This window comes from Aedes aegypti, chromosome 3 (genome assembly GCF_002204515.2).
Source record: "Aedes aegypti strain LVP_AGWG chromosome 3, AaegL5.0 Primary Assembly, whole genome shotgun sequence".
NCBI lineage: Eukaryota > Metazoa > Arthropoda > Insecta > Diptera > Culicidae > Aedes > Aedes aegypti.
The window spans coordinates 171,156,694-171,416,826 of record NC_035109.1 but is presented as its reverse complement, the minus strand read 5'-3'; the positions used below and the strand labels follow the sequence as shown (position 1 = coordinate 171,416,826).

Here is a 260,133-nt window from a genome sequence, read left to right as displayed (position 1 = left end):
GCAGGAAAACAAGTACGAAGGTGAGCCTCATCGACTCATGTAGCGAAATTTTCTAACAAATGTCATTTTAGTGTTAACAAATATCTCTAATATAAAAAATCAGGGGATCTCATTTCGGGGTGAAATTGATCACTTGTCAATGCCATTATTGTTAGTTTTCAAAACAACTCTACATGATAAATTTGAGCTCTCTGAATCTGAATATGCTTGTCAAATTCTTAACAATGCAATATTTATATAAATAACGAACAGTATGCAATTTCCTAAGGAATTCAATGATATCTAACAGAAATTCAATTAATTCAACCGTATGAGCTAATTGGTACGAGTTTTGGTAATGAAATCAGGTTTAGGGATATATCTCAAGTATCCTCACAAACTTTCAGGTTTATACCATGTTCAAATCATTGCTTAGAAATAGAAGTTTATATGTGTTTGTCGATACTGCAACGTGCATGATTTTGAAATTTTACATTATTTTCATAATAATAAACATTCTTCAACGCAAAAAAAAACTTCACAACACGCAATTCAACAATAGTTACGACAAACAACGTTAATTTATTGCAGCTTACATTGATATTTGTGCTCCATTACGAATAAATAAAATCGTGTGATACGATGATCAATTTCACCCTTCTGATCAATTACACTCGATTTCACGGTATGAAAATTGAATCGTTTATTTCTCGCTAGAGAAAAGTATTTTTTGATAGTAGAAATTTTCATAAATATTCCATGGGTAAATTATTTTCACACATTTAGTATGGTTGAAAAACGTTGAAACGATGGTTTTTAGTGGTAAAAATTGTAAAAAGAAATTCGAGGTCTTCGAGCTTATGGGTTTATGAAGTAAAATATTGAAACTATATAAAATGTGTAAAATGCAGAGTTGATCATGGGTTATGTGCATCTTTCCGTTTTGATTACCCAAAAATCATAAGTTGTTCTTTGACCATGTTGGTTATTTTGCTGGTCTACTGTAACCTTGTTTGAGTCCTACACAAACTCAACATATCACCATATACTTTTATTTTATCCATATTATCACAAACTATGCCTGTGGGGACGGGGTTGGTGGTCTGATGGCTACCACTTCTGCTTCATATGCAGAAGGTTATGGGTTCAATCCCAGGCCCGTCCCTTTCCTCGTACTTTGTAGTTGTATATCTCTCACTTGCTTCTATCTTTCATTCTAAATATATCACACTCAAACTATTCGTTCAAAGCAAACGCTAGAACCAAAGACGGACAAGAAACCGTTTCCCTAACGCTTCCTACTTCCACGCGCACGCCTTTCTTACGCCTGATACATAGGCAGTCTGCTAACCACAAAAGCAAAACTCTCTGCCATGCCTTTCCCCCAATCCATACACTCCCGCATGAACTGGCGTGGATACAGTGGAATATACGGTCTACGTGAGAGCCAGTTCAATGCATCATCAATTCCTACCCCTTCCCCTCATTGGTCTGCATTCTGACGTGTTGCCTAAAAATAGAGAAGATCACCAGCACTTATACACTGAGGATGCCTGTTAGTCCCAAGCAGTCATTTGGTTGGTTCCTTGTGTAAGTGCAGCTGATCTGGCGATACTGGAGTGCATCCACGGGCGGCCAATCAAGCTCAAGCTTCAAGCTCAAGCTCATTATCACAAACTATGCCTGTGGATTTTAGGCTCACCAGCTGCTATGTTTTACTAAATGCGAACGACGAAAACATTCATTTAAAATCGAGCTCTGTAAGTAATACAATTTTGAATACCATCGAACAAAATAATAACAAATGTACCGTAATCCGGGGGCAAATTGATCACTGGGGCGAATTTGATTAGGTCGGTACCAAAAACCATTTCCTCCCAAGGATGCTGAAGGTTTCGTGTTCACCACAGACATTCCATGTTTTCTAATTTATTGATGTCTAATGATGATTTTGAACTATTTCATTTTTTATTAGGGTCAGTTTTGCATAAAAATAATCACACTTTTTGAAAGTGTAAACAGTTGGAAATGTCGATGCTAAACAATCCACTGGTGCTATGCCTACAAGTAAACTTTGAGATTTTAAAATGTTGTGTAAGCGTAAGTAAGAGCTACTGAACTCATTTTTGATATCATACAGCATAGTATAGTATAGTAAGTGTAGTTTTGTGCTCATAAAACCGTTTATTCTCAAATAATGTGCTTATTTCAAGGAAATTGCCTACATTTAGGCGTATTAGGTTATTTCGTTCAAAATCAAGAAAATTTACAGGAAATTGTGTTCTATTCTCCAACCAAAACAAGGTGAACACATTTCCATCCAATAATTTTTAGTTTAGAACAGAACGTTAATTTTGCAATAAAATGATCAAATACTCGAGTTGTAAGAATTTTTACATCTTTTTCAGATTCAGGAGACCCACATTTAGTAGATAGGGAGATGTTTTATTCTTAAACCTGCTTAGTTATATTATGATCAATTTCGCCCCAGTGTGCCATTAAAATTTTTGATTTTCAAACTTAGTTTATGATGTGTTAAATATTATTCCATCAAAATCCGATTACATAAACTGATAAAGATCAATGGAGTACTGATTTTGTCAAAATTTTTTTTACACCGTTTGAACACTGCAGGAGAACACAACAAAAAGTAGTAAAATAATGATCAATTTGCCCCCGGATTACGATACTATACTTTTGATTATTTTATTCCATTTTGTCTCGTTACTTTCTCTGTTGTTGTTTTCTTTTTATACCATACACTACTTACACAGTCTTTCAGTGTAAGTAACAACACACAGAATGTTAGATATTTACCCGTATATTGAATCATGAGTACATGGATTCACAAAACTGTCTAGAATATTGTGATACAAAACTTTTAAAGTAACAATATGAAATTTGCTCTGTTATACCTTATAGCGCTTGAGCCTTTGAAAAATAAGTTAATTCTTGAATACTTTTGCGGCATGTTATGCAGTTTATAATTGAAAATACTTAAACATGCTTAACGGTATTAGAATGCTTCATTAATCTATTTAAAATGAATGGTTTTAATGGTAACGCCCCAAAAAAGGGCGTGACTAAAAATTATGTATATTTTTTTTTATTCAAAGCTCCTTCCAGAGGTTACAAATAGCTCAATAAGCCAATCTTGAACCCAGTTTTGATGTTATATATCTTCTTATAATAACGATTAATGAAAACCGGGCTTTCTTTAAAATTGTGGACTTATAAATCAAAAGGGCGTAACTTCAAAAAGAGCTCTACGATTTTAGTTTGCCCAAACATGCAACATAACTATACAAAACGACTGGTGACCTCAGATTTGATGGAGACTTTTTTTTCTGATAATAACGGTCTGGGGAGCACAGTGAGGTTTATAACATAAAATGTTATCACACATTTTCTCCATAACGTTTTCTTAGACCGTGTGTCAATTCCCGAGCAAAGTTGAATAATCAAAAGCTGATACTTTGAGCTGTGTTGAAAGTCACCACGGTGACATTTCTCTTTTTTTTTTTAATTTAGATCAACATTTCAAGCGTGTGCTAGAATATGGGCACAAGTCGCATGATCGATTTCTCTTCAACGATCCTATCTTCTAAGAATAAATGTGACAAGATGCAAATTTGTTGGCAATTTTTCTTCTCATGATTGCATCGATGCATAGCATCCTGAAGAGGAAAGCTGCTTAAAAATTTGCATCTTGCCACCTTTATTCGCAGAAGTTAGGAGCTTCATTTCTAAAGTAGGGTCTGCATCTCAGCCACTCAAGCATTTACTGAGATTTTTTCTAATCATTTGATCATTTTTGCATTTGTGAATCATGCTTTTCATTAAGAGATGATCTGCAACCCGAACTGTGAGAATGATAATTTAAGGAATGCGAGTGTTATATCGCACTACCGTTGACCTGAAATCTACCCATGCTCTGAATTGAGGTTTGCAGAAAACACATTTTTCTTGGATTCAGGCTCATTTCTCTTCGGAACCACCTGATGGTATTACTTCGAGGAAAGGCTTCATATAGCACTTTAACACATGCAGCAGAAAAAGTCTACACAAATTGCTCCTCCTAGCCATTACATTACATAGAACATTGTGACAGGGAACCAGCCTCCGCAGAGCAAATCCTCTGCTCTGCAGTCGACTCATGCTCGGCACGCCATAGGTGCTGTAATTCCAATTTAATCTGAATGACAGCCGCAGTTATTGCACTCCAGCACTCGGCATCCCAACACATAGCACATCAAGTGCCATGCACCTCGATGCACTTAAAGTTACATAATTATCAGGAGAACATAAATGAACTAACGAGTCTCCAACCTAACCACCTTTCAACGCATCAGAATCGTAGTGTGTTGCGCTAGCCGGAGGTTCACGAAAATTCTAAACGCGCGCTCTAGGGGATATTCGATACATGCGCTGCTCGGTGCTACGCTCGCCATCGGTATCCAAGTTGTAAAACTTCGTTACTAAGCAGTTAGTAACGAAGAATCTCTACAACTATTTTTACCTCATGATGCAGGTGTCTAGATAGTCTACGTGATACGAACAAAGACACGACATCCGGAGGTTACAATTTCGATTCTCGATTCGTCGAGACGCATTGAGAATTATGTCAAGAAAAACGAGGAACACCAACATATATCTCAAAATGTACAGGGCACGGGTGAGCCTGAAACGAATGTGGCTCTTGCACATAAGTATTAAGCACGTACACAGTAACTCTGGATACAAGCTGAAAAGTCTGACAAAATTTCACCCCGAAAAAATCGTTGTCTGGCTGAAATTGTGCCTCCTACAGCACGGTCTTTCGGAAAATATGGGCGTTTTCGTCACGTGTATTTTGGCTGTAGCGCTTGTGCTTGGTTTAGTAACAACTTGCTTTATTATCTACAGAGTATAGCCTATTGTTCTTCCGAAATTTGTGCCTATTCGACCTTTTTGACATTCGACTTTTTGTCCATTCGACCTTTTGTCTTCGACCTTCTGTCTTTCAACCTTTTGTCCTACATTCTTCTTATGAGCACTTCCACAGTTATTAACTGAGAGCTTGTTTTGCCAAAGTTACCATTTTCGCATTCATATATCGTGTGGCAAGTACGATGATACTCTAAGCCCAGGGAAGTCAAGGAAGTTTCCATTACGAAAAGATCTTGGAACGACCGGGATTCAAACCCAGACACCTTCAGCATGGCTATGATTTGTAGCCGCGGACGCTAACCACTCGGCTAAGGAAAGCCGCAATCTAAGCCATCTGTCTCCTTTCTCTCATTACTGAACTAGGGTAAGTGTTCCCTTAGTTGTGGGTGATCCTATAGTTGCGGTAGTGCCGTTTTCGCTGATTTCATTACATTATCCACAGAACTGACACTGCCAATCGACGTATTGGTTTGTTGATACACGGAATAGTTGAAAAGAGCGTTCAAATTGCTTTAGAACTGGTGAAATATCACTAAAATTACTAAAACTATTCTTGCTTGTACCAATATTTGCGGTAAAGTGTAAAAATATACCGCAACTAAAGGAACAGTGTACCAATGAATCTATGACATTTGGTCGAAAGACATTTGGTCGAATGACATTTAGTCGAATGACGTTTGGTCGAAAGGACATTTGGTCGAACGGACATTTAGTCGAATGGACATTTGGTCGAAAAGGTTTAGTTTCAACACAAAACATATTATATTTTGTCGAACCGACATTTCGCGGAAGGGGTTGAATCTGAATAGTATGGAAACAAAGTTTTACGTTCAGTCTGACTATTGTCGAGAGTAGCATTTTGTCGCTAATACAAGAGTGATAGAATAATTGAAGAAGTATAAGTCTTTTTACCAACAACCTATAATGCGATTAGCAAAATTTTGTTATCCAATTTGATGGACGCTCTCCCAACATATTGATCAACCTCTCGCGTTTGTGACGTTCCATGTTACTTTTTCGTTCAGGCAAGTTCTGCGATTCGAGATAAGCTGATCATAAATGGTAGCAAGCCTACTTTTGTTGCCTCAGTCAACTCGTCTTCCCTTACATACATAGAAGTCACAATAAGCCGATTGGCCATAAATAAAGTTACCGAAACCTTCCTGAAAGCAAATTTTTCCTGCCGTTTTAATTCTGATTTCCGCATTCAAAAATCTTACCCACCACGTCCGTAAGCTATAAAACCCGGAAATATCTCGAGTACTCTCTCCGCATGCTCCCATCAGATGAAGATAAGCAGTTCATTACGAAGAACGATGACATTTCAAAAGAATAATAAATAATCAAATTATTATGTTCACATCGTTGAGTAGCGAAATGACTTGTTGAGCAGTTTTTCAAAGAATGATGATATTTTGAAAGAATAATAAATTCACTAGAGCTAAATATTTCAGTTAATGTACAAAAAAAATACTCCTAAAAAGTTCATTTGAATAATTATTGAAATCCTAGATTTTGGCATAACTAAAAATTGCAAATAAAAGGATGTATGAAATTAAAAAAATAGATTACATAAAATGTCTCGTTTTATATTCAACAACAATTGATGATTCAGATTATTTCAAAGAATGCGTAATCTTACCAATTTTGCAAAAGTTAGAAAACATAATCAATTTTACCAAATGATCTTTTAATAAACCATTTGAAAATAAGCTTTCAACCAAATTTCCGTTCAACTCAACGTCATTCGAGCAAAATAAATGTACCAAAGCAATTCGACCAAATGTCCATTCGACCAAATGTCCCTTCGACCAAATGTACTTTCGACCAAATGTTATTCGACCAAACGTCATTCGACCAAATGTCATTCGACGAAATGTCCTAAAGCCGTACCAATAGTGGAGGTGTTATTTTTCACTGACATGCCGTGGATTACTGCGATGAAATATTTTTTCTCGTAAGGTCAATGGTCGTTACTTCCCGTTACAACATTAACATGTACATTAACTGCGCTTCTTGAATTTAGGCGGTTAAATGAAGTTCAATAGTGCTTATTTATTTTATTTATTTATTTATTGATCTCTTTAAACTTAAGACTGTTGTCTTTTATGTTTAAGTGCTGAGGATAAGAATAACATGATTACAAAAAAACGCTGAGAAACACATTGAAAATTAACACAACTTCCAACTTACTAATTAAAATGCTCAAGACACGCCCTTTTGAAACCCCATGTGGAATTAATGGTTTGAATACGAGAAGGTAGTTCATTCCAGAAATGTATGCCTCTTACAAAAAATGAGCTCCCGTATTGTGATGTTCTATGACGGGGGATTTGAAACTTCCTGCCACGCTGACTTCTTAATGGTACTATTTTCGAAAATAAATATGGTGGTGTTTTGGATTGTACAATGTTTTGAAACAAAACAACACTTCTAAGTTTCGTAAACTTATCAAACCTGCAACCAATTAAAAAATGCTGTAAATGAGTCACGCTTGCATATCTGTTGAGATTGAATACAAACCTAACACAACAATTTAAAGCTACTCTAAGTCGATTTATAGTATTTGCAGAAGCTTGCGACAAAATAAAATCACGAAATAAAAAGTGTGGGTAGATTAGGGATTTGAATAGCATCAATTTAGTCTTTGCTCCAAGACATTCACCTTTAATTCTAAGGGTTCGCAAGGTTGCATATATTTTTCCCCATTGTTTTAGAATAAATGTATCCCATTCGAAATTGCTTTGAATGGTAATTCCTAAACTAAGAACTTCGATCGATAACTCTATTTTATCGCCATTTAGAAAAATATTAGGTTCGTTTACAATATTTCTGTTACGTGTAATAAGCATAGCCTGAGTTTTTCGCGTATTTAGAAGGAGAGAGTTTGCCATGGCCCACCTAGAAACATCAGAAAGACATTCGTTGATTAGATTTTCGACTGCTGCTGTTTCTAAACTGGTACAATCAAATAAGATCTGTACATCATCAGCGAAAAGGTGCACCAAACAGTTTCTCAAAGTTGAAGGCAAATCGTTTATATACAGTGAGAAGAGCAGTGGACCTAACACTGATCCCTGTGGAACTCCAGAACTGATAGGCAGCAGTGAAGAAAAACTATTATTATGAAAAACAGTTTGGTAACGATTTCTTAAATATGATCTAATCAAACACACAGTTCTTGAGCAGAATCCAAATTGTCGTTCTAATTTACGACAAAGATTAGTGTGACAGATTGTATCGAACGCCTTAGAGAAGTCCAGAAGAATCATGATAACATGTCCATTTCTATTTAAGACAGTTCCTATGTCGTCAGAAATACTGAGCATGACTGTTTTTATGCTGTGTCCTCGACGATAACCGAACTGGCAAGGTGACAGCAAGTTATGTCTTTCAATGGAGCTACTTATTTGTTTTTCTACAACCCGCTCAAATGCTCTCGATAATGCACTAAGTATGCTGATTGGCCTTAGGTTTTCAAGAGAAGGATTTGTCTTTTCTTTCAATCGGAATTATTTTTGAAATTTTCCACATTTCAGGGTAGATACTAGTTTTAATAATTTGATTAAAAATGTATTTTAGAGGTGTGATTAACAACGGAAGAATTAATTTAATAAACTTTACAGGAATGTTATCTAACCCTACAGCATTCGATTTAATATCATGTATGGCGTTGATGATTTCAAATTCCTCTATTTCATTGAACTCAAAAGATTGAGACAAATTCTCATTTTCGCTGGAACTGCTAATCGTATTATTCAAGGAAAAATTGTTTCTGAACTGTGCGTTGATTTGATCAGGAGTGTAATCCAGTGGTAAATTTATTGTTTTCTTTTTGAGACTTATTCTATCAAACTGTTTCCACAAATCTTTAGAAGGCATTTCATTCACAAACAAACTTCTAATGTGATTTTCCTTAGCCGTAGTAATTAGTTTAGTTACTCTGTTACGAAGCCTTTTATAACAGACATGATCCAATTCATCTTGGCTACATTTCCATTTTTGAAAAGCGAGATCACGGCTTATGATTTCTTTTGATATTTCAGAATCGAACCATGGTTTGTATCTTTTACGCCTTTGAAAAGTTTTTAGCGGAACACACGAATCATATAAGTTTAGGACATGCATTGTGAAGAACTCAACGAGCTGATCAGGATTTTCCATTTCAAAAAACCTATTCCAATCAATCGAATTATATAACTGTATCACTCTACCTGGGTCAAGTTGATTATAATCACGGTAGCTGATTGTTTCAGAAGTGAAACAATAATCCATGTCATAAGATACAAATATTAAGTCATGATTCGACATAAAAGGAACACTTATTTGATTGAATTTTATTATTTTGTGACGGCAGTTCGTCAGCATGAGATCAATTTTCGATGCTCCAGTTCTGTGAAAATGTGTTGGTTTACTTCCAATACATTCAAGAGATAAGTTATTCAAAAACCTCTGAAATCGCATACTTTTTTCTGAGTTTATGTTTAATAAGTTAGTATTGAAATCTCCCATTAATATGATATTATCATACTGATTACTGATGCTCGATAGTTTCTCATTTAGAACAGCGCAGCAGTCGACCTGAGGAGGATTGTAAAAAACCCCGAAAATGATTTTTTCATCGTTCAGTTTAATCTCTATCAAATTTTTTTCTGTTTGTGGGCTCTCAATTTCTGAACCAGACTTTTCCAAGATTCTGTACTTTAGGTCTTTTCTTAAATAAACAAGAATTCCGCCACCTAATCTACCAACACGATCACCTAATCTAACCTCCACTATTGGTACATCTACCCTACGTCAACGCCAGTAGGAAAAAAGCAACTAAATTTGCTTCTCGTTTTCTTTCTACATCGGAAATCGAAGCTAAGAAGTCGACAATGATTCTTATGTCCTTATTTACAAAATCACATAAAGCATGATGCTTTTGTGACTGTGTGTGTTCGTCACTCGCCCCCATAGGAGCAAGCGACAAGATCAAAGGATCAAACACTATTAACGCGTTCCGCGATCCGCGGCACTATTTCACCGTGCTACGCGAGCGGCGCGCAACACGATTGATCCTGCCCTCATTGCCCGCTCCCACAGGAGCAAGCGTCAAGGTCGAAAGATCTCACACAATACTCTTTTGATATATTCCGCTGGATATGGTATAAACTGTCACTTCAACTTTTGGCAAAATACATCCAAACATAAAAAATCGTAAAGAATTGGACACAATTTATTTGGTTTTGTGACATAAATCCGAGTAATTTCAACGAATTGTCCAGATTGGCCACCTTTCGGTACTCCAGGAACCGGTTCCGCATGGATTTAACTAGACCGAATTGTTCAAGGGATGTGCACAGATAAAAATTTTTAAATTTCAATGTAGCAAAACAGAAGAGTATAGTAAAAGTCAATCAAATTCGTCTATTGTTACAGCATCACGTTCAATTTTCAACTAAATATGCTTGAATATTACACAATCGTGTGCATTCGATTGAAAAATAAGCTATTTGTCGTTGACATTTGATGCTCCTAATATGTGCATGAAAATAAACTGAAATTCACAACATATTTTTGGCTGTGTGTACTGGTAACTGGTTCCTTATTACAGATATATTTTAAAACTGCGATGGAAACTAACTTTTCGGATGTTCCGGGTTTCCGGGTATGATTAACTAAGAGAGAAACCTCTATTCATAGTCCACATGAACACCTATTCAACAATATTAGGACGATTCAGATTACTTGTTTAGTTACGAAACCACAGGTTGTCAAAGTAAGGGTCTCTAAAGGGACTTTTTTTCAGATGTAGCAGGTTTCCGGTGGCCACAGTGACTAAATCCGGATCTCCGGGAGGGTTCTCTGAAACTTGACATGTGTGTCTTTCATTTAAACCCAACAGAACTACATTCGGTCGACAAACTAATTTTTGCGAGCTGTTTGAGTTTTCGGATCGAAAACGACCCCAAGTCACAATTTACTTTTTCATGGCAGCTCCCATAGGGGTCATTCAAAACTTTTGTTTCTGCAAAAATAAAATTTCCTACAAAAAAATAGTTGTCAGAAAATATCAAATTGCTAGATTATTTCAATCAAAAGTTACATTGATTTGAATTTTGAAATGGGTCGAAAAAGACCCAAGGTCCTTACTAAGGTTAAAAGCATAAAATTGATTATTTTTTTCTGAAACACATTTTATTTTCCGTGTAACTAACGGAAAATCGGTGTCCAAATGTTTATATTACAAGTTAAATTAGACCCAGGCATTTATGGAATACAAAATAATACAATTTTTCAAACATTTTTTTCAAATATACAAAAATGTTTCAAAGTAATATAAAATATTCCTAATATGCGTGTTTTGGCCCAAGGTTTAACACAAAAAAAAAAATCATTTTGATTTCTGCGCCAAATTCCAAAAGATACCATCTAAAGGCGTGGAAGGGTATTAGAGGATTAAACAAAATTCATGAAGGTTGTTTTTTAAGCTTGCTCAGGTTACGAAAAATCCTTTATCATTTCATTCATATATTTTGTTTGCAGACATGTCGCATGCATGTCGTTGAAAAAATATGCATAAAAAAAACTTTTTGCTTTCGAAAATAAAAATATAAACATTGAAATATAAACTAAGCTGTTTGGCTGCTAATATTCGCAGAACTATCACATGTATATAAGAAATCCCATAGCACAAGGGACAATTATGCGAACAGGGGCAGTAATGTTGGAATATGAATGGTCAATTCTATAGTGAAATAGATTTTCTCGGGAAACACGGCTATCCCGAAAAATAGAAAACTGGAATTATGGGAAAATCATTTCCCGGAGCTGATAATAGTGTTTGATGATTGTGCGATATTTGCCAGAAAACCATTCGCCAGAATGTACCATTTACCAGAAAACCATTTGCCAGAATGTACCATTCGCCAGAAAGTACCATTCCCCAGAATTATTTTTCTTGTCGATTTTGATCAATTAATGTATGGTGAAATATCTCGGGATCCAAAGATGGCCGTCACAATATTCGACTTGTACCATTTTCATATCTTCAAGAGCACTATACAACAATCTCGTATTATCTCATTCTACTAGTGCACAGAGCAGAGACAATATAACACTGTTATTCTACATCTCTTGCAAGGCACTCATAATTATCATAACTTATTGTATATTTCAGGGTGCTAAACGGTATGATATGCACCCTTCTTTTTTGATAAGCGGTTCTTCAAAGTTTCTCCAAACTCAGCATTTTTTCTTGTTCTCTTTATCGTTCTTTCTAGTTCACTTCTCTGTCTCTGAAGACTGTTTCTTCATTTTGAAGATCTATTTTGGTGCCGTCCATTAACACGTGGTCGTTCAGGTGGGGGTAGAAGGGGTTGGTTCTATCTTAACACCACGATCCATACAAATTTCGGGTCAATCGGTAGAATGGATTGCGGGGAAAAGTATCATTGGGTTACTGTGTTGTTAGGTAACTGGCGTTCGGGGAAATGATATTTGAGGGAACAACATTTAGGTAAAAATAGACCCAAAGGTTTTTAGTGATAATGGTCACCTAAATTTCAGTACATGAAAAAGCATTCAAAAAAGAATCATTGCCTATCGCTACTTGATATGGTTTGGGGCAAATAAGAATTCTTCACTCTTCATATATAGGATGTTCTTATTAATTTTAAAAGTGTTTTCATTTGTCTGAAAGTTCCTGAAAATTGTTATAGTAAATGTAACATTGGTTTGCGAGTGGAGGCATTAATAAAAGGGGTCTGCGTGGTCTGTGAGGATTTGAATTCTTAACTTGTAACCAACTCAGTTATTAGGTCACTAAGTGGCTCGGTAGCTTAGTTGGTAAAGCGCTCGTCTAGCATACAAGAGTCCTGGGTTCAAATCCCAGCCGAGCACGTGGATTTTTGTTTTCATAATTTCACCCATAATTTGTCCATCTTTACCACGCGTAATGAGTTAATTAATTTAATAACCATGCGGATTGGATTACCGAACAGCTTAATATAAGCGACAATTTATATTAATTACTTCATCGAACAGACGGCACAAATAGTTTCAACGTATATCGAAATCTTATAAATATCCAATAAACTAGCCCTTAAGATGCAACACTTTGAAGAACAGCTCATGATTAATAAAAAATTAATGGAAACTGAAAAATTCAGAAAGAAAATCGTATGGAATTAACTAATTATAAAATAACATTATCTCATGCTATAACATCTGTATAACAATAGTTGCAATGTATATTGAAAGCTCGTAAATATTCAATGAATTAGTCGATAAGAAGCAACAAAACATTGAAGAACAGCTTATGCTGAAAAGAAGGGCGTATGTTTTCTGCTTTCTTGTTTCATGGTCCCTCAGGATTAAGTGCTGTCTTTTCAATTCATATTTATAAAGCTTCAAATGTTGGTGTTAATCGTTGAATGCTCAAAAAATCGATATATTTTTTTAACCTTGAGGAAGCTATGTGTTTCTAGTCCAACAATTACTAGAACAATACTAGAACCACAATACCCAAAACGGATATTTGAAACTGGCTCACTAAGTCAACTGGTGTCCAAGAGACCCTGTACTTTTTTGAGTATACTAACAAACATATTCTCACAAAACGTTTTAACGCTCTGGCTCGATTATTTCTCCTACAATTGAAAACTTAATTCATCAGAAGAAAAAAAAAAATAAAAAAAATCCAAGGGATTGTCCATTCTGGGGATTTTTTTCGGGGACGGACCTGGTGCATTGTGCGATATTTGCCAGAAAACCATTCGCCAGAAAACTATTCGCCAGAATGACATCTGCCAGAAAACCATTCGCCAGAATGTACCATTTACCAGAAAACCTTTTGCCAGAATGTACCATTCGCCAGAAAGTACCATTCCCCAGAATTATTTTTCTTGTCGATTTTGATCATCTTATTCATGGGGCAATATCTCGGAATCCAAAGATGGCCGTCAAAATATTCGACTTGTGCGACTTTTCACATCTTCAAGAGCATTAAATTGAATTAATAGTACGGTAAGAATCTCGTTCTTCTCATTTTAAGCTTTCTGCTAGCATACTGTTATTCTACATCTCTTGCGAGATTTTTGCCTATGAGATTTTGATACAATATTCTAAGCTGTTTTACACAGTTTAAACTTCGAGAAAATTGCATTTCCTTTCACCACGAGCTGTTCTTCGTCAGAATATTGTGTTGTACTGAATTTCTCATACAAGTACCAGATAATTTTTGCTTTTCAATGGGAAGTTTTTTGAGGTTGTGCTAGTTTCTCCCGATTATCGATACCCCGAATGTCGTCTCCCCGAACACCAGTTCCCTGAATACCCCGTTTTCTCAAGTGGCCTATTTCCTCGAAAATGTGTTGGCTCTCATAATTATCATAACTTATTGTATATTTTAGGGTGATGAACGGTTCATATGATATGTACCCTTCTTTTTTGATCAGCGGTTCTTTAAAGTTTTTCCGAACTCAGCATTTTTTCTTGTTTTCTTTATCGTACTTGCTAGTTCACCACTCTGTCTCTGAAGATTGTTTCTTATCCATTTCTGCATCTATTTTGGGTCCGTCCATAAACCACGTGATCGTTCAAGGGGGGGGGGGGTGTATAAGGGGGTGGTTCTATCCTAATACCACGATCCATACAAAATTTCGGGTCATTCGGCAGAATGGAATGCAGGGAAAAGTCTCATTCGGATAACTGGCGTTCGCGGATATGATATTCGAGGGAAAGACATTCCGGTAAGAATAGACCAAAAGGTTTTTAGTGATAATGGTCACCTACATTTCAGTACATGAAAAAGTATTCAAAATAGAGTAATTGCCTATCGCTACTCGATATGGTTCGGGGCGAATAAGAATTCTCCATTCTTCATATAAAGGATGTTGTTATTAAAATTTCAACTGTCTTATTTGTCTGACAGCTCCTGAAAGTTGTAATAGTAAATGTAACTTTGGTTCGAGAGTAGAGGCATTAATTATCGAACTTCATCCAACAGATGGCACAAATATTTGCAACGTATATCGAAATTTTGTAAATATCCAATAAACTGGCCCTTAAGAAGCAACAAAACTTTAAAGAACAGCTTATGATGAAAAAAAACTTGTGAAATATTCCAAACCACAATTCCAAGTAAAACTTTAAATTGAATTGAATTGATTTCAATTGAAACTGAAATATTCAGAAATAATTGGAATTTACTAATTATAAAATAAGATTATCTCATCTATATCTGTATAACAATAGTTGCAATGTATATTGATATCTCGTATATATTCAATGAATAAGTCCTTAAGAAGCAACAAAACTTTGAAGAACAGCTTATGCTGAAAAGAAGGTAGAATCTCTTGTGAAGTCTTCCAAACAATAATACCATTTTACTGGGACAACATATATTAAAAAATCCTTACTTTATTATCCGTCATGTTGAATATCAAATCTTTACATCAGTTAGCAGTATCTCTCATACATAGTGGAGCAGCTTTTAATTAATTCAATTGTTATTTTGTTTTATGTTTTCTTCTTTCTAGTTCCACGTTCCCTCAGGAATAAGTGCTGTTTTTTAAATTCATATTTATAAAGCTTGAAATGTTTATGTTGATCGTTGAATGCTCGAAAAATCGACATTTTTTTGAACCGTAAGGAAGTCATGTGTACCTAGTCCAACAATTAGAATACTAGAACCACAATACCCAAAACGGATATTTGAAGCTGTCTAAGGTGTCTAAGAGATCCTGTACTTTTTTGAGTATATTAACAAAAATAACGAAGCTCTGGCTCGATTATTTATCCTACAATTGCAAACTTGAAAAATAAATAAATAAATAAATATAGGGGATGTTCCATTCTGGGGAATGGTACTTTCTGGCAAATGGTTTTCTGGCATATGGTACTTTCTGGCGGATGTCATTCTGGCGAACAGTTTTCTGGCGAATGGTTTTCTGGCAAATATCGCACAATCGTGTTTGATTCTTCGACCTGGTTGCTTGCTCCTACGGGGGCGAGCGACGAGGGCAGGATCAAATATTTCGCGCGTCGTTCGCGTACCACGGTGGAATAGTATCGCGGATCGCGTTAGTAGAGTTTGATCCTCTGATCTTGTCGCTTGTTCCTGTGGGGCGAGCGACGAACACTTGTTCGGCGTTCAATGCTTTTATAGAACAATATCGCGAATTCGGTTAGGCGCATTCATTGCAAATTATATATTTACCGTTTACCAAAACGAATCCTTTCCCATATCCAAACTCCCAGTGTTTTCTTGTGGAAGTGCAGAGGACTCCTCGGTTCCATAAAGCAAGTAACATGTCAACATTTCCCTCCCATCCCCAAATTGACGCAGCCGGCGCCGTTATTGTTTGTTATAATAATGAGAGCACCAGTACTTACACATTGAGGATTCTACTGATCCCGAGTAGTGTATGTTGGTTCCCTGTGTAAGTACAGCTGTTCTTGCAATAACGGAGTAGCATCTGCGGGCGGTCAATCATGCTCAAAATCATTTCCCGGAACTGATAACCCTGATAATTGATCGCCTGATCGCCCCCCTTTTTGTTTCATGGTCCGTCGTTCAATAAAAAGATGTTTACATTGAAAGATCGGACCTGGAAACAAAAAAGGGGGTTCTGATTTGTATTGAAGTGGATCACCAAAAAAACACTCTGAAAGGAGCTTCACATTTAATTTGTAATAAACTGTTAGCTTATTTTCTCCTAAAATATCGTGGAAAATTTTTAATATGAATAATGCGATTAACTATAAGGAATAGACTGAAACGGATATATTCCATGTTAATCGTAATATTACGCATACCATTCTTTTTGTCCTAAGTTGTCATGAATCAAAATTTGTTTTTAATAGTAGTATTGGATATAAATTAGAAGATCGTAGGAAAAAAGTTTATTAGGGAAACCTGATGCAATTCGGACGCTGTTCTAAATCGAATCATTAAGGATTTCTCAGGCTACTGTGAAAATAGTATGTTGATTTTCCGTCATTTGGATCGGATCGTACGCAATCAATCTGTCGAATTTCGGTTATTATGTTCGTTTCTTATATTCGTTTGATGTTTTGGCAGGACACTCCACTCTTTTGGACTATTTCAGGTGATTCTTAGGTTTTGCTAATATGGGCCAACATTGATCAGCAATGTAAACAACCTTTGATAATATTGCAAATGTCTTTAATTACTTAATAACGGAATCTGAAGTAGAATATGAAAGCCAACTAACTAGTAATTATTGCCTTATTTTTTATATTATTTTAAAATTGCCTGAAATAGGCAAATATGCCTAAAAGTAGTCAATTTCCTCTGCATTCTTCATAGTAATTCGTTAATATTGCTTACGTGAAAATACTTCCGAGGGAACAAAGCTAAATTTTAGGAAAAGAAACAATCTTTTTCAATTAATTAATAGAAGAAAGAGAAAAACCATTCATGCATTGAGAAATGTTGATTCGAACTTTTTACGCGATAAGTTATTCTGATCATTTATTTTTTCTTAACTTGCTCTCGATTTTCAATTAGGCAGCATCCATTTATTATGTAACGCTGAAATCAGAAATTTTTGGCACCTCCCCCCCCCCTCCGTAACGCTTTTTGTATGAAAAATTTTAAATTTTTGTATGAGCCATAACGCTTGAGCCTACTCCCTCTCTCTCCCTAGAGCGTTACGTGATTTGTGGATGCCGCCATATATAATCCCTGTAGAAATTTATAAAAGAAGTAATCGATAAATCATAGGGAAAATACCTCATGGAATCTCAGAAATGATATTAAAAAAATGGAATATATAGTCAAATTACTGCAGACGTTCTTAAAGGACTTTCTGGAAATGGATCCATGGTGGAATTCTTCAAAAAATTCCTGACAGAATAATTGTAAATATTCAGGCAAGAGTCCCTAGTGCAAGCCATCGAAAAAAATACATTCTTGATGGAATTTTTGTAGGTTCTTCTTCGGCCCAAATGGGACAATGTTTGCATATCAGTTTAGTGTTCTTATGAGCACTTTCTCAGTTATTAACTGAGAGCTTTCATTAACAATTGGAAAAAATGGTAATTTTTGTTATGTTTATATCGCATGACAGACCTGTAACCGAGAAAATTTACTCCACGAAAGGATCCTCGACCGGCTCGATTAAAACACTCAGGTTGGTCTTGCAGAAAAACTGCGCGTTCATCGCTGAAAAAAATATTGGGGAGATCCCTGTAGTAATTTCAAGAAGCGCTTTCATAAGAATATCTGAAAAGATTTTCGATTGAATTCCTTGAGAAGTAAGTGGAGTAATGTTTTGACAAATTTGTATAAGAATCGTTAATGAAATTTCCTAAACAATGGATAAAAGATTTCCTAAATCTATTTTGAAAATATGCCAAATTTTTCGACCTGGATTGGCAAGGCAAAATAAAATCGGCGAAACAATGGTGATCAACGTTTGGCGCGCTGCTAATATCTCAAACGGCGTCGGCGGGACGTAAAACGAAAAGCCGACGCACAGCTCTTGCAGTTCAGTGCAAACGAAATTAATGTTGTTGCAATTCTGATTACTGCTATAAAATTTAAATTTCCAACGCATTTTTTTAAAAGGTTTTCACTATAAGGTAGATGGAACAATCCAATATATGTTTGACATGACTCGAAACAATTGGAACAGTTCGTAAGATGTTACTTTACGGTAATACTAGAACCGAAGAAGCTACTACCAAACGATATCTAGCTGATTTGATTTATGCTTATCAGTAAGTCACTCACCCAAACCATCGTATCAGGAATAAACAGGTTTGTAAGGTTATATCGAACAATCTCAACAATGGAAATATTTGTGCCTGATAAAGGCAAAGATAACCATAAATGGAGTCGAAGGTTTGATAAGCGTAAATGGGAGAGAATTTGTTTACACTGGGGATGTGCAATATTTTGCCGAACAAAATAACGAACCCAAAGGACGTCTAAAAATCTCTGTTACGAATACGGTCACGTTTCGGACTCTTAACAGCAAACTCGTTGTTGTGCTTGGGTAGGATTTACAGGGTGCCCACAAATTATCCGAACAACAAAATATGCAAAGGATTATCTTTGAAAGCAATAAAAATCAATGTCGATATACCTATTTCAATGCATCTATATATTATAATATATAATAGAATCTTTGGGCCTTCCTTAGCCGAGTGGTTAGAGTCCGCGGCTTCAAAGCAAAGCCATGCTGAAGGTGTCTGGTTCGATTCCCGGTCGGTCCAGAATCTTTTCTTAATGGAAACTTCCTTGACTTCTCTGGGCATAGAGTATAATCGTACCTGCCACACGATATACGAATGCTAAAATGGCAACATTGGCAAAGAAAGCCCTCAGTTAATAACTGCAGAGGTGCTCATAAGAACACTAAACTGAGAAGCGGGCTCTGTCCCAGTGAGGACGTTAATGCCAAGAAGAAGATAATAGAATAATAATTTTAAAATGAATACTTTGTACTGAGATAAACAAATTAAAACTTTTCGGGGATATTATTCCTGAGGGCTGCTAGCCATTCTAAAGATGTGTTCTCTCCAAAAAACTAAAAAGCATAAATTCAAATGGCTGATAACGAGGGCTCTTGTACCGTTGCGCACAATCTCAAAGAACATCATTAGAAGTGTAATATGCATGGAGGCAGATAATATGAACAAAGGCATTTCATCCGTAAATTGAATAAATATTAGCTTTTTTAATATATGCCAATCATTGGTAATCGCTAGTTGTCTTCGATAATGATTTAACAACAATGCTTTGGCACCGAAATTTAGGCACATCCCTATCTATTCAATAACAACATATTAGGTAATATTAAATGTGAATCAATCAGCTGCCGTTGGTTTCCAACGAAGGACTTCTGATAAATTATGTAGAGTGTTTTTCCATCATACAAACATAACATATACTGCTGTGTGTGTATGCTGCACTTTCAAAAGTTGTGAAATACTTAGCATATCGAACACTATCTACATTAAATGTTTAGCTAGGAAGAAGCATTTCATCTGTGGTATTTCAACAAATTGTAAAATCAGCCCAAGAAAGTTGTCATTTCACGATTTTCTCATTATATCGTAACTTCATGTAATATCTATTTCTATTTAAAGATCACGATTGTGAATGTTTGTGGCTTATAAAGTATGCAGATAAAAATATCGCAATAACTCAACTCAAATAATAATCTTTTTTTTTTTTTTTTTATTTGAGCACCGTCTTGGATAATTAGTCCTACAGACTGAATGATAACTTATGACTTGAAGATCTTTCTGATGGATGTCGCATGCTAATGCGTTGTTCTTGCTTGAAAGACAAATCTATTTATTTCTTTATTTGGTTCCTCAATGATTATTCTGAGAAAGCCATACAAACAATTTCCCTTCTCGATAGTTTTTCACGCATAGGTCCGGGCGAGCTCGTGATTCCATGCTATTTCTATATTGGCTATGGGCTATTGAAAGATATGTTCTCGACAATGTTGAATATTTTCACCTATTCACTCACAGTTCTGAAATAACTTTTGAATTTTTATCAGTTCTCCTACAGCCTCAATTTGATTAAATATTTTTGAAACCAAAAGTTTTTACCAACAATTATGATATAGTTTAAGACTTTTTCCTGATCGTAGTCTTAATTTGCCTAAATATTCTGCTAGAAGTTACCAATGATGCAGGAAAGTATCTTAGAGTTTCATAATGTTCCTTCCGGAAGTCCTAAACAACGCAATGGAACCAAACATGAAATCAATTGGGTAAATCTTGAATAACATTTTGAAAACGCTCCGGAAGAAATGCTTGAAGTAGTTCAAAACGAATAACCTTGAAAAACCATTAGAAAAATCTCTGATGTTAAATAATAAACTAAAGAGAGGATTTAACAATTTTCCATGATATTATTTAAGCGTTATTTAAGCGGGAAAAATTGCTGAAGTAGTTGCAGTAACATGCTCTTTCGTGTTATTAAATAAAAACAAGATTTCATTACAAATTTTAGGACCCAATTGGGTAAATCTTGAATAACATTTTGAAAACGCTCTGGAAGAAATGCTTGAAGTATAAAAAAAACGAATAACCTTGAGAAACCATTAGAAAAATCTCTGGTGTTAAATAATAAACTAAAGAGAGGATTTAACAATTTCCCATGTTCATCAAAAATTCACATTTTTCCAAAAATTATGGTAGAATCTAATAGTTTAATGTAGTGATTCCCAAAATTGGTAAATTTTTTGGTCTAAGGGGGAGCAAATTTGCAAAATGGAATTTGAGGGCGATCAATCTAGAAAGGTGGCGAAAGTGCTAGCATGGGAGTAATTGAAAGCAACAGTTCATTACATTTGGACAAAATACCCAATTTTAATGAATTTAAAGAATATTCTTTAATACATATGATAACAATTTAGCTATTGCGTTTTTTTTTCAGAACTGGCGAATGAATGTTTAGTATTGAACCCAATCATGTCAATGTCGTCAGCACACTTATACCTACTTTGATTTGCCAAGAATTAATCTGCACCAACTCGATTTGATTTCCCCTATCCTCTAGCATGAGTATTTTTTCAAACATGATAGACAAATTTTAACGAGTGGTAATAACAAATTATTCGTTTTATGCATTCAGTTTTTTTTTTCAAGCTCTTTTGAAATTTAAAACATGTATCGGCAACTGATGTCGTCTCAAAGATAACGTAGTCTGCTCTGTAAAAATCAATAGGGATTGTTTTAGCAGTGATTTTGAAATTTTAAAAAATACTTGCTTTCCTTCATTGGAATTTCACTGGCAAACTTAAACAAGTATATCATTTAAAAAAATGAAAAAAAAATCACCGGCAAAAAATGAGTTCCAATAATAAAACCACCAATAAATTAATTGATAAAGAACTTCAGAAAAAAAAATCTATTTTCTCTTGAATTTAAGAAAATAATACCTTTCTAAATTTATGTCGAAATATCTTCTGAAAGTTCAAATATATTTCAATGTTTTAAATGCGATGGAAGTAGTTTTGAGAAAACTGATTAAATAAAATAGATTTAAACTTAATTTAAAGAAAATTAATAAACATGATAGTTGATGAATCTTTTATTGATATGCGAGTCAAGGATACTTCTTTAAGCATTTATATGGTCGGCGTTAAGTCAGAGTGGACCAAGCCACATTTTTCATATTTTGGAGAATAATGGGTTTGAAGTCTAACGCTCTGTAATTTTTGAACTCATTTAAATTAAGGTTCGATATTTATACACATCTTTGTATTACTTCCAAACAATATAATGTGAAATGATAATCATAAAAAAATCATAATCCAAACCTCTGATGGAACGATTTTTTGATGGACTATGTGTACTGTGTCCACTCTGACTAAACTAAAGACCACCGTTCAGAGAGTTGGTTCACTCTGATTGAACAATTTCTAGGAAAACAACAATCATTTAATGCTTGCATGGTCAAACTGGGTGCATATCTCTAAGATAATCAGATTATCAAGATCCTTCGACACCAGTATCGTAAATTCTTCTATATTTCATTCGTCAATATCGAGATCAGTGGCATTATGATAGCTTGAAAATTAAGGTTTTGCAGGGTCAGGGCATTGGAGATCAAAAATTTTCAAATATGTGTTCAGTCAGAGTGGACCAAGTGAAAATCTTGAGTACCAACCAAAATATACTGGTCCAATAAGTGGGTTCTAGCATATTTCATACATACACCACAGAACTACCATAAGCTTCTAACGGACTCTAAAATTGACTCAAAAAATGTAACAATCAATCAGTTTATTGCTTTTCAATACTTGGTCCACTCTGTCTGCACAGAAATTGTAGCAATTTCTGACCACCCATCCAAATATGGTAAATGGTCAAAAATCTAAATCAAATGCCTCGAATTAAGTAATATTTCTAAATTTCTATTGATGGATAAGTAGAAGAATCATTCGATGTCGAAAAATCTGACAAATCTCCTGAAATGTTTTTCATTTCATCGCATTCCCCAGCGCGCTGATCATTTTCGCTATTCTGGTAATAAGCACTTGGTCCACTCTGACTGCACACTTTTATCGATTTTTATTGATCATCCAAAGTAAATTTGTCACATATCTCTCGCAGTTTACTGCATTCAGAGGCGCGTCCACGTTCAAAACCATTTTACGTTGGTAAATGTTCGTGCACAGAGAAGCTAAGGAAAATTTTGACCCTGGACTGGAAATTGAAAGTTATTATATTTGAGGGGATCAAACGCAAAGGGGTGTAAGTGACATTTAGGTTGGTTTTGAGTTTATTTGAGGAAATTCTACTATTTCCAAACGTTCTAACGATATTTTCAGGTGATGTTTTCGCTCAACAGAATCAGAAGACTGGCTTGTTTTTTGAATGCCATACAATTTGTAAGGAATGATAAATTGCTGGAAAAACTTCAAAGTAGATTTTCTCAAAAGGGGATTTTATTTATTACCGTACGGGTTTGGGCCGAAGGGTCTCAGATTTTCATGAAACTTTTTCACAGGCAGGGCTCATGGATATATGAATAAAAAAAATTGAGAAAAATTCAGGGTTGCCTATTTTTCCGGAAAATTCAGGTGGAAATTTTTTGTTTTCCCTTGACACTACTTACTTTGAAAAATCATAACTCAAGAACGAAGCATCGTAGAAACAAAGTTTTTATATGAAAATTTAGGCAAATTTTCTCAAAAATCCAAAAAAAATATGAACTGGAAAAAGTTTTCCACAAAATTTTTCACCGTTGGGAAAATTCGTAAAGAAAAGCCGGAAAAACTATGCCCGAACTCGTGGAAAATTTTCACAAAAATATTTTCGAGAAGGTAATTTTATAAGCTTTAATCACTGAAATTTTTGGAATGCACTTTTTTTTCGTTTTTGAGTTATGGCCAATTTTGTGAAAAATATAAGACTTTTTTTGAAAAATCATAACTCAAGAACGAAACATAGTAGAAACAAAGTTTTTATATGAAAATTTAAGCAAATTTTCTCAGAAATCCAAAAAAAAATATGAACTGGAAAAAGTTTTCCACAACTACTTTGTACGACCTCAAGTAACAATACATCAATTTGTAATTTATTACAAAGACAAATCTTCGATCAAAGTCTTAAATTTTGTTGTAATTGCTGACATAAAAAAGCATAACACGACATCAGTTTATGCTTTTCAAACAAAACTAATTTCAAGATTGAAAAATAAATTTCCTGAGCTTTAAAAAATCATTTATCTTTCTGATGGTTGCGGAGACCAGTACAAAATTAAATCAAATTTCAAAAATGTATGCAACCATAAAAATGATTTTAAAATTAGAGCAGAATGGCACTTTTTTCCAACCTCACATGGAAAAGGTCCATGTGATGGTATCGGTGGCAATATTAAGCGAATGGCTAGAGATGCTAGTATTAGAAAGTCAGCGGAAATTAATAACGCCAAACAATTTTTTGACTGGGCTGTGTCGCAAAAGGTGAAAGACCAATTTAAAAAAGATTGGGAATGCATGTATGCAACTGAAAATGACTGTTCAGAGGCTGAAAAATTACTTCAGGAGAGATTTTCTAACCTTGTTCCAATTCCTGGAACAAAAAAATATCATTCATTTATTTCGAAAGACGAACGAAGCATTTTTGCGAGTGAATTCTCAGATGCACATGAAAACCAAGAAAATACAGCATGTTTTGTTCTTAATACTACAAAGAAACGAAAATCTTCTGGTGGTAGCAACCAAAGGCAATCTTCCCGGTTGAAAAAATAATAGTTTTAAGATAAAATGTAAGTTATGTACTGAATAATTGAATAAATAAAATTAAAGAAAAATTTAAAAAGAATCTTATTTGTTCCATAGAAAAGAAAGAATCCCTTGGAATGTAAAAGAAACAGTTTTTTCAGCTTTGCTTAACGGTGTAATGTTTCATGAAAAATATAATCCAATCCGACTTATACTTCATTAAAACCAATCCCATATCGTTTCTTTCAGATAATTTAGAAAATTTGCAATTGCTTTGATAAAAAACCTAGTTTTTCTGATGCTTCGATTGATATATGGGTTTTCAAAGAAAAGGCTAATATGGTCATTTTTCACAAGATTGACCATAACTCAGTAACAAAAAAAAAGTACATCCTAAAAGTTACTAGAATTGAAGTTTATAAAGTTTCCTTCTCAAAAATATTTTAATAAAAATTTTCCGCGAGTTCAGGCATAGATTTTACAGCTTTTCTTTATAAATTTCCCTAACGGTGGAAAATTTTGTGGAAAACTTTTTCCAGTTCATATTTTTTTTGGATTTTTGAGAAAATTTGCTTAAATTTTCATATAAAAACTTTGTTTCTACAATGTTTCGTTCTTGAGTTATGATTTTTCAAAGAAAAGTCTTATATGGCACATCTGGACATTTTTCACAAAATCGGCCATAACTCAAAAACGAAAAAAAAGTGCATTCCAAAAATTTCAGTGATTAAAGCTTATAAAATTACCTCCTCGAAAATATTTTTTTGAAAATTTTCCACGAGTTCGGGCATAGTTTTTCCGGCTTTTCTTTACGAATTTTCCCAACGGTGGAAAATTTTGTGGAAAACTTTTTTAAGTTCATATTTTTTTTGGATTTTTGAGAAAATTTGCTTAAATTTTTATATAAAAACTTTGTTTCTACGATGCTTCGTTCTTGAGTTATGATTTTTCAAAGTAAGTAGTGTCAAGGGAAAACTAAAAAATTCCACCTGAGTTTTCCGGAAAAATAGGCGACCCTGATTTTTTCTCAACTTTTTTTTTATTCATATATCCATGAGCCCTGCCTGTGGAAAAGTTTCATGAAAATCTGAAACCCTTCGGCCCAATTTGTACGATAATAAAAAAAAATCCCCAAAACAAGGTATTTGTCACTGACAGCCCTTTGCTACTTATTGTCATACCACTCGTTACCACAAGACTAAGAAAGCTTTTAATCTTTACAAGCATGGTAGCGCCTGAGTGCCTTAATTACACATAGGAAATTGAATTAGGCGGCGAAGTATTACCGTATGTGTTTTTTCATGATTTTTTCTAGGAATTTCATCAGAAATTTATTCAGGTATTTTCCCAAGTGTTAAGATATTACTCCGGAAATTTCTAAAGGAGCTCATTTAGTGATTATTTCGCCACAAACTTTTCTAGGGAATTCCTCCAAGATTATTTTCTGGTATTTAACCAAGATTTTACGAGGAGAACCACAGCTATAGAATCCAGAGATTGTTTCAGAAATCATCTGAATCATTCCAAACATTCTTTGAGAAATTTTTCCAGAGTGTTCTAACTCCTTCAAGGTTTTATTCAGTGATTTTTTTAATTAATTAATAACTTCCAGAGATTTCCTTTAAAATTGTCTTTTAGGATTTATATGAGATTTTTACTAGGGCTTTCTTTAAAGATACTCGATTCACCAATATCTGAATTGCTCTAGAGATTCCTTCTAAGATTTTTATAGAAATTCCTCAGGTATGTCTTGAAAGTTTTTTTTTTCAAGAATTCTTCCAGAAATGTCTCTAGGAAAACACCAATGAAATGTTTCTGAAAAATAAATCTTTGAGGTATTTCTAGACAAAATTGTTGAATAATCTCTGATAAAACTTGGGTAAATTTTAAAGTCAACCTTAATGACCAAGGATCTTTGAAATAATTCCTGAAATCTTGAGGAATTATTAGCAGAATTCCTAGATACTTCGCAAAGATAATCAAAAAAACAATCGAATATCGAGACAGTATTTCGCTGGATTTTCTAAAGAAATTTCTCGAAAAAGATTGACCATAATCTCTATAAAAATTGGTGTAGCAACGATCACAGGAATTATTGGAAAAAATGCAGTAGTATAAACTGGTGTGAACATTTGAATAAGCTTTTCAAGATTGCTTTGGAATGTTATGAGAAACTTTTTAAGGAATGTTTGGTCAAACTGCAGAAGTACAATACTTGGATGAAATGCTAGAAAAATTCTTAGAAAAAAAAATGATTTGTTCTAAGAACTCCTCTGGGGGGAAACATGGATGAATTCTTGAGGAGCAAAGGAATTTTTGAAAGCTATCTTGAAAAAAAAAACTCCTAAGGTATTTATTTCAAACACTCAGGAATAAACCATTCTGTATTTCCCCGGAAGAAATTCGGTTGAAGTCTTTGGAAGATCTCCTAGAGAATTTGGTTGGAGGAAATTCTAGGTTCCCAACCAAAGAAAATCTAACAAATTGTGTCACGCTTTGCTAGGCATAAAAATACCATGAAAAACTTTATCGCGTATTCCACCCATAATAAGAATAAGTACGACGTTGATTAGGTTTGTATGTACAGTCATCCCTTGCTCGATATTCTGTATCTCGATATTTCCCCTATCTCGATTGAATGCGCGGTCCCTTCATTCTAGCATGCTTTGATACCTCTGTAAATCGATACCTCTCTAACTCGATGTTCCCTAACTCGATGTTATCTGTTTCAGTTTCCCAAGTAAGCTTACCTCTCTAATTCGATATTTTCATGAAAAGTTGTCCTCCAAACGTTAATAAATTTCATGAATTTGATTATAATGATTAAATTGATAGTAAAATTAAAGTTTACTGCCAATTTCTGGGTGCTAAATTTTTTAATTTTTGCTAATCGGTAAAAAGGTGTCACAAAGGTAAATGTGGTAAAATTGTATTGTTTTTCACGTGAAAATAACTATTCTGAATGTATTTTGTCAAAATAATGAAAAGTTTAAAATTTGAAATACAGTTTATTCTCCCTTACTCGATATTCCGTATCTCGATATCGAGTTAGAGAACCATAGCAAAAGTTGGTTTTCATGGCTAACTCGATGGTCCCTTGGATCGCAGTTGCACTGGTTTTGTGTTCTGTAACTCGATACCTCCCTAACTCGATGGTCCCTTCAATATCGAGTAAGGGAGAGATAACTGTATATTGAACAGATGATAAATAGTTTAATTTGTTTTTCAAGATTTCTGCTGATCTTGTTTTGTTTGTTGAATCGTGGGTAGGACGATCCTTTGACTGTCCTACCCAGGTGTTTTTGTGCGTAGTACATGTCCTACCTGTCCTACCCACTTCCCAGTGGCGCGTGACAGTGACTGCATTCATCAAATCTGGTCAAAGTAAAACGGAGGTAAGGTAATTTCGCATCTAATGAGAATAATCCAATTTTCCCAAGTTTTGTACTTGTTCTCTTCTGACTCAACACCGACCATATATCCCGCAAAACATCGCATCGCATATCGCATAAGAAGTACAGTCATCTCTCCCTTACTCGATATTGAAGGGACCATCGAGTAAGGGAGGTATCGAGTTACAGAACACAAAAGCAGTGCAACTGCGTTCCAAGGGACCATCGAGTTAGCCATGAAAACCAACTTTTACTATGGTTCTCTAACTCGATATCGAGATACGGAATATCGAGTAAGGGAGAGTTAACTGAATAACACAAGTTTTACTTTATTAGATCATTTTTTTGTTACCGTAAACCGGGGTAACATTGATCAGCGGGGTAACATTGATCGGTATGATCCTTCTCGTAAAAAGTTAAAATCATCATTTATTGATGAAATATTTTCAAAGAATGAATGATGCCTCTCTTTCTTACATTCATAAGCTAATAAAAATTGAGGTTTTTGTGAAAATTGCATTTCATTCATGCGTAAATTTATTATCATTTTGAATCAATGATTTTTATCTTTATGGATTACACTACCAAAGATTCATGTCTCACACAAGTTTTGCAAATGGTATGAGCAAGGAAAATGAGATTGTTACCAGAAATGGCATCGCCGAAAACGATTCCGTTGTCAAATCTTTCATAATTTTATTCAATTAAGCAACATTAACAAACTACTTTTGGGAATTCAGAATTTCCTTGGGAAATTGCCTACCTTTAGGCGTATTGCACGGTTCAAAGTGATTTTATTTTTGAAATAACTCAAAAAGCAAATGACTTGTAAGAGTTTGGTCTTCATATTCGGCTTTAGGGGCCATAATTTAAGTAAGCAACGACATTTTTAATATTACCGAACGTTGTTTACATGGGTGATCAATGTTACCCCATATCAGCTAAATCAAAAAATCACTTAAAACATTTATTTAAACATACTTAAATCTTTCGTAAACCAAAATGTAGTATATGGTCACGAGCGGTGGGTGCCAGTACTTGTTTTAAAAATATAAAACCTGCAACATTTGCATTTTCAAATGAAAAATTTAGGAAATATCCCAAAAACTGATCAATGTTACCCCGGATTACGATACACCAATCATAAATATGTATGAAAGCTCCATCAGAGTATCGTGTATAATATGTACAAATATGTATTGCATTAGGGTGGTTCAAAATTCAATTAAGTTTGAAAATCAAATATCTACTATATTTTTACCATCCCTACCATAAAAATAGTGTTCTATAAAATTTTCAGCTTTTTCAATGGAAATTTGAAGGTGTCCCAAAAACGATGAAGGTTTATTTGGAAATTAATATGGACAAATTATGAAAAATGCTCCAAACAAGATTGGAATATTGTAATGTAAGTACAGACTTATCATCCCATAGTGAATACTTATTCTGATCAACCATGATAAAGTTGTTGAACAAATCCATCCTTTTTAAGTAAGTTTTGTGTGAGATATTTGCAATTGCTCAACCACACATGTAGCTTAAAAATGACAAATAAAGTCATGAATATTTATCCTTTAATCTATTGGATTGACTTGCTCTTCCAAGCAACTTCCTTAATTATGGTTCGAAGAATGAGCTTTCACTGTGGAATGATAAGTTTGAACTTATATTACAGTATAAAAGTGGATGGAACCTATTTTAAAATTTTTCCAAAGTAATTTCCATATAAACCTACCTCGTCTTTGGGCTACCCTTAAATCTCCACCGAGAAGGTGAAAGTTTCACAGAACCCTATTTTTATGGTAAGGATGGTAAGAAAAATATGGGAGATTGGAATTCAGAACTGTTTTGAATTTTGAATCGCCCTAGTATAGCATATACAAGGGAGCGATTCCCAAACAACTTACGAATATGTTCCTAAAACAATTATTTTAGCAAAAGAATATTCACACTGAAATACATGAAAGTTATTATACAATTTTCATGTTCTGTACAGTAAGTCTATTTTTTTATTAAGCGAATACAATTTGTTAACCAATCGAAATAATGCTCTCTCAGGTTGATAAAAAATCTTGATTCTCGTGCTTCCTTCTATAGCAAAGAAGAAACTATAATATTATTGCTGTTTGCGTTTGACGAGAAAATCACAACTAAATGTGCTTCAAATGCGGCAAGAAAAAATCATCGAAGGACACTTAGCAACGACCATCTGTATCACCGCCAACCTAGGAAAGAAAAGCTTTCTTTGACATCGCATTTCTTGTAAAAAATCTTACCGCGTTTGATGTTCCCGCATTTGATATTTGCGTTTCAAATGCACACAGCAATATTGAAAGTATATTCCGAGTTTAAATCTCTCCAAAAGAGACTCATTAAACAAAGGAACAAATTTGTGTCTCAAGCACCAAACTATAGCTATTTACTTCATATGAGGTCGGTGAATACATTTCATAAATGGCATTGATATATGGTATATGAATTAAATTAATTTTATTTAAATCAATTAAAAATGCATTTTTTAACGATCCTTATCAATATACATTCAAGTTTGCCAGCTTGTATGCAGATGTATGCGCTTAGTTCATTAAAAAGGTCATTCAATAGGTACTATAGAATACAATATAACAAAGTTTGTAATACTTTCGTGTTTAAAAAGGTACTGCTTTGGCAAAGTATTGTATCTGGTAATATATTAGGAGCCGTAAAACGGAGTAATATTGATCATATTGAAACCCGGAACTTGAAAAAATCGCGTCATGGAAGTTCCAGTCTCCTATATTTATCTGAAAATGTCAAACGGGCAAGTGATTATTGTGGTTAAAAATGTGTTCACATACAAACGCTAGATTTAATACATACTGTATTCATATACGATCCCGTAAATACATTCGAAATATATTGAAATTTTGCCAAGAACCACTCATGGAATAGGAGGTGTACACTACATTTCCGACCGTGTATCCGGATTGGCCATCGGTATCCAAATCCTTGTGGCTACATGTGGAGGTGCAATTAATCTCCTGTGAAGAATCGTTAAAATTTTGTGAATTGGTCTATTGAGTCAAAAGATGTGAGCAAAAAGTGCAACAAAGTCGTCCGCGCCTCTTAAGGGTTAAATAGTAAAATATATAAACTTGAACTAAATTCAAGTTTTGCAGCTGCTATCGGGGTATAAAGTTCATATAGAGCAGTGCTGCCCAACGTACGGCCCGCGGGCCGCATCCGGTCCGCGACCCTATTTTATGCGGCCCGCGGAGGGTTCGAAGATTCTTCACATATTTTGCCCGTTGAATATTTTACTAGCCCGAAGTTAGAACATATTAAGCCTTTTAATTTATTTTCTATTTAGTTTGAACTAATGATCGTTTATATGAGAGATAAGCGGAAGTAAAATGGTATGATTAGGCAACAGACCAGCAGTGCGGAGTTTGCTTGGCGTCGAGAATAATATTGTAACACGGACATGGATTCCTCATTGCTAGTGAATTTATTCCGTTATGGATCTTTGAGCTACATTTCCCAACTAATAAACAGCAGAAAAAATCGACAACTAAATCTTGCATTGACAAAAATTTAAAAAAGGAAAATATTTCATATTTTTTGCTTTATGCAAAACAACTTTTACCAAAATAATTTTAAGCGAATTACATTACTTCTTAAGAAAAGTTCAAAACAAACATAACGCATGTTCGTTTGGCTCACGCTTTGACAGCTCTCGCTGCTCGATTGGCTCACACTTTGACAGAAATGTCATCCTCCGCGTATCTCTCTTATATAGGATCACTAGTTTGAACCTAATATTTTAGCTCAGTAATCATTCAAAATGTTCTGATTTTTTAACCTTCTTATAAGCGGTTTCTTCACCACCGCTTAGGCACTAAACCTAGTTTAACCATATGGGTAAACGTGGTTTACAGCTTAAGCGAAGGTGAAGAAATCGGCCCTTAGATATTTAATTTTATGAATGATTCAAATTCCAAATCTCAACAATGTTTCTACCATGACTTCTTTCGACATTCATCCTTGACAGGATTACAAGAAAGGCAGGCTTTTTACAAAATCTTAAACAGATTTTTTTAATAATTCTGGACACGGCTTCCATGGATAACGAATTCAATACAAAATTTTCTAGAATCTTAGGCAAGATTACATCATTTTGCCAGAATTTTTAACAAATTTATAATAAAAATATAAGCAGGTTTCTTTTGAAATAGTTTTTACCATTTTCAAAGATTTATAGGTGGCATTTCAAAATGATTCTTGAGTGAGACTCTGAAAGAATCTTAGGCACGATTATTGTAAAATCTTGGACATTGTGACCAAGATTTTCGTAAAAACTTGATCAGGATTTTAGCACATTTCGGTTCATGCTAATAAAATTAGGTCGGATTCTGACAGAATTTGGAGTACGATTAAAAACAAAAATCCTGGGGATTATTCTCTCAGATTCAAATTTTTTGGGGTAGATTCTTCATAATATTCTAGACTAGATTATTATATAATTATGAAAGGGACTCTCACAATGTCCTGCAGAATGCTCAGCAACATATTTTTTCGATTTCGTCAAATGAAATTTACTCCAATCACTGATTTTTGTCGGATTTTATTAACTTCATTTACTGACTATTGTCAGATTTCATGGGAATATTTGTGCGTTTAAAAATGTGGCCCGCGACACAAAATTATTTCTGAGATTTGGCCCGCGGTTCAAAAAGGTTGGGCAGGCCTGATATAGAGAATGTTATGCCTTTATTTTTCAATATGGGACTACATAAACTTCATATTTTTTCACAACCTTTTCAAACAAAGTCTATTAATTTTTATATGCATAGTGAAGTGTATATTAAAACGTGAATGTTGCAATGAAAAGAGGTGTTTGTTCGAAAATCAAGATGGGAGAGTTATGCTCTTGTAGGCATTATAAATAATGTATAATTTCATTATAAAATTGCCTACCTTAAGGCGTGTTCCGCTGTTAAAAGAGTTTTTATTTTCAAAATAACCCTAAATGTAAATGTCTTGTATGTGTTTGGCCTTTTGGAGGCGATTCTAGTGAATAACAACATAACAAATGAAGAACAAATCACATAAATTATATTTTTAAACATACTTAGAACGTTTAAAAAGCTAAATATAGTATAAAGTCCGAGTGATGAGTGTCAGTATCGAAAAATGGGGTAACATTGATCAGCGGGATAATATTGATCGAAACGTCCCTACCGAGCAGAAAAGAACTGGTACTGAATACCAAGCAAAGATATCCCATACCAGATAATGTTCAATACTTAAAACCTGAATAAGGTATGAAATGAAAGAGCCCTGTAAGAGAAGTAAAAAAGTGTAGTGGTTAGAAAACATGACGTTGAGGACCTGGAATCGAATCCCATCCCCGACATAGTCGGTTTATTGACAAAAGGTCGAAATACAAAACGACAAAAAGTTGAAAGGACAAAAGGTCGAAAATTATTTGCTTGGTGGGAAATTTATCCTTCTTTGAAAATAGATTTTCGACCTTTTGTCCCTCCTTAGATTCACAAAGTCACTTATGACGTTAACGTTATAGTGACGACTTCCTTCAGAAGAGAAGTAAAGTCGATGGTCCCGAGATGAACTATAGCCCATGGTTAAAAATCTTGTTAATAGAGATAAAAAAGAAGTAACAATCCTCAAATAATATCTCACGCATATTCTACTAACACCAAACTAATAATTTAAATTTCGTCTTCTACTTTCCGGTGTTACCACATATGGCGAACCCATATTTCGTGACACAAATACGCCTAAACGGCTGCCGCCACTAAACGCACGACCATGAAGCCCCACAAGAAATACGAAAGCGAGAATGATCTACCGAAAAAAAATCTTTCAATTAATAACTGTGGAAATGGTCACCATAGAGCACTAAGCAAGGCATGTTTTTCTACAGAATACCGTTTTGATTCATATTACGGACAGCTTTTAATTCCGGACACTCTTCTTTGTATGGGAAACATTTCACACGAAATATTTCAATTTTTGCCGTTCAAAAGTTCGTACTTTCATGGCTTGTTTTAATAAGCATTTTTCATCGATATCTATGAAAATTTTCAAAGCCCAACTACCTTAGACGTCTGTTTAGTGGTTTAGCGATTCCAATTGATGACTTGACTTCTCGATTTATGGTTTTCATCAGCTGTCCGGATTTTGAATCAAAGTGTCCGGAATTCAAGGCAAAAGTAAGGAACTGTTTGAAGAATCAATGAAAGCCCACACATTTCTATTTATTTTAAATTATTCACGTTGCGGAATCAAAATCTTGACCCACCATTCGAAAGCTTAGGGTTTTAAAGATTCAACAACGCGTTGGAATCATACAGAATGATTTATTTTATATGCTTTATGATGATTTATACTTCGTTGAGGCCTTAAGTGTCCGTAATATGAATCAAAACGGTAGTTATTGAAATCTAACATTCAATTATTCAGTTTGACAAAAATAACTGTTTTCTTTTCGGATTTGTTTCTCAATGTGACTAATGAGCCTACAAATTCAAAATATTCGCTCCTGATCGATCCTCATCTTCTTCTTTTTTTCTTCTTGCTTCTTTCTGACGTAAGGTCTCTACTGGGACAGAGCCTGCTTTTCAGCTTAGTGTTCTCAGGAGCACTTCCACAGCTATTAACTAAGAGTTTTGTTTTGCTAATTGATATTTTTTGCAAGTGTATATCATAAATAACAAAAAATACACTATGCCCTATGAAGTCGAAAAAATCCTTTCTCGACTGGTGGGATTCGAACCAACTCACTATCCTTAGCCTTAGTCTTGCTGAATAGCTTCGCGTTTACTGCTACGGCTATCTCGGCCCCCTAGATCAATTCTCACATAAACATGGAAAAAACTGAAACCAAATAAATTCAATAAATCTACAGATTATTACTTTTGCTTCTGGAAAACAAATTCTTGATGTTTACTTTACTAAAGGAACTTTACAGCTCTAGTGCCAAATGCTCGATGATCTCATATCAAGCCCGCACCAATAGCATCACCGGCTCAGAAAAAGATTCAAATATGATTTACACATTGAAAACATAAAATTTCGCAACGTAGATACGCTCTGGATCTTTTGAATGTCGATCCAGATGTAACCGAAAATAGATTCAATTTCCAAAATATCTAGCTGTGTCACGGTCCAGACGAAGATCGCAACAACATAATCAATTCCCGTATCACGCTCGCGCGTGGAGAAGTCACACATTACGGAGCCCGGTCAGAGACAGCGAAAGTTTATTTATCAGCCGCGAATGGCGATTCCCTGCGCGACGACACACAGTGGTCGCACTTTGTACAAATGTTGGCCGAAAGCACAGAAAGAATTATTCTCACTCAAAACGTTAACAAATCATGATTCTTTTACAATATATGATTCTTGAAGTCAATTTGGTATATTATTTGACAGAATTTGTTTAAAATTGCATATTTCTTAAAACAATATCAAAATTTATTGATATGTAATTATTTGCGCACCAATTTGAAGTTGAATATCGTGGGCAAACTTTTTGTGCATTATGAATCAATTAAGGACAGGCATTGCAGAATTCGTTCTCATTTGATTTCGAAGCAAGTGAAGAAAACATCTCATCTGTATCGGTTAATGATCAACACGATGATACTCTATGCCCATCAGGAAAGTCAAGGAAATTTTCTTTACGAAAAAGTCTTGGACCGACTGGGATGCGAACCCAGACTCCTTCAGCATCGCTTTGCTTTGTATAGATATCTTACACAAGCTTTGAAAAATTGGCAAATTTTTGAAGAAACTCTAGGTTACTCACTTGTAGACATTGTCAAATAGTAAATATGTCAAATAATGTTCATTCGAATGAGACCAGTTGAGACCGATTTTATCATGATTTAGTTCATAAACTGCAATTTAGATGGAATAACATTCACGAAATTTTTAAAATTAGATAGAGTCAATTCCAACTGACATCTTCTGAAAAATCGAAATATAAACCAATCGATCTAAAACTTTGGGGACTAGTTATTCAAGAAAAAACTATCCGTGAAAGAATTTACAAACTCCATTTTTCCGTTGGCCAACTATGAGCCACTGTGCGACATTGGTCCCCAGCCGTTAACGAAACCAACTCAATTGGCTCTGATTTAGTTGAGCGTTTCGCTGGCCAAAGAACATCAGTCGAATTTCAGCATCCAGCGCGACGAGTTGTTCTAGCTCAAAATGTGGTGGACAGTGGTTGGCGTCTTAGGTGGCATTCTGAGTGCCATTTATCTGTTCCTGTCGTGGAATTTCAATTGCTGGAAAAAGGACGGCATTAAAGGCCCGAAGCCGAGATTGCTGTTTGGAAATCTACCGAACGTTTTAACCCAGAAGAAACACATTTTTTACGAATACGAGAAAATTTACAAGTGAGTGATGGTTAGACCTTCCTTAACAAAGCCACGCCGAAGGTGTCTGGGTTCGATTCATGGTCGGCCCAGTATCTTTTCGTAATGGAAATTTCCTTGACTTCCCTGGGCACAGTGTATCATCGTACCTGTCACACAATATACGAATGCGAAAATGGTAACTTTGGCAAAGCAAGCCCTCAGTTAATAGCTGTGGAAGTGGTAATAAGAACTTTAAGCTGGAAAGCAGGCTATGTCGCAGTGAGGACGTCATGCAAAGAAGAAGAAGAATGATGGTTAGACAAATAATTGAGATTCTGCAGTTTTAGATCAACTTAGAATTTTTTTCACAGAACAAATTACAGTTCTAAAATTCAACTATAAATTATCTACTCAAAAAACATGTTTAATTCCAGGGACAACCGCGAAAGTGATTATTTGCTTTCTGCTCTTTTTGATTCTATAATGTGGTTTTCTGTCCATTTACTGGCAAAATATGGTAACCAAGACTCAAGACTGCCAATTCAGAGATGACGAGCTCAATACTTAGTCCGTTCAAGAATTTCCACTTCATGAGTTTTCCAACCAAGTCGAAAAAATAATAATTTAAGAGCTTTTGGATGACCTGGCATTCCAGTGCACTCTACAAAAATGCTCGCTTCTACTTCAATGAATTCCAGAGATATTGATTTATAAAAAAACATTAACCTTTTCCTTAAACATAGGGTATAATTACCTTCAATTGGTCAAGACTGTACGAAAAAATCACGTGCTGTGAATACCCACCTCATTCTCATTTTGCCCAAGAAAAAAACATTCGTCTAAAAGATCAATTTAATCTTAGCGGATATTGAATTTTAAGACATTTTTGTACAAAAAATTCCACTGTGCGGTGTGTTCCCCAGTGTCAGTGGTCTTTTTTTTTGCGATTGTGAAACGTAAATGGCTGGTTCATGTAGGAATATTCAGTTGAGTTTTGGAAGCATTAGGAGAAATCTTCCATTTTTGTAAGTATGAAGAAAAAATATCTAAACTTTTTTGCAATCGACTACAGATGACACGCAGACTTCGTCCTTTGGCGGAAAGGCCTGTGTAATCCGCAAACAAGCAGGTAACTCAGGTAAGTCAGATGTGAAAATATTGTATAATATTGGTCCCAAAATGCTGCCTTGAGGAACACCAGCTCTTACAGGAAGTCTTTCAGACCTGGAGTTCTGATAATTAACCTGAAGTGTATGATTTGACAGATAAGTTTGGAATATTCTAGCAATGTATGTAGGAAAATTAAAGTTTTCTAATTTTACAATCAAGTTTTCATGCCAAACACTATCGAATGCTTTTTCTATATCTAGATGAGCAAGACCTTCAGAACGAATCAAATTTGTTACACATAAAAGTTGATGAGTTGTCGAATGTCCATGGCGGAATCCAAACTGTTCATTGGCAAGAATTGAATTTTCGTTTATTCTGTTCAAAATAACTTTTTCAAAAAGTTTACTGATGGAGGAAAGCAAGCTGATTGGACGATAACTGGAAGCTTCTGCAGAATGTTTGTCTGGTTTCAAAATTGGTACAACCTTGGCATTTTTCTAATAATAATTCTCACTTCTTCCAAATCAGTCTCCCACAAATTTTCGAAAACGTTCTCTTGATTGAGAATGCTTTCGCAGTCCTGAGTAACTTGATTTTCAATTGGACTACCCAAGTAACAATTTCAATGCTTTCTAGTCTTAGATGTTATTTATTGAGGCTTTATTTTAGATGCATTCAACCCTAACAGATAAAATTAAGCATTGCAAAGAGCTGAACGGTCTTTTCAGTAAAAACCACTTTAAGTTGCTTTCAAGATATCTCCAAGTATTTATGTTAAAACTTATTTGCCGATCAAAATATTTGATAACAAATTGCATTTTGAAGGAGCTATGTGGTGTCTATTAAAACCTATAGAGTAAGGTGGGGCAAAAGTTTGACCTTTGTGGTATAATCAAAGTTTCCCGGAAAATAATAATAGCAATTGAAACAGAACAACTACCATACAGTGAACCTTCAACATATTGGCTATAATTTTGCTGAACAAACTAGTGTCAAAATATTGACCCAGTTATAACAGTTTCAAAATTGATTGACTTATGCGAACTTTTGCCCCACTGGTGGGCAAGTGTTCGAATCTAGTGTGGGGCAAAAGTTCGCTGACTAAAACACAAAATATCGATACTTTTATGACAGGCTTACTTTATACCAGCCGTAAACTTATGTTTGCCGAAAAATACAAACTAAATTTCCATCAAAAATTTGCCCATAACAGGGTTTATTGTAATATACTCAAACATAGCAGTTTTTCGCCAAACTAAGCGGAAATGTAAAATTTTGTTGACATTTTTCGCATGATCAGGCAAATTTTGCTAAATTTGAAGATAACATGTGGATTTTAGACAATTTTCTAAATTTTCCGTGAATGTATACATGGGTCGAACTTTTGCCCCACTATGGGAAAAAACTGTTCCCAAGCATTTATGCAAAAACTAATAAACCTCAAAGCATCCTTATGAAAGGCCTAGAAACGCCCTTACATAAAATAATTTGTTTTTCTCTTTCAAAGCCGGGATTGGAATGAGGTTTTTTTCTAAATTTTTGATAATTTCCAAAAGGGTTTAAAGTCAGGGTCCAATTGAGAAATTAATTTCCATTTTTTTTCTGAACTGAATAAACTGTTTTTAAATTTATTTTTGCAGATACTGCCATGTAACTTTCACAGCAGGATCTAGAGTGCGTTGAAATTGCCTTTTCCTCACGTTTTTTGGACCGTCAGTAATCTCGGATTCGAATTTTGCTTCACCAGTAAAAATTGTTAAAGTTTCAAGAGCATTGTCTGTATCAAGTTTTGCTTGCAACGAAATTTTTACATCAAGATTACTATTGATATATGTTTGATATAAAGGTGCAGAGCTACTTGGGCACTTCCATGATTCACTTTGGCATGGGTTTTTTTTTCTCTGCCGAATAGTCTGAAACTTTTCAATAAGAAGCACTTCAATGTGACGCATATTGTGGCAAAATATGAGCTCAGTAGCTTTCAAAAAACTCCACTGCCGAAGTTAATCAAAAGTGCCAAGAATAGGATCTGGCTCTCTATTCCAGTCAGCTCGAAAATAATTGAATGTGGATCTGACAGGATCGTTTCATGAGTTATTTGCAATGTAACAGGGTCATGATCTAAATGAGAATCAGCGTGAGAAAACCAATTGGCTACAAAGGTGACTAGAGTCGGTTAAAACCAAATCAATCGTAGAAGGGTTTCAAGAAGAGGAAAAACAAGTACCGTTGGAATTACTTTTCGAATTATTCCATGAGCGATGTTTTGCATTAAAGGTATCAATGATAAAATATTTTGACCTATTGCGAGTCAATTTTCGTAAGTTAATTTGAAGCAGATTAACTTGCTGTCCAGTGAATGAGAAAGGCAAATAGGCAGGTATGGAAGTATATTCACCAAGCTGGGTTTCAACAGAAAAAAAAATCAAAAATTTTGGTTTCCAATGACGAAAAAAGTTGATGTTTCATACGCCTATGAATGAAGATAGCAACTCCACTAAATGCTCCATCCAATCGATTATACCGGTAAACAAGAGAATCTCTTTTGAGTTTGGATCTAGGTTTCAAATAAGTTTCAGTAATAACTGCTTTATGTATGATCAGTGCTGGGAATGGTAATAGTAGTAGGCTTGAATTTCGCGAAAATCACGTGGCTCTACCCAGTAGAGTAGTTCTAAAACGTGAATCTCATCAAGAAGCCTATGTTGAGTGAATAAATTTTATAAATCGTTAGTGTCATTGGGTTGCCCTTAGTAACGGGTGTTTTGTGATTTTGAAGGCTTTTTGACTACAGCAGCGTTGGGCGTGAGTTTCACTGGCTTCGCTGACTGTGATTGGCTATGTTACTGTAGAGTGAATTTCAGATTTTTTCCCAACTCTGTGTATGATACTAACAATAACCATTTTATATCAGTAATACCTCAATATAACGTAACTAGATTTTTATTTTCGTTAGATTATATCGAAGCAAAATATGTACTTTCCCAGCTTTGTTCAACGGGTACTTTTTATGAGAAAGAACATCTCAAATTAATCCTTTTTCCCAGTAGGCGTTTCCAGCCTTTTTTACATTCCTTTAAGGTTTTCTTAATTGAATTTTTGTATTTTTCTCTCTTAAATTTGTTTAATTCAACGTCCCTATTACAACAGAGCCTATTTCAAAGCGAGCTAGAAATTCCTGATTGATTGAATTAAAATATTTCTTAGTGCATACATTTATTTTGTAGCCCAAACGGTTCACTACAACTTGTCCGTAGAACATTTTATTTCTCTTTCTGAGCTAGAATTTTTGAAATTAATTCCATGCACCATTTTCAAAAGTTTTGTCTCAAAATGATTGATTTATCTCTGAAAGGCACTTATTCTACTATACCAAAATATGTGCAAAATTTAATCCAAATTTAAGATGGTCGAGTTCTGTGACTAACTGGTTTGACATGGATTTTTTTCAATTAAAACTTGTAAACTTTGCTCTGTTTCTAAAACACTACTCCCACGCACACAAACGTTGTAAGCTTACAATGAATGGTAGCGTTTTAAAATAAAGATAAACTAAAGATATATATTATTCATGGTAGCCACAAAATAAACATTAATACGATTCGCGAGACACTTTTCAGCGCAGGACAAATGTTCAAAATGCTGGTCATTTGTTTATTTTGACATATAACATCAAGGTTTTTACGACAATGAGCTTAAATAAGTCTAAATCCTATTTGCTGATCTATTATCATCGCTAATCTGGTTTATCTTTTCTACTCAGTGATTTCAAGACCGAACCCGTAGTGGGTTACTTCAGCGTTCGGACACCGCAGTTGATGATCCGCGAACCAGAGCTTATCAAAGAGGTGCTCATCAAGGGCTTCCGCTACTTTTCGGCAAACGAGTTCTCCGATGTTGTGGATGAAAAGTCCGATCCCCTGTTCGCAAGAAATCCATTCAGCTTGTCCGGAGAAAAATGGAAAACTCGCCGAGGGGAAATCACACCGGCCTTCACGAACAACAGAGTAATTAGACGAAATAGTGATGAGATGGACACGTTATAAATTTGCTTCTTTTTACAGATAAAGGCACTCTCGACACTCATGGATGAAGTGTGCGATAGGATGACAGACCACGTCAAAAAACAAAAAGAATCAGCTCTTGAAACGAAAGAGGTAAATTCACATAAAAAATAATTAAAACTTGTTCTAATGCTTAACTTTCCATGCCTAGCTTATGTCAAAATATACCACTGATGTCGTTTCAAACTGCGTATTCGCCATCGACGCCCAGTCATTTTCCAAGGACAAGCCAGAAATCCGTGAAATGGGTCGTCGGATCATGGATTTCAATTTTGCAGCTCAGATTATTCTGATGGTAACAACTTTCCTGCCGTCGGTCAAAAAGTTCTACAAATTTACGTTTGTGCCACGGGAAGTTGAGCAATTCTTCATTCGTATCATGAAAGATGCCATCCGCCATCGTAAGGAAAATAACATCGTTCGCAACGACTATCTGGACCACCTTCTATCGCTTCAAGAGAAGAAACAGATTTCGGAAATTGATATGGCAGGTCATGGGGTATCGTTCTTCGCGGATGGCTTTGAAACGTCCAGTTTGGTGATGACATACTGTCTTTTCGATTTGGCATCTCATCCTGAAATCCAGACCAGATTGAGAGAGGAAATTCGCAACGTCCAGGCTACCAAAGGTGGCATCAATTATGACAATATCGGAGAAATGACCTATCTGGATCAAGTTCTGAACGAAACACTGAGAATTCACCCGATTATTCCGGTTCTGGCAAAACGATGCACCGAAAGCACTGTGCTGGTTGGACCCAAAGACCAGAAAATACCAGTCTCGGCAGGAACTACAGTTGTCATTCCATACTTTGTTCAACTCGATTCACAGTATTACCAAGAACCTAACAAGTACAATCCTGAGAGATTCTCGCCTGAAAACGGTGGAACAAAACCCTACCGAGAACGAGGAGTGTACTTCCCGTTCGGCGAAGGACCTCGAATGTGTCTTGGAATGCGTTTTGCCATTGCTCAAGTGAAGCGAGGAATCATTGAGATCATCGATAAATTTGAAATCTCCGTCAACTCTAAGACGCAGGTTCCCTTGAAATACGAGCCAAAAATGTTCATGCTGTATCCGGTGGGAGGCATCTGGTTAAATTATAAGCCCATCAAATAAGTTTTGAAAGTTTTGAGTAATAATATATTTCGCTCCGGGAAAATTTCGTTTTCTTTTTATGAAAGAAAAAATATAATTCAGGTGCAAGCTTCTGGGATATATTAGGTATCAGAGTATGTTAACTTGAACAAACGTTAAGAATGTTCCTGAGAACCATAAACTTTACATATAGGCTTAAACGATAACAAATTCTGCGATAACGAAGAGAAGTGGATCGAAAAAATCTCTTTTTTAATATAAATCTGGAAACTTCTATTGAGCTTCATTTTATATTACTAGTGGAATTTTAATGAATTTGGATATTAATTATTATTTTTGAATCACTACTTAGTTGCCTCTTTTCCTTTTGACATTAACTACGACTTACGGCAATAAACTGTGAGTCAATTGAAAATCTATAATTTTGCGACCGTCACGAAATTATGTTAGGTTTTCAACGCTAATACTTCAACCATTTATAGACAGATTTTCAGTATTTTCTCACCAATCTGTCGGAAATTTATACAACATTTTACTCGAATGGAGAAAATTATTGATTATCGACAATAAACTATTGAAAATTGTGAAACTGTCAACCCCTTTCTTACGCAACCACTCACGCTCAAGCGTTCCGCTCAGAGTTGGGAAAAGTTCTGAGATTCACACTACAGTAGGCAAGCGTAGCGAATCACAGTCACCGGAGCCAGTGAAACTCACGCGAATCGCTGCTGTAGGCAAAATGCCTTGAAAATAGCAAAACACCCGTTGCTAAGGGCAACCCAAAACTACTGTAGAAAAATGTTCTATTTCCCGCATTTGCAGCCTTCAATGACACTCCTGATTTAGAAAATTCATGTACCCAACATAGGCTACTTGATGAGATTCACAATTTTGAACTACTGTATTAGGGGAGCCACGTGATTTTCGCAAAAACTCAATCCTACTACTATTACCATTCCCAGCACTGGTTCCGCTTCGCACTGTAAAAGCGGACCGATTCCTGCTTCTTTGCTCATTCTTCTTTTTGCCATTATACCAGATCCGTCCCACTCGGGCTCAGATTGGATCATTTCATTTATTTAGTTCACATCTAAACAGATAACACAGAATCAACAATTTTACGCCACAATACTCGGCTCGTGGCCGCATCTCTCCATCATCGGTTCTGCCCCACGCTCGCCAAACCGATACGCACTTGATCCGCCCACCTAGCTCGCTGTGCTCCACGCCTTGTTGTACCAACCGGAGCTGACGCGAACACTATCTTTGCAGGGTTGCTGTACGGCATTCTTGCAACATGCCCTGCCCATCGTATCCTTCCAGCTTTGGCCATCTTCTGGATACTGGGTTCGCCGTAGAGTTGGGCGAGCTCGTGGTTCGTCCTTCGTCGCCACACACCGTTTCACTGCACACCCCCAAAGATCGTCCTAAGCACCCGACGTTCGAAGACTCCAAATGCTTCCAAGTCCTCGAGCATCGTCCACGTTTCATGCCCGTAGAAGACTACGAAGTGTGCATTTTATGGCAGTATGGGAGGAAACTAAAATTTCTAAAAATTACCAGGAACTCAAAAGTGCTTATTTGTAGCTGATATTTTGTACAACTCATATCGCAAACTAGGTGAATTGTCAGAAAATAATTCTGATAGAAAATTCATTGCTATCACATTACGAGGCCCATTTATAATCTCAATCCCAATCTCAATCTCGGTTATAATTAACAATGTAACAAAACAACTTGGTATTTTTTTAGAATTTTCTAGAACAATCTCACAAATTTCCGTAAGTTGATCGAAAGTATTTATCATTTGATGATCCTCCATGGTATTAACTCCAATTTGTCAAAAATGTCGAATGTGACTGTTCTGCAGTTATGGGCAGTGCTGCACTGCTTCGTTTCCAGTCAGAAATAGATGATGGATTGACATTTTTCTGAAAATTTGTTCGATGCTTACTTTGATGAAAATTGAAAGTTTTGCTGTTTTCAATGCCTTTTGTATCGCAATGCCTTTTGTATCTTTCTTGTTATTTTCAATAATATAGACCTGAGCTAGATAAATCACGGCTTTCGACGTTTTGTCTTTTCGACGTTTTGGGATTCGACGTTTTGCAGTTCGACATTTTGGGTTTCGACGTTTTGTCTTTCGACATTTTGTCTCTAAACCTTTATCACAACATCCTAGACTCACCCTCCCCCCTAAAATGTCCCTTACTTTGGTAGTCCGCGGCTACAAAGCAAAGCCATGCTGAAGGTGTCTGGGTGCACTTCCCGGTCGGCCCAGGATTTTTCGTAAATTTCCTAGACTTCCCTGTTTTTGTTTGTTTGTTTTTATTAACGACACTTTACACCTACGTGGTGCATTCGTGTCGGATTTTAATATAAATTAATTAATTAATTATTCTATCTACCTAATTCAATCAAATTCAAATATCAACTTTCCTATATTTCCTAGACCTAGTAATTCTCCAGCCTGAATCGGGAGACTGATTCCCTTCTACTTCTTTTTCAGATTCTTGGTCCGGACTGCGTGTGTACGTTCCTTCATTCTCTTCGCTGGGCATAGAGTATAATCGTACCTGCCACACGATGTACGAATGGGAAAATGGCAACTTTGGCATAGAAAGCTCTCAGTTAATAACTGTGGAAGTGCTCATAAGAACAATAAGCTGAGAAGTAGGCTCTGTCCCAGTGGGGAAGTTAATGCCAAGAAGAAGAAGAAGAAGAAGAAGAAGAAGAAGAAGAAGAAGAAGAAGAAGAAGAAGAAGAAGAAGAAGAAGAAGAAGAAGACGAAGAAGGGGAAATATCAGTTGCTTACTGTGAATAACCGAATAATGGCTGGAAAGGAATCACCCAGCACAGCACCGAAGCGCAGCACGTCTTACCCGGACGAGGGAGAAACAGCGAGTGAGTGGATGATATTCGATGCATGCAAAGGCCTGCTGTGATGGAATACATATTGAGTGCAATCCCACTGGAAGTTAAGCTCCAAGCACACTTTGTGTAAGAAACCCTTTCGTACCCACACACTTACCATTCGCCGCCTGTATCGGTATCGTGTGATCGATCGTGCGATTACGCTATTTGTAGAATATACAGTACACTTCCAATAAACAGGTTTTAGTTTCAATTAAGGTGAAAGTTCATTGAGCACGTACACATAATGTTGCCACCCACTCCAGCCACCCGCTAAAACACCCTCTCGAGCCACCCAACAAGGTGGAGCACAATGTTATATGCGTCGACCAAAAGTAAATCATCATGGTCCATGTATACCTCCACCCACAGAATTATGTAGGCAGTATTACTTGCACACGTTTCATACAAATGTATTATTGTCGATATGAATTCATCAACAACTTCATAAAAGCTCAAAATCACAATTTATTTCATTTGGTAGTGAAAACATGTTTTTTGAACAAAATAAAAAGCATTTTTCACACCATGCGTGTGTTGTTTACTTTTTTTTGGCAGTTTTCTCCTCTCTTCTCTCGCTTCTCACGGACGGAGAAAGTTGCCATCAGTATGCATTTGAATTCTACAGTCAATTGTACTGTATAATTTTTAATATTCATTTTTTTCTGTTAAATTGCGTTGTACGATGTTTTTCTCACGCATAAAAATGTTTTGCAACACTTGTGACATTGTACACCTTTTGAGTGTTATGAAATTGTTAAATACGTGGTTGTCGCAAGTGTGTGAATACTCAAACAATTTTAATTCCAAACATAAAAACTGACATCACTTCCAATCAGTGAGATCTGCGCATCCGATTCATAAACAATGTTGGCGCAGTGACTTCCCGATCCGGTGTTGTTTTTCGAGCACAAATCGAGGAATTAAAGCATTTTATTGCTTCCAGGAGCACGGTACGAGAAAAATAAAACTATTTCAAGCATCGCATCAGATTTTTGAGTGGCTACGGTGAGTAGAAATACGATTAAAAGTGAGTGTTAGAACGGTCACCGAAAAGCCAGCAAACAACATCACGGTGCGTGAAGAAGAAGTGATTCGGTAGTGAGTGGTATTTTTCAACACAAATCACAGCAATAACTACGAGTTTGCCTTCAAAAACTGATAAATTGTAAATAACACAATATGGAATGCTTCTAGTTAAGAAACCACCCCTCTACGATAAGGTTAGTAACTCCAAATAATCATTTTTGTGATCGCTCTCCAAAACACTGTGAGAAGTGTGGGAGGAGGGAGTGGAAAGTGAAGGGAGAAGTAAGGTGCCATATTAGAGGCCATTTTGGTACTCAAGGAGATATGTCCTTAAACAAAGTTCGTTTTTAGTGATCGTATCACCGGTTTTCGAGTGCTAAACACGCCCGAACACACCGCGGGTGCGCACGTTAGTGCAGAATTTTTAGTCATCGAACACAGTGTTTTATACAACTTTGGAGAACTGTAGCTAAACATTGTGACGTGTTGCAACATTTCTGAGAACGGCATCAGATACAGCAACCCTAAATCTACTAGAGACACATATCCTTGAGACTCGCACTGTTACACTGCGTAATTGTACCTTGGAACACACCAATACAAATGAAATGAGAAGAAACTGTTGACCTATTGAAAGATTTTCTAGTGGAACTTTGAAGCAAAATAAACGAAATTCTTGGAAGAGTTAAAAAAAAAACAAAACGTTATATTGTTGCATATTTCAACAATTAGGGAGACTTACGGCTTCGGCACCATTCGACTATTATCGGCAACCTAATTCCAAACGCCAAATATACAGTATTTTTCTATCAAAACACATTAATGAAAACATGCAGGTGATTCTTTGCTCTGTCCGCTTTCCACTGACTAGATTTCCCAGGCTGTACAAACAATATCGCCAGAGATGTCATCAATTCAAATGAAGACGCCTCAAAATGCGACTGATTTGGAGCTGCCGAACAGATTCGCCTGCAGTTGTTATGGGAAAGTTGCCGAAGAGAATGAGGCTGCTGGTAATAGCTACACTGACAAGGGATGTTCGCAGCGTTGTAGAAACGTTTCGAAACATATGTTGACAAGTCTGTCGGTGTGAATCGATGGAGGATTGAGCAGCGCATAAATATTAGCAGACAAACACGGAATGTGTTTGCTGATGTCCGAGAAAATTACAAAAGAAGCGGAGCATCGGCTTAGACTGCCGAGAATACGTAAGTTCCCCTATATGTTCGATGTTCGAGAAATTCAAAGCCTACGTGTATTTTGTGATAAACCCTCTATACCCCACCTATGGGCATGCATAGACTTTCCCTCTCCCTGCCCACTTAACATTCTACGTAGTTTATAGACAACTATTAATTTTTTAAGTGTCTACGAAATAAGACCAGCTCACTCTTAAAGCAAACGTAAAAACTAGAAATGTCATCGAAGAAAAAATCAATTTTTATCGTTTCAATACTTCATCTTGCTTTATTCCTAAATGTACATAAATAAACGAGAAATCTGGTTTACACTTAAATAAGGCATAAGGTTACGTTGACTAGATCAAAAGGTCATATAGTTATTCGAGTAGTACAAATCCTTAACAGTTCCTAATATCTTTGGAATGTCATTCTCACATAAATGAAAAATACTAAACGAAATCAGCAGTTCTAGAAACGAGTGTTTTTGTTCGGCGAGTGCTCGGATGCTATCGAATCCGAACAGCTGTATGGATTGCTTATTCCGTAGAAACCGACGTTAATCCCATTGCCATTCGAATCCGGTTGAAGATAGTTGTTCCGGCGGTTACCTCTGAGCGGAAGGGTCGGAATTTCGTTCATCGCCAAGTACCGTAAATTCGTGTGAAATTGATCAGTAGGGTAAAATTGATCACCGTGTCACTCGATTTTATTTCTTCCTAATGGAGCACAAATATCAATGTTACCTGCAGTGAATGAACGTTGTTTGTCGTAAATATTGTTGAATTGTGTGTTGTTAAGTTTTTTGCGTTAAAATATGTTTATTTCTATGAAAATAATGTAAAATTCCAATATCATGTGCGGTGCAATATTGACAAACATCCATAAACTTCTAGTTCTAAACAATGATTTGAACATGGTATAAACCTGAAAGTTTGTGAGGATGCTTGAGATATATCCCCAAACCAGATTTTATAACCAAAACTCGTACCAATTTGGTCATTTGGTGGAAATAATTGAATTTCTGTTTGATATTGAGAAATTTCCTAGGAAATTGCATACATTTAGGCGTTTTTCGCGTAATTCTTGAAATTTAACTATTCATTATTTCTATAATTATTGTATTGTTAAGAATTTAGCAAGCATATTCGGATTCAGGGACCTCAAATTTATCATATAGAGTTGGTTTGAAATCTAACAATAATCGCATTGACAAGTGATCAATTTCACCCCGAAACGAGATTCCTCGATTTTTTATTTTAGAGATTTTTCTTAGCACTAAAATGACATTTGTTGGAAAATTTCGGTATATGAGTCAATGAGACTCACCTTCGTACTTGTTTTCCTGCATTCAATTATTTGGCATTGTCAACATTATAGAAAACGGACAAGAAAAACCGTGGAAAATGATCAATTTCACCCGAAATTACGGTACGGTTCATCGATCTCGTGCTCCATAAATGTCTCCGCAGTTGCGGATCTCTGTTGGCGCATTGCCGAATTTACACACTCGTAAACACTCTGCAATGAGAGACAAAGGCTAAGTAAAGGTTGTCGGAAATTCTACAAATTCAGCCGACCTGTTCGGAAATGTATTGGTTGGCTTGAGCAAAGGCTAGTGATGTGAGCGATGGAAGCGCTTGAACAAGATCGGAACGAGCGATGCTTCGAACCATTAGGAAACATCTTGGAATCATAACTCCCACCAGAACGGCAAGAGCAGTTGCTACCAACCCTAAGGAAACAGCAGCTTCACGCCATTCATAGCCAAATACACAGGGTGGTATCCGTGTTGTTCATATCACTAAGCAAAGAATAGATCCTGTAACTAATAGCATTCCTTCCCGGTAGTTTCTTTGAGATCTAAAAATATACGGCGACAAGACGAACAACGCTGCCAGGAGTATTCCATCGTAGGCAATGGTTGCCCAGAACCAGTTTCCGTAGTAAATTTCGTTACAAGAAATGTTGTGTGAGCTTGCGTGCAAGACGATAACCAGTTGCGTAGAGAGTCCCAACTGGACCAAGGTACTGAAAATGCAAATCACGCTCTGCAGATAGCCGTTCACGTGCGATAAGAATCCTCCTTCGCTACCGATTGACGCTAGCATTATCGCACGACACAACAGCAACGAAAATTTTGTACTATAGCATACTGATAAGAGAAAGAACTTGACAGTACATAAAGTATTCCACGTGTAGATAGTGTCAGCTTTGTGTAGAAGATCAGGCATATAACCTGTGTATTCGGGACTAAACGGGAGAAATGAGGCAAACTGGAATATCAAGCTTATCAGTAGCAGTATACTGCTCAGTGGATTTCCTTCTAGTACATCATCCATGCAGACGCGAACGATCAAGAAAATTAGAATGGCTAGACAAAAAAGAATTCCAAGAGAGGCAATGGTAAGTCCCGCTGCCACTAAAGCTTCTTGTTTGACCTGCCAATACATTTCGTAGTAATCATTTCCATGGTAGATCGGGCGACGATGTTCAATATAGTCTGGATGGCGAATTTCGAACTCCTTGCTACAGAAGAATATGTTTCCCAGTTTCAGGGATTCAGAGGATTGATGCTTGTACTCATTCAGATGATAAAGTGTTGTAACATTAGTTACCATGTTGGAGCTTGCTATCGGCTTCAAATCCAATATTTCTTCGCTACTATTTGCCTTTGAACTAAACTTTTGGCGCATTTCGAACGTCATTGACTGCGTAAAGTTTTCTAAATTGAGCATCGAAATGATTTTCTGCGATGGGACCTTTGCATAGTACTGCCAATTATCCAAAGTGGCATTCAGATGTGAACATAGTGATTGGTCGATTTCCGAACAATTTTCTTTTGTGTGTAGGTTCAACAGCTCCACTAACTCCAAAAATACCGAACCCGATGAAAGGACATCACTGGCTAAAATGTTTGATCCGTAGCGATCTCTATCTTCCGTCCATGGCAAGTTGATTTCATTTTCATTACATAATCATTTCAGTGATTATGTAAGATTCGTTAGGAAGATCTGAAAATAGCAATAGCGTGAACAACGTAAAACTCGCACATATCTCTTCATAACAAACCTAATACAATAAGCATATCACGACCAGACAACACAACGATCAACGTTCCATTCGTTGCAAAGCTCACGGATCGAGTAAGCCCCAGGATGATGAAAATGGTGTGGTCGCTGGGGAAGTTTTCCAAGAAAAGATGCTCATGCCGGCAGATGGCGGTGAACTTGTCGGAGGTTTCGGCCGATTCCGATCGCACTGCAATTGACGAGTTCGGATTGGACCACGGTAGTTCGTAGAGAAGATGGGCAGCCTTGGAGTACAGTAGATCGTTGGATGACTGAAACGGGTAGATGTTGTAGTCCAGCGAATTGACGATCGACTGCACCGTTGGCCATATGGACGGATCTATGAAGATGCCTGGGAATGAGAAAAAGTGATTAAGGTATGGCTCTAAGGTCATTTAACAGTGTAATGCGCAAAGAACATCGCACAAAAGAATCAGACTATTTGACTTATATTGACTTCGGACTCATGTCAGCGTTGACACTATGTTTAACCGTGGATGATATACTGCGTAACATACAAAATTGACAATGCATCAAAGTAATTTGAACTAACGGCCTTGTAAACCTTTTGTATATGATACATTTGGTGCGGAAAGTAGACATGACTCCAAAAACCGTTGAGCCTCCTTATTTCACAAATACCGTAAATAGATAAACTCATTTAACCACTTCAGTGCACCAGTTCCCGCTTATGTTCCAGTAGCCCACTCACACTGGAAAATGATAAGTTTACACAACGTAAATTTGAAAACTTTAGCCGTTATACAATTCAAATCGACAAATAGAATCATACTGTGGACGGTATTACGCTCGCCATGCTATAAAATCTTTGACAGAAGCTGACTATCACCACTGAACTGAAACGCGAAAATAAATCCCTAGTAACCCATCCCTCACTGAAAAAAATTTCGTTGCTGTTCTGTCACTCAAACTAAAATCTAATTCCGATTTGCATAGAAAATGCTTTAATCGCTTAATAATCATTCTCTTTTGTTTTTTTTTTTTTTTTTTTGTAGGTTTCATTTAGATTGTGGCGGTGCATTAACCGAACTGCATTCGCGTGAATTCGAAGAGTCCGAACTCCGAACGGAGTTATAACGGCCGTCTTCGAAATATCTAAATCTTCAATCAGAATCTGATGGTACTCCCTCTCCAGATCAAGTGTGATTGCAAAAACAACATCTTGAGAAGGTCGTCCATGACATTCAATCCAGCGGCGAGCTCCATCATTTTCACGAGGAGGTGCATTGGCTGCATGTCTCCCAAATCGCAGGCACTCAACAGACGTTTCAGTCTTCTCTCTGCAGACAGTTGAAACAGTTGGGTTAGATATGAACAAAAAAACAAGGATAAAGAGAGAAGGAACGTTAGTGATTGTTACATGCGTTATTGCAGTATTGGCCTACATTGAAGTCATACATAATTCGTCCTTTGGATTCCCACTATAACAATTCCTGAAACTATTGACCATTGCACGAATCTTTAGATTCTAATGCAATTGTTCATTTGCCAGATACATTTTACACACTCACCTATACAGTAGGCGTATGCTTTGAAAAGTTATGACGTTTCAAAATTTTTCAAACTGGGCATGTTGCACCTCGCGTACCTGCAGGAATAAACTAGAACCTTTTGTGTGACCCTTAACCTCCTGCGCATCAACTTCTACCCCTACCTTCTCCCGGTACTGGCCGGGGTTACGAACAACCTTAGAGAATATCGGCTTACCATCCCATTGTGACTTTGGGGGAATGCTGACAGGGAAGGGAGGGAGTTAGCATCTGCATATCTTGAGTGTCTGTACTCCATGTCAGAGATAGCTGATAGTCGTCCGAGTGCCAGGAATCAGTTTCGTTTCCCGTTAGCAGATTCAGTTCGTAGATTATGAGCGGCTCGGCATTCCTACTAGTGGAAGAATTTTCAGTTACTTCAGTCTTCATCGTTCATCTCCCAAATACTCCGTTGAAGAACGAACTGAACTGTAGGATGACCACGGTCTTCTGGAAGGGTATTTTGTGTGCTACTCACTGGACATTTCTTCCGGCGGTGTATCTGGCAATTGGTTTGCATTCAGAAATTTGATAACGATGACTAAAACCATAGGAGTTGTTAGAGTCAGAAATAAATTTGATTACTCAAACATACGAATTGCAAACGAAGCACTCACCAGGCATAATTTGCTAACAAATCACTTTATTTTTCAAAGAAATCCTAATTTATCACTTTGGCTTTTGCAAAACTTATGACTAATTAGTGGAATATACAAATCGTTCGCGCAAAGATAAATCAAAACAAAGACGAAAAACGTTGGTATCGAAGCAGTTGTCAAACTTTAATGCACGTGTATGTGTGAGGCGTGTGAGGTGTGAAAATGTTCACTGTGCAAAAATTGTTTGCACAGTAGTCTAATAAGGTGCAAAATGCTCAATAATGATTAACAACAAAAAACAAATCCGAAAGAGCGAAAACCTTGATGTTTCAATGTAGGACAATCCAGCTTTATTGCATGTGAGAAGTTCTTGACGATATTCTCACAACGGCTATTCAGAACAGTTCGACTGATGTAGGTAAAAGATCATTACGATAGAATTAACGCGACGGCATGATAGTAAGCTCAGAACGACGACTGCGTTTGCAACTGTTAATTTAGATAGTTAAGCTAGGGGTTGGTTATTGTATATAACTTTTTTGATAAGCAGAAGTAAAGCACGAACGCGAAGTAATGACCTTCCATCCCATCTTCAAGTGCTCCCCACAAGCACAACACTTCATTCAGGCACTTTAGAACGTCCATGTTGTAACTTGTTCACACAAGAAATCTGCCTCGATCGAGTTGGTAGAACGCGCCCATACCCCTTTCTGAACCAAAGGACAGGGCCAATAACGAATAAAATTATTTCCGCAAATTCAAACAAAATTTTCGTTTGATTGACAGACAAAAAAATAGCAATGAAATTTGACGGTTTGTCAAGGCATGCTGAGGATATATTTCTAAGTTTCAGCTCAGTGCAGATAGTCAGCATCTGTCAAATATTTTATAGCATATTGTTTTTATGGCGAGCGTAAAAATCTGGATTTACTCAAATTACCTTACTTTTTGAACTCGTGAGCGGACTACTGGACCATGAGCGATACTTTTTTTTTTTTTTTTTTTTTTAATTTCTTTATTAGTATCATTTCAAACATTACATTCATTTCTTATATCTAGGTGTTCTGTGTTATTAGACAACACTATCATCCTAATTTGGTAAAACAAATTTAAGATTTAATTAACATTTTGTTAACAACATATAACATTTCATTTGCCGTAGCAGTTCAGTTTTTTTTTACAGGTGAGTTGATTTCACCTGCTTATAAGAGAAAATTTTTTTTTTTTTTAATATACTTAACCTAACTTAACCTAAACATATAACGCATTAATCGTGGCAATAGAAGATTGTAACGATTTTTGCCTGAAATTATCAATGATTGTATTTGACATTTGTTCCAATGTTTCAACATTGGATATTCTATGTAACTCATTGGTACTATACCAGGGAGGAAGCCTCAGAATCATTTTCAAAATTTTATTTTGAATTCTCTGCAGAGCTTTCTTCCTGGTATTACAACAGCTAGTCCATATTGGTACAGCATACAACATGGCTGGCCTGAAAATTTGTTTGAATATCAAAAGCTTGTTCTTAAGACAAAGTTTTGATTTTCTATTAATAAGGGGATAGAGACATTTTACATATTTATTACATTTGGCTTGAATGCCCTCAATGTGATTTTTGAAAGTTAAATTCTTATCTAGCATGAGCCCTAGATACTTAACTTCATCTGACCAATTTATTGGAACCCCTCTCATCGTGACAACATGTCTACTTGAAGGTTTCAAATAAAGAGCTTTTGGTTTATGTGGGAATTTTATTAGTTGAGTTTTGGAAGCATTAGGAGAAATCTTCCATTTTTGCAAGTATGAAGAAAAAATATCCAAACTTTTTTGCAATCGACTACAGATGACACGCAGGCTTCGTCCTTTGGCGGAGAGGCCTGTGTCATCCGCAAACAAAGATTTTTGACATCCCTGAGGTAACTCAGGTAAGTCAGATGTGAAAATATTGTATAATATTGGTCCCAAAATGCTGCCTTGAGGAACACCAGCTCTTACAGGAAGTCTTTCAGATCTAGAGTTCTGATAATTAACCTGAAGTGTACGATTTGACAGATAACTTTGAATTATTCTAACAATGTATGTTGGAAAATTAAAGTTTTTTAATTTTACAATCAAACCTTCATGCCAAACACTGTCGAATGCTTTTTCTATGTCTAGAAGAGCAAGACCAGTAGAATAGCCTTCAGATTTGTTGGAACGGATCAAATTTGTTACACGTAAAAGTTGATGAGTGGTCGAATGTCCATGGCGGAATCCGAACTGTTCATTGGCAAAAATTGAATTTTCGTTGATGTGGGCCATCATTCTGTTCAAAATAACCTTTTCAAAAAGTTTACTGATGGAGGAAAGCAAACTGATTGGACGATAGCTAGAAGCTTCTGCAGGATTTTTGTCTGGTTTTAAAATTGGAACAACCTTAGCATTTTTCCATTTGTCAGGAAAATATGCTAATTGAAAACATTTGTTAAATATATCAACTAAAAATGATAAGCTACTTTCTGGAAGTTTCTTGATGAGGATGTAGAAAATTCCATCATCGCCAGGAGCTTTCATGTTTTTGAATTTTTTAATAATAGTTCTCACTTCTTCCAAATCAGTCTCCCAGGCATTTTCGAAAACGTTTTCTTGATTGAAAATATTTTCGAACTCCTGAGTAACTTGATTTTCAATTGGACTAGTAAGTCCTAAATTAAAATTGTGCGCACTTTCAAACTGCATAGCAAGTTTTTGAGCTTTTTCGCAATTAGTTAGTAATAATTTGTTTTCCTCTTTCAATGCCGGTATTGGCTTCTGAGGTTTTTTCAAGATTTTAGATAATTTCCAAAAGGGCTTAGAGCCAGGGTCCAATTGAGAAATTTTATTTTCAAAATTTTTGTTTCTTAATTGAGCAAAACGTTTCTTGATTTCTTTCTGCAAATCCTGCCATATAATTTTCATAGCAGGATCGCGAGTGCGATGAGCGGATACTCATCCTAACGATCGTACTGTGGCCGATGCCGGTTGCGTCGGCCTTCTCTCGATCTGCCAACATCACGCTGATGTCTTTCGTTTCACTCAATGATCGAAAAAATTTCTTGTGCCCTATTACCATCCCATAATATTAAGCGTACTGGCTTAACCATAATAAATTATAGCACGTAATGCAAATTTGAATTTCAAATATGAGTTGGATCGCAGTAAGCATGGTTTGCTGCGGTATCCATAGCAACTAGAATTTTCACTCCATTTGAGTGAGTAATGAGCACGAAATAAAACTAGACGCTTTTTGTAAAAACGTGTTCGCTTTCAATTGTAACAAATTTTGGCGACGAGTTTTAGTGAAAATTGAAAATCGAAGCAAATTGCAAAGCCGAAACTTCGACAATGGCGCAAGCATCAGGAGAACCGGCCGCAACACGTGCTGAGCAACCGATCGGAGACATCCAAACGGCGATTTTCCAGATCACCCAGCTTCTGCAGCGGATTGCAGCTCAAAATCAGCCGAATCCGGAGCAGACCCTGGAAGCGCTTTCCTCAAACATCAGCGAGTTCGTTTTCGACCCAGAGAACGGCATCACGTTTGAGAAGTGGTTCGCTCGGTACACGGATCTTTTCGAGAGCGACGCACGCCATTTGGACGACGCAGCCAAAGTTCGGCTGTTGCTGCGAAAACTAGATACTACATCTCACAGTCGGTATCTAAATTACATCCTCCCACGATTGCCGAGGGAGATCACGTTCAACGACACGGTGGAAACGCTGAAAAAGATTTTCGGCGAACAAACCTCACTTTTCCGTCGTCGGTTCCAGTGCCTCCAACTGACGAAAAGTGAAGGCGATGACGTCATCACGTATGGCGGAAGGGTCAACCGAGCGTGTGAAGACTTCGATTTTGTGAACCTGACAATCGACCAATTCAAATGTCTGGTGTTCGTCACCGGACTGAAGGCAACCAAGCATGCGGATATTCGGACGAGATTGCTCACCCGGATGGAGAACGAGAGACCTGTGCCAGTGACTCTTCAAACTCTCATCGACGAGTTCCAGCAGCTCGTTAATCTGAAGGCGGACAACAATTTGATTGAGCATCCAACCAGCTCCAAAGCAACAGTGCACGCCATCAGTGAGAAGAAGAGGCCAATAGACGTTTCCAAATCTACGTTCAAGCCGGAAGTCAAATCCCCGAAGACGCCATGCTGGCAATGCGGGCAAATGCACTTCGTCAAAGATTGCACATACAGCAGCCATCTGTGCAAATCATGGAACCGTGTAGGACACAAGGAGGGATACTGCGGTTGTTTCACCAAGCCATCAAGCGCGCCTACTGGTGATCATCCAAGCCAGAGGAAAGGTAAGAAGCAACACAAAAAGACCAAGTACCAAGCCAACGTCGTTCACACGGTGAATCACACCGGTACACTCAACCGGTACGTCTCAACAATGCTGAACGGTCGTCAAGCCACGCTGCAGCTTGATAGCGGATCACCAATCACCATAATCAGTGAAGAAACGTGGAGAAAGATTGGATCACCTGCACTCAAGCCATCGACCTGTGAAGCACTCTCCGCATCCAGAGACCCTCTTCCACTGCTGGGGGAATTCACCTGCCTTGTTGGAGTTAACAACATCATCAAGCCTGGCCTGTGTCAAGTCACGTCAGTCAAGGGACTCAACTTATTCGGCTCGGAATGGATGGACCTCTTCGACATGTGGACGAAACCATTGTCATCGTTCGTCAATCAGGTGAATCCTTCCAATTCAAATTCCTTTTCTGAAAAGCACTTCCTCATGCGGTTCCCCGAAGTTTTTCAGGATACTCTTGGACACTGCCATAAAGCCCAAGTCAGCCTCCACCTGAAACCAGATGCCAAGCCCGTCTTCCGACCCAAACGCCCTGTACCGCCTTTCCATTGGTAGACGCAGAGCTCGATCGTCTGCAGCAGTTGGGTATCATCTCACCCGTAGAGTACTCCGACTGGGCAGCACCAATCGTTGCGGTTCGGAAGCCTGGTGGTAAAATTCGAATTTGTGCCGACTATTCGACCGGGTTGAATGCCATGCTGGAAGCGCACAACTATCCTCTTCCAACGCCGGAAGACATATTCTCCAAGTTGGCCGGTAGCAAGGTGTTCAGTATCATCGACCTATCGGATGCCTACCTACAGGTAGAAGTCGATGGCGGATCAAAACGACTGCTCACCATCAACACACACCGGGGCCTATTCAACTTCAACAGGCTGGCTCCTGGTGTCAAGTCAGCACCCGGCGCGTTTCAGCAACTGATGCATACCATGATTGCTGGAATTCCTGGCGTCGAAGTATTCCTGGATGACTTCATAGTATTCAGCGAAACCGAAGAGCAACACTATCAAACGCTCTGCATCCTTTTCGACCGGTTGCAGGAATACGGGTTCCACCTGAAACTAGAAAAATGCCATTTCTACCAGCAGGAAATCAAGTACCTGGGACACATAGTAGACGAACATGGACTGCGTCCAGATCCGGAGAAAACAGCTGCCATTTCTTCGATGCCACGTCCAACTGATGTCTCCACACTGCGGTCATTTCTGGGTGCAGTAAATTTTTACGGAAAATTCATCCGTGAAATGCATCAGCTTCGAAGGCCGCTGGATGAATTGCTGAAGAAAGATGCAAAGTTCGTCTGGACTGCCGAATGCCAACAAGCTTTCACCGACATCAAGCACGTTCTTCAGTCGGATCTACTCCTCACCCACTACGACCCCTCGCTCGATATCATCGTGGCCGGTGATGCATCCAAAACTGGCATAGGAGCGGTCATCATGCATCGCTTTCCCGACGGTCGAATCAAGGCAATTGCGCATGCCTCCAAAACACTGTCGTCGGCCGAACAAAACTACGGGCAAATCGAAAAAGAAGCGCTCGCTCTGGTCTTTGCTGTCACCAAGTTTCACCGCATGCTGTTGGGACGAAGGTTCAAGTTGCAGACTGACCATCAGCCACTCGTGAAAGTCTTCGGGTCGAAGAAAGGAATTCCCATTCACACGGCCAACCGGCTGAAGCGATGGGCACTCACTCTGCTCGGATACGATTTCAAAATCGAGTTCATGTCCACAAATAATTTTGGCTACGCCGATGTACTATCGCGGCTCATCAGCAATCAGGAGCGTCCAGAGGAAGAATTCGTCGTGGCACAAGTCAATGTCGACGTCGATCTGAAATACGTTTTGGATAACACCTTCGAGCAACTACCAGTCACGTTCCAAATGGTGAAGCAAGCTACATCGGATGACCCAACAATGCAGGAACTCATCCGGTTTATCAAAACTGGCTGGCCAACCAACAGCAAGTCAATTCGAGACTCGGCGCTACAATCATTCTTCCACCGGTGCGAATCATTGTCGCTACTTCAAGGGTGCGTGATGATGATGGAACGACTGGTGATACCGGAGTGTTTCCGGAATAAGCTTCTGAAGCAGCTACATCGAGGTCATCCTGGTATCGAGCGAGTAAAAGCCATCGCTCGGAGCACCATCTATTGGCCGAACATCGACGACGACATCGGTGAGTACGTTCGACGATGCTCCAGTTGTGCAAATGCACAAAAATCACCACCGCAAGCAGAGCCACATCCGTGGCAGAGCGCAGAAGGACCATGGGAACGCATCCATGTCGACTATGCCGGACCGATCAACGGATTCAGCTATCTGGTAATCGTCGACTCGTTCTCAAAGTGGCCGGAAATTTTCCGGACAAAATCGACCACAGCATCCGCTACGATTGGTTTCCTCCAAGAGAGCTTCGCCAGGTTCGGCGTACCAAAGGTGATTGTGTCCGATAACGGAACACAGTTCACTGGATACGATTTTCGTACATTCTGCGAGAATCTGGGCTTCATACATTTCCGCACCGCACCGTTCCATCCCCAGTCGAATGGACAAGCGGAAAGGTTCGTCGACACGCTTAAGAGATCGCTTCGCAAAATCCAGGAGGGAGAAGGATTACCAGCATCTGCAGCTCTTCAAACTTTTCTGCAGGTGTATCGATCAACTCCATCCAATCTGCTCGACGGTAAATCCCCTTCCGAAAATGACACCTAGACGTACCTATACAATAGTTTACTTTACACCAAATACATAATTTCGAACAACTCTCTAGCGGTAGAACGAATATTGTCGTCGTGAAAAGGACGGTTTTGGTTTGATGCGCACGGTCTTCAGTCGAGCGGGAAGTAATTTAGGCCTTCTTTTCGGTTTTCTTGGGCAACAGAACAGCCTGAATGTTTGGCAACACACCACCCTGTGCAATGGTAACGCCAGACAGCAGTTTGTTCAATTCCTCATCGTTACGGATGGCCAACTGCAGATGACGGGGAATGATTCTGGTCTTCTTGTTATCACGAGCAGCGTTTCCCGCTAATTCCAGAACTTCAGCAGCCAGATATTCCATGACGGCAGCCAAGTAGACTGGAGCGCCAGCACCAACTCGCTCGGCGTAGTTGCCCTTCCTGAGCAGACGGTGGATACGACCGACCGGGAACTGCAATCCTGCACGGTTGGAACGGGACTTTGCCTTTCCCTTAACTTTGCCTCCTTTGCCGCGGCCAGACATTATGAGATAGTAGGTTTGAGTTTAACTAACAGAGAAACGTTTACAAAGCGTACGTAAACTGTACTGATGGGGAATCGCCAGAACGAGGGTTATTTTATACATGCGCAGCACTGCGATGTACCAATACCAGGGAGGTAGAAGTGGAAACATCGAAACAGCAAACAAATCGAAGGGGCGTAGCGGTGCTCTCTATTCTACGAGTATAAAAGATAAACCGCTCCGGTCGAACGGCATCAGTTTCTGTTTCCCTTTGGATCGAAAACAACGTCAAACCTATAGCGATGGCACCGAAAACCAGTGGAAAGGCCGCGAAAAAATCCGGCAAGGCCCAGAAGAACATTGTCAAGAGCGACAAGAAGAAGAAGAAGCAGCGCAGGAAGGAGAGCTATGCCATCTAGATCTACAAGGTGTTGAAGCAAGTCCATCCCGACACTGGCGTTTCTTCAAAGGCTATGAGCATCATGAACAGCTTCATCAACGACATCTTTGAACGTATTACCGCCGAAGCCTCCCGTCTTGCTCACTACAACAAGCGCTCGACAATCACTTCCCGCGAAATTCAAACCGCCGTCCGTCTTCTGCTTCCAGGAGAATTGGCTAAGCATGCTGTTTCCGAAGGCACCAAGGCCGTCACCAAGTACACCAGCTCCAAGTAAATGACGACCGACATCGAATAATCGCAGCAAACCAAAAGGCCCTTTTCAGGGCCACTATTTCAATCATAGAAAAGAGTTAAATTCGGAAAAAATGACCCTTCGCAGCGACTGTAATACTCAATAGCTAAACCGACTGTTTCGTAATGGCGAACATCATACCACCCCATCGTAGTTTGCTTACATGATTTAATGTCAAATTGATCCCCCAACTACTTTTTACCAACCTTTGGTTGTTTCAAAATATCTACTTGGACCTCTATGCTTTGCAAAAAGTCTGACTGAACTGACAATACTTACCGGATAGTGCAATGACGCCCTAAACTCAACCTGTATGATTTGCTGCCTACTTCGAGGTATCGCACAGAGAGAAAATAATATCATTATGAGTGAAACGGTCTGTTTTCTCGTATCAGACAGCACCAAAGCAATATATCGACCTAGCCTAGTAGCAAAAGTAACATATTCAACAAAGTGAGTGAGCATTAGCCCATTACGTTAGAATCTCAAATCACGCCAAAGTACGTGAACTTAATTACAATCTTTTAAAATATGAACCATGAAGCTCATGCTACGCTCATGGACGGCGCCGTTTGTGCTAGTGGTGAAGGTAGCATTAAATTTTCCCTATTGAGGTGTCCTTGTTCTCCGTACCGGAGCGGGTTCCACCAGGCCTAACGACAGACATTATATATCAGTACTCAGATCTTCAAGGCTGGCGAGCAATCAATCAGTTCTACAAATAATCAACAACTGCAGCAACTTTCGGCTGCATCCCGAAAACGATTCTTAAACCGGAAACGTATAGGTGCCGTATGTACACGTACATTGTTTGGTGCTCACGCGTTTTTCGGTTTCACATTTCGGGGATCGATTACCAAAGCTTCTTTTAATTTCTTGCTTACATGGAATTCACAGTAATGAAACCGACAGAAAGTTTAATTAACCAAACTACAACAAACGCGGCACTCACCTAACGCATTGATTCTTATTCAGGGCTATGCATGTCCTACAGACTCGCACTGGCAGCGATGTTCTTGCGGGGTGTGCTATCTGATATTACAGATTGTATTTTATTGTAGAGAGTTTGCAGTTATAAATTTCAACATAAACCAAAATCTTAACTAAACATTCACTATCCTGTGCAGTGCGGTGGCATCGATGGCTAAGGCAACGCATTTGTTGAAATTGGACAACCAACGGTGGGTATATCTCAAGCGGGTGAGTGTTGCTTTGTTTTTAAACGATTATGAGTTACATGACTATTTTGTTTACAGATTAAAATAAAATTGATTGATTGACATTTTTATCGAGCCCATGTTGTGGGTATGGTTTATGGAAAACCATCAAATTAACATTGTTAAAAGTTTACTTAAACCAAACCCACGAACATCGCCCGTCAGCACTGGGAATGACTTTGTTTGAGACCTGTTATGAGCCATAAGGTAACGGATTTTTCATAATATATTCATAATATAAGTACTGAATGGCAGACGAATGCGTACAACACTGGACCTGCTCAAGCCTTCATCAGCGCCTCCACAAGCACCAGCACCAATCAAGCTTTCTCAATCACGAAAATTCGCAGCAGGAGCAACCGTCTTTGCGAAGGTTCATAAAAATAATTCGAGCTGGAGGTGGCAGTCCGTAGTTGTAATCGAGGCGATTGGGAACGTACATTACAATGTACTTCTGGATGCAGCATCTGGGCGAAAGCGGATAATACGATCGCACATCGACCAACTTCGAGTGAACGATTCAGCAAAACAAGAAAGAGCGGAAATTAAATTACCGTTGTCTGTATTGTTGGGCGATTTTGGAATGACATCAAGTGCAGAGGCACCCAGAGAGCAACCAGTATCGATTGCGGCTGAAGATTCGTCCTTCTTGTCAGCACAAGACCTACCTGATATTCCAGAAGATCAAGATCAGCCTGAACCAATCAATCAGCCAGGACCATCCGGTAGTTCAACGCCGCTACCATCGAGACCAACAAGAACCGTCAAACTTCCACGGCATCTTCAAGACTACGTGCTCTCTTAGGGGGGAGATATTACCATCCCATAATATTAAGCGTACTGGCTTAACCATAATAAATTATAGCACGTAATGCAAATTTGAATTTCAAATATGAGTTGGATCGCAGTAAGCATGGTTTGCTGCGGTATCCATAGCAACTAGAATTTTCACTTAATTTGAGTGAGTAATGAGCACGAAATAAAACTAGACGCTTTTTGTAAAAACGTGTTCGCTTTCAATTGTAACATGCCCAGTAGAGTGGTTCAAAAAATCGTTTTTGCTCCACACCGCTCATTCGATTCTAGATCAAATTCTGAGTGTCCTCCCAAAATTTGAGCTCATTTGGATGAAAACTGAGACTGCACAAGCCCTTTGAAGTTTATATGGGAATTACTATGGGAAAAGCAACCAATTCATTCAATCGGTCATAGTGTTTGCCCATGTGCTCTTGGGGATTAGAGCTTTGTTTATACTGTGAGATACATTTATCAGCTACAACTTTGCCGAAGACCGTTTTTAAATCGAACGCCTCAGTAATTAGTTATTGATTTATATCCAGTCACAAATTCTTCTGCAGTGCTCATTTAACTTCTGAACAGGCAACATTGCTGCACCTGGCGCGAAAGATAGCACACACAAATCATGGCTACTATGTTTTACTGCATATACCCAGTGATGCCTGCAGAACAGCCCAATAATTATAGTCATAGTTTTACAACTCATTCGAAAATCAATAACTAATTACTGGGGCGTCCGATTTAAAAACGGTCTTCGGCAAAGTTGTAACTGATTATTGTATCTCACAGTATCAACATAGTTCTAATCCCCAAGAGCACATGGGCAAACACTATGACCGATTGAACGAATTGCTTGCTTTTCCCATAGTAATTCCCATATAAACTTCAAAAGGCTTGTGCAGTCTCAGTTTTCATCCAAATGAGCTCAAATTTTCGGAGGACATTCAGAATTTGATCTAGAATCGAATGAGCGGTGTGGAGCAAAAACGATTTTTTGAACCACTCTAATGCCCAGTCATATGACGGGACGCTCCGCGGTCGACAAACTACCACGACGGCTCGCCGTAGCCGACCATCCGGGCAACAGGTCCATCATCAACGCTCACTTGATTCGCTTTCGCTTCATCGGGTTTCTTCGCTTGACTCGGTCCATCCTGATTCTTCACGGAACCATCAGCAACTTCTTTCTTCCAAGAGCGACAGTTCCGCTTCAAGTGGCCAGTCATCTTGCAGTAAAAACAAGAACGGGTTTCCTTGTCATCACTCGAACCACTGCGATGCTTACGAATATCCGTACGCAAAGCTTTTACTGCACCTCCGCCGCCAGCAGCAGATCCACTTCGTTCCCTCCGCTTCTCAGACTCCGCGAGGAGTTTTGACTTGACTAAATCTAGAGCCAACCAATCGTTTGGCCGCTGCTCGAGTGCTGTCGCTAGTGGGTCGTAAGAATCAGGGAGCGAACACAGTAGCATCGCTGAACCAAATCAGCGAATTTCTGCAGATGTTGCTCCATGTCGACGTCTTCTCCTAGCTCCAATCGCGTCAGCTTTTTGAGAAGGTACACTTCTGAGCCCTTGTCATGGCAATCCTTTAGAGCTTTCCATGCATCCTTTGCACTGGTGCAGTTTCGAACGATGCTGGTCTGGCTATCCTCGATGTACAAGCAAATTTCGGCTCGGGCTTTCAAATCGGCCTTGGACCATTCCTCCGTCACAGGCTCGGGTTTAGAGTAGGCGATCACACTCCATAGCTCATCTCGATCTTGAACTTCCAGGATTGATAATTCTGGTTGTTCAGTCTCGGAAGCGAGAATCGTGGCTGCTCCGCCATTTTGAGGAAAAAGTTTTTTCGCTACCGGGATCGCACCGACCACGCACTTTTTGAATCGCTCTCCAAATACTTTCCGGCACAACCGAAACCGAATCTTTTTTGGCGCTTTTCACACTGGGCCTATAACCTGTTGGTGAAATACCGGCAGAGACACAAAGAACACCAAGGAAACGGATAAAATCGCGAAAAGTAAACCGCACCGGACAATCACGTTTTAATCAAAGACGAAATAAAGACGTAGGACTTCCATATAAAATGACTATTTTTTTGGGATCATGAAGTACTAGAATAGCACAATACAACACCTACATTTGTATCTGCCTTGCAAAGCTGAAATCTAGTTCATCTCGTTACCTGCGAAATTCAAACCCGCGTTGCCATGATAATAAATAAACAATTGTTGATTCGCCAGTGGTTTCCCTACACCGTTTTCTCGCAGAGAACGACAAGTAAGTTAACGCATTTATAAGCTTCTTTATACATAAGATTATTTTCCGTTTATTTTTAGATTAACCGTTTGGAAAGAATTCTGCCGTAAACACGGCACGGTGTTCAAAGGAAAGCAAGAGCATTACCGAATTTGTTCTCAGCATTTTGATGCATCATGCTTGAAGGATCCGTTTTGTAATTTTCATTGTAATACTGTTTATCTATATATGAGAAATATACCAAAGCAATGTAAGATTGATTATTGTAGTTTCATTAGATTTTTCTAACTGGATAAATCACATTGGATGGTCGAATCCTTTTTCACTTCGGCAGGGAGTTTGAAATCTCGCTTTTTGCACACAACATTAGCGCGGTACTTCTGGTGATGGTCAACCGCGCGACGAACGGAAGGTTGAATTTTCACAGGGAAATGACACCATGGAAACTACCCTTCTGTTATCATGAGCAGTAACATCGCAAAGCTGATATAAAATTAGGTGTTAGGACCAAATGTCAAACTTGGGTACCGGGGACGAAATGTAGTACTAGAAGAGGTACCCGTTGTGAGCCCGAGTGCTATGTCTATATTTGTCTCTGTTTTAATTGTTTTATTTGGAATCAACTTATAAAAACAGAAAAACAAAGGAAAATTCAATATGTCACTCGTAGTGTTTGCAGTCAGGATGACGACCAACTTGTGTAAAGGGTGTATTCCAGAGGGATTGCATCATAGTTTTTTAATATGATATTTGACAGGTCTTATTGTGCCTTCTTATCGGGAGCATAAATTTATACTCCAGTTGCAATTTTCACGCACACTCATATATTTGTTGAATGTTTACCATCCGTATAAGAGAAAATGGGACAAAATGCGCCAAACAATACAAAAACTGCGCATAGCTGGTATGTGAGAATGTGCACTGAAAGTCTTAGGTTTTCTTAACAATTTTTATCCGCGTTAGCAATAGCATTTAGCCATCGATCCCGCGCATCGATATTGGTTGGAAACTTGTGATGCGAAATGTTATCATCGTTATACTTGTTCTTCAGATTATTAAAATCGACACCGCAAGAAGGAAAACAACACTTCATTGCTCTTTTCACGATGATAGAAATGCAACTTACTTTTATTTTAAACCGCGAGCTACGCTTTGGAAATAATAACGAACAATATGCATAGATTTTGTATGCCTAGGTTCGTTTTCCCACATTCGCACCAGCTGCATTGCTTATAGCGTAATAGTATTGGTGAGCGCTGCTTGCGTTCGATAAGAGGCAACAAAATATGGCCATCATATCGGCCCCTGGTGTATTCGCGTAGCAGAACTGTGCAGCCAACAAACACGACTATCGCACACTCAAGTTATAATCACGTCTGTCAGTTTTTTGCTATTCAGAATTTGTTTTGTTTTTATTCTGTACGGCTACACTGGTTGCTCATCTTTACGCTTTTTGTTTTGTTTTAGCATCACGCAACTTTAAGTCATTGGTAGGCGCATGGTATGCGCCCGGGCATTCGATCGCAAGGGTTTTGGTTCGATTCCATGTTGCGGTGATTTTTTTTTTGTTTTCTCATAAGGCAAATCTACAAATTTTAACCCGATTTCTTGTGGCGAATTTTGAACGGGTATTTAGATGTATTTCTATAATTTATTTACCTGAGTGAGGAAAAAGTGACGACAAATTCAGCATTGTAGTCTTGTCGTAATTGTTGCGATGAATCATTGCGTAAGATGATGCAATGAAGCATTGAGCGGTGACCGTATATTTCCCAATAATGCACGTTTCACTGCTACAATAAAGCAATGCTTCAATGCATTCATAAAATGGAATTAGAGCATAACTGCACGCATATTGCAGAATCAAAGCAATGATACATTGCACTCGCAGAATTGAAGTTAAAATACAATTATTGTGGCTACTTAGGAAGCTTCAATAAAATGAAAAAAAAAACTATTTTCAAAAAACATGTGACGTGAAAATTGAGTTTGACAACGAGTTGCATACAACATGTTTTGCAATTTCGTAAAAGATTACTTTTATTAAACTAACTGAAATATTTTTGTTCTATTTGTGAGTACAGTCAACTCTCCATAACTCGATATTGAAGGAACCATCGAGTTAAGGTGAAGATGCATCGAAGCCAAACCTCGAATTTTCAAGAGCACAAATCTAGAGAACCTGACACCCGTTCGTGCTGAAAATCTAATCGATTGGTCACCACCAGCGAGTGACCAGTGAGTAGCATTTTCAGCACAAACGGTTGTCTGGTTCTCTAGATTTGTGCTCTTGAAAATTCGAGGTTTGGCTTCGATGCATCTTCACCTTAAGGAGGTATTGAGTTACAAAATACATAACTAGTGCAACGGCGATCCAAGGGATAATCGAGGTAGCCATGAAAAACAACTTTACTATGGTTCTCTAACTCGATATCGAGATACGAAATATCGAGTAAGGGAAAGTTGACTGAATATTTGTATCATGAATGTAACCCAAACGAAGCTATATATTCAAATGTTTATAAATTTATAAATGATATCCTTCCCGCGCTGATTCACTTTCCCCACTATACCTAACAATATGGTGTGGCAGGCCAAAATTTTGAACTGTAGTATTTTTTATTATTTTTTTTTGGTGAAAATAAAGGTAAAACCATTTTGTTTTTAAGAAATTGAAAAAAGATGTTTACTTCTCTGATAATCTTGCCGAATGTTCTGTGAGAATGGTGCACAGGATTTAAACAAAATCTAGTCCAGGATTTTTAGATTTTATCAGTGCCTCATGTAGAACAGCATCCAGAGTAGTGTTTGATCCTTTGCTCGCATCGCTTGCTCCTGCGGGGGCGGATGATGTGAGCAGGATCAATCGCGTCGCGCGTCGCTCGCGTGGCATGATAAAATAGTGGCGCGGATCGCGAAGCAGGTTAGTAGTGTTTGATCCTTTGCTCGCGTCACTTGCTCCTGCGGGGGCGGGTGATATGAGCAGGATCAATCGTGTCGCGCGTCGCTCGCGTGGCATGATTAATTAGTGGCGCGGATCGGGAAGCAGGTAGTAGTGTTTGATCCTTTGCTCGCGTCAAATTATTTATCATGGTCTAATCGCTTATAAAAGTGAATCCTGTGCCCCAAGATCCTCCCCATTAACAAACATCCCTCCCAGTAACCTTTGTGGAGATGCAGAAGCAAACACGGTCTCCAAATAGCAAAGGTTACACACTAACATTCCTTCCTCCAATCCCATCTGACTGCAAGGACGTGGCCGGCGCCGTTATTGACCCTGTATAAATAGAGGCACTGAATTATGCACACTGAAGAAGATTATGGCCAATCCCAGCCGAACTTCTGGTTGATTCTTTGTGCATTTTCTCTGACTTCGGTCAATCACGGAATAGCAACCATTGCACGGGTAAAAATCTGATCCCCACACCATGATTTACAAATCATGAAATTCATAAATTGGTTAGGTCATAATATCAGGATCACAAATCATGGTTCCAGAAGTCATAATCATGATTCCTCATAAGCGTAACATCCAGTGTGAAACCACTAAGCGGCGCACTTTGCTTCATCTCATTCGTATCGATCACACTTAGTTCAAGATGACGAAGCGGTTGGTTTCTCTTCCGCCTAAAATGCTGCGTCTTGTATGAACGGTCCCTAGTGTTGTGTTTAAATACTGCTCAGATATTTTATAGTTGAGTTTCGGAGTTTGTGAAAATCTTTCGCAGAATTCTGTAAAAATTATCCTTAGAATTCCGTCAGATCCCAAGAAGACTCATTTAAAATCCTGTTGTAGAATCTGGAAGAGTCTGTGCTGCTAATATTTCTGTACGCTGGCTATAAAACAACAAGGGATGATTTAATTTTGACATGTTTCGCCCACAGGTTTTATAGCGAGGTCTTAGCAGGCAATGACTTTAGTTTGTTGATTGAACTTTCATTAATTTTCTCTTGATGATGTGTGAATCTACGACAAAATAATTTCTGAGGTCCACGGAAAGCCCTGTGCATTACGTCCTCATGTCCCAAGTTACGACTTTCGTCTTTTTTATCAGACGATTCAACCCCAGAGCTCAAACTTTCGCCCGCTTTTGCTAGGTTCGCCAGCCCATCCAATAATGCTCTCCCTAATTCTAATAGGTATTTTTATCTCACAAACTTGCTTGACCAAGCATTGGTAACAGTAAAGCAAGTACCTTACGCAGTTGCGAATAACGTAGGACTTGCCATTTATTCCCATCTACCTATCACCCCATAATATACAGTGAAATCCGGCCAACTAATGACATTTCGAATTAGTTTGTTTTGGTCGATTAAAAGGAATCACTGGCAAATATTCAGGTTCAGACTTGATTTTGTATTTTAAAATCCTTTTTCACATTATAAATTTAGCATCAGTTGATCTAAAAATTGCTTCACTACAAAGATTGCTACGATCCAACTATAAATAATTATAGTGTGGGCAAGGAATGTCATACAGGGGTGATTCAAAGTTTATTGTATGTCTAGCGTAATAAGCTGGATAAAGAGTGTTTGAGAACTTTTTCTATGGTAAAATTCCGGATTCTGCGAAATCCTACTACAGATTATGTGGCAATCTTTCCCAACATTTTTTTTTTAAATCGTGCATGGATTTTCCGTGAAATTCATGTAAGAATTCTCTCTAAAATTGTACATTAAGGAGTACATAACTCATGCTCAGGAACATACAAAAATCAACTTTATTGTTCAGTCAAATTATGTTTCCCTTTGCATTTTTTGTGGACAACCTTTGTTCGATCATTTGTCAAGAAAGTTTTTGGGAAGACTTTCTTAACGAAGTTACTTACTTTTTGTGTAGCTTTTTTTAAATGAATGTTTGAATGTTTGAATCTAACAGGATTAAAAAATAATGTAATAACGTGCTAGCTCAGGGGCTGTTCATTAATTACGTGAGACATTTTTGGAAGTTTTTCAAATGCCCTCCCCTCATAGTAAGATTTTGTGTATGAAAATAAAAAAAAATGCATGACGCGTAAGAAATCTCAAACCCCGAAATTAATGGACGACCCAAGGGGTGGATCACTTGTTCAATGCACATTGGATGTACATCTGTTTGCATCAAATGCATTGTTTGGACGATCACATCAACTTAGCCCTGGCCCGTTGTTGCCATATAGCAACGCGCCATTGTTTGTTGTGGAAGTCTTTAAAATCAGGATTGATTGGAACAACCTTTCCGATCAACCAACGGTATATGCTTCCAATCCGTATCTAAATGAAAATCTTTAAAAAATTGACCACATCCAGGGTCTTCTGGAGATCCCGAACAACGATTGTTGTTGAGGTGTGGTTTAGTAAAGTGAAAAATATTATAATAAAAAGGTTCGAGTCTTCGTCAATTCAATTTATTTCATGACCTTGCAATAATCCTTCCATAATCCACAATCGTGTTGAAAAATATAGTAACACAGCCTTTTTTGATCCTAAACAGACATACAGCTACCCCTTCAATCTGCCGTCTAGGAGCTTCGAAAAGAAAACTATTTATTATCATCGGCAGGTTTGCTTCCTCGTTGTGCACGCCAACAATCTGCTAATGTGTTTCGCGCTCCCCCGTAGCCGGGGTCCACCTTGTCGTCAGCCTTATTGTCTAAAAGGGGATTTAAAATGAATTAGTTATCCAAATGACGATATCCAAAACTGATACAAGGTACTTGCTGAAAAACCCGTTTTAGTCCCTCTAGGAACTGTTTTGGATAAGGAGGCAGCTCCTCTTGAGTTTATGGAAGATAAAGTTTGACACTTCAAAAAGGACAACAGTTAGCTGGAGCAAGCCATGAAATAAAAATTTGCTGAGTGCGTATTTAAATGCATTTCAATGCATGAAATTATTCTGATTTATCAGATGCATCAGAAGTGATCCACCCCTTGGGACGACCCCATAGGAGGATCAAAAATATGTAACAAAATCTTCTAAATGAAAAAGCATTTAAATTAAAAAATCTTAAGTAGCAATAATTAGCCTGGGAATTTTTCAACATCAATTTGGAAGAGCTCAGTGTGCATACGACAAGCAATATAATTGCCTCAAAAAACTATGTTCACTTATTTTTAAGATACTGATATGAACTGAATTGAATAATATTTCTGGAAATAACTGTTGACTTAATTTTAAAAAGAAGAATAGCAGTAGGCCTTGCCGCGAACGGTCGTCTTGGAAGTTACTCGTCCTGTTCTTTTTCGCGTTCTACGTGTCATTTTTTCCATTTGGCGTGTGATTCGGCCGGTACTACGCCACCCGATTAGTTTTTTTTTCACGTTTGAAAAGTGTGATGATTGATTAGTTCAAGTATTATTTTTGGAGGATGTTTCATGTGAAGATTTATATAAGTTTTGCAGCAGCAGAAAAGTAATCAATAGTGACAGTTTTTTTTTTTTCGGTCGATTCTGGTTTTGCTCATTTATTAATTATTGAAGAAAAAGTGCGGTGTTGCAATTGCCGAAGAAAAATGTGTTGTAATTAATCGAATGTTCCAAAGAATTTGTAATTAAATACCTTTATAGACTGGAAACTGAGTTAATAGTACGGCGTACAAGTTTAAAAATTTGCTACCCTTGCCAAGCTGCCTTCTGTTTGCGGCAATGCTAGAAATAGAACGGTCATCTTCATCAACTGATACCCTGTTTGGTGATCTGGTGAGTTTGTTCCATTTTATTTAAAAATTGTTGTATGAATTTAGCTTCATGTAGTATGAAAATTGTAAGAAATAACCAACGGGACGGATTTCTTTTGTCTTTTTTATCTTGTTAATCCGATTTACAAAAAAAAAATTGTTCACTCCGCGATATATTTGTTACCATTTTAGTTTGGTTTAAAACTTCAAAACCCGCGTTTTTGCATTTTGTACAACACTGGTGAAATAACCTCTCTTTTCGTATGCAGCATCAGCGCGGTGCTTCTGGCTGTGGTAAACCGTGTGACAACCAAAAGCTTAATGGGGTTTTGTTTTTTTTTTTTTCGTTGAAGTTTTTTTCATTCTAGATGATTAAGCAGAAAACAACGGTTGTTCCACGGTGTACTAAAATTAAGAAGGTGATATATTCCGAAAAGTGACAGCTAATTGACGACGTCATTCCTATCCACCTCGAACAAATTTTCGAAAAAAATGATCTAGTGGTCCGGAAGGTATATGGTACGATAGGAGTGACGTCACATGTTTACAATGAAACTTGATATTTACATCAGTAAAGAGACTGCCTTGTTAATTTTTATGCCGTGGGTTGTTCCATCAGTAATGCGCGAAACATAATTATTCACACAGTAAATAAACAAATATCTTTTCTTTTTAATGCCAGCATTCAAGAGATTAAATAACAGCACCTTAACAACAAATGCCCTGGGTCTATCGTTAGCTTTTCAGGCAAATTTCTGACATTATACCCCACCCAAACCCCAACTCCGTGGCACTTATGAGGGCGTCGCTGACGCGGTGGCCTCTCATTAAGTAAGTGCTACATCAACATTTCCTTCCCCTATCCCAAGTAACGGTAAAGATGGGCGTGGGAATAGTGATGTTCATGCTATTGGTATTCTTGTTCATGATTGGATCAAAGTTCACTCCTGAGCCTTGTTCCTGAAAGCAATCTGGATGAGATTATCAAAGAGAAACATGAATGTCGCTAGTATCCAATCTACGAAGTATACCGTAACTACGCTAACGCTAACGCTAACAACTGTTGACTTATTCTTAAAAACTTATCACATATTATATATTTTTCCTTTAATATGTGGATCACAGCTAACACGTGACAATAGACCTATTCATGTTTTCAAAAATATCTCTAAACTAACCAATACTTTAATTTAACATGTCGAAATCAACTTCTGGTCAAAATTTCAGTCAATTTGGAGTAAATTTAGGTGTGCTTCAAATCAATAATGTGTTTTTGGGCTATTTTAAAGCTTTAAAAAAATCATAACTACCGAAAGGAATACCAAAACTTATCGGAAATATCTCTACTGTGTTATTCAATTCTACGATTTTTTTTCAAACACGGTTTTATGATTGGAGCAAGTTTAAATAGTTTGGTTGAGGTTTGTGTCTCGAAGTTCTTTAAAATCTCTATTTTCGGGGAGTGTTTTCTCTGGAAAGCATACCTGTATGAATTTTTCAGATTTAAAATTTCCAGACATGATGACTATGCACATCTAAAAGTCAATACCGTTCAAACTTACCATTTATCTCACGAAAATAAATTGAAAAAAATAGGTAATTATGCAGCACATTTGTAAATCCGCTGTGAGTAAGCCAAGAGCAGCACCGTGAGCTTCAAAGGACATAAAAAATGAACACGTTAGCACTGCCTTTTCTCAGTCGATGATGATGATTGTTTTCACAAAAAGAAAAAGAAAAAGCAATGCAAACTTGTTCAATTCATTCATTCGTCGGTACATGTGTCACGCGCGATTTAACTTTCATCAGGTTGCGATGCTGTGTTCGATCTTAGAACATTTTTTGTAATTTATTTGCCCAAGCAACATGTAAGCCGTTGATGATTAATGAATTAATAGATTTATTATGTTTGATTCCCGTTGACTAATGCTTGAAAAAATAATGTCAATGTGTGTTTTCTATACCAAACTAGTGGTCCCGGCAAACTTCGTCTTGCCATCAAGTAGGCTGTTGAGAACCGCTATGAATCGTCCCATACAAAATGACAGTTGCGTTCAGTCTCGTTTTTCCTACTTTCCCGGTAAACATCCTGGAACTTTTATACACACAAACACGTCGGAACCCTTGACGAACAAAATGGAAAAAGAATCATCCAAATCCGTTGCCCCGTTCGTGAGCCATTTCGTGACATACAAACATCATTCCATTTTTATTTATATAGAAGATATATTGAGAAACTGTGATTTCTGGGTACTGTGGCGAAGAAATCTGGGTCAAACAATGTTAAAACTCAATTTAATCTTAATAGCGTCTTCAATAAACTTTAACAGAATAAAATTAGCTATCAAACAGTGGTAAAAGCAAGTGGTTTTGATTTCCCACATGCCAGTTATGATTTTTCAAACCTTGAAATAAGCCCAAAAACACATTTTTAACTTGAAGCAAAACGTAATCTTTATCAAATGAGCTGAAAATTTGACCAGACGTTGTTCTTAGCATTAGCAATTCAGAAGACTGCTTGACCGGAAGATTTACAGAGATTTTTCAAATATGAACAGGTCTAACGTGAAAGTTTAAGAAAATTAGACAAATTTTTGTTAAATTCACGGCGAATGGTGGCTGGACGGTATCCACACGGAGAAATATTTTTACCTAATTCATGAAGTTACTTTACCCAAAATTAAGTATATCGATTATAGTTTCAACCCAAAATCTCTCGGTTTTCTCTTTCTCCCACACGAATGTTGTCAAAAATAGAGAGAGCTTCATCTACCCAATGGGGGTACTTTGGCCCAATAAGCCAAATTTGGGTAAATGCAACTTTTCTTATGTGTGGGTCGAAAGAACTCAATTTTGCGTTAAATCAACCCAAAATTGAGTATATTTTTCTAATGGAATTAAAGTCAAACTACCTAGTGGGGACCTTGGAAATTTAGCCAAAATTGAGTTATTGGGCTCAACTACGGAATTGCGTTGAAACAACCCAAAATTGAGCTGCAGCTTTTTACGCTAGGTATAATTAAACAAGGGGTGATTCAATTTTGGCATTTTTTGGCTACAAATTTTATAGTTAAGTCTTAGCAGGCAATGATTTTATGTTATTGATTGAACTGTCATTAATTTTCACTCGATGGGTTCTGCAACAACAATATTTTCGTGTTCAACTTTTTATATTGAGATAAACCATTTTCTTATAATTTTTAATTATTTCGTATGATTTCAGGCAATCAATAATTAGGATCCAATGAAAGTTTCCTGGTGTGAACGAGTCCCCTACAATTTTTAAATAGTTGCACTAATCGATGTTGATTGTGGAAAACATACAAATGTGAATATTTAGCGCTTTTCTACGCAAGCAAGGCACTAATTAATTGGCTATCGAGAAATTAAAGTTCTAAAATTTTGCTTGAACCCGCTACAAACTGAAAGCTTTGCATGGAAATCAGCAGGTTTCATTTTCTAAGCAAGGAAAGTATTATCAATTTTTCAGGCTCATGGCAAGCAGCCGTGCGCTATGCTGTTGCGACCTTAGTCTACTTTAGCGAACGACTGAAACCCTCAGCGCCAACTTTCTCGCATTTGTGAAAGCCAAGAAAGTCCTCCCTGATCGCAATATTATTTCTATTCCCACAAACTTCCTAGATATATATATTAAATTCTAACATTATTAGTAACGATGGATGGCGCTAGATCCCACACGAAGTTACGAAAAACTAATAACCTGTTTTTCGTCCCTATTCACATTAACAGTACTGCTAGTCAAAGACAAATCAAATCAATTTTCTTGATTATTGAATAAAATTATCCATCCAGACTCAGATCTAGGTTACATCAAGGCTCAGATGGTCTTTTGTGTTAATGGAGCATAATACATCACTCCTTCGATCATTGGCGAATCAATCAAATTCTGAAAGCGGGCACCTAAAATAAATAAGAATTAGAACAAATAATATAGATAAAAATAAGGAATAAAATATGAAACTTTTTGGAAATACTTTTTGGTTTTGGTCTCCTGGAAACACGTTCGTCAACAACAATAATTTGCTACACCACGAAGGTTGCTGTGATCCAACTATAAAAAAATTATAGTGTTGGCAAGAGATGTCAGAAAGGGGTGATTCAAATATTATGGCATGCTAGCGTAAAAAGCTGGATAATTTAACAACAGATGATCAATTTTGGAGAAGTCGTTTTGGCCCTGAAGTTATGGCGTTTCATGATATTTAATTATATCGCTGGATGAGTCTTCAGAAACATTTTACTTGTAACTAAGAAAGGTTCATTTTGTGGTCGTGGCTGATAAAGTTTAAAGGAAATCAAGAAAGAAGATTTGAGTATTTTACCTTTAAATTCCGCAATAATTGATTATTTTTAGACAGGTACGCGTATTTCGACTACCACTTGTAGTCTTCTTGAGTGTTAGAAACTCGCACCCACTTGCACACTCAGTGGATGCGTGTAACTGACACTGAAGAAGTCAAAATACGCGTATCTGTCAAAAGGTAAAAAATTAGGCTGTTTAAATAATCTAATGGGTTCGAATAAGTAAAAGACAATGCTAAAGTTATGTAGGATAAATATTTTCAATTCTTTTTTGACGTCCCTGGGTATAAAGAAGGTACACACTTAGAATAAATCACAGAATTCTGTGAAATTTCACCGAAATCTCAAAAGCAGATTTTTCTGTAAACCGTTCTGTGATTTTTAATTCACCGAACGATCTGTAAAGATTGAATATGATCATCTGTCAAAAGTACCGACGGTTCGGTGGTTTTTCACAGATTGTTTTGTGATTTTGTAGTTTTCACAGGACGCTTTTACACAAATTGTACTACCACCGAAAATTCCGGTGTATTTTAACATTTTTCCAGCAATTTTTTTTTCGGATTTTACGTGTGCTTTGCCTTTATTTGAATCACCTCGATGTAACGTCTCACTTTATTGAGGCCTTTGAATTTTTGAATTTTGAATTAAAAGATTTGACATCGTCTGGCCACTCCTCAAAATTGAGTTCTTCGTTTTGCTCAAGATCCATCACTTGTCGTGGAGATAGCGCATCTTTTATCGGATGTTTTTCAATGATGTGCCTTTGAGGATACAAAACTTTCCATAGCGAGCGGTGCATTTATGGAAAGTTCAGTCGAAAAACATTTCACCGGTTCGAAGGTGATTTTTCTTCACATGATCATTCATGTGGCGATGTACCTGACACATAACCAGGAACTTCGGCATGACAGAAAGAACATGAAATCGACTACAAAAAAGCTTGAGTTTATAAACTGCCCATAACTGCATAACAGTCACATTCGACATTTTTGACAAATCGGAGTTTAAAAAAAAAAAAAAAAAAAAAAAAAAAAAAAAAAAAAAAAAAAAAAAAAAAAAAAAAAAAAAAAAAAAAAAACCAACAGACCGAAAGAGAGTGCTCCGATTGACGAAAAGCTTCTTCTGATTGGAAAGGAAAGGATGGTTTACTGCGTTACACTTACAATGCGTGTAAATTACTGCCGCCGCACACTGGGGCAGATCGCTGTTTTCGACGGCCAAAACCTCTAGTACTCTAGATATGCACCCTAGAGGTTTGGTGTCTTTGACAAAGTGTTTTGGAATAACTTGTACTATATTTTGACACATTCAGATTTGATCTAGATAAGTGAAAACTGATCTAGATCAGTTTTATCTTTTGATAGGAGCGTCCTAGCAAAAAACTTTCTTCTGCAAAGTTGTTCATTGAGGCATTTTTGACATTTCTTCGGAAGACACTTACACTCTATCACTGACGTGGATCACGATATATGACAATTTAGTAAAAACAGTCAAAAAATCGATTTTGACCATTTTTTCATAAAAATAAAATTATTAAAACATTTTTTGTCATCAAGTATAAGAAGCTTAACTATAACGAAGTAAATTTACATCATTCACTAGCAAAATTTTCAGATTTAATTATATTTTTAGTTTTTGGTAACAGTCTGAAAATAGTGTTTTACAAAATTCAGGATAACTCATGAAGCGGCAGATGGTAGCAGCTAATTTTTTGTATACGACTAGAAAAGAACATAAGTTTCATTGTCCCGAAGAAAAAAAAGTGGGGCCACGTGGGGCTTTTTTGTTGTGGTGGTTTGAAAACTTGCTGAAAATATGTTAAAAAATGCTTAAATTTGTGAAACTTTTCATGAATTTATATTTTTCAAATGTTTTTCTGAAGCATGTTGCATGTTGACGAAGTGTTTTGAAGAAGTCATCTCTAAACTGGTATTCCAATAAACTTTTAAACGGAATTCAAGATAATTTGTACCATATGTGTATCCACCTATCTATCTATCCTTTGATTTTTATTAGAGTAATAGTATTGTGTTAAATAAAAGCCATATTATACGATACCAGTTTGGTGATGACTTTTTCAACATGCAATATGTTTTAGAAATACATTTAAAAAATATAAATTCATGAAAAGTTTCTCAAATATGAGCATTTTTTAACATATTTTCAGCAAGTTTTCAAACCACCACAACAAAAAAGCCCCACGTGGCCCCACTTTTCTTTCTTCGGGACAATGAAACTTATATTCTTGACTAGTCGTATACAAAAAATTAGCTGCCGCCATCTGCCGCTTCATGAGTTATCCTGGATTTTGTAAATCACTATTTTTAGACTGTTTTTATCAAAAACATAATAAAATCTGAAAATTTTTCTAGTTAATGATGTAAATTTACTTTGTTATAGTTAAGCTACTGATACATGATGACAAAATGTTTTTTAACATTTTTTTTTTGTATGAAAAAATGGTCAAAATCGATTTTTTGACTGTTTTTACTAAATTGTCATATATCGTAATCCACGTCAGTGATAGAGTTGTTACCGATCTATAAAAAAATCGGAACAAAAAGCATTCCTATGACCTTAAATTTGCTACCTTATCCTATTTAAATTATAAAGATTATTTGAATGAAGTAATTGAAATTAAAACCAAATGTATTAAAAAAATAATATCCAAAAAAATCTGCGAGTAGTTTATTACATTCCAACTGTTAGAATTGTTAAAATTAATCCGTGAATTGAAACACCGTTGTACTAAAATTATTTATGGAGGGGAGACGGTAAATTCACCACTAAATGAGGATTTTTTGGATATCGCTACAACACTGGATCCGGGAAAGAGGAGGATGGAAATATAGCGGAGAAAAAGGGAGCTTTTTTGAGGAGGTTGAGGTGGATGTCGAGAGAAAGCCAGAGATCATTATCGCTTGAACCAGTAAGCAACTCACAAGTCCTATAAAACCGTATCTTTGCTACGAAGTCATTAGAGAACCGTGTGGAAAGCGCGTGGACGCGATCGGGTAGTGCCACCAAAAAGTGAAGTGCCTCAGACTCGCAAGCCAAAGCCAATTAGTTGAGGTCGAGGATTCAATCGGCTACCCTAAGGATCGTATAGAGACCCTCGTCACGCTGTCAATCGGATTACGACCGGTGACACTGTAGCAGAACACCGGTGGGTAGAATCCCTCTCGAGACGGCGCACATCCCCGTTTCGCCTGTTACGTCATTTGTCATCACCGCCCCTTCGTCGCTTGAACATCACCTCGAGCATCACAGAACCCACGGCAGGGTTGCTGCAGGTACGTTCCATCCTCCTCTCCCCACCTCCGCACCAGGGCCCCAACGTCATCGAACAGCGCTGCACCGAATACCGTACCCTCCAGAAATTCAAATAAAAGAAGACCTTGCAATTCAATTCTCTCAGCTCTCTTTAATGCTTGTTCTAGGAAAGAGTCATTGGATGTAGCCTGTTCCGAGTCGTTGATCAGTCCACTTTGTACTATCGGTAAGTGCACGTTGTTGTGAGTCCTCCCGAGGTCGGTGGCCGACCCTGAGATTTAATAGCCAAGAGGTAAGCTAGCCGGTCTGCGACGTGCCTACGTCAAGGATACTTTCAATTGGCGATCCTCCGTAAAACAAAATATTCCAGTCTTCTATTGGAATATTTTTTTCCTACCTCGGGAAGACTCGAAGACAATAGTCACTTGTCTCGATTCAGTTGTTTGCTATTGTAGCACCGCATGACCTTGGAAAATTGGATGACTGTTAGAACCTGCTCATATATGTCGTTGGCCGGTTGAGAATAGAACAAAAAAGTTCTTCGGGGAATTATTGTCTGACCAAAGCTTCAAGAAGGCAGCGTAAGGGGTTGAAGAAAGGGAATTCATCGTCGTTGACCGTGTTACCACGTTTTCGGCTCCATCTTGAATATCATCCCATCAGAGATTAGCAGGAAACCATACACGTGTAGTGGCAGTAACAATGGCCGACGAAATCAAATTCACGGCTGAAAATTTAGCCAACCAGTGTTTAGGCATTCGCGTAGACTTTTTAGATGAAGATGAACTTGATCAGGAGCTGTTTATGCGTAATATGTTTCTAACAGGCGAACAGACCATGAGTCGACGTAGGCGCGCTTTACGTGAGGCATTAAAACAAGAAAAAGAAGAGGGTGTTTCTGTGAAACATTTACCCAATTCCGTTGAAAATGAACTCGCTATCTGTGAGGCGAAGCTCCATAGATTAGAAGCTTCATCATTTACAGCACATCGGATTGCACCAAAGTGCAAATCGACGTTGCTACACTTAGGTCAACGGTTGCTAGTGTTGATACAGTTCTCTGGAGGAAACTACCAGGACAGCGCTCGCGATCTCTTACTAAGAGTTATTTCTCATCTCAACCATTTTTATGGCGGAGAAGACTCCATTTCGTCCTCCGATGAAAATCAGAATAGAGAGGAAGTCGATTTGACTGGTCAGGATACGCGAATTGATCAGGAGATAGAGCAGGAGGAAGCGATAGGTCCCCTCCCACCATCAAACGAAGCGGGAAGTCTGTCATCACCTATAATAAGTTTAGGACAGTCGTTAGACAACTCTCCACAGGCTCGAACAGTGGAACTTGAATTGCTTAATTTTTTCAAGCGCTTAGGATTATCAGACAACTCGGTAACAGATATAGGTTCGATTAGAAGGGCGTTAAATGGATTCGAAGTCGAGCTGAAAAGCCTACGTAAAGGCCATGATGCTTCGGAGGAGGGATGTTCCCAGAGGACCTCCAATGACTCGATTCATACAGTTGTCCCAGGTGTTGTGCCAGGGTCGTTAGGTAGCGATACTCAGAATTTTTCGAATCCACCAGTTATTTCCACACTGGCAACAATTACCTGCACCGGCACGATTCCAAAGTCGACAATGATTCAGTCGAATTTTCAAACGACTAGCCTGTACACACGACCAATCCCCTCAGTTGGCGTTGCCTCGTCAACAGTGTTTTATTCGAATGTATCTCATTTGAATTTGACGCCGACGACAACGTTAGGCTGGCCAGCTAGTACCACTACAAGCGTTTCAAATTCACCATACCAAACCACAGAAGCACAAAATGGTCTCACACCTTCTTATTTCAACGAGAGAAGAACTCACAACCGGTTAGGTTCAGGAACACCCTGGGCTATCCCTCCAATACCACCACAATCGTGTTTTGCTGGATTCCCATCGCGTACCATCCCTAATACCAACCACGGGTGGTTCACCGATGTAGGACCAGTACCACACACCACTATTGCTTATCCACTACCGCAGCCTAGCTCAAACTTGGTGGCCTATCGATCGACCCCTTCTCACCGAACTCTACCTGTCTCTCAGTGGAGCATCGAAAAATATTCGGGTACAGATCAAGGCACGAAGCTGAACGAATTCTTAGCTTTAATCGATCAGTTGTCGCTCTCTGAGAAAGTCTCGGCAGACGAACTCTTCGATTCAGCGTTCCATTTGTTCTCTGGCCCTGCAGCTAATTGGTATATGTCGATGCGCTCTAGTGGTCGGTTACAGAACTGGAATCATCTGATACATGAACTTCGGAAAGCATTTGTTCATCCGGAGCTCGATACGCTTATTCGTTCTCGTATCTACCAGAGACGCCAACAACGAAATGAGACTTTTCAAGAGTATTATTTCGATATGGACAAAATGTTCCGTTCAATGATTTGTCCGATGAATGACCAAGAACAACTAGACATTCTAAGGCGTAATCTTAGAGCCGATTATAAAAAGGCTCTGTTATGGAAGCCGGTCCATGATCTCACCCAGCTTCTAGAAGCAGGTCATCTGATCGATGCCTCAAATTTCTCTATGTACCAAAAAGTCTTCGGTACCGAGAAAACCGTTAACTTTGTATCTCAAAAGAATCCACCCCCTCAAAACCAAAATTCTCGTCAACTTCGGCCAAATCCAAATCTACCGGAATGGAAAAATCAAAAACCAAAACCAACTTCGGCACAACTCGAGAAGTCTAACATACCTCGCGAAAATACTCAGAATAAAACCCTTGCACCACCCAAAACTTCGAGTTCCCAGAATATGCAGGCAGGGCCTTCAAAGCCCCGCAGAACGCTGGACTATCTTGTTGAGGGTTTTAAACCACCCTCACCCGATGTCTGTCTAAATTGTCGTCAGCCTGATCATCAAATTGATCAGTGCAGATCGATTAAGGGGCTTATATGTTTCGTTTGTGGTTTCAAGGGATTCGACTCTCAAAATTGCCCATATTGCCGAAAAAACGGACTGCAGACGGCCGAAAGTCGCCGGCCGTCCGAGAAGTCCGCATAAGTGCTCCCATTGTAGTACCCTGCTCGGAGTACTGGGAACCGGACAACGATGCGTACCGCACCGAAAATCAGTCCCACGTACTCCAAATTATCCTTCCCAATTTAGACGATAACCGCCCATACGCATGGGTGAAAATCCACAACATACGCATCAAAGGTTTATTAGACTCCGGTAGTAACCGAACGTTAATAAGCCTCAAGCTTTATAACTACCTGAGAGGAGCTAACTTACGAGCTCCTAGTGAGCAAATTGTCTTACGATCTGCTAATGGAGGGCAGCTTAAAATTGCAGGTGAAATATATGCCCCCTTCAATTTCGACGGAAAAATCAGGATAATCCCTACACTCGTTGTCGAAGGACTGCTGGTTGATTGCCTGCTGGGTATGACCTTTTGGTCCCGCTTCAATATTTATCCTAAGGTTGAAGAGTGTGCTCTCACTTTAGAAGAAGAAACGGAAGATACGCCCCAATCAATACTATCTGCTCAAGAAATTCAACGGCTAGAGGAAGTCAAAGCAATGTTTTTGGTGGCAGTACCCAATCAAGTTACAACCACCCATCTCATAACTCATAAAATTGAAATCCAAGATGAATGGAAAACGCGGCCTCCTATCAGACAGTATCCATACACGATGTCTCCTAAAGTTAGAGAAAAAGTATCAGACGAGCTGGACCGAATGTTGGGAGCGGGGATTATTGAGCGTTGCCATTCAGATTGGTCACTGAACGTGGTACCAGTAATCAAACCAACGGGCAAAGTAAGACTCTGTTTAGACGCTCGAAAGATAAATGAGCGTACCATAAAAGATGCCTATCCTTTACATCATCCAGGGAGAATACTGGGACAATTGCCTAGGGCAAAGTACTTAAGTACCTTGGATTTGTCCGAAGCATTTCTTCAAATTCCCCTGGATCGAGAATCCCGGCGCTATACTGCGTTTAGCATCCAAGGAAAAGGAATGTTCCAATTCACCCGGTTGCCGTTCGGGCTAGTAAACAGCCCAGCAACCTTGGCCCGGCTAATGGACCAAGTGCTAGGTCATGGTGAATTAGAACCCTTCGTATTCGTTTATCTGGACGACGTCGTCCTAGTAAGCGAAACCTTTGAAGAGCATCTACGGTTGCTCCAAGAGGTTGCTCGTCGTTTGGCAGGAGCCAATCTAGCCATTAACCTTGAAAAGTCACGATTTGGGGTAGATGAGTTGCCATTCCTAGGATACCTGCTTTCGACGGAGGGCCTTCGACCTAACCCAGAAAAAGTCTGGGCTATTATTGACTATGAAAGACCCAACACCCTAACAAAATTACGAAGGTTCCTAGGAATGGCCAACTACTATAGGCGCTTCATCGATGACTTCAGCGGAATAACTACTCCGTTAACAGATCTTCTAAAATCTAAAAGCAAAATTCTTCCATGGGACGATAAAGCCGAAGACGCCTTTTGTCTTATAAAAGAGAAACTCATTAGTGCACCCATATTAGTGAGTCCAAATTTTGCGTTGCCTTTTTCCATACAAACTGATGCCAGTGACATAGCCGTTGCCGGCGTGCTAACGCAGGTTCAGGAGGATCATGAGAGAGTCATTGCGTACTTCTCACACAAGCTGACAACCCCCGAAAGGAATTATCACGCTTGTGAAAAGGAAACTTTGGCTGCTCTCATGTCCATTGAAGCCTTTAGAGGGTATATAGAAGGCAGCCACTTTACCCTTATAACGGATTCATCTGCCTTAACCCACATACTGCGAACGAAGTGGAAAACTTCATCTCGGTGTAGTAGGTGGAGCCTGACCCTACAGCAATACAACATGACCATCGTGCATCGTAAAGGGAAGGACAATGTTGTCCCTGATGCGTTATCCCGTTGCATCGCTGTTGTGGCTGCGCAAACACCCTCACATTGGTATTCAGACCTAAAAGAGAAGGTAGAGCAGAACCCAGATGACTACGTCGATTTTAGAATAGATGAAGGGGTTCTATACAAATTTGTCGCCACCCCAAATAACCCATATGACCATAGATTCGAGTGGAAGAAGGTGATCGCTCCTGAGGATCGCCCCTCCATACTCCGGGAATGTCACGATGACGCCATGCACCAGGGGTTCGAAAGAACCTTAGCCAGAGCAAAATCGCGCTATTATTGGCCTTACATGGCAAAAGACCTTAAAGAATACGTTCAAAACTGCACAGTTTGCAAACAAACAAAAGCAGCTTGCGTTCCAGTGATTCCTCCTATGGGCGAACAGAGGGTGACTACACACCCATGGCAAATCATCGCCACCGACTACATTGGTCCGTTACCAAGAAGCAAGAAGGGTAACCAGCATATCTTGGTAACCCTTGACCTCTTCAGCAAATGGGTAATGTTGTCCCCTATGCGAAAAATAGATAGTGGATCCCTATGTCGTACCCTGAGGGACCAGTGGTTTGCACGCTACTCTACTCCAGAAATAATTATCTCCGACAATGCGTCGGTATTTTTGTCACGAGAATTTAAAACTCTCTTAGAGCGGTTTCACATCAAACATTGGTTGAACACGAAGTACCACTCTCAGGCCAATCCGGTCGAGAGGGTAAATAGAACGATCAACGCCGCAATACGCACCTACGTTCGACAAGACCAACGGGAGTGGGACAGTCGTCTCTCGGAGGTCGAAATTATTTTGAACACGTCTAAGCATTCTTCCACTGCAATGACACCGTTCTTTATCGTGCACGGTCATGAAGCCTTTATTAAAGGCACTGATCACAAGTGGTTCGGTTCCGAAATTGATCCTCCCTCGGAGGAACAAGAGGAATTCCGTAGAAAACTCTTCGATCGAATTTACGACCTTGTAAAAACAAACCTCCAGAAAACCCATGAAAACGTTAAAGCTCGATACAATCTCCGACATCGACAATACTCCAAGGCGTTTCAGATCGGTCAGTTGGTATACTATCGAAATATGAAACAGTCTAACGCGGCTGAGGCATACAACGCAAAATATGGCCCGATGTATCTGCCTGCCAAGATAAAGGCCCGCCTAGGATCATCTTCCTACGAAATCGAGGACCTAAACGGCAAAAATTTGGGAAATTGGTCGGCTGCACATTTAAAACCAGGATAGTCCAGCAGCACACCTCAAAATTGTTTTTTTTTTTTCACACAGCCAAAATTTCAATCCAGTTAGCCGCCCAAATATCAAGCACAAATCCGACGAAAACAGTCCATTCCATCTGGTAGTCGCTCATCCTTTTCGAGAAATCAGGAATCCTTCTTTCAGGTCCAATTCCAGCTCGAAAACTAATTCAATTTTCTTAAACCGAAACAAGATCTTTTAGGAAATTAAGAAAATTTTCACGAACGTTCTATCATTGTCTTGCTGCTTCAATATTATGAAGGTTTGACGTTTGACAGTAAACAAAGTATAGTCTTTTCCATTATCAATCCTGTTTATGAATGGCAGGAGTGATGGTTCACATCTCCGCAAAGGGGGTGCGTTTAGTAAAACTCTTCTTATGATTAGGTTGCAGAATTATGCTCCCCTAACACATGAAACAATAAAGGCTTATGGTTGAGAGTATGCGGTAGTAGAATGGCAATCGTGCCTTCACAGGACTGACAATTTACAATATCCACGTAGACAGTAGAATAGTTTGTCACTGGTTTAGAGGTAATTTAGATTAAGATAGTCATAAAACTGGATGAGTGTGAGTGTGTGCTTAGTGTGATTCTGTAAGGGGGCGCGCCCAATATGGATGAATGAGGAATGAATGTTAGAATGAGTGTTGAAAACGTAGGTGATCTTCAGAGAAGAGAGAAAAGTGTATACCACGGTAGGGCGAGGAATGTACGAGTATTCTCCCCGACAAAGCTGGACTGGACTAGTAGGAAGGATGACGATTCTCAGTCTAGGGGCTTAACCACTGTTTTCAACTCGGTATCGGTTTCATTAACAGTCCAGTCATCTATACTCAATGGTCATGTCGGTGCCGTGATTAAAGGCACCTGTTTGAGATAATTGATGAAAAATTGCACGAACAATTTTTCTTCTCGCCCGAGGGGATAATTGTTACCGATCTATAAAAAAATCGGAACAAAAAGCATTCCTATGACCTTAAATTTGCTACCTTATCCTATTTAAATTATAAAGATTATTTGAATGAAGTAATTGAAATTAAAACCAAATGTATTAAAAAAATAATATCCAAAAAAATCTGCGAGTAGTTTATTACATTCCAACTGTTAGAATTGTTAAAATTAATCCGTGAATTGAAACACCGTTGTACTAAAATTATTTATGGAGGGGAGACGGTAAATTCACCACTAAATGAGGATTTTTTGGATATCGCTACAACACTGGATCCGGGAAAGAGGAGGATGGAAATATAGCGGAGAAAAAGGGAGCTTTTTTGAGGAGGTTGAGGTGGATGTCGAGAGAAAGCCAGAGATCATTATCGCTTGAACCAGTAAGCAACTCACAAGTCCTATAAAACCGTATCTTTGCTACGAAGTCATTAGAGAACCGTGTGGAAAGCGCGTGGACGCGATCGGGTAGTGCCACCAAAAAGTGAAGTGCCTCAGACTCGCAAGCCAAAGCCAATTAGTTGAGGTCGAGGATTCAATCGGCTACCCTAAGGATCGTATAGAGACCCTCGTCACGCTGTCAATCGGATTACGACCGGTGACACTGTAGCAGAACACCGGTGGGTAGAATCCCTCTCGAGACGGCGCACATCCCCGTTTCGCCTGTTACGTCATTTGTCATCACCGCCCCTTCGTCGCTTGAACATCACCTCGAGCATCACAGAACCCACGGCAGGGTTGCTGCAGGTACGTTCCATCCTCCTCTCCCCACCTCCGCACCAGGGCCCCAACGTCATCGAACAGCGCTGCACCGAATACCGTACCCTCCAGAAATTCAAATAAAAGAAGACCTTGCAATTCAATTCTCTCAGCTCTCTTTAATGCTTGTTCTAGGAAAGAGTCATTGGATGTAGCCTGTTCCGAGTCGTTGATCAGTCCACTTTGTACTATCGGTAAGTGCACGTTGTTGTGAGTCCTCCCGAGGTCGGTGGCCGACCCTGAGATTTAATAGCCAAGAGGTAAGCTAGCCGGTCTGCGACGTGCCTACGTCAAGGATACTTTCAGAGTGTAAGTGTCTTCCGAAGAAATGTCAAAAATGCCTCAATTAACAACTTTGCAGAAAAAAGTTTTTTGCTAGGACGCTCCTATCAAAAGGTAAAACTGATCTAGATCAGTTTTCACTTATCTAGATCAAATCTAAATGTGTCAAAATATAGTACAATTTATTCCAAAACACTTTGTCGAAGACACCAAACTTCTAGGATGCATAACTAGAGTACTAGAGGTTTTGGCCGTCGAAAACAGCGATCTGCCCCATTGTGCGCCGTTAGCGCACAGCTATGAGGCTCACAATAGAACACATTTTCCTATGGGAAGCGTGCGGGTGGTCATCGGTTTTTCAGTTCTGTCGCCTAAACGGTAAAAGATACCACTTTGGCGTCTATGGACGAAAGTTAGAGTATGGATTGATGAAACAAAAAATATTTTTTTGAAAATTTTTCATGATACAGACGATAGTTTTTTCGCTATTTTTCCGACAATTTTCTCCATGGTGAAAAATTTTCCGAGAAATGTTTTCCTTTTTATATTTTTAATAGATTGCTGAGAAAATTTCCTTTCGATTTCACTTAAAAACTTTTGTTCTACGATGCATAGTTCAGGAGATATGAATTTTCAAAGTTTGAGGTATACAGAAAAATCGTGAAAATTCATCTAGAGTTTTCCGGGAAAATAGGCCACTATAATTTTTTTGAATTTCACTTTTGGTCATGTATCCACGAGCTCTAACTCTGGTGAAAATTTCATGCTAATCCGAGAACCTCCGGCCCAAATTGTCCGATAATTAAAAAAAATCCCCAGCATGGAAAGTCATCAAATGATAAATACTTTCGATCAACTTACTGAAATCTGTGAGATTGTTCTAGAAAATAAGAGAAAAATACCAAGTTGTTTTGTCACATTGGTAATTATAACCGCATAACAGTCACATTGAGATTATAAATGAGTCTCGTAATGTAATAGCAATGAAATTTGTATCAGAATTATTTTCTGACTATTCACCTAGTATGCGATATGAGTTGTACAAAATATCAGCCTCAAATAAGCACTTTTGAGTTCCTGGTAATTTTTTGAAATTTTAGTTTTCTCCCAAACTGCTATGAAATGCACACTTGGTATTCAATTTACTCAATGCCTACTTTTGTCGAATGTTACAAATATGCAGTTATGGGCAGTAAAGGTGTATTCAATACTTACGGAAAACACAAACCAGTCTCTCGTCCTGTGTTCGGATATTTTCCAAAATATCTTCCATTGTGAGCTCTGTTTTCACTTTTTCACTGACACTTTAAAACTTAGCACAGATCATGGTTGTCAATATGGCGGCCGATGACAGTTTTCACAGATTTACGGTGTTATTAGCGGTGTACGGTGAAATGGTCGATTTTCACCGAACAGCTTGTAAATGTTTCACCGTATTCCGTCAGATTTTTGCGTTAACTTCGCGTTATTTTATGTGAAATTTTGACAGTTCTGTTGGAAAAGTTCGCATTTCACAGAAAAATCTGTAGAATAATAATTCACAGCTCAGATTCGGTGGTTTATTTTCCAGACTTCTGTGATTAATTATAAGTGTGTATCATCGTGTTTGCCACAAATTGTTTTCTCATCTTCTTATTCTTCTTTTTTCTGCGTTACGTCCCTACTGAGACAGAGCCTGCATCGCAGTGTTCTCATGAGCACTTACACAATTATTAACTAAAATCTTTCTTTGCCAATTGACCATTTTTGCATTCGTATATCGAGTGGCAAGCATGAAGATGTTCTATGCCCTGGAAAGTCGATAAGATTTCTTTTACGAAAAGATTCTCGATCGGTGAGATTCGAACCCACTATCCTCAGCTTGGACTTGCTGAATAGCTGCGCGTTTACCGATAGGGCAATCTGACCCCCCACTCTCTCAATATCAATAAGGAAAACGTGAAATCAAATAGTTTAAATAAATCAATAGATCATTACGTTTGCTCCCTGAAAACAAATAATCGATGTTTACTCGAATGAAGGAACTTTACAGCTCGCGCGTAGAGAAGTCACACATCACCGAGCCCGGCCAGAGACAGCGAAAGTTTATTTATCAGCCGCGAATGGCGATTCCTTGCGCGACGACACACAGTGGTCGCACTTTGTACAAATGTTGGCCGAAAGCACAGAAAGAACTATTCTCACTCAAAACGTTAAAAAATCATGATCCTTCGAAAATTATTAATACGAAATTATTTGAGTTCCGTAATCCGAGAGCAAATAGATCACTGGGGAGAATTTGATCAGGTCGTTACCAAAATATATTCCCTCCCAAAGATGCTGAAGGTTACGTTGGCAGCACTGACATTCCGGGTTTTCTAGTTTATAGGTGTCCAATTATGATTTTAAACTAATTCATTTTTATTAGGGTCAGTTTTGCATAGAAATATTCATACTTTTTGAAGGTGTAAGCAATACAGTTAGAAATGTCATTGCTAAAAAAATCCACTGGTTCTATGCCAACATGTTAACTTTGAGTGTTCAAAATGTTGTGTAAGCTTAAATATGAACTACTGAACTAATTTTTGATATCATACAGCATAGTTAGCATAGTTTTTTGCTCATAAAATCGTTTATTACAAAATAATGTGCTTATTTCAAGAGAAATTGGCTACATTTAGGCGAATAAAGAAGATTTGGAAAGTATAATTTGGGAACACAATGATCAAAAACTCTAGTTGAAGGAATTTTGACATAAAATTCAGATTCAGGAGACCCAAATTTAGTAGATAGGGAAATATGGGGTGATCAATTTCACCCCAGTGTGTAATTGTAATTGTTGATATTAAAATTTTTATTATATGTTTAATGTTATTCAATTAAAAGTCGATTACATAAGCTGATAAAAATCAATGGCCAACTGATTTTGTCGATTTTTTTTAGTTATATCAGAATTCCGTACGATAACACAACAAAAAATTATAAAATAGTGATCAATTTGCCCCCGGATAACGGTACCAATATGAAATTGAATATCTTGAGCAAACTTGTTATGCTTTCTGAATTTATCCAGGACAGGCATTGCAGAATTCGTTCTCATTTGACTCTATGCCCAGGGAAGTCAAGGGATTTTTTTCGTAAAGATCCTGGACCGACCAGGAATCGAACCCAGACACCATCAGCATGGCTTTGCTTTGTAGCCACGGACTCTAACCACTCGAATAAGGAAGGCCTTCTTTTTCCTAGATATCTTACACAAGCTTTGAAAAATTAAGACATTTTTAAAGAAGCTTAACGTTATACACTTGTAGACATTCTCAAATAATCAACATGTCATATAATATTTTTTCGAATGAGACCAGTTGAGGCAGATTTGATCATGATTTAGTTCATAAACTGCAATTACGATGGAATAACATTCACGATTTTTTTTTAAATTAAATAGAGTTAATTCCAACTTACATCTTTTGACAAATCTAAATATAAACCACGCGATCTAAAACTTTGGGAACTTGCTATTCAAGCAAAAATACCCGTGAAGAAATTTGCAAACTCCATATTTCCGATTTCCGGCCACTGTGCAGCACTGTGGTCCCCAGCCGGTAACGAAACAAACTCAATTGGCTCTTATTTAGTTGAACGTTTCGCTGGCCAAGGAACATCTGTCGAATTTCTGCATCCAGTGCGACGAGTTGTTCTAGCGCAAAATGTGGTGGACAGTGGTTGGCGTTTTGGGTGGCATTCTGAGTGCCATCTATCTGTTCCTGTCGTGGAATTTCGATTGCTGGAAAAAGGACGGCATTAAAGGCCCGAAGCCGAGGTTGCTGTTTGGAAATCTTCCGAATGTTCTAAAACAGAAGAAACACATTTTTTACGAATACGAGAAAATTTACAAGTGAGTGATGGTTAGACCTTCCTTAGCAAAGCCATGCCGAAGGTGTCTGGGTTCGATTCCTGGTCGGTCCAGTATCTTTTCGTAATGGAAATTTCCTTGACTTCCCTGGGCACAGTGTATCATCGTACCTGTCACACGATATACGAATGCGAAAATGGTTACTTTGGCAAAGCCAGCCCTCAGTTAATAGCTGTTGAAGTGCTCATAAGAACTTTAAGCTGGGAAGCCGGCTATGTCGCAGTGAGGACGTAATGCAAAGAAGAAGAAAAATGATGGTTAGACAAATAATTGTGATTCTGCAGTTTAAGGTCAACTCAGAATTTTTTTCACAGAACAATTTACAGATGTAAAATTCAACTATAAATTATCTACTCGAAGAACGTGTTTAATTCAAGGGACAACCACGAAAGTGATCATTTGCTTTCTGCTCTTTTTGATTCTATAATGTGGTTTTCTGTCCATTTACTGGCAAAATATGGTAACCAAGACTCAAGATTGCCAATTCAGAGATGACGAGCTCAATACTTAGTCCGTTCAAGAATTTCCACTTCATGAGTTTTCAAACCAAGTCAAAAAATTAATAATTCAAGAGCTTTTGGACTCCACAAAAATGCTCGCTGCTACTTCAGTGAATTCCAGAGATATTGATTTATGAAAAAACATAAACCTTTTCCTTTAAGATAGGGTATAATGACCTTTAATTGGTCAAGACTGTACGAAAAAATCACGTGCTGTGAATACTCACCTCTTTCTCGTTTTGCCCAAGTAAAAAACATTCGTGTAAAAGATCAATTTAATCTTAGCGGATATTGAATTTTAAGACATTTTTGAACAAAACAAATCACTGCGCAGTGTGTTCCCCAGTGTCAGTGGTCAATTTTTTTTGGCGGTTGTGAAACGTAAATGGCTGGTTTATGTAGGAATATTCAGTTAAGTTTTGGAAGTATTAGGAGAAATCTTCCATTTTTGTAAGTATGAAGAAAAAATATCCAAACTTTTTTGCAATCGACTACAGATGACACGCAGACTTCGTCCTTTGGCGGAAAAACCTGTGTAATCCTCAAACAAGGATTATTGACATGCCTGAGGTAACTCAGGTAAGTCAGAGGTGAAAATATTATATAATATAAGTGCCAAAATGCTGCCTTGGGGAACACCAGCTCTTACAGGAAGTCTTTCAGACCTGGAGTTCTGATAATTAACCTGAAGTGTATGATTTGACAGATAATATTTTGGAATATTCTAGCAATGTATGTTGTAAAATTAAAATTTTCTAATTTTACAATCAAGTTTTCATGCCAAACACTGTCGAATGCTTTTTCAATATCTAGATGAGCAAGACCAGTAGATTAGCCTTCAGAACGAATCAAATATGTTACACGTAAAAGTTGATGAGTGGTCGAATGTCCATGACGGAATCCAAACTGTTCATTGGCAGGAATTGAATTTTCGTTTATTCGTTTATTCTGTTCAAAACTTTTTCGAAAAGTTTACTGATGGAGGAAAGCAAGCTGATTGGACGATAACTGGAAGCTTCTGCAGGATTTTTGTCTGGTTTTAAAATTGGGACAACCTTGGCATTTTTCTAATAATGATTATCACTTCTTCCAAATCAGTCTCCCACAAATTTTCGAAAACGTTCTCTTGATTGAAATGCTTTCGCAGTCTTGAGTAACTTGATTTTCAATTGGGCTACCCTAGTAACAATTTCAATGCTTTCTTGTCTTAGATGTTATTTATTGAGGCTTTTTTTGACAGTTTCAAAATTGATTGACTTGAGCGAACTTTTGCCCCACTGCACAGTGGTTCGATCTAGAACAAATGTCGGCCAAAACCTCAAACTCTCTTTAAAATAGCTGTAATCATATATTTGTCATATTCTATGCCATATTTAAGTATTATGGACTTTTATTTTCAAATGTTTCTAGTTTTGGACTGATAATTAGAATATACAGGTTTGAACAATACATTTGCAACTTTATCAATTTTCCATAACAAATGGTCATCTCGGGCAGGCTAGTTCTCAATTATTTACTGATGGATTCAAATACAATTTTCACAGCATGTCAGGCATAAGTTGTATTCCAACTTTTATTTTTGAATATTTTTTCCATACACTCCTCCCACACCTAAAACAACAAAGTGAAATTTTTGACGAAAACTTATGAACGATTTATCCAAAAATATGGAAACTCAACACAAAAACCATCATAAGCATATTTGTTCATTTCGTTTAAATTTAAAATTTTATCTTTTAAATATGCCAATTATGCAGATTTGTAAAACAAATCACTACGGTGAGCAAGTAACATAAAAAACACTCAAAAATATATATTGCAATTCTTGTGATGTCTAAAAAACTGTGGATATTTCATGCAAATTTATCCATAAATATCTTAGATTTAACCCTGCCTTAATGCAAGAATCATCAATTTCATCAGTTTCAGCATGATTGTCATATCTAAAGCTTAAGTCTGTTTTCATACTTACTTTGGTAGCAAAAGCAAATCCACGTAGGGAATAATTTTTCCAATTTGTTTTATATGATCTAGTGGCTGCGTTCGAAGAAAATAGTTAAGTTCGACCATGTTAATAAGTCGAGATGTTTTGTGTAATTTTATTTGGTAAATATATTATTAAGTACCAATTCAAATTTTAGTTCAAATCACTTCAATACCATAATAATACAAAATAAAGTGTGAAAAATATTTAATTAAGCATAAATTCCTAATTGTCATAGGAGCGCAGAGACCCGAAGCAATAAACGCGCAGCTATTCAGCTATTCATTTTCGTAAAGTAAATTTTCTCGACCTCCCAGGGCATACAGTATCATCATACCTGCCACACGATATACACATGCAAAAATGGTTAATAGGAAAAAAGTTCTTAGTTAAAAACTGCGGAAGTACTCATATGAAATATGAGCTGAGTAGCAGGCATTATCCCAGTTGGGATGTAACGCCAGAAAGTAGATGAAGAAAAGGATAGGTGCGGGTAATTGGTTCCTTCTCGGGATGTCATTCATGGCTACTATGATTGCAATGCACGTACTAGCGTATCACAGGATTTTTATTATTCAACTATAATTGCACTCCGTACACCTTCAAACGCGTTGAAAGTGGTCTATCGCAAGTTTTCGCAAAATAATTTGTACCTTACTTGAAAGCTCTTGTTTTTGGCTTTCGAATGAACTTATTCCCATCGTGGGCATTCGCGGGCTACTAATGTCTTGGGGTACTTTTTTAAAAACTAATATGTTTTTTGAAGATTTTTTTGACTAAATTTGCTTTGTATGAGTTCAATCAAAAATTTGATTCTATTCATGTGTACTTAATGTATCTACAAACAATTTCTCTGAAGATACCATGGCGCTTTGAGCTGTCTTTAAATTAACCTTTACGTTACCGGCCTCCGACAAGGCATTTTCAAATAGCTGCCATTTCATCAATTTCCATTCGATCTTTTTGAAACCTCCGTCAGTTTAGTTTGAAAATGTTTCAATTATTTGCCATAAATGGAAATTGTTGAATTCGGAACCATGCCGGAGATATTCCGGATTGTACTGGGGTCACGAGGATGCCAAATTTGCAGTTACAACACTGAAGTTTTTATGTAAAATATAAGACAACGGTCTATTGTCATCATTTCAACATAATTCGAATAAGTGATCCGTTCTGGAACGTCGTAGCCGGTTCCGTCAGGGCCAGTTTGGGGACATTTCCGTTTCATGTCCAAAACATACCGTGCGACGCCTCAATCTTCTTGAATTCGGGAGAACATGTCAATATAGGAAAAATAAACTAACTGTCCATAGTTGTGGCCATTCCAGAGCACCTGACATAGGTTCTGCCAGGACCTCTTTGAGGACATTTCCGTTCATTGTCGGAAACATACCGTGCGACGTATCAATCTTCGTGAATTCGAGAGAACATGTCGATAAAAGAAGAAAAAGCTCGGTACGAACAGATATGACCACTTCAGATCTCCAAGCACAGGTTCAACAAGGGCTTCTTGGGGAACATTTCAATTTTATGTCCAAAAACATACCGTGCGACATCTCATTCTTAATGAATTTTAAATAACTTGTCAATAAATGAAAGAAAAAAACACGGTAATAAAAAATTTGGCCACTCCTGAGCTTCTGGCATAGGTTCCATAAGGGCTTCTTTGGGGGTTTTTCTGCTTTTGTCTCAATCTTTGTGAATTGTAAAAAAAACATGTCAATAAAAGAAGATTCAACTTATGAACATGAGATGTGGCCGCTCCATATCTCCAAGCACAGGTTCCACCAGGGCCTCCTTGGAGATATTTCTGTTTCATATCCATTACAAACCGTGTGACGTGTCAATCTTCGTGAATTCGAAAGAACATGTCAATTCATGAAGTATGAACTAGGTATCAACTAATTAGTTCACTCCTTAGCACCTGGTACTGGTTCCGCCAAGGCCTCTAAAGGGACATTTCAGTTTCATGTCCAACACATATTGTGCAACGTTTCAATCTACATGAATTAATATGTCAATAAATGAAAAATGACCTCGCTACCAACAGATCTGGCTACTCCAGAGCACAAAGAATAGGTTTTGCTGAAAACCTTTTTTGAAAGTTTTCCGTTATTTGAACAAAACATGATGTGCCACGGGTAAAGCATAATAAAAATTCTGAAAAGTATTCAAATAAATCTAGGATAAAATACATACAAACTGATGTGGCTCCTCTTCACTGATGCAGTCTTAGGCAGGATCTTTCTGAACAGATGTTTTCCACGATTGTTGGAAAATCTGTTATGCAGATCTTCATGAATACGCCAGGAAAGCATTGTGCAACTAGTTCAAACTCAGCAGAAATCTGCGAAGAAAACTAACAAGGAATCCACCAGAACTTTGTTTCGAACATCATCAGAAATCCAACAATAATCCTTAAAAGGTTTTGGCTAGAATGATATCTAGAATGTATTGTTAACTTCTAAGAAAATTTTCTATTAATTACTCAGGGTTCTAAATAAATTTGTTGATAACAACTTAACAGAGGAATTCGCTTTGGAAGTCCTCATGAATACACCATGAAACAGTCTTATAATTTATGAAATCCCTTTGGCTTACTGACCTTTGGCGAATTTACTGCCAATAATTGTTTTAACAGTATAAAAAAGAACAACCTATCGCCCGTTTTAAGAAGAGTTAATTCGACCAAACACGTCAGATCCGTCAATCGTACCGCTGATTCATGAATGGAGGAATTCCACGTGCAACAGAATAAAAAAATTGCTTAGAATATGTTAAAGATTTCATCAGAAATTGAACAATAATCTAGCCAACAATTATCTAATTTGGAACCCATTCGATATTTCATCTATTACCCGCAAAGGGTTTTCCTACAGATTAGTGTTCGGTCCATCGATTGCCCCTACGGGGGAGAGCGATGCAATAGAAATCAGACGTGTTCGGTTCGCGCAGTGCGAATAAAAAGTCGTGTAATCCAGTCATAAATGTTTGGTCCATCAATTGCATTGCTTGCTCCAGCTGGAGCGAGCGATGGGACCAAAAACACCCACTAACCCAATGTACTTTCCAAGACAATTGTGTAGATGCAGAGGTATATTCATTCTTGCTCTGGATTGACCAAAGATTGATATGTCGCACGATATGTTTCCGACAAGAAACGGAAATGTCTTGAAAGAGGCCTTGGCGCAACCTATGCCATGCGCTCTGGAGTGACCAATTCTATGAATATTTAGTTTATTCTTCCTGCTGAGAGTTCGACTGTATTTTCAATGATTGATGAAATATCGGCAACGCAGTCTTTTTTTTAAAACTAAACAGCTCGAAGATTTATTATCTATAATTTGGAGTAATTAACTTTTTCCATGATCTTATACAATACCTTCAATGATCTTCAATCGTTTATTTGTTCTGAAGTTTTGATAACTTCTCAAATGATTGAAGCAAATTGCTTTCATATTATTAATTTAATTTTTACCATACTTCCATTCATAAGTGTTTAAATTTGAATTTGAAAAATCCATTGCAAACCCGTAATTAGTAAGCTAAGTTTTAATTTTTGTAAAGTTACTTCATCAGAATAAGAAAGTCATATATGAAATGTGATTTGTTATAATAAAAATTTTATCTTGGAAAGTTACATTACCTTTTTCTTTCATTAAAAACAGGATTGTATTGTTGGATTTATACTTTTATTTCAACCAAAATACTAGTTTTATTGAAAACTTGAGAAATCCCGGGATACCGGGATTTCATTGGATAAGCTTAGATTGTTGTCCAGAATCCCGGGACGAGCAAAATGGCCGGGAAATGGACACTCTATATATAACATCTAGGTTTTTACGACAATGAGCTTAAATAAGCCTAAATCCTATTTGCTGATCTATTATCATCGCTATCTTTTCTCCTCAGTGATTTCAAGACCGAACCCGTAGTGGGTTACTTCAGCGTTCGGACACCGCAGTTGATGATCCGCGAACCAGAGCTTATCAAAGAGGTGCTCATCAAGGGCTTCCGCTACTTTTCGGCAAACGAGTTCTCCGATGCTGTGGATGAAAAGTCCGATCCCCTGTTCGCAAGAAATCCATTCAGCTTGTCCGGAGAAAAATGGAAAACTCGTCGAGGGGAAATCACACCGGCCTTCACGAACAACAGAGTAATTAGACGAAATAGTGATGGGATGGACACGTTTTCAATTTGCTTCTTTTTACAGATAAAGGCACTTTCGACACTCATGGATGAAGTGTGTGATAGGATGACAGACCACGTCAAAAAACAAAAAGAACCAGCCGTTGATACGAAGGAGGTGAATGTTTACTAACCAAATTTCAAAACTTTTTCTCATGCATAATTTTCCATACCCAGCTCATGTCGAAGTACACCACTGATGTAGTTTCAAACTGCGTATTCGCCATCGACGCCCAGTCATTTTCCAAGGACAAGCCAGAAATCCGTGAAATGGGTCGTCGGATCATGGATTTCAATTTTAGAGCTCAGATTATTCTGATGATAACAACTTTCCTGCCGTCGGTCAAAAAGTTCTACAAATTTACGTTTTTGCCACGGGAAGTTGAGCAATTCTTCATTCGCATCATGAAAGATGCCATCCGCCATCGTAAGGAAAATAACATAGTTCGCAACGATTATCTGGACCACCTTCTATCGCTGCAAGAGAAGAAACAGATTTCGGAAATTGATATGGCAGGTCATGGGGTATCGTTCTTCGCGGATGGCTTTGAAACGTCCAGTACGGTGATGACAAACTGTCTTTTCGATCTGGCATCTCATCCTGAAATCCAGACCAGATTGAGAGAGGAAATTCGCAACGTCCAGGCTACCAAAGGTGGCATCAATTATGACAATATTGGAGAAATGACCTATCTAGATCAAGTTCTGAACGAAACACTGAGAATTCACCCGATTATTCCGGTTCTGCGTAAACGATGCACCGAAAGCACTGTGCTGGTTGGACCCAAAGACCAGAAAATACCAGTTTCGGCAGGAACTACAGTTGTCATTCCATACTTTGTTCAACTCGATTCACAGTATTACCAAGAACCTAACAAGTACAATCCTGAGAGATTCTCGCCTGAAAACGGTGGAACAAAACCCTACCGAGAACGAGGAGTGTACTTCCCGTTCGGCGAAGGACCTCGAATGTGCCTTGGAATGCGTTTTGCCATTGCTCAAGTGAAGCGAGGAATCATTGAGATCATCGATAAATTTGAAATCTCCGTCAACTCTAAGACGCAGGTTCCCTTGAAATACGAGCCAAAAATGTTCATGCTGTATCCGGTGGGAGGCATCTGGTTAGATTATAAGTCCATCAAATAAGTTTTTAAATCTTATACGAAAAACAATATATTTCGCTGCATAAAATATCCCTTATCTTTTTTATGAAAGAGAAAAGTTTCAGAGCTTTTGGAATATATTTTTAGACGTCATTGCTTGCTTTTCCCATAGTTATTCCCATATAAACTTTGTGCAGTCTCAGTATTCATCCGAATGAGCTCAAATTTTGGGAGGACACTCAGAATTTGATCTAGAATCGAATGAGCGGTGTGGAGCAAAGACCGATTTTTTGAACCACTCTAATGGATAGTTATGTGCAGATACCATTGAAATTTAGAGATAACGAAACCGACGAAATTGCATGCCGATGCCATACAGTAAACTGAAGTACAAATGCTCAGTAAAATAGAAATACTCTTCCACTGTAATTCAGTTTTTCATGAAGGGTTAAATATTATGTCGTGGGTGGCAAAACTGATCAAGTGAAATCGATAAAACTCAATACCTATATCAAATTTTCTGTAGGGGAAGTGGTGGTAAAATGAACAGGGGTGGTAAAATGAACACTTTGCCTTTTATCGAGAAAAATCAAATTTCGATGAATTTATATTACGCACGGCCGATTTATAGCATAAATCACAGTGTTCGAGTTGATACGTAGGTCAATTGGAGTGAAAATATCAACGAAAACTTAGATTTTAGAAAACCACGTTTAAAAATCAGAACTGACTTAACTTTTAGCTCGGAAGACTTGAGGTTTTTCAGTGAGGTGAATATCGTTATGATATGAGCTCAGACCTGAAACTTTTGGAATTCTTTTTGAATGGGTTGCAATCATTAATGGATATATTTTCGGTAAGGCAATAACATTTTTCAGAAATATTTGTTTTGCTCACGTTTTTTGCACGATGTTCATTTTACCACCAGCTGTTCATTTTACCCACATAGTGCAGGGAAAATGAACATTTACCTCGTTTTTTGCTAGCGACAAAAATATGTGAAAATTCAGCTATTTTAGTCTGAATTCGTGTCGCAGCTGTGGATAACATCCCTGTTTTTGATGTTGTGAGATAAAACTTTACAAATTCCTCGTTTTTCTATCAGAAACAAGATGATTTCCTTAAGGTGTTCATTTTACCACCCCTTCCCCTACGTTGGTAAAGTCGAATCTTGAGCAAAGTTTAAGAATGTATTTTGTGTTACACATTGCGATCGAGAAAGCATAACAAATATACTCACTAGTGCTGCCTGGTGGCAAAACTTTGAACTGCATGGCTCGAACAATAATAACCCTTTGCCTAATAAACAAGTTTGCCAAAGGCGTCATTTTTCAAATCCTGAGATATTTTGAAACCAAAGTTTTATACTCACTAGCGTCGTCTGACGGCAAATTATCGAATGTTATGGTGCGAGCAATGATAGTCTTTGACTTACTGAACAACTTTGCCAAAAACGTAACCTGCAAACATTGCTGAGCTCAAATCTCACTAAACCGCCTAATAAATCCGATGGAACTTCATCGAAGTCATCGAAGTGGTCTTCAAAACTTCGGCTTCTACAAGCTAGAAGTTCTGGAAGCGAGACAAGCGTTTTTAGAAGAAGCAGCTACAAAAGCGATTACCTTTGGAGCTTGAGGTACTCGAGACTAGCGATCCCTAGAAGGAGTCAATTACCAATGTTGAGAAGAAAAATAAGTGGTTGAATAAAACGAATAACAGGGGGCAGAAGCAGGTATCTCGATGGGCGTCGTGGCTTCGAGATCCGGGGATCGTTGTCAAACTCCGAGAAAGTCGTGGAAACCATGGCAGAGCCGAAATCGATTCAGAAGGCCTTGAACAAGGATGGTGAGTTGTCCACCGAGAAAGTTCTGGGAATGTGGTGGAACCAGACTATGGACATGCCCTATATCAACTGCAGCGATTTGCAGTAGACAGGATGTCCCGAACCCAATCTATCTGAAAGGCCAATCGGGCCCTCTGTCCCCATAGAAGATAGTGTCTCCATCCATGTCGATAATCTGGGTGGCACACATCTGTGAAGCTCTGAATCGTTGTTGGCAAGCGGGAGCACCACGAAGATCCTTGCATTCCATTCTGACATTACTATGGGAGTGAGGCGTCGAAGTTGTACCATGCCTACTAGATCGTTTGATGTCCGATCCGATGTTACATTCTCGGAGTTCTTTCAACAGGCTTTTGATTGTCAACCATCATAACAGGGTTGGGAGACAAGATCTATGACAATGTTCATTCAGTACCACACAACATCCGACGACTTATTCACGTTCAAGATCCCGAAGCGATACCAACAGGAGATGTTATCTGGTAAACAAGTTCCCACGAAGTGTGATCTACGGATCCTAATGTCCGTGTTAGACCCGCTAGGACTCCTTGTGAATGTTTATGTTTTTGAAGGTACTGCACCAAGAGATATGGCGTTCAAAAATCAGGTGGGACGATCCGATAATCGACACTCAGCTAGAAAGATAAAGAACCTGGCTCAGCGTGCTGCACAAAGTGGAGAGCAGTGAACCAAAATGTACCGTCAAAAACTGTAGTGAGCGTGACAATCACACATAGACTACCATGACTTTCATGCAACAAAAACATTCATGTGATACTGAAAATAAATGTCACGCGCGACTGTGACTTTTTTTGGTCAGCAATAAATGTATCATGGTTGTAATGAATTACTGTAGTAGACGTTAATCTGTATTATCATAATGTGCCAATCACAATGTGCACCGATTGAAATATGTTTTTCTTTTCATTTTTGTATCAACCAGCCGCACTAGCTTGAGGGCTGTCCATAACTCATGGGTTATTTTTCTATTTTCAGACTCCTCTTCCTTCGTTGGTCGGTTTTTCGTCAATACAAAAAAAAATGTGTCGATCGTGATCTTTGGTCAAACAAACTACCCCCGCTCTTCTCCCCCCATGGATGACCACGTTGTTTATGGACAGCACCTTGTGCGAGAACGGCACGAAGCAGAAACCTACGAATAAAGAGGGTAGAAGCAAACCTAAAAAACACCCTGGTGCTCCGTTTGTACCACTTTTTTGTTGCATCCAATGAACGCCCTCTACTTCAATGGACCAATGCACGAGTTCACTATCTGACCTTTGAGCGGTGCCGTGTTGTTTACGTGACCATGGCAACGAGTAAATTCGGCACCGCTCAAACGTCAAATTAGTGAACTCGTGCATTGGTTCATGGTTGACGTTTGAGTTCAGTCGTTGACGTTTGAGCGGTGCCATGTTATTAACGTTACCATGGTAGCTAGTGAATACGGTACCGCTCAAATGTCAAATTAGTGAACTCGTGCAAAGTTCCATTGTGCAGCAGTGAAAACGCATGCTGTACAAAACACTGCAAGATAACGTCATAAAGGCGGTATTTGACAGCTCAGAGCTGTGATGAAGTGGCGATATGGATCAGAAGCAAACGAATGAAGAGTTGTCGCTACGATCGCAGCTGCGTCGTGATTGTTTTTTACATTCATTTTGCATTCCCGTCATCCACGACAGCATAACGCTCATGGGTGGCTGAAAAGAATGGCACGCTACTCTTATCCATGTCAGATAAGGGGCGGTCCATTAATTACGCAAGACAAATTTCGGGGTTTTTCAACCCCCCCTCCCCCCATGGTAAGATTTTTTGTATGACAGCTCCTAATACATTCATGGATGCAGCAAGAATGTATCAGTAGCAACCTGAATGTCACAAATGAACGTTTTAAAACCTCTTGCATGTGAATGTAACAGCAATGCGACAATAGCATCAAAAATATATTATACGCTTCACTGGTGGAGAGTGTTTCCAATCACGGTGTTACCGGACGATAACGACGTCGTCAGTTGACACCAACGAAATGAACCAATGCACCAGTTCACTAATTTGACGTTTGAGCGGTGCCGAATTCACTAGTTGCCATGGTCACGTAAATAACACGGCACCGCTCAAACGTCAAACAGTGAACTCGTGCATCGGTCCATACTGCATGTCTTCGTCGATGTCAGTGAAAATGATTACGCAGCAGTCACCTACTTCTGGTTTGAGGAAGGAAATACAATAGAATGTGCCTTTGTCACTGCGAAAACACGTTTGGCAAAGCGTATTGTTGAAACTCATCGAATCCTAATCAAAAAACGTTTCTTTTGGACCGATTCCAGGGATGTAATATGCTGGCTGTACTCAGACCGCAGAAAATACAGCAAGTTCGTCGGCCCCAGAGTCGGAGAAATTCTGAAAAATACTAAACAGTCGGAGAGGTTCCGGATTTCAACAAGAGAGTTAACCACGTTCTGAAAATAGAAAAATAACCCGCACAAAGTGGCAGAAGCTTTCCGACCTTTCTCCATCATCCGGTGCCGTGAACCACCGGATTTCTTGTGGCATACGGCCATACGGTGTGGCCCACTCAGCCGACAGCTTACGGCGCTATCACTACCAGCATTCTCAATCAACCGGATCTGATCGCATCGGAACGTTACAAATATCGGCAAGTTTAGTTGGAAGTCTTTGGCTAGGAAATCTCTCAACTTAAGATGACGATGAATCGAAGCCAAACCTCAAATTTTCAAGAGCACGGATCTGTAGAACCGAACACCCGTTTGAGCTGAAAACTTAATCGATTGGTCACCACCAGCGAGTGACCAATCGATTAAGTTTTCAGCTCAAACGGATGTTTGGTTCTCCATATCCGTGCTCTTGGAAATTTGAGGTTTGGCTTCGATTTATCTTCACCTTAAGCGCTTCACGAACACAGGAAGAAAGCTAGTGACACCGATTCCTCAAAGCAGCTCACTCTACAAGCTATCACCTTTCCCTGATGTCCACGGAGTGCTGCGGCTGGGACCAGCCGAGCACGTGGATTTTTTTCATAATTTCACCCATAATTTGTCCATCTTTACCACGCGTAATGAGTTAATTAATTTAATAACTTTCATATTAATTGATAATGCAGTCTTTAACAACCTAATTATAATCTATTGACTCATTGAACATTTCTTTGGTTGCAATAGCGCAGAAAATGGAAAATATTCTGTTTCTTGATCAGAATGAGAGTGGGTCAGCGAATGTTACAAGTGTTGACACACATTGATCGGCGCCAAACAGTGAGTGGTGTGTGTCTGTCTTGTTTATGTTTATGGCTCGTCATCTTCCACGAACGGTAAATGTCATGGGTGTTGCATGAATGTAGGCGAATAAATGGGATGAAATTATGGCTCGTGTGTCAATGATCGTTAAATTTTCCAAAGCCTGGTACGAGGGGACGGACCGCCGGTTGCCAATCCATCGATGAAGACGTTGTCCACACCATCATACTACTGAAGAAGCATCCAGTTACGACACTCGTCATTCAGTTCACCCACGAATGCCACCATCACTTCAATCACGAAACAACAATACTAGTCCGTCAGCAGTGTCAGTACTTCTCCAGACCATCTGGTTCAGAGGATGTGTGAAGACTAGCTTGGCTGGAATGCCGTTTCATCGGCTATCACCCACATCGTCTTGGAGCTACAAAAAAGGTGGCGCGTGGACTCGAGGAGTGGTTAGTGCAGACGCTAAGCAACAGGTGGTCCAAGGGTTCGCAGTCGGCTACGTAGGTCATACCAGTGCCCTACGGTCGAAATCGACCCTTACAGCGATTAAGTGGCCGCGCGGAGAACATCCTGGTAGCGTTGCTGTCGTGGCGCCGGTCTACTGGGTTGGATCCGAGCCTTTGGTTGTTCGTAAGGGTCGGGGCAGATGGAGGGCCCCTTCGTCAGCAATCCCAACTGGTGACAGCTGATATGGCCTGAGCCTTTAGCAGGTCAAATAGTGGAGCACGCAGTATCAGTTCTTGATACTTGCAGAACAGCTGGGCGTGGGCGTTGTGGTTGACCCTGCCCGCCTTCAGAGGATAATGGGAGTGGTAAGGACCACCCGGGAAGCTGGCAAAGCGACAGCATGCTACCTTGGTGGACCCCCCTAAGCATGTCATCGATGTTCGTTGCTGCATGGCTACGCAGCTAACCTGGAGGATGCGATGTGCAATAGCCCCTCTCCGAAGCAATGCCTTCTTGGTGGTCCCGGAGAGACGAAGGGTTTGGCGGCAATGGGAATGGTTTAGTGGGTCGGGGATGTAGTCCTGTCTACTGCTTTGCATGTAGTAAACGGTCCCCAACCCCACACTCCTGGACGTTCAGGGTCCGGGTGTCTGTTGAGCAGATTATCCACCCATTGCTAAGAAGGAAAAAAAAGCAGTGTCAGTACTGCAAAAACGCTAGAGCACGACCACAGTCGTCTGTCATAGCTGACCTTCCACCAGTTACTCGAGGCCGTTTGTCCATGCCGGCATCGATTTTTTTGAACCAGGTATTGTTATTGTTTGGGCAGCGAACCGAGAAGCGGTAGTATGTGCTAATCACCTGTGTGGTGGTGCGTAACATTCACATTAAAATCGCACATTCTCTCAACACTAGCTCCTGCATCATGCAATTTCAAGGCACGACGCGGAACCTCTTTGGATCTAAATAGTGATAGGGGGACAACCTTCGTTGAAGCTAATCGTGAGCTAAGTGAAGCGCTCCGATCACTCGACAGGAGCAGCCTCATGGAGGAGTTCGTGACACCAAAAACCAAGTGGACATTCCTGCCCCCGAGCAGCCCGCATATGAGATATGGGAGTTTGGAAAGGTTGGTACAGTCAGTGAAGAAGAACGAAGTTCTTCGTAACAGCCTGATGGAGGTGGAAAGCATCATCAACTCGCGCCTCCCCACTTGCGTTCCCATCGAAAGTTTCGAAAACAAAGCCCTAACGCCCCACCAACTGGAATAACTGGAGGACTTCTCAGATCTTCACCAACTTGCTATGTAGTCGATGGTTTCATGAATACATTCCGACAATCATTCGTCGGACGAAGTGGCATTATCCAGTGAAGCCAATCCAGATCGGAGATGTGGTGGTGATTGTCGACCCAGATCTACCGAGGAATACGTGGCCAAAAGGCCGCGTCATGGACGTCAGCTGTAAGAATGGTTAGTGCGCAGCGCAACGATGAAGACGCCATTCAACATCCACGAACGACCTGCAGTGAAGCTAGCGGTTTTGGACGTCAGCGCAACGGAGAGTACGCAGGTTTTTGGACCCTGTGTTCTGGGAAGGGACTGTTCAGCAATCTGCGAATGCGTCACCGCTACCAACGAGCCCCCATCGGGAGCGGCAACACGACACAGTGTGTAGTAGGCAAACATAAAACAAGATTATAGACGATAGAAATGAAATGAATGAGAACTAACGAATGAAAACCAAAACAAAAGGCGTTTTTGCAATAGTAAATTGTAGCAAATCTTCGTACGGAATTTATTAAATTATTTTAGAAAAGTATTGAATAGTTTTAGATCTTGACTCGATTGCTTACACAGTGAGCTTAAAAGTAGGTGCTAGTGTAATGAAAATTCAGCATAACTAACCTATATCACAGATCGCAATATAACAGTGGGAGAGTTCGAAACAACAATTCATTACTACAGGTAATATCAAATCAAGGTAAATCGTGAATCAATTTCGAAATACAGTCAGGTCTCCTATTAGACACATAGTTGGTAGGGGGGCGTTATACTAATCCGCATTATAGGGGACCCAGGGCTCATGGGATTTCATCACGTTGGGGGTGTTGTTGAATATCTCTTATGTCAAAAGAGATAGCACAGTACTGTCTTCGGTGAGGTTTCAGTGCTTCGCACGATCTACATTTAGGAGTCGAGGATCATCCTTTTAGTTGAGAAGTTGGCTGGTAGGGGCGATTTGCACTATTTGAACATTGAGGGATAATAATGCAAACTTTGTAACATATATGATATCTCTGGATCCTGATGTGTTGGAAGGCTGGTGTCTTCGGCAATGTTGTTCAGTAGCACAAGGGCTAACATTAATTGAGCCAAAAGATTTGAGATTTTGCCATCAAACGGCGCTACTGAGCAAAAAAATTTTGTTTTACGGATAGCTCAGTAACCTGACCACTTAGAAAGATGGCGAGCCTGTTAATTTATTACTTCGACTCCAGGCTGTGATAGTGAGCATGTAGTTTTTGTTTAGCTGAGTTGTCAGCATCTTATTTGCTTAGAAAGATGGCGTCTTTGGCAAAGTTGTTCAGTAGCACAAGGGCTAACATTATTTGAGTCAACAATTTACAGATTTTGCATTATGATTATTTTTTTGTTTTGCGTATATTTTGGTAATTTTATCACTTAGAAAGATTTAATCTTGGGCAAAGTTGTTCAGTACCTTAAGTGCTATAGCTCAGTAGCTCTATACACAAAACAAAAATCTCATGCTCACTAGCGCCGCCTGATGGCGTAATTTAGTATCAGAATGACCACCGCATGTCAACAATCTACCAAATTAGGTCCCAACTCTGATTTTGCTTGCTTGTATACATATAAGTTTGTTAAAAACTCAACTTGTACAACAATAAGAAATTATCACCATGATTTCTGGGCTTTTAAGAACCGATAGCCGGTGCGAGCCCCCCTAGCTACGCTACTGAGTATATTAGGATGATGTAAAAATATGGTCTTCTCTGTGCTCATATACATTTTTGACAGGAAAAATATTGGTGCATTATCTTCAAATCGTGTTGCATCATTTCTAGGAGAAACTCGAATGATTTGTCCTATACTTGCTTACAGCATCATCAGCATAACATTGAAGAAAGCTTTTCAATGCTAACTGCAGTAGATCGTTAATAGAAAGACTTAATAATAATTGACCTTTAATTGAACCATGTTGAAAATAATTGGACTAGTACAATTTAAATGGGAAGAAACTGTTGACCTATTGAAAGATTTTTTGGTGGAACGAAATTCTTGAAAGAGTTTTTAAAACAATTGATCTTCATATGTACCCGACAAAAGTTATTCAAAATCATTGATTATATTCCAAACATCATTGCAAAAACTCTACACAAAAATACCTCCAAAAATTATTCCTATGGTTTGTCGATATGTATTTTCTGATTTTATTCCAAATATGTCTAATATTGCCTAATCTTACAATTATATGTTCGATTTTCAAGAAATGAAAAGCCTACCTATGTTTTGTGATAAGCCCTCTATACCCCGCCTATAGGTATGTCTAGATTTCCCCTTTCCGCATTCTACGTACCGTAAAACGGGGCAACTTTGATAATGCGGGTAACTTTGATAGTGCGTAACCCACCGCATACTAATTGAAATATCATAATTTCTGTTAATCAGTTAAGCAAAACGAATGCAAAACTAAAGAATATTAGTATGACACTTCATGTAAGAGCGGTTTTCATTTGAATCAAGAACATTTTAGGCTTTTTATACGAATTTAAAAAATTTACACAATTTTAGCATTTTCAAAACGCTTACAAACAATCTGTTCTACGATCACTATTTGGTGTAGTTTTGACTAGTTGGCCACTTATCTTTGATAGCCTAGTTATCATTGAACTTGAATAGCCCAGTTATCATAGAACGCAAATCTCTTAGCGGAAAGTATATTCACAAACTGGGACCATTTTTGTAATCTAAGTCAGAAATTTCCATATAACGTTAAACGCCTAGAGGTATGCAATGCCCTACGAATGTTCGTTATTCATTCAATTTTGTTCGAATCATACTCCATTATCAAAGTTACCCCAAAACAGAAAACCAACTTTCGATTATATGAAAAACTATATATCCATTCAAAATGAATCTTTTGCCAATTTATCGACTGTAATCGATAGCTAGGATGCCAGTACTTGTTTTAAAAATATAAATTGTAAATCTTTGAAACAACATGCAAAAATATTCAAGTTTTCTTCGAAAAAACTATCAAAGTTACCCCGTTTTACGGTACTTCTTTAACTTGCTAAGCGTCTACCAACTCACTTATACTGCAAAAGTAAGGACAAGATATGTCATCAAAGAAAATTAAGTTTTAATCGTTTCAATACTTCATCTTGCTTTATTCCTAAATGTACATAAATAAACGAGAAATCGGGTTTACACTTAAATAAGGCATTAAGTTACGTTGACTAGATCAAAAGGTCATACAGTTATTCGAGTAGTACAATCCTTAACAGTCCCTAATATCTTTGGAATGTCATTCTCACATAAATGAAAAATACTAAACGAAATCAGCAGTTCTAGAAACGTGTGTTTTTGTTCGGCGAGTGTTCGGATGCGATCGAATCCGAACAGCTGTATGGATTGCTTATTCCGTAAAAATCGACGTTAATTCCATTGCCATTCGAATCCGGTTGAAGATAGTTGTTCCGGCGGTTACCTCTGAGCGGAAGGGTCGGAATTTCGCTCGTCGCCAAGTACGGTTCATCGATCTCGTGCTCCATAAATGTCTCCGCAGTTGCGGATCTCTGTTGGCGCATTGCCGGATTTACACACTCGTAAACACTCTGCAATGAAATACAAAGGCAAGTCTTAGTAAAGTTTGTCGTAAGCTTAAAAACAATTTGGCTGACCTGTTCGGAAATGTATTGGTTGGCTTGAGCAAAGGCTAGTGATGTGAGCGATGGAAGCGCTTGTACAAGATCGGAACGAGCGATGCTTCGAACCATCAGGAAACATCTTGGAATCATAACTCCCACCAGAACGGCAAGAGCAGTTGCTACCAACCCTAAGGAAACAGCAGCTTCACGCCATTCATAGCCAAATACACAGAGTGGTATCCACGTTGTCCATATCACTAAGCAAAGGATAGATCCTGTAACTAATAGCATTCCTTCCCGATAGTTTCTTTGAGATCTAAAAATATACGGCGACAGGACGATCAACGCTGCCAGGAGTATTCCATCGTAGGCAATAGTCGCCCAGAACCAGTTTCCGTAGTAAATTTCGTTACAAGAAATGTTGTGTGAGCTTGCGTGCAAGACGATAACCAGTTGCGTAGAGAGTCCCAACTGGACCAAGGTACTGAAAATGCAAATCACACTCTGCAGATATCCGTTCACATGCGATAAGAATCCTCCTTCGCTACCGATTGACGCTAGCATTATCGCACGACACAACAGCAACGAAAATGTTGTACAATAGCATACTGATAGGAGGAAGATCTTGACCGTACATAAAGTATTCCACGTGTAGATAGTGTCAGCTTTGTGTAGAAGATCAGGCATATAACCTGTGTATTCGAGACTAAACGGGAGAAATGAGGCAAACTGGAATATCAAGCTTATCAGTAGCAGTATACTGCTCAGTGGATTTCCTTCTAGTACATCATCCATGCAGACGCGAACGATCAAGAAAATTAGAATGGCTAGACAAAAAAGAATTCCAAGAGAGGCAATGGTAAGTCCCGCTGCCACCCAAGCTTCTTGTTTGACCTGCCAATACATTTCGTAGTAATCATTTCCATGGTAGATCGGGCGACGATGTTCAATATAGTCTGGATGGCGAATTTCAAACTCCTTGCTACAGAAGAAAATGTTTCCCAGTTTCAGGGATTCGGCGGATTGATGCTTGTACTCATTCAGATGATAAAGTGTTGTAACATTAGTTACCATGTTGGAGCTTGCTATCGGCTTCAAATCCAATATTTCTTCGCTACTATTTGCCTTTGAACTAAACTTTTGGCGCATTTCGAACGTCATTGACTGCGTAAAGTTTTGTAATTTGAGCATCGAAATGATTTTCTGCGATGGGAGCTTAGCGTAGTACTGCCAATTATCCAAAGTGGCATTTAGATGTGAGCATAACGATTGATCGATTTCCGAACAAAATTCTTTTGTGTGTAAGTTCAACAGCTCCACTAACTCCAAAAATACCGAACCCGATGAAAGGACATCACTGGCTAAAATGTTTGATCCGTAGCGATCGCTATCTTCCGTCCATGGCAAGTTGATTTCATTTTCAGTGATTATGTAAGATTCGTTGGGAAGATCTGAAAATATCAATAGCGTGAATAACGTTAAACTCGCACATATCTCTTCATAACAAACCTGATACAAAAAGCATATCACGACCAGACAACACAACGATCAACGTTCCATTCGTTGCAAAGCTCACGGATCGAGTAAGCCCCAGAATGATGAAAATGGTGTGGTCGCTGGGGAAGTTTTCCAAACATAGATGCTCATGCCGGCAGATGGCGGTAAACTTGTTGGAGGTTTCGGCCGATTCCGATCGCACCGCAATCGACGAGTTCGGATTGGACCACGGAAGTTCGTAGAGAAGATGGGCAGCCTTGGAGTACAGTAGATCGTTGGATGACGGAAATGGGTAGATATTGTAGTCCAACGAATCAACGATCGACTGTACCGCTGGCCATATGGACGGATCTATGAAGATACCTGTAAATGAGAAAAAGTTTTCAAAGTGGTCATTATTTTGAGTTTGTTTTCCGAGATACATTAAACTGTGTATTCGTGTGATTCGTGTGTGCGATGTACAGTGCTCATGTACATCACACACACGAATCAGACTATTTGACCAACATTGACTTCGGTCCCATGTCAACGTGGGCACTATGTTTAACCATGGATAATATGCTACGTAACGTACCAAATTGACATTGCATCAAACTAATCTGAACTATCGGTCTTACAAATCTTTTGTATATGGTACATTTGGTGCGGAAAGTAGGCCTGACTTTAATAGACGTTAGTACTCTGTATTTCACGAATACCGTAATTAGATGCTCATTTAACAACCTCGAACATTTTCCAGTCTAAAATACACTGTTTCACAATACTGCCAATGGTAGCGTTCTTTTACACTCAAACCTCTATTTACAGTCAGGTTTCCTATTAAAAATAGACACTGCACGTTCATGCTTCCAGTGGGTTATTTGCCCTTTGAAGGAAGCACCACATTAGACAACGGACTAGCATGCAACGCCCAGTGGCACAGTCGGAAAACATCCCTGTCGAAGAGTTTTTTGGCCTGAGGCGGGAATCGAACCCACACTCTTTAGCACGATGCGGCTAAATGCCTTGGTGACACTAACCGCACGGCTACGAAGCCCACAGGAGATACATCATCACCCTATTAGATACATGGTTGGGGGGCGTTATAGGAATTCGCGTTATAGAAAACCCAGGACTTATGGAATTTTATCATTTGGGGGTGTTGTTGAATATCTCGTATGCGTTAAGAGATATCACAGTATTGTCTCCGGTGCTGAAACTCACTCAGTACGATCTACCTTTAGGAGTTAAGGATCATCCTTTTAGTTGAGAACTTAACTGGTAGGGGCGCTTTTTCTGACTTGCGCTATATGAACAAGACTGCAAAATTTATAACATATGATATCTCTAGAACCTAATGTTTTGGAAGGTTGGTTTCTTCAGCATATTTGTTTAGTAGCTCAAGGACTGACAAGTGGTGGTCATTTCGAGACGGAATTACCCAGACAACCAGAAGTTGCATGAAATTTCACGTAATAACTCGTTTATTCATACAAACTACATCAAAATCGCAAAACACGGTGGATCTGGGTATGCCACCAGGCGGCGCTAGTGAGCATGAAACTTTTGTTTTGCGGATAGCTCAGAAGCTTGACTATTTAGAAACATGGCGTCTTGGGCAAGGTAAGTAGCATGGCTTTCTAAGGCTAACGAAGAACTCCGTTCAGTACATGACTTCAGCTTAATAATCGTAACCAGTAGTCCCTTGATGAATCAATGAGGTTTATGCTCATGTGAGATCATACAATTTTAATGTGTATACACACCAAATTTTCGATCGATCTTCCAGCAATTTCATTTGCTGAAACCAATCCAGCAATACACTGTTTTACTGATATACAGCATTTCTTAAATTGTATACTGGACTTCAGCAATTTAACTTGCTGGATACTTGTCATCACCATCAGTTTTGCTGATTTCCAGTAATTTCTATGACACATGATTGATAATCAGCAATCCCTCTGAAATTTTGCTGTAAACCAGTAATTATTATTGTTGAACTCGTATCAGCATTTTTTGACAGTTTTATCTGTAAACGGATAAATTTACAACAAGAAAAAAATTCTCCCATTCGAGCTCGAAAAATGTTCACCCGAACATTTATAATTTTAAAGTATATTTTTTCGAAATATCGTATTTGGTAAGTACTAAACAATCACTATGATGTTGATGGTTTAATAAACAATAAAATGCTTATTTCTAGGTGTCAGCCCTGCCGTTACGGTAGACGGTGCATTGCTTTTCATGTATACATCAATTTTCCCCCAGAGTGCAGAAAATTGTGTTTATTTTATGAAATAAATATTTATGACATGCAACGCATTCGCATTTTCCATTGTTTTCTAGACAAATTATTCTAACAAAAATAACCTACAATTTTGCATCAACCGGGAGCTGGCGATATGAGATTGCTGGAAAACAGCAAAAAATCCCACAAGAATAACAAATAACCTAGTGCTGATTAATCAGCAAATTAAAATTCGCTTTGGTCAGTAATCCAGCTGTCATTTGGATGACAATTTGCATTGCTGATCAAATCAGCAAATTTTATTTTGCTGGATCGATTGCTGAATTTACAACACAAAGAAAATCAGCAAAAAATTGCTGATTTACAGCAATAAAAATTTGGTGTGTAATTCGTTATGGCAAACGAAATCCACATAAGCTATGCTACATGGATCGCTGCGTTTTTCGAACGCAAACAAAATATTTTCATTTAACGCTATAAAAATTAAATTCTTTTGTTTTATGTTTTATTTTTCATTTATTATTTATGTTTTTAAACTAAAAAAAAGTTAAACGTTACAGTATCCAGACATGGAGATAATTCATTGAACTTCTATAAGCATGATGCATCACATCATCAATATGTCACTCATTACGCACGTAGATATTATGATCTATATTCCAGGAAGCTATTGGATGGACAATTGTCCCCGTTGAATTGCAACCGGAAAAGGTATTTATTAATGAGGAACGAAAAAGAACTGAAAGTCACCATTGGTCGTCAACGTTCGTACTTAAAATTATTATTGCATTTTTGTCTAGCGGTGAAAACATATTGGTAGAAAATTGAGTACGTCGACATTCATAATACCGAACCATTCAAATTTTTTTGACGATAAGAGTATGCGTAATGTCATGTAAACAGGAAAAATGGTCCATATCGAAACCTGCAGTCTGTTTGAAAAATACATAAATGTAACTTTGCCACTGTAAAAATGTGTTATCATAAGCATTAAACGAGCCCATCATTTGGTAATCCATCCTCGACTTAACGAGGATATCTTTTCGCACTCGCACAACGTTGACCGTATAAGATTGATCTTGATTCCGCCACTCACCCCACAGGCGCATGCTACAGGATCGACCGACCGCACTCTATACTTCGCTCGTCAAATCACGCGCAAATCGAAGGAAAAAAACGAAACACAAAACCGACTCGTTTGCTCGGGCCATTTCTGAAAGGGACCGTCCATCAAGCATGGGAAACATTCACTCGAATATTGCATTTCTCTCGCTCACATCCACAAGCGGTCAAGAGCGAGACTGCCGTTTTTCCTACCAAGCTGAGTGTTTCAATTTCCAATGCGCTTTCTTCTTGTTCACCGAGCGACAAGTAAGACAAAAACGGCAACAGAATGATTCACTACCGACTCCTTATGCCGAAGGCATCCGATTGCTGTAGCGAATGATTCTTTACATTACGATTCCGCACGAGTGGCATTCGTATTTGAGAGCTGAAGAGCGTTCACTGACTGGTAATACACAAGGCGAAATGTTTCAGTGAACGCAAAATCTGTACATTTCGCAGGAAGCTTTCAGTGATCGAATGGCGAACGCGTTCTTTCGTGTCTCCAATTTAAGAGAGGATAGGTGCTCTCTCCGTTCCGTATATCTTTTCATTTTCGGTTTATCTCAATCGTTTACGATTCGTCGGGATTGCGCTCACCCTAGTTGCGTTCGGCAGTCATTGAACATTCGGTGGCAGCAGATACTTTGCAGATATTTTATCGATAGCGTTCGGGTGAGTGAGTGAATTTTCCCATGCTTGCCGTCCATAAATAACGCAGCATTTTTTCACTGATTTTCATCCCTCCTCTCCCCTCGTAGCATTTGGTCACAAATGCTGATACTCCCCTTGGAAAAAAACGTAGCATTGCAAACATCCCCTACCCCTTCATTTTTCATCATATAATTTGGGCGAAGTAGGCCGTCATTGAAATTTAAACTGGGTTGGGTAAGTGATCCAATGGTTGTGGGTGTTCCTATAGTTGCGGTAATGACTTGAATGCTGGTTTCATTGAATTTGAAACAGATCCGGCGCTGCATAAGCACTGTCAATGGTAATGTTGGCTTGTTGATACCTGAAACAGTTGAAAATATTATTGAAATTCCTTTGAAATTAATGAAATACCAGCATGAAATACCCTTTCCTTCGCTTGTACCAATAGTTGCGGCAAAGTGTTCCTATAATGGAGGATCGCATAAGAAAACAACGGAATCCGCAATGAAAGGAACACAAATTAAAAATTTACCTCAACTAAAGGAACGGAGTACCAATAGTGGTGGTATTATTTTTTACTGTCATCCCGATGGTTACTGCGATGGAATCAATTTTCTCATTAAGTGAATGGTCGTTACTTCCCGTTACAAGAATAATATGTACATTCATTGCGCTACTTGAATTTTGAGGGGTTGAATGAAATTGAACCGTGCTTAGTACCTCCACTATTGGAACATTTACCCTATCGATGATTACGGCTAATTTGTCCCACGATTGCAAGTCAAAGAAAATCACTTGGTTTTGCTCTGACGTAACTGAAAAAGTATCAGCAAACTTTCTGCATGTAAGCGCAAGTAGTGATACTTTTCTGAATCAATATTACTCATGATGACTGAGTTTTATCACTTAAAACTGCAAGCTGCACAATCAACATGGCTGCCAAAATAAATCACGGGCTACATAGCCTTAAGCAAAAAGGCTTGATTGAAATTCGAAAATTTGAAACAGAACTAAATATTAATTACTGACTGAAACATCAGGATGATCTGATGAAAAGTTGTTTGATATACCGTAGCGCCTAAAACTCGTTTGGAAAACAGTTTAAAACATTTTTTTTCTGTTTTACCGTACAGGTTAAATTAATGATCAGTCTTTTTCATGATGTTGACATGCAAACATAAGTTATCAGCTTAAAACGTAGAACAAAGTAAAAACAAACTAGGTTTGGATTAATTAAGCTTACACTTATGAGTTAATGTAGAAAATATCTTATAACATTTCGAACAAAATTTCGTTTTATAAGAGAATTGTTTGTTTTCAAATTATTCATAGTTCGGAAACACATTTTTCTGAATATGATTAAAACAAAACCTTAATTTGAGTTGGATCTTTGTCGTTCTCTTCAAATTCAAATCTGTTCAGCAAACAGTGATCACATTATGTAAAACATAATATGTTAATTTATTAATTTTTTCGACAATCTTTTCGATTATTATACAAATTGTTCATCATTGTTAATGTTTCAACAAAACTACATTATCGTTGAGAAAAATGAAATGATCTTATTCTAAATCCCTGAGTTATTTGAAAAATTCAATGACGGGAAAATGTTGAAAACACTTGTCCTCATTTTTATCCAGGCTTTTCCATCAAGAGCATTGATTTGTGAAAATAAATGGATGAATTGAATTGGTGAAGATTTCTTGCAACATTGAACGCATAATTCTTTGATTTCATCAATCATTATTTAACTTGTCTGAATGAACATATTTTTCATCATTTGCAAGATAAAGTTCCAACAGAAAATATGAATAAAACTGAAACGATTGGTTTTATTTCTTGTTAACACATTTTTTCTAAGTTGATAAAGTATTGATGTTTCATTAATCTACCAAACTTTAACACGTTTCTATAACCATTAAACTACAGAAATTATCATTCGGAACTAAGCTACGTTCTGTTTAACTATTTTAAGCTTTATAAAATCTGTTTTATTTCTTAGGAAATTATCATTTTTGGATGAATTATCATATTCAAATACTCGAACCACTTTCGTTGCGGCGAAATTTCGGAATTTGAAATTATAATGAATTGGAGTTAGTTATAATCCATGCTTTTTCACCTAAAAATAGGTTTTATGATCACTACTAGATTTTTTGACCGGTTCGGCTCCAGACATACCTTGAGTAATTTCCGTAAGAATTATGCCTAGGGATTTCTTTACAGACTTCGCAAGGAGCTCCTACAGAAATACCTCCAGTACCTCCAATTCAAACTTTACTGGGCATCGTCCAGTAGTTTCTCCAAAAATTTCTCCAAAATTCTTCCAAGGATTTCTCCACAAATTCCTCCAGAGATTCTTCAAGCGATTTCTCCTGATATTGCTTAATAAATCCTCTAGAAATTATAGCAGAGACCCCTCCATGGACACCTTTAGAAAAATCTTTCAAGGAATATTGCAGATATGTCTCCAAGGGTTTCTTCAGGAACTCCCCTGCAGGAGTATCCGTGAAGAAATTTCTAAAGACGTCTCAGTAAATATTACACTGGAGAAATCTATGGAGAAATCATTGGATGCATTTCTGCAATAACTCCATTAGCAACTTCTCGTGAAATCTGTAGAGGAATCCTCAGATAGAGTTTTCTACATAATTTCCTGGAATAATCCTTGGAGAACTGCCTTGGTGAGAGCCTTGGAGGATTCTTGATGGAATTCCCATCGGAGTTTCTGAAAGTATTCCTGGATTCCTACATCCAATTGCTGCTCTCTTGATGCTTCATGAAAAATCATGAAATTTGAACTCCTGGCAGAATTCTACGAGGAATTGGCTTCCCAGAGCATAAGGCATCTTCGTACCTGTCACATGATATGCACATGCAAAAATGGTCAATCAGCAAAGAAAACTCTCAGTAACTTAAAGTGCTCATAAAAACACTGAGCTGATAAGCAGGCACTGTTCCTGTTCAGATGTAACGCCAGAAATAAGGAGAAGAATTTTGTGTTTGCTGTTTTGAATGGTGTCTATCAATATCTGGATAAAAAATCATTAGCTGTTGCATGATAGATCTATATGATGGTCTGAACTTGTCCAGAACACACCTTATCGGAACAGGTTCCGGAATATTTCGACCAAATTCGGCCAGATCTGACTGTTGGTTCTCTTGATGCTTTTGTAAATCGGAATCAAAAATCATGAAATTTATACATACATGCATATGAACTTCTGAATATGATGTAGGTTCCAGGTGTCTTTGTCTCCAGAATGATTCTAACGTTTCAGATCTTTCATAAAAAGCAAATAGAACGAAAATTGGTTCATAAATTTTACCCTCGATGCATAATATGTAACTTATTCTTAATTCATTAGAAAGGTTAAACAGTAGGGAAGAAGTATCGGTTTTGGCCATAGCGCCAATTGTAGCCATAGTTGATTAAAACTGTTTTACACAGAAAATTAGGTTGAAATATCATTAGCAGAAAACATTCACATGAGAGAGCTCAAATAATGAATTTGTACATATTGATCCAAAAAAAAAAATAAAACAAAAAATTTGTTTCCTTATAGATTTAGTTTCTATACACCTAATTTTGCCAGGATTTTCGAATTTGCTGTGCAGTCTTCGGAGAAGCCCAAGCAATCATGTTTGTATTATTTTTTTTCGTGTCGTCGGAGGTGCGGTCCCCTGTTTGCGAGCGATATGCTGGTTCACGTTGTGCAAGTGCGAAAAGAATGAGTTCAATCGAGAATGGATTACCAACTGGTGAGCTCTTTTCATGCTTATGATTATGCACATTTGTATCGAATAAACGTTACGTTTTGGTATTTTTTCAAACAAACTATGAATGGTTCGTCACTACAAGTGTCGGCATAAGCCCTAATTCGGTTTTAAATAATTTTAATATACATATACCTATCTTTTTTCGTCATCACTAAGAATAACCTTTGAATAGTTCGACATTATGATTGTCGGCGTACTATAGGGTTACGTTTTCCTCCAGACATTCTATTTTTTTTTTTTCGAATAAAATTATTAAACTTATTTACATTGAACTGCATTAAATTAAGAAGATTGAATAGAGTTTTGGACTCTTTTTTACAATCTTCTATCATTATCGTTTTTGTTTTTCAAACAAACTATGGATAGTTCGTCACTTCAAGTGTCGGCATAAACCCTTACCCTTATTGAATATAATTTTGTTATACATAGTTTTCTTTTTTTGTCATTACTAAAAATAACCTTTGAATGGTTCGACATTTTGAAAGTCGTCGTATGTTTTTCAATCTTCTATATTAAAATGTATATTCACCGAGAGACAAAATTCAAAATAGTTTTAAGTAAAAGAAGTATTGTTCCTCCTTATCCATTGATCGCATCGCCGACCTCAGACTCTCAGATATTTTTCATTCTTCATTAATAAACACCCTTCCCGTGGTGATTGTGGAGCTGCAGATGTATTCTCAGTCTCTAGAAGCAACAATCATTACACCCTAACATTCCTTCCCCCATCCCAACTGACTCTAAGGACTTGGCCGGCGCCGTTATTGATAAATAACACTGTTCGACAAAAAAAGTCGATATGAATGCACAGAGACCGGACACCCCGGGCTTGAAAGTATAAAAATAAACAAAAATAATGGCGTTTTCAGAATGTTCGTGTCTGCCCCAGGTCATTTTTAAAATATACTTGAACTTTTTGCATTTTTTATTTAAAAATCTAATCTGATCAATAAACCGACACAGTGTTTTATATTCAGGACAGGGGAATTCATGTGCCATATAATGTTTTCAACTTTAAATACAATATGAAGAGTTGTAATAAGATTTGCAGCCTCCCTCAGGGATATCCGGTGGTCACAAAAGTGGCCACTGTAGTCAAATATCCACTTAAGGTCTACAATAGCCCTATTTAGCACGAGACATGAAAAATGAACTGTCACACGATATGTATTGGAGTTCAATATCAATTGTCCCTAATTACAGATTCCCTCTGGAACATCCGGTGGTCCCGGAAGTAGTCACTGTAGTCAACTATCCATTTTGAGTCTACAGTTGCCCTATTTACGACAAGATTGGAAGAATGAGCCGTCGCATGATATGCTTTGGTGTCAAAATCGAAATGTCCCCTATGCAAGGTTCCCCCGGGGCACTTGGCGGCGCCATGAGTGGTCAAATCTGTACAAGACTCATTTTCAACTTATAATAGGGTATTTTATGATAAGCTAGGGAGAAAACAATATTGCGCGACATATTTTGAGTGAATAAATTGTTTGATCCCAATTCGGATCCACTACCGGCACCGATTCCGGGGAAATGGCCATATATTGGTTGTTTCTGGACCAATATTAATACTTGGCGCACCAAACGCTTCAGAATTTGATCTTCTATCTTCATGTGTAGTAAAATTTTGATTTTTTAGCCGAGACCTTTGCTAAAATCACGCCCTAATTTTACTGCATAAGACATGCTTCCGGAAATCCGGATTATCACCGGTATCCGGTGGTCATAGTTCATCTCTGTGGATGCACCTCAAAATTAGATTAGTTGACCCGTCCATTACTTCTTAAAGAATTGAAATCGGTCAATTTTTGTCAAAGTTACAGCATTCCAAAGTTGGCCCAATTTTTGCCTGTCCCAGTTATTTTGACAACCCCCTGTATATCAAATATTCCATCATTTGCGATACTTTAAAAATGGGGAGGGTACAAAAAAGGGGGGAGGGCTCCCTGCAAATCTTATTACAACTCTTCATATTGTATTTAAAGTTGAAAACATTATATGGCACATGAATTCCCCTGTCCTGAATATAAAACACTGTGTCGGTTTATTGATTAGATTAGATTTTTAAATAAAAAATGCAAAAAGTTCAAGTATATTTTAAAAATGACCTGGGGCAGACACGAACATTCTGAAAACGCCATTATTTTTGTTTATTTTTATACTTTCAAGCCCAGGGTGTCCGGTCTCTGTGCATTCATATCGACTTTTTTTGTCGAACAGTGTAATATGCGAACTGCTAAAATTGTACTTCGAGAGTAAGTGGAAACTCCCATCCCTTATTCATTTGGATCAAAGTGCAATTCTTAGCAGTTCTGATCAATCACGGAGTAACAACCATTGACATGTACAGTCAGTCTATGCTATGCCATGCTAATTTGGCCAGGATTTTCCTTATTTGGCCACTCTCATAAGAAATCAATGTGATTGGCCAATTTAGGAATCGAAGTTAAGAAAGTGGCTGAAACTGGTACTGGTGGCCTATATTTATCAACGCGATTTTCAATGCGAAAATAAGGTTTATGCTCAGCTCTGATATTTTCCATACATGGTATGGCTTGAAAGATTTCATATGGCGTATTTGCAGTACATGTCGGACTTTCTATGTAATTGAAAAAAATCTCTTAGGGTGGCCAAAACCGGTGCTTCTACCCTAGTTGATCTCAAATCTTGTTAGGATAAATTTTCATGAGCCTATATGGGTATAAATGATCATCACTCACGCTTGTTGTTCTGAAGATGTACTTGAAGAAGGTTTTAGCTAACCGTCGAAAGTCGTTAAACACTAAACTTGTTAAAACTTAACTTATATGAGCCTATATTGATAATATTCTAGACTGCAAGATTCTTAAAGGTCACTCGTTACGCTTGTACATCTGATGACCAGTACTTCAAGTAGTTCTTGCATAGTCGTTGAACTCAATTTTTGGTAGATTATTATTATTTGATACCCATCAATCTTGATCATTATCTTTAACCTTCCAGTCGTCGCGCGGTTTGCCACCGTCAGAACTACCTCACTGCTGTTGTGAACGAAAAGCGAGTTTTTTTTTTCAACAGTGTTGTACGAAAAAGTGTTAAAAAGACACTTGTATATCCGAGGGCCTGAACTCAAAGATGTTCTTGTATAATCTTAAGTGGATATTGAACTTAAAACTTGACAGTAAATTTGTGTTTGCCTATTTGAGTATAAATGTTGTTCAGGGACCTTCGAGAGACCACTAGTTTCGCTTGTAGATATGAAGACCTAAAATCCCCGGAGTACATGGTTCACCTAGAACACCAAAGCTAATCAGCATATAGCTGACACAGCTTTACACAAGCTTTGTCAAACAAGTCTTATTTGTGTTTATTTGATATTAATTTCAAAAATTTCATACAAACCTAATTTCGAAGGCATCCATTTAATTCACGTAACAAAAATTCGATTTACATAATAATCCATTTACATTCATAACCTACAAGAGCCACTGGTTCGTTGAAAATATCCTTTATGCAAAATGATTCAAGTGCTCCGAAATTTAATAGTTCGTCGAAAGGTTGTAGATACACTGCAACTTTTTCGATTTCTATTCAAAATGGTCGACTTGAGAGGGTTAGATCTGAGTTATTTATGGACGGATTGGAATGAAATTTGAACAGTTTTTCAGACATACATTTTAACATATATATTTGAGTGATTTTTCCGACCATGAATTCAAAAGCAATAACGGTTTGATTAAAGTGTATTCTATAATTGACATAAGTTAACAAACTGAAAGAATAACTTCATGGTACCTTCAGCAAAGTTGTACATTTAGACGAGATTAACAAGATTGATGAGACAGTTTTTGTGTTTTTGTGTGTTTCACTTAAGTAAAATCGTTATTACTCGTAAACTCGTGATTGGAAAAAATATTCAGAAATTTATTGTAAAATTCAAGTTATATCTGATATGCTGTGAAAATTTCATCCATATTTCAATCCATAAATTTCAATCCATAAATAACTGAGATCTAGCTTACCAATGTTGATCATTTTGCATGGAAAATTGAAAAAGTTTGCAAATGTCTTGTCCAATACTGTAAATTTGTATATCTAATATGGGGGCAGAGTCAATATCGATCATTTCGAGTACTTTAGACATTACAAGCATTTTTCTGTGTTTTGCTTGGTTCGTATTGAATAAATAATCCATAACATCCCATGGCAAATATATCAATAAAAATGCTTAGCTAATTCGTTACACTACTTTTGAGTAGATTAGCTATTAAACAATATCAATTTATTTTTATTTGAATGTATGTTTTGACCTATTGTCATAAATTTAAATTTACCTACCTACAGAATTGGCCAGGCACTCTTTCAGATAACTGACTTCGTCTCGCAATATCTGCGGCGCATGGGTCACATTTTGCACTACCACCACTCGAAGACCTGTAATCATACGCAAACGCATCAATAGACGAAACCTGTGATACACCCTGAACTTGAACTGCCGGCCATTACCTAAAGTGCCATTATCATTAATCAATTGAAGCTTGTTGATACGATCCACCGTAAACAGGCTTGCACCGAAATCGTCCCGGTCGGTAATCAACGAAACGGAGAAGTCCCCATCGAGCGAGTAAACCACTTGAGAAACGGCGGCGGTGTCCATTAAGGTACGATTGTGACTTTCAGGTTCTGCTGTGTCATGATCGCCACTTGAGTCCAGCCGTTGATTGCCGCGGCGCCAATTGCTGCGCTCCCGATGTCTCACATAGCTATAGCCACCGTCGATGGACAAATCAACGACATTTTTGTGGACGGTGTAATTGGAACAATTCGACAATGATGTCCACGAAGTTGTATCAGCATCTGGTATAGCCGGCTCGGTTTGATTATACTGGATGAAGATCCCAATTTCATTTTCGCTTGATGCAGAAGTCAGCTCAATCGTTTCATTAGTTAAGCCTTCTTCATCTTCTATGGACGATACAGACGAATTTTCTTCTGGTGAAACAATTTCCGGGAGAGATGAGCTTGAAGTAGCACTAATCAGAATACTATTGTCGGTAATTTCCTCGATCGTCTTTGTTGTATGAATACTTTCTACGGTGGTCGCTTGATCTGAATTGCGCGTTTCGTTAAGTATTCGCGACTCCAAAATTTCGCTAACATCGTTGGACCGTATCAAGTCTGGGAACAGCAGCAGTATAAGCCCTGTAAATGAAGAGAAAAATATGTTTGACAATCAATCACGGTTTTTTATTTACAGTTGATTAAGTTTATATCTTAGATAAAGCTAATTTAAATAACCTGCTCCATAAAGCTGATATGAAATGTGCCTAGCATAGTTGTTTTGATCATGTGGGTTTGGAATATGTGAAACATTCTATCAAATAATGACAACGCGATTATTCACGGAAACTTTGTAGCTTTGATCGCACCATTATAAAAATCATTGGAAACTGCAACTTCTTCGGATAAGGCACGTGAAAAAGCCTTTTCACCACATATTACCATTCATGAAAGGTGCATATCATTTATAACTATTGCTCTTCTCCATTGTTGAAAAATCCAGAGAAATTAACATTGAACTGAGCTAACTTCATAGACTTGTTTTTCAGAAATCAATAAGTGTTTATGTAAATTTGCAACCTTTTTGTACTATTATTACTTTTTTAAGATAATGGTATCTGTAAAATATAGATCTATTTTTTGAAATCCTTACGAGTGATTCAATCCTGAGCGCGTTGGATATTTAGGCATGAAGGGATACATTGTCTTTTCTCAAAAGTTTGCAATTGGATTAAATGAACAAATTGAAGTAAAAGTTGGGGTAAAGTTTCGGTGTTCTCGGTGGGAATCGCACTCACAGAAAGACAGTCGCGTTACCAACTACATATGTCACGAGAGGACCCCTGAACGCAGAAGGCAACCTCAATCACGTGGTCTTCTTCCGCAAAGCACACTTATTTCGGCTAAATTAGATGCCCTGCCCATCCAAACACAACGTTTTATATTTCAGGGTAATTCACGGCACCATTCGACTATTCCCAGACAACCAAAATGTACGTTTAACGAAATCACCTGGAAGCTTTGTATGTGCAACATTTCACTTATAAGATGTCGCGAAAAGGCCTTCTACGTACAAAAGTGGAGGCGATATGAGTGCATATATTATGTGATGAATAATAACATACAATGCGGGTGTATAAATATTCCACCGAACTAACCTGTGATCTTATGCGACTTAACTAATGATAACAAATGTCGATTTGATAGCTGCTACGGATTGATTCGACTTACTTTGTACGAGACGAAACAACATGTTCAAATGAGCTCAGAAAAGAAGTGTTTTATGCGAGGAAGCTCATCAATCTGACGGTGTTTTGCGAGTTTGATGTAATTAGTATGAATAAACGAGTTGTAACATGAACTTTCATGCGATTTCTGGTTGTCTGGGTCATTGGCAATTAAAATTAAAATGCCTAATTTACAGTATTTTTTCTATCGAATCACACCAACGAAAACATTGAGATTATTCATTGGGCCTTCCTTAGCCGAGTGGTTAGAGTCCGCGGCTACAAAGCAAAGCCATGCTGAAGGTGTCTGGGTTCGATTCCCGGTCGGTCCAGGATCTTTTCGTAATGGAAATTTCCTTGACTTCCCTGGGCATAGAGTATCATCGTACCTGCCACACGATATATGAATGCGAAAATGGCAACTTAGGCAAAGAAAGCTCTCAGTTAATAACTGTGGAAATGCTCATAAGAACACTAAGCTGAGAAGCAGGCTCTGTCCCAGTGAGGACGTTAATGTCAAGAAGAAGAAGAAGATTATTCCTTGTTCTGTCAGCTTCCCCCTGACAAGTTTTCCGAGACTGAATAAACAATGTCGTCAGAGAAACCATTAATTGAAATGACTACGCCTCAAAATGCGGCTGATTCGGAGATGACGAACAGATTTATTAGCAGTTCTTATGGGAAAGTCCGAAGAGAACGAGGCTGCCGACAATAGACACACTGACATGAAATGTACAAAGCGATAAAACGTTTCCAAAAAGATTTTAACCGGTCTTTTGGAGTGAATCGATAGAGGATTGGCAGTACGCATCATACCTTCGTGCTGTGCGTACACGAATTCTCTCTGCTCTTGGAAGTTTTCTAAAAACTAACTAAAGCAATAAAACAGTGCTTTTCGGTGTTAAAATTAAAAACGGTACTTTTTGTTGTTACTAAAACAGTACTTTTCAGTACTATTTTTTCTGCTACACTGCAGAACACGTTTTTGTCTCAAGCATCAAAATACCGCTATTTACTAAATTAAGGGTTCCTGAATTCATTGCCGTTTTCTAAAATACCATAAGCACGTCTAGTTTTCAAGATACTGACTGCTGAAAATGCAAAATTTGACTATTTCAGCCAACTTGCATGTAAGTTTGCCAGCTTGTAAGGCAAATTATTTGCTTAATTTGCCACAGAATTCAACCCTTATGTGTACAACAATACTTATCAGCAAAGTACATAACACTATCGATAATCAAAAGTTATTTTTTGGTGTTTTAGAAAAGAATTGTATTTTGGCATATAAGAGAAACGAAGAGTTTTGTGTGGAAACTGCAAGCATGTTGAAAAAAATCGATTTAATCTAAATTTTGTCGTGCAATTTCAAATAACAGAAATGAAAGTTGAAGTCCTGTTTTGCATGCTTGTAGGATTAGATCACAAAAAAAAAGATAAATCATACCTTAAATTTCATGCGAACATCAATTAAACCAGTGTTTCACCGAACTTTAGCGACCTGTAGCTAAAAATTGTGACGTGCAGGAACATATCTGAGAACGGCATCAGAATCAGCGACCCCAAATCTACTAGAGACACATAATTTGATTCTTGAGGCAAAAATGTCATTTTTGCCTTCGATTTTTCGTTGGACCCGTTGGCGAAAGCTTCTTCTTCTTCTTGGCATTACGTCCTCACTGAGCTTTCTTTGCCAAAGTCGCCATTTTTGCATTCGTATATCGTTTGGCAGGTACGATTATACTCTATGCCCAGGGAAGTCAAGGAAATTTCCTTTACGAAAAGATCCTGGACCGACCGCGATTCGAACCCAGACACTTTCAGCATAGCTTTTTTTTAAAAAGACAATTTACACCGTCTTCAGCCAAAGGCTGCACAGACTGAACAATCACGAACATTAGGCAACGGACAACACTGAACACCCATTGGCCCAGTGATGAATTTTTCGTTTGACGAAAAGTTTCCACCAACTGGAGCGGGAATCAAACTCACGCTTCGTGGTACAATACGCCTAAACGACTGACGCCGCTAACCCCAAGGCCACGAAGCCCTTTGCTTTGTAGCCACCAAGCCCTTTGCTTTGTAGCCGCGGACTCTAACCACTCGGCTAAGGAAGGCCCCGCGGTGGCAATCCTTCTTGGATGCCGTCTTGGGAAAAAAAACCTCTTGAGAGGTCTCGTCCTCTTTCGTTTATTTACTAAACATGGTTGTAACTACAAAAATAAGGAATGGTGAATCTCTGAATTCACTTTTTCCTTCCAAAAAAGCGGCATTTAAAACTATCACTAAACGTGGTAAGAACGAAAGAAAGGACGTTTCTCTGGAATGCGAACTTTCTTCCAAGTGTGAAATGAATAATGTTGATAATTGCATCGAAATGAGCAATCAGTTCGATGCTCTAGACTAATTTTCCGAAAACCAAATCGAAGCAGGCTCTTTGATTCAATTGAGGAAGCAAAGAGTGCCAACTATCGTGTTCAGTTGTTCCGAATTTGGGGGATTTAGGCAAGAGATTTTGAACTCCATTAGGGGAATCAAGATCTCCTTCCAAATCGCAACGAAAGGAGACTACCGCGTTTTGCCGAAAACTCTTAGAGATCGCGAACTTCTTCTCAAACATCTTGAATCATTTTTTTACTTACGACGACAAAACTGAACGTTTGCTCAAAGTCGTATTGAAAGGTCTCTCAAGTGACTATAAGTCACCTGAAGAGATCAAAAATAGAATAAATGATTTACTTGGATTTTCCCCAGTCCAAGTAATTGTAGTATTATAGAGTAAATTAAAAAAAAAAGAATAACAACTCTATCATAAGCTAACAAAATATTTAAGTTCGTCGCTAAAAGAAAACTTTGAATATTTTAATTCTAGAGCATTTCGTTCAATGTAATCGTGAGTTTTGCATTCGAAATTACTTGCGCTAGAAGCGAATGCAAAACTTACGATTACACTGAACGAAATGCTCTAGAATTAAAATATTCAAAGTTTTGTTTTAGCGACGAACTTAAATATTTTGTTTCCTTATGAAAGAGTTGTTATTCTTTTTTTTAAATTTACTCTATAATACTACAGTAATCATTATGAAAAAGAGAACCCAATCTGGCATTGTTCGGAAAAGGCTTTCTCAAGAATATTATTTAGTTCACTTTAACAAAAAAGAACTAAATAATATTGAAGCTTAAGAATAAGCAAAACTTATGTTCGATATCCGTGTGACATGGGAACATTTTCAGAAACCTGGAGGAAATTACCAGAACCCCAACGTAGGTCCCGAAAGTGATACAAAAAATTGCCGCAAGGATGCTGAATGCATGTTTTGCGGAGGTTCTTCTCACGCTAAGGACGTCTGTCCAGTGAAGGAAGATACCGATAAGTTCATTCGCGCAAATTGCGGAGGATAAGTCAAATTATGATGGATAAGTCAAATTTTTGGCCTTGCCCTTCGCGTAGGCGAGTCGTCGAGGCTCGTGCTAGGCAACTGAATGGTAATATTCGTAAACGATTACGGTCATTTCTGGAATTTCCCTGGAAGAGTATCGAACAATGTTCATTTGTCAGTTAACGATTGCTTGATTAAAAATGGGAAATGGTAAATGTACTTTCATAGCTGCCTATTTGCCTTTTCAATGCTCTGGGCAGCAAGTTAATTTGCTCCAAACTGAATTGCGAAAACTGACTGGCAATAAGTCATTTTTTTTGTCATTGATGACTTTAATGCCATCGGTCATGGAATAATTCTCAAAATAATTCCAACGGCAGAATTTTATTTGATGAGTACTCTTTATGATATTTCTCAATTCAATACCCTGATCGACCCACATGTTTGTCCTCTTCTAGAAATCCATCTACGATTAAATTAGTCTTAACCGACTCTAGTCATCTTTGTAGCCAATTAGTTACTCATGCTGATTTTGAGTCTGATCATGTCCCTGCTACGTTTCAACTATCCCATGAAGCGATTCTCAATCCTATCAGCTGTACTTTCAATTATTTTCGAGATGGCTGGAATATATATGAAACATATACTGACCCTAATCTTCGTGTTAACATGTCTTTACTAACAAAAAGTGATATTGACAATGCTCTTGAAACTTTAATAAACTCCATTGTTGAAACCAGGAGCAAATGTGAAGTAAAATTTGAATCCGTGATTATAGATGATGATCTTAAACTCTTGATCCGTCTTAAAAACGAAAGGAGATGGCAATTACAACGCACTCGCGATCTTGCTATGAAAATTGTATGGCAGGATTTGCAGAAAGAAATCAAGAAATGTTTCTCACAATAAGTAAACAAAAATTTTGAAAATAAAATTTCTAAATTGGACCCTGGCTCCAAGCCCATTTAGAAATTATCTAAAATCTTGAAAAAACCTCAGAAGCCGATACCGGCATTGAAAGAGTTATTACTAACTAATTGCGAAAAAGCTCAAAAACTTGCTACGCAGTTTGAAAGCGCGCAGAATTATAATTTAGGACTTACTAGTCCAATAGAAAATCAAGTTACTCAGAACTTCGCAAATGTTCTCAACAAAGAGAACGTTTTAGAATATTCATGGGAGACTGATTTGGAAGAAGTGAGAACTATTATTAAAAAAAATCAAAAATATGAAAGCTCCCGTCGATGATCGAATTTTCTACATCCTCATCAAAAAATTTCCCGAAAGTAGCTTATCATGCTTAGTTGATATATTTAACAAATGTTTTCAGCTGACATATTTTCATGACAAGTGGAAAAATGCTAAGGTTGTTCCAATTTTAAAACCAGACAAAAATCCTGCTGAAGTTTCTAGCTATCGTCCAATCAGTTTGCTTTACTCCATCAGTAAACTTTTTGAAAAGGTCATTTTGAACAGAATGATGGTCCACATCAACGAAAATTAAATGTTTGCCAATGAACAGTTCGGATTCCGCCATGGACATTCGATCACTCATCAACTTTTATGTGTAACAAATTTGATTCGTTCCAACAAATCTGAAGGCTATTCTACTGGTCTAACGCTCTGTAATTTTTGAACTTGTTTAAATTTTGGTTCAATATTTCTGCACATCTTTGTGTTACTTTCAAACAATATAATGTGAAATGATAATCATGAAAAATCATAATCCAAACCTCCGATAGAACGATTTTTTGATGGACTATGTGTACTTGGTCCACTCTGACTGAACTACCCAAGTAACCACTAGCTCGTTAATTCGCCTTATAGGGCTGTTATACGGCTAATATAGGGTTTGTCAGTTCTATAAAAGCCCTTTATTAGCACGGAGTGCTATATAAGTGCTATCTGGTTACTTGGGTTATGACCACCGTTCAGTGAGTTAGTTCACTCTGACTGAATAATTTCTAGAAAAATAACAATCATTTAATGCTAGCATTGTCCAAGCGGGTGAATATCTCTAAGATAAGCAGATTATCAAGATCCTTCGACACCAGTATCGTAAATTCTTCAATAGTTCATATCGTCAATACAAAAATAAGTGGCAATACGATAGCTTGAAGAATAAGGTTTTGCAGGGTCAGGGCATTAAAGACCAGAAATATTCAAATATGTGTTCAGTCAGAGTAAACCAAGTGAAAATCTTGAGTACCGAACAATATACTGGTCCAATGAGGGTTCTAGCCCATTCCATACATACCCCATTAGAGTGGTTCAAAAAATCGTTTTTGCTCCACACCGCTCATTCAATTCTAGATCAAATTCTGAGTGTTCTCCCAAAATTTGAGCTCATTTGGATGAAAACTGAGACTGCACAAGCCCTTTAAAGTTTATATGGAAATAACTATGGCAAAAGCAAGCAATTCATTCAATCGGTCATAGTGTTTGCCCATGTGCTCTTGGAAATTAGAACTATGTTGATACTGTGAGATACAATAATCAGCTACAACTTTGCCGAAGACCGTTTTTAAATCAGGAGCCCCGGTAATTAGTTATTGGTTTATGAATGAGTTGTAAAACTTTAGCTATAATTATTGAGCTGTTCCGTAGGCATCACTGGATATATGCAGTAAAACATAGTGCTGGATAGGATCGATGGTGCGAACGTTTAGAGGTAATCATACACATCAAAACCAGTTTTTAAGATCAGTTAGATATGCAGCCAGCATTTGTCTGAATGTCTGATGTCTGATCAGTTCGTGCTCGTGTCTGTGAGAAGTTCAACATTTAACAAGATATCAAACTGTTCAATAGTTGGCGACTTTCTCCAATGTGTTGGATTTCGGAACTTTTTATTGGGATTCTACTCCATTACCTCAAGGTCCATATATCCGATTCCCATTGACCCGAATGCCTTAATCCCTAATTTAGCTGGCCCGCAATAATGCCACACGCAAACAGCTTTCGTGTTATGGTAAATTCTGGAAAATTCGGGATCATTATATTCGGCTTAATGGCACTCGGAGTTGAAATCATTAATAGATACATCTAAAAAATAGGGTCCTAAAACTTTTGATAAAATCTTGTTATATTAAATTACATTTTGGAGCGTACTATTGCTAGTATTTAAGCCTTTTTTCACTGAAATAACGGCTATACCATGTTTGTAACTTAAATTAAAAAAAAAATGTTTCAAAATCTCAACATTGACACTTTTGATAATGTTTTACTAAGACCACAGGGGTATACTTTTTAACACTGGGGTGTGGCACAATCATAAAAACCGAAAAAAATGTACTGAAACCAATGAAAAAATGTCCAACATGTGTTTTTGTTCTAAACGGTTTTTAAGCGTTTGGTAAAAACATTGGACAGGGCACTACATATTAGGAAATCTTGAAGTGGATCTTGAGATTTACTTCTTCAAATGTAAGAATAATGATTGTCGATTAGGCTGCGTCCATTTTTTACGTAACGCTAAAATTGAAAATTGTTGACCCCCTCCCCCCTCCGTAACGCTTTTTGTATGAAAAATTTAAAATTTTTGTATGAGCCGTAACGCTTGAGCCTACTCCCCCTCCCTCTAGAGCGTTACATAATTTATGGACGCCGCCTCACAATGACTTCCAGTGCGACTCCCATAGAGGCTGTTAACATTAATACAACGGTACGGATAAAGGACAAACAACACCCAATAGACCAATTGAGAGTGTTACTTTTGACTAAAAAGTTTCTTCTAACTGCAGAGGAAACTATGGTTTACAATACAAAATGCGTACAATGCGTGTAAATTTACTGCGCCGTTAGCGCACGGTTATGAGGCACACAATAGAACATGTTTTCATATGGGAAGTGTGTGGGTGATCATCGGTTTTTCAGTTGTGTCTCCTAAACGGTAAAAAACTATGATGTCTGTGGACGAAAGTTAGAGTATGGATTGTTAAAACAGAAAATATTTTTTTATAATTTTTCATGATTCAGACGATAAGGGGCCCTGATAGCCGTAGCGGTAAGCGCGCAGCTATTCAGCAAGACCAAGCTGTGGGTCGTGGGTTCGAATCCCACCGGTCGAGGATCTTTTCGGGTTGGAAATTTTCTCGACTTCCCTGGGCATAGAGTATCTTCGTACCTGCCACACGATATACACATGCAAAAATGGTCATTGGCATAGTAAGCTCTCAGTTAATAACTGTGGAAGTGCTCATAAGAACACTAAGCTGAGAGGCAGGCTCTGTCCCAGTGGGGACGTAACGCTAGAAAGAAGAACGATAGTTTTTTGCTATTTTCCGACAATTTTCTGGTGAAAATTTTTCCGGAAAATCTTTTTCCTATCATATTTTAATAGATTGCAGAGACAATTTCCTTCTAAAAAAACTTTTGATCTACGACGCATAGTTTACGACAAATTAATTTTTAAAGTTAGGGGTACATTGCAAAAATTCATCTAAAGTTTTCCGATCCCTATATTTTTTTTTGGAATTTTACTTTTGGTCATATATCCACGAGCTATATCTCTGAGAAACAGAATTTTGGCGAAAAAATCAGAAAACTATTCAAAATCAATGAAACGGTCATTCAAGTCATCGTGCAAAAGTTTGGGTACATCTGAACTTATTTAAAACTCGTAAATTTTGATGAAATCTCACACCAATCATGTACGCGCCATTATTTGCGTTTGAAAAAGCTATGAACTATTAAAACCGGTTATAAAATGGCAGAGATATTGACAAACATTATTTGCGTGCGGCTGAAGTGATCCCAAACTTTTACACGATACATACATCATACATAGAAGTGAACCCAACCCTTTGCGCGATGACTTGAATGTCTTTTTCGTGGATATTAAATCGTTTTCAGATTATTCAGCTAAAATGTCATGGGCTTGTCAAAGAATATAAGATATCGATTCTAATAACACATTTATTTTAAATTTTGGTCAATCCAATGCTGAGGAAATGTGCCATGTTTTTTTAATAAATCTTCGAGCTGTTTAGTAGAATACCTATAAGTAGATGAAAAAACCGAATTTATTACTCTAGTGGAATTAAATGGTATAGTACTAAATTCGGTTTCTTCATCTACTTACGTTTTTTAAGTTATTTTGTTTTTTTTTAATGCCACAACTTTAAGTAAAAAATCAATAGACAAAATCAAAAAAAAAATTGGAAAAAATACCTACGAAGTAGAAATAACTTATTGCCTTTCGAATGCGCCATATAGAGTTTGAATTGGACGTGTATTCACTGATTCACTGTATTCAATTCTAGATCAAATTCTGAGTGTTCTCCCAAAATTTGAGCTCATTTGGATGAAAACTGAGACTGCACAAGCCCTTTAAAGTTTATATGGAAATAACTATGGCAAAAGCAAGCAATTCATTCAATCGGTCATAGTGTTTGCCCATGTGCTCTTGGAAATTAGAACTATGTTGATACTGTGAGATACAATAATCAGCTACAACTTTGCCGAAGACCGTTTTTAAATCAGGAGCCCCGGTAATTAGTTATTGGTTTATGAATGAGTTGTAAAACTTTAGCTATAATTATTGAGCTGTTCCGTAGGCATCACTGGATATATGCAGTAAAACATAGTGCTGGATAGGATCGATGGTGCGAACGTTTAGAGGTAATCATACCATCTACCAGAGCTGCGGCAACACACGTGAGCTGCGAACAGCTTTTATAGTGATGGGTGACATGCAGAGGCGCGTGATCGGGTGGCGGCCAATCAACTAAAACTAAAGAATATGCAGGTTGAGGATCAAGGGCCAATTCTTCAACATTAGCATAATCAACGTGCACAGCCCACATTCCGGACGGAAGCACTAATGATGATAAAGATGCATTTTACGCATAGCTTGAACGTGAATAACTTGAGAACGGATCAACGAATTGACGTAAGTTTTTCACTGATATACTCAGCAAGGGATGTGCCGTGATCGTGCGAGTAAAAAGCTTGGAAAAGTCTTTGGAATAATCGAGAAAATGGGAGAAGAGTAACGTATCATTTTTATGGAGGATTACATGACGTGTAACAATAGCCTACTTGATGGCAAGACGAAGTTTGCCGGGACCACTAGTTATAACATAAATAAAACAAAATCAGTTATAATAACAAAAGCTGTTTTAAAAGTGTGTCAATGTAAAACATAATTATAACACAATTATAGCACAATTTGTTATAAAAAAATAGAATGATTGCGTATAATTTTTTTTGTTATAATTCAGTTATCGAATATTGTAAAATGAGTTATAGTTTTGTTTGAATGGAAACATAATAAGATACATTTTTGTTTAAATTTAACATATTTTGTTTAGCGTAGAGGAAATTGTGTTTTAATTTTTGTTATTTTACTACTAACCAGCCAAAATTATAACATTTGTTAGAAAAACGCGCTAACTGAGTAACAAAATCTGTTACAACTCTGTTGTAAACCACTGGTTGGGTTGGCTTGAACTTAATGCGCTCAGGAAAGCAATTGCTGTCAAAAAGGTAAACAAATCGGAAAAATTTATTTTGTGATGTAATTTTTTTTTTTATTTATTTGTTAGGCACTCCGTGCACTTGGCCACTACTATGCCGAGGATCATATATACAGAATCTATTAATATCCTAGTTCTTATTACTATTTCTCTCATACCGAGCAGGTAGAGGAGAGTGCTGCCGTTGGTCCAATCTATATCCATATCGAAGTCCATTGGTGTGCGGTGGTTCATTCTGCCATGTATATGTGTCGTGTGAGGCAACAGCCTACAAAGAGGGTCAGTGTGTCTCAGTCACCATCCGATACTGACGAAGGATGGATGTGTTCCCCTACACAGTTAAAAATAATGAAGATTACACGTCATGTAAACTTCATTTATGCCATGTAAACACGAAATCATGTAAATTTAAGTCCGAAATAATGTAAAAATATGTTATATGTCATGTAATCGCTAAGGATCCTGCTGGATTACATGACATATAATTGAAGTTTAGATGACATATCATGTAAATATCCATGATATTCCACGCTCCAATTATGTGCATTACATGTCTCAGAAATTTACACGTTTCGTTCGAACTGTGTATACACAGTCCTTCGTGCGACGTCTTCTGGTGGCTGGACGGAGTTTTTTGTGTGGGGGGATTGGGAACCGAACCAATGACCTTCCGCTTACGAAGCGAAACCGTAACCTCGAGGCTACGAGACCCCCCTTTTTGTGATGTAATATAATAAACTAAAATCGTTTTATATGTATCTAATTTTGTTTCTACTGGAATGAACTGTTATGATAAAGCCCGTGATTGATTGATTGTACTGATGTAATAAAATGTGAAATTTTTGTGAAATTTTAAACACGATCAGACATGTTAGATTTAATTTAAAGGTATTCTAAACATATGTTTAATTCACAGTTTTTTTCGTGAGATAATAAAGAGCTCTGAAATTACTGCCATCAACACATCAAAACCAGTTTTTAAGATCAGTTAGATATGCAGCCAGCATTTGTCTGAATGTCTGATGTCTGATCAGTTCGTGCTCGTGTCTGTGAGAAGTTCAACATTTAACAAGATATCAAACTGTTCAATAGTTGGCGACTTTCTCCAATGTGTTGGATTTCGGAACTTTTTATTGGGATTCTACTCCATTACCTCAAGGTCCATATATCCGATTCCCATTGACCCGAATGCCTTAATCCCTAATTTAGCTGGCCCGCAATAATGCCACACGCAAACAGCTTTCGTGTTATGGTAAATTCTGGAAAATTCGGGATCATTATATTCGGCTTAATGGCACTCGGAGTTGAAATCATTAATAGATACATCTAAAAAATAGGGTCCTAAAACTTTTGATAAAATCTTGTTATATTAAATTACATTTTGGAGCGTACTATTGCTAGTATTTAAGCCTTTTTTCACTGAAATAACGGCTATACCATGTTTGTAACTTAAATTAAAAAAAAAATGTTTCAAAATCTCAACATTGACACTTTTGATAATGTTTTACTAAGACCACAGGGGTATACTTTTTAACACTGGGGTGTGGCACAATCATAAAAACCGAAAAAAATGTACTGAAACCAATGAAAAAATGTCCAACATGTGTTTTTGTTCTAAACGGTTTTTAAGCGTTTGGTAAAAACATTGGACAGGGCACTACATATTAGGAAATCTTGAAGTGGATCTTGAGATTTACTTCTTCAAATGTAAGAATAATGATTGTCGATTAGGCTGCGTCCATTTTTTACGTAACGCTAAAATTGAAAATTGTTGACCCCCTCCCCCCTCCGTAACGCTTTTTGTATGAAAAATTTAAAATTTTTGTATGAGCCGTAACGCTTGAGCCTACTCCCCCTCCCTCTAGAGTGTTACATAATTTATGGACGCCGCCTCACAATGACTTCCAGTGCGACTCCCATAGAGGCTGTTAACATTAATACAACGGTACGGATAAAGGACAAACAACACCCAATAGACCAATTGAGAGTGTTACTTTTGACTAAAAAGTTTCTTCTAACTGCAGAGGAAACTATGGTTTACAATACAAAATGCGTACAATGCGTGTAAATTTACTGCGCCGTTAGCGCACGGTTATGAGGCACACAATAGAACATGTTTTCATATGGGAAGTGTGTGGGTGATCATCGGTTTTTCAGTTGTGTCTCCTAAACGGTAAAAAACTATGATGTCTGTGGACGAAAGTTAGAGTATGGATTGTTAAAACAGAAAATATTTTTTTATAATTTTTCATGATTCAGACGATAAGGGGCCCTGATAGCCGTAGCGGTAAGCGCGCAGCTATTCAGCAAGACCAAGCTGTGGGTCGTGGGTTCGAATCCCACCGGTCGAGGATCTTTTCGGGTTGGAAATTTTCTCGACTTCCCTGGGCATAGAGTATCTTCGTACCTGCCACACGATATACACATGCAAAAATGGTCATTGGCATAGTAAGCTCTCAGTTAATAACTGTGGAAGTGCTCATAAGAACACTAAGCTGAGAGGCAGGCTCTGTCCCAGTGGGGACGTAACGCTAGAAAGAAGAACGATAGTTTTTTGCTATTTTCCGACAATTTTCTGGTGAAAATTTTTCCGGAAAATCTTTTTCCTATCATATTTTAATAGATTGCAGAGACAATTTCCTTCTAAAAAAACTTTTGATCTACGACGCATAGTTTACGACAAATTAATTTTTAAAGTTAGGGGTACATTGCAAAAATTCATCTAAAGTTTTCCGATCCCTATATTTTTTTTTGGAATTTTACTTTTGGTCATATATCCACGAGCTATATCTCTGAGAAACAGAATTTTGGCGAAAAAATCAGAAAACTATTCAAAATCAATGAAACGGTCATTCAAGTCATCGTGCAAAAGTTTGGGTACATCTGAACTTATTTAAAACTCGTAAATTTTGATGAAATCTCACACCAATCATGTACGCGCCATTATTTGCGTTTGAAAAAGCTATGAACTATTAAAACCGGTTATAAAATGGCAGAGATATTGACAAACATTATTTGCGTGCGGCTGAAGTGATCCCAAACTTTTACACGATACATACATCATACATAGAAGTGAACCCAACCCTTTGCGCGATGACTTGAATGTCTTTTTCGTGGATATTAAATCGTTTTCAGATTATTCAGCTAAAATGTCATGGGCTTGTCAAAGAATATAAGATATCGATTCTAATAACACATTTATTTTAAATTTTGGTCAATCCAATGCTGAGGAAATGTGCCATGTTTTTTTAATAAATCTTCGAGCTGTTTAGTAGAATACCTATAAGTAGATGAAAAAACCGAATTTATTACTCTAGTGGAATTAAATGGTATAGTACTAAATTCGGTTTCTTCATCTACTTACGTTTTTTAAGTTATTTTGTTTTTTTTTAATGCCACAACTTTAAGTAAAAAATCAATAGACAAAATCAAAAAAAAAATTGGAAAAAATACCTACGAAGTAGAAATAACTTATTGCCTTTCGAATGCGCCATATAGAGTTTGAATTGGACGTGTATTCACTGAGATATGGGCTACAAACTTTTTTTTGTTTTTATGGGGTGAACCCAATCTTTTGCACGGGAGTGTGTCATTAAAGTTACGAATCGTATGGCGGAGTGTTACTCGACTGGCAATACGATTCAAGTTGCACAATCCATTAAATTTATTGAAAACTCGATAAAAGTTGACGTATCGCCTAAAATTTAAACTTCATTAATAATTATTTTGAATACGAAAAAATAACAACAATAATGAAAAACCATCATAATTTGAAAGTATGAATGTTTTTTGTACCATCTTCTTCTTCTCCTTGGCGTTACGTCATTACCTGGACAGAGCCTGCCTCTCAGCTTTCTTTGCCAAAGTTGCCATTTCCGCATTCGTATATCGTGAGGCAGATACGATTATACTCTTTGCCCAGGGAAGTCAAGGAAATTTCCATTACGAAAAGATCCAGGACCGACCGGGAATCGAACCCAGATACCTTAAGCATGGCTTTGCTTTGTAGCCGCGGACTCTAAACACTGGGCTAAGGAAGGCCCCCATATTTTAACTAAATAAGATTGAACTACAAATTTGGTCTAGCACCTTCTGACCCCCAGTTTCAGATAGCTTGATTTCTCATATGATATCTTTTTATGTGTTGTTTTTTATCATATATGGAAGAGGTTTTTTGAAGGACGACCTGTAGATTTAGTAAAACTCAAATTACTATTGTGAATGTTGCAAATGCATTAAATTGGAAACAAAATACTTTTTTGTCAGTTATTAGTACGGTCCCAAACATTACATTCATTTCTTATATCAAGGTGTACTGTGTAAATACTATCTTCCTAATTTGGTAAAACCTAAATTAAGCTACAAATAAAATACTATTCATTGAGTCAAACATTCAATGATGTATAAATTTACAAAATTCGGGGCATTTCCAGATCGTGCCTTTTAAGATTGATCAATTTGGTACTAAAATACTTCATCAAAATGCAATGTCAAAATTCATATTTATATTGTCTACTTTATTTTTGTACGCTACTAAAATGATAATGATTTCTTAATAATTATATTGGCTCTTATTCAACATTCAACAAAAAATGTATTCATTTTCTAACTCATTAAATCAATATTTACCGCCGTCGTGAATCATAATTAGTTTAAACCATTATTTCAGCTATTTGACCATATCATGGTAAAACAGCACACTTACGCATTGCAACAACTAAAAAGCTTGACAACATCAGTGCATACATACCGCAAATATAAAACCGCTTGCGCCATCCGTTCTCACGCCTCATGATCACCGAAGTATTCGCCGCCGACGCCGCATCCAAACTTTCCCTTCCGCTAGTCAGTCAGTCAGCACCAATGTTTTCCGCTGCACTTTTCAATATATCAAGATAGGCGGCTAACCATCCGTTTGCTATTCACGTTCCTTCCAACACCTCTGCAGCGATGCTATATGGCTACGCAAGCAATCAGCTGTTTATCTGCATTCAACGCTTTCCAGGTGGAATAACTAGTAAATTTCACAGTTTCAACAAAATTCAGCATTTAACGTTGCAATTAGGCATTCCTGGCTTTATAAATTAGAATTATTCATGTGGTTGCAAATTTTTTTCTATATGTTTATGTTTATTTTTTATTGTAATCATTTTAACATTGTGTACGGTCTATTTCTCTTTATTCTTTAGTTTTTATCGTGGTCTTGGTTTCTATCTTCTTTGGATACTTTTCACACCTTAATGCTTTTTTGTCGTTTTTATGTAAACTAAAAAGATATGAATAACAATTTTCAATAATTTTGATCACAATTTGAATGAAAAATATTGAATCCTTTTTTAAATTTTGAAGGCGAACTGTTTTACAAGATTCAAAAGCATCAAACAATCACCATTCAGTTCACCGCATTCCCATGCACCATCCAGCAACTCATCCGGAAATAGCGTGTGCAACACTTTTGCTCTCACTCCACGCTAAACGGCAGTCTCACTTATGCTCTACACGCATTAATCACTGCGATGCGGTTTTTGTCTGCAACAACCATTCAATAGATTCAAACTATTGCTTCTTCATTGCTCACTTTCAAATGCTTGCATAGTGTAGTCACATATTTCACTCCGTCTTCCACTGCGCATCAGTTGCTCTCAGTATTTCATACACTTGGCCAATTTTCAATCATCGACGGCAACCTTGACCTTCTGGGAGAAATATGAAACGGCCAACACAACATACACACATCGTTAGGAGACTCAAAATGTGAACCAGAAGCCGCCGTTTTCCGATTCGTTCGATTCTCGACTGATGGCAAAGCCGGGTATCCACAAGCTGCACCTTTGGCGATGGCCCTGTCTGGGCGAACATTACACAATGGTCGGGAACCATAAAAAAATATGAAACCTAATGAATATGGTTCTGAAATTTTTTTATTTATTATTATTTCAAAATACAATCTATTTGTTATATTCTTATGATCCTTAATTGAAATTGTACCTGGCAAAACTGGATCTCCAACTGTGCAATGATAGTACCGTTAGCACCGTCAGGAATACCTGGACGAAGGTCGATTTCCAGAAATAACTGGTGCTATTGCCGAGACCAGAAAAACCGCACGGGTATCCAGGATAATATTGGCCTATATTTTTACTGGAAACACTCGGTAAACTATTGCAACAGGTTATCCTCAACAGGGTGATGAAATGCATAAAGAGCAACTATCAAAAAGACAGTTTGAATTCCGGAAAGAAAGGTCGACGGTACACGCTGTTCGGATGAACCTGGAAAGGGCCGAGAAAGCATTTATCCAACAGCGTAGAGGGGATCGTTACTGTGCCGTGGTCATGATAGATGCGAAGGACGCGTTCAAAAGCATCAACTGGGAGGCCATTGCCACATCGCTGCACAAAATGCGGGTTCGCGACTACTTGTGCCAGATTTTGAAGAGCTATTTCCAAAACCGAGTACTGAGATATAAAATCGACGCCGGCCCGAAAGAATTAAGAATAACGGCTTGAATCTTACAAGGTTCCATACTGGGTCCAACGCTGTGGAATGCGATGTACGACGGGGTTCTATCGCTGGAGCTACTCAAGGAAGTTGAGATCTTCGGCTTCGCCAATGACACCGTCCTAACGGTAACAGGTGAAATGCAGGAGGAAGTAGATATGCTGGCAACGGAGGCAACTGGTCTGGTCAAAGATTGGGTGAAGGGAGTCAAGCTGAAGATATCTCACCACAAAACGGAGGTGCTACAAGTTAGCAACTGCAAAGCAGTCATGCACGGTAAGATCACTGTCGGCGGACATGCCATAGCATCATAGTGAAAGCTGGGCGTACTGCTAGACGATCAGCTGAACAGTTACGTCGATTATGCATGCGAGAAGGCGGTGAAGGCCCAATATAGGTGTGTCCTAGAAGCAGTAAGAGGTGTCTTCTAGCTGGCGTATCAACATCGCTACTAAGATACGGTGTGCCAGCCTGGGGCGCATCGCGTACAAACCAAGCGGAATCGGGATAAGTTAAACAGCGCGTTCCGACCACTTCCATGCGAGTGGTGAGTGCGTACAGGACTATATCATCAGGCGAATGGTAAGTACATCCGAGGAAATTAACTGCTATTAGCGAAGAGAAACCAGGCAGACGAGGAAGTTGGCAAGAATTCGTTCGCTGGGTAAGTGGCAGCAAGAATTGGATGCCTCCGTGAAAGGAAGGTGAGCCTACAGGCTCATCCCGAATCTATCGGCCTGGGTGGGTGGGGTCTGTTTCTAACATTATCTGCATGAATTCAACCATGCATCTTCACCATTCTGTCCTGAGTGTATGAAGATTGAAGAAACGCCAGAACATGTTGTTTTCGACTGCCCGAGGCTCAACATAGTACGAAACATGGTGGCGGCTGCTTTTGGTGAGTACTTCAGCGTAGAAGGTGTGGCACTAGGGCCATTCAAATTTTTAAAATATTTAAAAATACAACCTCCCATATGCTCCTTACCATCCTTACCATAAAAATAGTGTTCTGTGAAATTTTCAGCTTTATAGGTAGTGATTTAAAGGTGGCCCAAAGACAATGTAGGTTTATATGGAAATTACTATGGAGAAATTTTGAGAAATAATCCAAGCACGCTAGTACTGTAATGTAAATAGAAACTTATTATCCCATATTGAAAACTAATTCTTCAAACCTTAATGAAGGATGTTACTGAAGAAATGAATTCATTTTGAGCTAATTTTGTTTGGGATTTTTGTACATGTATGCAGGGCTATAATCCTATGTTAAGCTAAATAACAGCAAACAAATCCAAGAATATCTCTTCTGCTATCCGTCGGATTGAATTTCTCTCTTCAGCAATTTTCTTTACTATGGTTTGAAGAATGAGTTGTAACTATGGGATAATAAGTTTGTACTTGCATTACAGGGCTAGCGTGTTTGTAACATTTCTCAAAATTTCTCCATAGTAATTTCCATATAAACCCACATTGTCTTTGGGCCACCTTCCAATCACCACCTAGAAAGCTGAAAATTTCACAGAACTCTATTTTTATGGTAAGGATGGTAAGGAACATATGGGAGATAGGATTTTCAAACATTTTTAAATTTTGAACTGCCCTAGTGTGGCACACAGCATGATAAGCGATCCTGATCTTTGGAATATGCAAATAATGTCTGGCTTACAGCGCAACTGGCGAGCAGAGCAACAAAACGAGACGCAAAGAGCAGCGCTTGACGTCGGGTCATCGGGACGCTGATGAACCGGAAGCCAACCTCCCACCGGAATTGTCGGACCAACCTCGACACTCGACAAGTCAGTCTGTTGATGAGAGTACACCATCGGACGCGATTAGAGTAGGCTAGATGCTCCTTCAGGGACTAGACCGAAGAGAACGAGCGTAACGTAGTATCAGTAATAAGTTGTTGAGGCGCCTGCAAACCGGAAGTCACCCTTCAACCGGAATTTCAGAACAGATCCTGACACTTGGCCAACCACCATCGAGTCGGAGTAGGCTAGATACTCCGCCGGGGACTAGCTGAGTAGATCGCGAAATAGCAACGGCAAATGGTCGTTGGGGCACCTGTGAACCGGAAGATTCCCTCCACCGGAATCGCAGGACCGACCTCGGCATCTGCGCAGCCAGCTTCGGAGTAGGCTAAGTCTACCATCGGGGACTAGCTGAGTAGATCGCAGAATAGCACCGGCAGATGATCGTCAGGGCGCTTATAAACCGGAAGCTTCCTCGGCATCTCCTCGGATAGCAACAAATCGGAAGATCTTCCACCGGAATAAACAGAAATCTTCATCGGACTAGGATCGATCCACCGTCGGGGGCTATTCTGAGTAGTATGAGCATATCACCGGTTTGAGTCGTCGGAGCGCCAGTGAACCAGAAGCCATCCACCAACCGGAATCGCTGGGCCGACTTTGGTACTCTAGCAGAAAACAACGGAGTATGAACAACGCGTAACGTTACCGGTTTCAGGAGATATTCCTCCGCCTGGGTACTCTCTATCGGAGTAGGCTAACTTCACCGTCGGGAACTACGCCGAGTAGTATCGATCAAGATGAACCACCGGCTTTGGGTCGTCGGGGTGCTTGCGAACCAGAAGTCACCCCTTAACCGGAATCCCAAGCTCGGTCCGCCCGTAGAACATGACGAGCAGAGTAATGGAGCGCACCAACAAGTACAGTAGCATCTATCGAAAAAAGTCTCACATGGCCCAGGCGTGTGGCCGGCTCCAAAATGGGAGTGACGCTGAACAGACAAGTAGCAGCCAGATCGAATAGAGCAAGGTGTGACGAAAAGGCATTGAGGCATCAACAAACCCTCCGGCGCCCCAAATCAGTTAGGAACTGGCTTTACAGTTTTGAGAAAGATGCGGCAGCGCATTATCGGGTGGCACCCGATCAACGCAAGAATTTGCAAGATGAGGATAAAAGTCCATTTCTTCAAGTACAGTATTATCAACGTACACTGCCCACACGAAGGGAGACCCTACTTCGAGAAGAACACGTTTTACGTGCAGCTGGAGTAGATATACTATCGATGATCATCGCGTGACGTGAAAATCGTTGTTGATGCCATGAACATACTGATAGGACTAGAGGAGATGTACAGACCGGTGATCAGGCGGAACAACCTGCACGCCGTATCGAACGACAACGATTCGTCAACCTTGCCGCCTCTCGTGATATGTTAGTCCGAAGCATCTTCTTCCCCCGCGAAGATATCCATAAAGCCACCTGATAATCAAACCGAAAACCAAATCGACCACACGTTCTGATCGACGGAAATTTTTTCTCCGACATCACCAATGTTCGCACATACCGCAGTACGAATATAGATTCGGATCATTACCTAGTAGCTGTATGTATGGGCTCAAAACCTTCGACGGTGATCAACTCGCGTCGAAGCCGATCGCTGCGGCTCAACATCGAGTGGCTATGGGACACAGAAGTAGTCCAATTATACGCGCAGCAGTTGGAAGTGGACCTTTCAATGGAAAAGCAGCTTGGCGCCGACACTCTTGAAGATGGCTGGAAGCCCATACGATCCGCCATAGGTAGCACCTCAACAGCAACCCCGAATCAGAGAGACGACTGGTACGACGACGAAAGCGAGCAGTTGAAGAAAGAGAATAATGAAGCATGGGCGTGAATGCCGCAACACCACGAGACCGAACGTAGCACGGTATAATCAGGCAAAGAACAGACCAAACTCGATGTTCCGGAGACAGAAGCGCCAGCATGAATAACGAAATCGCGAACGATGAAAGAGCTGATCCGCGTTAAAAACACACGGAAGTTTTACGAGAAGCTGAACCGTTCACGCAAAAGCTTTTTGTCACCAGCCAACATGTGCAGACACTGTGACAGAAATATTCTCACGAACAAACGTGAGGTGGTCGAAAGGTTGCAACAGCACTACGACGAGCACCTTAATGTTGATGTGACTAGTAGCGAAGGTGGCACGGAAATAACTTTAGCAGCACACGCGGAGGACGAAAGGCTTCCGGCTCTAGATCACAAAGAGGTAGAAACGAAGGTTGGACAGTTGAAAAACAACAAAGCTTCTGGAGTGGATCAAAACCCAGTGCGCTGCTAAATACGGTAGTGATGCACTGGCAAGAGCACTGCACTGGGTTATTTCCAAGAATTGGAAGGAAGCAGTATAACCGGAGGAGTGGATAGAATGCGTCGTCTGCCCTACCATAAAAAAGGGCGACATTTTTTTTACTTTACTTGTGTGAATTTTACCATCTACCAGAGCTGCGGCAACACACACGAGCTAGGAACAGCTTTTATAGTGATGGGTGATATGCAGAGGCGCGTGATCGGGTGGTGGCCGATCAATGAGAGAATGTGCAAGTTGAGGCTCAAAGGCCGATTCTTCAACTATAATATAATAAACGTGAACAGCCCTCACTCCGGAAGTATTGATGATAATAAAGACGCTTTTTATGCGCAGCTCGTCACGAGTACGCCCCAAGCTACGACGTCAAAATCATCATAGGAGATCTAGACGCTCAGGAGGAGGAATTCAGACCGATTATTGGAAAGTTCAGCGCCCACCGGCTGAAGAACGAAAACGGCTTACGACGAATTGATTTCGCCGCCTCCAAGAATATGGCCATTAGCACCTACTTCCAGCACAGCCATCCATACCGATACACCTGGAGATCACCACAGCAGACAGAATCATAAATCAACCACGTTCTGATTGATGGACAGCACTTCTCCGACATTATAGACGTCAGGACCGTGGCGCTAATATCGACTCTAACCACTATCTAGTGATGGTTAAACTGCGCGGGCGATCATGCTGCAGCAAGCGACCCGGCAGAGCGCGGAGCGTTATAGACGGGAACGGCAACAGCAGACCGCCTCTTTCGGGAGAAAAAACGCCGCCTGGAGGAGACGAAGTACGAGGAGATGGAACAGCTGTGCCGGTCTCAAGAAACAGGCAAGTTCTATCAGAAGCTCAACGCTTCCCGCAACGGCTTCTTGCCGCGAGCCGAGATGTGCAGGGTTAAGGATGGGAGCATTTTGACGAACGAACGTGAGGTAATCGAAAGGTGGAAGCAGCACTACGACGAACACCTGAATTGCGCTGAGAGCACAGGCAATGAAGGACGCGACAACGGAGCAAATGCCTTCGTCAGTACTGCGGGCGATGGCAACCAACCAGCCCCCACTTTGAGGGAGGTTAGGGATGCCATTCACCAGCTCAAGAACAATAAAACTGCTGGTAATGATGGCATCGGAGCTGAACTCATAATATGGGCCCGAAGAGGCTGGCCATTTGTCTGCACCGGATAGCTACAATCTGGGAAACATAAAAGCTACTGGAGGAGTGTAAGGAAGGGGTGATATGCCCCATCTACACGAAAGGTGACAAGTTAGATTGTGAGAACTTTCGAGCGATCACCATTCTAAATGCGGCCTACAAAGTATTATCCCAGATCATCTTCCGTCGTCTGTCACCCGTAGTAAACGAGTTCATGAGAAGTTATCTAGTTGACGGCCAATGAAAACGGACCAGATCTTCACTGTACGGCAAATTCTCCAAAAATGTCGTGAATACCAGGTCAACGGTCACCTTACGATAATATCGACCGCGTACAGTTGTAGAAAATCATGGACGAGAACAGCTTTCCCGGGAAGCTCACGAAACTGATAAGTGCAACGATGGAAGGTGTGCAAAATTGTTTGAAGGTTTCAGGCGAACACTCAAGTTCGTTTGGATCCCTCCGGGGACTCCTACATGGTGATGGACTTTCGTGCCTGTTGTCATTGCGCTAGAAGGTGTTATGCGGAGAGCCGGGCTTAACAGCCGGGGTACGATTTTTACGAGATCCAGTCAAATTGTTTGCTTTGCGGATGATACGGACATTGTCGGCTGAACATTTCAAAAGGTGGCAGACCTGTACACCCGCCTGAAACACGAGACATCGAAAGTTCGACTGATGGTGAATGCGACCAAGACAAAGTCCATGCTAGCTAGTGCGGCCGAGCGCGACAGGGCTCGCCTAGCAGTGTTACGATATAAGAAGATACGTTCGAGATGGTCGGCGAGTTCGTCGTTCTTGCTGACGGCTGACAATAACGTTAGCCGTGAAATACGGAGGCGCATCGTCAGTGGAATTCGGGCCTACTATGGCCTCCACAAGAAGCTGCGGTCAAAAAAGATTCACAACCGCACCAAATGTATCATGAACTAAACCGGTAATCCTCTACGGACACGAAACGTGGACGATGTTCGAGGAGGACCTGCAAACACTTGGGGTGTTCGAACTTCGAGTGCTTAGGACGATCTTTGGTAGTGTGCAGGAAAACGGAGTGTGGCGGCGAAGGATGAACCACAAGCTCGCCCAACTCTACGGCAAACCCAGTATCCAGAAGGTGGCCAAAGCTGGAAGGACACGATGGGCAGGGCATATTGCAACAATGCCGAACAGCAACCCTGCAAAAATGGATCCGGTTTATACAAGAAGGCGTGGAGCGCAGCGAGCTAGGTTGGCGAATCAAGTGCGCATCGATTTGGCGAGCGTGGGGCAGAGATGCAGCCACGAACAGAGTATTGCGCGTGATATTGTTGATTTAGTGTTATCTGTTTAGATGTTCACTAAAAAAAGAAGCTGGTTGAAAAATTCATTTTTATATGTAAAAATGAATTTTTCAACCAGCTTTTATTTTTTTAGTGAACATCTTAAACATCTAAAACATAATTTTTATAATAAAATTATTTAAAAAATATTTATCTACTATTCATACGTATTTTGAACTAGCTCGATCAAATAGAAACGAAATTTGTGTTTTGAATCCGTATCTAAAAAACCATGGACGGTTCTAAATTAAAACACCGAATATCATACTAAGATCAGATATATCCTTAATTGGGATGATAAACCTAGTTTGGCCAAACTTTATTTTTTCCCGACCATTGTGCACTGGCTTGTTTTCAAAATTCGATCAAACACGTGTAGCTTCAGAATGAAGGGAAAATCGATACTAAACGGTCTCGTCGAAAACACGTTGGCTGGACAGCATATTGTTTTCGGATAGTTCATCGTTCAGCGGCTGGTTGCCTATGGAATACAGCTTTACTTTAAATTAGTTGTTTTGGCCATTTGCCCACAGGGAACCAACCACGTGCAGAAACCATTAAATTCGATTGACTTGAATGGAGGGAGAATTTACTGGGAATAGGATCAAACAAGAACATACATGACCCAACTTAATAGGCGTGTGCCGTTGATAGAAGGGAACGGTTCTAAGAATAGCATTGTCTGGAAGCAATGAACCTTCACGATTACCTTCGATTAAAAGTGTATAAAGGGCAGGGAATTTCACGGTTGCCTTGATGTAACTGCAGTTACTTACTGAATGCACATTATGGTTAATACCGTTTTGCTTCGAAATCCCGGACGCTTCGAAAGCCGGACACTCTTATTGTATATGTGTTTTTCAATGCTTTATATTTAATTTTTGTTGTATATTATTACGTGACTGCGTCCTCCATATTTAAAATTTCATATTAATGATACGCGCAACGTAGTAGGCAGTTAATTATTAATTTAAAAAATAAAATTATCAGACGTGTCAAACGGAACACAAATTTCCAACAACTTAAGGTCGCAAGTTAAGATTCACTACGGTTCATTAAATCTGTTTTAATCTAAATTGAAGTGAATGTTCCTGCAATTGTTGCTGCTATTTGTTAAAATGGTAAGTATTTAACTTAACTAACAGTGATATTTGTTCGAAAACATAAAAAAATCACTAGCAAAGTATAAAAAACCTCTGTGTCTGGATTTCGAAGCAATAAAAAGCTGCTGTTTCTAATTCCGGACGCAATAATGATGGATGTAGTAAATTCTAATAATTTCCAGAAAACATAAAAATACGTGAAAAAATACCAGCAGGAGAATGTTGCCCATGCTGCATCAATGGTATTTACAAAGAGCATCATCAATGAGACCAACGGCACAATAGTGTGGGATTTCCAAAAGTACCTTGAAGATCGTGTGAAGGGTCGATAAAAGAAACTTGCCGGGACAATCAGTATCGAGAAACTCCGAAGGCTTTATCCACAAAGGATGAAACAACGATTGTCAATTTTATTATTGCCAAGATTCGAGCTGGTCATCCGGTCGATGAGAACAGTGGCAGATGTTGCCAAAGGTATTGGCAAACGTGTTTAGGTCCGACATACCGTCACTAGGTTAGTGTATTGTTTTTAACGTTTTCAGCTTGGTTTTAACTTGATTTTACATTTATCAAGGGTGGTTTGCTCGCCATTCCGAGTTGTCCAGAAGGACAGCGAACAATCTTTCTTAAACGAGAATTGTAATGGAAGAAAATGTGAGTTCAATGGGCTAGATTGGATTGGATTTAGGACCATATGTTTGCTATTTTGCTATTCAAAACGTGTGATTTTTAGAGCACTCAGCATAAATAAATGCATATTTACCTTTCATGAAATATTCGCCTTTACTATCCCATGCAGAATTTGCCAAAAATGTTGGAAATTCATAATAAATTTTGAATAAACTTCCAAGAAATAGCTTTTTCCGGAATTCGAAGCAAAAATGTCCGGATTCCGAAGCAGTGGTAGATGAATGTCCGGATTTCGAAGCAATCCAAATTGTAATTATTTGTATTTTTAGGTAACTAATACGCATATTTAAGCTGTTTTTAACATCTGAGAGTGTAATTGAGCCATCCAATTACCTTACATTCAATTCATAAGTAGGGTTTGTTCCATAAACATATTTAAAACATTGATTTTATATTCGTCTGGTGCTTAAGTGTCCGGATTACAAAGTAAAAATTATGACTTAGGTTGTTGTGAATCCTTTTATCACAAAAAGAATCTTTTTCTGTAACTTCATATATATACACACTTAAACGGTTTCGCCGAGAACCCAACAGCTGATATCTCGGTAATCATTTGACGATTCTCGGTAAAACTTTTACCGAGATCTCGGTAAACGTTTACCGAATCTCGGTAACGTTCGCCGAGATCTCGGCAAAAAATTCGGATTGCCGAAATCTCGGTAAAATAAGTATTGAAATTCGGCGTTAAAAATTACCGAATTCTCAGCTGTTGGGTTCTCGGCGAAAAATTTTACTGAGGTCGGTGAAATAATTTAAGTGTGTATATGTTTTGCGCTCTTGGAATCCTCGGTCCACAAATTGGGAACTCTATATTGAATTGGAAGACCTCAGCCGAATGGTTATAGTCCCCGGCTACAACGCAAAGCCATGCTGAATGTGTCTGGCTTCGATTTCCGGTCGGTTCAAGTTCTATCCGTAATGGAAAATTCCTTGACTTCCCTGGGCATAGAGTATCATTGTACCTGCCACACGATATACGAATGCGAAAATGGCAACTTCGGCAAAGAAAGCTCTCACTAGATAACTGTGGAAGTGCTCATTGAACACTAAGCTGAGAAGCAGGGGCCGTATCACCAGTAAAATGAAGATATTTGGCTTAAATAAGAATGTTAATAATTCGTGAAGGTCGATTACACGTTTATACTTTTCCTCATCCTCTGTGAATTGACGCATATGTCTCAAGGTCTTGAATCGAAACACTATGTGCCAAGTATTTGGCATGCCCTTCTGGGTGGTAATAAGAGCAATATTTCAATCAATTGCTTAAGATTTCTAACGTTCACTTCTTTTTCATCCGAAGGTTCATTCACTTTTCAAACCGAAGAATGATATAAGATTTATAAACATTTATCACCACGCACGCACCGTCATCGATGAAGCCTAAACATCCAACAGAGAAGTAACCGATATTGACAAACAAACCAAACCAGCACATAGAAACGCATGAAGCCAAGCCTCAGATGTCGACAAATTTCACGCTTCGGTGGGCACTTCCTCCCCCATTGGATGCGCCAGCCAGTAGACAACTGCATTACTGCTCGCTACTGCACCTTTTGTGACCGTACACTATATGAGCGCAACAAACGCGTGCCTCCATTACACCTCGTGGTCGTTATTAGCCCAGTGTTGAGGGGCGGTGAGTGTAAAATTTACAACATATTTTACCTCAATAGAAAATTCGATTGTGCTCTATTTCCAATACAATGAAAACCACTTCGAACGGTTTCTGATACTGTGCTTATCATAAAATATACAACAACCCCGTAGTGATGTTCACGAAAAATCTATGAAAACAAGTTAAAACAACACTGGATGCAATGTTAGCAATAACTATTTCTCTCTTACCAGGCTCTACTTTATAGTCGTGTATTTTGACAAAAGGTTAAGAAAGGCTAATTAGGGGCCGTCTTCTAGTCTCATGGTCATTTAGGAAGGAAAGGAGGCGTCGGGCAAAAGATCAAGGTTCGTAAATTTTTAGAATTTTTGTTTGAAAACAAGATCCCAAGTGGAGATGAAAGATCAGGAAATCTGAAAAATGACCACTTTTTCTTTTGGCCAGTTCCTTAACATTTTTCTTCAATTGAACTGGGCGAATGAATTACTTACTTATGGAAAATAGAATTTTTTCCATTACGTTTGCTATGAAATCTAGTAAGTCAAACAGTAACAAATATTTGTTTTAAATACCATTTCCTTAAGAATAACTGAGAATACATAAGCTTAAAAAAACTTGTAACCATTTTCGATCTAAACATCAATTTTCGTAATCTAACATTGCTTTAAACACGTTTTGGGATGGAGCCTTCCTTAGCCGAGTGGTAAGAGTCCGCGGCTACAAAGCAAAGCCATGCTAAAGGTGTCTGGGTTTGATTCTCGGTCGGTCCAGGATCTTTTCGTAAAGAAAAAATTCCTAGACTTCCCAGGACATAGAGTATAATCGTACCTACCACACGATATACGAATGCGAAAATGGCAACTTTTCCAAAGAAAGCTCTCAGTTAATAACTATGGAAGTGCTCATGAGAACACTAAGCTGAGAAGCAGGCTCTGTCCCAGTGGGGACGTTAATGCCAAGAAGCAGAAGAGTACAAAAATGGTCCCAGTTTGTGAAAATGTTTTCCGCTAAGAGATTTGAGACCATATTGAAGTTCTATGATATCTTCAAAACTACGTCTAATAGTGATCGTAGAGCAGATTGTTTGTAAGCGTTTCGAAAATCGTATCAATTTTTAATATTCGTATATAAAGCCCCACATGTTCTCGATTCAAATGAAAACAGCTTTTACATGAAGTGCCATACTAATATTCTTTAGTTTTGCATTCGTCTTACTTAACCGATTAACAGAAATTATGATATGTTGTTTAGTAGGTATGTGGTGGGTAACGCGCTATCAAAGTTACCCACATTATCAGAGATACCCCGTTTTACGATATGACATTTTTTGATAAAACCTCTTCTTTTGTGAAAAGTTGATTGTGAAAAAAATACAAAATGTACAAATGTTTGTAAATATTGCTCATTAAATAAGGTCCACGCATTGTAGATTACGAAAATATCAATTTTTCGAACATTTTTTTGAAAATACATTATTTTTACAAAAAGCATTATAAATTATTCTGATATGCGTGTTATGGTTATAGATTTAAGCCAAAAATAGAATTATTATGATTTCCATGCTACGAAAAAAAAAAACAAAACCATTTTAATGTGTAGCTCATCCAAACAACCCTCTTTGGATTAGAAGTTTACGCATCAAGTTAGAGAATGATTATTTTTACAGCACGAGTCGTACATTTAGCCAACCATATTTACCAAGTTGGATAATTACGACGAGTGCTGTAAACATTGAGTTCTGCCTTTTTTTTGCAATCTCGTAGAAGACCACCTTAAGGTATCAGAAAGCATATCGGGATGCATTCAACATTATTTAGAGATTTCTGAAAATAGTTGTGTAATGATTCATTACTAAATACATTTCAATCAAAACTTTTTCAGCACCCACGAATATCGTTTTTACAATGGATCCATCAATAAAAATAAATGCTATTGTTCGACTTATTGGATTATTGGATTTTTGCTATAAAGTAATGCAAAAAATGGTATTTCCATAATTTTACTTGATTTTCATATATATCCACTTATGAATTGGCCAAATGTACTCTACTACATCCGAACAACGTAATGAATGACTTGAGTAGTCATAAATCATGAATGTTAATAGGGTTACGAAGGTGGTAGGTCATTTGGCAAAAATTCGTTTGGCATAGAGTCATTTGGCATAATGTCGTTTGTCATAACGGCCATTTAGCATAATGAGTCTGAATCCAAAGATGTTTCAAGATGACATTCGTTTTTAAGTTTCTTTTGAATCCCCCTGACGACATCAAGCTTATTTTGGAGTCAACTGAAACAAAAATGACACTTTATTCAACAATCATTTGCTCTTGAATAAACTTAAGCAAATTAGGAAAGTAATTGCCAATAGTATTTCAATATTGGAAGGATAAACTGGGCAGGGCATGTTGCAAGAATGCCGGACAACAACCCTGTAAAGATGGTGTTCGCTACGAATCCGGTCGGAACAAGAAGACGTGGGGCGCAGCGAGCTAGGTGGATTGACCAGGTACTCCAGGACCTGGAGAGCGTGGGTCGCAGTCGAGGATGGAGAGAAGTGGCCATAATTTCAATATTTATCCAAAAACAAAGGCAAAAGTTGTTCAGAAGGTAAAGGACATCCGGAAGACAAACAGTTTGGTTTGGTGCTAAAGAGCATTTCAAACTAGTTCAACATTAAGTGAATCAGACCTGAATCACTTGAATATTAAGTGAACCAAACCTGAAATACTTGAATATAAAATGAATCAGACATGAACCTCTTTAAAATGAGTAAATAAGCTCTGAAGTACTGAGACGTGAATTAAAATAAACCCTAATAATTTAGTAACGAGACGAAACAAACCGGAATAATTGTAGTCTGGATGTATGACACTTGAATCAATTGAAAATGAAGTAACTCAGACACGATACACTTGAATATGAAGATGAATTTTGATATCAGATGAAAATAAATGAACTGATAGATGTGAATCACTTGAACATGAGCTTATCAAAACTGAAACATTTGAAAATGAAGTTAATCGGACCTGAATCATTTGAATATAAAATGAATCAGTACTGCATTCTTCAAAAATGAGGTGTCACGACCCCTCGGTCGGCGCGTCGGAGTAGACAGTTGAACAATCGAGCAGCCACCAACTCTCGGATGAGATGAGCTGGCATTCTGACATTTATGTGTACGCTAGGAATGAATGCCATATCGATTGTGAAAACCATGAAGCAAGAGAAGTGATTAAAAATATTGTATTGCCCTGCCTAATTAAAATTATATTGAATTAGTTTCTAATCAGTTTTTGAAATACTTGTAGGGTAAAGTTTAATTAATACAAAGTAAAATACAATCTAAACTAATTTGTCCTTCTCAGATATAACCTTGAAATTGTGAATTATTCAACAATAGTATAAGTTACACAAAAATTTAAATTATAATTGCCGGTAAGCTTAATTGAAATCCAAATGAAAATTTTCTAATAATATGCACTAATGATAGGTGGCATCGATTAAGAAATATTACTTCGATTATCATAGTTTGGAGCCTGCTGTAATAACGAAAAGTGACGGTGTAAAACTAAAGGTATTCAGAAGGGTGAACATTAAAAGAAAGAGGAGTAAGAATCCTAAATGTAAGTTTACAAAACAAATTGTTATCGATATTTTTTCTAAAAATTATGTATCTCATTACAGAAAGTTTTTAATACACACGTTATTCAAAAACTTGGAACATCTTATTCTTTATTGGTTACGAACCAACATGAGGTGTCACATGACATGAATCATTTGGATAAAAAGCGAATCATATCTGAATAAATTGAACAAGAAGTTAATCGGTCCTGAATTACTTGTATATGAAGTGAATATTACCTTAAACACTTGACTATGAAGTTAATCAGACATGAATCACATGAAGTGATTCTCACCTGAAACGCTTGAATATGAATTGGACATGAGTCTCTTGGATATGGAGCTTATCAAATCTGAAACACTTGAATATAAAGTGAATGAGACCTGAATGCCTTAAATTTACTTCAAAAATCAAACATCAATCATTGGATATTGAACTAATCAAACCTGAAACACGTACATAAAGCGATTCAAACATGAATCACTTGATAATGAAGTGAATCAGCCCTAACCTGCTTGAACATCAAGTCATACCTGTAAAAGTGAAAAATTCTAGATGAATCATACCTGAACTACTTGAATATCAAGTAATTCGTACTTGAAATAGGTGAATATGAAGTGCTTCAGACCTGCAGCACTTGAATATAAAACTAATCAAGCCTGAACCACTTGAATATGGAGCGATTTCGACATGAATCACTTGGATATAAATCGAATCAAACATAAATCACTGGAAATAAATCCAAAATCTCTTGAATATGAAATCAATCAGACCCTAATCACTTATACATAAAGTGAATCAAACTTGAAACATTTGAAAATGAAGTGACTCAGTTGAAATCATTTGAACATCAATGAATCAAACCTAAAACAGTCGAATATGAGTGAATCAGATAAGAATCACTAGGATATGGAGCAAACTGAATCACTTGAATATGAAATGAATCAATTCTGAATCACTTAATAATAAAATGAATCTGACGTCAAACACTTGCGGGTATGGAGAAAATTAAACTTGAATCTATTGAATATAACATGAATCAATCCTGAGTCACTTGAACATGGAGTGAATTTGACATGATTTTTGTTTACTCCATATTCAAGTTAAACCTGAATTTCTTGAATTTAGAGTGATTCAAACCCGGAAGACATGAATATAAAGAGAATCAGACATTAATCACTTGGATATGAAGTCAATCAAACTTGAACCATGAAGAGATTCTGACTTTTTTTTTTCTATCTTTATTAACGAGATTTTTAGCACTGGGCTAGTTCATCTCGGGATCAACGGCTTTACTTCCCTTCCGAAGGAAGTCGTCACTCAAAAATTTTTAGTGACTATCTCGGGGATGGGATTCGATCCCAGGTCCTCGGCGTGAGAGGCGTGTGTTCTAACCACTACACCAGGTCCGTCCCCAGATTCTGACTTGAATAATTTGAATATGATGAATATGAGTCCTGACTGAGTCACTCGCACATGGAGTAAGTCATACCAGAATCACTAGAATATGAATCAGATATGATACACTTGAATATACATTTGATCAGACCAGCATCACTTTAATTTAATACGATTCCGTCCCTTATTACTTCTAATTCCAAATGCCAAAGGACTTCTGAACAGCATTATGGAAATTCTATCTTATCGAATTCATAATGTTTTAGTACAGTCATCCCTCCAGAGTAAACTGTTTCCTGGATGCCTTTAACTTTCCGAACAACTTTGCCGAAGACTCAAACTTTCAGATAGAATTTGTTTCATATATTTAAGTAAATATGCGTACTAGTGCAACCTAGTGGCAAAATTAGGAACCAAAAAATTTGATATTTGGATGTCCTTTACTTTATTTCTGTTCTTTACTTGCCGAAGACTCGAACTTTCTATTTCTTGTGGATCACAAGCTAAAACTTTTTAAAAAATACTCAAAATTACATGCTCACTAGCGCCACCTAGCGGCAAAATCTACAACCTAACTGTTTGTCTTCCGGATGTCCTTAACCTTCTGAACAACTTTGCCGAAGACTCAAACTTTCTATCTCTTGTGGATCATAAGCTAGAACTAGTTTGAAATGCACAATTTTGCATGCTCACTAGCGCCACCTAGCGGCAAAATCGCGAACTGAACTGTTCACTATCTGGATGTCCTTGATCTCCTGAACAACTTTGCTGAAGATCGCTTCTTTGCAAGTCGTAAGGATCTCGAGATATAGCAATGTGAATTAACCTGTTTTGAGGTGATGCTAAACTTTTTGGGGGTGATTCATTATTCAGCTGAGTGTTGCAATACTTATTTTAGTGAGTCCGTATTTATGACGGGTAGTGTATGTAATCCATTGATAAAATCAAGTTCAACATTTTAATGTCCCAGAGCGTAGAGGTAATCCTTTTTGAAATGCTACGGCACAAACGGCAATCATATTTTAGGTAAAGTTGATTAAATATTGATCAAATAATTTTGAACATGATTTTACCCGCATTTCGTCGTATAAATGGATAATAATAATGCTAGGTGTTCCTTTACCGCTACAGGATTTTAAAATTATATTTTAATTGCATCCTTCAACTATATTATAGTGATTCTGACGGTATCTGATGTGGAACTGGATTATTTTCATCTTCATTACATTAATAAATCTCAATTCTTGGCAGTTGGAAATTATATGGAATCAAATCTTTATACAAAATTTTCTAAATTTTCATGTTTTGTTTATGTTTTCAGTTCAATTGAGCTTCGTGTCACATGTACAATTCACTGAGGTTTGTTTTTTCTCTCTATATTCAGTTAGGTATCCATTTCACCACCACTGTTCACACCATTCCCCCTACCGTAACCGGGTGTAACATTGATCAGTTTTTCGGAATATGCATATGTAGCAAGTTTTATGTTTTTAAAACAAGTAGTGACACGTATCGCTCATCACTATATACTGCATTTTGTTTTCTGAAAGTTTTGAGTAATTAAAAAAAATGTTCAACTTTGTTTTTACTTAGAGGATTTGGGGTATCATTGATGAACCAACATTCGGTTACATTGAAAATACAGGTACTTACTTGTATTATGGCCCCTGAAGCCGATTATGAAGCCCAAGCTCTTACAAGTCATTTACACAAATACATATAAATGAAGGCAATTATCTAAGGAAATTCTGCATTGTTCATATTAATACGTTAAATTTGTTAAATCAAACCTGCTTATAAAAATTTCGACAACGGAATCGGTGGTGTCATTTTTGATGAAAACCGTGTTTTCCTTTTCAGGACTTATGTGAAATATGAATCTTCGGTAGTGTCATTCATAATCATGGGAATCACTGTTTCGAAAAGTTGAAAAAACTACACATGAATACATTTAAATTTTCGAGAGAAGTTTATTTTTTATAAATTCATGAATATGAAAGTAAGGCGCACCCAACTAACAATTCAGAGCCACAAACAAGCATGCATGTTTAATTATTGTTCAATAATGGTAATGACAGCTGAAAAAAAATTTTGCTCTATAAAGAGCTGAGAAGGTGCTTTTTTAACACAAACTTAGGTCAATGTTCAACGTTATGCATAAGAATGAACAAAAGTTGAATCGCCACTTATTAAACGTTTCCAAAGATTCTCATTCGACTAGTCAATATTGTTTTACTAATGAGCTGAACAAGACATGTTTCCCCCAATTAAAAAGCCAATATTCCTCTAAACAAATGTATATGTATAAAAGGATATTCAGAAGACGAACTAACGTTTTACTTGCATCGCACTTCAGCTATTTCCACATGTTAAACATAAGCATGAATAAGAGCTGAATAAGTATCTTATAAAATCCTAATTCAGCTTCGGTATATTATAAGAACAGTTGATCCAATAGAGGCCAAAATGACGATTAACAAACACATTGTTCAGTATTAAATACGCCTTGTAAAAGCGATCACACTATAGCTAAATTTCATAAAATGGACAAAATATCCGAAATGCGTGTTGAGTTCCGAATGCATTTCAAAGCTTATAACTTTTGCTTTCTCAAAACTTTTTGAATAGTCGTTCAGAAAATAAACATGGTCAGCCTCCAGAAATGTAGGATTATTTTGAAAAACAAACATTTGAGCTAAGTATTCCTAGTAGGAGCGAAGTATACTTCACATACTGACAAACAAAGCGTGATATTGACTTGATTGACATAAAAGATCTGAAGACAATATCAAAATTTTGTTTGATTTTTGTATGTAGTTAATTTTAGATATCGTTTCCAGATTTTTACATATTATATCTCTCAGGTAATTATCACTTTCTGCTATCCATATTATAATTAGCTATTGCTAAGCTTTTTTCGCCTGCTCGGAATGTTGTTCCGTACAAGAAAAGTGGACATTTCTTTGACAGAATTGATTAAATAAGTATCTATAGCGAGCTACATTTAAAATGACATTTCTTCCCAACTGAATAGTGCGATCTAAGAAAAATGATTTACTTGGCCATTTCTGAAATAAATCCCACGCGTCAAGATATTCGAACATTTTTCTATTCAGGTGCATAGTCTTCAGAACACTTCAAATGATTTAAATATATTCATAATAGGTTTATCAAAAATACAAATCAATAATATAATTAATAAATACAAATATAATTTATAAAATAAATGAATTTCAATTTAAGTTAATGAATCATTAAAATTGAAGTTTTGAACAAACTAAAAATTATTATGAAATTAGATTAAGGTGAAGATGCATCGAAGCCAAACCTCAAATTTTCAAGAACACAAATCTAGAGAACTAAACATCCGTTCAAGCTGAAAACTTAATCGATTGGTCACCACCAGCGTGTGACCAATCGATTAGGTTTTCAGCTCGAACCGCTGCGCAGTCTGGTTTTCTAGATTTGTGCTCTTGAAAATTTGAGGTTTGGCTTCGATGCATATTCACCTTAATCATTTCAGATTGATTTCACTTTGTGTAAATAAACATTATTTTTGACCATCATTGATATAAATTTTCTCACTGTGCGCTAAAAATAACCGACTGAACTCAGCTTGGATCAGCACTAAACAGCAGCTGAATAATATGCTTGTTCAGTTGTTGATTAGCGTACCATGTGTTGATTAGACGATGTCGAAAAGAAGCTTAAGTAAGATCAATATTCAGCTATGAGAGGTTTATATTTTGCACTGGACGATTCATTCATCAATTCTAGGATGGCGCAGATGGCAAGGCATACCGCTGACGATTGGAAGGTCTCGAGTTCGAATCCAGTATCCAGGAGATTTTTAAATATGGTTGTCGTCATATCATGATAATAGTGTATACTACATTTGAAGCACCTGAAAAATATTTTTTTGTTTTTTATTTGTTTTTAATTATTTTTGGACCAGTCGTATAAAAGCTGAACTAAATGCTTGTAAAACGTTTTAAAAGCTGAAAAATAAAGTAGGAATTCGACGACATGCTTTAAAGTTTCTCCAAATTTGTGTGAACAACGCCTGAACAAAGGTTGGCCATAAAAATTATTAAAATGTTATTAAACATGATGCTGAATAAAACTGCCATAATGGTGTTTCTTAAATGTATGAATGTTAGTTGGGCAATTCATGCATTAACAACATTTCAACGTTGAATCTTTATTCGAACTTATTACGAGAAGGGTCACTCGAAGTTATGAACAATAACATAATTTGCAAACATTTCGTAGTTTTGTAACATTCTTGAAACATATTCACTAATAATTTCGTAGTAATTATTTTTTGTTTTATTTGGTTTCATTTTTTGTGAATTTTGTTCACGCCAACTACTAACGGTAGAGTAAGGTGGGGCAAAAGTTCGACCTTAGTGGTATAATCAAAGTTTCCAGGAAAACAATAGCAGTTAAAACAAAACAAATACCATACAGTAAATTTTCAACATATTGGCTATAATTTTGCTGAACAAACTTGTGTCAAAATATTTACCCATTTTTAGTGATAACAGTTTCAAAGTTGCTTGTCTTATTCGAACTTTTGCCCCACCGGTGGGACAAGAGTTCGAATCTACTGTGGGGCAAAAGTTCGCTGGCTAATACACAAAATATCGATCCTTTTATGACAGGCATACTTTACACCAGCCGTAAACTTAAGTTTGACGAAAAATACACACTAAATGTTCATCAAAAAAATGCCCAAAACCGGGTTAATTGTAATATACTCAAAAATAGCAGTTTTTCGCAAAACTAAGTGAAAATTTAAAATTTTGGTGATAGTTTTCACACGATCAGACAAATTTAACTAAATTTGAAAATAATATGTGGATTTTAGGCAATTTGCAAATTTTTCCGTGATTTTATACATGGGTCGAACTTTTGCCCCGCTGATTCGAACTTTTGCCCCACTATGGGCCAAAAATTGTTTTCAAGCATTTATGCAAAAACTAATACACCTCAAAGCAACCTTATGATAGGTCTAGAAACGCCCTTACATAAAATATTGAAAAAGATTTTATCTTCAATTGGTTCCATGCTACGAAAGTTTGACCAAAACTTACAATATTCACGTCGAAAAACAACAAATAGCCATAACTTTTCCAAATCTCAATCGATCTTTATGATATTTGGATTGAAAGTCTCTTACTTGAATAGCATTCAAACCACCATGACATTTATAAGATTTGTTTTGAATTGAGCTAGTAATCTTAAAAAGAAACTCTTACCCCACTCGAACTTTTGCCCCACTTTACTCTACATGTTTTGAAACAACTGGTGATATAAAACAATCACATTAGGTAAACACATCTCGTCTCTTCCGTCTGGTCGGGATGGTACTCATATAATGTCACGAAAATTTGAACATTTAAGACCACCATCCTTTCCCTGACACGCTTTTGCATGAGTCTTCTGAAAATGTTGCAACGTTTGTCACATTTTTCACGACAAACCTCTCTCCCTTGGAGCGTGCAAACTTTGCGTTAAGAACAAGTTTCCTATAATCAGGGCGCCCATCTGGTATGGCTGTACTAATATGGACTAGCTGTTGTAATACCTGGATGAAAGCTCTGCAGAGGATTTCAAAACATAAAATTTTGAAAATGATTCTGAACCTCTGGTGTAATACTTATGAGTTGAAAAGAATATCCAATATTGAAATATTAGAATAACTGTCGAATGAAACTATTAACATTAAGACAAAAATCGTTGTAATTTTCAATTATCACGATAAGTGCTCGGTGTAATTAGATTAAGTTAATTAAAAATGTTGTTTCTGGAGCAAGATTGCCAACTTTTTTCCCATAATTTATTTCTAGTCCATTTTTAGATTTTGGTCTAATTTTGCATGAAAGTTCAAAAATTGGAACAAAGTTCTTGTAGATCGGAAATAAATGCTTTTCCCCTATTGAAATTGGAAAACACTCACTGCTCTGCATGAATATGAAAGTGAGTCCCTGCATTTGACTAGAACAGAGTATCTCACAATCTTATTATTTTACTACCGCGCGTTTTCGATGTGACAAATTCCGAACAAAGCATCCACCCTCGGGCACCAACCCCAGAAAAAAACGCAATCGCGCAGAGGCATAGGAAACTTAGAATACATTCTTGTTGTCGAACAATCGCATTGAGGTGACCAGCACCACAACTATTGGTGTGTTACCTGTTTACGACTCAATTTTATGACGCTATTCACACGCGCTGTTCTGATGAGAACTAACCCTAATGTTATGCTAATATTCGTTGTATGAATGCTAGACACAACCGATAATCACTACCGGTAAAGTGTTTCTGGGATTTTTAAGACACTCGTAATGCGATTTTATGGGCAACATTTGTTTTTGTATTCAATTGTTGATCACATACGCAACGCAAGTTATTACACAAATCGATATGGATTAGAAAGGCATTCAATGCATGTTAGAACGTTCGTTTTGTCATATAGCTATATATCCAAACCGTCTTTTTTACGTCAATGGAAGCATGGTATAAACAGAATGAAACATGATTATGTAAAAACGACGACAGTTGTTCCAACCAACGTTCTTCTCTTTTTTTTTTTGAGTCCATGAATCATAGCAGGCCGTTCAAGCAAAACGATTGCTAGGGCGATACCCTCCTCAGAGTTTCGAAGTTCAATAACAACCCTTCTGTGGCAGCCTGAGTCACAATGCGTGTTGGTAACTGGAAAGTTGCAAAAACTTAGCCTTGTAACAATGTCCATCGCCATGGCAACCAAATGTGAACTTGGACCCAAACAAACCGTCATGAATCAGAGCCAACTTCAATTAGAATCACTGTAATACTTGATATATTGATTGTGCTTATTTCAACTTATATACGAAGATAGGTCATTTTTTTAGTATGAATATGAAGTTCGAACTTATTTGTTATTAGAATGCACTACAATCGTTATTTCTTCATATCCCTCACTCACTGTTACTCCAACTTTTTTTCAACCCAATAGAAGTCACACTTGGTTGTTCGAATTACAGAATAATTACACCATTCAGCGCAAAAAGACCGTCAAGGTAATGTTACGAACGTCCGCGAATTAAACAACCCGAATCACGTATGACCGCAGAGAAAGCATTCTGGCACGTGGATCGCGACTCGAAAAACGATGATGTGCCGGGCAGAAGTACGCGTTTGGAACTGAAACCCACCGTAGAAGACGAAACAACAAGACTAGATTTCCCTGAAGCCCAACAGCACCAACCAACCAACCAACCAAGCATTCAACCAACGTGGTGAAGTGAAGTGTGAAGCGCAGGTGTGCCTCTGCTGGTTAGGTACTCTCTCTCGCTCGCGCTCCCCCATATTCATAACAATAAGCGTACTTACCTGAACGCAACAACACTCACCCACTCACTGCCAATGCCTACCAGTAGCAAACCATTTGCTTGAGAAGTCTGATGCATATTTACAACGCACCCATCAACGCCAACAATATGTTTGATGGCTGATGGAGCACATTATGCTGACAAACTTTCTAGCAGCACGTTAGTTGTCAGTTCTAATTTACCATACAAGGTATAATTTTGTTTAAGATATTCTGCATTTTATGCATTAACTGTTTTTCATATAGCAATTTTCCATATAGCAGTTATTGATGAAACGTATTTGAAACCTGGATCTAAACTTAAAAAGGATCCTAACTTTTTTGTTTATCGTAATGATCGACTTGATGGGGCATGTGGTGGAGTTGCAATCATCATTCATAGGCGTATAAAACATCAACTGTTTTCGTCATTTGAAACTAAAGTTTTTCAAACTTTAGGTGTTTCTGTTGAAACACAGCTTGGTAAATATATGTACTTTCATAGCTGCCTATTTGCCGTTTCAATGCTCTGGACAGCAAGTTAATTTGCTCGAAACTGACTTGCGTAATTTGACTCGCAATAAGTCAATTTTTTTTACATTGGTGACTTTGATGTCAAACATCGGTCATGGAATAATTCTCAAAGTAATTCCAACGGCAGAATTTTATTTGATGAGTGCTCTTCAGGATACATGTTTTTCCTCATCTAGAAATCCATCTACTATTGACTTAGTCTTAACCGACTCGAGTCATCTTCGAATTACTCATGCTGATTTTGATTCTGATCAGGTCCCTGTTACATTTCAAATATCCCATGAAGCGATTCTCAATCCTATCAGCTCCACTTTCAATTATTTTCGAGCCGACTGGAATATATATGAAACGTATATTGACTCTTATCTTGACAATGCTCTTAAGGTGAAGATGAATCGAAGCCAAACCTCAAATTTTCAAGAGCACAAATCTGGAGAACCGAACACCCGTTTGAGCTGAATACTTAATCAATTGGTCACCACCAGCGAGTGACCAATCGATTGAGTTTTCAGCTCAAACGGATGTTTGGTACTCCAGATCCGTGCTAAAAAGCTCAAAAACTTGCTATGCAGTTTGAAAGCGCGCACAATTTCAACTTAGGACTTACTAGTCCAATTGAAAATCAAGTTACTCAGGACTTCGAAAATATTCTCAATCAAGAGAACGTTTTTGAAAATGCCTGGGAGACTGATTTGGAAGAAGTGAGAACTATTATTAAAAAATTCAAAAATATGAAAGCTCCTGGCGATGATGGAATTTTCTACATCCTCATCAAGAAACTTCCAGAAAGTAGCTTATCATTTTTAGTTGATATATTTAACAAATGTTTTCAATTAGCATATGTTCCCGACAAATGGAAAAATGCTAAGGTTGCCTGGGCCTTGGACTGGGGCCTATCGCAGCACATCAGTGATATTTGTAAATTTCAATTTTCACAAGGAAAATATCCATTCTTCGTATAATCCAGTAAAAAAACTCTTTCAATATTGCTTCCAAAGAATTATTATTATTATCTTTATTAACGAGACTTTCAGCCTGAGGCACTTCCAAAGAATTCACGAGGAACATTTCAAGTATTCATCCATGTGCTTTTGAAAGATGGCTCTGACCAGTATTTACATACTGAGTTTCACATGGGATTCCCACGGAAAATCATTCTCGTCATAAGGTTTTTTTTAATTTCTCTAGCCTATTCTGATTTGAAATTGTTTTACATAATTCTCAAGAAAGATCCTCTACGTACTTATTATATATAAATTCCAATTTTTAGTTTTAAGTATCATCTAGTTGTTCATTAGTAATTTATTTAGAGTTTTCTGAAATTACTGAGGATTTCTTCAAGAAAATTCTTGGAGTCTCACCGAAATTGTCTTCAAAACCACCAAGCAAGTATGTAAAACAATGTTCAAAGCATTGACATGTAGTTTTTGTGGCATGAATTATTTTGTAAGAATCGAGTAGTATTGGATACACTCAAAATTTGTTTTACTAAAAATCTACGGAAATACTTGTGTATTATTGTTGTATTAACTAGTTTCAAACAACGACATGATTTCTCTACTTAAATTTGATTATGCGGAAACAGTGCGTATGTTTGAATGGCACGATAAATATGGGATTGTCCGACATTTCCCCGAAAGATTTCTTCCCGAAGGATTTTCTCCCGAATGAACTGTTTCCCCGAATGTACCGTTTCCCCGAAAGCTTTTTCCAAAGACATTGTTCATTTATTTAAAAAAATATCGGTTACGGTAGCATCCACAAATTACAAATGATTCTCTTATGAATGATTTGAATCGAAAAACGAAAGATGAGATATTTGGAGTGAAAATCGATGACAGTTTTTACTGGCAGGTCTGCGTTTAAAAAAATGTTAAAAAAGTAAAGTTCGGTTTTCAAATTTATTATGCTAAGAATCGCAATAAAAATACATAAAATATTTCGAAAGATCATTCAAGAGATGTTCAAATCTGACGCTTAATGTTGTTTGTTCGAACATAATCCATCTTAATGAAATCTAGCTGAACGGGCAAAGGCAGAATAATGAAATATAGTTTGACCTGGTTGAAAACAGTTTGCAGGATTCAAAGACGTGACCCTAATGAGATCTTCACTGCATGAAAACTTAGAAAGAATGAATGAGTCATAAATGTCGTTTTCGTTTTTAGGAACTGGATCAGTGATCAACACATAAACAAACCAACGTCAAGATAATTGTAGCTCGGTCGAACCTGAATCGGGTTGGAGTTGTAACTGTGAGTCAGAGCGACCAGTTCCAAGTTTCGCCAGTTCCAACCTAGGCTCAAAAACGAATTCAACATTAGTTGATTGGGGAAGCATTTGGCAGTCCAGCAAACCGTGTCCAGATTATTATTCGATCATTATTTCTTCGTTAGTAGATTGTGTTTCTTAAAACATAAGCAGATGTTTTTTTCAACTACAACTGAGAACGTAAAAGGCTTGTTTTCAATTTTATAAAAATCCCTTCTTTAGGATGTTCTTCTTTATATTACTGGTCCAATAATCATTAGCGTCAAAATAGTTGATAATTTTAAAATTCTCGCCTTCTTATCGTCGTAGGCAGTGCTTTAAAGCTTTGCTGGTTTCATATTGTTCTGCTTGCAGGTGCTACTGATTTCATCATAAATTTGCCCTTCTTTTATTTGAAGGCTGTTCTTCATAGATAAATATATCAATATAAATTAACAGACCTACTGAAACTTTAATCAGATTTCTTCGGGTAATTACATGCTACTAGTTCAAATGTCAGTTTAAGAACGAATATTACAGATTCTAATATTTTGATCCAACATTTTCAATGCTCTTGACCTACTTAATAATTTAAGACTTAATTACTTAACTTAATTAGGAGTTTTTTTTTTCAAATAGGCGATTTTTTCTGTTTAATTAGTGATAATTAGCATTTTTAGTAGTCATTACTAACATGTTTTCTGTATTTAACGTTTTTGACTAGATAACCCATTTAGGAACGATTTGAAAAAATTGACGTTCGGGAGAATTGTTTCTATCCAAGACATAAAAAAGATTTTTATCTGGAAAACTAATGCTTATTCTGCGCGGCGTGTGAGTCGAGACGAGTCGTTCTCACCTCGGGTGACGTGAGACAACTAATGTAAATCAAGTGGGAACGAGTCGCAACCTCATTCGACTTGTCTCACCTCACACGCCGCGCAGAATAAGCACAATTGATTTTCAGAGGGAGAAGAAAGACTAGAAGGGAGACTCGAGTTTTAATTATGTAGTGCAAGATATAATAGATTCTAAGGATCAATGGTTTCACTGTAGCTAGTCACTAAGTGTAATGAAATTACGTTTATCCTAGTGGACATATGGCACGAAGACGTTTGGCATCTTTGTGTAGTAATGCGAAATAATGTGAAAGAACAGCCTATTATTAAAAGAAGGGAAATTTAAGATTATCAGCTAAGTGTCACTGAAAATTGGAACAGTATAAATATAAAGAACAGCCTATTATTCTAAGAAGGCAAAACTAAGCCGAATATTCATTCGTCTAAATGTTCGTAAGCCAAATATCTATACTCCGAAGATACCGCATCAAAGGAAACTGCCTATCATGTGCTCGCTTTTTCACCAGGGTATCAAAAAAATTAATCTAAGTTGTTTTGAGCCAAATGCTCGTGGTTCATTATTTTGAACATCTGTAACTTTAAACACATGGATTTTTATCACAAATTAATCAATTTTTGTCTAATCTTACATCAGCTAACAAGTTGAATACTTTTTGGCAGCAGGAACATGGATAGCCTTCAGTATGTCATTTACATTACGATTGTTTTCGGGGAAATGGTACATTCGGGAAAATAATTTTCGGGGAAATAGTTCATTCGGGAAAACTTCATTCGAGGAAATTGCATTCGGGGAAATGGTTTTCGGGGAAATGTCGGACAATCAAATATGGATATGGATAATAATGGACTACGCTCAAGACTTTTACTTAAAAAACATAAAAAATAGGTTTAGAACCTGAAAGCTGATAAACAATAATTAAAAGCAACTACATATACAGCCATTCCATGAAAACCCGATCTAGGGTAGATGTACCAATAGTGGAGGTACTAAGCACGATTGGACATAATTTAACCGCCTTAATTCAAGAAGCGCAATTAATGCACATGTTGATGTTGTAACGGGAAGTAACGACCATTGACTTAATGAGAAAAATGATTTCATCGTAGTAATCCACGGCATGTCAGTGAAAAATAATACCTCCACTATTGGTACACTGTTCCTTTAGTTGCGGTATATCTTTAATTTGTGTTCCTATAGTTGCGGTATCCGTTGTTTTCTTATGGGATCCTCCACTATAGGAACACTTTACCGCAACTATTGGTACAAGCAAGATCAGTTTCAGCAATTTTAGTGATATTTCATCAGTTTTGAAGCAATTTGAACGCTCTTTTCAACTGTTCCGTGTATCAACATGCCAATACGTCGATTGGCAGTGTCGGTTCTGGGGCTAATGCAATAAAATCAGTGAAAACGGCACTACCGCAACTATAGGAACACCCCCAACTAAGGGAACGCTTACCCTAGTGGGTCACCGAATTCCGTGAAAATTTGTTATTTTGTTCCTTATCCGAAATGAGGATACACGTGTTTTTGGATTTTTTGATTAGGGTGATCCTTTCCGAAATGGAATGACCAGAAAAATCGCGATTTTGCTTAATTTTTATTTTTATAAAATTCGTAACTTTTGAACCGCTCGACCGATTTTCAATTTTTTTGGAAATGAAATGAAAGCTAAAGACTTTTCAGGAAATATATAAAATTTTACAAAAATTATTTTTTGACGTGAAAAAAATCATTAATTGCCTTTTTTTGTGTTTTCAAGGCCTCGGGACCATAGCCCTTTGGTCCCGAGGCCTTGAAAACACAAAAAACAGTGCTGTTCTCATTTGTTCTTGAAAGTTTAGAAAATTTTGCGTTTACTGTCAAATTTTCAGCGATGTATCTTTTTTAATTTAAGTGATATATTTTTTGGAAAACAAAAAATCAGTCATTTATCATCGGCACACACTGTAGGTCTCAGTGCATTAGATTTTTATTTTTTTAAAAATCATAACTTTTGAACAACTCAACCGATTTCCTAACGAAATAGCACACAACACTAGCCAGCAACTATGCTGGCTGAGGTTTCTATTGTGTGGGCTTCCAATGGGTCGCGACGTTCTCAAACGACTGGTTACGGAACATGAGTCCGTTGCTCGAGAAATACTTGTTTTTAACTGCTAATTCTTCCGAAAGAGGTGCACTTTGCGAAAAAGGACCACGTGATTATTAAGCTGAAATCGAATTCAGGTTAACTTCTGCGTCCATGAGTCCTCTCATGGCGTAGGAGTAACGCGCCCTAACTAGAAATGAGGGAGTCGTGAGTTCGATTCTCACTGAGAAAACGTGTAACTTTTTCGCAAAACTTCACATCAATTTGTCCATTTAATCCAATTGCAAAGTATATGTAATGTTTAGCTCTTCGGTAGTTATTTTTAAGTTCTTTTCAGTAATATAAATTTTGAGTGTAATCAAATGTTTTTGATCCCGGGGAACTTGAACTAAGTAGTACGCTTGGTTCTAGTGGGAGATGAAGAATGATGTATACAAATGTAAAGCAATGACAAAATTTTGGTTTTAAGAATAAGCTTATAGCTTATAGCTGTCGATTTATGACTGTATTCAGTGATAGTTAACGCTTGCATTGCTCTGATTTAGAATTGGTTTTGTGATTGAATCTTAAAGAATGTTTTTTAGGTATATACATCATTTTTTTTTTCTTTATTAACGAGATTTTTAGCCCTGGGCTAGTTCATCTCGGGACCAACGGCTTTACTTCCCTTCGAAGGAAGTCGTCACTGAATATTTTTTTAGTGACTATCTCGGGGATGGGATTCGATCCCAGGTCCTCGGCGTGAGAGACGTGTGTTCTAACCACTACACCAGGTCCGTCCGTCCCCCCCGTATATATACATCATGTTTATAATAAAAACCGAAAAAATAAATGGGAGCCAAAAAAAATACGTTATATTGAGGTAAAAGTCACGTTATAAAGAGGTTACTTTATATCGAGGTATAACTGGAAATATAAAATTGAAAAGTTTTTAGCTAAAAAAAAAAACATTTGCTCCAAGGTTTTAGCATTCTTTGTAATTTCCTAGTTTCATACAGGGGTGGTGGAGTCAGAATCAATTTCGAAGTAGATTTCTCTGTAGAGCCTTCTTCTCGGAATTACAACAGCTAGTCCAAATTGGTACAGCATACAACATGGCTGGACTGAAAATTTGTTTGCAGATTAAAAGAACAAACTTTTCGAATAAAGTTTTATATTTTGTTTACAAATGGACACCGACATTTTATACATTTGATACATTTGAACGACATCAATGAGATTTTTGAAGTTAAATTTTTATCTAGCATGAGAATTATAATGCTTAATGAACGTTTCGATGCACCCCACTCATGAAGCCCACCCGACATCTGACAACTTCTCCGAGAACTAAAATCCTCCCACTACCACCCACTGAACTGAACTAAAAGCTCACGCGGCAAAGCTTGTATCCTCCGCAAGCTCGCTCACTCACATAACCATTCTGCGTTTTTTGTACCTTGTTAGATAGAAGATAGCCAATTTCTAGACACATATGCCTACTTAACAGGACACCCACTTGCAATGACGTAAATCGAACGTAATTTTACTCCCACACAGTATTTTTGTTATTTGTTTTCCGAGCAATTTCCTCCCATTCGTATGACGACAGTTCGCAATTGCAGTTAGTCAGACAGTGAGTGTTGATCCGACGTGTAATACCGAGCAGCCGGTCTGCATAAGTAATTGGATCTTCGGAGGAATATCCTTCGTGTGCATTTCTTGAAACTCATAGTATACAGTGTAACGGTTTTCCCACGCGATTAACGCCATTCGACTGCAGAATCGTGTATGTTGGACCGAGAGGTTGATTAATGTTTTGCTTTCAAAAATCCGTAAGGAGCAAACGGAAAAACGTCGAGAGTTGAATGTTTTCGAGGCAACGCGCCTGCGTCACAATTTCGTTGAACAACTCACTCACCCACACTTCGAAAGCCACATGGTGTGACGAAAATGAGGGCCGTGTTATCAAAGGCAACAACAACAGCAGCAGCAGCAGCAAATGCTAAACTTAGCGCGTGTCATCGTAACTACTAAACCAGCGAATTGTGAATAGGCTCCCCAACCACTTGAGGTTTGCTTCCTTTAATTCACATCATGTTGGATACTGTAGCAAGAACAGGAATAATCTGTATGCAAATGACCATTTTATGCACAAAATATTTAGAGAGATATCTATAATAACAATACAGTAAGGACCCGATTTTGTCAGCCCCTCGATGAATTTAAGGCTGACAAAATGGGAAACCTGACAAAATCGGGTATTTTTATTTTGTTCCTGTTTTTCAAATTTTGATGAGTTACAGGGTTACATGGAATTTTAAGAGGGCGATAGACATGGGCGTAGCCAGGTTTTTTATCAGGGGCTCTCCCCCTCCCCTTATATTGGTAATATCGATTTTTAACGGAATAAAAGGCATTGCCATTGCTCCCTCAATTTTAAAGTAAACGTGGTAAAACATGACAAAAAAAAATTTTGACAAGATTTATATAGGCTGACAAAATCGGGTCAAAAAGCTGACAAAATCGGGTCAGTACTGTATATATGTAGAATAAAGAAGGATAAAAGTTCTAGTGCTGTAAATGTTTCTTTTTGAAATTTCTTGCTCGATACAAAACTAATTGTAAGTTAATTTTTTTAACTTTTATTAGCATCAATTGAAACATACCGAAAATTCGAGTGTAATTGATCAGTAAGGTGAAATTGATCTTCGTATCACGCGATTTTATTTCTTACTAACAGTGCATCAAATTTATTGCAACCTATAGTAAATGAATGTTGTTTGACTTAAATAATGTCTAATTGTGTATAGTAAAGTTTTTTGTGTCACAGAATGTTTATTTCTATGAAAATAATGTAAAATTCTAGAATCAAGTTTGGTGTGAAATTTATAAACATCTATAAACTTCTAGTTCTAACAAGGATTTGGACGTGGTATAAACCTGAAAGTTTGTGAGGATGCTAAAAATGTATCTCCAAAACAGATTTTACTATCAAAACTCTTACCAATCCGCTCGTTTTGTTGAAAAAATTAATTTTTTGCTACAAAGAAGGGAAATCCTTTGGAAATTGCCTACATTTAGGCGTTTTTCGCGGCATTCTTGAAATTTAATTATTGATTATTGGCATAAAAATTGTCTCGTTAAGAAGTCGACAAGCATATTTGGATTCAGGAGGCCCAAATTAAGTATGTAAATTTGTTTTCAAAACTAACAGTAATAACATAGACAAGTGATCAACTTCACCCCGAAATGGGATTCCCCGATTTTTAATTTTAGAGCTGATTTTTGGCACTAACATCACATTTGTTAGAAAATTTCGGTAGGGTAAAAGCACCCATTTTGACCAGCCTAAGAGAAAATGTCAATAAAAATTAGATGGGAAGCCGCATTTAAACTACAAATATTTCAAATGCAAGCTTTCAATCCATATTATGTGTGTAAAATATCGAAACTGAGCTAACATCATCGTTTCGCTTCGAAAATATCGTTGGTCAAAATAGGCCACCAGAACCAGAACCAGTTAACTTCGGTTCCTGAATTGGCCAGTCACATTGATTTCTTATGAGAGTGGTCAAATTAGGAGTACCCTGGCCAAATTAGGTGTATGGGAGTTAAAATTATAAGGAAAATGGATTGTTTTACTTATGTTTTGGATCAATTTGGATGAGTAAATGAATGTAGCTCTATCATGTGAATGTGATCTACTAAACACAAAATGTTGCATGCTGATTGGCTATGTAAAACGGTGTATAATCCACCATGGCTACAACTGGCGTTTGGCCAAAACCGGTGCTTCTACCCTACATGAGCCAATTCACAGTCGTACTTGTTTTCCTGCATTTAGTTGTATGGTATTGATAACATTTTAGAAAGCATACCAAGAAAACAGTGAAAAAATATCAATTTCACCCGAAATTACGGAAACATACATTCATTTTTTATATATACTATAGTATACTATACCAGAATCATTTTCAAACATTTATTTTGAATATTCTGTAGAGTTTTCTTTGTTGTACAGCATACAACATAGCTGACCTGAAAATTTGTTTGCAGATCAAAAGCTTATTCTTAAGACAAAGATTTGATTTTCTGTTAATAGGTGGTAACAGGCATTTCATATATTTGTTACATTTGGCTGTTTTTATAGCCCTAGATGCTTAACTCATCTTCTAAAGATGACATATAGGCGTCGATCTTCGGTGGAGAGGCATGTATCATCCGTATACTAAGATTTTGAAAAATATTGTATACTATTGGTCCCAAAATTCTCCCTTGAGAGACACCAGCTCTTAAAGTAAGTCATTCTGACTTGGAGTTCTGATAATCAACCCGAAGTGTATGATTTGACAGATAACTTTGGATTATTCTAACAATGAATGTTGGACAATTTAAGTTTTATAATTTTACAATCAAGCCTTTATGCCAAACACTGTTGAATGCTTTTTCTATGTCTAGAAGAGCAAAATCAGTAGTATAGCCTTCAGATTTGTTGGAACGAATCAAATTTGTCACACGTAAAAGTTGATGAGTTGTCAAATGTCCATGTCAGAATCCGAACTGTTCATTGGCAAAAATTGAATTTTCATTGATGTGGACCATCATTCTGTTCAAAATGACCTTTTCAAATAGTTTACTGATGGCGAAAAGCAAACTGATTGTACGATAGCTAGAAGCTTCTGCAGTATTTTCTGGAAGTTACATGATTAGGGTGCAAAAAAAATCCATCATCCGCGCGGGCTTTAATATTTTTGATTTTGTAAATAATAATACTTACATCTTCCAAATCCAACCCTCAAGTATTGTCGAAAACGTTTTCTTGTGGCTTATTTAGTCAAGATCTACACACATTGGACAGTTTTAGCTGCAAAATTGGGGTTTACTGAATTATATGTAGAACAACCTCTAAAGTTGAAGAAATCCTATTTTTCTCGGCAGCATATTTTGAATCTTTCAGGGGGTGATTTTAGGTACATACTACATCAATAATAATCAAAATATTGATACCGCGATACTGAGAATGCTGAACTTATGGTTACCCCATTCAGATACATATTTGAAGGCTTAAAAATAAATATTTGTTAAGCAAGTCGAGTCTAGTACACGACACTGAAGACGGCCTTACAGTTGAGGTCGAAATACGCGTATCTGTCAAAAGATACAAACTATAGTGGAATTAAATGGTATAGTACAAAATTCGGTTTTCACTAAACAGATTTATTATCATATTTTTGCTAATATTTTAAAACTTCGTTATATAGTTTTTCAAAGCTTAACACAATATGAAAGAATAGTATGCTAAATAATAGACACCAGACAACCAGTAGTATGCTAAACAACAGATAACCAGAAGTCGCATGAAAGTACACGTAATAACTCGTTTATTCATACATGTCACATCAAACCCGCAAAACGCGGTAGATAAAATCGTCAGATTGATGCGTTTACTCACATAAAACACTTTTTTTCTGAGTTTATTTGAACATTTTGTTTCGTCTCGTACACTCGTACAAAGAAAATCGCATCAATCCGTAGCAGCTGTCAAATCCACATTTGTTATCATAAGTTAAGTCGCATAAGATCACAGATTAGTTCGGTAGAAAATTTATATATTCGCATTGTATGCTGTTATTCATCACATAATATATGCACGTATATCGCCTCCACTTTTATACGTAGAAGGCCTTTTCGCGACATCTTATAAGTGAAATTTTGCACATATAAACCCTCCAGATGGCGGGCACTGGTACGGTATTGTGCCGCGCACCATTGACCGTTGCATAGAATCTCCGCATATCATTCCGGTTCATGCTTTCTTGAGCTTCAGCTACCACAATGTCTTCGTGCTGCCTTTTCTTTCTGATGTGGATTCGCTTTTCTTCGGCTCTCGCTGCCCTGAACCGCTCTCTGTTCTGTCGGGTACCGGCCACAAGCATACGGCTTCTGGCGACATTCTTCATGTCTGTCACACTCTGGCACCCTGCATCGAACCAGTCGTTTCGTCTTCGTCGTTGACCAGTGCCAATCACTTCCCGCGCCGTTGTTGTCACAGCTTCGTGGATAGGGTCCCACAGGCTGTCGACATCTCCAGCAACGTTGATTCTTCCCAACTGATCGTCTAGCTGCTTGCAGTACTGTGCAGCTATTCCATAAGTCGACAAGCGTTGTATATTGAAGCGCAGTGTTATGTTTGTTCTGGAACTCTTGACACTGCCCAGGTAACAATTTGAAGTTGCTCAAACGATTTTATAGCTAATTCAATTTAGCCTTTGTTTGAACAAAAGCTGTTCATAGTCTCCACCCAGTAAACACACCATCGTATATTTTTTTTTTTTTTAGTTTTAGAAGGTGGTAAATTACATTTACGAACTAACCCAGCGTTTAATGACACACCATCGTATATGGTGGGATATAAGAGTACACATGTGGAGGCGATATACGTACATCTTGCACGCTGCCTTATGGCGCATGTACGTATATCGCCTCCACATTTGTAATTTTATGCGCTATCGTATACGAGTTTGTGTTTACTGGGCACACACTGTTGTTTAGCTATTAAACATCTAATTCTGGCAATTTTATTCAGCCTTAAGCATAATTGATTATGGAAGGCTGAATAAAGGTCTATCATGCGTTTATTCAAGCCCCTTTTAATAATGACAGTTCTATTTTTAGAACAGATGGCAACCTTAGAAAGCTTAACAATCGCTTATTCATCCATTATTCAACAATAAACCAAAAAATGTAAAAAAATTGCAGGTGCTTAGATTTGGATTTTATCAACGCATCTAACAATTTGAAACACATAGTGGATATGTTTGCTGGAATTGAAAGATGAAGGTTAGTAAATGTAACTATGAATAATTGGGAATTGAACCGGGATTCACTGATTTATAATCACTTACCTTGACAACTGCTCCACATGAGACTGTTTGAACATCATTAAAAGCAAGGGAATAACTTTTTGACTTGTCTGAATAAGGGCTATGTTAAAGACTAAATTGAGACTGGAGAAGTGATATCAGTACTATGCAAAAACACTTAAGTTAGTTGTGCTGTGATTTATGTTTTAAAATAGAATCCCAGATAATCTTCAATTGCTTAAACAGCAGTGTTGTCAACGCAAGTTGATAATTATTACGATTTTGTACAGGTGATTAAAAATGTGACGAAGAAATCTTCGTGAACGAGTGTAGTGTTCTATCTTGTTGTTACCCAAGGTCATCGATGCCGAATCCAAGAGTTTTTTTTTACAAACGCTGGGCTCATGCGCGTTTAAGGCATGTCCGCTTCGAGATGTGACATTTGCGTTTTCGATAAATTCGATGAAATACTTTTATAATAATTAATTGAGTTGTTACCCAAACGTTCGTGTATACATTTTTGTAGACCTACAACTGGATATTTCGACAATGTCTGTTGATTTGATTAAAGTTTTAAATAACCTTCAATCAGTTTTATTCAAGTTGGCTGAACAAAAGATAAAATTGTAGATGAAAAACAGCATGTTCGACTTGATATTCAGCTTTGAGTATACTGCTGAATAAAAATGTTTAATAAGCTTTTCTTCAAATTATTGTTCAGCTGTCACGGATATGTGGAACGGAGCTCAAGAAACGGTTGGTTCGACGAGGAATGCCAGGAGGTTTTAGAGCGCAGGCTGCAATGCTGCAGCATGGTACGCGGCAAAACGTGGAACGATACAGACTGAAGCGGAAACAGCAAACCCGCCTATTCCGGGATAAAAAGCGCCGCATGGAAGAGGTGGAATGCCAAGAGATGGAGTTGCTGTACCGTTCTCAAGAAACGCGGAAGTTCTATCAGAAGCTCAACGCATCCCGCAAAGGCTTCGTGTCGCGAGCTGAGATATGCCGGGATAAGGATGGGAGCATCTTGACGGACGGACGCGAGGTGATCGAAAGGTGGAAGCTGCACTACGATGAACACCTGAATGGCACAGAGAACACAGGCACAGAAGGTCAGGACAGCAAAAGCGATGGCTTGGCTACGTCAGCACAGCGGACAGTGGAAACCAACCAGCTCCCACGATGGGGGAAGTTAAGGGTGCCATTCAACAGCTCAAGAACAACAAGGCCGCTGGCAAGGATGGTATCGGAGCTGAACTCATCAAGATGGACACGGACAGGTTGGCCGCTTGTCTGCATCGGCTGATAGTCAGAATCTGGGAAACGGAACAGCTACCGGAGGAGTGGAAGCAAGGCGTTACATGCCCTATCTACAAAAAGGGCGACAAACTGGAGTGTGGAAATTATCGTGCAATCACCATCCTAAACGCCGCCTACAAAGTGTTATCCCAGATTCTCTCTCGTCGTCTATCACCTATAGCAAACGAGTTCGTGGGAAGTTATCAAGCAGGTTTCATCGACGGCCGCTCGACAACGGACCAGATCTTTTCCGTGCGGCAAATCCTCCAGAAATGCCGTTAGTGCCAGGTCCCTACGCACCATTTGTTCATCGATTTCAAGGCGGCATACGATAGTATCGACCGCGTAGAGCTATGGAAAATCATGCAAAATCGAGAACATCTTTCCCGGGAAGCTCACAAGATTGATCAGAGCAACGATGGACGGTGTGCAAAACTACGTGAAGATCTCGGGTGAACACTCCAGTTCGTTCGAGTCTCGGCGGGGACTACGACAGGGCGACGGACTTTCGTGCCTGTTTTTCAATATTGCGCTTGAAGGTGTCATGCGGAGAGCCGGACTTAACAGTCGAGGCACGATTTTCATGAGATCAGGACAATTTGTTTGCTTCGCGGACGACATGGATATTATTGGGAGAAAATTTGAAATGGTGGCAGATTTGTTCACCCGCCTAAAACGAGAAGCAATAAGAGTCGGGCTAATGGTGAATGCATCAAAAACAAAGTACATGCTGGTTGGCGGAACTGACGGCGACAGGGCCCGCCTAGGAAGCAGTGTTACGATAGACGGGGATACTTTCGAGGTGGTGGACGAGTTCGTCTACGTTGGATCCTTGTTGACGGCTGACAACAATGTTAGTCGGGAAATACGAAGGCGCATCATCAGCGGAAGTCGTGCCTACTATGGGCTCCAGAAGAAACTGCGGTCAATAAAGATTCACCCCCGCACCAATTGCACGATGTAAAAAACGCTCATAAGACCGGTCGTCCTCTATGGGAATGAGACGTGGACTATGCTCCTCGACTTGCAAGCTCTTGGGGTTTTCGAACGCCGAGTGCTAAGGACGATCTTCGGCGGCGTGCAGGAGAACGGCGTGTTGCGGCGAAGGATGATCCACGAGCTCGCTCAACTCTACGGCGAACCCAGTATCGTGCAGGTGGCTAAAGCTGGAAGGATACGCTGGGCAGGACATGTCTCAAGAATGTCGGACAACAACCCTGTAAATATGGTGTTCGCTACGAATCCGGTCGGAGCCAGAAGGCGTGGGGCGCAGCGAGCTAGGTGGATTGACCAGGTGCACCAGGACCCGGAGAGCGTGGGTCACGATCGAGGATGGAGAGAAGCGGCCATGAACCGAGTGAATTGGCGAACTATTGTTGGCAAGGCTCTATCAAGATAATTGATGTAAAGCCAAATAAGTGGCTTTGACGGTGAATTCAGCGTGTGATACCGTTGAAAGAGTGAAAATTTGGTTCTGTCCGAACAGTATCATAGCCTAGGAGGTTGAAAACTCTGAGTCAACACTACACGTGTATATTTGTTCATTTACCTTCAGTTCCTAGAAATAATCCAACTAGAACAGCATTTTTCGTAATTGCAAAAAATGTTGCAGACAACGTGGAAAGCCTCGTTGGACAAATGTACAATTAGTGCTGAAAAATCCGCATTTTGTAACTTGTTGCATAAATAACTATTTCGGTATGTAAATTAACATTTTTTTACAACATCAGGCCTGGGCTGAAAATCTCCCTAATAAAGATAATAATAATAATACAACATCAGATGACATGACATAGTACTCGAATGAAATACAATGATTTAAAAGAAAACTAAAAGCAAGAAATCAAACTCACCTTCCTAATTTTGTTTGAAATAGAATATTAGCAAAATCATAAAACAGGATAGGGTGATTGTGGGCATAACGCGCCAGCTAAGGAAGGAAGCGATTTTAGCTGTGAAATACATTATTATAAGCTATTTTTTAATCATGTTCTGATAGACAACCATGTTTTATATCAAATAGTAGAAACAGCCATCCATTTTCATTTTTCTGGAGTTAATGATCAATTTTTAAAAAATGCTTGCTAATCTTGCTTATTTTTTGCGTGGTAAAACGCACCACCTGAGCTCGGAGTTAGCCGTACGCGCGTACGCATCCGCAATCATGCTTGCATATACGTTGCATACATAATGGCGTTTGATCAGATGTTACTGGTTTATTGTAGTGTACAGTAGAAGCATTAACCTAAGAATGCTAATGTCGCTACTGTTCGTATGACCAACATCTAGTTTGCCACGCGCTGACAGCCTAAGTACGGGGCCTCAAAGTGTCAAATCAATTTTGAAAACAAAAACGGATCATCCTCTACGAAATGGCATTGAACAAACAGTGAAAAACCATAACTGAAGGTAATAATAATTAAAATCTTTTTTGTGAGAACAGCGCCACTAGCGTTCTACTACTAATACCGTGTACCCTCGCTAATTTGAACGGTACCTCGTGCAAACCATCGGGGTTTATTTTTAATTTGAACATCTAGTCACCCTAGAACAGTGTTTCTGGTTACCTCTTTCACTGTTTCGTATTGATTCTGCGTTCCGTTCCACAGCGTTCCATTTCACTCTACTCGGTTCCAAATGCTAAATGACGTTTGAACCATTTTTAATCTGAACGATGTGCAAATAAGCGGGGTACAAATTAAAAAGTGTTCAGATTAAATGTGGTCAAACCAACGGGGGTACCCGGTATTTCTATTTAGTGTACATGCTGATTCAAAAAATGTGCATTTGTTAGGTGTAAATTGGCACGTAACTACAGCGTGGCATTACGTTTGCTGGAATTTGAATTAAAACGGCTGTTTTGGTGTTATGAAATAGGAGTGGCCGTTTTACCCCACGAGTTGATTAAAGTTTAAGTTCCTCAATACGCTTTTTAAGGATAAGTTCAACACTTATTTTCGCATGGAATACAAACTATGAGAGTGCACAAGACGATAGACGATACCAGTGATAGTTTCAAAAGTTTGGTTGTCTATCGACCTAAAAAATGACCAAGAAAATAATACAAAATTGCAACGGAAACAGCGATAAACGTTTTTTCGAGTTTTTACGATTTTGCCAGGAAAACACTCAAAAATATAAACAGAGAAGCATTTTAATACATTTTTATTATCTCGGTTGAATGACAGCGTCCCAAAGCACGTCGTTCGTTCAAATCGAGGGTGGCACGTTTAACCCCAACGGCGCATTTTACACCAAGTTCCCCTATATTTTTAAATGTTAGATTGGTTGAATGAAAGTGCAAATTGAGTACAAAGTTTCAACCTCTTGAAGCCATAAAGGCAAACTGAACTAATGCATGTTTGAACAATGAAATTATTGAACATATAGATTACACAGCGCAACAAAAATGACATTATTGCGTGTCTCAAGGATAAAATGATGTGTCTCTAATAAATTTGCAGTCTCCATACAAAATTCTTCGTTTCTCTTATATGGCAAAATACAATACTTTTCTAAACCACAAAAAAATAACTTTTTTGTATCAAAAGTATTATAAACTTTGATGATTGTTATACACATAAAGTTTGAATTCTGTGGCAAATTATGCAAATAAATTGCCTTAAAGCCGGCAAACTTGCATGCAAGTTGGCTGAAATAGTCAATTTTTGCATTTTCAACAACCAATATCTCAAAAACTAGACGTGCTATGATATTTATGTAAACGGCAATGGATTCAGCAACCCTTAATTAAGAAATAGAAGTATTTTGATGCTGGAGACAAAAACGTTTTCCGCAGTGTTATTATTTGCTCAGCATTTTAGAAGCAAGTGATTCATTTCTTCATTATATAAACAGGTAACAAATAAAATTTGCAAATTTCACAAAGTTCCAACATAAGATTGAATGATACCTTCTTTGGTAGAGGCTTTACATCCTAGAGCTGCATGGTAATCATTGAATTGTAGGATTGAAACTTTTTTCAACTAAAAATGTCAACCTCAAATTAATGGAGTGAGCAAGATGGATTATACATGAATTGAATAAAATAAAATATTGGTGCATATTTTTATTAACATTTAGGCTATCAAAAATATTTCAAAAAACGCCCTTTCAGTCTTAAATTATAAATGTAGAACTGAAAACACATACATATTAGCAAAAAAAAAAAATACATGAGTGTTCACTCATACAAAATCCTTTGTAATAATTATTTGAAGATTTTCGCACATTTGAATTGGAAAAAAAAAAAACAATTTCAAGGCCGAGAGAGTTGTCACCCCATTTTGGGGTATTTGAGAATGTTTTCAAAAAAATTCCATATAGTTTAGAAGCTATACATCATCAATATCTCATTATCAACCTAGAAGTATGTTTTAACTATTATTTTATGATTCATAACTAACGTCACATCTTTTAACTACAGGCAGTTTAACTAAATTCATAACAATCGAATACCTTGAAAATACAGTTTGTTTGAAACAATATTTCTGAATGGAAATGATATAAGAGTATATAATTCTGATACACAATCATTTCTCAGTAACGACGATTTGTGTTACAATCCCAAATATTTGATTTGCCGAAATAAATGTGAACAGTTGATCCTTAAATATCGCAACTTGTTATGCAATTTAACTATATTGGCATTTCTTTTTCAAACTTTTCTAAAGGAGGGCAAAGTTATGTTTCAGGGGAGCCAGCCTCCCCTGGCACTCACCTTTTTAGGCCCATGCTAATACAAAATCTAAAAAAATATGTGTGCCCTTTTTCTATATTTCTGCAGAAATGATATATTTAGGAAAACAGTTTTTGGGAAAACTGTTTCTCTAAATGTACCATTTTGGATAAACTGGAATGAAACACAACCAAATAGAATGAAGTCGGTTTTTATTCGATGTTCAGGGCCAAGCATATCTTCATTACTAATGAACACCAGCCGATATTCAGCCAATTCGGTGGAACCGTGGCTGAACATTTTCAGAGGGTGGCATAGACTGTAAGAAGAGCTGATTGTACGTGGGATCAAAACCCACGCCAAACTTAAACAAAACTGGGTTAGAAACATAACTGAATGAATTATGGCCTTACAAAAAACCATCCGTTGACCATTCACAATTATGCCGAAGTCCTGCTGTCTAGTATGCGTTATTCCGATGCTAGTGTTTGTACCGCAGCACTCCGTCGACTCACACCAGCAGTGTGCGGAAAATCCGTATCGGGATTTTCATTCATTGAGAAAACTTGGCCTGTGTGCTTTTCCTCCGACATAGGAAAACCACACAGCTATAAAATAAGTTTGCTCGTATTTATGTAGGCAGATATAGGGTACATTGCGACCACACAGCAAGCTCCCTAACCCCAAGTCGAATCGAATCGAGTCCGTGCTACAGAAAGGCAGCAGAAAAGTTGTTCCACCAGCAGCTCTTTTTCGATTCCTCAATTAGGTCTAAGGAGTGTAAAAATTGTCGGGAAAATGGATTTCCTCGGTTCGTTTCCGTTGCATTTTGCTTGCAGCTAAACTGCATTGATTAGATAAATGTTTGTTCGTGGTTTTTAGAAGATTTCAGCCTTATTTTGTCCAAGTGTGATTATTGCAGAGGTGAAAATTTCCACAGGATGTATCCATGAAGCTCAAGAAGATGTTTTTTTCAGCGAAAAACAGAGCAGGATTCCACTCGGATAGAATAAGTCTATGAAAATCTATTTGTGCTTATAAAAAACTGTGTGAAAGCTCGTGAAAATTAGGTTCTGAGGTTATATGGGATGTACTCCACCATATTTTTCATCATCGAAAACAGGGAGGAGTGCAGAGAACGAGAGAAGAAGAAGTGACAGGATGGGGAGCAAATCGGGCTGAAGCAAAACTTGAGAGTATCGGGGGCGAAATCAGATATTTTACTTCGATTTTTCCATCATCGTTAGCATTGCTGCTGCTGCTTCTGCTGATGCTCCTTGTTCCATTCTGCTGTGCCATATTACTACTATCACTAAGGAAAAGAATGGAGGAAAAGTTTTGTCTTCCTTTTTTCCCAGCGATGCGATGCGATAGGGAGCAATCGTCCAGCTAAATCCAACGCATAGCAAGCCCATAGAGGAAAATTCGAAGGAGAAAAATCAAGCAAAGGATTAACAGTAATGCGGTCGTGAACATTTTTCTCTCTGCTGTGATGAAATTAGGTTTATGAGAAAAGTTTCAAGTGCAAAGTATCGCGAAAATTTGTGATGCGTGCAGAAGAAGAAGAAATCAAGAAACATGGTGCTATCTAAAAGGCAACCCATTTTCGCTGCGCATCTTTTCGATGGAAATTTAAATTCATGCAATTCTTTTAGCTCAGGAAGTCCACTGAAACTCAATTGAAATCAACTGGAGTAATTGAATTGGATTAAGTGTCTTCGCTAGGTGAAAGAAGAAAGTGCCAACGAGCCGATTAAAGTGAATGCCAAAGTGCCACGTTCGGAGTGAAATAAAAGTCCCATTAAGTGAACCACCCAAGGGACATAATGCCGTTCCTGTTAGTCCTGTCGAACTCAGTTAAGCTCGACAGCTAGAAGGAAAACGTGTGCGTGCAGTCCTGATAACAAAGCCAGCAAACTCGAACGGAGAAAATATATATGGTGCAAGGCGTTGGCGAGTCTCCCGGGGACTTGAAGGGGCTGAAGACAGAAGTCGTCGCTAATTTGGATACTTTCTAATGGGAACGTTTACGTCGTCCTCGTCGACGGCAACCACCATCCCCACTTCGCGATCGAAAATCAGCGGTACCAGTCATGAAGGTAAGTGAAGCACATACATACCTACACACACATCTATAGACGAATGAGTGCATTTTTATGACCCAGTTTTCTCTTTGTGGCTAATGGTGCTAAATTGGGAGAAAAAGTTCTGCCACATAAAACCCATCTGAGTCTGAATGGAAGGCGACAGGACATTTTCATCGAAATTGGTTCTAGGAGAAACGAAGCAGTATTATTTCTAAAGTTTCTATCATTAAATGGAGTTGTCATACCCAAGTCAAATGTGCCCATGATATACAATATTTTATTATATGGTAACTTAGGTAGCGAATTTTTGTTTTTTTTTAAATATTTCAGTGAAAATTATCGAAGTCGAAGCGATTTTTTTTATTATTTATTTTTATAGATTTTTGTATACAGTTTTGTGTTAAATTCTGAACAGTTGCTATTTTTATGATAAATACTAATATTTTCAATATTTTTGATATGAAGGACTTGAATTATACAAGATCTGATCAATCCGTGTAGAAATTTCAAAAAAAATAATGAAAAAACCACTGTTTGAAATTAAGTGTTCGGAATATAAGTCATGTTCAGAATTTGAGACAAAACACTACCAAATATCAGTATTTTTAATGAAATTGTCTGTTTTCAAATAGGATCATTATTATTATTGTCTTCATTAACGAGACTTTCAGCATACAGTATATTTCAGCAACAGAATGTAAATAGTTAACCAGAATGAGATTATCTAATCTTTGTATTCAGAAAACATTTTATTTTTCCAACTATTTAATATTGACAAGTTTTAATGCGTTGAGCCCTTTTTGCCAAGGATATTCTCATGCACCTGAATCACCCGTGCTTCCCAATACCTGTTTATAATCATTTAACATTATTCTTCTTTTAAAATTCAAATAAATAGCCTGACCAAAAATTCGTAATCAATATGGAAGCAGTTATTCGGTTTTGGAAAATTTTAGAAATGAAAGCAAAACGAAAATTTATTTATCATAATTTGGTGCTGACCTAGTGGAATATTACCTATGCGGTAATCGAATGGTTTATTTTGTATAAATTGGAGATAATACAACAATTTCAGGCATGAGCCTCTGTACGTGCCATAAATTCTTTTGTTCTCATGACTTTTACTGTGCGCCGTGTGTTGGTGCTGTCTCGCTCTCTCTCACGGGCATTTTGAAAACAGGGCGCACAGTAAAAGTCAAACGTTTTATAGCATGCATAGGCTCATTAAGTAGTTTTCTTAACTGCCAAATTTACTAATATGTAATTCAGCTGCTCCTTATCACATTGAACTTTAAGGCTAAGTAGCCCGCAATTCGTTTTGACAGTCATCTTGACTTTTCAGCTCGTAATTCCAAAAGTAATAGAACTCAGTCCTCAATGAACTATTTGATTCTAAAAAGTATAACTATATGCGCTGAGATGTAGAAAGTATACTGATACTATTTCAGATGCGTCAGTGCAATTTAAACTGCTTTTCATTAATTCGGAATTGAGACATGATTTAGCAACAAACAGTAACGGTCTACTTCGCCTTAAAGTATGTCCTAAATAATCACAAACATAGATTTTTTTCACGATCTCAATTAACTACATGAACACTTCCATGATTCACTTTGACTGTCCCCTTGTCGGTCCCCAATGGGAACTGCACTGACGTCTCTTTATACCACTTATTTCTTTAGATCAGGCCTGTCCAGCTTCTTTTAGGAAACAATATCTCAGAAACAATATTGACTATATGACACTGCCCCGAATGCCACCACCCCTGACGCCATTACCCCGAATGCATAACGATTTGAGACTTATTCTAGTTAGAGAGTGGGGAGTTAATTGTTCGATTCCTTACGATTATTTAACGAGTTTGGCTGAATAAAACGTTTTTCAAGTATTAGAAGAAAAATAGCAGCTAGTATTTCAGCAAATATTTTTTTCATACTAAGTTTTTCCTTTTCTTGTTCTCTAATTTTGGTGAGATTCACACGACCACATTGCATTGCTCTGAAGAACAGCCTATTTCGAAAAGAAGGGTGAATTTATTGTGAAAAGGATAGCTATAATATGCACAAAATTAGGATGTAGTAAAGTCTCTTAATCGACGTCGGTACCCACTTCCTTTACTCATTTTTGTAGGTGTCGGGCTACTAGCATTAGGATCTTCTTAAAGATTTTGTTTCGTAAACAATGGTAATGAAAGATCATCCTAAGATAGTCACTGCAAGTGTTGTTCTATGGAACCCGCTTAAAGACCAACCTGTTAGATAACCGTTCCGCTATAGCAAGGAAACGTTAATACACTTGAACACTTTAGAAAAACGACGACCTCTGATTGCTTTTACAGTAAAAACTTTCGTTGGTTTATGGGATCATTAATTTGAATTTTGATGAGCTAACCACAAATTTCTTTCTAAAATTTTATCGACTCTATCAGTCTTAAGGCAGCTAAAACGACTTTTGCTTCTACTTCTCCGACGTTTCGGCGTATATTTCGCCTTCTTCAAGGGTTTAGAGTTTTATCGGCTCTATCAGTCCTAAGGCAGCTAAAACGACTTTTGCTTCTACTTCTCCGACGTTTTGGTTTTTGGTTTTTATAATATAGAAGGCGAAATATACGCCGAAACGTCAGAGAAGTAGAAGCAAAAGTCGTTTTAGCTGCCTTAAGACTGATAGAGCCGATAAAACTTTAGAAAGAAATTAGTCATCACAGTCGAAAGCATTCACCAAAGCTAACCACAAAAAAAATAGTTGATTCAAGACAATGAAGAAATGATGATGGCAGAAAAGTGATGAAGTAATCCATCCTGACTGCTTTAATACAAGATGATAGAAGAAAGGGCAAATTTCTGATTAGAATTATAGCAGGATTCACTTCAATAAATGCGTTCAGGATATATTCCTTTGAAAAACTGTCTTCTATACGGAAATATTGGTGACTAGCTTATCCAACGAAAACTTGAAAGAACAGCATATTTAAGACAGAAGGGCAAATTTCTGGTGAAATGTTTGCAGCTATGACGTAAATGATCACTTTAACAACGTGATGCTATGGCACAACCTATGAAAGGAAAACAAAATTGAAATATGAACACCACCAAGAAAAATACCGGTGATCATGCAGCTGTTCAGCAAGACCAGATTCAGGGCTATGGATTCGAATTCCTCCGGTGGCGGCTCTTATGCATTAAACCAGGCCTGCCCAACCTTTTTACTCTTTTTTGACTTAAATGATTGCCGCGTTCGTAATAATAGTCCGATCGGAAATATTGGTACCTCAAATGGAAGCTTGGTATTATATCTGATCGATCCATGTATTTCGTAACGCTGAAGGGGCAAAAAATGTTGCAGCCCACACACAATATGTCGAATTTCCATACAAAAAATAGTACGAGCGGTTGGGTAAGTGTCAAAAATGGCAATTTTGGCGTTATGAATGAACCCTTGAACTGCGAAAGTGTCCACTGAGCTGGTAAACAGGCATTGTCTCAGAAAGATTGAGAAAACGATAGTTGCCAACAAGATATTTTGAAAGAATAGCTGACATATAAAAGAAGGGAAAATATATGATGAACGTTTTGCCGACGAATTTTACGTGCCATTAATTACCAGTTTTCATTATAGACGCTATTTTGCCCACAAAACAAGAGTGTCTAATACTATTCGGGGTAATGGCTTATTCGGGGTAGTGGCGTTCGGGGTAATGACCCATTCGGGGTAATGGGTTTCGGGGTAGTGACCCATTCGGGGTAGTGGCGTTCGGGGTAATAGCGTTCGGGGTAATGGGACGGAGCCACAATATTGTGTATTGGTCCAAATTGTTTTGCACACAAATAATTACAATGTTGTTGCTCAAGATTTTGTAAGACTTTTTATAAGAATTACTTCAGAATTTAGCCAAGGGTTCTTCTAAATATCTTGCCTTGGAATTTGTGGAAACGTTGTTGACAATTTTATAATGATTCATCTCAAAATTATGACAGAAACTAGCAAAGGATTTTGTCAGAATCAAATACAGGTATGTTCCGTTTTTATCAACACGATCGGCAATTTTCAGTTGACAAAAACGGAACCGTGACAGAAACGGAATAATTTTCTTAGAAAAAATGTTTCAAAAATCTGAAAAGAAAATTGGTCTTTTGTCAAGATAATACACATTTTCATCATATAAATGCACAGAATTGATGTTTTGGAGCTGTGAGGAGCATTGAAATTGATCATACTTATAGGTTGGTAATGAAAGTTGATTGCAGACTCCTACCTGTCAATATGATTTTGTAATAAATCATTATTAGATTAGTTAAAATTTCAATAAATGTAATATGGAATATTAAAACAATAATCACATAAATGTCCTTTGCTTCATAAGGTGCGTAATATTTGTAAAAATAACTACACGAAAGTGGGTCAGGCTGATCATTGCTTTTTTTTAAGAAAATTTAAACAAGAAACAACTTTTTTTCTACTGTTCATCCTCATCCTTCTGATTCTTCTTTTTATGGCATTACATCTCAACTGAGAAAGAGCATTCTTCTCAGCTTTATGTTCTTATAAACGCTTCCGCTGTTATCAGCTGAGAGCTTTTTTGCCAAATTACATTTTTACATTTTTGACCACACCCGATTGGCGATAAAATGTGAAGTTATGTTGCGAAAGTTTTGCAAACTGAAATGAATATTTACGGCTTTGAATTGCCAAATATTATCAGTTAAATGATTGTGGTGATCTTTCTTCTAAAGTTATTACTATCAACTTCGACAGGTATGCACTAATCAGCAATCTAGAAGAGCGTCACAATCGCCTTTTAGCTTTACGTAAGGCAGTGATCCTCAGCCCTGTTTTTTCGACCATTTTTATTTCTGATTGTGGATAGTTGTCATAATAATTTATTTTCATGTTTTTCATAACTTTGGGAGTAGAACAGCTTCCCGAAGAAAAAAATTGCGGACCTTATCAGACTTAAGAGATACAGCCATCATGTGCGGCTCGCGGGCCACACTTTGTTGACCACGGACGTATGATCACGAATAGACTGGCAATACACTGACCTAAAGTTCTAGTTTTTTGTTAAGTTAAACATAATATAAAATACTAGTGGTCCCGTCAAACTTCGTTTTGCCAGCAACAGTGAAATATTTATGTAAGTCTATTAGCCCGTTTTCGAGCCATTTCGTGAGATATAAACACCATTCTATTTTTGTTTATATAGAAGATCATCAAAAAACACAAAAATGTACAAACTCTAGAACAAGCATCATCCAATTAGAATTTTTTTGTTAGTAAACTCTTGTAAAGTTTTATGAATAAGCGTATGACTGTTGGTATAAGACTCCTAATTAACCTTTTACTCTCCACGTGGGGAAGGGTTTCATGTCTGCTTAAAGATCAAGATCCCAAAAAGTTTGGGATGGCCACGTGCAACGTGGCAACGTGGGATACCAACAAGCTTGACGTGGGAACGTCCAGTATCAACAGTTTCTCAAAGTTTCAGCCATTTCAGCCCTTCACCCTCTTCCTCGATGTAAACTTATTTTATGGAGATTCCAAAATTTTCTATAGATTGCTAAGTTTTGCTGGACATCTTCTCCTATCCCTTGGAACAGGATCTAAACAATGGCTGTTTGCTATAATTTGTGTAAAGCCATTGAGGTTGAGATATAGAAGATAATGTCCAAAATATCTCGACAGTCTTATCGAAAATAAAATAAACTCGATCATGTCTCTTGCCGTTGCTCATTCATTCTTGAGTTCATTCCCAAGTGCAACCCTTATAAAAAAAGAACTGAACATATATGGGATCGTCCATTAATCACTTAAGGGGCTATGTGGGGAGGGGGGGTTTGAGATACCTTACGTATCAGACATGTAATTTTCATACAAAAAATCATACCAGAGAGGGAGGGGGGAGTTTTCAGAATATTCTTTACACAAAACTATTGATTTTGTGGAAAGTTAGGTGGATCACTGGTGATCCATTGGGAATAAAACGACATTTTCGTCAATTTTGTTCTAACCTCTCTTTTCGAAAACATAACTATCATCATGTCTTGGAAAATGATTTTAAGTTGGAAAAAAATTGTATTGTAAGACGCTGAGGACGATCAACAAACCAACATACTCAGCAATAGCTATAAGCACGGTATGACGGAGTAGAACATTGGCCCGTTGAATACCGTTCTGTGCATATATCAATAATCATTCAGTTCATTTAAATGCACTAAGTGTGATGTTTGCTTGCGTCTCAAAAAGACAAAAACTTCTTCCCAGCTTTTTATTTTACCCAAGAATTGACGAGAGGTGTGCAGAACACACAGTTCAAATAGAATGTATGAGTAAAAACAATAAAATGAAAAAAAATATTGATGCCTCTTTCTTACCCTAGTTGCAGTCCTCTTCCCAATGGATCACAGGTGATCCATCAAAATACATATTTTTTTCAATTCCATTCATATTTTCGAGTAAAACTTTACATGTTTTGGTGGTTTATCCAGATATCACATTTTCTATTTTTAAACTACGAAAAACCTCGTGGGCAAGAAAGGGTTAAGTACGTATTCAACTAATCACAAATTCCAGTTGTTGCTAGGACGTTGCCAGAGCAACTCTAGATTGTTGGAAGATGGGTCAATTTTGTCCAACAGACCATGCTTAGTTTGAAAACTCCAATTGATTAAGGAGTCAAACCTCATTAAATCGTATGTAACTTGACACCTGTTCCATGTATCGTAGGTGCTCAACACTTACATAATATCGAAAATTCAACTCTGAGGCTTTTAAAATGTATTTGAATTGCTTCAAAATAAGTATTTAGTTTATATTCTCAACGATTTGAAAATAAAAAAAAAACTTTTTTGTGTGTTGATAAAAACGGAATAATTTGTTGACGAAATCGGAACGTGACAAAATCGGAACGTGATAAAAACGGAACATACCTGTATATTATTATTTGAAAATCCTTCCATTCCCTTTTGTTTTTGAAAATTATATATGGATATTGAGAGCATCCTGCGTATGATTCTATGAAAATTTGCCCTAAGATTCTGTAAAAAAAGTTTTCGAATGCCATCGACCATGAATGTATCATTCCAAGTAACATTTTCAGCTGAATGACAGTTCATTCAGCTAAGATATACTTACGTTTGCTGATTAAACTGTTACTCTGCTACTGATGTTACTTGGGATATCTTTGAATTCCATAACCCCGAATGCTGTTACCCCGAATGGACAATTACTTCATATGATAACGACCCGCGATGTTGGAATTCGGGGTAATGTCATTCCAGATTATGAGTCGATCGGGTATATGGGATTCAGAAAGATGGCATTCGGGGTAATGTAATTCGGGGTAGTGGGATTCGGTAATGGGGTATGATCCTTTTTTCCGAATGTCGATTTCCCGAACGCCAGTTTCCCAAATACCCCGTTTCTCCGAATTATTTTTGACACTCCAAATTGTCATAACTTTCACATTTCAAGATGATGAATGGAATGGTCATCTGATATGCATCGTACGTGAATATGACATTCGGGGAAAAGGATCGTTCGACTGGGAATTCGACTGGAATTCGGGGAAATGGCATTCGGAAAAACGACATACGGGAATACGTCATTTGGGGGAAAGTAGGACACTCATTTGTGATACAGCTTTCCAGGAGTATGTGTAAACTTCTCAGAATCATGTTATTCAATCACAGTATCCTGTGAGAATGCAACCTTCAATTCAGTATGAATGTGTGTGGTCAATTTTTCCTTTCGACAATAACATTCGTTTCAGCTTTGTAGATTTTTGTCTGCCCAACAATGTAAAAAGTTATAGAAAAGATCTTTTTCGTGTATTTCATTCTTTAAAAAAATACATCATTATTTGAAATTCATTTTTTGAGTCACCGAAAAAAATAGGAAGTGTCTCAGAATCTTTCTGATAAAGCTAATAACAATCGAAAAAAAAAGAATCATTAAACCAAAATACAAGCTTGAAATTATTTCTTAACCCTCTAATACCCAAATTTTAATTTTCGATCTAAATATCATTTTTCGTTATCTAAAATTGTTCTAAACACGTTTTGGGCAAAGATTTATTTTTATTCGGTAATTTTGGTTTTTGATTTTTATAATTTTTATTTTTGGACATCCCTACCCTTTCTCATTTTTCTTGAAGCCAATCCTGGTTATTGATTTTTGGCAATAATAAAAATTTACATGTTTACAAAACTTTTGAAGATATTTAATTTTTAATTTTTTTTTCTAAAAAATATTTTATTTTCCGTGTAACTAACGAAAAAACAGATTTGAAAATATTTTTAAAACCACCAAGCTCTTCTTGTGTGATAGATTGATCGTAGAAAAATATAAAAGGTATGATTTTTGTATAACACGTTAAATGAACCCTATACATTTGTAGGTTATATAAAAATACAATTTTTCAAACAATTTTCAAAAATACAAAAAAATTTCAAAAGTCATGAAAAACTCTCCTTATATGCATGTTATGAGCTAAGGTTTAAGTTAAAAATAAAACCATTTTGATTTCCGAGCTACGAAAAAATATACAAAATTCCAAAGTGTACCCCGTCTAAAGGCGGGGTTGGGTATTAGAGTTTTTAAAGTATTAACATCCAGTTGGTAACACGATCAAATATAGAAAAGTTTTAAAGTTCTTCGCGGATCGCAACAAAATGAAACCGCGATTCGTATGCGGCCTTCGAGCTGGGCCGTACGTTAGTCAGCTCTCCTTTAGCTAGACGTTTTGGCACTAAACCGAATAGCGCCTTCCGGAAGTAGTGCGCTGTATCACATATCAGATGATCTATACTGCCCATAAAAGCATAACTGTCCCATATGGAACACCTCTTTGATCGCCCCATGATAGTCTTTCCAAATGAACATCGTACCACTATTTACCACAGTAGTTCATTGATTCTGCCAGTCAACCAAAACACAAAGAAACAGCAGCATCCATTAGGCATTTCACGGCGAAATTCTCTCTGTCTCTTTCGCTCTTTTACGAAACTTGAAAACAATGGTGCCAGTACCTGTCAACTTTGACGTAGCAAATCTAGATAAAATCTCACTAATCTTAATGTGAGAATTGCTTTAATAATATTTTTTCAAAATGCGGTAAATCTCATGTTTTTTAATGTTACATATAGGGATGATCAGGGTTCTGAATTTTCGTATCAATGATGCGAAATCTACGATTTTTCGCACCTAAGGAGAATGCTTCCTCACGTGAACATCTTTTTTTTCGCTCACATTTATTTTCCCTAGAGTTACGATGTAGGATAACCGAAAATCGTTCCTCTCTTGGGATAATTCCTATTTCACTCTTGTCATATTTTCACTCACCAACTGCTTCCGAGAATTATCACTATGTGGAGGAACAAAAACTAGTGCCGGCAACGGGATACGAACATTGCTTAAAATAACCGCGATGCGTGCACGCTAACCATCCCACCACACCAACTTGATGAAGTGGTTAATTTACATATAACGTTAATATATACATATAATGTTAAAATGGTTAAAAATAATGTTAGTGAAGTATCATCAGCTTTAGTTCAAAGAAAATATATGCAATTGGAGCATCCCACGTAATGGACAACATAAAACTTATTGGCCAAAAAGATAATTCTTTGCTGTTCGCAAAATATAAGTTCATTTACATAACAAAAATACTTCGACACCCCATTTTGCATTTCCGACAAAAATAACACATTTTCACGATTATCTCAGAAAACTCTCATGGGATCGCTAACATTGTAATGGGCTTTTGATACAGACGCCGGGAGAGTTGTAGGACTGTCTACAGTTCAATTAAAGACAAACCAAGAGTTGCTCAAAATTTGAGTTCGCCCACGCACAGTGGCGCATGGCCGGACAAAACCTCAAAAATTCATGTTCTCAAAATCACTAGGTAATATTTTTTATATACTTCTTTATCATTTAGTGACAGTTTCTCAAAATTTGAGAGTGATCTGTTTTGTTTTCAATTTTTGGCAGCATCGTAAGTGCGGCAAAGTCAGCAAAATTGGACTGCTTAAAATTCATGAACTATGGTTTACCTATCAAGCTTCAAACAGCCGTATCTCAACAAAATCATAACCGATTTAATCTCAATAGGTTTCATTTGAAAGCGTAGTTGTTAGCCTCTGCTTGGACAATAATTACATAATTTTCAATACATTGAGTTGTTATTTGTACCAAAAAAAGTTTATCGCAATCTTTCTCCAAAATTTTGTAAAATTTTCAAAACTTCGTCCGTTTTATGTGAAGTGTTTCGGTAAAATGAGTCACTCACTATGAAGCAGCAAATCATCCATACTTTCTGAAGTGCAACAGTTTTTCTTGCCCCTCTTTGCCCCTAGAGGTGAAAATTACATTTTCATTTTTCATTATTATTTCACCATTTCATCATTCAAATCAGTATAATATGCCATGGCCCGTTTGAAATTTTACTGGATTTACTAAAAGGAAATTAAATATGTATCTCTAGTTCAGGTTTATGCACAAATTTTTGTATAACGACTCATTTTTTTTGTAATAATAGGCTTTTTATTCGATTGGATGAAAAATAAATAATTTTGTCAAATTTCACTAGAAAATCGAATCTTCAATTCGACAGTTATTTCCAACGGGATGATGTCAGGTATCGAAGATAGGTAATAGCTAACCATTATCAAGCGATTTTGGACGTATTTGAGGTTTTGTCCTACCTTTGTATGAAGGACCGCCACTGTGCCACGGTGAAGCATTTTGCCCAGATGAATAGTTGTTGAAATATGAATATTAGGGCGGTTCAAAAATCAAAACTGTTTGAGAACTCAATCTCCCATACGTCCCTTACCATCCTTACATTAAATATAGTGTTCTGCAAAATTTTCAGCTTTCTAGGTGGTGATTTAAAGGTGGCCCAAAGACAATGTAGGTTTATATGGAAATTACTATGGAGAAATTTTGAGACATGTTCCAAACACGCTAGTACTGTAATGTAAGTACAAACTCATTATCCCATAGTATAAACTCATTCTTCAAACCATAATAAAGAAATTTGCTGAGGAGAGAAATTCAATCCGACGGATAGCAGAAGAGATATTCATGAGTTTGTTTGCTATTATTTAGCTTAATATGGGATTATAGCCCTGCAAACATGTACCAAAATCCCAAACAATATTAGCTCAAAAATATTTGTTTCTTCAGCACCATCATTCATTAAGGTTTGAAGAATGAGTTGTGCAATTTTCTACTTACATTACAGTACTAGCGTGTTTGGAACATTTCTCAAAATTTTCCCAAAGTAATTTCCATATAAACCTACATTGTCTCTGGGCCAGCTTTAAATCACCACCGAATAAGCTGAAAATTTCACAGAACACTTTTTTTATGGTAAAGATGGTAAGGAGCATATGGGAGATTGGATTTTTTAATAATTTTAAAATTTGAATCGCCCCAATGAATATTTCAGTGAATTGTCCCTTTTTTTTGATCATTCTAACTAATGATACTTGTTCATTAGTGTCAGCTTCGACGTTTCATCAATGCTAGCTTTGAAGTTATTGCTATTTAACTGAAATCTCAAATCTAGACTGCGTGATAAATTACATCGAAATTTTACTTTTTTATGATACTTTTTGCATAATCTTTGAAGCAATTGCTTTGCTGTGCGATACAGCTGTCAAACTTGCATAGTAAGATAGACTCGTGAATAATAAGGATTCCCAGTAAGGCGCCATCCACAAATTACATAATTCCCGAAGGGGGTAGGCTCAAGTGTTACGGCTCATACATAATTTTTAAAATTTCCATACAAATAGCGTTACGGAGGAGGGGGGGTTGGGGCTTAAAAAAAATTCCAATTTTAGCATTACGTAATAAATGGAAGGGGCTCTGATAGCCGTAGCGGTAAATGCGCAGCTATTCAGCAAGGTCAAGCTGAGGGTCGTGGACTCGAATCCCACCAGTCGAGGATCTTTTCGGGTTGGAAATTTTCTCGACTTCCCTGGGCATAGAGTATCATCGTATCTGCCACACGATATACGCATGCAACAATGGGCAAACGGCATAGAAAGCTCTCAGATAATAATTGTGGAGCTGATGAGCAGGCTGTTTCCCACTTGGGATGTAATGCCAGAAAGAAGAAAGAGGAAGAAAAAATGGATGCTGCCTAATTTTCAATTCTATATTGAATCTAGTTTGTTAAATATCGAAGAGGGGTATATTTCCCGGGTGGGGCGTTATCCACCGAGTTACCCTATAGCTACTCAGTTACAAAGTTACCTCAGGATAATCTGGGACCTACATTCTGTGCAGTGCTGCGGCGATGGCCAGTCACCGATCACCGATTTTAAAAAGTGGCTGCTTCTTCTGTGGGGCTACGATTTGTTGTACACAGATAAAAATATTTAAATTTCAATGTAGCGTAAATAGAAGAAGATAGTAAAAGTAAACCAAATTCATCTATTGTTACAGCATCACGTTTAATTTTCAACCAAAGATGCTTGAATGCACATGATCTTGTAAATTTAAAGTGTGTTCGATTGAAAAATAAGCGATTTTTCGTTGACATTTATTTTCGTTGACAATAAACTGTTATTTTGATGCACCAAATATGTGCATGAGAATAAACTGAAATTTACAACATATTTTTAGTTGTGTATGAGTAATTTAAAGTATTTAAAGCCACGGTTGGGAAACGGGTGGTTGAAAAATCAGAAAAATAACACATAACGTGGCATATGAGTAGCCCTTTAGGATAGTTAACAATCAGGCTTTAGTCAGTGTACAAGAGCTAAAGACGAAAAAACAATATTATTCTGCAGTGCACTCTCCCACCTGAATGAATGTTATTTCAACTAGATCATTATCCCCCGTGGATATACGCTATCATCGGCTTTATTTTTGGAAACAAAATAATTAAACTGCGGTACAAGTTTCTTGTCCTTTCGTTCACGGTCGGCAGCCAGTGGCCCAGCAGCGAAAGCATCTTGACAGGAAAGAGAATCATAAGGCAGGAACAACAAAAGTTGTACTAGGGCACGGTAAAGGCACCACCAATCAGCTGAAAATTACAGCCAATTTCGGACGTCCTTGTAATAGATTTCCTCGTCGCGTGTTGAATAACGGGTTTCTTCTTCTGTTGTTTATCGAGCCGGTTTCTTACCTGCTACTGCACTGCACTGGGATACACTGAAACATCGTTTTACGAAGTTTGTAAATTGAGTTGAGTCGACTAAATTGGAAATTATTTATCGCAATTATGAATTTTGCAAAAATGCTTTGAATTGTTTTTAACTTATATTTCGTAGTTTGGTTCATACGTATTTAACCAATGATACATAATAACATATTATTAGAATTATCTGCCCTATACTCCAGTATACTCTGGGATATAGTATCTAAGTCTACAAGCATGGTTTATAAACCTGTAGGTTTCCAAGAACGGTTTCAAAAACCCCCATCTATTTCGTAAATAGAGGTTCCAGTGTACTGGATAGTTTCGCTTGATGGCGGTCCCATGTGGCTTATCTGATGCCAAAAAGTGCTATTTCTAAAAACTTCCTACGGCCCGCTGCTTTCGTTCGTTCGGCGCAGTCCTATCGTTAAAACATGCTGTAAAGTGTTATACGACTATAGGTACTTCCAGGCAGACTAGAAAGTGAATTTCCACAGCGTGCTTTCGGGACATTCAGCTTTGCCGAGCTCGGGACACCGTAGATCCGGTGCATGCAATAGAACTATTAGCGTATTCCCTGCAGCTGCTTCTCTGCTACACTATACGGCATTGCCTTCTGGAGGTTTTCCTGCTTTCGTACCTTTTTTTCTAATGCATCATTCTACACAGTTTGTAGCTGGCAGGACCTTATACTGGCGCCATGACCCGGGGAACCACCGGGTTCAAGAGCACCGTCGTTAATCATATTCATCGTTTGGCGTTATTTGGCGCATAATGCACCATTTATATCGCTGTTCTTGACAATGTTACGTTAATGACTGAACCATTTGGGAAACAGTTTGATTTACTAGAGTCCAGTGCATCAATTTTTACTTTGCTCCATGGCGATTATTTGTAAAGAGCAGCGCCAATCCGAATCTTTATCGAATCACCTAATGGAGGTATATGCGAGTCCTAATTGACATGATTGGTGGATTGTAGAGGGAGATCCCCCAGTACCGGACACTTAAGCAAGTAAATTCGTAATAAAAAAAAATATTGGTTTTATGTGATCATGTTGCCCAATTTGTGAATATAAGTATGAATTTGGACATAATATTTTGATGATGTATTCTAGTACCAAATTGACTAACCAGAAAAGGTGGTTCCCAATACCGGACACAATTTGGAAATGGCTTTATTTCTGTAAATTTATGCATCGTCGTATAGTACTCCATAGCCAATTTAATGCATTTGCCATATTTATAACAAGAAGAGTTCGAGTTTTACTTAATTTGCAAGATGTCCATCAAAATCCTATTTCATATATGATGGAAAATAACATGTTTCACGATGTTGTTCTGAATGTTCATTCTTCTTATTTTTATTGCTTGTTTGACACCATGATCGACGAAATACATGAAAAATGAATATATTTTGAGACATTGGTGCAAAAATCACAATGATATCATATAACAAATCAACCAGTCCGAAACTCTGTGCTTAACCAACATTATAGTTTGTCTACATTTAGTTTAAATTCGTTACAAAATATATGCATACTTTAAAATTATAAAATAATTCGATCGTGATCCAAACTATTTTGCCATATTCCGAATAATTATTGTTTAGGCTGAAATTTAGGGAGATACGTCAACTTTTTAACGATTTTCAAACATTTCTACTTTTCCAACAGGCATGCATATTTTAAGCATGTGTTATTGTAGGCAAACATTACTCTGCACAATAGTTTTCTTTTCTTCTAATACATCATCTTGGTCGAACCATGGTTTCTCAATTTTTCGACTTTGTCCGGTATTTTGAGCTGTCCGGTACTGGGGGATCTCCCCCTATATCCCTTTCGGGACTAACCAGCACAATTGTGCTGTTCGGAACCCATGACATTGGATGATTGTTTGAGCCATTAAATCATTGTTTTATTAAACTTTTTGATTTCCATTTTTGAATTATCATTGATACTTGTAATTAAGCACAAAAGCTTTTGTTTACATCGTGTTTAGAAAACACCAGCTCAGGGTAAACAAAATATAAACAAATACCGTAAGAATTGAAAAAGTTTTATCTGTCGCAACCTTTCAACTATTCGTTTTTTCTAGGTATGCACAGGTACGAATCGAAAGTGAAAGAGTCATTCTTTGAAATGGCGAAGACCAAATGTGTATTGATTCAAACAACAATGATTTCTGGAGGAACAAAGTGGGACCAGCACAATTGTGCTGGTGCCGGCACTTACCCGGTTGATGTTCGTTGTGAATTACCAATTTTCATTTTCAATATTTTGAGCAAGTTAAGTGGCTGTATCTGGTTCTAATGTCCCCAATAGTGCTTAATATTGCATTAAAACATGAATTAGTGATTACATACGAAACATACAAATGGTATACCGTACAAAAACTATGTAACAGAAACTCATAGCTTTGATTTAAAACCTTTAATTTTTTATACGCCGTCCATATTTGGAATGGATTGGGAATCACATTTTATGTTTTAAATCTCCTATAGCGTTCAAAAATTGCTTTTTGAAAAAAATTGTTTGTTTTATGTAATTAATTTTCAAATAAATCATTCAGGGGAGTGGGGATTGGGACAAAGCGTGATAGTGGGCATTAGACCTCAAATTAATATTGCTGATATTTTTTATAATATACGATATGATGAGAAGTTTTACACATTCTATATGAAATTCACACAGGGTATTCTTGATATACTGAAAACATGTTTATTTCTAATGCATTAATGAATCTGTGGACGAGTTATAGAAATTACAAAGTGTTTTGAAATGTCTAGAAAAAAAAACGCATAATATTCGATGTAGCAAGTTGGCTGTTGCTATCACAAATAATGAAACTACAGTCGACTCTCCACATCTCGATGTTCTACATCTCGAAATCTCTTCCAATGTCGATGATTTTTTCGGTTCCTTCATTCTGAATACGTTTTCATTCTCCATATCTCGATGTGATTTTCATTCCTGATTTTCTTTCCATATGTCGATATGCCCATTATCAAAGGTTACTAGACTAGATTTTAGGGATTCAAAACAATTTGCGAAGACGATATGACGTCTGTTTGTTTTCAATTTTCCTGGCATCGGAGTGATTTTCAATCTAGTATTCATTAAAAATTTGTTTTATGTCTCGGTCTCTCCATATCTCGATGATCCCTTCGATATCGAGATGTGGAAGGTGGACTGTAGCACAAAAAAAAACACGTTTAAAAATTCAAAATTGACCCATATAGGAAAAAGTGTACTAGGTGACTATAGTGATTCCCTATTAAGCTATATGTGAATTTTCAAAAACTTTCACATTTAAATATTTTTTATTATCCCGTATGGTATGCCCGGTATGGCGTGTAGCAAATGCAACATGACATTCATTAAGACCGAGAAAATGGCGGTTATTGCATTGCAACATCAAATCTGTTCCGGTCATTTTTGCGTTTTTACTCACTCCATATTCTATGAGTTAGTCAATTGATGATAGCAAGCATATTATCTAATTTTAATCACTCATTTCATTTTGACTCTTCTAATAACACTGACTCTCTGTTCTAATAGTTATTGACAGTTACAGTTATTTCGTGGCTTTGGTTTTATAGATCAATAATTCCTGCGAAACCCTCACAGTGATGTGAGTAAGATATACGATACTAATTGTAATAGCCTACATTTAGGCGTTTTCCGATATATTCTTGAAATTTAGTTATTGATTATTTCCATAAATATTGTCTTGTTAAGAAATTGGCAATCATATTCAGATTCAGGAGCTCCAAATTTAGTATATAGGGGAAGGGGTGGTAAAATGAACACCTTAAGGATATCATCTTGTTTCTAATAGAGAAACGAGGAATTTGTATAGTTCTATCGCACAACATCAAAAATAGGGATGTTATCTACAGCAGCGACAGTCTAAAATAGCTAAATTTTCACATATTATTATCGCTGGCAAAAAACGCTTCAAATGTTCATTTTACCTGCACTATGAGCATGGCATAGCAAAGCATAGACTGACTGTACATTAGACCTATTCATATTTTTAAAAATGTCTGGAAACTCCCAAGTCAACCAATACTTTAATTAAACTTGTCGTTATGAACTTCTGGTCAAAATTTCAGTCAATTTGGCGTAAATTTAGGTGTGCTTCAAATCAATTATGTGTTTCTGGACTATTTTCAAGCTTTAAAAAAATCATAATTACCGAAAGGAACACCAAAACTTATCGGAAATACCTCTACACAGTAGTTGATCCAATTCTACGAACTTTTGTCGAACACGGTTTTATGATTCATCTGTATTTTCGGGAAGTGTTTTCTCTGGAAAGCATACCTTTATGAAAATTTCAGATTTTAAATTTCCAGAAATGATGACTATGCACATCTAGAAGTGAATCCCGTTCAAAGTTACCATTTATCTTACGAAAATAAATTGTAAAAAAAAGGTAATGATGAAGCACATTTGTAAATCTGCTGTGGGTGAGCCAAAAGCACCAATGTGAGCTTCAAAGAACATAAAAAATGAACACGTTAGCACTGCCTTTTCTCAGTAGATGATGATGATTGTTTTCAAATCGTTCTAAGTGGTCAATGAAATGCGATCAAAACAATCATCACTTGGAAAGAAAAAGCAATGCTAACTTGTTAAATTCATTCATTCGTCGGTACATGTGTCACGCGTGATTTAACTTTCATCAGGTTGCGATGCTGTGTTCGATCTTAGGGCATTTCATTTCATTTCATTTTTCATTTCTATATGCTATATAAATAAATATATGTATCTTGATGCCGACACTTGTAGTGACAAACCATACAAAGTTTGTTTGAATATTACATAAAAGTAATGCTTTCTTGAAAAAAAGTGTTATCATAAGCATGAAACGAGCTCACCACCCGAGCAAAGTTGAATAACAAAATGATAACAAATCTTGTTACCTGGTTTTCATCATTTGATAACTGATTTTGTTATCACTTTGGCTGAATTAACAGCCAACATAACAAAAATGAGAACTCAAATTTGTTTGTCGAATAACAAAGTAATAGTAAATTATGTTATCATTGAGTTCAAATTGATAACTAAATTTACATCATCATATAATTTTGAATTTTATGGTCATAATTCAAGGCAAAAAATTGAGAGATGAGTGTTTTGGATTAAACTTACGCTCCAAATAATTTTACAGAATTGTATGATGAAAAGTCAACTTTGTTTAATAACACACGCTTTATAAAAACGTTATAGAAAAGATGTATGATAACATATTTTATTATCAACCTGTTATCAAAAATGTCTGAAACGAATACAATGATTACAAATATTTTGTTATCATTCGGTTATCATTGATAACATAATATCAAAATGATAACAGCGATAATAAAAGTTGTTATCAATTTGTTATCATCCAGTTATCCACCTTTGCTCGGGCAGTTAGTAATTCGTCCTCGATTGAACACGAATATATTTTCGCACTCATACAGCACGAACAGCAAAACTTCTCGGCGTCCTGAAAACGAATCGTCTTGCTTGGGCTTTCCTAAACACTGTCCGAGAGAAGAAAATAATTCCGGCGACGCACCACCGAACTCGCTTGCTTGGCTTTCGGAAGCACACTCCCAATATTGAACTATCAATTCTTTGAGAAAAATGAACTCAAATGCCATCCGGATCGATTGATAAAGCAACGTTAACATTCAACAATCCGTAATTGTAATCAGGGTTGGGAAAAATTCTGAAATTCACTCTACAGTAGCCAAGTACGGCAAATCACCTGCAAACCGAAACGCTCGAAACTGAACCTAAAACCAAACATGTGTAAAGTGAACATCGGTGCAAACACCGGTTCGAAAATCGGACCATTTGTACCTCGATTGCAACCGCGGCTCAAATTTTGGTGCAAATCTTCGGTTGTTTTTCTAGGTAAAAGGCACGGTATTCATTTTACCACCCCTTCCCCTACAGATGATTTCAAAACTAACAATAATCACATTGCCAAGTGATCAATTTCACCCCGAAATGGGATCCCCCGATTTTTTATTTCAGAGATGATTTTTAGCACTAACATCACATTTGTTAGAAAATTTCGGTACAGAAGCTAATGAGGTTCACCATCGTAAATGTTTTCCTGCATTTAGTTGTATGGTATTGATAACATTTTAGAAAGCAGACAAGAAAAACCGTTATGATCAATTTCACCCGAATTTACGGTACGTCGTGCTGTATTTATTCTTGATTATAAAAATCAAGAAGAAAAACAAACTAAAATGTTGAGCCGAAAACAAAATTGGTAAAAAGGTATCGGGGCAAAATGAACATTTCCGTGGAATTCAGTGAACTCAATATTATTAATGAGTTTCAATCAGGCCGGAACAAATTTGAAATTTTACTTTTGTCACCCCCCCCCCCCCCCCCCCCCTTCAAAATTTTCAAAAAGTCAGAGGGAGGAAAAAAAATAAAATGTCTTATTTTAAGTGTTGTTTTGCACTGTTGTTTTGTGTTTTAAGTTAGTTTTGTAATTCGTCCTTACAATATTGCATGAGGCAACAGGTGTGACGGCGAACAACCCTAGCCTTGGCCAGACTGCCCTGTTGTGCTTTTTGTACCTGAATTCCCTCCCGTTATGTCAGTTCTACAGTTCGAGAAACAGTGATTGAATAAGCAGAGAAGTAGAAATGGAATGATTTGGATTATTGGAATTCGTTATAATATTGAAGTTTAAGCTATCGAAGTTGAATTTGCGCAATATTAGTAGTTGAAGCGGACAGAGAGCCTTTCCCGAGATAATAGTAAGAGTTGTAGAACTAAAAAAGAAAATTATTACTACTAATCAAAATTTACAATTTACACATTTACACAGCATTGATTGATTCTATCAACACAAACATTCAAACAAAGCTAACGGCTTACAAATTAAAAATAAAGCTAAGCTACAAAAGTGAGTAAATGTAATTAATAGTTCATAGTAAAAATTGTTAAAAATTACATGTAATTATAGTCTACAGCTGGAAGATTAACCCTGAAAGTAAATGCTAGGAGAAACATCCGTGAATGAGCAAAAACTGAAAATTTGTAAGTAATCTATAATATCTATGAACGCATATGTAATCTAACAAGAAAATATATTCCAGTCAAAGTTGCCTTGATACTACAGTTCTGAGGTCCCGCTACTAAAAAGTTCAGTCCGAACAACCTTCAAAAAATTTCACATTGATGCTACTACATTACCAAACCTGATTTTTCAAACATTTTTTAACAAAGTTGCAAAAAATAATCTGGTTTTGTGCAAAATGTTTGTACTTCGATTGTGCCACTGGGCATGAAATCCATATCTATAACACCGTTGTTGGATTATGAGTCCTAAAACGCTGTAATTTTCAGTTTATTGCCTATGAAAATGGTTTAATAATTTTGGAGTCAAAGTTTCTCCAATAATATTCGAGTTTTTAGTTTATCTTGGACTTCTTCTGATTGCTTGTTTTGTTTTAAATTTTAAATTGCCACTCTGGTAATAAACTTATTATCTTGATCTGCAAAATACAAATTACAATTATTAACACATTTGAAATGAAAAGTATTTTCACTGAGAATAATAAAAGTAGGGGCCACGACAAAGCCGAGAAATTTTAGTATCATCACCTTCGTCACCCGTGAAATTTAAAGAATTCTACCGAAATTTCTATTATCCCTACTTACAATCTATTATACTGCCGTCCTATGCATATTTATCTCATTATCTCACAGTCGCTCAGGTTTGCAAATAACATGGTACAAGGGGGCATAGAAGGACAATATATATCACAGAGCCAATTTGCTTCATTTTTTCCAAATCTAGTGACATATTTTTACAAACAAAATGTTACATCTATGTTAAACCAAATTATAATAATCTAAATTTAGTTCAATGTTGCATCCAACTACAAAATTTCTGCAGTGTTCCTAAAAATGCAAATAGCTTGAACACAATTTGAAATTTTAATATTTACTCTTACCAAAAGTAAAAAAAAGATGGTAGAAAACCTGGAGATTGATATTATGCAAAATCTAATTATGAAAAAAGTTATAGATTAATGTTATGAAAAACCAAAAAAAATGGCATGATTAATGTTCAAAACATTTAAACATTTTTATTGAATGGCTATATGTGGCAAAAACATGGTTTTGGATTATATGAGTATAAAAAATGATAAATTTACTTGAATTTCCATTTTATTATTCCCTTCGACACATTTTGATGGAAGGTGACAAAAGAAGATATTAAGATTTGTTCCGGTCTCATTTTGGTACGCGAAAGGGTTCCCCGTCATTCACACAAGCAAGGAAAAACTTCTCTGTGTTCGTTAGTGGCTGTCCATTAATCACGTGGACAGTTTTTGTGATTCCAGACCACTCCCTCCCCCATCGTGATTATTTGTCCATACAAAAATTTTAAAATTTGTGTAAACCGTGGTCTTTGGCCAGACCCCCTCCCCTTGAATGTCCACTTGGCATAGGGACGACCCCTCACTTCGCTCAAAAAAATTAAAGTCTAATTCCAAAGGACAATAAAGCAAAATATAAACTTATACCGTCAAAGAGTTTATTTAAAATACAGTGCATAAAAAAATGATAGAATATGAACATGTTAAGAGAATAAGGGGTAGTCCACATAGACGTGCCTTGATTGATTTTGATTAGAGATGGGCGAACCGTTCGCGAACGGTTCAAAAGAACTAGTTCTTTGCGGTGAACGAATGATACGTAGTTCTTTTTTTGAGAACGGTAGTTCAGCAAGAACGGTTTACTGAACTCGAACTGCGAATGAACGAACGCAACGAACTGGAGGAGAGAACTATTCGGCATGCATTCTTCGATCGTTCTCACCGAACGAAAGAAACAAAACGAAGCAAATGAAGAACGCTACACTCCGCTTTTGGTATGTCCTGTCCTTTCTACGTCCACAAGACGCTGGTTATGATTATGTGCGACGAATGAGCAACGAATGAAATGTGTTTGTGTGAATGATGAGTCCTCGTCGCTTCGCTTTAATCATTTCAATCATTCAATATGTGTTTGGATTAGCTGGATAAGGCTAAATACGGACTGACAAGGCTTGGCGCGCAAAGAAAAGCGCAAGGAATAAGCTTATCTATTTTTATTTTATAATTTATTTTACAATAAATCTTTTATTCTAGTTTCCAAATAAATGCATTCTGTTCAATTTTCTCTTGTCAAAGTTTTCTAATTGTAAACAGAAACATAATTTAATTAATCATAATTATTATTAATTAATCATAATTTAGCAGAAAATTCCCGCGCTGACTAAAAAAATTTTCATGAGTCGTAATACATTATTTTGAAAGCGAAAAAAAAAGATTTTTTTTAAGAACGAAAGAACGGTTCAAAAGAACTAGTTCTCTTTCGAGAACGGAACGAATGGGAACTGTTCATTGAAAAGAACTGTTTTGCCCATCTCTAATTTTGATTGTTTGATGCTCATCTAAATTTTGACTTCTTTCGGATGCGAGGATTTAAGGAAGCAGGATCCGTCATTGATTTTGGAATTTTCAAAAGCAATTTTTTTTCGTTTCAAATCAAGAAAATTTTCAGGAAAATGTGTTCACTGTATTGTATTCTCCAATTGAAATACAGTGAACACATTTTCAATGAATAATTTTCAGTTTTGAACAGAAAAACTGCTTTTGAAGTTTCGGTGATGACGATGATTACGATGACGGAGCGTTGAGCGTTAACGTACTTTTTTTTTGCAAATTCTTACATCCTGTCACAGACATACTGGTCGTTTGATGCTCCTACACTAAAACAAGATTCACGTCAGAACAAAAGCCGGTAATGATTATCTCTTTTTATCTGTCTCCTTGCCCCACAGAAGAAACGCCTGAAACCCGTTCCTCGGTGGCGGCGGCCCCTCCTCCAACGACAGCATCGACGACGTCTACGATGGAACGCCACAGCCGGACTGACGCCAGCGGCCGGTCGGCGGCTCTCGAGAGGGCCTACGTGCACGACGTCTACGAACACTGCGAGGATTCGGTTGGACAAGTGCGCCCCAAAGTGGCACAATTCCTGGCCGGACTAGAGCCCGGTTCCATGGTTTGCGACGTTGGATGTGGCAGCGGCCGGTATCTGTCCGGGTTTAATCCGATGATTTGCACGATTGGTGCTGATCGCTGTTATCGACTGACCAAAATCGCCCACGGGAAAGGAGGAGAGGTAAATCGATCAGATTTGTTGACCCTTTTTTAAATTCCTTTATTAGTATCATTTATTTCTTGATGAGGATGTGGAAAATTCCTTCATCGCCAGGGGCTTTCAATTGTTTTATTTTTTTTTAAATATCGTCGATGGGGGTGACAATGGGTCAAAAAGGAATGTGTGCGAATTATTTATTGAATAACTATCGCAATTTAACTCCAATAAACTTCAAATTTGGTGTGTATGTACTTTGATGGTACATTAACAACTGTTAGAAATATTAAAGAAAAATATTTATTCACAGCGGCACCACAAGTGAATGAAAAATGACCCAATCTCACCCCATAGAGGGGGTGACATTGGGTCACTGCAATTGAAATAACTTGTTTTTGATAATATGGTTGCAAAACCATTCACAGCTGAAGAATATTGATGAAATACGATGCAAACAAGATGAAAAGATATCTAAGATGTTTCACAAGTATGATAAACCCACTTAAAAGAACGATTATATCAAAAAATTGAAGAGCTATGAGAAAAAATATGTAAACACAACATTCATCGATATTCGTCAAGTTTACATAAATTTTTAATTTTTTTCCCTCAAATTGTCTTCAAAGTCTCATCCCCATTGCCATGAGACCTATTCAGTTTCCCCAAAGGTGTACTGAAACAGTGATTATTTTAATTCTTCGCAAATAGTTAAATTTCGGAGCGACATTCCACGATCAATACATTTCAGGCAGATGTTGACGTCATAATCACGATATTTCAGTGTTCCAACTCATTTGTACTTCCAGGAGATGTATCTATAATATGAAATAAATAATAATTTAAATTTAATTTAAAAAAACAATCCATTTGATTAAATTTTACGATGTTGCTGCGCACGAAACACAGTTGCTGGATTGAGAAGTTGTCAAAATGCGTTACATTGTTATTCAATGTACGGAATCCTCAAGTAGACTAGTTTGATGTTTCAGAGATGCTGTATTTAAAAAGAATAAACACATCTCAATGAAAAAGAGAACTACCGGCACCGTAAAATGTCAAAAAAGTGGACTTGCGATTTCATTTACTGTCGTTCTTGTTGACCCAATCTCATCCCCATTTTTAATGTTTAAGACACCGTACCGAAAAAAAAATTTTGTTGGAAAATCAAATAGATTCCGGAAAATACCTGTGATGTGTAATGAAAAGACTTTAAACCAGTGCTTCCCAAACTTTTTCAACTTTCGCCCCCTTGAGGCCAACATTCATCTGGAATCGCCCCCCTGCAGAGCCGTAGCGTGGTGCCGTGGCGCCCTTGGCGAACTACCATATGAGCGCCCCTAAGTCAAAGCTCAAATTATAACATTTTCGATTACTTTTTCAAATCGACGTAAGTAACTTCCATACGGTTTTGAGAAAATTAATTTAGGAGAATCACAACCTGTCTTCTAAAACTGTTTTAAAATGAATCGCCTTTTTGACATTTTTTCGCCGTGCATATTGCCTAAATTTTGCATACAATAAGCTCGCATTCAGAAACTAGGCAGTGCCGTCGTGCGGGGTGACATTGGTCCATAAGGGTGACTTTGAGCCAATATTTTTCCTGCAAGCTAATGTCAGAATAATGAATTTAATGTGTCAAGCTTCAAGAATACGTTACAAATAGCCAATAGATGGTCATAGATTAGTTTTTTGATGCTCTTAATAGTCATGAGATGCATCGAAAGAGGCGGTCAAAGTCACCCCTAGGCCCAATGTCACCCCGGACGGCGGTACATGTTATTTCCCACAAAAATTTCATTAAAAAATGATAAGCCGATTTATTCAATTACTTTCGACGTTTGTACCAGTGTAAAATCGACTCAAGTAATGTTTTATTTTCATTCGTGGTTAAGTCACTTTGTCTCTCCATACAGCGGAGCGGCGAAAGTAGTGGTTAGGTAGCGAAAGTTGAAAATCTTACTTTCGTCGTTTTATAAATCCGGAAAGTAAACGTTCTAAAAGTGAAAAATCGAGTTGGTTTAGAGCAAAATGTTTAGAATTTCGTCTGCGAAACACGTAGAATTGATAAAGTAAGTTTGAATTCTTTTTTGACTTGAGTCTGTTTGAATAAGTTTTCGAGATTTTACAAGTTTACATGAAACATTTCAGAAAAACAACGACGATACTTTTTAAAATTCCATGGTAAATCCATGATCAAGCTTAGGAATTAACTAAAATTTAGAATTTACTGAATCATTTGTAAGACTTTGAGAAAAAGAATACTGAAAGTTATTCAATATGGAGATGAATCGAAGCTACTCCTCAAATCTTTAACAGCACAACGCTATTTAGACAACCAAATAGCGGTGCAAGCTAAAAGCTTAATCGATCGGTCACCTCTACCAGCGAGTAACTGATAAATCAGATATTGAGTTTGAATGGCTGTCTGATTATCTAGCATTGTGCTCTTGTAGATTTGAGGTGTGGCGTCGATTTATCTTCAGCCAAACTGCCTGAGAATCAGACAGTCTGGAGGATATATAGAAGATTCTTTAAGAAGAAAATTAATCGTGACCTCAACTAGCCTCTACAAGCGCATAAATCTACAGAATCAGGCAATCGTTCGGACTGAAAACTTGATCGATAGATCAATCGTTGAATCAAATTTTCAGCTCGAAACCCTATATGGTTCATTAGATTTGTGCTCTAGAAATTTTGAGGTATAGCTTCAATACATCTTCACCATAAACAAATAGTTTATAAAGTTACTGTTTATTCTTTGAAAATACCGGATTTATAAACTTTAACCTTCAAACTCAGTAGAAGTCATGTTATTAAATGAACTATTGTAAATATTGCTGAACCATTTTTAGTATTTTAATACATTTGTTTAATATTGCAAACGAAATTAATCAGAAAATATTTTACTGCAATGTATTAGCTACATATTCCTAATCCAGAAATTTCCATGCGAACTCGACATCAGAGGGTTTTTAAATTTCTTACGCCACTCTTTCAAAATTTTTTTTATATATATTCTTTCATGAATCAAAAATTTACTTCCAGAATTTTCGTAAAAGTAGCTCAAGAAAATTTGTGTGAAAATTAAAGAAGAAATTTTATACATAAGCAAATACCGTAATCCGGGGTAACATTGATCATTTTTCTGAATGTTTCTTCAATATTTCGTTTGAAAATGCAAATGTTGCAGGTTTTATATTTTTAAAACAAGTACTGCCACCCATAGCTCGAGACTATATACTACATTTTGTTTTTTGAAAGATTTAAGCATGTTAAAAAAAATGTTTTAGGCGACTTTTTGATTTAGTTGATATGGGGTAACATTGATCACCTATATAAACAACGTTCGGTAATACTGAAAATATCGTTACTTACTTAAATCATGGCCCCTGAAGCCGAATATGAAGACCAAACGCTTACAAGTCATTTACTTTTTGAGTTATTTTAAAATTAAAAACACCTCGAACCGCGGAATACGCCTAAAGGTAGGCAATTTCCTATGGGAATTTTACATTGCTAACAGTAATTCAGTAATGTTGCCTAATTGAGCATACTTATAAAAGTTTTGACAACGGAATCGTTTTCGGCGATGTCATTTTTAGTAAGAACCACATTTTGCTTGCTTATATTGTTTGCAGAACTCATGTGAGACACGAATCTTCGGTAGTGTCATCCTTAGCAATTAAAATAATTATTTCGAAAAGTTGACAAATTCGCGCATAAGGTAAACGCAATTTTAACAAAAATATTAACTTTTATTAGCTTATGAATATAAGAAACAGAAGCACCGTTCATGATTTGAAAATGTTTCATCAATAAATGATAATACAAACTTTTGATGAGGTGAGTCATTCCGATCAATGTTACCCCGCTGATCAATGATACCCCGGATTACGGTACTCAAAAAGATTAAAAAATAATTCTGCCCTGAAGAAATTTTGTCAAGATATCCTCTAAAACACTTTATTCTAACCTTCTAACATGATCACGGGGAAACAGTGCGGTGGTCTTTTCAGCGAGAATTTTTAAGAATGAGGGTCCGCGTACCCCCAATTAGGAATCGTGACTCTAGTTGCATTCAAAATGGCAGCACGGAATAAAATAGAAAATGCTGTCACTAAACAAAAATACCTTTCTTGAAATGTTGAGAGTTCTGTACGGATGTTCAAGGATTTTTTTTTCTATAAACAAACAAGTATTACTTTTCTTAGTAACAATAGCCTATTTTATGTTATAATTTCAATATCATACAATTTTCTGAGAATCCCGTTCGCCAATAATTCTGTGGTTTCCACTGTTAAGCCTTTGATTTTCAAAGTATAAATATTCGTGTGGTGGCTATTTTGAAGACATCCATGGATTTTCTAAAATATTTTCTGTCACAACTGATTTACAATTTATTGTTATGAAGAACTATTTGAAAAAATATTTAATAAATTTTATTTTAAAAAAATTTCTAACGAATTTACAATTTACGAATATTCAACTTGTTGTGGTGTGCTTGAATCTATTCAGATAGTGTTTTAACAGTTCTTATTTTTAACAAAGATTTTTTTCCTCAAATTTTTTTCTAAAAATTTGACCAAATGCGTAACGCATTTTGGCGCCCCCTGAAGGCTTGCGCCCTTGGCGGTCGCCAACCTGGCCAACCGCACGCTACGGCACTGCCCCCCTGATATCGATATTCCAAAATTATTAAGTATGATTTACTAGATAACAATTTAAAATAGCAACTTTAACAATATTTTGCGTGCAATACAGGCTACTGAATCAGTTTTCGATACAAGTTCGACCCAGTTTAAGCTTTTTGAATGTAATACATGCATAGGCACCAACTTGTGACGTAGTTGGGTATGATTCGTTAATGGTGATTTCATACTGATTTATCTTTTATTTCTAAAATTACCGCAATTATTTTCAGAAATTGTGAACAGTAAAAGTTCAACGATTATTTTTTTTCATTCAATCCAAAAACACTCAACAAATATGAAAATCTAGAATGTGTTTGAACTCATATTTCAATGCAATATATAGACAGGGTATTTTTTCTAACACCAAGAAATTTTTTTCTCTAAAATGATTTGTACCATAAGAAATGATAAGAATTAGTGCAACCGAAACTTGAAAATGGGTACTGTAGATTTTTTCTGCCAAAACATCTGGATGCCAATGAAAGGAATATTAGATTCCTAACCTCAAAGCTCCCTCATAAAACAATCCTTACATAAAATATTGGGCATTTGCAAAACGTTCTAAAAATTCTCAGATACATGTTTTGTACATCCAAATTATGTTGTGTTTTAAATGTTATCTGTGACTCATCATCCGACCTTGTGAAAATTTCAAATACCGACCATTCCTAAAACTCACATGATATCAAAAAATCAGACCAAGCTGAGGGTCGTGGGTTCGAATCTCACCAGTCGAGGATCTTTTCGGGATGGCAATTTTCTCGACATCCCAGGGCATAGAGTATCTTCGTACCTGCCACACGATATACGCATGCAAAAATGGTCATTGGCATAGTACCCAGACAACCAGAAATCGCATGAAAGTTCACGTTACAACTCGTTTATTCATACTAATTACATCAAACCCGCAAAACACCGTGGATAAACTCGTCAGATTGATGAGCTTCCTCGCATAAAACACTTCTTTTCTGAGTTCGTTTGTACATTTTGTTTCGTCTCGTACACTCGTACATAGTAAGTCGAATCAATTCGTAGCAGCTGTCAAATCATCATTTGTTATCATAAGCTAAGTCGCATAAGATCACAGGTTAGTTCTGTAGAATATTTATACACTCGCATTGTATGTTATTATTCATCACATAATATATGCACGCATATCGCCTCCACTTTTGAACGTAGAAGGCCTTTTCGCGACATCTTATAAGTGAAATGTTGCACATACAAGGCCTTCAGGTGATTTCGTTATACGTACATTTTGGTTGTCTGGGTAAGCTTTCAGTTAATAACTGTGGAAGTGCTCATAAGAACTCTAAGCTGAGAAGCAGGCTCTGTCCCAGCGGGGACGTAATGCCAGAAAGAAGAAGAAGATGATGATATCAAAAAAACCTGAATACATAACATGTGTTTGACAATTATCAACTATCATGAGTTTAAAATGACCCTGATTGGAGATATATCGAACCAAGGTACATTATTTCTGGAATTAATTAAGTTTGGAATTTATTAACCTTCAGATGTGTGACCTTAAATGATTATGAGTAATTGTTTTCAAATGCTCCCGTGTTATCCTTTTCGCCCCCTTTCTGGATTTTTCGCCCCCCAAATTCTGTTTTTCAAATTTTCGCCCCCTTGAGCTTAAAAATCGCCCCCAGGGGGGCGAATTCGCCCACTTTGGGAATCACTGCTTTAAACCTTCTACTAATATAACGTTTCCGTTTGACCCAATCTCACCCCCCAGACCCATTGTCACCCCCATCGACGGTAGTTCTCTTTTCTATCAAATCAGTCTACTAAGAATTTTCTCTTGATTGGGAATGATATCGACGTCCTAAGTAACTTGATTTTCTATTGGACTAGTAAGTTTTAGTAGACTGCATAGCAAGTTGTCCAATTGAGAAATTTTATTTTCAATTTTTTTGTTTCTTAACTGTAAAAAGCGTTTTTTAAATTTCTTTCTGCAGATCCTGCCATAGAATTTACATAGCAGGATCGCGAGTGCGTTGAAATTGCCTTCTCCTCACGTTATTAAGACGGATCAACAGTTTAGGATCATCGTCTATAATCACAGATTCGAATTTTACTTCACATTTTGGTATTGCAATGCCTCTGGCTTCAACAATGGAATGTGATAAAGTTTCAAGAGCATTGTCAATATCAAGTTCTGTTCGTAAAAAATGTTAACATCAAGATTACTATCGATATATGTTTCATATATATTCCAGTCAGCTCAAAAATAATTGAAAGAGGAGCTGATAGGATTTAGAATCGCTTCATGGGATATTTGAAATGCAACAGGGACATGATCAGAATCAAAATCAGCATTAGTAACCAGTTGGCTACAAATGTGACTAGAGTCGGTTAAGACCAAATCAATCGTAGAAGGGTTTCTAGAAGAGGAAAAACATGTAGGGCCATCAGGGTATTGAATTGAGAAGTATCCTGAAGAGCACTCATCAAATAAAATTGTGCCGTTGGAATTACTCTGCGAATTATTCCATGACCAATGTTTGGCATCAAAGTCACCAATTACATAAAATTTTGACTTATTGCGAGTCAATTTTTGCAAGTGAGTTTGGAGCACATTAACTTGCTGCCCAGGCAAATAGGCAGCTATAAAAGTACAAGCTGTGTTTCAGCAGAAACACCTTAAATGTCAAAAACTTCAGTTTCAAATGACGAAAACAGTTGATGTTTTATACGCCTATGAATGATGATTGCAACTCCCCCTCTCTTTTGAGTTTGGATTCAGGTTTTAAAAAAAATCAGTAATAAGTGCTATATGTATGTTATTAAATTGTAGAAAATTAAAACGAGCTGCCTCTTTAACATTCAAAGAACGAGCATTCCAATTTGAAATATTTAAATTATTATTTATTGGATCCATTAGAAAAACGTATAAAAACAATTTGATTATTAAATTTTACACCAACTTGGACTGCTTCAGTCATAGTGGTGGCTTTGAACATTGCATCAATCATTAGATTCAATTGTTCAGTTAGAAAATTAAAATCAGAGGCAGACATATCACTTGAAGTGGGTACATTATCTGATGATTTACCGTTAGAATTTTCGGTAGACGAAGAGGCGGAGTAGAAGTTTCCTGTGGCAGCAGGGTTTTTTCCATTTGATTTGAAACATTTAGAACGGTTACTCGTAGTATGAAAAGCGGAGGAGTTTAAATTACCATTCGAAATTAAAAGATTCGAACGGCTACCCGACGGAAGAAAATAGTTTGTGAATGAGCATGGTTATAATCTTCCTGATGGATATGATTCATAATCAAGCGATTGTTAACTGAAAAATGAGTATTGTTCGATACTCTATCAAGGGAATTTCGGAAACGACCGTTATCGTAACGGACATTGCCGTTCATCTGCCTGGCACGAGCCTCGACGACTCGCCTACGCGATGGGCTAGCCCAAAAGTTAGACTTATGAGGGCCCTTGCAATTTGCGCATTCAAATTTAGTGGTATCATCCTTCACAGGACAGACGTCCTTCGCGTGGAAAGAACCTCCGCAAATCATACATTTAGCATTCATGTGGAACTGTTTTGTTCCATGACCCCACTTTTGGCACCGACGCAATGAGTGGGGTTCTGAAAATTTCCTCCAGGTTTCTAGAAATGTTCCCATACCACTGACATCGTCTTGCTTTTTTCAAAGCTCAAATATTATTTAGATCTTTTTGATTAAAGTGAAGTAAATAATGTTCTTGAGAAATCCCTTTCCGAAGAATGCAAGATTGGGTTCTCTTTTTCACAATGATTACTTGGACTGGAGAAAATCGAAGTAAATCATTTATTTCATTTTTGATCTCTTCAGGTGACTTATAGTCACTTGAGAGACCTTTCAAGACAACTTTGAACAAACGTGCAGTTTTGTCGTCATAAGTAAAAAATTTTTGCTTTTGTTTCTTCAAGATCTCTGCCTGAATCCTCCGAATTCGGAACAACTAACTACGAGAGGCGGTGCAATTACTAACATTGTCCATTTCACCCTTGGAAGAAAGTTCGTATTCCGAAGGAACGTCCTTTCTTCCATTCTTGCCACGTTTAGTTTCCCTTTTTGAAAACCCACTTTTTTGAAAGCAAGTTGTGTATTCAGTGATTCACTCTCCCTTTTATTCGTTGTTACAGCCATGTTTAGTTAATAAAAAAAGACGTGACCTTCTAAGAAGATGTTTCCTAATACGGTGTACAAGAAGGATAACCACCGCTAGCTTTCGCTAACGGGTCCAACGAAAAATCTAAGGCATGGGTCCGAACAAGGGATCAATAGTACAAAAAATAGTAGTATTGAAAGTAATACCGTTTTTTTTTAGCAAAGTACTGTTTTATTGCCTAGAATAATTTTTAATACTTCCAAGAGCAAAAAGAATTTGTGTACGTTTAGCGCGAAATTACGGTGCGCACTGAGGAAGTTAATATTGATGATTAACTTCTGACGTGACCAAGCAGCCTGTGGTAAATGAGAATCGATGATGAAGTACAGAAAAAGAACTTTAGAATGCATTGACTTTTGCCAGTCTTAGCAATTTTGCACTATCTTTCCCTACTATTCCAACAATTATTAGCCATTTTGTTGAAGTTGATATCCGAGACAAGACCACCCGTAGAACCGTGGGATAACCAATATTGGAATGTCAGGCACACGAAAGCAAATTCCTTGTGGCAGAATAAACACTTTCATGAATAATACAAAAATATCTGCGCACTGCAGTAAAAAATAAGATAAGCGAAGAAGAAAATGCCTCCGCTTCGTGGCTCCATCCCATTGTATTGCATTGTATCTAAGGCTGTGTCTAAGGTTTTCACAGTTTTCCTCATTTATGCCAAGAAGAGTAAAGATACCACCATAGTCGGAAACGATACTTAGCTTCGCAATTTAGGTACACGTAGGGAAGAATGTGCCGAAACGCAACGTTTCAGCTTTTCCGGCGATTTTACCCCTTCTACAGCACATTCAAAGATGTTCGCTATACTTGCTGGGATAGATAATTGGACACACGTTTCTTCTCTTCCGTATTTACACTGATCACACTATTATAGGTTACCAAGGCATGACTGTTAGTCACTCTGTTCTGCATGCAATTCAAATGTAAATTACTTATAATAGTGTGTCCATTGTATATTAAAATTCACGTCTTCATCTTCAGAAGTTGGTATATCATTCCCTACTGTAAAAAAACTATAAATTAAAAAAAAAACTGCAGAATTGAGAAGCATTGCAAGCCTCGAAAAAGCCCTATGTGAAATTATGTGTCAAAGCCAGAAAATTGAAACATTTCCATTTGCTCAACAGGTGGCGATATGTGATAATCTGGAACTGCCATTCCGTGACGAATCGTTCGACGCTGTCCTGTCGCTGGCGGTGGTGCACCACTTTGCAACGACCGAGAGGCGTGTCGGTGCCATTCGAGAGTTGGCGCGAATCCTGCGGATTGGAGGGCGTGTCATCATCACCGTGTGGGCGTTGGAGCAGAGACATCGGCGGTTCGAATCGCAGGACGTGTTGGTTCCTTGGCAGCCCCCGCGGTCGAAAAATGCCGCCGTATCGGACGAAGAGGACGACGATGACTTTCTGCCACCGTACCACGCGTATACGGAAGATTCCACCAATTCGAGCCGCTCGGCCGGTGACGGAGACAGCTCCAGTTTGTCCTCATCGTCGCCGGGCGAAACGTGCTACAGTTTCGTGCGACGAGCTATACAGGTGGGTAATGAATATGTGATATAAGATTGTAGTGTAATAAAAGATTAAATCAAGCTTCGATATAAAGCAGACATCGAAACATAGCTGTAACATTCCAAAGATAAATAATTTCGGTAATAATCGCTAAAAATTTCGAATTTCGGAACTAACGACACGTAGACAAGATTGGCACACCATCCAATGATCGAGGACTATCCTGGTCATAGAGCCATTAATTGAACACTTACTTAAAAAAGATGCAGAGAACTCTAAGATCTCTCATAAGTGTTAAGAGATTTAGTGAAATGTCAATGGGATGAGACAGTGGGAAAATCTGCAAACAAATGAAGTGTGGGATTGACACACCACTGCCGTCCCACTTAAATCAGACCATGCTCTGCATTTAGGTGTACTGTGAACACATAACCATAGACTCTTTTCTCTCCAGAAGCACCTTACTGTATTACTTCGAGGAGGTGCCAGTGCACATAGCTCCTTAACACATATAGTAGAAGTAGTTTTGTCAAACTGCGTTGCGTTGCGTAGTAACGGTGTAATTCGTATATTGCATACTGAAAGCTGTCATGTTGGTTACTTTACCACTCTTATTTCGGAAAGAATAGCAATCCAATCGGAAGTCAGAGATGGAACATGACATGACATGACATGACAATTTCCATTGCCGGCCTCATAGATGTCAAGGAGTTGGATATACACGGTGCCCCGACGGACCGTTATTATGCAAAAAAAAATTGTCCATCAAATCTGAGTACAGGGCTCGATTCCTGAGGTTATTCTGCAACTCTGGGCCAATTAAAAAAAAAATCCTAGGAGGAATCTCGAGAAATCTTGATTTGATGTTTTTTGTTTGTGATCGTTCAGTCTGTGCAGCTTAGAGCTGAAGACGGTGTAAATTATTTTTTTTTTAATCAGCTTTCCCTGATCATGTTAAGATACTACCATCTTCTTTTTAAGTCTGTGATGTAATCTTCCACATCTAAATTTTCGTTCTGGAAATCAATAAGCAGATTGACAATGAATTCTATTAAAACAAAGTTAATGGTTCCAGGCATAGAGAATAGAAGTCCTAGTGATGTTGATAGTTAGGTAGTACATATTGGGGATTTCTTTGAAACTGTTAAAGACTTAGTTAATCTTCGAACACTTGTGACATATGACAATCATGTTTTCCGTGTAGTTAAAATCCTGTTGTGGCTGAGAATGTAGAACAGGATCATTTTTACTTAAAATTCTGAGGGCAATACTCGGTGGAAAATTAGACGTAAACATCAAGAGTACTACCAGATGTACAAAGAAGTGAAATTTATTGAGCAAAATAAATATGGCAGACTTTAGTGGGCTGGATATTTAGTCGGAAAGTCTAAAAATAAGCTGTAAATAAATAATATTCAGCATTGAATAATTCACGTTTATCGAACATAGCATCAATATCATATTTAAACTTGTGTCTTAGATTTCACTCTATTAAACTAAGCTTACTGGTTTAAGCTATGTAAAAACATACTTAAGCCCTCAGTACACTGTTTGTCAAGTGTGCAAATTTTTCCGCACGCATAAATCAACATGCAAACATCGGTCTCAACAATGACAAAACATCTGAAGTGTCAAGTGGATATTGAAGTGTTAGTTTATGCGTGTGGAAAAATTTGCACACTTGGCAAAGAGTGTACTGAGGGCTTTAGGCTTAGAAATTAAGTTAAGCTAAATCAGTTGAAAATATATCTAATTATAACAACGGTAACAATTGTATACTTGTTAAGAACAGTTTTACCAACTTTTAAAGCGTTTTTGTAGGGGTTTTCAGTACTTTTACGATTATTTTTAATTTTAATTATATTTAATATTGAAATTTACAGTCAAAAACTTCAAATCAAGATTTCTCGAGATTCCTCCTAGGGATTTTCTTGAAATTTGACTCAGAGTTGCAGAATAACCTCAGGAATCGAGCCCTGCACTCAGATTTGATAGACATTTTTTTTTTTTTTGCATAATAACGGTCTGTCGGGACACCGTGATATAGTGTAGGGTAATGGTCTAGGATTCACTATAAGCGAGTGATGCGACCGGATTCATGTTGTACTGAAAATTAAATGAGTTCCTCTCAATAAACTTATACCATTATCTCTCCCAATGAATTGTTACCCCTTCTGAAGGCAGTTGAAGTTGATGGGTGCGACAGAGCGGTCGTCTGTGCGCACCTTTGAATAAACGGTTTAAATCGAGTCGTTCGTTTTTTCAATGCGGTGTTCGAAAGACTGAGAAAAGTCCTGGCTAATTTGGTTTTATTTACCCATATCAAGTGTATGTGTCGTTGAGTATATGTTTTGAAATTGGGTACAAGTGTGAATGAAATGTTTTTATCAACGTTGGGGGTGACGTAGCTAAGAAAGTTAATGTCACTCCATGCGCGCTTGTTTTCCAGGAATGGGGCACAGGTATTTCTACCTTATGTCCTAGCTAATGAGCTTTGGTTTGAGCGCCATTACTCGCTCTCTGAAACGAGAAGATTAATTAACCCAACCATATGAGTACCCAGATAACCAGAATGTACGTATAACAAAATCACCTTTTGCGTTATGCGATGCTTATATGCACAAAGTTTCACGAATAAGATGTTGCGAAAAGGCCTTATACATACAAAAGTGGAGGCGATATACGTGCATATTTTATATGATGAAAAATAACATACAATGCGAGTGTGAAAATTTCATTGCGAACTATTCGGTACTCTTATGCGACTTAATTTATGACAACAAAATTGATTTGACAGCTGCTACGGATTGATCCGACTTACTTTGTACGAGTATATGGAATGAAACGAAATGTACGAATGAACTCATAAAATAGTGTTTTATGCGAGGAAACTCAACGATCAAACGATATTAATCACCATGTAGTGCGGGTGTGATGAAGTTTGTGTAAATAAACGACTTTGTTCGTTAACTGTTATGCGACTTCTGGTTGTCTGGGTAGCCCATATTGCATTGAAAATCAGTTTAATCGGAACGAACTCACCAAAGCTATTCGTTTGTCCTAACGTCGAATAAAGTTGCAGTCTCTGTAAAAAGTTTCAATCATTTTGTTGAAAAATGATTCGCTTCCTCTGGATGGTCCTATATTTTCATTAACGGAATTTGTGCGTTGTCGATAAAGCTCACACAATGAAAAAAACAAAACTGGGCATTTCTTTTTGGTGTTGAATATTCTTTAACTTTGCGTAGCACAATGATCATAATCGAATAAGGTTTTGTCACATTTTCATTTTTTTTTTAAGAAAGCACTGACATTACAATTCATCATAATCACACTTTTTGCTATAGAAAAATCTATCCGGATGGCAGCCGAAGCACCAGCGGATCACGTACACTCAGAAATCAAAATAGTCACATAATTACCAAAGGTTATGCATTAATGACTATTTTCTATTTGCCTCTCTTTCATTCTGCTGCGAATTTCTACTCTAAATGTCATGACGCCTGGGTTGAAGCTTAGCGATACTTCAACCCAGGTGAATTGACAAATAGGAATAAAATTTCTTTATTGACGTGAATTGGAATGACACCATCAGCCGATTATATTTTGCACCAGCCGAATAAAAAATTCGCTAAACCGAAATTAACGTGACAGAAAATTCTAAACACAGCCACCCGCGCCAATTAGTATGATAAAAGTTGAACTGCATTCGAAGTATATAGGTAGTCATCGATTTTTAAAAACTGTTTCGATAATTATTTTATTTTTCCACGACCAATATCGATTATTTCAGGGGCTTGCATGAGAGCTAAATGAAAGGCCAAGGCGTTTGCCATTGCGCTTCGGTTGATATTTTTTCGGCTTTTTTGTAGGCTTCTGCAATAGCTGTCTCCAGTTTTTCTTTTTCGGTTACTGCTGCGGTGTTCTTAAAACCGGTTCCGTTCACCGATATTTCAGGCTTCTCCACTATCTGGAACGTTCTGGTTGGCGCTGACTTTCGTTCGAGTCGCATTCTTTTTCCTGTTCCACAGTCGTCCATTTGCACGAGCCTCTGTATAAATGCCATTAATTCTTTTGTTCTTTTGACTTTTACTGTGCGCCGTGTGTTGGTGCTGTCTCGCTCTCTCTCTCACGGGCAACTTGAAAACATGGCGCACAGTAAAAGTCAAACGTTTTATAGCATGCATAGGCTCACTGCAGACCGCATTACCGTTCTCCTATCGACCGTTGAACTTCCTTCGTTTAATCCAGTCCTCTTTGTGTATCGCCCAGCTATAAAAAAACGTGTTCCAGTAATTGCGCTAGTTGTCCAGTAGTAGACGTTCGGGAATGATACAAGGAATTTTAAACAAAATGATAAATTTCTACATAGGTTCAACAAGCAGAACACCTTTTCGAGTACGTTCTTCAACATGGATTGTCGATTGTGTTGAAACAGATCCAAACACAATCGACAGGTATCGTCGACCGATGAAGCAGTTACCATTATATGAGCGTAAAAAAATAATTTAAGTAGCAAGCAGTAATTTTAACAGGATTAAATTTTGTTCGCCAAAATTTTATCATAACAGCCAGATGGATTTTTTTTTGTTTAACTTGGTGTTTACTTTGAAAAGATTTTTTTCTTATTCATGATCGAAAGGGAGAGGCGGTAGAGGCAGAACGGAGAGGAACGTCAAAAATGAAAAGGCTTTTGATTAGATGGTATAGTAGAAGTAGCTTCCGAATTAATGTCATCTAGGCTAGCGAATACAGCAGTTACTGTATTGTTAGCCAGTCTTCCCAAACGAACACCGAACACGTTGGTTTAGGCGGTTTCGTTCTCTTCTTGTACTTTGTTCTCGTGTGCAAACCGAAACGCTCGAACCTGAACCTAAACCCAAACACGTGTAAAGTGAACGTCTTCGGCAATATTCTTCATGGTAAAAATACCTATCGAGTTCTGTGTTCAGATTTTTTATAGAGGTCAATGGGCAACCTCTGGCGATTTTTCTTTGCAAAAGTAAGTTTTCCCATAGTAAATCCCATACAAACTTTGAACGGCTGGCGCTAAAATATAGTTTCACCAATCATGCTGAAATATTGTTATGGGACCTAAATGCAATCCAAAAAGTGGACTGGAGCGAGAATCTAAATGTTGTCCCACGCTAATATACAGTCGAATTTAGTTCGTTGCACTAATAATTGGGAACCCGATAGTTGGGCAATAGCCCACCTTAAATGAAGGCAAACGTCATTTTCTGATATAAGACGCAATTTATCAATGTTGGTAGCTCTGTTCTTCTTTTGTTCTATGTTATTTGACAGCTCGAAATTCATCCCGATTATTGAAAGTCTTTCACTAAGTGGGCTACAGGTTTAGTGCAACGAACGAAAGTTGACTGTACTACAATCGCTTGCCCTATGGCATTTGCTGTCGCATCTTCTGCACAGCTTACTTTTGTCAAGGCTATTGCATTTCCACGCATTATGGGCCTTCCCGAAGCACTTGAAGCTAACTTCAGTAGGCGTTCTGAACAGCCTTGAGTATGCCCAAATTCTTAGCTTTGTTGGCATCTACAATGTGCAACATAATGGCCACCACCTAGATGCCCTGTAGAATCTTTCTCAGTCAGATGAACTTACCGGCCACGTCGATGTGACACTGCTCCACAATACTTTTATGGGCGGTACTTTTTAGCTTGACAGCTTGCTCTACAACTAGGGTCCACCTTATACTCCACCCGCCTGCGCCAAGGCAACAACTTCTACAAGTATCGCATCGCCTTCATGACTTTGGTGTATTTTGCATTCTCCGTTATGATAACGCTTCACTGAACTATCGCAAGTAGTTTGCACACAAAACTATCGTTATAATTATAGTATTTCCACAACATTACTCACAAATGCATTTTTTTTCCGTTGCTTCACAGAAGCTGGCCGGCAGCAAAAAGAGCCCCTGGTTCCTGGAATCGTGGAGCTCTCGGGAAACGAAACACGACAGCAGTCTTGACTACGAGGACGCCAAGGACCTGCCGATCGAGCTGCGGCGCCTGGAGGATTTCGACGACATACCGGAGCCGCCGCTGTCTGCTGGCCTGAAAAGCCGGAGCTTAGGTAGTATATTAAATCCACCACCAAAAACCATAGTTAGATCACGTTCAAGTGTACCAAGTTTAGGTGCTCAAATACCTGAATCGATTGCAACACCTGCTGAGCCGTCAGCATCCCGAAGACCAAAACTAGTTAAACAGAAACAATCATTATGTGATGACGTAGATTACAAGCTGAACGAATCGGCGCAGGCATACCGGGATCACATATTGCGTAACGATTCGCGCATTCAACTTCTCCGGAAGCAAAGCTCACTAAACGAAGAACTGATGGCCGAGAGTAGATTGCGCGAGAAAGATCGAATCCGCAAACGAATACAGAAGCAGATGTCACTGAATGAGACATTCCTTTGCCGGTCCCTGTTTACCAAGCGTCTAGCAGTGATCAAGGAAGGCTTGACCACGAAACTGAAGACATCTACCGGAAGCTTGGAACGAGTGACAAAGAACGGATTTGTCAAGATCATGCAAAACATAAAGGCAACCGCCCAGTCGCATCACGGTCACAATTACGCGCAAGGTCGATCATACGATCCACACAATCCCGGTTACATGCCACATGGTCATGACGGTCGTCACGGGAGCTACCACGTGTCAAGGAGCAATTCCATCAACAACAATGGCGGCAGCAATGGCAGCGGCAGCACTAACGGTAACGACAAGCTCATCGGGATGGGTTCTAGCCAGGATGATTCGAAGCCTCGGCGTCACTCGCGGGAAAGTGGTTCCGGTAAGTTGAGCTGTTCGTATTGAACATTTCCATTTTATTTCCTCGTGTACTCTTTTCAAAACGGGTTTTCTTCTATTTTTTCTCTCTGTATTTCAAAAACCAAAAAAAAAACTACTTTTCTTCTCTTTACGAACATTTTCCACCGCAACACCATCCATCTCTCTGCTATTGGTAATGATCATCTGTTTCATTTCTACAGAAAGTTTTCGTTCCACTTTCATTAAACGACAACGTTTTGCGGGTACCTATACCGTCCATTATTTTACCTATATAAATATTAGATGGTTATATAACAGCTTGGTTCTCAAAAAAGTATCTATCTATTGCCATTGTATAGCGTAGCGAATGCGTTATTCAGTAAATAGAAAAATTCCTGATAAATCAACTACTTAAAAAATGACTCCTAAACAAAGCACAAACTACAATATAAAAGAACTCTAAATGCTGTAGTTGAGATAAATCGCATGATTATACTATCAGTATGTGTATTAGGGTGGGTCATAATACTTATTGAATCAAATTTATGTTTTAAGGGTGTGGGACAGTTCGCATAAAGACGTTTTGCGTACGTTATGTTTGATCGAGCTTAAAAAAAATTATTCTTTCAAAAGTGACCATAGTGACCCACCCTAATTTGAATATTTTAGCTTCTTTGTAGTTGGCATGATGCTGATTGCTGACATTTTTTCAAAATATTTCAGTTACAATGATTAACAGAAGGAACTATCACAAACCATGATCATACAAATAAAATTCGCATTCTAGATCTGACAAATAAATAGATTGATTTCAATATTGAAAGTTTTTCGCTTAGAACGTATGTGATCTATCGTTCACTCATATTCAGAACACATAATAAGGGAAAAGAACTACTTAGGCGCTTCCATGATTTGGCGTAGGCCTTTTTCTCTGCCGAATTGTCTGAAACTTTGCAATAAGAAGCACTTTAATACGACGCGTATTGTGGCTAAATATGAGTGGAGTAGCTTTAAAAAAAACCCTGCCGAAGTCAATCAACAATGTCAATAATAGGATCCGGCTTCTTACTTCGGTTCATCTCAATTTCAATGGGACTAACCCAACATACAATTTTGCTGAATGAGAGTTGAACAAATCTTTTTACATTATCTGAATAAACTGTTATTCAGCTACTAATGTTACTTGAGAAGGCTCTGTGTTTCTCATTCATCGATCATCTTTGGTCTCTAATTAATGTGCACCACGTCAATCAGCAATTATTCAGCGAGAAACTCTGCATCACGTTTCTCAAGTTCAGCTCCACAAGTCTGATGTCCTCCGGGTTCTTCTTCACGATATAACTTGAGGGTCATAGGCTTATCAGTGCCTCTATACCTTTTCATCTCTTCTCTTTTCTGCTCGTTCTCTTTGTTTCTATTTCTTCCTGACTGGTGAGGTCGATCCGGCGTCCGGTTCGCTGACATACCAATTAACCACGAAACACTAGGATAGCCCTGACGTTGGACCTAGGCTACTCCGACGGAGGTTCCCCAACGAGGGAACGGCGATTACTTCTACATCTACCTTTTTTTTTTCTACAAGGGGGAAATCTGCAAACAGACTAACTAATAGCCCATGCACTGTACTTGAGTAATTCTTTTTGAACATTATCTTTGGCCTCACACCCTTATCTCCCCGGAACCACCTTACGGTATTTCTTCGGGGAGGGGCCAGTGCGTATAGCACAACACAGAAGTGGCCCAGGCAAACCGCTTCTCCTAGCCAACCTAAACAATGTTACAAGGGACTAAGGATGCCATAGGCGCTGCAATTCTAACATAATGTGAGTGACAACCGTAGTTACTGATTTCCAGCACTCGGCATCTGCACACGTTCTCTCTATAACATTATTGTCGGGGGACGTGCCCCTTCCGCATGTAGCGAGCATGTGACCTCTCACAACAATGAAACGGGGGCAATCGAACACGACATGCTCCGTTGTTTCCTCCACACCAGCACAATTACGGCACACAGGAGATTCTGAGTGCCCGAACCTATGTAGGTATTGTCTATAGCAACCATTTTCTGACAGAAACTGCGTCAGGTGGAAATTCACTTCCCCATGGTTTCTTCCATCTACTCTTAATGGAGTTATCCCATTCCTGCTGCCAACTTCTGAGCGTTTCCTCTGGTACCTCTTTGGTTGAAGCACTGAACATCTTCATTGATGACGAGCCCGATGGGCGTCATCCCGGCTATGATGCATACGACCTCTTTAGATACCGTCCGGTATGTATTTGCTACTCTTAAGCACATTATCCTGTACGTGCTTTTCAACCGCGTTAGGTTTCTGTTCGTTCTAAGCGCTTTTGTCCAGATTGGTTCTCCATACCTTAGTATGGATAGCACTACGCTTGCCAGGAGCATGCGTTTGCTGGCAATTACAACAGAGCTGTTAGACATTTTTCTCGAAAGCTCCGCTATAGCCGTAGATGCCCATTTATAGGCATATTCAACGTGGCTAGCAAAACTGAGCTTGTCATCGATCATTACCCCAAGATGCCTATGGGATCGTTTGGACTCTATGGTGCAATCACCTACCGAGATAAGCGCCCGTTGCTCGGACTTGCGATTGTTGACCACCACCCAGTCTGTGACGGGCCAGTCCTAGTTTCCTAAACTTCATCAATTCCTCGACTATGGAAATATAGTGCGTTGCTGTCAACTCTTCTTCCTCCATCGAGTCACCATAGACCCATTGACCACTAGGGTGATATTATCGGCGAAGACAACAATCCTAACACTCGTCGGAAGCGACAGCCTCAGTACGTCATCGTACATCGCATACCATAGCAGCGGGCCCGGGATTGAACCTTGAGGTACTCCCGGGGTACTTCGAATGCTTTTCTGCCCCTCCTATAAGTCATACAGTAGAATCCTACGATCAAAATAGCTTTCTATAAGGCTACAGAATTGCACCGGTACCTTGAGGCAGTGAAGTGCGTGTGCTATTGCTTCCCAGCTTGCGCTGTTGAACGCATTCTTCACATCCAGAGTGGCAACCGCGCAATAACGGATGCCACTCTGTTTATGCTCGATTGTCACCTCAACTGAATAGTGTCCAGAGTAGATTTACTTTTCCTGAATCCAAACTTGTTGCTGGACAGGCCGTCCGCACCTTCCGTATACGGTACTAGTTGAGGCTCAAACTCTCCAACAACTTGCCCGTCGTATCTAGTAGACGGATACTGGTGGTTTTTCCGCCTTGAGTAGTAGCACTAATTTCTGTCGCTTCCATACATCCGAGATTCCTTGATCTATGCAGCGTTGCATCGTGGTTCTGAACATGTCCGCATTCACTGCCACTTTTATGACAACATTCGGGATATCATCTAGGACCCTTATTTGATGCGAATAATTTCAACACTTCTGCCCGTTTTTCGTTCGTTAGCCTCGCCTCGTCAGTATATCGATTATCGATCGCAGCAGCTCGAGCAACTTCTCTTGGGGCGCCATAGGACCATTTGTTTTAGCCATCACCACTCTGTAGGTGTCACCCCACGAACTCGAGTTGGCACTCTGGCATAGACTATAAAAGCGTGTCCGTTTTCGACTCTTGATTTCCTCATTGAGAGCTAACTTTGCCTCTCTAAATGCTGCACCTCGTTCTTTCCTTCGTGCTTCTCGCCGTCGAAGCGCGCTGTTTTCCAACCTCGGGCTTGGATCGAGTTACATCGCTCTGCCCTTCGTCCGCCAAACATTATACTATAGCGAATCCCTTGATGATCGCTATGAGTATAACCGTTATCATCGCACCAGTTCATGGTCCCTATAAGGTTAGGACTACAAAAGGTTATGTCAATAATCGATTCTACGGAAGGTGCTCACTGTACCCATATTTGCCAGCTCTTTATTTAGAATGGCCAGGTTGGAGAGGAACCAGCCACAGGCTGAAAGTCTCGATAATAAAGATAATAATAATAATAGAATGGCCAGGGATTCCATCAATAGTTGGTCGTTATTTTTTTCTATCGCAAAATCGTCCTGTTGTCCCTATAACTGCTAGCTGTTGAGACCTACCCACCACCCAGTTGCCGTTGTAACACCACGTCGATTTTCGGTTCTGGGACTGACTGCCAAACCAGGACTTCATCACAGTGGTTCAAATTCAACTGTGATATTTTCGTTTTGGCTGCTTTGATACTCCGCTTGTGCCCGAACTTTTGGGTCCGTTGAGTCCGTGGTCTACTCTGTCGACACATACTAGGCACTTAGCGATTTGCTTACAATCGCTTGCCTTATGGCTTTCGATGCTGCATTTTCTGCACAGCTTACTTCTGTCAGGATCATTGCATTTCCACGATTTATGGCCCTTCCCGGAACACTTGAAGCAAACTTCAAGAGGCTGTTGTATGCTCAGCCGGCAAACCGACCAGCCTACTTTGAGTATGCCCATGTTCTTCGCTTTGTTGACCTCTGGAACCAGCACCTTATCGCCGCCACCTGGGTGCCCTGCGGGCCCTTTTTAAGGTGGATGGCCTTACTGGCTACGTCGACGTCACACTGCTCTTTGAGGGCAGCCGAGACCTCCGCTGCATCGGTGACCTCTTTCAGATTTTTACTCTGGAGAGTCGTTTCTGCAGTCAGGATTCTTACATCGACCTCATCGCCAAGTACTTCTTTTGCCAGTTGTCTATAGACTGCACCCTTTTGCTTGGCGCACATCTGCACCCAATGGCGATAAATTCTCCGTGCTTCGCATTGCCTTCAGAACCTCGGCGTATTTCGCTTCCTCCGTTTTAATAACGAGGGCCTCGCCTAAATTCCTACGTTTCGCTGTTTTAGGTTTAGCATTCTTCTTGGGAACTCAAATATGACGCCCATCGTTTTTCGGAATTTCTAGACCCCCCTCCCCCCTCTGTCACGCTTTCTCCAATACCTAATGGACCAATGCACGGGTTCATTATTTGACGTTTTAGCGGTGCCGTGTTATTTATGTGACCATGGAAACCAGTGAATTCGGCACCGCTCAAACGTCAAATTAGTGAACTCGTGCATCGGTCCATACATGCACTGTTAGACTTCCATAGACCCCCACCCACTACCCCAAATTATGGACGTCATATTTGGATGACCCTTGGGCTCCGTTTCGGGTTTCTTCTTTCTTTCTTCTTTCCGACTCGTATCCACGGGTTGCTGTTACCTTGCGCCTGTGGTTCCTGTGGATGCACTGCCTGGTTCAGGCTATCCGTGGCTTTTTTCTTGGCTTTCTCGGCTTGCTTTTGGCCTCTCCACCGTTGCCATGTCCTCTTGATCGCGGAGCTTGCCAGCGTTTTCTCTCTGGAGTACGGCCGCGTAGGTCACTTTTCCCTTAGCAACCATATGTCTTTTCGTCACGTATTCATCCTCGGAAGGTCCTCTCTTTCGCATCGCGTATCGAATAATATCATCAGATATATTCCGTTGCCTGTGTATTTTGAACACATGGCATTTAAAGCCACACGTCGTTTCCGTCTTCCGGTTTGAAGAGCATGTACCTTGGAGGCTCCGTGCAGTTTTATGAAACGTGGCCCTTTCCACTGCATGTCCTGTACGGTTGTCCGACATTTCGCGGTTAACCATTTCGCGGTCAACAAGTTCGCGGTGTACCATTTCGCGGTGTGTATCATTTTGCGGTTTACCGTTTCGCGATTAGTACCATTTCGCGGTATGCCATTTCGCGGTCTATACCATTTCGCGGTGTGGTTTTTCCTACGAGTTGCACTGAAAATTGTTGGCATTATCATCAATAATATTTTCATCGGAGATTTACCCTTCTTTTGAATACTTGCAGTTCTTCTAATTGCTCTGTTAAGATATATGAAACATTTCGGTACAAACCGCGAAACAGTACACCGCGAAATGGTACTGACCGCGAAATGACATACCGCCAAATGGTACTAACCGCGAAATGTCGTGCCGCGAAATGACAAACCGCGAAATGGTACACCGCGAAGTGGATTACCGCAAAATGTTATACAATCGTCCTGTACATCTTGGACCTGTCAGGGATTTCTCAAAGCATCTCTCTATCTGCTTGTTAACTTGAGCAGCAACTTTCTGTAACATTTCAACCATAACCTTTATATTTCTTATCCTCGTCACTTACCGGTCCTTGGCGGTTTCCTTCACGTTGTTTGGTTAGCTGGCGTCAAAAGACCCCCAAAAATTACCATTACAACCTAAACATTATAACGACTCGGTACACATTTCCACTCTGCATGGCGTCCCAAGGAGTGACGTTACCTATCTTTCCGCGTTCACAACAAAGATCTACGCATTGTCGTTGATTGCTGCTCTCAGTTGAGCAGTTCACATCAAACTCGTCCTCTTCCAGGAACACTGCTTCTAGATGCATTTACGTCAACTTTGCAGACATGGGTAATATATAAAATACACCACAGCATAAACACTAACACCTATTCAGAAAATTTAAGAATAAAACATTTATAAATACTTTTAACAGTTTTAACTATTTGTATAGACCCCAAATGTTCAAGTAATACAGCTTCTTACTTAGATATCTATGTGGATTAGCTCACGTATATCAGTAGTAGAAATTTACGTCTAATTTAGATGTCTCATATACTGTATAGTCCACGAAAAATGCACGAATTGTTTAGTGCAAATTGCTATCACGTTTTTAGCGACGTGTTACTGTGTGAAATTTATATTCTTCCCAGTAGTAAATGCTTTTTATTGTTTTGATAAATTGCTTCAAGCGCACATGTCCCTTTAGCTAAAGCAGCAGTGTAGCATTGATATGCAATTGTTTTGTGAAAATTGATGTCAGTAGCTTAGCTTTTTTTGAGAACCATATACTGCTTAACGTATCTTCTAAACCGTGAAACTAATATAAGCTTTCCTGTTTCGTCTTCCGTTTTAAATTCTTACCACCGTAGATTCTTCCAAGGATAGCAGTCTGCAAAGCGACACCAGCATCGAATCCGAAGATAGTTTTGCCTCTGTGATTTACATTCCGAAACCAGACCAACAACAGCAAGGAAGCGGAACAAGCGATGGTTTTGGTCCTGGTCCCACGCGGATGCCTTCAGGGCCGACGTCTCCCTTGATAATGCCCTGCCCAACACCAGCCCATTCACCTGCCCCACCACGCACAAAACCCAGCCCCCCGAGTGGCCACAGCAATGGTGGGAACGGTGGCTGCGAATTTAGCCAATTCACCTTCGACGATACTTCGTTGTTTCATAAGTTCGAGGAAATGGCTTCCTCTACATCAACTGTACATAACGCATCTAGTACTAATAATAAAATTCTTAAATCCCCGCCTTCGAATGCTTTGGCTAGTACGAGTTCAACGACCATAATCGCTTCCAGCAGTAGTAAGGCTACGACTAGTAGCAGCAGTGCTCATAGCAGTAGTAGCAAATCAACAACAACGACGACGACGTCGACAACATCAACAACGACAGCGACTCAACCAAGTAAATCGCCTGTTCAGAAGATCACACGACAGCAAATCAAAGATTTGCCGCCGATTCCAAAGTTCAAAAAGAATTACCCTATTCTACGCCGGCAAACATCTACCGGTGCTCCAGTAGTGCCAAAACTGTTATCTTTGGAACTATTCAATCCAGAAACCGACGACTTAGATAGTGATTCCAGCGAACCTTCCTCGCCGGATTCAATCGATAGTGTGATAAGCGCATTACGGCCTTCAGTATCACCGCAACCATCGACAGCGCAACAACAGCCAACGCAAGCAGAAGCGCCCAGTATTCCTCCATTGATAGAGGCAGCAGCTGTTGTGGCCCATAAACTAGAGGATACAGTGGAACTGATGATACGAGAAAGCGAAACTAAGCCTAAGCAACTAAACGGGTTACCAAAATCGCAAGAAAACCCAGAAGAAACGAATCAGGACGATACGTCTTGTCGGCAGCATTTGGTAGACTTTGCCGAGAAATTAAGTGCTCAGCTTCTGAAAGAGTTGGACAATGAGAAGCAAAATAGTGAGAGTAGTTTTGACGATGACGACGATGTATTTAGCGAGAGTAGATTTAAGAAGAATACTCTAACACTCGCAGATTCACAGTCAATGACGGATCCTTATTTGAAAAAGTTGAACGGTGACTTGCGGGATCTGAACTTGCTTCGTGCGGAGTTGCGAGAACGGCGTCTAATGCTAGCAAACTTGAGCCACATCGGCTCTAGTGGGCTAGGGGGTAGTAACGACTCTCTTGGACCCAGCTACGGTTCTTCTATGACCCCAATAATACAAGAAGAAACGGATGATGACGAAGAGCTGAACGATGCGGTAGAACCTGAATCTGACGATCGCGATAGCTTACACTCGCTACGGGGAAACATAAAGAATCTCAATAAAAACGATGAGTTTGTCATCATCCCAGAACTGGACGAAGATGACGCAGACCTATCAAACGACACAGCTTTACTGATACAGGAAGAAGATAGCACGGAAGAGCATCTTCAAAACATTGATGTAGACCTTCTTGACGGTAACAACAGTAACAATAATAGTACGAATGATAGTCACTCAACTAGCAGTAGTCATAGTCTACCAAACAAAACTATAAATCTGAGTTCGACTCAGCTAGGTGTAAATATCTGTAACTCACAACAGCACAAGAAAACTGAGTGTACATTCACCCATGGCAGCAGCAATCACAGTAAACCCCCATCTAAAGTGTTGACCGCGGGAGTCACCTGCGTCGGAGAGTCCAGCGAAGCCAACAACAGCAAAAAGTTGCCCGAAACGAACAAATCATCGATTGAATCTCACACCAGCGTCGATTCCTGGGCCCATTCGACGAGCTCGGCCTCGCTGGACAGTCCTTCGGTGGGCGGTGCCGCGACCCATCACCGTTACTACCACGTGTTTCGGGAAGGCGAGCTGGACGCTCTGATCAACCATCACGTGGCCAGCCTGCACATAGTGTCGTCCTATTACGAGCGTGCCTCTTGGTGTGTTGTGGCCGAAAAGGTCCAGGTTTGGACCATCTAAGGCACCGCAATTCTTTTTGTCGGAAAGTGTAGGCATCTGCCTGAGAGATTAAAACTGCTTGGCGTTACGTATTGTGGAATGTTCGTACAGTTGTTAAGATCTTCAAAACATACGAGACTTCTAATCTGTGAAACTAACTCCGAGGAGCTAGCAACTAAATCGAACAATTGAGTAAATGAAACAATATAGATCAAGATAATTACGAGTAAGGCGAGAAAAGGCTCTAATCTGTATTATTTGTCTCTGTGATTCATATATTTAAAACCAATAGTGATTAAATAGTTATAGTTGAAGAAAAAAAAGTCGAGGTATAAAAGAATCATGATCAGCAAAGCAACATTACTTTGTCGACAATTTTATTTCTTTTTTTACGAAAGACAAATCGAATTGACTTGATAGTTAAGAATGAAATATTCATCGCCAATTTGAATTTCGCATTACTGAAGCTATGTCAAAACTCTGAATAGAAGAATGAATCTTTAAAGGACAAGGTTGCCAAGCTTTTTTACCTTTTTTATTGTATTTTATTGATTTTTTTTTTTGTTTTTTGGACATTAGGGTTATACAAAACTGGGTATGAAATAGTTTAAAGTCAATTTTATTCAACAATACAGTGAGAGAAAATTCAGTAGTTCACTGACGTTTAGCGTAATCAATCAATTTTGCGACAATTATCTAATGATGTTCACATCCATACAGAATTATCAAGTTTTGAGTTTAACGATCATTTCAAGTCATCTACGATCTCTTTTGGGTACAGGCCTTCAGATCAACAAGCGCAACTACTCATTGACATATCCTCCGGTAAACTTAACTCACGCGGTCCGAGAATTTTGACACTTTAACGGGGCTCAATCCTGTAGACCGCGGCAGAATTTGAACAGGAGTATTCGCCTGAAATCTTCAAACTATTTTGTGCATCATCCAATGTAGCTCAACCCAATCTTGTGAGCTTCCATCAATCAACTTGTTAAAACCTCACCAACATATATCGCCAATTCACTCGGTTCATGGCCGCCTCTCTCCATCCTCGACTTCGACCCACGCTCTCCAGGTCCTGGTTAACCTGGTCAATCCTAGCTCGCTGCGTCCTACGCATTCTTATTCCGAAGTAAACACCACCTTTACAGTGCTGTTGTCCGGCATTCTTTCAACATGCCCTGTTGTGATTCATCCTTCGTCGTCACACACCGTTTTTCTGCACACCGCCAACGATCGTCCTAAGCACCTGGCCTTTTTATAGTATGGTACAAAAAAGTTTCAAAAGCCTGACCTGTTGTGTGTTTAAGCGGTGTGGGACTCACGTTAGTCGTACTCACTAAACACCAAAAAGCTTTCCATACTGCTCCTGTGCTTCGATCTCCCCCGAAACTACATTAGGCAACATCATCGGGGGAGAGCTGTGCTCATGCACTTCGTCAGTCTCAGCCTCTAGCTGTTCTGCTAGTTTGCTTTTGGAGCTTAATGTCGTCGTCAAAACACTGCTCACTACGACATTTCTACGGTATCTCTGCGACTACTCGTTTGTGGCCAATTGGCGAAGATCTCGTCGGAGCTTTGGACTGCTTTCTGTGTGACGACGCTTTCTTCCCTTGAGCTGGCCTCGCGTCAGAGCCCTGTTGAACTTCTACTGCATTTCATTGCTCTACGACAGGCCTGCCCAACCTTTCTGGCTCTTTTTCGACATGAATGGTTGATGCGTTCGCAAAAATAGACCGATATAAACAAAATTAGTCTCAAATGAAAGCTTTGTAGTATATCTGTCTAATCCATGCTGCAAATTAAAAAATTATATCAACCTCTTTACTATGTCGAAAAAGAGCTTAAAAAGTTGGGCAGGCCTGCTCTACGACGACTCGTTCTCCGCTGCTGCTGTTCGAGCTCTCCTGGTTGACCAGTTGAATGCCGAGGTCGATCCAGCTATTTCGGTTGGAGGATGACTTCCGGTTCACTGGCGCCCCAACGACCCAAAACTGGTTCGTGATGATCGATGCTACTCGGCCTAGTCCCCGACGGTGGAACTAGCCTACTTCGGCTACGCGCTTCTTCATGCTTCGATACTAGCCGGTGGAGTGCCGGTTCACAGGCGCCCCGACGACCGTTTGCTGGTGCTGTTTCGCGAATTACTCAGCTAGACCCCGGCGGTGGACTCTGATGAAATAAATAAACGACAAATAACAACCAGACTCTTCCGCTCCACACCGCAGGCTACTGACTGATATTGCAACCACGTCAGCACCTCTCTTTTATTCACTGCCTGGGTATATATTACAATTCTTCTCTTACCTCTATCTTACAATATGTTTACCTCCAGACACCGCTGCAGGGTGTGTGACGTACTTGCTCTTCAACACTTCTCCTCATTATACAACCTTCAAACCACCATCTGCCACCCTAGCGCTCTTGTCCACTAAGCTCCAGCTACCGAACTCCTCCTAGTCGAGCTTCTCCTGGCCAGCTGCACCATCGTCCTCTTGGTCAATCGCGCCGTCCTCCGAGCTCCTCATGACTCTCGAGTTCCTCCAGCTCTTCCAAGCTCGTCCTCTTCGATCAGCCTGCATCCGCACCTTCAGCCTCGTTCTCAGCGTCTTGGCCTGCAACTCTTGGGCACCTCGTCCAAGCCACCTCCCGTCCAGACTCCACCTTCCGTCCAGGCTCTACCTCCTCACCGAGATTCTGCCTCCTCTTCCAGATGCTTCCTCGTGGTCCCTCATTGAAGCCGCCTCAGCGTCCTCCAGGCGTTCCTGGGCCAATAACCTGATGAAATGAATAAACGACAAATAACAACCAAACTCTTCCGCTCCACACCGCAGGCTACTGACTGATATTGCAACCACGTCAGCACCTCTCTTTTATTCACTGTCTGGCATTTCCTCCGTTGTCCCGCCCTTCATTGCCTGTGCTCTCAGCGCCATTCGGGTGTTCGTCGAAGTTCTGCTTCCCCCTTTCGATCACCTCACACTCGTCCTTCAAAATGCTCCTATCCTTATCCCTCGGTTCGTGGCACGAAGCCGTTGCGGGATGCATTGAGCTTCTGATAGAACTTACGTGTTTCTTGATACCGGTACAGCTGTTCTATCTCCTCGCACTCCGTCTTCTCCAGGCAGCATTTTTTCTCCCGAAAGAGGCGGGTCTGTTGTTGCCGTTTCCGTCTATAACGCTCCACGTTCTGTCGGGTCCCTTGCTGCAGAATGACCGCCCGCGCTGCATTCTTCTCCTCCAGAATCTGCCTACATTCCTCGTCGAACCAATCGCTCCGTCTCACGTACCCGACGTTGCTCTCAGCTGCATTAATGATGGCTGCTTTCAATGTTCTCCAGAAGTCTCCAAAAGGGGCTCATCCAGCTCACCCTCTTCCGATAATGCAGCCTCGAGGTGCTGCTCGAATGCAGCTGCGACATCCAGTTGCTTAAGTCGCTCTAGGTCATACCGGCCAGGCTGTCGGTACCGTTCATTGTTAACGACGGAGAATTTTGGGCGCAGTTTAACCATCACCAGATAGTGGTCAGAGTCGATGTTAGCGCCACGATAGGTCCTGACGTCGATAATGCCGGAGAAGTGCCGTCCATCAATCAGAACGTGGTCGATTTGTGATTCTGTCTGCTGCGATGATCTCCAGGTGTATCCGTATGGAAGGCTGTGCTGGAAATAAGTACCACGAAAGGTCATATTCTTTGAGGCGGCGAAATCAATTAGTCGTAGGTTGTTTTCGTTAGTCAGCCGATCGGTGCTGAACTTTCCAATAGTCGTCTGAATTCCTCCTCCTGGCCAACCTGAGCGTTTAGATCTCTCATGATGATTTTGACGTCATGGGTTGGGCAGCTGTCGTACTCGCGTTCGAGCTGCGCGTAAAAAGCGTCTTTATCATAATCATTCTTCCGGAGTGAGGGCTCTGCACGTTTATTAGGCTGAAGTTGAAGAACCGGCCTTAAGCCTCAACTTGCACATTCTCTCATTGATCGGCCACCACCCGATCACGCGCCTTTGCATATCACCCATCACTATAAAAGCTGATCCCAGCTCGTGTGTGTTGCCGCAGCTCTGGTATATTGTATGGTTACCTCTAAACGTTCGCACAATTGCTCCTGTCCAGCACACCTTCTGCAACGCGACGATTCCGAAACCACGGGCCTTGAGTACATCGGAGAGTATGCGTGTACTTCCGATGAAGTTGAGAGATTTTTAGTTTTGCCATTGCCGTCGGTGATCTTTACCGATTGTTGTTCGTATTCTCTCGTTGATTATTCGTTGCTTGATTTTTTTTGTGGCTAGCTTGCAGGGCTTGACACTAACCCCCTAGAAGACCATTGCCCTTAAATGTTCGGAAAGACAGTTTAGTTTAGAGTCTTTCTTTGGCACTCGGACGATGACCGACCCTGACATGGAGAACAGACGCTGTTGTGAGCCGCTCGTAACATGGAGTACAGACGCTCCAAGTTTGCAGAAGCAAACTGCTTCCATTTAAGCATACTACCAAAGTTCATAACGGGCCTGGTTACCCGATCTTTCCTAAGGTTGTTCGTACCTCGGCCAGTACCACGAGGTAGGGATATTAGGCTAAAGACTACAAAAACTGATCTATTTTATTCCTTCAGGTACGCGAAGTAACAATGGTACGCCATGCCCAGCATTTACCAACAAGACTGCCTACACTTCTCGTCGAATCAATCGTTCCACCAACCCGAAGTTAAACTCAGCTACTCTGAATGTTTTAAAGCAGTCTTCTAGAAGAACTCCATCAAGTACTTTCACTTCTGTAAATCTTAAGAGTTATACTCAAATGAGTTCTGGAATAATCGTGAACAGAAGTTGAACTCAACATTTTGTACAAAATTGTAAAATGAGTCTTCATGGGCATGAACTGTGTTTATAAACCGCCGAAAGCTCACAGATTAAGCTCGAAGACTTGAATGCCTGTCCTCTGAAGAGCTCGAGTGGAAAACAACTATACAAAACAGCTAGTACGTCTAATAAATGACGTTCTTCTGGATAATCAATATTCACCGAATAATTAATAGTTCAGAGATCCATTCACCCTTCCAACAAAAAAAATCAAGGGGTACAAAGAACTTTCACACAGAGTCCTCAGCCCCAGGTTTTTTTTGAAGAATTGCTAAAAAAAACTCGAGGAATTTCTGGAAACGATTAAAGAATTTCTAAAAAAAACTCGAGGAATTCCTGGAGAAATAAATTAAACCAGGAGCTTCCCCATTCTCGAACTCGTCCAGAAAACACATTTGGAATTTCCTTAGGGAGTATTTCTTTAATTACTGGATAACGCTTTAAGAAATCTGCTTTTTTTGTCATGTGTCAGAAGAGGTTCCAGAAATTAATATCAAAAATTAAAAAATATAGCTAGAAATTTTCTAGAAATTTCTCCAGGAAATTATTGGTCAGAGGTTTTCTCCAGCATTCCTTTTTTCCAAATTCTTCAGGTATCCTTTCAGTAATTTTTCTAGTATTTTTCCAAAAATTTTATAAATTTTTCTATGAACATTTTTGAACTGTGATGTAGTAAAGATACTGGAGACATGGGGCATTCTCATTTCAAAATAAGCCACATATTTTACTTAATTTCTCAGGTACACCAATTCAAAATTATTTTTTGCAGCTTATGATCATTTGAATTATTGTTCTATATTTATATTCAATTTAATTTTGATTTATTTTTTGCTGAACGATACATTATAGAACCAGTTGTACATATACCCCTGTCATGACTAAAGCGTAAACATTTTGTATTTTGTATCGTCTCAATTGGCATACTAAACTCCGTTATACTGGTATAGTTCAATTGATCTTCTGATTTTGACTACCTATCAGCTATTTTTTCAACCGTATCAACGCAACTCTTCTAAATAATATAAATATTATCATACATAAGCATAAGATACAAACGAAATGGAAAACCCGAAACAAATCAGTTGAAACAATGCACACTGAATGCAAAATAAGGAAACCAACAGAAACACACAAACAATGGCAACATCAAATGAAATAGTGATCAATGAAACTAATTAAAAAACGAACAAATACAATTCATATCAGAGAATAAACGAAATCAGTTCTATTCAGCTCTAGGTTAAATAAATGAAGTCTTCGAAATACATGTGATTTTAGACCGATTTTCAAGATGTCAAAATGTTTCAGTGTAACAATTTTAATCATAATAATGTCGTCAAATTTTGCAAGTCATTTTTTCTAAGCTTGAGATGGCCTATCCTTCCAACGAATTCCATGTGGTCTATTGTTCAACTCTGCCGAATACAGACAGATATTGGGGATGATGACCCGTCATATCCAAACGACCTATTTCTATTTAAAGAATCCCAGCAGAATTGCATTGATTGGTAAATCCTTCCGATTCGATCCTAGCATTCCCACGTTGAGGAATAGGAGGAAAATACACGACACACTTACGTGCAGCTACATACGAGAACAAAAATAAAAGTCAGTATTCCTTATATGGGTGTTCCTGAAGCGGACATGAATTATAACGTTTTGTGTTAGGTGTTAGGAACACCATAAACAAATAACTTATATCTCACAACATACGTGCATTCGTTACGTTCTAATATACAAACTCAGAATCTGAAGTATATTTCAATAAAAAAATCTTTTTTGTACGAGCTTGTCATTAAATTACTCATTATATTTGTACGAGATACAAGAATTTCCAAACAAAACTAGGTAAACCGCGTTCTGTACAAAAACAATAACAAATCATAGCTAAAACGAAGAAGATGAAACAGAAAGTATGAACAGACCTTCAACAAAAACAAATAAACACAATCTTTACAAAACAGTAATATCATCAAACAGCAACAACACTACAAACCCTAACTGCAGAAATCTCTCTGTTGAATGAAGTATTATGTAACCCTTACACAACAACATTACCCCCGCAAAACATTTAACGAACAAAACAAAAAAACGACGGACACATATTCTTTCTTTGTAAAGTGGATAGAAACCAATCACTGCGAGGATGAAAGAAGGCAAACAAACGCGCATTGTATTACATTTAAAAGCAGAAAATATAAATAATGTTGACAAAACCTAACAATGTGCGTTATTGTTATAAAATATGCTCGAAAATATCACACATTTTACCTTATGGAACGAAGTGTAAAGCGATTGAACATTGTTTCGTATGATTTCAAAAAATATAACTTTTTTATGGTAATATTATTTTTCTAAATTCTTTGACGTTTACATGTACTCACAGAGCATGTGTCAAATGTATAAATCGAAGTTTAAATTGCGAGAAAAAAACACGTGCTCTGGTTGGGGATCGAACCAACGACTCCCTGTTTGTGAGAAATAGAGGAAAGTAAGCGAATTGGTCGACAGCTAGAAGCTTCGGCAGGATTTTTGTTTGGTTCAAACCTTGGCATTTTTTTTATTTTTAGGAAAATTTGCATTTGTTACTGCATTTAAGTGTTTCTATTTCCGCTCACGATAAACAGATTTCGTGACAAACATACTACGAAAAATGCACTATTTCGCATTTTGTTATTTATTCTGACATATTTTATGGTCAAACCATAGCTACTACTGTAATAAAGAGAGTAGTATACTTAAATCGACATTAGTTTTGAATTTTGTTTAATATTTTTGCATGAGCAATTATTGAAACACACAAAAATACCTAATGATCCAATAGCCGCTCACGAGGTTTTGTGCTACTTTAATTACTTTTACTTACGCACAAATAGTTGTTTCGAAGTAAACACTAAATTAACATCAAATTAAATACACACACTTCATTGATTCAGCTATCCACTTGTACTCATATCAATTATAATTTTGATAATTACCACTATCCGAAAACATGCATATCCATCAGGGGGGGGGGTATACGCAACGAAGCTTGGCCCGCGTTTTCGACCTGTGCTGTTTGGGCCGGCCTGCATGAGAGATGATGCTGTTTGGGCCGGCCCGCGTGAGAGAATCTCTCAATCATCTGATGATTGTTAGGCGTTTGTAGTTGACAACCGTACACCCACCCTGATATCCATAGACTTCAAGTTATGTTAAGGTGAAACAGTTTAGAATCAATTTCTAAGTTGCACTAAAACTTCAAATGCACAAATCTTGCGAAGACAGCATCCAACAACACTGAACTTTTTATTTGGCTTTGTGCACTAGCAGAATAGGAAGGTTAGAAATGTTTGGCATATATTCCTCCAGTTTAGTGCCTTTGATATCGTGAGTAGGGGCACAAGTCGGCCATTGCAACGGCCATCTTTGTATTCCAAGATGTTTCATCTTAACAAATCTACTTAATTCTAACTTGCAAGGAATAGTGTACACGCTAAGAAAATAAAATACTAAATAAGCTAAATACCATTCTAAAACCATATTCGTTCTATTCACTCATTGTAATGCATTTAAGCACATTAAGCTTCGGCTAGTATAAACCGATTTTATATCGGCGAATGATTTTTTGGAAATTATAAATTTTTTGCATAAAGTTTTTAAATCCCATACAACGAATACAGTAAGCCATTTTTATTTGATTGTTATAAACAAAAGCGAAGAAAAAAGAAATAAGGTGATTTATCGCTTGTTTCTCATTTATTTAAATGTTCATAATGTTCATATTGCGTTTAAAGTTCTCAACAAGTTGCCCTTGCTGTCCGTCTTTGATTTGAGTGGTTCTGCAAGTGAATGGTTCCGCTTTCCCCGAAGTCACCGATATTTTCTGCTGCCGTGCCATGAAATCAAACTGAAACAGCTGAATATCTTAAAATTAATAAAAGATGTTCGAGAACTACCTCCTTGCTGTAATATCGTCTTTGTTTTGATTTTGTTTTTGTGACCGTCTTGTGCCAACTCCCCTGCAATGAAAGTTTAGAAAATCACAGAAAAGACGTGTAGATTTGTGGCATCCTCGGCACATACCTGAAGGTCCAGGAGCACGCGATCAAGCACTAAGCAGGAAAATGAATTCTGGAACCGGTTTTTTCTTACCAAAACTATTCTAAATCGAAAATTTTCAGGGAACACACGCCGTTGCTTGTTTCCCCATCAAAATTGAAAACTATAATGAATTTGTCCAAGTCCCAAGAATAGGTGCCGGCAACACATATGCTCAGTGAAATATTAAACACTAATATGCATTTTAATGTATAAAATAAATTAATCCGGTGCATAATTTGTAAGCATTGTAAAGGATAAATGCGAAAAATATCAATGATATATTAAAGACCATACACTGATATGAATTTTATTGTAGAAACTACTGAATCCATGGTAAAATTAAGAACTGCACCAACGATTTTCAACCGACTACATTAATCTGTTAACTCTACCAAAACATAGTCAACATCACTACACAAGAAAATTTCTTCTGTTGATTTAACCAGAGTTGTAGTATTTTTGACTAGAAACATTCTTGATTTGAGAAGTTTAGCATCATACTTTTGACCACACTGTGTTGTACGGTGGGTGTCACGGATTGAAATACAATGCTTTGTAGTGGATGCTACCATGGACATAGTCAAATTTACTGCAATGCTCAGTGATTTTGACCAGATTATAGTAAACTTAACAGATTTTTGTAGTCGGTTGAAAATCGTTGGTGCAGTTCTTAATTCTACCATGGATTCGGTAGATTATACTACAAAATTTGTTTGCGTGTACTAAATAATATTTTTCATTTTCACCGTGCACAATTAAATAAATTCATTCTAAATAGCTTATTTGTTATACTAAAACCATATTCGTCTATTCAGCCCTTGTAATGCATTTATGCCTTTTATACTTTGCTAGTATAATCATTATTTATTTCAACTGATGCATATCCAACAAATATTATTTGTTATGATTAAAAGCTCGGTATTTCCAATAACGCATATATGAACATAATTTATATTGGTAAACAAAATCATCCCAAGTAACATTATTTTCTGAATAAAAGTTTCTTCAGCTAAAATTTGCTCGAGAGTAATTTATTCAACTCTTATTCGGCTAAATTGTTTGTTGGGATAACAATGAGACTAGGGCACAAAAGAAACAAATTGATGAAACTTTTTATTTTTCTTGATAAACAATCATATTTTCGTGCGCTGCTGTTCTTCCGTCGATGTAGGTTTGCCTAAGTGATTGAAATCACGGGACTCTGAAGGCTGAGGCTTTGGCTGCCTTAGATCTAAATTCACAAACTTGATGAGAAAACTTTAGTTGGATTTGAGGGCATTCCTTCAAGGATTCCGATTTTCAATCTGCAGATTATGCTGTCTGGCTGCGATTTAGATGCAATACCGGGAACGATTCGTTTTTTGGTCTGCTACTTGATTTTTACTGCTGCTGGCCAACAAGATTTTGAACGATCGATCAAGCGTGGATTTGGTTGATGTCATTTATTGCTTCCGTGGCACTAGAAAAGATGGAAAAGTTCTTCAAGGTTTGGACTGGAATAAAATAATTAATCAACTTACCGTTCCTCAATGTTGTCCATCAAAAGTTAGTTCTACCAAATAAATACCGTCGAATGAAAGTTCGCGAACACGTTCACTAGAGAGCCATCACACTTATGGCTCATGGTGATGTTAAATAAAAATGAAGTCCCAAGAGTAACATCAGCAGCCCAAAAGCATGAGAAATATTTTTATTTTAAAATGCATGGTAAAGTATAAAATAATTGACAAAAGGTATACTAAGTAAGGTTTTGAATGAATATTTTCCATATATATCAAGGATGTGATAAAAGGCACACTAATTAGAATTTTCTTTTCTATACGTGACATGATTATTCTCTCATTAATCAGAAATTATTCAGAAATATTCTTATAATTTTCCATAGTCCTTGATCTTTAAACATTTCTCGATTACTTTTTCAAATCGACGTAAGTAACTTTTATACGGTTTTGAGAAAAGTAATTAGGAAAAATCACAATCTATCTTCTAAAACTGTTTTAAAATTATTCACCTTTTTAACATTTTTTTGCCGTGTACTTCGCTCAAATTTTGCATACACTCAGCTCACGTTCAAAAACTAGGTAGTTTCTATTATTTCCCACAAAAATAATTATAAGAATATGATAAGCCGTTTCATTCAGTTACTTTCGACGTTTTTCTACCAGTGTAAAATCGGCTCAAGTAGTGTTTTGTTTTGATTCGTGGTTAAGGTGAAACTCCTTTGAATCCACTAATATCTGTATGAAAGTAGTGGTACACAAACAATATTCTCTTATTTGCTGGTAAGAGTGAAATTATAATTGATAAGACGTTGTTGCCAGTAATCGCTACTTCGGTTTGAGTCTTTTCTCCTTCGACTAAATAATATTGCTTGATGTCGTACGTAACCATCAACATATCTGACAGCCCTGCAAGTGGGGAGCCGACGTGAAATTAGAAAAATAAAAAAAGCGAATTGCTGTGATCGGGTGTTTGTTTTTAGCACGGTTTGGTGCAATTCAAAGTTGTTTTCGTCAGAAATCGACCTGAAATTATTCTTTAATTAACAAGTAGTGAAAGTAAATTGTGTTGGAGGTTCTACGTGTAGCGAAAGTGGTGAAATTCGGCGAAAAATGTTCTTCGTTCGCAGGTGGATAAGTGTAAACAATTGTAGAAAAGTTAAACGTTCGTGTTGAAAATTAGCACGAATCATGAAATTTCCACCAGCTACTAGTGTTAAAACTAAGAAAATTGTAAGTTAATAGTCTTCTGATGTCTCGTTAGCAATTTGGGAGTGAATTTAGTGTACGTAAGTGAAATATTTTGAGAAATGATGTTAACTTCCAGCAAATGTGTTTGTATATGTGAGGAAGCCATATTTACTGCCATGACAGGGATTCCTTCCTATATGTCCTTAAGTCACTTTGTCACTCCATACAGCGGAGCGGCGAAAGTACCCGGATAAAAACGTATCATTCAGTGAATGGAATAAACCATTAATGTACAATATAACGTATTGGATACAATACAGTGTATTGTAATTGAATGTCGAAGCAATATTATTCATGTTTGGATATACAATTCAAAAACAATATAATATGTTGTAACAGAACATTGTATTGTTTTTAATTGGTTTTATACCTTACAATTTTGGTCAAATTCCTATTTTCGCGTAAAACAACTGTTGCTTTTTTCTATGTAGCTTTGCTGAAAGAAATAAACAAAACAAGTTCAAAAAGCAAGAAATGTTGGGTGGAAAATATTTAAAAAGTCCAAATAAGTAGTTTTTTAGAAGTCACTTGACATTAGCTGACATGCAACCATGATACAGTTTGTTGAATTGTTTTTGTATTGTACAACAATACACGAATTGCTTATCAAGACAATACATGAACAATATATCATATTGTGTTTTCAAAATATTTGTATGAGAAAATATCTATATTTGTATTGTTACGATACTTAACCACCCATACATTATATTGCAAAAATCTCATATACCATACAGTGAACTGTTGAAAACAATATATTGTACTGTAATTGTATTGTCATTTCACAAAACACTGTATTGTATTTCCAATATATTGAATGGTACTGTTTCAATACGTTATATTGTTTTTGTATAGTATTTTTTATCCGGGTAGTGATTAGGTTGCGAAAGTTCAAAATGTTACTTTCGTCGTTTTGTAAATCCGGAAATTAAACGTTCTAAAAGTGAAAAGTTGAGTTGGTACAGAGCGGTACGTGTAGAATTCCGCCTGCTTAACACGTAGGATCGATAAAGTAAGTTTGTATACTTTTTTGACTTGAGTCTGTATGAATAAGTTTTCGAGATTTGGTTACATCACAAATATTCTCCAATATCTCCTTTTGCGAGAATCGACTAGCTCAGATTTTGAATATTCTTACTCAGGGTCGGCTCAACTTGCTCTGAGGGCTCTGTAATAAGATTGTAAATATATCTAGCAACACTGTAGTATTCGGTATGAACTTCCTTCTAGAGCATTAGTCAGTAGTCATTGAGCAGTGGACGGATAATCACGTCGCAAATAAAGTCGTCGTATTGAACCGTGTAAATCCGTGTTTTATTACCGTTAAAGACACTTCTAACATGGTGTCAGAAGTGGTGAGCTCGGAATCGTTAATAAATCGTCGCGAAAATCGTCGCGTGTTTGTTTAAATAAGTGCAATTTTGTGCTGTTCGCAAGCTTTGCGAAAAAAAAAAAGTTTCAAGCTCACAAGAACACGTTCGAGAAACTTCGAGTGAACGTTTGTGTATTGGTGAAGCAAGATTGAAGTGCACGAAAAAGCTCCAAACGTGAGAGATCGAATGTTGACTGCACGAAAGCTTTTGATCTTTACGTCAATCGACCAACTGAAGTAAACAAACGGTGAAGCGAAAGAGGAAGAGTGGAATGAGCTTTTTGTTGCTGTTTTATTGATACGGAAGCGAAAATGGATCAACGTTTACCGCAACCATTGGATTGTACGAACTTGGCCAGAGAGTGGCCGAAATGGAAGCAACAGTTCTATATATATATGATCGCAAGTAACAAGAATGCTGATGTGGAGCGTAATAAAATAGCAACATTCTTGTGACTCATTGGTGAGCGTGGGGTGGAAATATACAACACACTCTTTCCGAACGCCGGTGATGTTGACAGTATGTTTGGTGGGGCGACCGTTGCTGCTGGAACTGTTGCTGCTGAGACTGTTGCTGCTGGGAATGCTGCTGCTGCTGGTGCTACTGGGGTTTCGGCTGGTAACGTGAACGCAACTGGAACCGGACGACAAAATGTACAGCGTACATTAGCAGATGTTATCACGGCATTTGATGGCTATTGTCTACCGCGGAAGAATGTTGCCATGGAGGCATTTAAGTTTAATATGATTGTTCAAAAGGAGAAGCAATCATTTGCCGATTTTGAAACGGCTCTCCGAACTCAACTGGCGTACTGCGAATATGAATGTGCTACGTGTCATTCTTCATATGCCGATCGAATGCTTCGTGATCGTATTATAATTGGCGTTCAGGATAAGAAGCTTCAGTTGAAGCTACTGGATGGAAAAGATGAACCGTTGCGAAGTGTGGTGGAAACATGCAAGATATTTGAAGCGGCAACTGAGAATAAACAACTTCTCGATAACAAGGCGCACCATGAAATGCACGTCATCGTAGAAGAACCAGTCAAGGAAGATGTGGCAGTCGTCAAGAAAGCATCGTGCTACAACTGCGGGCAGAACTTCAACGAGAGACATCGCCTCTTTTGTCCAGCGAGAAAGGTGAACTGCGACGCTTGTGGCCGACGTGGTCATTTTAAACGATTCTGCAAGGCAACAAGATCGGGAGACAAAGGGAATCGGAACGTTCATCAGCTAGAGGAAAAGCATAAGCCCAACAGAGAGGCTGTGCACAATCTCAACTGGCGTGAATCAGGTAATTGGGAAACAAATAATGTTAATGCAAGTCAACCAAAGGTAACGTCACTTAGTACTTCTGATTTACGTTATAGAATGAATTCGAACAGTGGCAATGATAGGGTATCTCGCGTCAGGTGGACAAAGCGATATTTGATTGAAGACAATCCGGTGGATTTCAAGTTGGACACAGGAGCTGATGTGAATTGTATTCCAATGAAATGCGTAAAACGGTTGAAGGTCCCCTACATTCGCAATGCCTCTGTGTCTAACGTTGTAGATTACAGTTCGAATAAAGTTAATATTCATGGTCATATTTCTCTTCCCTGTTTCGATCCTGATAAAAAGGTTACCCATAATGCAAAATTCCTGGTTGTTGATAACTCATATGAGCCTATACTAGGTCTTGAGTCATGCATAGCTTTCGGTTTGGTTGAACGTCTAAATGCCGTGCGGTCTGATCCAGAGTTCCCTGAAAGTAAAACTGATTTCGTCCAGCAAAATCGAATTGTTTTTGAAGGTCTAGGTAAGTTCCCAGGAACTTGTTCTATTGTTCTGAAAGAAAATTCCATACCTACGCTTCACTACAAGAAGAGAATTCCTTTAAGTCTTCATGATCGTTTGAAGGTTGAGCTAAAGTCTATGGTTGAACAGGAAGTTATTTGTCCAGTAGATTATCCGACTGACTGGGTAAATAATATGCAAATTGTTGAAAAGCCAAATGGTTCTCTCAGGATCTGTCTTGACCCTAAGCCTTTGAATGCCTGCATAAAACGAGAGCACTTCCTTATTCCCAAAATTGAAGATATACTATGTCGTTTGAATGGTAAGCAGGTATTCACAGTGTTGGATCTACGTAATGGATTTTGGCAAATGGAACTCGATCATCAAAGCTCAGATTTGACCACTTTCATGACCCCATTTGGTCGTTTTCGTTGGAAGCGGGTTCCTTTTGGTATCAGCAGTGCGCCTGAGATGTTTCAAAAGCGGATGGTTCAGTTGTTTGGTGATATTCCCGGCGTTGAAGTATATTTTGATGACATGTTAATAGCCGGAAAGAATTACAAAGAACATGATGAGATTCTAGCAAAAGTCCTACAGCGAGCTCGGGATAATAATATCAGGTTTAATCCAACGAAAATTCACTGAACCGATAAAGTTAAATTCATGGGCCACATTGCATCCAAGGATACGATTGCACCAGATTCATCGTACGTTCAGGCAATTATCGATATGCCTAAGCCCAGCAATAAATCAGACGTTCTTTGTATTCTTGGGCTTCTGAAATATCTCAGCAAATTTATTCCTAACTTCTCCCAGCGGACGGCGCATCTCCGGAATTTAACAAAAAATGACGTTGAATGGAACTGGACCGATGATCATGATCGAGAGCTGAAAGATGTTCTAGCATCTATCACTAAAGCACCTGTTTTGGCTATATTTGATGGTGATAAACAAGTCGTGTTACAAACAGATAGCTCAAAAGATGGTTTAGGCAGCGTGATTATGCAAGACGGAAAACCTATTGCGTATGCCTCTCGAACACTTTCAAAAAGCGAGCAGAAGTGGGCTCAAATCGAGAAAGAATTGTTAGCCATCGTCTTTGCGTGTGAGAGGTTCCACCACTACTTGTATGGTCGTCGGTTTGTTGTACAATCAGACCATAAACCATTAGAAACCTTAGTTAAGAGGGATATCGACGATGTTACTCTTCGGCTTCAGCGTATGTTTTTACATCTTTTGAAATATCCAGGCATGGACATTGTGTACACCCCGGGTAAAAACTTACTTGTTGCTGATTGTCTTTCTAGGGCATCCCTTCCAGATGATGTTGATTTTAGTGAGGAGTTGAGTGGCATGATTCATGCAGTCTCTCAGCAAGCATGTATGTCTACTGATAATTATAATTACTACATCGAAAAGCTTGGAAATGATGATCGGTATCGTCGTATTGCTTATTATGTCGAAAATGGGTGGCCACCTTTTCATCAGTTAGATGGCTTGAGCCAGTCCTTCTACAAATATCGAGACTTGTTACACTATGAAAATGGATTACTGTTTAAAGAACATCGGTTGATCATTCCGACTGCAATGCAGAGGTGTATTTCTAATTGGTTACATGCACCGCATTTGGGAATTGAAAAAACGTTGGCTCGTGCTCGATCGCAGTTTTTCTGGCCAGGTATGACAAATGACATAACCGAACTTGTCAAAAGTTGCTCGATTTGTGAAAAGATCACACGAAACCCGCAAAAGGAGCCATTAGTTCAACCTGTTTTGCCGGAGTATCCTTTCCATCGTGTTGGAATAGATTTGTACGAATATGGGGGTCGTGATTATGTAGCTGTAATTGACGCGTACTCCGGATATGTATTCTCTGAAAGGCTTCGTGAAAAAACTGCTTCACATGTAATTGAGACTCTCGATCATATGTTTTGCTTGTACGGTTATCCAACCCAGGTTCGATGTGACAATGTCCCTTTTAATTCCTCAGCTTTTGACGCCTATGCCAATAAGTGCAACATTGAGTTCAAATTCTCAAGTCCAAGATATCCGCAGAGCAATGGTTTGTCAGAAAAAGGTGTGTCGATTGTTAAAAACATTTTGAAACGTTGTCACGAACTGCGTGAGGTTGAACAATTCCGATATCGTCTGCTGGAATACAACACTACTCCTTTATCGAGCATGGGTCTTTCTCCTGCACAATTGTTCTTTGGTCGTCAACTAAAAACTCGTCTACCGATAGCGAGCGAATTGCTTGTTCGTGCCAACTTAAACAATGACGATGTTAAAAGAAAGCTGATTCAGAAGCGCGCTAAACAGAAATTTTACTATGATCGATCAGCGAAAAATTTACCGTCCTTGATTCGAGGCGAAAAAGTGTTGTTTAAGAAAAATGGTAAGGAGTGGCATTATGGAGAAATAGTAAGGAGTGTGAACGGCAGGTCGTATGTTCTCAAAGATAAATTTGGTAATCATTTCCATCGGAACCGACGTTTCATCACTCAAACGATGAATGAGAATTTTGATCCAAGTGAACTGTTGTACGAAAAAGATCAACAAAGTCTGATGAACCGTTTTGAAAACCACCACAAACCTAATTTGCCATTGCAAGTAATTCCTGATTCTCCTGTGTCCCAGCCAAATGTTACGAGCTTTCCTCCCCATGCTGTAGAACAAGAACCAGTTTTGTCAGATTATGAGTCTTCTGGTTCATCGTCCTATTTTGATGCTGAACAAGGAAGTTTTTAAAATGATTTTGAATCGGATGTGTACAACACCTCGGGCCAATCAAATCAATATTCAAATATTTTCGCCTGTCCACCGACGCAAGAAAATTCTCAGAATCTATATAAAACACGAAGTGGTCGAATTGTTCGGCCTCCACGAAGATATGATGAGTAGGTAGCAACCCGATCCTAATTATCCTTTCCTATTATTGTTGTATCCTACAAACCCCGAGTCGCCGCGGGTGTACGGCTGCCCTGTAACATTAGGTTTAACGAAAGGATTTTTTTTTGTAACAGATGTAGCTTAAAAAGAAGAAGAAAGCGTATAATAAGATTGTAAATATATCTAGCAACACTGTAGTATTCGGTATGAACTTCCTTCTAGAGCATTAGTCAGTAGTCATTGAGCAGTGGACGGATAATCACGTCGCAAATAAAGTCGTCGTATTGAACCGTGTAAATCCGTGTTTTATTACCGTTAAAGACACTTCTTACAGGCTCACGAGAGGAATGCAAAGATGTAGACTGGACAAAGAAGATATGACGCAATTGCATGCACAATTTCTGTTCATGAAGAATTCAAAGGAAGTAGGATACATTTTACCAGTTTATATTTTTAAATTCATTTTGAAATTAGGGTTAATATTGTTGAAAGGCTAGTCCGCTAAGACCACGCAGATCCTAGCGAGGCTAGCCCGTACACATCCGATTGCAAATCATAAAGAAATACAATACAGTAGATGTCTCCTTCAACTGGGCAGCTAACTGACTGATACCTCAATCAGCAGCTGCACCTCTCTTTATTCAAACCAGGTATCTATTTTTACAATTCAACATCCTAAACAAATATTATACCTCACAACAAATCTTCCACACTTTTACCTACGACGACGCATGCTTCTCAACCGACGATTCTTCTACCTGAGGTGCGACACTACCTCGATTCCAACACTCCGCCTTAGGGTCGCAACCTCAACTCCTGATCGTCTCCTCCTGTCTCGAAACTCCTCCTCGTTCCGAACTTCGTACATGCTCCGTCCTCCATCCGAGCTCCTCCTGACTTCGATCCTGTCCACGAGCTCGTTTGACCAGCCGGATACCATCCAGTGTCCTGTATCGCCTACGTTCCCGATAGATCCCGTCCTCCGTTGCGGCCAATCCATCCAGCCTGAGGATTTCGTACTGCGCTACGCGGCCAATCCTCCTCCAGAACGATACATGCTGTAAGAACACGTTCCTGGGCCCATAACCTGTTGAAAGGCTAGTCCGCTAAGACCACGCAGATCCTAGCGGGGCTAGCCCGTCCACATCCGATTGCAAATCATAAAGAAATACAATACAGTAGATGTCTCCTTCAACTGGGCAGCTAACTGACTGATACCTCAATCAGCAGCTGCACCTCTCTTTATTCAAACCAGCCCGGTCAACCAGTCAGTGATTTTCGATAGCGATCGATATAGATTCGTTTTGAACCGTTAGCGATCGCCATCGTTGGTCAAAGATCTATAAAGAATTATGAAGACTGGTTGGTCGGGAGGTATCTATTTTTACAATAGGATCCTAAAGCCCTGTCCCAATTTTAGTGCTAAACGCTTAAGTTTAGGCCAATAACACATGTTTACTCAATTTTCTAATGTTTTCCGTTGGTTTGAGTCCAAAAAACATTTTTTTAGATTTTGTCACACTCCTTGGCTTAAACTCAAATTTTGGGTGTATTTTGTTTTCCGTGTCCCTTCCGAAATGTCAGATAGGAACAACCCCAGTGGTAAAACTAAAACCTCTGTGGTGTTTTTGTCGACTAAGCGAACGTCAAACATTATCTTAAGTGTCAAGGTTCATTTATGGACCCAATTTTTAAATTAAAGTTTAAACATCTCGCATAATCTGAGATAACGCCCTAAAAGCCATTGGTAACCACCTGTGTAGCTCGTTGTTTCTGAGTAAATGAATGAATAAGCATCCAAATCAACACCACTGGCAGGTAGACAATGATCCTTTCTTCACCATAGAGTTGTTAAATAACGTGTAAATCCATTCAAATACTCAGAAATAACGAGCTACACACATGGTTACCAATGGCTTTTAGGGCAAGATCATAAGTTATGCGAGACATGATATAGCCGTTATTTGAGCGGGAAATATTGCTAAAGTAGTTGCAGTAAAATGCTCTTTCGTGTTATTGAATGAAAACAAGATTTCATTAAAAATTTTAGGACCCAATTCAACATCCTAAACAAATATTATACCTCACAACAAATCTTCCACACTTTTACCTACGACGACGCATGCCTTTCAACCGACGATTCTTCTACCTGAGGTGCGACACTACATCGATTCCAACAAATATGAGGGTTAGTAAACGTTGCGGCCGTTTGGTGATGGTGGGGCCCATCGTTGACATGTGACGTACAAAACATACCTGGGTCCCATTTTGGAACAGGTGGTTGGTGCTGGCGGGATGTGCTTGCAAGCGACTAACTCCGGTGGCTTGGTGATATTCTGGGTGGGATCCGACGACTTGAAGAAGTTGCGGGGTTTTCAACTAGCCCGACCAGGTGGCTTGGCGGGGTTCTGGGTGGCTTCCGACGACTTGCCAAAGTTGCGGGGCTTTCAGCTGGCTCGACCACGTGGCTTGGCGGGGTTCCGGATAGGCTCTGACGACTTGCCGAAGTTGCGCGGCTTTTAGCTTGCCCGACCAGGTGGCTCAGCGGGGTTCTGGGTAGGTTACGACGACTTGCCGAAGTTGCGGAGCTTTCAGCTAGCCCGACCAGATAGCTTGAAGGGGTTCAGGGTAGGTTCCGACGACTTGAAGTAGTTGCGGGGCTTTCAGGCGGCCCGACCTGGCTTGACGGGGTATCTGGTGAGCTACAACGACTTGGCGAAGTTGCGGGGCTATCAGCTGGCCCGGCTTGGTACTCCGTTGGGGAAATGACCGACCAGTGCTTCCGGCCGTACTCCGCGCTCGAACCTGGGCTACTGTCTGACCCTTCGAACTTATTATACCAACAGGATCGGTTGTTGCGGCGTGGACAACGGCGGGGTGGACCACTTCTCGCCAGTATTTATGGCGACCCTTCGAACCACGTGTCGTCCACACTTTGCTGATCGGAATCCGACTTGAATCTTCGGCCTTTCCTTGGGGTTTCACACATTCGGACTTGTATATGAACGAACTGCTCACTATGATATACTCTATAGAGTTGAGCAGATTGAAAGCAAAAGGGTGTAAGTGGCGGGAACTCAGTTTTGATAAAATAGATTTAGTTTTGGTAAAATAAATACAATAGTTATAAAGTTTTTTCATTAATTTTTCATTGCATACAAATTTTATAAGAACCGAAAAACAAGCCAATTTATCTGTAGTGGAATTCCCGAAGCCTTCCTCAATACAAAATATACACGAAAACCTAAAAAAACATTAGCTTGAAGTTCAACGGTATGTCTAGAAGAAAAATAACTTGCGAAGTATCTGCATTTCTAGACGAAGAACTGTTTGCAGAATTTCGAAAATTTCAGGTAAATCTATGGCAAAAACATATCTTTAGGAAATATTCCCTAACGTGGGTAAGTTGAAATCTTTGCATACACCCACAACAAATAAAAAATTTAAGATCTTGAAAACTGATTTTTCTGTAAAATATTTGAATATAACTTCCGCACAGATAACAGATGTTTATGCTAGAACAAAAATCTTCTGAAAACTTGTGTAAGTATTCAAACTAAAACACGTTGAAAACACTAGCGCCGCCACACAACGTATTGCTGCAATCAGTGGTGAATATAAGTATCTTGAAATGTTTCATATTCACCACAGACATCACCATGGGAACTTATCGATAACAGCGCCACCACGTTGTTGCTACTTGTGTTGCCACTTAAAATCACCATTATTTGTTTTACACAGTTTTACAATCGGACATAAACATCTGTTATCTGTGACTTCCGTTAATGTAGAAAACTAATATCTCATTCATTTTTTTTCTTTTCTAGATTAGCACGGAAAACTTTAACAGGCTTTGCAGAGCATTAACACGGGAAAAATTTCTATGGAAAAAAAATACTATTTTAGCTGACTACGCCCATTCTTAAAACTACCATGGATTTTGAAAGCAAATTACTATGTTTGTAGTACATCCCACCTACCTTTCTGGTACATTTGACAGAAATCTTTTTCGTCAATCTGAGTTCGACTATAGACATGCTGAAAATTGTCGGTGCGAGCGCTATAGTTAACTCCCTAAAATGGTAGTTTCTACCGCACATTTTTGTTTGGCGTGTGTGAATCATTCCACTGTGGTTTGTCGGATTTATCAATAGAGATAGAAAACTATAGAGGACGAATGTCGCTGCTGTTCCCTTTGTTCTCGCTCAGAAACATGTCGGGTACGTAAGTGTCAAACTGCATACTTTTTCGCGTTGACATTTATAGCCCCGCCTATCTCCGCCAGCAAAAGATGTTCCGACAACGACACCAGCGACATTCTTCTTTTATGGTTTATGATTTCTATTGATTTATCACCTGAAGCGTGCCAACTGTTACGCTTCATCAGTTAGATTATTGGTAATGCAATAAAAATGTAACAAATGATTTATAAATATGTAATGCAGTAAAAAATGTAATTAATGTTTTAAAATTACTATTTTGTGTCTGTTCGCAAAATTTGACAACGTTGAAGGGGGTGGGTGTCCTTAAAATGTTACAGCTCTCACAAAATTTTAAGAATATTCATGCAAAAAGCATTACGAGGGTAGATGAGAGTCAAAAATGAGCATCAATGGCGTTATGAATTTTGTAAATGAACCTTATTATTATTATTATTATTTCGCTCGACAAATATTTTATCTTTTTATCATCAAATTCTTTTCAATGGTTGATTGATTTGCTTTTAACATTTCAAAAATTAAATGAATCAATAACTCAATATGGGGCCTTCCTTAGCCGAGTGGTTAGAGTCCGCGGCTTCAAAGAAAAGCCATCGGAACCAATGTCATATATAACAGGTCCGGCTCTTAGTATGTGTTTGCTTGTATTAGTCACGAAAAAGATGTAAACAAACGATCAGCTGATGGTGACGACAAGGCTGCGAAAAATTTTGTTCGCAGTTTCCTCAACGTGACGTCATCTTCGGCTGCTTCGTGAACTTTCGGCTCGCCGAAGTTAGCATTGCACAACTACCACTTCAAAACTGATGTTATCACAAATACTGATTTGATGTTCGCCCGCACCTCTAAATACCCCACATCGCATCGGAACAATTATTGCTATTCGCATTTGGAGTGCAATCCTTGACTGGATCCGCTTCAAATACAGTCACACAAAACAATTAAAGGAAACCTAGCAACAATCATCGATATCGCCGCCAACCTAGCAAAAAAAAGTTATCATTGACACACGCATTTGGAAAATCAGAGGGAAAATCTTACCGCGTTTGGTGTTCCCAGTATTTGATATTTCTCGTGTTAAGTATCATAAGGGCGTAATTGCAGTGATCGATTTCTCTTCATCGATTTTCTTTTTAACTTATTACTTGACCGGACGACTGTATTTTAATGCTGTTTTTCACTCAGTAGATAGTACTCATCGTCCTTCGTCGTACTACACCGTAAAATGTTACGAAAATCGGTTGAATTTCGTGTAATAATGCAAAGAGAAAATCGACGAAGAGAAATCGATCACTGCAGATACGCCTGTATGATACTCAACGCGAGATTTGCATTTCAAACGCACACAGCAATATATCACTCGCAATAATTACACCAATAGCCCGTGTATACGTCGAACTGTGTAATATTACACAACCGAGGGAATGAGTTGGTTGCAGCGGTTTTAATGCAAATTTAACAACTTTTATTTTTGCTGTGCGAAGTGATCGTCGAACGCATACGCCACTAACGCCATCTGTTAGCTTATTGCCACTATTTGTGACGGCCATGTTTTTTTACACAAAGGCTTGTTCATATATTTCATAACGCCTTAATTTGCCATTTTGGACACCCACCCACCCCTTCGTGACGCTGTTTGTATTAATAGACTACTATTTTTGTATGAACCGTAACAACGTTCGGACACCCACCCACCCCCTGAAGCGTTATGAAATTTGTGAATGGACGCAGCAACTTGAGGCTGCGTCAAACTTGAACGTTTGTCTAAGGTTTAGGTTATAAACACATGTTTAATACTTAATTTTTAAGAGTTTTTCGTTGGTTCAACTCCAAAAATAATATTTTTTATGGTTGAGATTTTGTCACACCCCTTGGCTTAATGGGCCTGTTCACAAATTTCATAACGCCGTGGCTTGTTCTTTTAATCGATTTTATCTGGCTCGCTTGATTTAAGCCTAGTATCCACATCCTAAGTAGAGCGGTCAAGTACAATTTGTTGCTAATTACCAAAGTAATTTTGACAGCTGATCCAGAATGAGCGAAGTGTCACTTTTACTTGCGGAATAATTGAGCGGCACATTTTTCCGTACGGAATAGTGACAGCTCCATTTGATTTGTACAGCAGGCGTTACCAATGTTACGAAATCAGCTCTACTTGTCAACTGGATCAGCTGAAGTATTTCTTGACCATTACTTAATCGCATACTCTGAGATAACGCCCTAAAAGCCATTGGTAGCCAAGTGTGTAGCTCGTTGTTTCTGAGCAAATGAAAGAATAAGCATCCAAACCTGTTGAAAGGCTAGTCCGCTAAGACCACGCAGATCCTAGCGAGGCTAGTCCGTCCACATCCGATTGCAAATCATAAAGAAATACAATACAGTAGATGTCTCCTTCAACTGGGCAGCTAACTGACTGATACCTCAACCAGCAGCTGCAACTCTCTTTATTCCATCCAGGTATACATTTACAATTCATCATTCTACATAAATAGCATACCTTTCTCAACAAATCTTCCACACTTTTACCTACGACGACGCATGCTTCTCAACTGACGATTCTTCTACCTGAGGTGCGACACTACCTCTATTCCAACAAAACCAACATCACGGGCAGGTAGATAATGATCCTTTCTTCCACATAGTGGCTCAAGAATCCATCATTCAATCATCAGCAATTATCAAAAACTAAAAACCAGTTTTTTCATTCAAATTGAAAGAAATCCTCCTGGAAATCTATCATTGAATTACAGATAGAAGGAGCAATGCAATGATAGATTTTCATAAACATTGCTTCAATTTTGAGCGAAAAAACTGGTTTTGAAATTTTGAAAAACGATGATGGTTATTTTCCTCTTAAATAACATGAAAATCCATTCAAATGCTCAGAAACAACGAGCTACACACATGGTTAAGAATGGCTTTTAGGACGAGATCAGAAGTTATGCGAGACTTGTCCTATCCTTTTGCACAGTAGGGTAAAGTATATAACTTGGACATGCATATAATTTGGACAGGCTGCTTGTTCTATGCTCATTTACAATGAGATGATAAGGAATTTATGTACGGAAAATCATGTATTGTATTATTAATACACTATGCTACTTATTAATGATGGCCAATTTCATAACAATTACAAATTGGCTTCAAAAATATCAAAATTGTAAATTGTATCAACAGAACACCTGTGAAACCTACGAATGCAAGAGGATGTACGTTTCAAGAACATACTTTAAACGCAATAATAGCGCTCAGAATAGGCATTCATAAAAAGTTTGAAGGCGGCAATATGATAAAATATGTCTAAAATTGAAGTTAAGTTCATCTTAAATCTTAACATTAGTATATAAGGCATAAATCAGGTGGTGTCCAAAATAGATTACGGTTTTTGTTCAGTGGATATAATTTGGCCATCTGATGAAACGCACTGGAATGTCGCATGCATGCATACTTGCAGGCGTATTTCGTGGATATGATAATATTTGCTTGCATTAAATGAAATTATTGATTATAACTAATATACACATCCAATAAGCGAGAAAATGCATAAGTCACATGTAAACTCTTCAAAAATTATGATATGATCGTCCTTTTAAGAAACCATTGAATAGATAGTGAGATAACGCCCCTGTCCAAATTATATTCACATGAGGGTGTCCAAAATGTATATTTGATGTCCGAAATGTATAACAGACAAGCAATCAAAAAACGCTATTTTGGCACCT

The 260,133-nt window shown here is 38.1% G+C and overlaps 6 protein-coding genes across 20 annotated transcripts; 3 read left to right on the top strand and 3 right to left on the bottom strand.

The window, feature by feature from the left end:
* Nucleotides 1-36,172: 36,172 nt before the first annotated feature.
* LOC5568654 (probable cytochrome P450 28a5) lies at nt 36,173-42,718 on the top strand. Its single transcript, XM_001652438.3, has 4 exons — nt 36,173-36,420; nt 41,255-41,498; nt 41,556-41,648; nt 41,707-42,718. The coding sequence occupies exons 1-4, from the start codon at nt 36,233-36,235 to the stop codon at nt 42,673-42,675; spliced, it is 1,494 nt and encodes a 497-aa protein (XP_001652488.1). The 5' UTR covers nt 36,173-36,232; the 3' UTR covers nt 42,676-42,718.
* A 6,427-nt stretch (nt 42,719-49,145) lies between these two features.
* LOC110679555 (protein bride of sevenless-like) lies at nt 49,146-51,921 on the bottom strand. The gene is made up of 3 exons (XM_021854486.1): nt 50,847-51,921; nt 49,355-50,788; nt 49,146-49,295 (listed from the first exon to the last, which is right to left on the bottom strand). The coding sequence occupies exon 2, from the start codon at nt 50,510-50,512 to the stop codon at nt 49,571-49,573; it is 942 nt and encodes a 313-aa protein (XP_021710178.1). The 5' UTR covers nt 50,513-50,788; nt 50,847-51,921; the 3' UTR covers nt 49,146-49,295; nt 49,355-49,570.
* Nucleotides 51,922-60,194: 8,273 nt separating this feature from the next.
* LOC5568655 (histone H2A) lies at nt 60,195-60,569 on the bottom strand. Its single transcript, XM_001652439.1, has one exon. The coding sequence runs from the start codon at nt 60,567-60,569 to the stop codon at nt 60,195-60,197; it is 375 nt and encodes a 124-aa protein (XP_001652489.1).
* Nucleotides 60,570-91,534: 30,965 nt separating this feature from the next.
* Nucleotides 91,535-99,686, top strand: LOC110679554 (probable cytochrome P450 28a5). Its single transcript, XM_021854485.1, has 4 exons — nt 91,535-91,803; nt 98,218-98,461; nt 98,519-98,611; nt 98,671-99,686. Exons 1-4 carry the CDS (start codon nt 91,616-91,618, stop codon nt 99,637-99,639), a joined length of 1,494 nt encoding a protein of 497 aa, XP_021710177.1. The 5' UTR covers nt 91,535-91,615; the 3' UTR covers nt 99,640-99,686.
* A 9,858-nt stretch (nt 99,687-109,544) lies between these two features.
* On the bottom strand, nt 109,545-164,209 carry LOC5568657 (protein bride of sevenless). Of its 8 annotated transcripts, none has more exons than XM_021854584.1 (8): nt 163,929-164,209; nt 140,819-141,125; nt 140,180-140,695; nt 123,793-124,488; nt 123,625-123,720; nt 111,555-111,905; nt 110,079-111,496; nt 109,545-110,012 (listed from the first exon to the last, which is right to left on the bottom strand). In XM_021854584.1, exons 3-8 carry the CDS (start codon nt 140,220-140,222, stop codon nt 109,746-109,748), a joined length of 2,871 nt encoding a protein of 956 aa, XP_021710276.1. In that variant the 5' UTR covers nt 140,223-140,695; nt 140,819-141,125; nt 163,929-164,209; the 3' UTR covers nt 109,545-109,745. The 8 variants fall into 8 exon arrangements, with proteins under 8 accessions (XP_021710276.1, XP_021710280.1, XP_021710282.1 ...); XM_021854588.1 differs by having other exon boundaries at nt 109,568-110,012; nt 140,180-140,504; XM_021854590.1 differs by lacking the exon at nt 140,819-141,125 and having other exon boundaries at nt 109,568-110,012; nt 140,180-140,504; nt 163,925-164,209.
* Nucleotides 164,210-171,596: 7,387 nt separating this feature from the next.
* On the top strand, nt 171,597-234,935 carry LOC110679571 (serine-rich adhesin for platelets). 8 transcript variants are annotated; one of them, XM_021854583.1, is made up of 8 exons: nt 182,941-183,795; nt 184,527-184,970; nt 207,975-208,318; nt 218,288-218,698; nt 224,584-224,767; nt 224,831-225,493; nt 225,693-225,734; nt 232,393-234,935. In XM_021854583.1, exons 2-8 carry the CDS (start codon nt 184,889-184,891, stop codon nt 234,474-234,476), a joined length of 3,810 nt encoding a protein of 1,269 aa, XP_021710275.1. In that variant the 5' UTR covers nt 182,941-183,795; nt 184,527-184,888; the 3' UTR covers nt 234,477-234,935. The 8 variants fall into 8 exon arrangements, with proteins under 8 accessions (XP_021710272.1, XP_021710273.1, XP_021710275.1 ...); XM_021854580.1 differs by lacking the exon at nt 182,941-183,795 and adding an exon at nt 171,597-171,707 and having other exon boundaries at nt 224,584-225,493; XM_021854581.1 differs by lacking the exon at nt 182,941-183,795 and adding an exon at nt 171,714-171,814 and having other exon boundaries at nt 224,584-225,493.
* The last annotated feature ends 25,198 nt before the right edge of the window (nt 234,936-260,133 follow it).

Coding starts and splice junctions, on each gene's coding strand:
- LOC110679554 (XM_021854485.1), top strand. CDS start 91,616: ATGTGGTGGACAGTGGTTGGCGTTTTGGGTGGCATTCTGAGTGCCATC. Junction 91,804..98,217: donor GAATACGAGAAAATTTACAA/GTGAGTGATGGT, acceptor TTTTCTCCTCAG/TGATTTCAAGACCGAACCCG. Junction 98,462..98,518: donor CGGCCTTCACGAACAACAGA/GTAATTAGACGA, acceptor TTCTTTTTACAG/ATAAAGGCACTTTCGACACT.
- LOC5568657 (XM_021854584.1), bottom strand. CDS start 140,222: ATGAGGCGTGAGAACGGATGGCGCAAGCGGTTTTATATTTGCG. Junction 111,906..123,624: donor GTGCCTGGCCAATTCTGTAG/GTAGGTAAATTT, acceptor TCTCATTTACAG/GTATCTTCATAGATCCGTCC. Junction 110,013..110,078: donor ACCAATACATTTCCGAACAG/GTCAGCCAAATT, acceptor ATTTCATTGCAG/AGTGTTTACGAGTGTGTAAA.
- LOC5568655 (XM_001652439.1), bottom strand. CDS start 60,569: ATGTCTGGCCGCGGCAAAGGAGGCAAAGTTAAGGGAAAGGCAAAGTCC.
- LOC110679555 (XM_021854486.1), bottom strand. CDS start 50,512: ATGCTCAATTTAGAAAACTTTACGCAGTCAATGACGTTCGAAATGCGC.
- LOC110679571 (XM_021854580.1), top strand. CDS start 184,889: ATGGGAACGTTTACGTCGTCCTCGTCGACGGCAACCACCATCCCCACT. Junction 208,319..218,287: donor CCCACGGGAAAGGAGGAGAG/GTAAATCGATCA, acceptor TTTGCTCAACAG/GTGGCGATATGTGATAATCT. Junction 218,699..224,583: donor TCGTGCGACGAGCTATACAG/GTGGGTAATGAA, acceptor GTTGCTTCACAG/AAGCTGGCCGGCAGCAAAAA.
- LOC5568654 (XM_001652438.3), top strand. CDS start 36,233: ATGTGGTGGACAGTGGTTGGCGTCTTAGGTGGCATTCTGAGTGCCATT. Junction 36,421..41,254: donor GAATACGAGAAAATTTACAA/GTGAGTGATGGT, acceptor TTTTCTACTCAG/TGATTTCAAGACCGAACCCG. Junction 41,499..41,555: donor CGGCCTTCACGAACAACAGA/GTAATTAGACGA, acceptor TTCTTTTTACAG/ATAAAGGCACTCTCGACACT.